Consider the following 236,381-nt stretch of genomic DNA (forward strand, 5'->3'; position numbering starts at 1 on the left):
CTGGCCCTGCCGAAGCAGTTTAAGCTTGTTTCTCACTACTCTCTTACATACAGCTCTGCTCAGGCCAACACAGTCCTTTTCACTCTCCCTGGCTCCCTGCATCCATGGGTCAGGTACTATTTTATTCCTATTTTACAAATGATGAAATTGAACTGAGGCCTAGACAGATTAAGGAACCCACTCAAAATAACATAGCCAGTAAATAGTAAATGCAAAATTCAAATCTAGATCTGACTCCATAAGCCCATGCTCTTTTCCATTGCCTTCACAGGACCTGAAAAGATTATAATGCCAGAGGTGCCAAGGACTTACCTTTCCCATACAGCTGCTCTAGTTCCTCTATACTCTTAACTCATTCCTGCTGGAGTGAGTTCCTAAATTGCTGCCTCACTTTAGGAACCTCTTCACACTCTGTGTGGACCACTTGAGCTGAGTAAGGGCCCTTGGCGGGCTTCAATAATTCTCAAACAAGAGAGTAAAAGAAGCAAACAATACTGAGAAAGTAAGTGACAAAACCAACATTTATTGAACAGCTACTATACAACAGGCATTGAGGGGCATCTAATCTATTTAGCAAGAGCTTTGGGTTCACAGAGATGTAATAAATTGCCTGGTGTTACAGATATGTATTGCTGTATAACAAACCATCCTAAAACTTAGTGACTTAAAACAACAATGATTTGTCATTTTACATTATTCTGTAATCTGGGCTGGGATCAGCTGGGCAACTCTTCTGCTCCACATGGTGTCTCCTAGGGCTGCAATATCCAAGATGGCATCTTCATGCATGTTTCTGATACCTCAGTTAAACGGCTGGAACAGCTGTGGGCTGGCCAGGCTTTCCTCTCCTTTTCCATATAGTCTTCCTGTAAGGAAGCCAGACCTCCCTCCATGATGGCTCAAGGTTCTGGAGTGAGCTTTCCCAGGGGACAAGCCACTACGTGGAAAGAAGCATTACTCTTGCCTCTGTTTGCATTATACATTGGTCAGAGCAAGTCAAATGGCCAATCTCAGACTCAATTATGAAGAAAACCACACCACGGCAAGAATGCTAGGAGACATGGTTTATTGGGGGCTACCACACCTGATAATGACAAGTAGTATACATCCTGATACCATATTGGATATTATATGTGATTTGTATTTTTTAATTGGCTTATAGCCTATCTCCCCTGACAAGGCCATACATTCTAAGAAGGTAGGGAGTTTATTTATCGCTATCTATTCAGTGCCTAAAACCACTGCTGACACATATTATGCCCAATATTTGTTGAATGAATATTGTGAAAATTTAAAAGACAATGGTTATAAAAGAGTGCCAAATTTAAAGTGGAGAAACTCTTATTTTAAGAAATCAAAGAGTCATAGAGAGTGGAAAATTAAAGCATTCTAGAAACATTCCTGAGACAGCTTTTCCCCTGTCTTAGTTTCCTAGTACTGTCATAACAAAAATAACACAAATGCATGGGTTTAAAGAACAGGTATTGGTTCACAGTTTTGGAGGCTAAAAGTCCAAATCTGGGCATCAGCTCTAGGTGAGGGTCCTTTCTTGTCGGTAGCCGCAGGTATTCCTTGGTGTTCCTTGGCTTGTAGACACTCCTTACTTGTTCTCTTCCCCCTGTGTGTATGTCTCTACATTTCTATACAAAAAAAAAAAAAAGAAACCCAAACCTATTGCTGTAGAGTTGATTCGTGACTTTACAGGACAGAGTAGACTGCCCCATAGGGTTTCCAGAAAGGAGCCAGTGGATTTGAACCACTGACCATTTGGTTAGCTCCCAAGTTCCTATGTGCCCTTTTTATAAGACACCACCCAAAAAGGATTAGATTTAGAACCCACCCTATTCTAGTATACCAGAGCCTGATTATGAGTTAGAATCAACTGGAAGGCAACGGGCTGTTTTTATTTGTTGCTATTCTGGTGGGGAACCCTGGTGGTGCAGTGCTTGTGAGCTTGGCTGCTGGCTGAGGGGTCGGCCATTCAAATCAGCCAGCCACTCCTTGGACACCCTATGGGGCAGCTCTACTCTGTCCTATAGGGTCACTATGAGTCCAAAGGAAAGATGGCACTCAACAACAAATATTCTGGTATGGTCTCATTAACATAACAAAAGAAAACTATTTCCCATCAGTATATTCACAGGTACTGGGGTTAGGACTTGAACATATTTTTTGGAATTCAATACAATTCAACATATAACATGCCCCTTCCAGGCTGACAGAAACTGGGGGAAGATAATGATGCAGCTGGGCCTTTAAGTAGACGGAAAAAGTCTATTATAAAGAAATTAAAATCTATTCTATGCAGCTATTAATAACAAAGTAGATCTAGGCTTGCTGTAAAGAAGTGTGTTAATGATATATAATTAACTAAAAATAGCAAGTTTCAAAATCTGCTTATGTTTTTCATAAGCTACACACATATATAGATGCTGAAAGGTCCTGAAAGATTCACCAGAAACTGATAGCCAGTGATTAGATTTGAGGAGAGGAACTAGGGGGAGAGGAGGGTCATAGAGGAAAAGGGAAGAAGATTTGAAGCTCAATAATGGGTTTATGGGTTTCATTACACTACTCCCTCTACACTTACGTAATCTTGAAACTTCCATTAAAATGGTTTCTTAAACAGGGTCTAACTGCACAGTGGAGGAAATTCAAAGTGGAAGCAGGGAAACCAGCTAGGAAGCGAATGCTTAAGTCTAATAGCTAATGATGAAGTCTCTGTAAAAAGAGCTATAGCAATGTGGACTACAGTTAATGCTGGTTTTCTGTATGTGTTAAGACTTTAGGTAATTTTAATTTCTTTTTATTTTTGACTATCTGAATTTTTTCATTTTCCCATATGATGATCATGTGTAACTTAAATAATTTTTTTTTTTATCTTCAAAGTCAATTTCACACTACTTCAGTGAATCAGGACTAGATAATCCCTTTAAGCTTCGAAATAGCTTGCTCAGTCTGTACAAATGCAATGTGAAATCAAACATAGTAACTTTATAAGATTTGAAATTCAGCACTTTAATGAAACAAATGCCTCAGAATGGTGCAGTAAGGAACACAGGAACTGGCATCACAGAAAACTGGCTTGATCCTTACTAGCCATGTGATCTTGGAAAGGCCATTTCAGATGTCTGAGCCTCATTGTTGTTATTTTCCAGTTTATTCAGGTAATATTATTCATTTACATAATAAATACAGAGTGCCTCTTCTGTACCAAGCACTGAAGATATACACGTGAATGAAACAGAAGCTTACGTTCTAATGGGGGAAAAAAGGCAATGAATAAAATAAGAAAACGTCACAAAACTATTCAAAAATGCTAAGTACAGAAACTAAAGCAGACACAGGAGATAAGGAGCGGAAGAAAGATGAATTTTAAATAAAGTGGCCCAGAAAAGCCCACCAAGGCAGTCAAGTATGAACCACTTTCACTTGTAAAATAAGAAAAATACCTACCTCATAAGATTGTCATAAGCCGTGTTAACAGAGCATCACCCCCACCAGAACGCTTGTTAAAAATGCAGAATCTCAGGTCCCACCCTAGACCTATAGAATCAGAATTTATATTTAACAAAAAACGCTGAGCTTCTCTTTTGCTAATTACTAATAATAATGAGTACATTCTGGAATTACTTTCTCATGGATACAGCAGAAAATGTGAATTAGAAAGCCAAACTGCAGAAAGAGGACATGGATATTTTTGCATACTAGACACATTAAAAATCCTGACTACTTTAAAGTTACTCTCCCACCGATTGCTAAATCCCAGTCTAATCTTCGGTAATGTTTTCCACTACTCGCAAGTAAGAATGCAAGGGAAATTGTGTATCGTCCCCAGATATTTAGAGATCAGGAGTCTACCTTAGAAGAATAAGAAGCTATTAAAAAAAAAAAGATTAAGAGGCTAAACTGTTGGGGAAATTCCTTTAGTGATACAGGGAAAGTAAAAGCTATTTAAAGACAGGACAAACAATAAGTAAATAATTCAGATTGCTGATGTATTGCTTTTGTTTACAGAAACAGCAGCTTAAAATGAGACAGAAGTACAAACATGCATAAATTTTAATATCATTTGCCGCCTTCGGAAAATTGGCTTTATAGTCATTGTTTCCAGAGCCCTGGTGGTACAGCAGTTAAAAGGTTAGGAGGTCAGTTGCTAACCAAAGGGTCGCCGTTCGAATCCAACAGTTCAAGTCCACCAGCTGCTTCTTGGAAACCCTATGGGGCAGTTCTACTTTGTCCCATAGTGTTGCTATGAGTCTAAATCCACCAAAACTGGTTTGGTTTTTTCGGTTTTGGTCCTCCTCTCCCACAGTTCCCTTTTTAGTCTTTTTCTCATCTAACTAAATATGAAAACATATTCCTTATTGCCTTCCAATTTTTCTGCAACCTTTCTGTAAGTTTTGATTTGAAAATCAATCTGTATGGTGTGACCCTACTGCACAAATTGCATTCTTATAGCCCTAGTTACATAGTAATATTGGAAAAAACAAACAAACCCACTGCCGTGGAGTCCATTTGGACTTATACCGATTCTACAGGGCAGAGTAGAACTGCTCCGTAGGGTTTCCAAGGAGCAGCTGGTGGATTGGAACTGCCAACTTTTTGCTTAGCAACGGAACTCTTAATCACTGTGCCACCAGGGCTTGTAGGTGGCCACATTATCTGCATCATGTCCACAGTAAAGACTAAGGCGGAAGTTCTCTTACAATAAAAATGACGATAACGGGATAAATTACCAAATCTACATTAAGGGCTGACCTAATGCGAGATTTAAAATTTCTCTAAGAAATTGTAAAGGATTTTGACTCAAAGCAAAGGTAAACATTTTCTAGGCAGGTGGAAATATGAATTATTACTATTGTTGCTATTTTTTAGATTCTTTTTAAATTTTTTTATATTCTTTTTTTTTTATATATATATATATAGTATTTTTTCTATACTCTTCAAATGAGGGTGGGTGAGGTGAGATGGAACTGAGAAAAAGCTTCTGCAGTCCCAATACTAGAGACTTTAAATTTCCCTAAGAAATTCTAGAGGATTTTGACTTGAAGCAAAGGTGAACATTTTCTGGGAGAGTGGAAATATGAATTATTACTATTTAGTTTTTTCTTTTAGTATTTTTTTTCCTAACTTCTTCAAATAGGAGTGCCTGAGGTAGGAAGGAACTGAAGCGAAGAAACCGCTGCAGGTGACCGTGCAACCCCAATACTAGGAGAAAAACCTTTATCCGTCCCCCGTGTCCCTTTGAAAACCCGGGAAACGTAGCCCTCAACAAGCGACCAAAGGCGGTCCTCAACCTCCGCCTCCGCCCCCGACCTTTTCCGGCCCTGTTCCCCTCCTCAAAATGGCACGCAGAGCGACAGTTCGGGCGCCACGCGCCAAGAACTCTGGGAGCGGAAAAAGAATGCCGCGCGGTAGTGGCCGAGCCGGAAGAGGAGGAGCCAGGCCTGGAGGAGCCGCGGGAGCTGCTGCCGGTGTTCGCGGGTCGCAAAGAGCCGGGCCTGGCAGTCGGGGTGTGTCGTGATGCCGGAGCTGGCGGTGCAGAAGGTGGTCGTGCACCCACTGGTGCTGCTTAGTGTGGTGGATCACTTCAACCGGTGAGCGGGCGACGCGGGGCGGCCTAGCGGGGCCCGAGGTGCCGTCGCTGCTGAGTCACGGGCACGCTGGGGACGGCGCGATGAATGCGGTCGCGCTGGGGCGCTGACGGAGCGTGGGTCGGCCCGTACTCGCCAAGGGGCCGAGACTAGCCCCGATCCACGAAGCGGGAATCACCCAGCATCACCCCTTTTCCCCCGCCCCAGTCGCCACCACTCCGAGGCCTGGGTCACCCGTTCCTTTTACCGAACTATTTATGATTCCTGAGTACGGGGGTGTAGGTCGAGCTTCAGATGGCCCTGACCCTCGCAAATCTCCTCCGTATCTGTCGCTTCGTTCGCCCTGTTTCACCAAAAAGACTCTGTGTCTCGTAGGAAAGCGCTTCAGACTCGCGCTTCTGTGCCTTTGAAGGCTGTCACCGAAATTCTGGTCTCAGCGCCCTGAAAGGCTTCCTGGATGGGCTATTTTAACCTGTGAAAGTTTATAAGTGGGAATCTGGTTTGATGATAAAACGCAGGAGAGAAAAAAAAGTCAAGTTAAAAAAAAATGAGACCGATTGGAGATTTTGGCAGTAATGAATAAGGTAAGAAATCCCACAGATCCTCTGACAACCTCGGTTTTTGAGGTTGTTCTTCTGCCATCCCTTGCTTGTTTTCAAACTGCTCATCCTGCTAGACCTGTTGCACATGTTCATAGGTTTTACAAGATAATTACTTGAATTGACAAATGTAAAAACCCAGTTGGAAGCATCTGTAAAGTCATAGTTGCTAAGTCCCCATTCTCCTCCAACTTCATTTGTACAACTCCTGATTTAACCAGAACCAAAACAAACTAAAAACTCCATGAGGCTTAGGGTCCCCAGTTCAGTTCCATTGCTTTGTAGGACCCTCAGCCTAACGGGTTATGCGGGTTTTTCTACTATACAGTAGTTGTTTTTCTCCCATAGGATACTGGAAGCATTAATGGGGTAGGCACTATTTCAATTCTGTTCAGTGAACTCAACAAACAATTGTTAAGGACATATTGCAGGGAAACACTGCTAGCTGCTGTGTCAAATAACACAGGTGGGGTTTTTAAAAAAAAGACGGGTTTTTGTAGACCAAAAGAAAAGCTCATAAAATCAGAGATACCATGAGTTTCAACGTCTTTAACTTTCTTTGATCCAAGCCTCAACCTTAGTAATCATTTATAAATTTACCAAACTATGTATTAAGAAAAATGTTATAGTTTAACCAATATAAAACCAGCAACTGTTAGAAAATGTTTATTTCCCAATGGCTTTTATCTTTGCTTTGAACAGAGAGTTGTATTGTGTCTGTGTCTCACGTTTGTTGTGGTTACAGGAGAATGGAAGACCATTGTAATGAGACTGTGTAAGTGAAACACTTGTAGCTCCTTAGGAGAAAATCACAGAGGCGGTTTTAAAAGGAAACTTTGAAGTATAAGTCATTCTCATTCATTTAACCTTCTCAGTGTGGTTAGTCACCAGCTCACTTCTGACTTGGGCCTAATTAAGCCAGACAGGCCATAAATGACCTGAGTCTGAATCAGTTACTGAGCCACTTGTAGACAGGGAATACATGTTTCAGAGGTTTAGCAACCCAGAAGCCAGGCCACAAATTGATTCTGCTCAGCATCTTTATCCCTGAAAAGATTCAGGGATAGAGAAGATGGGGAAGGTTTAAAGGAGAAAGGAAAAAAATGTGATAGCGTAACTTAAATGTTTTTCAGACATCATAGAAAAGCATTTTAAAACTCTGAACTCTGGGAAATTTTCATTTCCTCAGTTTTAAATTTCCATGAAAAAGCTTGGATTTTTCCCAAACTTGTATTACTTTGCAGTCAGTGATGAGTAAAAAGCGCCAGTATGCTGAGCTTCTGTTAAGAGTAATGGAAAACTCTGGAAACGAACAGTGGTGATGGTTACACAACTGGAACATATATGTCACTGAATTGGTCATGTAAAAAATGTTGAAATGGCAGATGTTATATAATATAAACCCAAAAACCAAACCCCTTGCCGTCGAGTTGATTCTGACTCATAGCGACCCTATGGGACAGAGCAGAGCTGCCCCACAGGGTTTCCAAGGCTGTAATCTTTACAGAAGCAAACTGCCACATCTTTCTGCCATGGAGTGCCTGGTGTATTGAAACCGCCAACCTTTCGGTTAATAGCCAAGCACCACTTAACCAGTACACCACCAGAGCTTGGTTTGTGTACAAGTAGTACAAGATTCAGAAAGCAGTTGCACTCTTTTTTTTTTTTTTTTGCACGTTCATGGATTATAGATAGTCCCTAATTTACAACAGGTTCTGGTCCCACCGGTCTGTTGTAAATCCGTTCTGGCGTAAGTTGGAATACCTCTTTTTTTTGTTTGTTTCATAATTATTGCCGTTTATCAGCAGTATCTTTATAAATCCAATCTTTGAACATCTGAGAATGATAACATCAGCAAATTATGTGTGGCAATATTGTGTGTTATACATGTTACTAATGATAAGATGTACAAAAAAACACAGTCATAAGTGTGGTCCTTCATAAGATGGGGACTACCTGTACCTGTTATATTAATTAACATTTAATATTAAGAACTAACCCAACTCTGGGGGCCATGGTGGCGTAGTGGTTGAAGCAGTCGACTGCTAACCAAAAGGTTGGCAGTTAGAAACCACCCACGGCTCCACAGGAAAAAGATGTGGCAGTCTGCTTCAGTAAAGATTTATAGCCTTGGAAACCCTATGGGGTGACTGTGAGTCGGAATCAGCTCGATGGTAGTGGGTTTGGTTTTTGTTCATTTTTGTGGAAAACTAACTCTGTTACATTAGTGGAATTAGTTCTCAAGTAAACTGACAAATTGTGTCTGTACCATTGGTATTTTCCATTGAGTATCTAATTGTTGGGTCTGATATCTATGTGTAACTGTCCAAACTGACCATCTGTTTTCTCATTCAGAATAGGCAAGGTTGGAAACCAGAAGCGCGTTGTTGGTGTGCTTTTGGGGTCATGGCAAAAGAAAGTACTCGATGTATCCAACAGTTTTGCAGGTAAAATGTCAATTAACTTTAAAAGAAATGAAACAAAACCTTCCTGAATTCTGTTTCAGAATTGCAGGCGTTTATAGGGCGTAGAAGCTGCTCATTAAACCAGATAGTAAATATTTAGATTTATCACCCATAAGGTCTCTGTTGCAACTGCTCAGCTTTGTTGTAGCACAAAAGCAGCCATAGATAGTATATAACCAATGAGTATGGCCATATTCCAGTAAAATTTTATTTATAAAAATAGGCAGCCATGTAAATTGTCAATCCCTGCAGAGATGGAGGACACTAATCTTTTATTCTCTGCCATGAATCTTTATAAGAATGTATCCATGTGTTATATAATTAAAGCAGTGACAACAAAGCAAAGTAATTGAAGTGACCTCTGGACTAAAGAAGTCACTAATTCATATGTCTAAAAGGACCAGCCAGTAATGTAAATTGCCAAATGAGAAAGATAAGGAAGGTGATGGGGCTTATAGTAGACTGAAGAGCATATATCCTTTTAAAGGGGTAGCCCCTATTTGGCTCTAGCTAGTTGTTCCGAGGTTTTTTGTTTCTGTTTTTACCAAGAGAAGCTGGAAATCTGAATTTTTATGTGAAATCTCCCAGTTTTTAATGAGGGCAACTTTGGCGGGGAGGGAAGTAATACTGTGTTGGACAAACTAAACACATACTTGGATCAGTTCTGGCCTAGGGGGTCTCCAGTTGTGACCTCTGCTCTAAATTCCTATCTAGTACCCTAAACTAAATCTTTTTTTTCCTCTCTCTTTAGTCCCTTTTGATGAAGATGACAAAGATGACTCTGTCTGGTTTTTAGACCATGATTATTTAGAAAACATGTATGGAATGTTTAAGAAGGTCAATGGTAAGTCTTGATTTTCTTAGAAGGTATTATGGCGTGGCATTGATTTTTGTGTGTGTGGCTGTGTTTTGTTTTTTAAGCTATCCCTTTTTCTTTATTTATTATCAAAGGCCCTTTCATTTATTTAGACATAAGTAAGATTAGTGGTAGTAGAGGAATGAAGTAGAATAAAGAAGAAACTAGAGGAACAATTTAAGGCCAGATTGATTGCCTAGGTTTGAAGAGGAAAGAGACAACCCTCTGATTGTAGCAGAAAATCACAGAACCAGCAAATAAACTCTACCTGTCCCTAGAGCTTTAGTACCACCAGGGTAAATATCTGCGTCACGTGTATCGTTTTCATTTTATTTCATTACCACAACCACATTGCTTTGCAAATGTTTATTCCCACAACACTTGTAGATGCTCTCTACATGTGATGATGAACTTCACTAGCTTATATATTGCCTTGGAATTGCTCTCTAGTAGTTTCATGTATGATTGGACTCCTAAACCAGTCTGGGATATGGATGTCTCTAGATTTCTCACACTGCTTATATTCTAAGAATTCTCCTTTTGAGTTTTAGATAACATAATATGTCAGGGTTTAAAATAGATGATTGGAATTTTCAAAAACAGAGGGCATAACTATTGACATTTTTATCCTTTTGAAGGGAGTTATTATATAGGTCTCCATGCAGCAGTTAAGTCCCACTAATTTTTTCCTTTCTCAGCTAGGGAAAGAATAGTTGGGTGGTACCACACAGGCCCTAAATTACACAAGAATGACATCGCCATCAATGAACTCATGAAAAGATACTGCCCTAACTCAGTAAGTGCTGTTTTCAAAACTCTTGAATGATATTCTTTGCCAGTAACTCAAGCTAAGAGTACCCTAAGAGGGATTTGGGTAGCCAATCATTTCACAGCTCTTCTCCTTCATAAACTTACTGTGTTAATTTGTAATGTTCTGCATAGTACGCTGTAACCTAATTTACTAAATAACCGTTAAAACCTGCCAAGTGCCAGGTATACAAGTTATCTTATTTCATCTTCTCAGTAATGTCATAGGGTTGTTATCCTGTTTAAAAATAAGAAAAGCGGGGTTCAGAATGGTTAGTAAGGTTTGGTGAAGGGTGGGGCTGGGATTGAAATGTTGGCTGTCTAGACTCCAATTTCTTTGTTCTTAATCACTACCCGATAGCCACCCCTCAGCTTGTTGGCTAATGGGGGTGAACAGTAGAGCAAGTGGTACAATCATTTGAACTGTAAACTCACTTTTGCTGAAAATCCAGGCTCTCTTCTGATTGAAACAGCTTCAGTAATCATCAGAAGAATGGCTGTGATTATCTCTTATGTGCCTGCTGTGAGGTACATTGCTAAGATGTGTTTCTCTGCCAGGTATTGGTGATAATTGATGTGAAGCCAAAGGACCTGGGGCTGCCCACAGAAGCATATATTTCAGTGGAAGAAGTTCATGATGTAAGTCATCTTGCTGTGAGCCCAGAAGATTGAATTTCTATTTACTGGACGTTTGTTTTTTCCATTTTCAAGTCAACAGATCCTTTCTCTAACAAGAGAAAGCCGTTGATTTCTGTCAATAGTTTGAACTCATGTTTTTCTCCCTTGAGTTTTTGAATCGCCAAATTTTGGAGTTTGAGAGAGGGCTATAGAAATTTAAAGTTTTTTTTTTTTTTTTTTACAAATGAAATTAAGGCCCCAGAGACATTGACAGCAAAATAAATGCAGAGCTTGGTGGACTTACTCTAGTCCAGTTTCCACTGTTGGGCCTCCTCCTCTGTGCCACTAACCTGTTCTCTTGGAAGATTTTCAATCCATATAGACAGATCACAGGTTTTCAAATTGGATGAGTCAGAGCTGCCAAGAGCTAGGTGGTGAGACTCCTTTGTGATCATTTGACACTTGAGTGCTAGGCTGCACAATACGCAGTACCTGCCATGTGACTGTAGCACATGCTTCCAGTGTAGGAGTGAAGAGCTGCTAAAAACAGCTTTCTCGATTTCCAGCAAAACTGAACTCATGTTTTAGGATAGGACTTGACGAAAAACTCTGTATGTGTTTTGTTGTGATCTTAAAATACTTAACAGTATCCACCAAAGAGCTTGATCTTGAATTTCCGAAGTCAAGATACTAAAGGATGGATTAAAGTCTGTCTTTGGATTTAGATATGCAGTGTTTAATCTTTATATTCGGTTTTAAAATCTGGAAAAGGTGTATTAGGCTAGCTCCCTACAAATTTCACTTCCACTAAGCCCTGTTCTGTTTCTCTTTTGCCTTGCTAGATCCAGATTTATTACCCAATTGCAGTAAGGCTTTTATCCCTGGTCTTGATACTGTTGTTTTCAAGTTAATTTTTACCCTCCCTTTTTCCAAAAGGGATTTGAGGCTACACATTTGCACACATGCCACAATGCAGCAAAATTTTTTTTAAATAGAAGCTAGAGGGAACATACAAGATCATGTTATAAGGTAAAACCAGGAAAGGATTAATCCCTGAAATTCTGCAAGATTGTTAAAGGCTCTGGCCTCCCTAGCATCCAAAGCAAAGAAGAAACTGCGATTTGCAGGATTCACACTATCAGAATAAAATACCGTAGCACTTAGTATAAGGTAAGTGATTTGACCAAAGTCACACAGCTCCTTTACCATACATGGCAGAGCCAGACTTTGAACCCAGGCAGTCTGGCTGCACAGCCCGTGCTCTCACCACTGTACTGCTTCATAGATATTGCACAGCCTTTACAGGTGAGGTATGTATGGCATCTTCTGGTCCTCGGTCTAAGAAAAACCCCTGCATCCCATCAGGAAGTCCCTAGGGGAACCACATCTCCAGCAGCATCTCTGAACTTGATCTCTGATGAATTCCGACCATCAGAAAGCCAGTGATTCTGATTGCATTTTTTTGGCACTCGCATCATTTGATCCAAAAGATAACAGGTGGTTGTAAGATTACGTATTCTAGCATGAGCTTGCCCAAAGTACAAGTATGCTATATAGTGCCTGTTTTAGAAAAAACTGTATACTTTAAAGATCAGCCTAACCAGGACTTCCCTGAGTGTCATTCCCAGTGTGGGCTTGATGGAATATAAAGATTTTCCTCAGAAAACAATTTAGTAGCCAAAACAACATACAAACAAGTATACCCTGTCATTGAGCAGAGCCACAGTGATTTTAGCTTAGAAAGCTTTCAAAGCAAGTTTTACACACCCTTGCCATGGAAAATTTTCAATAATTGTACCCATGAAATGATCTGAGTTGAAGCAGAAGAATAAAGGTGTGTAAAAACAACGTACTCTGTTTGTACATAAATAACTGAAGTTAAGCTTCCTCCCCCAGGACGGAACTCCAACCTCAAAAACATTTGAGCATGTAACCAGTGAAATCGGAGCAGAGGAAGCTGAGGAAGTTGGAGTCGAACACTTGTTACGGTGAGACCTTAGTGTGGCAGCAGGATTGTAAGCATCCCCCTCTGCTGCGCTGCCTACTAGTGGCCCAGGAGTCTGCCTGGTGTGAGGAAGAGATCTGTATCAAGAAGAAGGAGACCTGGATTCTCATCTCGGTCCAGGACTAACAATTCTGTGATTCTGAATAAATCACTGCACTTCTGGACCTTTGTTTTCTTATCTATAAATTGAAGTGGCTGAACTAGATAATCCCTGAAGTGTCTTTATGATTTATAATTTTGTGGATAGCACACCTTGCATAGAAACTATGATGTTGACTGTGATGGGAACAGATGTATGAAATCACTGCAGGCACATGTTATTCCAATGTGTGTCCTTTTCAAAAAACGTAGTCCGTTTTCTACACAGAATCTACATCTTGGGATTTTTTTGGACTGTATTTTAAAAGGTCATATAGGATTCTCTCCCACTCTGAAAGTTACTGCTGACTGATTTAAGCTCAAAACTGACTTGTCATCCTTTTGAGGCTTAAGATAGAGCGTTGAGGTAAAGCTTCATAATATAGCACACAGGAAGTTACCGGCAGACTTAAAAAGTTGACCCAAACAGTTTTTTTAAGTGAGAATTGTTTCATTTTAGCTATTACGATCATCTTTTGAAATATACTCTATAATAAGAAAGATAACTTATCATGCTAAAATGTACCCCCACATGGAAACAAAATTAAGGCAATTTATACTCAAATCTTTATCAAATGGAGAAGCAGCAGCATTTTACTTTTGAAAACTTGTTCCCCCCATAAAGCTGGGTGTTTTCTAAAGCACGTGCGAATCTATGTGATAATATGGTACACTGATGCTTTTTCCTGCCCTTTCTTGTTGTGGATATTACAGAGACATCAAAGACACTACAGTGGGCACTCTTTCTCAGCGTATCACAAACCAGGTCCATGGTTTGAAGGGACTGAACTCCAAGCTTCTGGATATCAGGAGCTACCTGGAGAAAGTGACCACTGGCAAGCTGCCCATCAACCACCAGATCATCTACCAGTTGCAAGACGTCTTCAACCTGCTGCCAGATGTCAGCCTGCAGGAATTTGTTAAGGCCTTTTACCTGAAGACCAACGACCAGATGGTGGTGGTATACCTTGCTTCACTGATCCGTTCTGTTGTCGCCCTGCACAACCTCATCAACAACAAGATTGCCAACCGGGATGCAGAGAAGAAAGAAGGGCAGGAAAAAGAAGAGAGCAAAAAGGATAGAAAAGATGACAAAGATAAAGATAAGGAAAAGAGTGATGTAAAGAAAGAAGAGAAAAAGGAGAAAAAATGAAACATGTAGCTTTTTTAATTTGTAAATTAAAATCATAAACTAAATCAATGTGCCGCTAAAGGGTTGTTTTCACTTTAAGTGCTTTTTAAAAAGCTGTATTGATGAGCGCTCTCTGCCTCAGGCCACTCCTGCTGTGTGGCATTACATGGAAGGGAATGGATAGAGGGACTGATCTCGCACCTAAACTACAGCTTAGGCTGGTAGGAGTTGGGGATATGATAGTTGGCTCAGGCTAAAGAGTCAGAAAAGTGAAGAGGAGTACACATAAAACTTGATACTCTTCGTTCTTATAAAACCAGGAGTTGAATTTTCCCCATCTTGAAAGACTCTTGAAGTCTGTTTCAGGCAGTTTGCAAAGTTGCTAAGTGGAATGCATGAGTTCCATTAAGTGCTCTGCCTCGTTAACACCTTGAGTTCTGACCTCTGCTTGAGAATACTGCACCATGGGACTCTTTGGACCCGTAGCTCTGGCATTCTCAGGACTTGGGATCCAGCTCCATTGTTTACCTTTAAAGACACAATTAAATGGCTTGGTTTTTAAGTCTGTGTTTTAGTTTTTTTTTGTCTCTTGAGTGGTGATTTGTTGTTTTCACAAGTAGCCAGGACAATCTTTAATTGAAGCTGCCTTAATTATTTTAGACTTAAAATCTTTTATGAAAGCGGGTCTTATTCCTTTAAGACCAGGCAGGGCAGCCTGCTAGAGTGAGGAGAGCTCTCAAACAAGCCCAGAAGGTCCAGGCTGTAGTTTGTGCCTCGGATTCATCATCTGTAAAGTGGCAGGCAAAAGTAGGTCATCTCTGAAGTCCCTAGAGCAGCTTTCCCTAATGACATTCATTTAGTTCTGGAGTGGGTGTGAGTACATCAGGCCACAATGTTAACGGGGACTTACTAAGAATAGAACAAAGTTGCCCCAAAATAAATGCACAGGGCTCCTATTGGAACAAATTAAAGAGGGTACTTAATCACTTGATGCACAGTAGTCACTTGGGTGCTAATTCCCGTTCTTGGGCATTTGGAAGCTCTTTAAGAGTTTTCTGATGTACCATACCCACCCACAGCTATCGAGTCAATTCCAACTCGTAGCGACGCTATAGGACAGAACTGCCCCGTAGAGTTTCCAAGGAGCGCCTGGCAGACTCGAACTGCTGACCTCTTGGGTAACAGCCATAGCACTTAACCACTACGCCACCAGCGTTTCCCTGATGTACCATAGGGATTACCAATGTTCAAAGATTTAAGAATACAATAAAATAGCACTAAAACTAAGTCAATTGAATTCAGAAACCATCCCTTGTTATAAAGCCTCAAGTATCAGAAGCATCCATTTTTATACCATAGATCTGCTAAAGAGCTAGTTAGAAATTTGGAGGTTAATAGTACGATGTATAAGTGGGCATTTGTTCTGCCCACATCAGGGGTCACTTCCAGATAGGGGTGGGAAAGGAAAGACCATGGAACAAAGTTTCACTTGTCTATTTCAGCAGTTAAAAGTCAAGTTGTATTTAACTGAAAGAAATTTGAAATCCTTAGTTCAAAACTTTTGAGGTATATTCAAAACCACAGTACACAGGGAAGTTATTGGCAGAGCTGAACATTGACTCAATTTTTTTAAGTGAAAATTGTTTCATTTTAGCTCTCTATTATGATCATCTCTTGAAAAATATGAGAAAGATAACCTATCATGCTAAAAAGTGTCCCCACATGAAAACATTTGGTGGTTGTATTTAGTAGACTGAGATGAGAGAAAAAGAACCTGCGACACTGGGAGAAAGCCAGAATGCAAAGGTTCTGAGGCTTTACCAAAACAAACCAAACGCGTTGCCATCAAGTTGATTCCGGTTCATAGTGACCCTATAGGACAGACACAGTAGAAACCCCTGATGGATTTGAACTGCCAACCTTTTGGCTGGCAGCAGAACTCTTAACCACTATGCCACTAGGCTTTCCGCTTAAGGCGGGGAAAAATGAGTGTCAGCCTAAAGGAAGCGGACCCTTCGTGTAAGGCTTGGGAGCAAATGAATCCCTGGTTTGGGACTACACAGGATTCAGATGTGACATTGATAGTATAATACGGACTTAGTGAATCTTCCCCAGCGTCTACTGAAATAGCACAATGCCACAGGCTTTTAAACTCCTTACGGTTCAGTAAGTTACGTTTATTGAGTATGTAGGAACGTGGGAATACCCAGCCTTGTTACATTTAAGTTTGACCCGCATGCAGGCAAAGTTGACTTCTACCTTCCTAACTTAATCCTCAGTTCCTGCTTCTAATGAGAATAGTTTGCTGCCTCCACAGTCAGGCAATCTTTTCTAAGCCATCCTGTATAAGAGGGTAAGCCCAGTAGAGCTACTAATGAAGTCTTGCTTATACAAATAGCAGGTGACTTGACTGCAAAACCCATACCCCCCTTCTAAAATAAAGGCTTGCATTTGTATAGCCTGGCAGTCTCAAGATGAGATTTCTAAACTACTTTGTTTTAAAAAACACTGGAAAAAGTCTGATTCCATGTCTGAATCTTGTCTCCATAGTTGTAACATTATTACCTCTGTTTTCATTTCCAAAAGCTCTCAAAATAACGTTAACAGAATTCAGGCTGCTGCTGCTGCTGCTACAACTTACAGAGTAACTTTTTTCCTTACTGGTTCCCTGTTTAAAAACAAACATCTGAAATATCCCTGAACTTTTTTATACAGGATGAAACAACCAATTGCCGTGGAGTCGATTCGGGCTTATTGCGACCCCATGTGTGTCACAGTAGAACTGTGCTCCACAGGGTTTTCAATGACTAATTTTTCAGAAGTACATTGCCAGGCCTTTCTTCTGAGGTGCCTTTCAGTAGACTCAAATCTCCATCCTTTCGGTTAGCAGCTGAGCACATGACTGGCACTCAGGGAACGTATAGTTATCTTTAAACAAAGGATGGGAACTATCGAAGTGGAACAACAGTTTTGGGCCAACTAATTAGCTATTAATAAATGCTCCTTAATTTCTGCTCAGACCATCAGTTACTGAAGAGACAAAAGGGAAGTGCAACCTGTATTGAAGGCCTATTATGTTACTTTTCCAATGCAAAATAAACCTTTTAAGAAAGAACTGGGAACCCCAGGATTTTACTCCCGTATCTGGAGGACTCTCCAGCTATGAGAACTTAACCATGCATAATTATTTTCACTTCAAATAAATTATTTAACACAGGTCATTATAACAGAATGAAACATCCCATTCACCAGAAAGTTATGAACAGGCCTTTTCTTTCACCATTTTTCTATAAAAATATCTACAAAACAAGTAAGACTCCAAAAGTAGTGGGGGTGGAGGGAAAAGAAAAGAGAAAGTCGAGAGCTAATCTGTTTCCAGGGCCTAAACGAAGATGGTGCATGACCAGGCAACGTTTTGTTCTGTTATCCCTAGGCAGCTAATGACAGATCAAGAAATATTTCTCTCTGGAGCCATTCTGCTTCTGAGCACTAGATGGCACCATTGACTGCGCTAATCTCGTGGCAAGACAAATGCTTGGTCGCTAGTTCAGGAAAGAATTAGGAACCTCTCTCCCAAAGTTCCTTCCCACTACCACTGCTTTGGGCTGCAAAATTCTAGGCAAAATTTTAAGGAATTTGGTGTGGGAGGGGGGTTGAAAAAAGACTGGGTCAAGCTGCCACACCTCCATCCTCGCTACTGCCTGGACAAGGTTTTTTCTGCCCTTCAGACAGCTCATGCTTTGATTTTCCTCAGTGCCGGTAGTACTCCTGGTTTTCTTTAAAGACCATAGTCAGTAAGTATGCTAGTAAACGTGTAACAACCGGCTCTCAAAAAAGGAGTAGGGAGCTGATTTGTTGTTGCTGTCGTTAGGTGATCATCGAGTCAGTTCCAACTCACAGCGACAACAGAACGAACTCATAGTACAACAGAATGAAACACTGCGAGGATTCGCACCGTCCTCACAATCACTGCTATGCTTGAGACCATCCTCGCAGTCAGTGTCAATCCATCTTGTTGAGGGTCTTCCTCTCTTTCACTGACTCTCTACCAAGTATGATCTTCTCCAGGGACTGGGCCCTCCTGATAAACATGTCCAAAGTACATCAGATGAAGTCTTGCCATCCTCACTTCTAAGGAGCATTCTGGCTCTACTTCTTCCAAGACAAATTTGTTCATTCTTCTGGCAGTCCATGTTATATTCAATATTCTTCATCAACACCATAATTCAAAGGCATCAATTCTTCAGTCTTCCTTATCCACTGTCCAGCTTTTGTATGCATACGAGGTGGCTGAAAATACCATGGCTTGGGTTAGACACACCTTAGTCCTTGTAATGGATTGAATTGTGTCCCCCAAAAATATGTGTCAACCTGGCTAGGCCATGATTCCCAGTACTGTGTGATTGTCCAGCATTTTGTCATCTGATGTGATTTTCCAGTATGTTGTAAATCCTACCTCTATAATGTTCATGAGGCAGGATTATAGGCAGCTATGTCAATGAGGGAAACTCTGGTGGCATAGTGATTAAGAGCTACGGCTGCTAACCAAAAGGTCGGCAGTTTGAATCCAGCAGGCGCTCCTTGGAAACTCTATGGGGCAGTTATACTCTGTCCTATAGGGTTGCTATGAGTCCGAATTGACTCAACAGCAACAGAAGAAAAAAAAAATGTTAATCAGGCAGGACTCAGTCTACAAGATTAGGTTGTGTCTTAAGTCAATCTCTTTTGAAATATAAAAGAGAAACAGGCAGAGAGACTCAGGTGGACTTCATACCACCAAGAAAGCAGTGCAAGGAGAAAAGCGTATCCTTTGGACCTGGGGTCCCTGTGCTGAGGAGCTCCTGGTTCAGGGCAGGACTGATGAAAAGGATCTTCTTCCAGAGCCAAAAGAGAGCCTTCCCCTGGAGCTGATGCCCTGAATTTGGACTTCTAGCCTACTAGGCTATGAGAGAACAGACTTCTGTTTGTTGAAGTTATCCACTTGTATTTCTGTTACAGCAGCACTAGATAACTAAGACAGTCCTCAAAGCGGTATCTTTGCATTTTAACACTTTAAAAAGATCTTTTGCAGCAGATCTGCCTAATGCAATATGTCATTTGATTTCTTGACTGTTGCTTTTATGGGTGTTGATTGTGGATCCAAATAAAATGAAATCCTTGACAACTTAAATCTCTCCATTTATCATGATGTTGTTTATTGGTTCACCTGTGAGGATTTTTGTTTTCTTTATATTGAGTGTAATCCATGCTGACAGCTGTAGTATTTGATTTTCATCAGTGTTTGAAGTCCTCTTCACTTTCAGCAAGCAAGGCTGTGTCATCTGCATATCAAAGGTTGTTAATGAGTCTTCTTCCAATCCTGATACCCCATTCTTCTTCATATAGTCCAGCTCCTTGGATTATTTGCTCAGCATACAGACCCTGACTCACACCTTTCCTTATTCTAAACCACACAGTATCTCCTAGTTCTGCTCCAACGACTGCCTTTTGTTCTGCGTACAGGTTCCTTATGAGTGCAACTAAGTGTTCTGGAATTACCATTCCTTCACAATGTTATTCATAATTTATGACTCACATAGTCAACTGCCTTTGCATAGTCAATAAAACACAGATAAACATCTTTCTGGTATTCTCTGCTTTCAGCCAAGATCCATCTGACATGAGCAATGATATCCTTCATTCCATGTCCTCTTCTGACTCCAGCTTGAATTTCTGGCAGTCCCCTGTCAATGTACTGTCACAACCACTTTAGAATGATCTTCAGGAAAATTTTACTTGCATGTTATATTAATGACATTGTTCAATAATTTCCATATTGTTGGGTCACCTTTCTTTGGAATGGACACAAATATGGGTCTCTTTCAGTCGGCTGACCAGCTAGCTGTCTTCCAAATTTCTTGCCATAGACAAGTGAGTACCTCGAGCACTGTAACTGTTTGCTGAAACATTTCATTTGTAGCCTTTGCCAATTTCCCTGGTGTAAATACTCCCACCATAGCTGATACCAAGTTACCAACATGAGTTGGGATGAGATGCACATTAGGACATTATATAGTATTTCCACCAAACATATAAAACAGACAAAAACAACCTCAAGAGCACACATGATAGTAAAATAATTAGGATGTGATATGTTTTGAGTACTAATTACATTTTTAAGTTTATATAATTTAATTTTTAACGACGGCTGTGTTTAGCCTCCAGCTCACAAAATTCCTAAAAACTTAACAACTGGCTTTTGTAAACGCATACAACACTGCTCCGAGTCGAGCAGTGAGTGCCTCCAGCGCCCCTGCATTCCTCCAGCCCTATTTCAGTAACCACTGCCCTCCTGTTTCCAAAGCCCCAGAAACACCGAAGCACAGCCCATGAGAGTCACTTTCATTTTTAACTTGTTTCTGTTCAAGAAAACTTTGCAAGACTTGGATTCACTAAAACCAGGCCTCTTCAAATAGTAGCAAACATTTGTAGGTTGCAAATCTTTGTAAAATGCCTGGGGAACTTTCCAGAAGAGGGTGCTGACTGGCTGAGCAACTCATTTCCATTTTTGAAGACCCCAATTGACCATACTACAACAGCTATTCGAAGTATGGGCCCAGCTACATCAGAATCAGCTGTGATACTAAACATTTAGTCCTGCCCTACCCCTGACCTAGAAAATCATGCTTGGTAGAGGGTCAGCAAAAAAGAGGAAGACCTTCAATGAGATGGACTGACACGGTGGCTACAACCATGGATTCAAGCATAACAATTGTGAGGATGGCACAGGACTGGGCAGTGTTTTGTTCTGTTGTACCTAGCGTGGCTATGAGTTGGAACCAACTCGACAGCACCTCACAACAACAACCCCTGACCTGCTGAATTAGAAACGCTGGGAATCTGTTTCTAAAACGCTTCATAAGTGGTTCACACGGAAGTGAGGACCACCAATCTTGGCTGACTAGCAAAAACGCAATTCTGACAGGCGTTTATCTTTTCTCCCTCCCAAAACCCCATTACACTGATAGTGAATGAGTATAAAAGATCTTCTGTTTTGCCGTAACCATTTGGCCCAATTTGAGAAGTAGTATCTGACATCCTTAGATTTCATGGGGAGAACTATAGGGAAATGAACTAAGATAATAACTTTGGGCGCCGTGATGGTTAGTTTTATGTGTCAGCTCGGCTAGCCTAGCGTACGCAGTTATTTAATCTAGTTATTTAATCTATTTAATCTAAACAGTAATCTAGATGTTGCTATGATGGTATTGTGTAAATGTGGCTAACATCTACAATCACTTGACTTTAAAGGAGAGTATCCTAGGTAAGATGGGTGGACCTTATCCAATCAGTCAAAGGCCTTAAGAGCAAAAGCTGGTTTCCCAGAGAAGAAATTCTGTCTCGAGACTGCAGTGTCACCGCCTGCTGGGTTTCCAGCCTGCTGGCCTACTCTAAGGATTTCAGAATTTTCCAGCCCCAACAGCCATCTGTCAGTGGAGACTTGCACGTTGCTATGATGCTGCACAAGTTTAAGCAGAGCTTCTAGACTAAGACAGAATGGTAAGAAAAGCCTGGTGGTCTACTTCTGAAAAATCAACAAATGAAAACCCTGCGGATCGCAACAGTCTGAGCTTCCACAGATTATGGGGACGGTGCGAGACCAGGCAGCGTTTCCTTCTGCTGTGCATGGGGTGGCCATGAGTCGGGGGCCAACTCTATGGTAACTAATAACAACAGCCATATGAGGCAACTCCTTAATGTGTGTGTGTGTGTGTGCATGTTGTGCATGTGTGTGTGTGTACTGCATTGGGTAAACCTGCTGCAAAAGGCTTCCTTAAAGTTTTAAAGAGCAAAGATGTCACCTTGATGACTAAGGTATACTTGACCCAAGCCATGGTCTTTTTCAATTGCCTCATATGCATGTGAAAGCTGGATAATGACAAGCAAAGACAGAAAAAGAATCGATGCGTTCAAACTGTGGTGGTGGCGGCAAAGAATACCGAATATACCGTGGACTGCCAGAAACACAACCAAATCGGTCTCAGAAGAAATACAAACAGAACGCTCCTTTGAAGTGAAGATGGTGAGACTTAGGCTTGTTTACTTTGGAGATGTCATCAGGAAAGACCAGTTGCTAGAAAAGGACATCCTGCTTGGTAGAGGCCAGTGAAAGTCAGGGAAATCCTCAACGAGATGAACTGACACAACAGTCACAACAATGGACCCACACACTGTGAAGATGGCACAGGCCTGGGCACCGTTTCGTTCTGTTACACGTGAGGTCATCAGGAGTCAGAGCCAACACAACACAACAGCATATGTGTGTGAGCGTATGGATATAGGTACCTGTGTAAACCCAAAACAGCAAACTCACTGCCATCGAGTCGATTCTCATTCATAGCTACCCTACAGGACAGAGTAGAACTATCCCATATGGTTTCCAAGGAGTGGCTGATGGATTTGAACTGTGATCTTTTGCTTAGCAGCCTGAGCTCTTAACCACTGCACCACCAGGGCACCATGTATATGTATTAAAAAAAAAAAAAAAACCATTGCCATCGAGTCAATTCAGACTCATAGTGACCCTATAGGACAGAACAGAAGTACCCCATAGAGTTTCCAAGGAGTGCCTGGTGGATTCAAACTGCCGACATTTTGGTTAGCAGTCATAGCTCTTAACCACTACGCCACCAGGGTTTCCATATGTATGTATACACAAACACTAATATATATACAAGAACCAGGAATGCCTGTTCTTCCTAAGCATTCCTTATGGAAGCACATAGATCTTTAGTGTAAGTTTTTCTGGAAAGGCAATGTGAACCCCAATATAGAAAGGCAGTGGTGTAGCAAGAGCTGAGCTTTCCAGGTCTGACGAGGTTCTACTTTGTGTGAAGAGTCTTTGTGGCACCGGTGAGTCCCATATAGGGGCTCTGACGGCCAAAAGTACTCCTATTTGCTCCTCACTTCCAAAACAATTTTGTATCTTTGGCTTTTTATATGAGGAACTTATTATATGAGTGTCAGGTGTCGGGGGACTCTTCCTGATTATTAAATTTTACTTAAACCACTTCAGGGTAAGGGGGAGAAAGAAGCATATAATAAAATAGTAATTTTATTACTAAATAAAAGGCAACTGGAAACCCTAGGAGGAAAGAGCTGTGCAAGAAAAAATTGTATTATACTATTTAGCTCTGGGAAGCCCTGGTGTCTCAGTGGTTAAGAGCTTGCCCCCTGTCATGGACTGAATTATGTCCCCCAAAAAATGTGTGCATCAATTTGGCTGGGCCATGATTCCCTGTACTGTGTGGTTGTCCTCCACTTTGTGATTGTAATTTTATGTTAAAGAGGATTAGGGTGAGATTATAACACTACCCTTACCCAGGTCACATCCCTGATCCAAAGTAAAAGGAGTTTCCCTGGGGTGTGGCCTGCACCACCTTTTATCTCTCAAGAGATAAAAAGGAAAGGGAAGCAAGCAGAGAGATGGGGACCTCATACCACCAAGAAAGCTGTGTCAGGAGCAGAGCACATCCATTGGACCTGAGGTTCCTGCACTGAGATGCTCCCAGACCAACCGAAGACTAACGAGAAGGACCTTCCTCTCAAGCTGACAGAGAGAGAAAGCCTTCCCCTAAAGCTGACACCCTGAATTTGGACTTGTAACCCACTAGACTGTGAGAGAATAAATTTCTTTGTTAATGCCATCCACTTGTGGTATTTTTGTTGTAGCATCACTAGATGACTAAGACACCCCCTAACCAAAAGGTCAGCAGTTCAAATGCACCAGCCGCTCCTTGGAAACCCTTTGGGGCAGTTCTACGCTGTTCTGTAGAGTCACTATGAGTTGGAATCGATTGGACAGCAATAGGTTTGGTTTTGGTATTTGGCTCTGGAGTAAACAAAATTTATATAATTATAATGTAAACATTTTTGTTGCTTTTCAGCTTTAGGAATAAACCTTTTTAAAAAGATACAGAAGATTTCATTATGGTTACAGAACAAAATGTAGATGTTAAAAATAAACAACTATGATCGTGGAAAAGTGAAAGAGCAGGTATCTGTCCAAAGTTAAGAGATGGAAAAGGGAAAGGAGAGCAGGAAAAACAGGTGGGAGAGCTTAAAGATTCATTTTACAAGTGGAACAGCACGAGATACCAGCCATAGCTGAACAAACAAGAATCTTTTAGAAGGGCAATTTGGTAGAACCTGTTGGGATTTTTTAAGAGTATCTGGAAAGATTCAAAAGAAACTGGCAACAATAGTTGCCTCCAGGAGGCAATCAGAGTGACTAAGGGACAAAAAAGTGAGGGAGGCCTTTCACTGTAGACCCTTTGTATCTTTGAATTTTAGAAACTTTTTAAATTTTTAAAATAAAAATAAAGGGGCATAATTAGTGATCCAGGACGCCCTAGTGAAAGAGCAGCGCTCAATGCACAAGCCCTGCCCATGGTGTCACGGAAGTTCACAGCCATGAGCAAACGGTGGACACAGCTGAAATGCCTGTGAGTACGAGACAGATGTACAATAGAACCGCCATAATACAAAACACTGTGCGGTAGTTAGGGAATGAAGTAGATCTATACGGATGAACATGGAAAGTATCTCTAATATCTCACTTAATGAAACAAGCCAGTTGTTCAACATGGTATATAAAAAAAGTGTACGTATATACAATTGTAGATGCACACAAAATTGTCTGGGAAGGCCACAGCAAACTGTGAACAGTGGTTACTTCTAGGGATATGAGTGGGGAGAACAATCTTCACTTGAGCACGTCTTATTTGAATTTAAGGAGTATGTATCACATGTGGGCTTTTTTCAATAATTTTTTTTCAAAGCATAGCATTCCCCTGTCAAATGAAAAACACTTTTGGGTGGGGAGTGAATTCAGCTGAAAACCTCCAGGGAGGGAGCCCTCTCTGAACAGCTCTGCCTCCTGTGGGTAAAGGCACAATCAGAGCAACGGTTCATCCATGACAGTCACTTCCATGTCAAATGCATCAAACTACAGCATCATGGTCATCTGTCCCATCTTTAAACCCTCAACTGTCAAAAAAAAGTGAGAGGCAAGCCCCTGTGTGACCAGGAGCTCAAAACAAGGGAGTCCTATCACCTTGGAAGTTGTGACACCGTAGTAAATGTTTCCTGAATGTAATGCTGCCCAGAATACCGTCCCCAGGAGCTGTTTTCTGAAGCCCACATGATCTGTAGCCACAGCTATTCACATTCTGCTCCCCACAGCACCTATGCAAAGAAACCCCGGCCTAGCCAGGGGAGGCAGAGGGCTCTGAAAAGGTAAAGAGAGGCAGCTGACCGAGGGATGAAGCCAGCGATTCCTGGACAAGGTTTCGGCCACCTACCCCAACTCTGCGGTGGTCTTGGTTAGTGATGTATACTCCCCCCCTCAAAACTAGCAAGTCATGGAACTTCGGCCTCTGCCAGGGCCTAAAGGGTCTAGTGGGGCCCAGAGGCCTGGGAGGGCAGTAACTTTGTAGACATCCACACCAACACCACCCACGGCTGCTGATTGTTTATTGCACAAGAAACTGGCAATACTGAGGCGAGGGGGCAGGCATTACAAAACAATCTGGTGACCAACCCAGTGCGACCGAAGGGCACTCCATACAAACACTGCAGTTATATACACATATGTACACAAACACACACACTCTCTGAACACCCATGAGCCTGCTGCATTCAAATCTTGCACAGCAGCTCCCACCCCAACCTACCCAATGTAGCACCCTGTGTGCTAAGATGCTGTAATGAATCGCAGCAAACAACTGAGAGGAAGAAAGGCTGAGCTGCAGGGAGCTGGGTCACTCAGCTCAGCACACAAGCACAAGCGGGCACGTGGTTCACCCTTCATGGGCCCAGGGAGAGGATGAGGATCTGGGAAAGTGAGCCAATGCTCAGCAGGTTTCCACGACCAGTCCGAGAGCCTATTGCAGGGACCTGGGACAATCAAGCACTGGGACCCTGGGGGCCTGGCCAGGGGATGCCACAACCATCACTATGCCAGCATCCCAGTGGAGTATGTTGTCCTTCAAGATTTCAGTGAATGCCAGGATGCCCATATCAGAGGCTGGTGGGAGCTCCAGAAATCAGACCAGACCTTTTGCAGCAACTCTGAGCCCTTCAGCTGCTTTTCAAAGACATCATTTCCTGCATGCAGATAAAGGCTCAACTCTACACAGACGAACACACCTGAGGCTGGCTGCAACACACTTCACTCTGAACAGGGGACTGATGAGCCTGCTGGGAGCCCCAGGGGCTGGCGGCAAGGAACTCCACAGGTCCATCTGCCCAGGCACTTGGGCTGCCTGGGTGGCTTTATCTAGTGAAGGGAATTCTATCTCTGTTACAGGGGCAAGGTTGGGGTGGTGCTTCGGACACTGACCCTTTTCCTCTCTGTCAGGGAATAGGCCACTGTGACACTGAGCCACCGGGCCAGGCCTGCCTGAGCTCGCAGAACTGATGGTGGCTTCCAGAGAGGAGTAGCTATTTGGACCAATAAGGAGTAGCTCTTGGACCAACAGGGCTGGATGGGTCCCTCAAGGTCCCAGCAACACCTGGTGCACCAGCTCCTGACAGAAAGTGACAGCAGCATACCAAAACAAAACATAAAGCAACCCTACACATAAAATGCTTCAAGTTTATATATAAAAGGAAGAAGAACGTCTGAGGGAATTGACTGTCTCCCCCACCATGAGACCTACGCAGCTTGTGCAACCTTATTTGCTACGAAAGAGTGGACTGGCCCCCTCTGGTGGAGAGAGGGGCCTCGCTGCTAAACCTGTGTGGCTGGAGCCCTGCAAGGGAGGGAAACCAAGACCCAGAGGTCATGAGACCTTCATTTCATGCAGATCTCTGGAAAGTTCTATTTCAAACAAAACCTTCTTTACTGGCAAAGAATGTTGGCTTCCCCAGTCCAGAACAGCTACCCCAAGAGCCTGATTTCCTTCTCATGCAACCACCCTGTGAGACAGGGCTCCTGCTGCAGCCCACCTGTGCTTGCATACACACTCACACCTAGGGCTTGTTTCCGGGAGACGGCGGGGGAGCTTTGCAGAGAGGGTCAGCCCTCCAGACTTTGCAAATGGGTGACAGGGCCAAAGGTGACTAGTGGGCTTTATTCTAGACTGCCACCAGTGGGTGGGTGGGGTTGGCAAGCAGGGCCTCTTGGGGTCAGGCTCTGCTGCCACCAACATGATGACAGTGTGGTCCCCGCCCAGGATTACCATCCTGCAGAGGCCTCCCAAGGGCTGCATGGCCAGTGGCCTCTCAGGCAGGGAGGACTCGTGACTACATGTGTGCTGGGGGCGGGGGGGGAGCAGGAGGGAGGCGGCCTCAGTTACTCCTGTCCAAAGCCCTCCGTCTCCTCAATAGCGTACAGCAGCTTCTCTCTGAGCTGTTCGTAGCTCTTGTATGGTGGGAGGTCCAGACGGTTGAAACTGTGGAGAGAGCAGAGTGGTACATTCAGTATAGGGGAGGTCAGGGCTCTAACTGCCCAGCCCCTACCTGGCAGCAGGAGAGCATCAAAATCATTCACCTTGACTCTGGCTGGACACTGACTCAATCAAAAGGGCCAGCTGGCTAGCCAGATGTGGGGCAGGGCCCTGGGGGTTAAGTCATGCCAGCCTTAACACTTTAGGTTCCTGGACCATGGAGGAGGAGGGGTTTGGGGAGGGGACAAGACAGCTGGGGAGATGGGGGGAAGCTCTTGGTTCACTGGAATAGAAGTAGATCAATATTTAATACCTGATGGTGCTTAACTGGTATGACAACGCCCAGAAAACCAAACGCTTAAGGCAGAGACACCCTGGCACATCACAGCTCCTCTGCAAGCCCAGCACCCCAGAGCCACACAACCAGTTCCCAGAGTTGAGGCCCCGTGGCTGTCCCGCCCACTGGACTGTCCCTGGAGCTCATCTAGACTCTAAGGTTCCCAGCCCCCTCCCACTAAAACCAGCATGCTCACCAGGTGTGGCTTCTGGGCAGCCAGGTCTCCTTGCCAACCTTGTCAACGCAAAACTTCTGTGGTCCATTGCTACCTGTTACTCAAAGAAACACGCACCATATGTCAACCAGCAGGACGCTCTGACTCCACCCACAGGCTCAGCATGGGCTGAGTGTAGCACAGACCTTCCCCCACCAGCCTATTCTGGGGCCAGGAAGGTGCAGTAGCGCGCACCTTCTCTTCGAACTGTCCTTATCCCCACCCCTACCCCAGGGTACCAGCAGGGTGAGGGGAAGCGTACCAATAAGTTCAGCAAATCCCCCAACAGGCAGGCGGCAAGTTCCAGTAACAAACTGCAGTAACCGGATTCTTTTCTCATTGTCCATCTCCTTCACCACCTGCAACTCAGCAAGTCATGCCCTAGTCAGGGGCCGCCCAAGCCCAGCTGCTCGGCCCTGACATGTAACCCTCCGAAATGGGCACCGCAGCTGGAGACAGTGGTGCCTGTCCTGTGCCCACACAGCAGCCAGGGCCTCTCCCACCGGTGCTGAGAACACAAAGCCCAGGCTGGACGGGTGGTGACAGCTACCAACCAAGAAACTCCAAATTTGCTTCCTCTAAGATGTTTTGTTTATAGGACAGTCACACCCACCCACAGGACAGCTCTTTATCTCAGGGACACCTGGGGCCAGGTATTCTCTTCCCATCTACATTCTGCTTTTAAAAATACTAAGAGCAACTGCTTAATGGGCTGTTGTTGTCAGCTGCTGTTGAGTCACCCCCTGACTCGTGGGGATACCATACACTGCAGAACGAAGCACCGCCCAGTTCTGTGCCAGTCCTATGATTGGTTGCGGATCAGACTGTTGTGATCCATAGGGTTTTCACTGGCTGATTTTCAGACATAGATCTCTAGGTCCTTCTTCCTAGTTTGTCTTCATGTGGAAACAAACTCTGCTGAAACCTGTTCAGCATCATAGCAACACCCAAGCCTCCACTGTCAGATGGGTGATGGCTACATAAGGTGTGTTGGCCAGGAATCGAACCAGATCTCCCACACGAGAAGCAAGAATTCTACCAATGAACCACCAACACTCCCACTTAATGGGAAGGGGGTTTCTTTCCAGGGGAGATGAAAATGTTCTGGGACTAGGGAGTGGTGACGGTTGTACAACATCATGAATATAACTAAAAGCCACTGAACTGCACACCTTAAAACACTTAACATAGTGAATTTTATGTTATGTGAATTTCACCTCAACAAAACAATACGAATGTATACTAAGGATTTCTATGCTATGTTTATTCTTTTTCATGTGCGCTATACTTCACAACAACAAAACTCATACACATAAAGAAATCAGTTCACTATATCCAGGATACTGAGCTCATTCGGTTTTTCTGGAGCGAAGCACATGCTTTCCCGTCCCATCTAGGAGGCAATCACATGACTGACAGGAGCATTACTTCTTGTTTTATAGGTTCAAACACCCCACTTCACCCTACCCCCTGCTGTACACCAGGTGGTTAAAGCTGGCCTAGGGCCGACCACTGATGGCCTCCTGTCAAATGGCTGGCCACAATCCAGCTGCAACATCTCCATCTTTTCTAAGGTTGGTTAAGAGCTTGGCTGCTAACCAAAAGTTCAGCAGTTTGAATCCACCAGCCACTCCTTGGAAACTCTATGGGGCAGTTCTACTCTGTCCTACGCAGTCGCCATGAGTTGGAATCGACTCTGTGGAAATGGATTTCAGGTTTGCAAGTTAGATGGTGCCCTGGTGACACTTGGCTTCTAACCAAAAGGTAGGTGGCTCAAATCCACCAGCCACGCCACAGGAGAAAGATGTGGCAGTCTCTTCCATTAAGATTTACAGCCTTGGAAACCCTATAGGGCAGTTCTACTCTGCCCTATAGGGCCACTATGAGTCAGAATCAACTCAATGGCAATGGGTTTTTTGCAAGTTGGGGGAGGCAAAGAGAGTATCAGAGATGAGGGAGGTGATAGAAAAACGAGGTTCCTTGAGCCTGAGGTCTCATTTCCTTTGACCACTGCTCTAAAACGTCACTGCTGAGACCCTTGCCCCTGACCCCAGCAGAAACTGGTCCCAACACCCACCTGCCAGAACCACTGCATCTGCTTGCTGTTCTTGGTGTAGTGCCGGTAGATGGTGTTCTTCTGCCAGTCACTCATGTCTATCTCCTGCATGCCACACAGCATCAGCTATAGAGGGGAAGGTGTGTCAGTGACTCCAGTGCCAGCCGTCCCCCCATCAAGGAGCGCCTCAGCCTGCTGGCCCAGAACACCTAATCACACACCACCCCCCGCCCCACTAGCAAGTGAACTAGCCCCAAACATTTCTCACTATTTTTGCTGAAAGTTGTAATAATATGGATAAGACAAGTCTCTGCTTTCTTGAACATTGACTCTTGAGGACCCAAATCCAAACTATTTGCCCTGCTGCCTTCTGTCCTGATCAAGGCGGGTAGTTGGTAAGCTTCTCTGGGTATACAGTGAGGATATCAAAGACCAGGTTTACCCAGGAGAAAGGGCTCAGAGCCTCAACCACCTTGGACACTCACCTCCAGCTCTTTCTCATCAAAGTAGCGCAACCATTCCAGGGGGGCCACCTCATTGAAGCCATCCAAGAAGGCTTTGGTCTGCTCTTCCACACCTCGGGTGAAACGCCAGTCAGTCAGCAGCCTAAAACCAAAGACCGGCTGTCAGTCAGTGGAGCCCAAGACTCACTGCTCAGGCACAGCTCACTGTCTGCCTGGGTGGCAGTTGTTACAGAGGCAATGAATTAGCACAGAGTCAATTTCTGGTATACCCAGACCCAGAGGTACAACCTTTAAAGCCTCACAGTAATCAACAGATCAATGGATAAGCATAATGCGGTGTATACACACAATGGAATACCATTCAGCCATAAAGAGAAATAAGGTGCTGATGCATGCCATAATATGGATGAATGTTGAAAACATCATACTGAGAGAAATAAGTCAGTCACCAAAGGATAAATATTTTAAGGTCTCACTCACATGAAGTAAGCAAATATACAGAAACCACCAAAGATTATTAGTAGTTACCAGAGGTTGGGAAGGAAGGGATAAGGGGGAGTTTTTGCATAGGGGAAACTGAGTTTATGTTAATGGTGGCGAAATGACTTGGAAAAGGATAGTGAGAATGGTTGCACAACTTGAAGAATGTAATCAATGTTAATGAATTGTACATACAGAAACTGTTGAGTTGGCATATGTTTTATTATGTATATTTTCATAATAAAGTTTTTAAAATACATAAATAAAAAAACCTCCCAGTAGCCTGGATATACTTGAGTCTTTGAAATCACTATCTGCACCATCTCCACACCCACCATCACGGACTGAGCTTCAGAGACACATGGAAGTGTGGAGATTAAAAGGCTGGACTAAAAGACCTGAAGGATGCGCATGAGAGAATCTGCATGCAAACATACATACGATAATGAATTTAAACACATGAGATAATGAATTTAAGCACACAGGACACAGAAATCTTTTCAGCTTAGTTAGCAAAAAGAAGATAGGGGCATCTAAGTTGTATGCCTCTTCAGAAAAATTCAACTGATGATCTTGAAGTCCGCCACGTGGGAACAATAGTTGAAACAAAGCAACCAGCAGCTAGTGACAAATCGCTGTGGGCTCTGGCTCCCCCAGCACTAGCCATCAAGTGACTGGCCGTCAACATCAAGGCAGATGCAAAAACAGGAGGTGCTTGCTACCTACCCCTGGTGAGCTATGAGCCACATGTAGGGAACTGGCTGAAGAGGGTTCCCCAGACATTAAGAGCAGGAAATCCTTTCTCTATGAACCACTACGTCTCTGCTGCCCCTTCTCACAGTGCTCCCCACACCTGCCCCCAATACTGTGCTCCCCAGCACTTGAGACTTACATGATATACTCTTCCTTGTTCTCCTCTGTGACTCGGATGCTCTCACCCCCTTCTTTCAATTCATGGGTTGTCACCTTGCCCAGGATCTCCATGTCCTGGATGAAGTACAGCTCTAGGCCACATTCTTCTAGGTTGTTTTCTCTGGGGACAAGAGAGACCAAGAGGGTCAATTTCTATCTTAGAAAGGTCTTCCCTAAATCCTGTTCCATCACGCACTTTTTGCGCCCATGAAACACCCAAGAGCTCACAGGTGGCCTAGAATCCTGAACAATGGCACAGGACATCTTCCTGATGCAAGGAGAGAATTCCAGAGCTTCCCCACAGGGGGATCTAGAAGCTGCTCATCTACACAAGCACTTATCAAGGCTAGATAAGAGCTTAGAGAGCCACTCTGGCAGAGAAATGAAAGGCCATCGGTATCTACTACCCAACCAGAGACCTCCCTCTTCCAGCTGCTGGGCATGGGAAGACACTCACTTGATCCAGATGATAGAGTTGTAGAATTCAGGATCGATGGACTCCAGGTCTTTCAGGGTTGGTCTCTTGTTGAGCATTCGCTTATAGAAAGGAAGGGTGAAGCCGGTGTCAATGAATTTTCCATGGTACAGAGCCTGAGAAGGAAGAGACATGGCAAAGAATTTTGGCCTTCCCAGGAAATCATCCAAGGCAGGCTCTTGAATGCTCTGAATCAAGCCCTGCTACTGTGACCTGCCTTCCTTCCCTGACAGGACCAGAGCATCTGGCTACTTCAGGGGCCTGTAGGGTAAGTCTGGGAAATAAGCAATACTCTTTTTCCTGACTTGGACCTTGAACGAACTCATCCCATCATCCAAACAAAAGGACTCATCAGAGCCCTCCTGCTCAGAAGGCCATTCTCAGCCACTGCCTGCCCAACAAGCCTCCAGGCTGTGCCCCTGGTTGAGTGGAGAGCTGCCCTGTGCTCACAGAGGACACGTATTCAGAACAGCTCCAGGTGGCAGCCCTGACTCACTGGCTCTCAGAACTGGACGCAGAGGCAGCCAAAAATAATGCAGACACCATAGACAGCGAGAGCTGGCGAGCCAGTGGTGAGTAATAGTCTAGGGTTTTACTGGTTTGTCCTATTGGCTGCCGGGTAGGGCGGGTCTCTGGACCTGGGAAGAATGTGCCCACTTCCTGAGCCCAGCACCTTGGCCAAGAACTTCCAGACGACGGGAAGAGACATATTTAGTCATGGGCTCTTGGGGCCCTCAGGTCCTCCTGAAGGGGGAGCAGGGCTGAGCCATCAGGAAGTCAGGAAGAAGCAAAGGAAAGTTAGCACTGAAGCAGTTCAAACTACCAAATATGGCAGCTGGACTGTGAAGGCACCATGGACTCACCCTTCTCCATCCTGATTCTCCACACTTACAAGGTACTCCACACTGATGCACATGACATGACCCTCCTTTCCATATGCACATGGTCTCCCTATTTCTAGGTAAATACAGATAACACAATTTCCCACTCCACCACACACCCACCTTCTGATGGATGCGTCTTATACCCTGCACCAACTGGTCTACTAGGGCTCTGTTCTAACCTAATGTTGTTTCCAAATCCCCTTCTGGAAGGCCTTAGTGTCTCAATGAGACATTCCCAGACACACCCACCCATAGGCTGATGAAATACGGTGGCACTCCCCAGACAGACAGCAGGTGTGTTGTTAGTTTCACTCGGCCCCATCACCCAATGCCCTAAACAGGATACACATTTAATGGCATGTAAAGTCCTGTGAGCCAGGGACCCTTGGCGTTGCCTTGACAAGTCCTACACAAATCAAAACACAAAGCCCCTCTCAACACCCCTGGGGTGGCCCCTGACGAAACTCAGGTTTCTCCAGAAGTCTTTCTAGCCTTCTGTACTTTTACGTTAGGAGTTCTCTGAGGATAAGGTGAGCGTGAGTTTGAGAAGGTGGTTGCTTGTGGCAGCGCTGCCTGCTTGGTGCACAGGGCCTGGCTTCCTCAACTGCTGCCCTTCCTGGAGGTCTCAGAAGAAGTATGGATTCCCCTGGCACCCCTATACTTTGCCAAGGGAGAGAAAAGGAAGGAAGTGCTGGGACTGGGAGGACGCGCAGCCCTCTTACCATGGCAATGAATCTGCCAATGAAGCGGAAGTAGGTGAGGTGGTCGGGGTTGATGGAGGAGGCAGGGTTGATCTGCAGACAGTAATTGTTCTTCCCGGCATATTCAAATAAACAATACATGGGGTTGAGGACCTCGTGGGACAGGAGGAAGAACCACTCTCTGTGAGGGAAGAGAGAAAAAACAGGGATAATGGACCTCTCCTGGTATACCTGCACAGGAGCTTTGACTCTCCTCTGCCTCTGTTTCTCAGGTAGCCCCAACTGGATCAGCAGCTGGGCTAATCGGTATTAACAGGTGGTCAGTGAGCAGGGTGGAGTCAGACCCAGGGTGAACCAGAATGACAACAGCACATGATGACGATGCTCAGGGAAACCTGTGTGTGTGTCATTCCCAGGTGGTGCAGTCCAAGACTTTATATCACAATGTCCAGACCTTCTAATGGCAAAGCAGCTCCTTGTACCCCGGGCTGCCATGCACAGTTGTGTAAGCTGTGTACTGCACAAGGGCCTGACATAGAAGTATCATAGATTGGCACATTTATTACAACAATTTTTCTGCAACTGATAGTCAAGCTATCTTCTTCTGATAAAATCAGGATATCACGATCACTTTCCAACAAACAGCAATGTCCTTGAGGAAGAGTGCAAAAGTGCTAAACCTAAATTTCGCAAAGGTGCTGTATGAATAACAGCCACGCTGCTTCCTCTGTGCCTGAGTAGGCAGTACGATATGAACACACAAAACCACTTTCCTAACTCTGATCTATGATAACTCTGTACTACTCCCTGCTGCTTGTAGATGATAGACCTCTCTCCCACCAGTTATACTCCAGATGGTTACTCCCCTCGCACACCCAAGGCCCTTGCACTTGCCCTCCCGTCGCCCCAGGCCCCAGCACTGTACCCCTTCCCATACTTTCACACATGCATCTGAACCAACACCCATGCCTTAGCAGCTGTGTGCAACCATGGTACAAGCCTCATGGCTTAAGCTAAACCAGCAGGGAGACATCCCAAGGGGGCCAGTCCCTGCTGCTGGGCTGTCTGTGGCTGGGCAGACGAGGAGTCCTTCGATGCAGAGGGTGCCCCGGTATCCTGTCCGTGGTTCTACCCTGTGGTAGAACAGCATGACGTAACCTACCATAGGGTAAAACCACTGGCAGGACACAGAGAGAGAGACACACACAGAGGGCGGGAGCCACACCAGAAGCCCACCAAGCAGAGCCTGGAGAGAAGGTCACCACGGAAAAAAAGAACAATCAATCCATGTGGGCAACGCAACCAGCAGACAGAGAACCAGAGCCAGTCAACCCAACACCAAGCAAGAAGACATCCCCACACCATGAGAAGTCAGCGGGCTAATAGTCACCACCGGCCCTTCTGCCCCACCATCCAAGGCAGCATTTCTCCAGAGTCTGTTCACTCTTTCAGGTGGACTGAGGTGAGGGCAAAACAATGCTTTGGGGCTCTTTTTATAGTTCTGTTAGTGGTTTTAATTTTATTTACCCTGTACACATGACATGCAGCCTAGTATTGATCAAGGCCTTGAAATTTTCACACAGGTTATACATGCCAGGTATACGCTGAACCACTCTAGCTTCGTGTGCCTGGCTGCCTCAAGAAAAACCCAGGGTCGATTTTATGGGACAGCCATGAAGCACTGATATCCAGCCACTGCATCCTGTCCAGCTGTACTGGTTAATGAAGTATAGAGATGATTACACATTGGGTGATAAAAGAGCCTTGGAGCCCTGGGAGCACAGTGGTTAAGAGCTTGGCTGCTAACCAAAAGGTCTGCAGTTCGAATCCACCAGCCACTCCTTAGAAACCCTATGGGGCAGTTCTACTCTGTCCTATAGGGTCACTATGAGTCAGAATCCACTCGACGGCATTGGATTTGGTTTTTTTTTTTTTCCCAAGAGCCTTTGTCCCAAGCCCCTTCCTCAGGGATCCTCAGTGCCCCCATGATCCAGTAACTAAAGGGTTAATGCCTAGCCCAGCAGGGGACCAGGGCTCTGCTCAAGCACTCATTCTGACTGTCCATACAGACTGTTAAGTATTTTGGATGCCATGCCTACTCTTGAGGGTACGGGGGCAACAGGAGAGCTTTGGAATGAACCTGAGCAAGGAGGAGCAGCTTTCTGGCCATGGGCCCCACAGATAGGAGCAGAAGGGGCACCACGACCCTCCGAGGGCACGTGAGCTCACCTGGCAATGCCTCCGTAGTCCAGGCCCTCCTCACCGCGCATGATGATATAGAGCCGGCGGCGCAGGTCGTAGGGTTTCATGTTCATGATCTGGGGAGACAGTCTCATGAGCAGCCTGCCACCCTCCCTTCCACAGCAGGCTGGGAGCAGGGGTTGGGAAGGGACAGGGGACTACAGGGTCTCCAGCAGACACCAGTCACCAAGGCCCAGGACTTGGAAACTCTACAGTGTGAGTTTAACAGGTCACGTGACAGAAAATGGGGTAGTGGAAGGAGGGCTTTTTATTTCTCTCTCACCTGTTGGAAAGAATCCTCAAAAAGAGTCTGCCTGGAAACGCTGATCTTCACATGGCTGGGTAGAGCATTTGACTGAAAAGAAAAGAAAAAAAAAACTCAAAGCAGGGCCTCAAGTGGTAATACTCAATCTAGACTACTGTCTGTATAAAGTGCATCGCCACAGTCTACAGAGGGAAAGCTTAGTCCCCCAGAAACAGAAGCTAACTTCCTTGAGCCCTGTCTTCTATTAAAATAGACTGAGACGTCCTCAGACAAGAGCTCAGGGTCAGATTAGTGACTTGCCTTCACCTAAGCCTCAGACACCCCAGTTCCTGCTGCGGGGCTGCCAAATCATGCTGAAATCACTCAATAACTCTACCTGCCTCAGGAGGTCCCAGAACAAGAACTCACATGGCAGAGAAAGCGGAACTGGTGATACTTCCACCGAAAACTTCGGTCATAGGCGCCTGGGGAACCTTGCTTCGTCCTGGGAAGAGCAAAAATGTTCTGGAATCCATGTGATTTCTCAAAAACTAGTGATTTATTTTTGTTAGCCCTAAGGAAAGCTGATGCTGTGTTAACGTAAAGACGAGTAAAATAAGGCTTCAAAAAGAGGAAGTGATTGCCATTAAGACCCTCTGCAGATTTGAAGACTAGAAATTTGAAAGCTAGAAATAAATCCAGACCTCTTGCTTTTAGAGAAATACCACTGGTATTACTCTGAATAAACAGGGTCGCCTCTTCCTCCACAACCCCATTACTGTGACCTCAAATTTGGCCACGAGAGGGTGGTAAAAAGCTGTACACGCCACACACACACATGCACGCACGCACACGTGAAGCCTGCCTCCTTGAGCCCACTGGCAGAATTAGCTGTGCTGATAGATATCAAGGAAACCCTGATGGCGTAGTGGTTAAGTGCCCCAGCTGCTAACCAAAGAGTCAGCAGTTTGAATCTGCCAGGCACTCCTTGGAAACTCTATGGGGCAGTTCTACTCTGTCCTATAGGGTCATTATGAGTCAGAATCGACTTGACGACACTGGTTAATAGACATCAACGTCGTCCATGGAAAGTCCTTACCCAGATTCAAACCCCGGGCGAGGATCCTTAAAGGTGGTGGTGCGAGTATTGTGGTCCACAAAATATCGTACCCCCTCACTGGTGTATTTCATCTCCCACCCTGGGGGCAGAGCTGGCTCCTGGATCATCCTGGAAACACAGGAAGAGATGTGTTAAGGATGGAGAGGTGAGGTCCTCAGTACCCTGCACACTTTCTGCTTTCGCCCATGCTCTGCAGGGCCCATGTACCTGGCATGACTCAAGTCGTGAGGACATTTCTGCAGCAGAGAGGTCTCTTATGATCCCAAGGCCAAAGAACCAGCCCTAGTAGATGGCACTGGCCTGCATGGCCATCAGCAGTGCTGAGACACCAAGTGTCCCAGACTACTTCTCAAGGGTAACAGGGCCCTCAACCTTTTTGGGATCAAATGATGGGCAGCCTGAACAATTAGTACAGAGGCTAGCAGGCCACCCTTCATCCACCAGGGACGTCAATTTAAGGAGAACTTTCAAGCTCTCCTTAGGCCCATACTACATTGTGAGGATCTCGGGGCACTTGTGCGTGCATGAAGACCCCGAAACATGGGCCCCATAAGATAAACGCAGTCTAAGGCCACTCCTGGCCCTCCCCGCAGCCCAAGTCCTCACCCCTGAGTCCGAGGGTCCTCCCACTGGGTAGTGCGGGTGTTATGGTTCACGTAATACACCCGTCCATTGTCCTGCCTCTTCTCTGCCAGGGGAGGAGAAAGAAAAGAGAACAATCAGACTGAACCATCTGCAGCACGTGTCTTTTTCCCTCCAGCTTCCGCCTCCTGGGTGCTGGGTCTGAATTTCTGCTTCTGACCCAATCTGTTAGAGAAGTTTGACCAGTAAAAGGCTGACTCACTCACATCTGTCACCGGGAAAAAGAACAAAGAGAATCTTTCCCTGTTGGGGGTGGGAGTGGGGTTGGTATATGAATTTTCAAGTCAAGAACAAGTATTGTCTTTGGTTGCTTTGTTGGTTGGAGGGAGGGGGTGGTGTGGCAACACAGAGGGGGAGCAGCCAGGCTGAAACCAGGGAAGTAATTGTATCCAGCTGTGTGCAAACTGGAAGCACAGCCAGCCTCCCTCTGTCCCAGCCCCCACTCCCATTACCCCCCCACCCCAGGCTGTCATGGCTCATCTCAGGACCTGCCACCACTCCATCCACTAGATACAGCACACCCAGGTGCCTCTGTCCCATAAAGCAGGGTCATTAGGCTTTACAGCTCTCTGATCAGTACTCTGGACCACAGGGCCCATGCGCCTTCCCTGTTACCTCTTTTCTCCTGCTTGAAGGCTAAGTTTTGTTCCAAAACTCTCACAACCCAGTGAAACCTCTATGTGGCACATGTGCAAATAAATTACTGGGGCTGTGGACACAGACAGTGCCCATCTTGTTCTTACACCTAAGTGTGTGCTTAGGAGACAGGGCACACTCTTTGTCTCTTCTGGACACTCCTTATTCTCGTGCCCTTTGCTGGGTCACTGACGATGGCTCGGGGGTTAAGAGAGGGAGTCTGGGCTCCAGGTACAGACCTAACTCTAGCTGCTGATTCTGTACCTTGAAAGGAGTTAGAAAGGGCAGCCCGTCTCCTCCAGGTGGATGGGAGGCAAAACTAGAGGCGGGGCCCTGAACTCAAGGGGGGGTCCCCTCTCCCAGAAGTTCCTGAGCCTTCAAATTTGTTTATAACCTGAGAACAAACAATGCTAATGGCCCACCCTCTTCTATGAAGACAGGGTGAAATTAAATAAAGAAGAGTAATCCGTTCCAGAAGCTACAGGGAAGCCAGAGTTGAAAAAAGAGAACTGGGGAGACCAACCCCTTCCCCCTCAAGAATTAGGCATGTTCCAGGTATCAACCCACGGTCCTGGCTTCTCTCCAACTCCCTATTTTACCTGGTAGCCTTTATTTGACCGAAATTCTTAAAACACAGACAAATGGAAAAGAGGTGCCTGGGAACTGTTATAGAGCTATGACCACCTCAAAATTGGCATGTGACTGTCCCGCATGTGACTGTCCCATAGAAGGAAAGCTTTCCAAGAGGTTTCTGAGGGCAGGCGGGGCTGCTCCCAGCCCAGAAGCTAGTGCTTTGAACTAGATCCTCCAAGTCGCTCTGCCAAGGGCCAAGGCCAAAGCTAACCACCAGGCTGGGGGGTCTGTCTAGCCGATCTGAGGCCTGCACCCTCATTTCTGGCACTGCCTGCTGCATGAGTGCCTCTGGCGGCTCAGTGGAACTACTCAGCTGCATACAATTTCATAGTTTGGGAGCAGGGAACATCCTTAAATGAGCAGCCAGCACAACCTCATTTTAGGAGGAAACAGACCTGAGGGGATTCCATCCCATGCCGAGGGTCACGGCTGCTGAGAAGCAGATGTGGATCTAAACTGGTGTCTCTGACTCCCAGGCCAGTCATGAGGAGAACACCATGGACTTTCTTCAAAGAGCAGAGAGAGACCCAGGAACTAAGAGCAGGAGGAATACCAGTCGACTCTGAGAGCAGGCTCACGGTAAATGTCATTCATATTTGGTGTTGCTACTGTTCCTGTTCATTCTTAACCATCCCTGGGGAAGGGTCACAGCACCAGGCAAGTCAACATAAAGCCCAAAAGGATTTGTGATTAAAAATGTTCTCTGGCCCTCGGCCAGCATGCTCTTCTCCCAGTTTTCTGCCATTCCAGTCTTATGTGTTTTCAAACCTCTACAACGGTTATTATTTGGTGACCATCATTTAGCAGAAGTGGTACAGAAATAAACTCTTGTCTGGGCTACACCACCTGCCTCTACAGAGCCAGAAACAAACTCAGGGTCCCTGGCTCTAGGTCATACTGTCTACTGGCATCGCAAATTCTTGTTTAATCGGATGAGTTTTTCCCTACCTAGGGAGGCATCCTAAGTGTTTAACAGTCTCACATTTGATTTCCTGCCAGTATTTGAGATACCAATTTCATCAGTTCAGGGAGACGGATGGGTCATCTGTGTGCATAAGGGATTTCCTAGCTGAAAATCAAGAAATGTGTGGAACCTTCATTAGCTGATATCTTCCACAAGACAGACTAAAAGGCACCCATTTAGAGCTCTGGAATCAGGGGTAATTCACTAAGTGATACCCTGTAGGTCCAAGGGACTTGATGCAACCTCTTAAATTACTACCAGGGAGTAGTTGTTTCTACACTGAGAGGATCCAGCCCAAGAGCGAGATGCTTTTCCAGGCTGATGCTTATTCTATCATTGTCAGCTCCCTAAGTGCACATTTCTCCATCCTTGTTGGCGAGTGCATCTCCTTCCAATTTAATACCATCTGTGAACACCTCCAAACCAGTATTTACTGTGTTCTACTGACCTAACAAATAAATTACCCCCAGCACATGCTGATTACTGCAAAAACTGCCCTCTGCCATCTTCAGCTCTGAGGGACTTTTGCAGTATTGCCCAAAGCCCTGCCCCAGCTCAGAGAGCTGCAGAAGGTGCTGAGTCTTGCCATCTCTAATGACGCCTGTTTGCATGGCCACTCCTTCCTAGAATAGCCAGAAAGTCCACAATCTCTTCCAAGCCCTGCATGTTCATCCCCCAACTCACTTACTAACAAATCCCAGGAAAACTGGGAATAAGCAAGAGGCAGTTACCAACGGCAAGGAGAAGGATCCAGTGAAGCAACAGTATGACATGATTAACCAGAAATGATGCACTTTCATAGAGTTACCACCCAGCGCTCTCAAATCTCTTATCTGCTTCCCTTTGGCCTCTTTCACAGCTGTGTCACAAGTAAAGAGGTGGCTTCCATTAGTCAAAATTGGGCTGAAGTCTCCCACCATCTCAGCTGCAAAGAAAGGTTTGTTAAGGAGGCTCCTTCCACTCTGACAGTCACAGGCCTGAAACAAATCCATTTGGGAATCAGAGAGTTAAAATGGCTTAGTCGGTGTTAGGATGGTTCCATGAGTAGACACTTTGAAACTCAGGCCCTGGACCCAACAGTCCCACCGCTGCTCTGGGACTTCTTTCATAGGGTCACATTCCTTTAGCTTTGGTAGGTGAATGTTACAAGGCACCAAACCAAACCAAACCCAGTGCCGTTGAGTCGATTCCGACTCATAGTGACCCTATAAGATAGAGTAGAACTGCCCCATAGAGTTTCCAAGGAGCACCTGGCGGATTTGAACTGCCAACTCTTTGGTTAGCAGCTGTAGCACTTAACCACTACGCCACCAAGGTTTCCTTACAAGGCACAGGACAGCTCAATCCCTTTCCTAACCTTCCAGCTCCATCGCCTGTAGTTGCTCTGGCTGGCCATCACCAGAGAATGTGCCGGAGAGTAGCCAAGTAGGGGACCAAGGGCTAGGAGTGAGGAAGGTACACAGGAGAAGAGGGCAGAGAGTCACAGAGCACCGGCCGAGGGAAGGCTGAGGGCGCAGAAGTAGAACAGTACTTACCCCAGCCAGGAGGGAGGGGGCCCAGTGGATCATGGTCGGTCGAAGCACTCGAAGACTAAACACAAGAAACACAGTAGAACACAAATTTAAAAAAAAAAAAAAAGCCACCGGTTAAAAATAAATTGATAAATAGAACTAAAAACGCCAACAACTCATTTCCACATTTTAGCACTTTGTAGAGGACACAGTAGGCCTTAGGTGGCATCTGCTACTCTCAAAATCTTGAAGAAAAAGAAAAACCAAAAAAGGACCCTGCACACCGAGGGCCCAGCTAGGATTTGGAGAGGGTGGAGTGAGGGGGAGGAAGAGGTGCGCAGATGAAGGTGGGCCAGGGCTGCGGAGGCAGGGAGCTGGCGAGCAATAGCCAGAGGGCTCAAGAGCAAGGCTTCCTCAGCCGTGCCTCCGCACGGCTCCTGCTCGCGGCGGCCAAGGCGACTGAAATCACCACCACCTCCAACTTTCTCCAAGAACCACACACGGGAGGGGAAAAAATATCGCAGGCCTTTCCAATGAAATCATTCCCACAAGCCCTGCCCACGCCCAGAGCTTCCTGGCTGGGGCCTGGCCTTCCTCCACCTCCGCGTCCAGCCCCCACCTCCCTTCTTGGTAAGTTGGGAGAGGGAGAGAGCAGGGGTGTGCAGCATCAACCCAGACTGAGGGGACATTCATGCCCCTCGCCCACGGGCCTCTCCCCCAAGCCCCTCACCTCCCCCAGGAATGTTTTCCTTCCCCTCACAAAGCACCTTTCTTCTCCCCCTGCCTGAACCTGAAGCTGCTCAGTGTTCTGTGTTTGCGTTACTGGAAGGCTGGAGAGGTGGTGCTGGGGGCCGGCTAGCAAGAGAGAAGGGGAGACAGGAGAAAAGAAGGGGGAGCTGACTCCAGGACTTCAGGGTCACTGTTTACATTAGAACACCCCCCACCCTGCCTAATTCTGCTGTGAGGTCCCCAGGGGAAGGCTGCCATGGACCAAGAGCTCTCATATCCTGTGGGGAAGGGGGTGCTGTCAAAAACTTCTCCTGGTTAAATAAAACAAGTATTGTTCCACTCTTTCGTTCTCCTTTTCTGAAGCAGTTTTATTTCACTTACTAAAATTTAATCGTCATATTAGGGGATCAGGTTCTAAATGCAGACTTCAGGCTGCCTGGCTGGCCCTGTCTGGGGACGACGGAGCCACACATGGGCAGAAGGATGAATGAAGCTCAGTCTGGGCTTGAGAAAACATTGGGAGAACTCAACTGCCAATGAACCCCCTTTCACACCCTCCCTCCACCCCCAGCTGAAAGGACAGAGAAACTTTCTTTCCAAGGTGGCAATACAGGCTCCTCTTCCAAACAAGTTCCAACAAAGACATTTAAGTTTTGAAACCATAGGTTCCTTGATGGGACAGAGCCCCCTTTCAGCAAAGGACCTCCTACCCATGCAGAAGCAAACTGCCTGAAGGTGGGGAAAGCTGGGCTTGTCCTTGGCTAAGGGCACATTATCACCAACCTCTAGGACATGCTTCAAATCTTATGCCACAATTCAGATTTGACTGATCATGACTGAACAAAATCTCCCAAATTCACAGGGGTGGTTTTGGGGGCGAGGGATTCCATAAAGTCTAAGTTCCTCCAACTTTGTCTTGTAGTCAGTACATAAGAACAGTGACTATAAAAACATTTGGCAACAGAAGGAAGGTAACTACAGATGTGCAAACATATATATTTCAGATAATGAAACCAAATAAAATGCAGTTAGTTTAAGTACCGAGAGATAGCAGTGCCCTGGCAAAAGGGAAGAACTACAGAAAAAGTCATTTTAAGGCACTAGAAGAAGTAGCATTTGGTGCAAAGTTGTGTGATACTTCAGACCTTTCTTTGGAATGAGTAGATAACCTCCCAGCATAAAGAGCTCAGGGGCTCTGAAGGCAAATCGCACCAAAGGGGCTTCAGTGGGCTTACAGTCATCTTTTGCTTAAGTTTACAAATGGACAGATCAAGAGGTCTTTCTTGACAGCCTCCATGGCCAGCATTGAACTGAAAACTAAAAAATATTATCAGGGTTTTCTTAATCCTTGCCTTTTTTTTTTTTTTTAATACCCCAAACTCCATACAATGTCGCCTATCTCTGATGAAAGTAGACCTGATAGCGGAACAGTTTAAGTGCTCAGTTGCTAGCCAAAGGTTGGCAGTTTGAACCCACCTAGCAGCTCCTCAGGAGAAAGACCTGGCAGTCTGCTCCCATAAAGATTACAGCCAAGAAAACCCTACTGGGCAGTTCTACTCTGTCACATGGGGTCACTATGAGTTAAGCAACTCGACAGCACCCAACAACAACATCTTTCACTTTAGTGGTTTTTTTAAAAAAAAATTTCCTTGGTATCCTCCCATTCTCACCCTAACAGATCCCTGCCCGACAAACCTGTAAGAAGGAGAGAAAAGAGCAGCCAGATAGGCAAGGGAGAGAGATATCAATAAACACAAGCCACATGTGAAATCTGAATCAATGAAAGCTGGCAATCACAGTGATTTCACTTCTTTTAGAGTCAAAGCAAAACACTTGAGTGTATATTAAGTATTTCTTCTCGAATGTACACAATACAGTTTGAAAAATAAAAAAAAAGAGAGCCAGAAGGAAGGATGTGAACAGAAGCCAAGGAGAAACAAAAAATAAGACCTACACACATCATGGCCAGAAAAACCAAAACTCGAAAACCTCACACCTCTAATGAAACAACGAATTGCCCCTTCTTCTCTTCTACCTCTCTCTTCTAAAAAGAGAGATCTCAAAGTATTACATGGAGTACAGCTGGAAAAGCACCGAGGAAGAGGGGTTGGGGGAGATGGCAGTCAGAAGAGAGATCCTAGGATGTGGAGGGGCTCTGAGAGACAAGACAGTTTCCTTGGAACTGAGACGAACACTGTTTAACAGTTTTCCCCGGTAACAGGCCCCAGCTTGGGAGATACGGGGTACAGGCCAAGAGCCAGAGAGCTCATGTGAGTTCAAGTCCCTTGGGGACCAAGCACAAAGTTCCAGTAATATTTTAAGATACAAACTCAGAAATAAAGAATGTCTAGCAAATACAGCCGAGGGCAAGAAAGGCTCTGGGAAGGGCATAAAGGTTACAGTGTGGAAGGCAGGCTCATTTTTTTCAGGATGAGTCAGTGGACGCAGAACAAAACCCAGGTGGCTTGAGAATTCACTCCAAGGTGCTCTCTGCAGAGTAAAAGACAAGTTGTCTGTTTCTGAATAGTGTAATTTGGATTCTACAAATTAGGGGCCCCACAGTGATTTGCTTCAGTGGTAGACACTGGCTACCTTCTTTAGTTATTAGGGGAGAAAGAAAGGAATAGTCAAGGAAGAGGTGACACAGAAATAGCTGTGCGATGGGTCCTGTTACAACAGCACAAAGCCCTCAACTGGGCACCCTCAAGGGACCACAGCAGGAACACGAAACAGAGGGAAAAGTAAAACTGCTAAGGTGAAACAAAACAAAAATGAGCATGATGATCACAGGCAACAAAAGCATAATAGGGAGCTAGGAAAACATGTCAGAAATAAGGCGAACAATAATTTCGAGAAATTGAGATGGTGTGTGTTGAGGCAGACATCAGAAAGGAATTGTGGGAGAGAGTGCAATCTGGGATTCCCTTGATTTCCATTTTGAACTGTATTTCGTGTTCTCTGCAGGGCACCAAAGAAGAACAAGGTCTCAGTCAAGCCCAAAAAGGGGAGGAGGGGAAGTCGCTACCATAGTATCAGCTCTTAAGTCTTTCGAGTCAAAGCCTGGGCCAAAGCCAAACCCCAAAATAACTATATGAAAGCAACCCTTCTTACTTGTAACCAGGACATGGCACCACAGCAAACAAGAGGAGAAAACCAAATCCAAGGGGGGAGGAAAAACCAACAGAGAGACATTGAGAACAGACCAAAATAAGATTCCTACCACATTTTTTCAATATGAGTCTTGTTTCACGGAGAAAAGGTAACCCTCACCTCCACCCAGAGCCCTCTTAAATCCCCAACTGAACTGAGGGAACCATCTTAAGAGTACTCAGAAAGAAATTTGTTTAGCGTTTAATTTTCACTTATAGGGACCCTCAGAGTCAATGTTCTACCTCTGCAGGCCAAGAATGATGTTGATAAAATGACAGTGGCAGGCGAGAGGAATGAATGCTCCAAAAAAGACCAAGCAGATGTAAGTTCAAAAATCCCACAATCTTCTGTTTTCCACACCAAATATTCCAGTCAACCTACAGAAACTACCTGGAGCATGGTGGGGAAGGAAAAAAATTCCATTTAGTGGCTTTATTTATTTATTTTAATCACAGAAGTTGATTAAGCAGGGAGACAAAGCCACGTGAAACGCCTAAAATATGTCTTTGCCTCTATGTCAAAGGACAGATCAAGGAAGAAAGATGCCCCAGACCTTCCCAGTTTTACAACCACAACCATCCAAGAAAATGGCAGACCAAGACTTTGGGGCCCAGCTCAAGAGGAGCCATCTCTGAAATGCACAGAATGATCAGATTCCATCCACTTTTGAAATATGCCAGAAAAGAATGCCAGGCACATGTGACAGGAGTTGTAGGGTGGGAAGCTTGGCAAAACTTGCACAGCTCTGCCCTGGGTAAGACCACCAGAGCCTGGGTTGTAGACAGGCTTTATAGTTGACTTTTCCGCTCACTCATACCCAGGAACAAGCAATAAGCCCCCACAGACAAAAAAAGAACGAGCTAGCCATATGAGACACTAAAACGCCTTGTGGCTTCTAGTGTAACTCCTGCTTTGGGTAGGAAATGAAGAGCTGCAGATGAAGGTAAAACCAACAACAAATGTTACTTAATTAAATGGAATTAAAGATTTTCTGGATATCTAACTAGGGTCAGAGCCAATTTAGAAATGTGTTGTGGGGTGAAAGTTCATTTCAAATAGAAAGGATGTTATACGTACATGATTAAAATTCATAGTCCAGCTCAAAAAATTTCCAATTGGAAATACACTGCATCCCGTGCTAGCTATGCTGCAGAGGCCAACTTTCTAGGTGAAGGTATGCTGAGAAAATAAAATCAGAGTTCCAACTGGGAATCCCACCTCTCTCTGCCAGAGGCTGCGCTGGGCTCCCCCCAGCTCCAGGTCACCAGTGGAGGCTCTAGTGGGATGGGAGGGCTCCTAAAGTGACACAGTATGGGAGACCATTAGACAGTTAACTTGGGACCAGAGCATCCTGGATTCTGAACTAGGAAATGTAAATGTTATTCTGTAAGTAATGACCACAGAGGTTTTGAGCCAGTAAAGTGATGTGATGACAGTGATATTTGCAGATAACTCTGGCAAGCAGAGAAAATAATTCAGAGGTTGCCCTAACAATCCAGATGGGAAGAAGAAAAGGAAAACTAACTACAAGGTAGAAGGCTGATGTAGACCAGGGCTTGGCAACCTTTTTCTGAAAAGGGTAAGATAGGAAATATTTTAGGCTTTGTGGGCCATTTGGTCTATTTCGACTACTCAATTCTGCTGTTACAGTGCAAAAGCAGTCACAGACAATATATAAATGACTGGGTGTGGTATGGATGTGTTCCAATAAAACTTTATTTATACAACCAGGTAGTAAGCCAGTTTGGCTCACAGGTCATAGTTTAGACCCCTGATCTAAATGAACCTTAAGGTCCCTTCCCTCATTGAAAATCTGTCAGATAATGAAGATCAGAAGAAAGATGGTAGCAATGGAAAGAGAAGGATTTGGGTGACTGCTTTAATCAGGAAAGGTTTGGTATGGAAGAATTCAAAGCTGACCTGGAGGTTTCAGTTCAGGGTAAATAGACTTGAATGGAGGGGCCAGAAGAGAAAGCCAGTTTTCAAAGGAAGATGGTGAATTCCATTTCAGACATGTTGACTCCTTAAACATAGGGTCTGAACATTGAGTTACTAAGTTAGAAACAGTGGAATTTGAGGAATTTCACTGTGATGGGTAAAATTTCCAGGTCAGAACACCTTTTTGTCTGCTTCCCAAGCAGGTCAGTGGAGAACGTGGGAGGCTGCACATTCAAAAGGACTGGGAGGTTCTCCTGCCCTCTCACCTGGTAGAGGAATCTTTGGCTGAAGTGCTGCATGGCCCCCTGGAGCTGATTCCGCTGTGACTGCCACTGCTCGTAGTTCCGCACATACTCCGCTGTAGGGCGCTGCCAGGTGGTGGTCCGAGTGTTGTGGTCCACATAATAAAACCTGCCTCGGGGATCCGTACGTTTTTCCCAGCTGGAAACATTAAACTCAAAATTAATACAGTGACCAGCCCTCCCGCCCCCCCCCCCCCCCCCCCCCGCAAACTCCAGAGAAGGCTCAAGATGGCAGGCAATGAGGGACTGAGGGAGAATGAAGTTTGGTGTCTGGCACAGCAGCTTGGCTGCTCCAGGGAGGCACAGCCACACAGGCCTCAATCATGGAGGCTTCTGAGTTTATATGATTGTAGCAGACATTTTTGGTTGCTTCACAACAACCAATCCCTCCTAGCTCCTGATTCCATTTAGAGGTGGGTTTGGTTTTTTGGTTTGGTGGTTCTGGGGAAGGTGGCTCTACCCCCACCCCCAGAGATGAACTGTTGATTAGACCAGGAGTGGGCATATGACCTATGCTGGGATAATCAGAGACTCTCAGGACTTTTGCTGAGAACTCTGGGAAAAACAGCCTCTCTTCCTTGCTGGATATGGCTGAGAACGCATGCAGTCCTCAGAGCCACTGGCTGCCATCTTGGACCAAACACAATATTAAATTAACCTAGTGGATAACAGCAGAAAAATGGAAAGAAGTTGGCCCCTTAGTGATCTTGTTGAGTCAAACTTCACTTGAAACGAGGATCTATATCTACAATTTTCAGTTAAATGAGCCAGTAACTTCCCTTCATTATTTAAGCCAATCTAGACGCAGTTTTTTGTTACCTACAACTAAAACTACCCTGATATAAAGCGTCAATGAAAACATCTTGCGTGGTTATGAGAAGAATTGGTCCAAAAAAACAGCAGGACTGATGGTGAAGCAATCTCTTCCAAGTTGGTCCTAAAATACCCATGGCCAAGACAGGGCTAGGACAAAAACAGGAGGTAAAAATTCTCAGCTGCGCTTGGTGGGTCTAACTCGATTTCCACACACACAGGGAAGAAGTAATCAAAAGAAAGTAAGAAAAGGAACTTTCTGGGGTGATGGAAATGTTCCACATATTGATAGCATGTGGGTCACGTAAGCATATGCACTGGTCACACCTTAGCAAACTATACATGAGATCTGTGCATCTCACCTCAATTAAAAAAATAAAATAGAAAAGTTGAACCTATCCAAGCCTCCACATCTAACTACCAGTTCACAGGAAAGACAAGGGATAGGGGAACATGTCAGACACTACCACAAGGTCACAATTAGCCACATCCAGAATATGAAGAATTCTATAAGACAAATATATAGGTTCTTCAACAAATAAATGGTCTGAAAGAAATAAGGACAGGAAGAGGAATTTATAGATTAAGAGAGACTTAGAGACTTATTAGTTAAAAGCAATGTGTCGATCTTGGGTTTGGATCCAAATCAAAGTATAAAAACATGTTAAAGATAATTGGCAAAAACAGAACACCAACTGGGTACAATATGACCATAAGTAAATATTGTTATTTCTGTTGGGTAGGATAATGGTATTGCGGTTTAGTCTTTAAAAAAAAAAACAACCCTTCATCCATTAGACATCTGTTAAAGACATATATGATGTACTTATGGGTCAAAGGATAATGATGTCTGAGATCTGCTTTAAAATACACCAGCTTCTCCACTCAAAAGGTGGAGGGCTGATGAAACAAAATGTTATTAATTGTTAAAACCAGATGAAGGTTACCAGGGATCCATTGTACTGTTCTCTCAACTTTGGTGTATGCTTGAAATTTTCCATTTTAAGTCTGAGAGTGAGAGAAAGCAAGAAAAAGATATAACTGAAGAAAACAGAATTAATGCAGTGCAAAAGGAATCTAATAGGAATTATATCGTATGATTCCAAAGTGTAAGAGAATTTTTGTTCCCTAGCTATGTCACCCTGAAGACTAAGGTGCGCCTGACCCAAGCCATGGTATTTTCAATCCCATCATATGCGTGTGAAAGCTGCACAATGAATAAGGAAGGCCGAAGAAGAGTTGAGGATTCTGAATTGTGGTGTTGGCAAAGAATATTGAATATACCATGGACTGCCAAAAGAATGAACAAATCTGTCTTAGAAGGCAGCCAGAATGCTCCTTAGAGGCAAGGATGGCGAAACTGCGTCCTACATACTTTGGACATGTTGTCCGGAGGGACCAGTCCCTGGAGAAGGACATCATGCTTGGCAGAGTACAGGGTCAGCAGAAAAGAGGAAGACCCTCTACGAGGTGGATTGACACAGTGGCTGCAACAATGAGCTCAAGCATAACAACGACGGTAAGGATGGCACAGGACAGGGCAGTGTTTCATTCCGTTGTGCATAGGGTCACTATGAGTCGGAACTGACTCTATGGCACCTCACAACAACAACAACAACAGCTATGTTCTCATTTTGTCTCTTCTGAATTCTTACATTACTTGGCTATTGTGCCTCAATCTGGTACCTTCTTCTATTTTCTGGTAGCCTCCAAATGAATTTTTAGCCACCTCTTCAATGACCCTTTTCAACTCGTCACCTCCCTAAAGTGGCTTCTCCTCAACCAGTTCCCATTCCCATGGTCACCTCGCAGATTTAGTCTGGATTTGGCTTTAGACTGCCTTACCTTCATGATCTACTGTCATATAGGATTCAACTAAATGTCACAGCTCTCTCCCCAAACCTGAGTCTTTTTTTCCCAGGCTACCTCATGTCAGTCACCCTCTCAGAATAAAACTGTACCATGTTTCCTGACTCAAATTCCTTTCCCAGTGACATCAGTAAGTCACCCAGCCTGGGTGCTTTCTTTTTTATGGTCTCCTTATTCTTGCCCTTCCATTTCTACATCTACATCTGTTATCACCTAATGCCTGAACTACTGCAATAGTCTATGAACTAATCTCCCCATTCCAGCCCAGCCTATAAAGACTGTAACCATACTAAATTGACCTCTTATGTGATGCTCCTGATCAAAAGCTTCAATTGGCTCCCCACTGCCCTTGAGTCAAAATCTTTTAGGACTTAACAACAATCTAGCATCTTCCCACTTTTCTCATTACTACTCTAAACTAGTGATTTGTTTACTTATTTTTATCAAATAAATCATGTATATATAGTTTAAAAAGTTAACTAGTATTGCAGGCCTTATCTTGAAAATCAGTGGTCTCCTGACCTACCTCTCCCCACTGCTGATTCTTGCTCCCTAAAGGTAACCACTTTTAACCCTCAGCTGCTGCTTCCAATATTTATACCCATATTTCCAGACAATATGTTCATTCTATTATTTCTTGATTTTTGCCATCTTATATTATTATGGACTTTCCACTACCAAAGATGAGGATGTAATTTTCATATTCACCCCAACACAAATGCTGCCCTCTCCTCATTCTTCTAATACAGAAAATTATCATTTTTAATAAATCAATATTCAGTTTGTATTATGACTATGTAGATAGTATTCACAGCTGAGCCATACAGGATAATGTAAATACATTTCCTTTCTTACATAACATTTTTGCTTTTTTTCTTTCCTTGAAATAAGACTTCCTTGTTTTGTCTGCTTGGTTTTCAAGAACTTACCATTTCACTCCCAGACTCTGATAGGATAGGTGGCCTCTGAGTGTCATTTATGTCTTGGCAACATCTCTCCTTTTCATCTTTCATCTAATGTGGACATTTGTCTCCCAGGCCTGTCCATATTATTGTCCTGAGTCATCTTCCTCTTGTGAACTCCCTTGGCCCCTCTCCCGGGTTAAGCCCTCCATATCCTGCATTCCATATCATCCTCTTTCTTGGTTTCCTCCTGTCTGGTAGAATACGTTATCCAGTAACTTCTGGAGAAGGATGTATCCAAGCTGAATTGGAAACCATGCATGTCTGAAAATGCTTTTCTTTCTACCCCTCATACTTGAGTATTAAAATGACGAAAATTCAAAATCTAGGTGGGAAAAAATTTGTCAGAATTTTGAAGGCTTTGTTCCATAGTTGCTATTGAGAAGAAGAACAGCATTCTGATTCCTGATCCTGTATATGTACCCTGTTTTTTCCCTTCTAGAAACTTTTGAGATATTCCCTTGGCATTCTGAAATCCCATTAGGATGTGCCTTGGGGTGGGTCTTTTTTCATTCACTGGGCTGCGCACTTATGGGGCACTTTCTAATCTAGATATTATATCCTTTAGGTATGGAAATTTTCTTTTATTATTTGATTTTCCTATCCTCCATTTCTCTGTTCTCCCTTTCTAGAACTACGATTCAGATGTTGGATCTCCTGGCCCAACCTTCTAATTTTCTCATCCCCAACTTTATCTTTCAACCCTTGTATTAATTTTTTCTTTCTGCTGTTTATTATATATATAATTTCTAAAAGCTCTGTATGTTTTCTGCCTGGTCCTTTTTATGGTCTCCTGTTCTTGTTGCACAGGTACTATATTTTCTCCAAAATCACTGAGGATATTAATTATAGTTTTGTTTTACTTTTTGAAATTTTTTCAGCTCCCTATATAATTTTTGCCAAGGTCCTTTTTTCTGTCTGCTGATCCTTGGCTGTTCATTCCCATTTTAAAGGGAGCCACTAAGAGTGGGAGGAGGAAATGGGGAGGTATTGCTTAAGGGGTACTGACTTCCTGTCAAAGGCGATGAAACAATTTGGAAACAGTGGTGATGATTGCACAATGGAATTAAACGGAACTAAATTCGCTGAATCATACATGTAAAAATAGCTTTGTTTTTGGCAAATGTTTTGTTATATATATTTAATCACGATAAAATAAAAATAAAGAATTAAAGGGGAAAAGTAAGCCACAAAATGCTGACTGGAAGCTCTGTGCACTGAGGTGGGGCTAGCTGCCTAGTAGGCTTCACTGCAGGGTGCTCAGGCAGAGGCCCCACTGTTCCACTAGAAGATTTTCAAATAAACCTGCAGCTCTTTTCCCTTAGACTGGGCACTTTCCCCAGCAAAAAACCCGCCAGTCTTTAGCCTGGGGATGGAACCCCACTGAACCCTATTTTTTTAGTTTGCCCCTGCCTTTAGCTACTACAGCTACTACTATCCACAATTAAACTTTGATTAACATCTCCCATATGCTTCTTCTCCTCTTCCATTCCTTTATCATTGAGGGTTTACACTTTTTTATATACCTTATTGCCATTTTAAGAGTTTTGAGGAATGAATGAAAATAAACACATGTTCAGTCCACTTGCTTAACTAGTAGTCGCCTGTACTGATGAATTTCACAGTTCTAAGCAGCATAATCCCACGCATTACTCCAGATGAACTTTTACTCGGTCACAGTACAGTATATAAAAGCAGAGCAGTGTTTGGAGGCCGAGTCAGCCCTTTCGCCCTCTTTGGTTCCAGCAGGCATCTCTACCAAACTGTAGGCTGGACATATTGGAAAATTTTTGTTTTACACGAACCGTCCACTCCAGCAAAACTGCTCCATGCACTGGCCCCTAAACATATCTTTTACATTCCCACACGCACAATGGGGCCTCCACTGTTCCGCCACCTGGAACTCCTTCCTCATATGTAAGTCCAGCCTTTCCCGCAAGACGAGTTTGATTTACTTCCTTCTGTGAGGATTTCCGCAAGCCCGTTGCTCTACAGTCTTCACTCTCCCTGCTCACTTCTACTCTGAACACCACCTCAGAATCACTGAGGAACAAATTGCTGCGTTCATTCTTAGTTACCAGGTCCTGGATAAAATCAATGAACCTCCTACGGGTTTCCCATGGGTTTGACGTAAGAGGATGCCCTTGATAAAGTGAATCCTTTGGCTCAATCTCACTCCTTGGTGACTGGGGTCTGTTGAATAATGGCTCCATCTGTAGTTTCAGAATTGCTCTCACCATTGTAATAGTTCCCTCAGGTGGAACTTTTCCCATTAATTAGCCATGAATGCTTAAGCTTTCAATCTTCCTATTCTCTCTGGGTTCCCAACCATTACAAAGCAGAAGTAAAAGTCAGGGGCTCAAAGCTCTTTGCTTAAAACTCAAGAAGAATTAATAGGCTCAGCTGGGTGTAAAACTGAACCATCTCCCAGGAAAACATGAAGAAAAAAAAAAGAACCCATTGCCGTGGAGTCGATTCCAACTCATGATTGACCCTATAGGATAGTGTAGAACTGCCCCATAGGGTTTCCGAGGCTGTAAATCCTTATGGATCCTGCAAAGCGGCTGGTGAGTTCAAACTGCCAACCTTTTAGTTAGCAGCCAAACGCTTAACCACTGCACCACCAGGGCCTTCTGAAAACTCTCCTAGAAATAAGAAAACTTAATCTAGTGTCCGACCTTAAAACTTCAAGAAGTGCAATTCCTTGACCATACTTAGAAGACGAATATCTTTATTTAGATTCCATCCAGATGCTTACCAGGACAAGACCTACATAATTTACACACCAGATAGGTGAAGAAGTAGCAACCAGGAAACAGAGAGTCACTGCTGCTTTTAAACATACATGTAAATACATAAAGTACAAGTATACAATATGCACTGTTAAAAGTCAGTGCTTAATTTCTGAGATACTTGGGGAAACTGAATAGTGACTAGATATTTGATGATATCAAGGAAATACTGGAAATGATATTGTGGTTTTACTTTCTAATAAGAGAACATCTTTTTGAAATACATATTAAAATATTTATGGGTAAAGTTATATAATATCTAGGATTTTGCATCAAAATAATATAGAACAGGGAACAGGGGGTGGCTGAGAGTTATAGATCAGGGGTTGTCAGTTTTTTTTTTTGGTAAAGGGCCAGGTCAGGTATTTTAGGCTTTGCAGGCCATATAGTGTCTGTCACAACTACTCATCTCTGCCATTATAGAGCAAACACAGCCATATACAACAAGTAAACAAATAAGTATGGCTGTGTTCCAATAAAACTTTATTTACAAAAAAGGTAGAGGGCTGGATTGCCCACAGACTGTAGTTTGTCAAACCCCTGGTAAAAATGAAACAAGACTGGCCACGAGTTGATAAATATTGAAGCTGAGTATCGAGTACATGGGGGTTTATTATATACTACTCTGTGTATGTTTGAAATTTTCTATAATAAAATGTTCAAAATTTTTTAAATTTAAGAAGTCAATGTTGAACTTTGGTAATTTCACCTTAAGCCAAAGTAGAAAACAGAGTAAAGACTAACGATGACTGATTATGAGCTTCATTCCCAGAAGGGTAAGAAAAGAGAGGAAAACACAAGCATCCTACCGGAAAACTGAAGCTAAAGGGAGCCCACCTGTGGAAATTTGTGGGGCCAGAAGATGAAGGGGTGTTTGCCAGGCGCACACCTGACAGCTGAACCAAACAGCACAGGGGCTCTCTCCATGTTCCCCGCTGCCGACATCCTTTCCCTCTGCAAATTTAGGAGGGGAAGCGTTCATATTTTATGCAGGACCCCTTCAGGGCTGCTTCACTGGGAGGTGATTCTTCCCTAAGAGCAGATACATTCCCTTGTGAAAGCTCTCAGGATTCGGAGACACATGTGGAAAGAACTTCCTGTCCCTGGCAAACAGGGAATCAACCCCTTCTCCTTGAACCTGGACCGTCTTCCTTCACTTGGAAGCCTCTGGTTTTGGAGGACTTAGCTCCCTCTAACAAAGACCAGCTGAATGAGAAGCACACTGCTTTCAGGGGCAGGTTGGGCACAAGGTACTTCGAAATGCATCAACACTCTCTATCTCAAACTCTGTCAGCCCTTTTTTCCCAGAGATGTTCCAAAAACTCTAGCACAGGCAGTCCCCAGGTTACAAACATCTGAACGTCCGACATCCTGTAGTTACAAACCAACCCCTGTAGAGCCTATTATATTAAAAATTCAAGGTATATACAATGGGTCGTAATAATAAATGGGTGCTTCTTTGCAACAGGCACCAAAACATTATTATTATTGTATTATTATGCTAAAGATGTTTTCGTATATCTGGAAGTGTTTCTTTAATTTTTCTTATGTACAGAAAGACACACTGTAACCTATATACCAAGACAAACATTTCACTAACTGGCATTAGAGTACGAACTTGACTTAAGCCAGACTTACGAATGGAACTTGTTCGTAATCTGGGACTGCCTATACACTCTGACAAATGAAAGCAGAACTAAGTAAGTGAAAGGAAAATCAACCAAGTGACCTGGGATAAATTTAACTGTATTTTGCTACCTCTGCTGAAAGGGACTGAAAACCTGACCATAACAGGGATTTCTCTGTAGGATGAAATGACTGGCAGCATCAAGACACAAATAGCCCGGGGGGCTTCTAGCCCTCCTTCCTCTAGGACCCAACAGTGTGTTGTATCTGAATACCACTTATTAAAACCCATGGCCTTCAGTCATGGACCAAAAAAACACATGTGGAGAAGGGAAAAAAGAAAGAATATAGAAGGGGAAGACTACAGAAAAGGGGGGGAAAAAAGAGAAACTGGAGGAGAAAGTGAGGGGAAACAAGCAGAAGGATAGGGCAGCAAGTGCTGAAGAGGTTGGGTGACTCCATGGTGCTAGTTAGAGTCTCAGGGCTCATCCACCCATGCCTTACCCTGGAGGAAGAGGCCGTTCCCAGGTGGTGGTCTTGGTATTGTGGTCAACATAATAGACACGCCCATTGGGCAGCTCTCGCTGCTCCCATCTGAAAAATAAAGTCAAAGGAAGCATGAGTCAAAGGGCAAAATTCTTTGTTAGAAAAGGAGTCCCTCACCACCAATGTGGACAATTTTAAAGGAAACATCAAAGATAAGATGTAGGATTGACCCAGAGGTACAGGTAGCTCTGTGCTGCCCTCGAGAGTGACACAAAGGAGTGCTTCTTGAGGAAACTCTAACAGTTCCCCTTTATGGCATCAATATGCTAGGATATACCATAGATGGCTCTAAAGTTCCCTAAACAACTCATACGGATCTAAATTCCATGGAGTTTTCTAAATCAGGGTTTCTTGGCCATTTCAGGATCAAAGACCTCTTTGGTAATATAAAGAAAGCTGAGGACCCTTCCCTTCCAAAATGCACTTAACAACAAAAATTTATATGCAATTCTAAAGGTTCATGGACCTCTCCTAAAGTTAATGTCTGGGCTCTCCAAACTTTTGAGCCTACACCACCTCTAACAGCAACAAATTACATGCCTACTCCTATTCTCTTAGCAGCATATATATTCATGATCACATTTATTTTTTGAACACATGATGCATTCAAAGAGATCTTTAAAAAGAGACCTGGGTGAATCAAGAAACACGGCATACCATTACTTCTTGACTACTTGACCCATAAAGCTAAGTTCATGCGAGATCGGGATTATGACGGTAGCACCGTCAACTAAATCATTTGTGTAATACGCAGATGATACAACCTTGCTTGCTGAAAGCAAAGAGGACTTGAAGCACTTACTGATGAAGATCAAAGACTAAAGCCTTCAGTGTGGATTATACCTCAACAAAAAGAAAACAAAAATTCTCACACTGGACCAATAAGCAACATCGTGATAAACAGAAAAGATTGAGTTTTCAAGGGTTTCATTTTACTTGGATCCATAGTCAATGCCTATGGAAGGAGCAGTCAAGAAATTAAAAGACATATTGCACTGGGCAAATCTGCTGCAAAAGACCTTTTTAAAGTGTTGAAAAGCAAAAATGTCACTCTGAGTACTAAGGTATGCTTGATCCAAGTCATGGTGTTTTCAATTGCTCATATGCATGCGAAAGTTGAAAAATAAATAAAGAACACAGAAGAAGAATTAATACATTCGAATTATGGTGTTGGTAGGGGATACTGAATACACCATGGACTGCCAGAAGTACTAACAAAGTTGTCTAGGAAGAAGTACAGCTGGAATGCTTAGAAGTGAGGATGGCGAGACTTCATCTCACGTACTTTGGACACATTATCAGGAAGGACCACTCCCTAGAGAAGGACTTCATGCTTGGTAAAGTAGAAGGTCAGGAAAAAAGAGGAAGACCTTCATGAGATGGACTGATACAGTGGCTGCAACAACGGGCTCAAACATAGCAACGACTGTAAAGATGGCACAGGGCCGGGCAGTGATTCCTTCTGTTGTACATACACCCAAAAAACCAAACCCAGTGCCGTCGAGTCGATTCTGACTCATAGCAACCCTATAGGACAGAGTAGAACCGCCTCATAGAGTTTCCAAGGAGCGCCTGGCGGATTCGAACTGCCGACTCTTCGGTTCGTAGCTGTAGCACTTAACCACTATGCCACCAGTGTTTCATAGGATCACTATTAATCAGAACCAATTCAATGGCACCTAACGAGGAAGGACAACAAGGTAGCAGATGATCAAACAAGATAATCCACAATCACCACAAAATACAGCCAACGACCACCCCATTCCCATACTCCCATTTCTTGTACACTCAACACCATGTGACAATAACTCCACTTACCTAGAATATATTAAAAAAAAAAGAATATATAACCTATACATAAATGATACAAAAATTGAAACATATGTATATGTGTATATACATACACATATACATATATATATATATACACACATACACATATATAATGTTTGCCCTTTTATAAAGGATGTTAATGGTCCTGTTTGCTTATATATTTTACGTTGATTCTTTTTACTTCTACTTTTGGGTACTATCTAAGGGAAGGTGGCCTTTGCTGGGAAGTTGCACAGTCAGTTCTTCTTTAACACTTGTTTAGAAAATACAAATTTGTTTTAATGCAATCAATATATAAGGGAACGATAAGAGCATCATGTAAATTTTATGTCTGCTTATGTATGGTTTTCTCTACGAGAAACACTAAACACAAAAAACTTCACTTAGCTGAACACAAGCAGCCAGTTGCCTCGGTTTACAGTGTTTTATGCACCACACCCATCCATATATGGTATTATAACATTCAGGGTCATTTCAGATAACCTTTTACCACTTCACAGTAACTCATAAGCTGCAACCCTTCCAATGGCCACTTCTGCAAGCTATCTTCAGGCCTTATTCAAGGTAAAGTGTCGTGTTTACTATAGTATTATATATTTCTTAACCATTCAATATATAGAAAATTGTGCCACCGTTTATACTACCAAAACCAAAAAACAAACCCATTGCTGTTGAGTCAATTCCAAATCATAGCAACCCCACAGTACAGAGTAGAATTGCTCCATAAGGTTTCCAAGGTGTGGCTGGTGGATTTGAACTGCCGACCTTTTGGTTAGCAGCTGTAGCTCTTAACCACTGCACCACCAGTGATCCCAGTTTATATTAGGTTTCTATTCAATATGGGTCACTGGCAAATTTTTTAGTGTTATTCCCCTAGCTCCATTTTCCCCATAAGCCTTGTGGTTTCTGTAGCACGACTTCGCATAGCGTGGTGATTTTTAGGAACAGATATGTCAGTTATAGCAGAATTGATTATATGCCAAAATAAATGCCCTAACTTCTGTTAGTAAACCTGATGTGTGTGCTCTGATAGACGTTAGCTTTATTCAATACCACTTCTCGTTTAAACTGGAAGGTCTGATCAGCATACCGCATTTATCAGCCCCTCAGAATTTTTGATACAGATATTCATGAGGTTTTTAAGGCAAGGAAGGGAAGGGGAGGTGGCATCCTTCACTGGGGATCTACCGTGAGCTGAGGGCTAATGTTTCACCTCATGCCATCCTTGCCTCGATTCTTTAAGGTGAAAAATCACCACTGAGGAAGCTGAGGCTCAAAGAAGCTAAGTAACTTCTTAAGTGGGATTCAAATTCGGCTCCGACACCAAAGCCCCTGAGTTTCACCATGTCATGTCAAAGGAAGAAAGGGAGGAAAAGGAAAATGAATTGGTGTTTACAGGTAACCTAGCATATGGCAGATAAGGCGTCAGGTGCCTTCACATAACTGATCTCAAAGTGAACAGCTTTACCCAGCTCTGGTGTTGATGTAGGGGGTCCTGTAGAATCAAAACAACAGGAAAGGAATTATAATGGGCCCACCATGTTCATCTCTAGGCTTTATTTTAATCACAGCCCATTGCTCAGGTACTAGCTACCAGAAGAAGGTACACATTTTACAATACTAGGAGACCCAGCCCTGGAGAGCAGTGAGGTCTGATGGTTCCACACATGCCCCTCCCTCAAAAAAGATCAACTACTAGGTTGAAAATCAATGCCCTACAGACACTAGTAAGCTGCACCCAGGAATATTTTCTCTCCAGAACATTCTTACTCCAGGCTCTGGCTGAAGTGGATACCAGTGATCTGACCCAGGCGCCATTGTTCCTCCTATCACAAAAGAAAGATTCTTGCATTTTATTCAGTATCTTATTAAAAGGACAGAATCTCTGCCAACAGAGGCATGATGAAAATGCACACCGGGCAAAGTTAAATATCTTCTCCCTCTGAATGCCCTTCTGAATTAAAGGCAAAAAGTAACAAATACTGCCAACTCAAGAGGCATCCGTGGGGATCTGGTAGGGAAGAAGGTAGGCTAACATTCTGCAGCTTCACTCTGGTTCTCCAAACTCCATCTGTCTGCTTGGTAACAGGGTAGCAAAACCCGATATCCTCTTTATTCATCTGAATTTGGAAATGAGGAAAGTCCTGAGAAAGATACTTGGCTTAAGGGTAAGTAATGAAAAATGGACGCTCCTGGAGCCAATAGCAGCAAACCACTCTTTCATAAGATTTGCTTCCAACACGATTTAAGTAGCTGAGAAGTCTCCAGCATTCCCCAAGAAGTTAGCTATATCCTTCCTTCCTTTGAAACCATGGGTTCTTTGGCACAGTTTTGTGGCACAAAAGCACCACCAAGATTAGTTTGCCTGGTTTTCAATCACTATTTGGAAAACTGGCCATATGTGGGTAAGGCTGGGCCTTTTATAAAATATGTGTTGTAGCAATGGGAGATAAAAACACTAAACACACTTTTCTTTTATTCCAACAATTCTTTTGTTATAACTTTCATCTCGTAAGTACCCGCCACTTATGACAATGTCTTTTATGTTTCACTTTAGGCAAGGGGATGGCTTTGGTTTTATACTTTAGCTAATAGTTTAATTTGAAGATAGGATAACACTTCAAATTCCTTAAAGTAAATGCCTTTAAATGACACAGTGGTATTCCCACTCAGTCATACACTGCCAGAAAGGAAATCGGTTTAAAGTCCTCTTGCCTCATGTTCGAGGGTTACACAGCTCTTTAGACTATACAAACCTAGACAAGATCTGCCCATCTCATCTCTGGTCCCAGCTGCTCCTAGAAATCAAAGTCTCTCTTCCGGGGACTATTATTTGTCCAGCAAAGCTCAATGTCCTTCTATGAACCCCCTCAATTGCCTTAGCTAGAAAAATAGTTACCAGAGGAATAAGACCTTTCTTCCATTACCTTTTTTTGATATCTACATTTTTCCTTTTAAAATTGGACTCCTGCTCAGATTAAATGTCCATGTGGGTTGTCCCTGATCCATGACCTGGCCCAGTTGCTTTTCTTAGAGAACTCTCAACTCCTCCCTTACCTGCATGGCTATTCATAATTCATACAAATCTTTTCCCTTCATTCATGCGGCACAGTTGGTCAATTCTATCGTCAATCAAACAAGCCTCCTGATTCTCATGTCTCCTCAGTATATGCTGACCTACAAAGATTAAGCCTCTCACTGTCTTGGCTGGGTCTCCCCAGGCCAAGAAATGACACTGGTGTACACTGTTCATCAGCACATCCCTGTCAAGGGTTAGGCTTCTGTCCCTTACAAGCATCTTCTTCATACTGAGATTAAAAGGCTTTTCAGTCAAACTACTGATGGGTTTCAATATTGCATCTTGGTCACATGGGTCACATCCTCTCCCACTGAATAGCTTTCTTTGATACTCTCAGAAACAGTGTTCAAAGCATCAAGCTTTTTTCAGGTCCCTACCCAACACATTGCTCCTTGGCCTTCAATGAATAACATTCAGTTGGACCATGGACTGCACAAGGCCTTTGTACTTGAAAGCACTTAAAAAGTAGTCTCCAATTTCAATTAATCTTAGGTACTTTTCTTTACCTGAATTATCTTTGCCTGTATGGATTTTAACCACCCTTTGTTCAGCTGTATATCCTCTACCCATCACTCCAAAGATTAAAAGGTTAAAGGCTGAAAATCTCAATCCCATTATTAGGACATCAATCATTACTATGTTATTTGAAAGGAAACTGGTCACTTTTTCTTACAGAAGGTTTCCTATAAGGCCTTCAGGAAATTAATTCTCAATTATCTGCCATTACAGCATGTGCTCAATTATTCTAATCAACACACTTCTTGGTCAGATCCTCCTATGTTTGGACAGAATTAGAGTTTCACCAAGAGTAGGATTACATTGGGATGGGATTAAAACCGGACGAGGAGTGGAGGTTAGTATCAGAGTAGTTCCCTTACAAATTTCTATATTAAAATGCTCAAAAAATCTTAGTAGGAGCATTATTAACTTGTATTATTTATTCATTTGCTCCCTTTATTAGTACAGGCATTGGGCTATAGTAAAGCTGATTGTTAATCAAAATACACTCTCTCCATTAGAAAGCAAGTCACACCATAATCCTTCCACACCCTAACAAAAAGATGTCTTGCTGGTAACTTAGACAAAAGCTAAACTTCAGGAGAGTGCACGGAAAGAATACATCTTGCAAGAATTCTTAAAGCTGCCTTTGTAGAAGTTCAACTTCACACAGGCAAAAACCACATGAAATTCATATTTTTCTTATTTTATGCTCGTAATAATAAATGACTCTAAAGCAAATCCTATTCTTTCCCATGCTTTGGCTACTTCCTGGGTGACTTGTAAGATTTATGTCCTCTGTTGGGTCATTTTCAGTATGTTTTATGAGTCAGAAATCTGTGTGCAATGGAACACATCTGCGGTTCCCTGTTTTCATTTCTTCGGTAGGTCCTTGAAAACTGTTTGTAGAGATGTGTTTAACTCAGTTCTGGCCCAAGAACCTTTCTTGAAATATTGAACTATCCTTTAAATCTACACACACCAACCTCCTTTTAAAAAATGTCAACAACCAGCATTATGCCTTTTAAGCAAAAAATGACACAGTAGAAGCTACGGAGGGCTCTGGATTAAGTCTGTTTTTCTTCTCCCTCTTCTGCAACTGTCCCATTTCTTTTGCCTTGTGAAAATCCTCAAACCTCTTCAGTGGAAGCTAGCAACATTAAAGTATATGCTTTCACAGAGAGGCAAAAGAACTCCTTAAGATGATGTCTATAACAAAATTCTTAACATTCTTGCAGACGTAAGGCTGGCAATTCAGGGAAATGGTCACTCTCAAAAATGGTTGGTGGGAGCGAAAATATGTATACACTTTGCAGAGGGCAATTTGGCAACTTGGTCAAATCTTTACTATCTAAATGTCTTTTAACTCAGCGACTCTGCTGCTAGGTAACTCCTAAGGAAATAATGTCTCGGTGATTTAGCTATAAGTGCATCTGTTACCACATGGCTTAAGGAGAAAAACTAGAAACAACCTAAATGTCCCAAAATGGAAGGTTAGTAAAATAATTTATGATATTTCTATAATAGGTATTCAGTCAATGAAAATAATATTGTCTATTTGATGTCTTCAGATGCTTATAATATATTGAGTGGAAAAAGCAAGTTAAAAATAATATGAATCGGAAAAGCAATATTTTGTTTAAATTTCACATATGTACATATATAGATCCCCCACGTGTCTGTCAGTTTGTCGTATTGTGGGGGCTTGCATGCTGCTGTGATGCTGAAAGCTATGCCACCAGTATTCAGATACCAGCAGGGTCACCCATGGAGGACAGGTTTCAGCTGAGCTTCCAGACGAAGACAGACTAGGAAGAATGACCCAGCAGTCTACTTCTGAAAAGCATTAGCCAGTGAAAACCTTATGAATAGCAGTGGAACATTGTCTGATATAGTGCTGGAAGATGAGCAGAAAAGAGGAAGACCCTCAATGAGGTGGATAGACACAGTGGCTGCAACAATGAGCTCAAGCCTAACAACGATTGTAAGGATGGCTCAGGACCGGGCAGTGTTTCATTTTGTTGTGCGTAGGGTCGCTATGAGTCGGAACCGACTCGACAGCACCTAGCAGCAACAACATATATATAGATCTTCATTTAATCTAAAATGCCGTCGATTGTAAGCTTATTTAATATACTACTAAAAAACAAAAACACTGACAATTAAACCATGACACTCCAATGTCTATAAATCACATCTTGATTTTAAAGAGGTTAAAAGTAAAATAACATCTATTAATATACCAGAATCAATGAAATATGTATGTGCATAAAACTTTTACAACTTCAGAGTAAGGAAGGATTTTACACAAAATACAAAAGCCCGTGGAAAAGGTGAGGAAATTTGGATATTTTAAGTTTTAAACTCCTATGCAATAAAAGATACCATAAACACACTAAAAAGACAAGTCAAGGGCTAGGAGAAAATATTTGCAATGCACATAACTGAAAAGTAATTAGTATCCAGCATATATTAAGAAAACCCATTGCTCTCAAGTCAATTCCGACTTACAGCAACCCTATAGGACAGAATATAACTGTCCCATATAGTTCCCAAGGAGTGGCTGGTGGATTTCAATTGCCAATCTTTTGGTTAGCAGCCACACTCTTAATGCACCACCAGGGAACTTTGGCAAAGAATACTGAAGCCAGGATGTTCCTTAGAAGCGAAGATGAAGAGACTTCATCTCACATACCTTGGACATGATATCAGGAGGGAACAGTCCCTGAAGAAGGACATCATGCTTGATAAAATAGAGGGTCAACAAAAAAGAGGAACACCCTCAACGAGATGGACTGACACAATCAGTAGCTGCAACAATGAACTCACGCATAACACTGATCATGAGGATGGCGCAGGACCAGCAGTGTTTCATTCTTTTGTACACAGTGTCGCTATGAGTCAAAACCGACTCAACAGCACCTAACCACAACAACATATATTAAGAAATCCTGCAGATCAAAGAGAAAAAGACAGCCACATAGAAAAATGGACAAAAATATAATAGGCAATTCACAGAAATGGAAACCAAAGAACCAAATAAAAACATGTAAAAGGAGGTTCAATCACAACAGCAATCAAGGAGAGTCCAATTAAAACCAGAAAGGAACACCATTTACAACCATCAAAATGGCCAGAAAAAGGCTGACAATACTGAGCTTCAGCAGGAACACCTATGCCTGCTGGTAGAGTGTGAACCGGTGAACTGACTCAGAAAACAATGGGATAGTAGCTACTGAAATTGAAGCTCTTCATCCCCTACAACTCAGAAATCGCTGTTCCAGAAAATATTTTAAAAAACAAATATCTACACAAAAAATACATGTAGAAAAAAAAGTCATTGCAGGTTGTTTGGAATGGTGAAGAAACAGCAGAATGGATAAATAAAAATTTATTCATACCACGAAATGCTATGTATTCGTTTAAATGAAAATACCAAGTTTCATGTACAAAGGGAATGTGAGCAGAGAGGCGTTCACAGGGAACTTCAATTGTATCTATAATGTCTTATTGATCAAGTTTGAAAAGAGTTTTTAAAAAGTCTGTAGCAAATGCAGTATGTTATTAAAATTTGATAAAGCCGGGTGGTGAGCCCATGGGTATTATGTTATTCTCTGTTCTTACCTGCATGCTTCAAATATTTTACAACAAAAAAAAATTTTTTTTACACACATACTGATGTTACGTGAATTTCCTCTCAATTTTTAAAAAGCACATATTATAAGGCTTTTAAATTTTGGTAATGTGTGTGTGCACATCTATGTTTATATATGTGGTCTTGGGCAAGCTACTTAAAGTTTTCTCCCTTGCAAAATGAGGATAAAAGTGGCTACCTCACAGCAGTGTTGTGAGGACTGCATGTGATGATCTATGTATGACACTTAGCACTCCCCAACTCACCGTAAATGCTTAACACATGTTAACTGTTAATAATGGCCAGGAAAAAATAAATACGAGGTGCATAAACACCAAAAACCTGGATGGGTTTTTCTGGGGGTGATGGTGGTGGTTCTTCTTCATCTTCTATCTTTTTCTCCTAATTTTTCATCAGTGAGCTTTTATAATAAGATCAAAGAAGAAACTTGATTTTTAAGGACTTTTAAGTTTGAATCCACCAGGTGCTTCTTGGAAACCATATGGAGCAGTTCTACTCTGTCCTTATATAGGGTCACTAGGAGTCGGAATCAACTCGATGGCAATGGGTTTTTTTTGTTTTTTTATTGAGACCATGAAATCACTTACTCACTTGTTCAACAAACAGTTATCATTCAACTTCCTAGGAACCAAGTACTATGCTAGGTGCTGGGATACAAAGATGGACATGATAATCCCTGCTCTTGAGGGACTTTCAAAGAAGTATACTAAAAATAAGTTAGTAACTATGCATGAATACATACATACGAGCACGGCAAGAAAGTCTGTTGGCTCACCCTCTGACGACAAGGGAATCTCTGGAAATAGGCTTCTGTTGTAAGATGATGATGAGGAAGCCAGAACCTGCACTATGCGGCATTACCTCCCTTTTAAAAAACCCACTGCCACGGAGTTGATTCAGACTCATAGCAACCCTACAGGACAGGGTAGAACTGCCCCCACAAGGTTCCCAAGCCCTGGTGGTACAGTGGTTAAAAGCTCAGCTGCTAACCCAAAAGTCCACACCTCGAATGCGCCAGCCGCTCCCTGGAAACCCTATGGGGCAGCTCTGCTCTATCCTACAGGGTCGCTATGAATCAGAATCTTTTATAAACAGACCGCCACATCTTTCTCCCGTGGAGCAGCTGGTCGGTTTGAACCACTGACCTTTCAGTTAGCATTCAAGCACTTACCCACTGCACCACCCCCAGGGCTTCTTTCAGCATTTCCTAAGCATGTAATAATCCTTGCAGAGTGAAGAACTACACCATATTCAGCAAAGAAACAGGCTGGAGAAAGGCCTAGATAGTCATTTTAAACTGTTGTTACTCAAAGTATGGTCCACGGAACAAACTGTTACTGTTCTGGGACCTGGAAAGTACAGAAATGTCTAAGCATTTAGAACCTGTATAACAAACTGACAACATTGCCACAACATCCAAATACGTGGTCAGTAGATTCACCCTCACTGAACATAAGTAGGATTTGAAACAGACTGAGTTAAAACAAAAAACAACCACAAAAAATGACGGGCTTATTGTATGAGAGACTGACTTGATTCATAAATTGCCACTTAAAGCACAATAAAAATTTTAAAAAGAAAAATAAATGAATAAAATAAGGACACCATCTTCATGTAGGAGTAATGAAGCCTTTTTGGGAGAGGGCAGGCTAAGAAGAAAGGAAAGCCCAGGACAGAGCCTTGAGGAACCTCAGCACTTAATGTCAATGGGGAAGAATTTTTAAAAGAACCTGGGAGGGAGTGACAAAGAGTAAGGCAGAAAATCCGGTGAGATGGTACCATGGAAAAAAAAAAAAATCAATGACTGGTTCTTCAAAGATAGTTCGAGAAGCACTGTTTTAAAAATTCTTGGGTAAAAATCTTTGGCTCGTGTGGAAACAGTTTAGAATGAAATTAAATGGCAGTGGCTGATTTATAATTTAGCAGAGAAGCTCCAAATTTCAACATTTATTAAAGTGTCTCTACAAACAAAACATCAAAGAACTCTTACAAGGATGTCATCCTTGGTGGCGTCTCAAGCACTACCTGATGAAAATGCCTCTGGATCTCAATGATTTGGAATGTGGTTGAGGAGATGGCAAATCCAAAAGATCTAGAAAACACCCCTCCCTCAATTAATTCTAGTCTGAGGCAGAAAACAGACACAGTGGTCAATGACTGAGGGAGAAAAAAGATGGTGTGAAAAGGCAACAGGGAGGTAAGTCGGCAGTCCAAAGCACAACGCCCTCCCTTATGTAAGAAACCACAGCAGTGTGCTGGTTGCCAGGGTAAAATAATGTGCCTCTGTGTGCAAGTGCCTGAGTGAGCTGCAGAGACCTGGACGCTCTTGGAGTTTATCTAAGCCATGTACACACAGTCTGTTAATGAGTACTCATTCCCCAAAGTAGGCTCAGTGCTGATAAAAAAAAGATGCAGGCCCAGCTAACCATAGTGGCCTCATGTCCCACTGCCCCCTTCCTGGACCACTCTCTCACTATGCTTCCTGTGCCTTCCCAGCACCCCTCCTATAATGGACGTTTGCCATCTGAAAAATCCCCATCCTTCCAATTGGTTTTTTTCATGCTAATTAAATTAAAATCTATATAAAAGCATAAGCAACAAAGGAAAAAAGCAGATAAATTAGATGTCAACAAAACTAAAAAAATTTTTCCATCAACGAACTTTACCAAGAATGTGAAGAGGCAACCTACAGAATTGGTGAAAATATTTGAGAACCACATATCTGATATGTGTTTAATATCCAGAATATAAAAAGAAATCCTAAAACTCAACAACAACAAAAAGATAACCCAAATTTAAAACTGAGCAAAGGACTGGAATAGACATTTCCCCCAAAGAAGATAGACAAATAAGCGTATGAAAAGATACTCAACATCGTTAGTCTTTAAAAAAAAAAAAACACCTGTTGCCAAGTCGGTTCCAACTCATAGTGACGTTAAAGGACAGAGCAGAAATGCCCCACAGAGTTTCCAAGGAGCACCTGGTGGATTTGAGCTGCTGACCTTTTGGTTAGGAGCTGTAGCACTTAACCACTGGGCCACCAGGACTCCCATTAGTCACTAAACCCACTGCTAGGGAAAGGCAAATAAAAACTACAATGACATGCCAGTTCATACCCAGCAGGATGGCTCTAATCAGAAAAAAAGTGTTGGTCAGGATGCAGAGAAACTAGACTGCTTATGCAATGCTGGCGGGAATGTAAAATGATGTAGCTCTGACAGAAAACACTTCAGCAGTTCCTCAAAAACATAAACATAGAATTATCATGTTCTTGTTGTTGTTAGGTGCCGTTGAGTCAGCTCCGACTCCTAGGGACTCTGCACAACAGAACGAAACACTGCCTGGTCATGCATCATCCTTACAGTCATTGTTATGCTTGAGCTCATTGTTGCAGCCACTGTGTCAATCCACCTCATAGAGGGTCTTCCTCTTTTCCGCTGACCCTGTACTTTGCCACACATGATGTCCTTCTCCAGAGACTGATCCCTCCTGACAACATATCCAAAGTATGTAGGACGCAGACTCGCCATCCTTGCCTCTAAGGAGCATTCTGGCCACACTTCTTCCAAGACAGATTTATTCTTTCTTCTGGCAGTCCATGGTATATTCAACATTCTTCACCCATGCCACAATTCAAAAACATCAATTATTCTTCAGTCTTCCTTATTCATTGTCCAGTTTTCACATGCATATGATGCCACTGAAAATACCATGGCTTGGGTCAGGTGCACCTTAGTCTTCAAGACGACATCTTTGCTCTTCAACACTTTAAACAGGTCCTTTGCAGCAGATTTGCCCAGTGCAATGCGTCTTTTGATTTCTTGACTGCTGCTTCCACAGCTGTTGATTGTGGATCCAAGTAAAATGAAATCCTTGACAACTTCGATCTTTTCTCCGTTTATCACGATGTTGCTCATTGGTCCAGTTGTGAGGATTTTTGTTTTCTTTATGTTGAGGTGCAATCCACACTGAAGGCTGTGGTCTTTGATCTTCATTAGGAAGTGCTTCAAGTCCTCTTCCCTTTCAGCAAGCAAGGTTGTGTCATCTGCATAACGCAGGTTGTTAATGAGTCTTCCTCCAATCCTGATGCCCCATTCTTCATATAGTCCAGCTTCTCGGATTATTTTCTCAGGATACCATACAGGTATGGTGAACGAATGCAATCCTGAGGCACACCTTTCCTGACTTTAAACTAATCAGTATCCCCTTGTTCTGTCCAAACAACTGCCTCTTGATCTATGTAAAGGTTTCTCATGAGCACAATTAAGTGTTCTGGAATTCCCATTCTTCACAATGTTATCCATAATTTGTTATGATCCACACAGTCGAATGTCTTTGCATAGTCAATAAAACACAGGTAAACATCCTTCTAGTATTCTCTGCTTTCAGCCAGGATCCATCTGACATCAGCAATGATATCCCCGGTTCCACATCCTCTTCCAAAACTGGCCAGAGTTTCCGGCAGTTCCCTGTCGATATGCTGCTGCAGCCATTTTTGAATGATCTTCAGCAAAATTTTGCTTGTGTGTGATATTAATGATATTGTTCTATAATTTTCACATTCGGTTGGATCACCTTTCTTGGGAATAGGCATAAATATGGATCTCTTCCAGTCAGTTGGCCAGGAAGCTGTCTTCCATATTTCTTGACATAGATGAGTGAGCACCTCCAGCGCTGCATCCGTTTGTTGAAACACCTCAATTGATATTCCATCAATTCCTGGAGCCTTGTTTTTTGCCAGTGCCTTCAGAGCACCTTAGACTTCTTCCTTCAGTACCATCGGTTCCTGATCATATGCTACTTCTTGAAACGGTTGAACATCGATTAATTCTTCTTGGTATAATGACTCTGTGTATTCCTTCCATCTTCTTTTGATGTTTCCTGCATCATTTAATATTTTCCCCATAGATTCACTGCTGCAACTCGAGCCTTGAATTTTTCCTTCAATTCTTTCAGCTTGAGAAACACCGAGCGTGTTCTTCCCTTTTGGTTTTCCATTTCCAGCTCTTTTCACGTCATTATAATACTTTGTCTTCTTGAGCCACCCTTTGAAATCTTCTGTTCAGTTCTTTTATTTCATCAATTCTTCCTTTTGCTTTAGCCGCTCGACGTTCGAGAGCAAGTTTCAGAGTCTCCTCTGACATCCATCTTGGTCTTTTCTTTCTTTCCTGTCTTTTTAATGACCTCTTGCTTTCGTCATGGATGGTGTCCTTGATGTCATTCCACAACTCATCTGGTCTTTGGTCACTAGTGTTCAATGCGTCAAATCTATTCTTCAGGTGGTCTCAAAATTCAAGTGGGATATACTTAAGGTCATATTTTGGCTCTCGTGGACTTGCTCTGATTTTCTTCAGTTTCAGCTTGAACTTGCATATGAGCAACTGATGGTCTGTTCCACAGTCGGCCCCTGGCCTTGTTCTGACTGATGATATTGAGCTTTTCCATTGTCTCTTTCCACAGATGTAGTCAATTTGATTTCTGTGTGCTCCATCTGGCAAGGTCCATGTGTGTAGTCGCCATTTATTTTGGTGAAAGAAGGTATTTGCAATGAAGAAGTCGTTGGTCTTGCAAAATTCTATCATTTGATCTCCAGCATTGTTTCTATCACCAAGGCCATATTTTCCAACTACTGATCCTTCTTCTTTGTTTCCAACTTTTACATTAAAATCACCAGTAATTATCCATGCATCTTGATTGCATGTTCGATCAATTTCAGACTGTAGCAGCTGATAAATATCTTCTATTTCTTCATCTTTGGCCCTAGTGGTTGGTGCCTAAATTTGAATAACAGTCGTATTAACTGGTCTTCCTTGTCGGCGTATGGATATTATCCTATCACTGACAGCATTGTACTTCAGGATAGATCTTGAAATGTTCTTTTGGATGATGAATGCAAAACCATTCCTCTTCAAGTTGTCATTCCCAGCATAGTAGACTGTATGATTGTCCGATTCAAAATGGCCAATACCAGTCCATTTCAGTTCACTAATGCCTAGGATATCGATGTTTATGCATTCCATTTCATTTTTGATGATTTCTAATTTTCCTACATTCATACTTCATACATTCTAGGTTCCAATTATTAACGGATGTTTGCAGCTGTTTCTTCTCATTTTGAGTCATGCCACATCAGCAAATGAAGGTCCTGAAAGCTTTACTCCATCCACGTCATTAAGGTCGACTCTACTTTGAGGAGACAGCTCTTCCCCAGTCATCTTTTGAGTGCCTTCCAACCGGGGGGGCTCACCTTCCAGCACTACATCAGACAATGTTCCGCTGCTATTCATGAGGTTTTCACTGGCTAATGCTTTTCAGAAGTAGACTGCCGGGTCCTTCTTTCTAGTCTGTCTTAGCCTAGAAGCTCAGCTGAAACCTGTCCTCCATGGGTGACCCTGCTGGTATCTAAATACCAGTGGCATAGCTTCCAGCATCACAGCAACATGCAAGCCCCCATAGTACGACAAACTGACAGACGTGTGGGGGAGAACTGTCATATGACCTCGCAATTCTGCTCTTAGGTATGTGCCCAAAAGACTTTTAAAGTGGGGACACAAAGACTTGTACGCCAATGTTCTTTGCAGCATTATTCAGAATAGCAAAAGGTAGAAATAATTTATGTCCACCAACAGATGAATGGATAAAGAAAATGTGGTATATCCATACAATGGAATATTATTCATCCATGAAGAGAAATGAAGTTCTGGTAAAAGTTATGACATGCAAGAACCTTGAAAACATTTCGCTGAGTGAATAAGTCAGACACAAAAGGACAAATATTGTATGATCTCACTTACAAGAAATACTTAGAACAGACAATGAGTAAAAGACAAGTTTATTAGTGATTACCAGAGGCTGGGTGAGGGGGAAATAGGAAGCTATTGCTTACGATGTGCTGAGTTTCTGTTTCGGGTGATGAAAAACTTTTGGAAATGGATAGTGGTAATGGTCGCACAATACTATGAATACAATTAATGTCACTGAACTGCACGCTTAAAAAGGGTTAAAATGGCAAAGATTTTACCATATATGTTTTACCACAATAACTTTTTTTTTTTTTTTTAATTGAAAGCATCAGAAAGCAGGAGAGTTTAGGGCACAAACCAAAAACACCCGTTGCCATCGAGTCAATTCCAACTCATAGTGACTCTATAGGACAGGGTGGAACTGCCCCATAGGGTTTCCAAGGAGCAGCTGGTGGATTTGAACTTTGGACTTTTGGGTTAGCAGCCAAACACTTAACCACTGCTCTACCAGGGCCTCTTAGAGAATAAAGAGAGAGAAAATGTATGAGGGGGTTGTATTTGGATTAACGTATTCCTGCTTTCGGTAACCTTTAGTCCTTAAAAAAACACAGACGTGTGTAACCTCTTTATGACCAGAGCCTGTTACAAGTGTCGGAAAGACAAGGTGCCAACCTGAAAAACAACCACTTGGAATCCTCAAGTGAGCCTTACTCACTAAACCAGAAAAACACAACAAAACAAAACCTTTTGTCCTCAAGTCAATTCTGACTCATAGCAACCTGTAGGATAGAGCAGAACCGCCCCATAGGTTGTCCAAGGCTGTAATCTTTAAGGAAGCAGACTGGCATGTCTTTCTCCTGAGGAAAGATATCCTGAGGAGAGATAGCGGGTTCAAACCACTGACCTTTAGGTTACTAGCCAAGCGCTTAACCACCATGCCACCAGGGCTCCAACCTTGTTCATTATTATTCAGTAAAGGAGACTGAAGGAGTAGAGAAGGTAAAGTTGGAAAGAGATAGACACAACTGAAGCTTTGAGAAAACAATCTAGCTTGGCTCAGAAACACATTAAAAGCAAACCCGTTGCCGTCAAGTCAATTTTGACTCAGTGACCCTATAGGACAGAGTAGAACTGCCCATCGTGTTTCCAAGGAATGCCTGCTGGATTCGAACTGCCAATCTTTTGGTTAGCAGCCGTAGCTCTTAACGACTACGCCACGAGGGTTTTCCAGAAACACAGTAAAAAAAAAAAATTTCCATCAAGTCAATTCTGACTCATAGTGACCCTACGAGACAGAGTAGAACTGCCCCATAGGGTTTTCAAGGAGCGTCCAGTGGATTTGAATGGCTGACCTTTTGATGAACAGCTGTAGCACTTAACCACTACAACACCAGGGTTTCCAGAAACACAATAGCCAAGAGGAAACACACTTCCCAGCATCCCTCTGTGTATAAGGAACCCCTAGTGAGCAGGGAAGACCCTCTCAGAGCCTGTGAGAGATGCATGTTTGAACAAGAAGCTAGTCAGCCCAGTGAGTGACAGCATCAGATTCAACTTTCTTGCCCTTGGGAAGAAAATGTGATATTCCTCGGCTTGCTGTTTCTTCAAGGCATCAAAGTAGAATACATTCATTTAGGAGAAGAGGGGAAAAAAAAAAAAAAAGACGGCATTTAAATTTATTCGTTACAAATATTTCTTGGGGATCTACTTTGTATCAGGCTCCCTGCCATCTTGGACTTTTCCACCCAGCAGGCCAAACAGACATGTGACAAGTAATTACAAGAGTTATAACAGAAGTACATATCGCAAATTTAACCTCCTCTACATTACCAGGAAGGATCCCCAGAGGAATTATTGATTCAGCTGTGATTTGAAGATGTAAAGGAATTAATGGACAAACAGTGAGGAAGGCTTCAGAAAGAGCAACCAGGTACGTGCAGTGAGAGGATGGTGCATTTGTGAAACTAAAACAAGTTATTGTCGCTAGAGCTTAAAAAGCAGAGAGTACCTTCCATGGGAGGTTCGAGGGTGAGTGGGGTCGTATCATGCAGGGTTTTTTAAGCCTTGTTAAGGACTTGGGAATTTATCCCTAAAGGCAATAGGAAGCCACTGCGGCATTTTAAACAGTGGAATGAAATGTTCAGATTTTTATTTAAAAAGTGTCAAAATAGATGAGAGGGAATAATAGCTAATAGTCATCTGAGGGACAGATAATGGTAATTTGGTCTGGAATATGGCAAAAATATACAGAAAAGTGGACAGACTTGAGAGTCAAGAGAATCACTCTTTCACTTAACAACAATTTCCTGGGGTCCCACTATGCATCAAGCACTTTGCTAAGCGATGGACATACAGTGGCAGACAAAAAAGAACTGATTTCCACTCACATGGTACTTACAGTATCGTGGGGGAGATAGTCACTCAATAAATCATTATTTAAATGACACTTGTAATGAGTGCTAAGAAAAAAAAGTATAGAGTCCTGAGACAGCATGATCTAGAAGGCCAGAGAGATACAGGGCTTGATGCTTGGATGGATGTCAGCAAGAAGGAAAAGACGTCTGGCCTGATGATCAGTTAGATGAATGGTGGCATCATTTTCAGGATGGAGACTAGATTCTAGCCAGGCTGTGGTGGGTAGATAATGAGTTCCATTTTAGACAGGTTGGATTTAAGACTCTGGGTTAAGAAACTCAAGTGGAGCCATCCAGGCAGTGGTCAATGGGTAAGGAGAGAGGAATGGACTCAAGATACAGACATAGAAGTTGACTTTAGATCCCAGTGGAAGCCAAGGGAATGGGTGAGTTCACCAAGGAAGAGAACTCAGAGTGCCCAGGGCAGGGATTCTAAAACAATCTGAGCGCAAGGACCATTTCTTATTCAGCAAAGCACTTGCCCTGGACCTGGCATGTCATAAGTACTAACAAATATTTTGTTTAACGAATCATGTAAAATCTTTAATATATTACTTGGACAGTAGTAGATGCTCAATTAAACAGAAACTAGATTTCTATATCCTCATAGAAGATAAAGATATTCTGCAAATCCAGGGAGAAAGCACATTTCCTATGTAATGCCACTTCACTCTCTCTGTACACAAGAGACTGACTCTGTTGGTATTTGGATTAGAATGATACATTTCACTATCATTGCTTCCTTGACTCCTGAAGCCAAGATACCAGGAATAAATAACCTGTCCTGTCTTGAAGCAGCAGTGAAGAAAACAAATGATATATTGCAATGGGCAAATCTGCTGCAAAAGACCTCTTTAAAGTGTTAAGAAGCAAAGATGTCACTTTGAGGGATAAGGTGCACCTGACCCAAGCCATGGTATCTTCAATTGCCTCATATGCATACAAAACCTGGACAATGAACAAGGAAGGCTGAAGAAGAATTGATGTCTCTGAATTATGGTGTTGGCAAAGAATACTGAATATACCATAGCCTGCCAGGAGAATGAGCAAATCTGTCTGAGAAGAAGTAAGGCCAGAATGCTCCTTAGAAGTGAGGATGACAAGACTTCTTCATCTCATGTACTTTGGACAGTTATCAGGAGGTACCTGTCCCTGGAGGACATCATGCTTGGTAAAGGGTCAGTGAAAGAGAGGAAGACCCTCAACAAGACGGACTGACACAGTGGCTGCAAGATGAGCTTAACCATAGCAACAACTGTGAGAATGGTGCAGGATTGGGCAGCATTTCGTTCTGTTGTAGTCAGTGCCACTATGAATTGGAACCAACTTGACAGCACCTAACAACAACTTGTCTGGATCTCCTTAAGTTGTAAATAAACTGGGTGGGGACAGTAGGTCAAAGAATTGAAAGCTCACTGTAGAAAGCATGCCTGCTGAGGGTTGCCTCACAGGACAGAAAGCTGAAAGCCTGTTGTTCTCACTACTACATACCAGCCATGCTACTGGCACTCTCCAGTTAGACAGTTGATGCTCTTGAGGCCCTGAGACAGCTCACAAAGTGCACAAGTTCTCCTAGTCGTCTTAGAGATGGGCGCCTGGAAGCCTGTCTGGACTAGAGAACTGGGCCCCCACCACCCTTCTCTGGACCATCATACATGTTAAAATGGGGGGAGGGGGGAGGGGGGAGGGGGGAGGGGGGAGGGGGGAGGGGGGAGGAGGGGTGGCAGCCTCCTCAGATCTGTACATGGGCCTAGTCACGTTCTAAATGCTCCAGGGAAAAGATGCCGTTCAAACTCTACCTCAGAAACGTGTTTCAGCCTCTGGCAGGACGAGGGAGGGAAATCAGCTTCCCTGGGCTGCTCAATCCACCAGACTTAGAATAAAGAGCTTTTTCAGAGCCTGGAGTTTTCCAGCTGCCTGGAAACAGGAAGCGCCCAATCCCTGAGAACAGTAACCCTCACACACAACCTACATAAAGACATGTTGAGCCATTAGCCCTAATTGCCTGTGACTGACACAGGAGTGAAGCCGGCCTTCCAGGCATTTGCTCAGCGGAAAGAAAACAAACAGCTCACAGGGGACACAGGCAGCCATTTTCTCTCCTTCTGCTAACATGATTCTGCTCTGCTCCCCCAAAATTACAGCATACAGATTTGAAATTATAAACCAGACAAAGGTCTTTCAAGTAGTCCTTACCACATACAAAAGAGAAAAGTCATCTCTGTAGGGAGTAATTAGATATAAGCAATTGGTTATTAATTTTTTCACAAAATCAAAAAATTCACAAAAATTTTTCAGAGTGGCCCCTCAACACCCCTGATTCTCTCCAGATTTTCAATATTAAGAATATTTGCAATACTTTTCATTCCTTCAGTGTACTTAATTAAGAGATATAAGTTAGGTAGGTGCTAAGGGCTAGAGATCCATTACGTACATTGTGTAAAAACTGCATGATTTTTACCTTCAGATTTAGGGTTTTTGTTTCAATATCTGGGTTTTTCTACAGTGGGTTAAGAATAATATAGCACATTATACATCAAGCAAGAGAAGATGAATTTGATTCTCTTCCTTTATGAATGTAAGGGCCCAGAAGACCACACACCACATCAAGCAAACATCAGCCTGATGGTGACTGCAACCACACTGGTTTCCTTGGTACCAAACTGATAACGAGGACAGACAGCAGGACCACAATGGGAATATCCCCGACTATAATGACTGTCGCTAAGCCTGTCTAGTTCAGAAGCAATCCCCTCCTTTATGGCTCCTTCACGATCACTTCAAAAATGTTCACCAGGTGCAACATCCATCATTCACTGGATGCTTCACGCGTCTCACCTTATTTGAGCCTCTCAATTTCCTGGAGAGACATGTATGGTTATTATCTCCATGTTACAGAGGAGGACATGAGCTCAGAGTCAATAATTCACTCAGTCAAGGTCACATACATGGAACAGGGATTCAAACCCAGATCGATTTGTTTCCCAAGTCCATGCTCTTAATACATAGCCAAACCTGATCTTCCCTTTGGCTTACTGGGGCCAATCTTCTTACCATCCAGGGTCTTTACCATAAGATTTAATTCTGATCTAAAGAATGGCAGGAAAACTGGCAGCCCGTGTTAACATCAGACCTTGATACAGGGAGCCAAAAAAAATAAACAAATCTGTTGCCGTCGAGTCAATTCCGACTCATACTGACCCTATAGTACAGAGCAGAACTGTCCCATAGGGTTTCCAAGGATCAGCTGATGGAGTCAAACTGCCAACGTTTTGGTTAGTAGCTAAGCTCTTAACTACTGTGCCACCAGGGCTCCACATGGAGCCAGACAACATATAGTATCAAAGTCTAAAGCCTAAGTCCTCCATAGGAAGATAAGACACAAATCAATACAGAAAAGCTATTTTCTACGCAGGATCTATGCACACACCCTCCAATGATTCAGGAAGGCAAAATGAGTTCCTTGTTCCATAAAAGCCACACTCAAAGAGTCAAGCTATTCATTCTAACTCACGGTATAAGGTAGTATTGATTCTGTCCTAGATGATTTAGATTCTTCTTAAGATTTATGTAGAGCAAGCAGTTCTTCCATACCTCCCTGGCTCCTATGCATGGCAGCCTCCCCTCTTCCCAGAGACCACTGGCCACTTGGTAATAATAACCATGTTGTTTCTGCCCCAGTGAGGGAGGCTTGGTCTTTGGGACGGGGGGAAGCACTATTGTGGGTCAGAAAGCACTCACCCAGCAGGCAGAGCATCAAGGGCCTGGGCAGTCGCTGGGAGCTGCTGAGTGCCCGAGGTGCCTGGCTCCTCTCCTTCAGCTGGTGTGGCCGGAGCAGGAAGAGAGGCTGCATTGGGGTTTGGAGTCACACTCGACACTGCAGCAGGTGGGGATGTCACACCAACAACAGAGGGTTCTTCAGGGTCAGTGGCTGAAGCGGGTTCGTCACTCACTGAAAATGCAGAAATCATATTTTAAAGATCAGCTAAGAATTTTGCTCATGTTTATTACGTTATTTGTTTAACATGCTAACACACCACCTATAATGTTACCGTAAATGTATTAGGCGACAGGGAAAGCTCTTACAATACACAACTTAGGAAATTATAGCAAACCAGTCACACCTGACCTAAGAAAATCAAAGATAAATCTCAAACAATTAAATACCACCTCTTTTACATAACTTCATTAGGTTTTTATAACATACTGTGGTTACATTTATTACAATAAAAAAGTAGCAGGAAAGATAAAGATAACAGGGAAGGGTTTTGGTGCTAAATGGAGCAAACCAAAAACAAAACCAAACCCACTGTTGTCGAGTCGATTCCGATTCATGGTGACCCTTTGGAGTAGGGCCAAAGCCAAATTTTTAGGGTCATATACTTTTCTTTAAACCTGCCAGTTGTCTACTAGGCAAGAATAACACCTTCTTTCAAAAAGCTCCAGACAATATCAGTCCAAAGGACTAACGGAACACACGAACCACAGCCTCCACCAACCTGAGCCCAAAAGAACTTACACAGCGCCCAGCTACCACCACCGATTGCTGGAACAGGGATCACAATAGGGGGTTCTAAGACAGAGTGGAAGAAAAATGTAGAACAAAATTCAAGGTGGCAAAAAAAAAAAAAAAGACCAGACTTACTGGTCTGAAAGGGACTGGAGGAACCTGAGACTATGGCCCCTGGACACCCTGCTAATTCAGAACTGAAGCCACTCCCCAAGGCTACCTTTCAGCCAAAGATCAGACAGGTCTATAAAACACACGTGAGGAACGTCGTCTTAGTTCAATCACGTATATGAGACCAAAAGGGCAACACCTACCCAAAAGCAAAGAAGAAGGCAGAAAGGGACAGGAAACCTAAGAATGGAAACCGGGAACCCAGAGTATAAACGGAAAGGGGCAGAATGCTGAGACATTGTGGGGATTGCAACCAATGTCATAAAACAATTTGTGTATAAATTTTTGAATGAGAAACTAATTTGTGCTGTAAACTTTCACCTAAAACATAATAAAAAGATTTTTTAACAAAGAAATATCAAAGGGGAAGAAAAAAAAGCTCCAAACACAAAAGAAGGCAGAAAACTTCCAATAATGTTTTCATTCTTTTAAAGACTCATGCTCAAAGTAGGAAGCAAGGATTAGTGCTCCAGATGAAAAAGATGGGGCTCAGAAGCTAAGGGACTTGTCTCCAAGGTAACAAAAGACAGAGACAGAAGTGAAACAAGCAGTTGCCAAGTCTGCTTATTTCTCCATTTCTTTGAGGATCACGTACGTTCATAAGGACCCCAAGGCACTGCAATATCCTCTAAATCAAGAGCCAAATAAGTTTTTTGAAGAATTACAATTCTTTGAAAATGAATAAGGCATATGCGGAGAATTTTCTATTACGTGATTGCATATGTGTACATTAATACTAGAATTTCGTAGGAAAAACCCTTCGTCGTCTTTTAGCCTCATCTTCCTAATTCAAATACTCTTTTTATAGTTTTCCTAACAAATGGTTATCCAGCTTCTTGAGCATTCCTCTGACAGGGAGCTCACTACAGAGCCATTTAATTGTTGAACAGATGTAACTGCCAGAAAGGTTTTTATTATGTTAATTTCAATTCAACTAGCTGGTCTTAGTTTCCCATCCCCACACCAAAGCAATGTGAAACAAGTATCTGGCCACCTTGTTTCTCATTAGCCATCTCTTTTCCAGTGTAAAGGCTCACCATTTCTTCATTGTTTTTTAAATGGCCCTGTTTCTACACCCTCGTCCTTACCATGCATCTGGCTGCCGTGTTCTAGATATCATCTTCTATTGCTGCTGCTAAATAATGATATCAGGAACTGAACATAATAATTCAAATACCATCAGACCAGCAGAGTCAGATTACCAATATAAACAGCAATACAAATATACTAGTTAACCTTTGGAAGAAAGGCCTGGCAATCTACTTCCAAAAAGCAGCCAGTAAAAACCCTATAAATCACAATGGTCCAATCTGCAACCAATCATGGTGATGGCGTAGCTCCTGGCAGCATTTCATTCCATTGCGCATAGAGTCTCTATGAGTCAGGTGTCAACTCAAAAGCAGCTAACAACAACAGCAGCTAACATTTATGGGACGCTCGGTGTGTGCCAGACAAGGTGCAAAGCACTTTACATGGATTATCGCATTTAAGCCTCACATGCAATCCTCCCCCACCCCCATCAAAGAATTAAGTACAACTAACATCCCCCATTTTAACATCCCCCATTTTGCAGTTGAGGAAACTGAGTCTCAGAGAAGTCAATAACCTGCCCAAGGTCACATGGCAACTATTTCACAACCCTACTGTCTGCTAGGAAACCCTGGTGGTGTAGTGGTTAAAAGCTATGTCTGCTAACCAAAAGATTGGCAGTTCGAATCCACCAGGCGCTCCTTGGAAACTCTATGGGGCAGTTCTACTCTGTCCTGTAGGGTCGCTATGAGTCGGAATCGACTCAACGGCAATGGGTTTGGTTTTTGGTTTTGGACTATCTGCTAAGAGTCAGAATCAAAGGCAATGGGTTTTAATGGGACTGTCTGCCTCCAGAGCCCGGACCACTCATTCGCACACTCTGCTCCTCCCTCTGCACGTGTTCTAATGTGAGCCAAGACTGTAATAACTCTGAAGCAACCACATGACCCAACTGGCTAACATGAGATTGGCCATCAGCTGAAACTAAAATTTCTTCACAAGATATGATGCCAAGTTTGGTCTTACCAAATAATAAGAGCCTGAGGCTAGGGACTGCCTACAATTTATTCATTTGCTTTCTCCTCTGTGTATGAAATACTGTCTGGAACATAAATTAAATAACTTGTTTAATAAATGACTAAATCCTGTGCAACTGATGTTTCCCCAACATAAATGCAAGGTTTTACATTTATATTTCTATTCTATCTCATCCAAGTTAGTAAAACACAATATATGTCAATTCTCTTTAGGCGAATCTACAAATTTAACTCAATTCCAACTTAAAAAAGATATAATCATGAGTTTGAGAGCTAGATAAATTCATTCTAAAACGTATAAGGAAAAATATATACACAAGAATAGTTACGAAAGGCTAAAGAAGAAGAGTGTGTAGGAAGACTAGTTCTCTAAAGTATTAAAGTATACTACAAAGCTACAACAATTAAAACAGTGTGATACTGCTAGAGGAATACAAGAAAATGCAGAAGCAGAATTCAATACACATACCAATTTAGTATATGACGAAGATGGCATTTTATTTATTAACTTTACAAAGATGCCATTTTAAATGGATTATTCAATAAACACTGCTGGGATGACTGGGTAGTACACTTGGGAAAAAATTAAGTTGTACCCCTAACTCATTCTTTACATCAAAATAAATTCCAGGTGGATCAGAAATGTTGACATAAAAAAATGAAACTACAGAGGAACTAAAGAAAACAGGGAAGCATACCTTTATAATCTCAAAGTGAAGACTTCTTGAAGCATCACATGAAATGTAGAAGCCATAAAAGATTGATGAATTCAACTACATTAAAATTAAAAATTTCTACATAGCAAAAAACACCATAAGCAACGTCAAAAGAAAAACAGCAAACTGGGAAAAATTATTACCGACTCATATTACAAATCAATGACTAATTTCTTTCATATGAAAAAGAACCTCTACAAATCAACAAGAAAAAGATCAAAAATATGAACAAACACCTAACAGTAAAGGAAATATAAATTACTCTTTCACATATGAAAAATGCTCAATTTCAATTATGATACAAGAAGTGTAATTTAAGGGTATAATGAAATACCATTTTTCAATCTATCAGATTGACCAGGATGAAAATATTTAATCACACACTGGCAAGGGTATAAGGAATTTTCACATATTGCTGGTGGGAGTGGAAATTGCCAGAAGTCTTTGGAGAACGATTTGGTAATATCAAAAATTTAAATGCAATAATCTGGGAGTAAGGAGAAGAAGTGGGCAGAAGAGAGATAGATGGGCCTGCAGATGAAATTAAAATGGCCATGAGTCAATAATAGTTGAAGTTGGGTGATGGGTTCATTTCAACATTCTTTTAAATTTTATATATATTCAATTTTTGTGGCACAGATGGAGAAGGCACATAATTTCTAGTTGTCCCTCTTTTGCCATGTTAGCCACCATTGATGATTATTGCCCAAATCCATTAATTCACTGGAGGCTGCAAAATAGTAATATTCTAATTATTCTATTAAAAACCAAAAGAACCCATTGCCAACGAGTCAATTCCGACTCATAGTGACCCTACAGGACAGAGTAGAACTGCCCCATAGGGTTTCCAAGGAGCAGCTGTTGGATCCAAGCTGTGGATGTTTTGGTTAGCTGCTGAGCTCTTAACCGCTGCACCACCAGGTCTCCTAATTCTTTTAAGCCTTCTTCATTTATTAGCTGGAATACTTCTATAAAGAGAAACTGTCCTTTATCAACTATTTGCCTAACCTGCAAATCTAGTTAGAAGGGTTCCCACCAGGACTGTATCTGTTTACAGGACTACCCAGGAGCCTTTGATTCACCAGAGTAGCTCATCTGCTTAGTGGTACACCTTGAGTCTGGATTTGGACATGGAAAAACATGAAAGCTGGATATCCTAGTGTTGACAAGCTTTCTGTGCCCATGCTTACACACTCTGCTCTCAAAGACTGTGTATGTATATGTCTGTATGTCTGTGTGTGTCTCTGTGTGTGTATATATATGTGTGTGTATATATATGTGTGTGTATATATATATAAAAAAATAATAAAAAATATATTTTTTTACATATATAGGTATATATAAAATATAAATATATATAAAAACCAAACCCACTGCCGTTGAGTCGATTCCAACTGTATATATACAGAACATGAGAGCTTAAAAGAACCTCAGAGGTAAATCCACCCCATCATAGATTATAGTCAGAAGAAACTAAAGTTCAGACAAATTAAGTTACTGGCCCAAAGTCACTCTGGCAAACCAGTGACAGGGTACCATATTCAAACCATCATGTGGCTTCAAGTAGAGAGAAAAAGTGGGTCATCAATACAATTTCATCCTGTCTTAAAGAACTGCTATATTTTACACCTTCTCTCATTCAATATGGCCAATGTTCTGTAACCATTAATCCTAGTTATTTGATATACACAACTTTTCTACTCTTATTTCCTTACTTTTTACTACTTCCACTCTATCTCCTCCATTCTTGCCTCCATGTCTTTGCTCACATCAGCCCTCCTTCCAGGGTGCCCTCCCCACCACTTCTGCCTAGGGTGATTATTCTGTCTTCAGAGTCCATAGCACCTGTGTTCTACACAACCACACAACCATTGTGAAACCTGCTGTGCTGATATGTAGCTGACGATGCATTTTCAACTTTCTTTTTGGAAACAGATTATAGGGTAGGGGCCTAATCTTATACTTCTTTACAATGTCTTTAGTACTTCGCAAAAATGGCATTTGATAAATGTTTGCTCAATAAAGACTTGTTAAATAACTGGGATATCCCATGAAATCCTGACCCTAAACCTCCAACCAAGGAACCAAATCCCATGAGGTGTTTGGCTCCGTAGCCTAGCAGCTAATCTTTTTTTGTTATTGTTAATAAATATATCTATTACACAACTTTTGCCAATTCCACTTTTTATAGATGTACAACTTAGTGACAGCAATTAATAGGCTGTGCAACCCCACCCTTAATCAATGCAATTTTTCCATCACCATAAACCAAAACTCCGTAAGCAATAACTCCTCACCCTTTCCCCCTCTTTCCCACCCCTGGTAACCACAAATAAACTTTGATCTCTATTTAAAAAAAAAAAAAAAAAAAGACTTGTTAAATAAACCTAATAATCTAACAAAAGAAAGATTTGAAATAAAACTACCTGAAATTTGTACAACATTACTAATTGTAAAGCAGGGTCTTTTAAAAAATAATAAACTTTTATTTTGGAATAATTTTGAATTTTTAGAAAAGTTACAAAGGTAGCACAAAGATAGTGTGCCCTTCACCCGGTGTCTTCTAATGTTACATAATCATGACGTATTTGTCAAAACTAAAAAAAAAATTAACATTAGTACATTACTATTAACTAAACTCCAGACTTTATTTGGATGTTACCAGCTTTTCCACTAATGTCCTCTTTCAGTTCTAGGATCCAGTTCAGGATCCTCCATTGCCTTTAACAAGTTCACTTTGATTAGTTCACTTACCCTCTTAGTGCCCTATGAGGAAGATTTTTATTATTTCCATTTTACTGAAGAGAAAACTGAGGTACCATTAACAGAGGTTCAAAGTAATGAGCAAGAAGCAGAAATGGTACTCAAATCCAGGACACCATGGGGTAAAAACAATTGTGTGTATGTTGGGGATTGGATAAGGGAAGTAAGACGGCTTAGGGAAGTAAGATGGCTTTCCGGTATGGAAAGAAGAACCGTGTACCAAGGTGAGAGGGTAAATGGGGTAAGTAGGTAAAATGGCAGTTGAGCCTCTGGTTTCTGCAACTACAGGCATTTCACAAGGTTCCCTCTGTGATGTTGGTTAAACATCCTAACTTTACGAATCAGATATTCATTTAAGACTAAGACATACTCCAGTCACAGCCAAAAAAAGATCAAGAATTAGAAATTCTTCCCCTTAACCTTAGACACAGTGCCAGCTCACTGGGTGTTCCAAGATCCGTAGGTGCACATGGTGGAGCAGGCTACTGGTGAATACACAGGTCTTTCCAGCCTTTACACTTAGGCACGTAGAAGGCAATTGCCAACAACTGAAGCTTTTTACACTGAAGATCACCTCATAACATATGCTCCACAGTAAAGCAAGTCATTAAAGAAGTTGTATGTCTCATAAGTGAAACCTAAACAATTGCACTTCCGATGCAGTGGATCAGTCAGCTTTCACCAGAGCAACCAAAACTACAAAAATAATTCATGTGACACAGGATGCATGAGGCTTATATTTAAAAAAAAAAAAAAAAATTTTAATTACATGGGAAAAGAGAAGGAAAACTTAAAAACAAACAAAGCTATACCATGTCACCAGATGGGAAGTTTAAATTTTTCCCACCCATCAATACATAGATTAACACAATTCCCATTTGTATTCCACCACACTTCTAAGAATTCAAGTCTAAATTTGTTTAGAAAATTTATAAACTACCAAAAGAATATTATAGAAAAAAAAATAAGAAGGCAGGACAGGACTAGGCCTCCTAGATGTAAAAAAAAAACATACTATAACACATCACAGCCTGGCTCAAAGTCAGAAACAAATAATCAGAATGAGTAAAGAGTCCAGAAATAAATTCTTATTATATGTAAGAATGGGATATGTGATACTAAGTAAAATCACAGTGAGAAAATAAACTACTTAATGTTTCTGGGATAATAGGATCCCAATATAAAGAAAAGCTAATTTAGATCCAGCCCTCGTTGTGTGTATGTATGTGTGTGTGAGAGAGGTATCTATTTTAGTAGAATTATTTTTTGTTTTTTCTTTTAGTCACATCATGGGGAACAAAGGTAGGAGAAAACAGAATAAATTTTCCTATCTACAGAAAGAGAGTCTTTTCACAGAGCAAAAGGTGAAATCACAGATAAAAAAAGGTCAGACGTAATAATTTTTTTAATTTTTAATCCATGCCCCTGTTTTTTTACAAAAGCCATGGAACAGAAGACAAAATGCAAAACAATGATATAGGCAGAAAACATATAATCATAAACATAACAGATAAAAATTTTTACCTAGGATATGTGAAGAGCTTACACAAATCTATAAACTTCTAAATCTCCAAAGGGCAAATAATGAAACATTATGAAAAGTCACACAAGAGAAAAGAAATAGTCTATCACCCAGTAATTGAAGAAATACAGGAATGGCACTTAATATCTGTTAGCAAAAATAACAAACCAATTTAAAAAATGATAGACAAGGCTTCAGGGGAAATTAACCTCACATACCACTTTATGAAAATTTTACACTGCTTTTGGATATATGATTTCTTCAGTCCTTTTGGAAAGCATCTGGTAATACACACCAAATCCCATTCTTTAAAAAATTCCTATTTATGACTCATGAATTTCATTCTAAGAAAAAACAAGGCTATATGCAAAGGTGCTTACAGTAGAATTTTTTTTACGATAAGGAAATACACAAGAATTAAGGAATGGTTAAAGAATTATGGGATATTAACTACAAAATAGCATGGGGCCACTAAAAAAGGTAAACACAGAGACAGCATAAATACTTAGAAGTGTGTATAAGAAATAACAAAATAAAGAACGAACATATCTACATACTACATAATTATGACTGTTTGAAATTACTCAAAAAAAATCATTAACTTTGGGAGATTACTATGTGCCAGGCACTATGCCAAGCGTTCTACATGTTTTATATAATTTGTTCCTTATAATGACCCTATGAGACATATGCTCTTGTCTTAATTTTATGTGAGAAAACTAAGGCCCAGAAAGTCACCTGGGCAGGGTCTACAACTAGTATGTGGGGAGTCAGGATCTGAGTGCAGTCTGTATGACTCCCCACCTATGTGCACGGAAATCATATTTAAGAGAGGAGTCAGAGGTACAACTTTTGGGGAGTAACGTTTGCAATAAAAAAAAAAAAATTAGAAAGCAAATCATTCCACACAAGTCTCAATGAAGTGCTATACCATTAGTTTACTTCTCTATTCTGCTGCTTCTAAAATTTAGGAATATTGCATTTATACAGACTGGCTGCCATTTACTTTCATTTTATAAAAATGGACACTTTATGTTTGTGACAACATGAAAAAAACACCCAAAACTCAGCTCCATTTCTGCCCAAATATCTTTTTCATGCTTAACTGCACAGCACAGTCAAAAAGGCTTGCTAAATAAATCTTGTAGGTCTATGAAGACATTTCCTGGAGGCAGGGATCACTACCACCACCACCTTGGCATTGGCCCTCACAGTTCTAAGAGCAACATACTGAAGGATGAAGATGTCCACATCCACATCTTCAGATGTCCCGCTAGTCCTGTGCTTCTGCCTGCGTCCCAAAGTAAATCTGAGGTATTTCTGAACCCTTTAGGCAGACATAAAAGAGGCTATGAAGCCCAGGCTGTCTGTAAGGCAAAGTTGAACTGCCATCACAGCAGAGAGGGGAGAGCTGGAGGCCAAGGCATTAGTATATTAACAGGCAAAAAGTCCTGAAATACAACTACTGCCCTTCACAGATGGGTTTTAGGAACAGTTTGGACATTCAGATATACCACCATAAAACATTTCCAAGGCAGTTTGGGGTTAGAGACACTTGGCTTTCCGAAGACATGGCTGGCACCTGCCTTGTCTGCTAGAACATGATGTTCCTGGAGACAACCACAATATACAAAGGTACCTAAAAGTAAATGTAGGGGAAATACAGATCTGTTTAAATGTCCAAGAGGAGTGACTCAAAGACCATCACCATATAAAGTCAGTTATCTATAGTTTTTATAAGGAAAGCCAAGATGGCTGAGGGAAACCAATATCACAATAATGTTGGCTTCTGGAAGAATAAAGTGGTTGGTAGCTCAGCCATGGCATCTGGGAAACAACTGGTTCCAAAAAGCCAGTTTTTCCTTTCCCATTTGAAAATGTTGGCCTTTTTCCATAAAAGACATTTTTCTAAGAGAAGTTTGTTTACTGGTACTCACAGAGGTGCACATGATTCTCTATAACACTCTTCACAGCTGCCACCATGCTGTCTCCTTTACACAGATGGGAAGCCCAGGCCAAACTCTTACTGGATGTTCTAGCACATAAATACAGAGGTTGGCACAGGAGCTCCAGGCGGGCGAGAAGGCAGCTGCTACTACTCCTCACCTCCAGCTCATCTAGTCCTCACGCGTCAGGGCTAGCTAGTTAACACAATTCCTCAGGCAAACCCCAAACTCCGGGGAGAAAGTCAAACCGTGGCTCTCATAGCGAGCCTCGCGTGGCACCCCACACCCGCAGTTTATTGTCGACAACGGTACAATACAGCAATGGCTTAAAAATAACAGAGGGGCTCTGGAACTTCCCCACGATGCTGCTGAAGAACTGAAAGTTTTTATAGAGTAACTCAAAGACATTTCTTCTACCCAATAAGTGTGTCACAGAAAGGTCAGTAGCACTGCCATGATAACCCTTACATGAAGCTCTGCTGCCACAGATTTCTTGTTCTTCATGCCAAGCTAAAAAGCATCTATAAAATGATATCAGTGTCACCTGCATTTAAACACCTGTACGTCCCACCTACAGCTTATTGAAACGTCCATGTCCCTTCCCAACTGTTTCAAATTAAGACAAATCACCAAATGACCAGTACTCACTAAAGATTTGACAATCTTCAAGAAGTTTAGAATAAACGTTTTTTTTTTTCTTTCTTTCTTTCTTTCTTTCAAATCCAACACTATGAGACTACGAAAGCATGGCAAAAAATGACTTGTTTTGAAATAGGTCTTTCCCTTCCCACTTAGAGGTAGGCAGAGCCAAGAGTAGAGAGGTCTTATGTGTATGTGACAGGGCTAATTGTCTACTCTCGAATGGAACCCTCACTAGAACAGCCCCAGCACAGCCACCAGAGGTAGTCTAGTGGTCAGCATCCCAATGCATTCAATAGCACTGCCATCTTCTTTAACCCAGCTCTTAGCAACAATACAGTCCTCTTTTCCCCTAGTCTGATAATTTCCTTAAGTTAAGGACATAAAAAATTTGTCATATATAAATAAGATATTCCCCCTGAATGAAATCCAGTGTTGATAAGAAATGACAAAAATATGAAAAGCACAGTAATATAAAGAATAACCTTGGCTATAGAGACTAAGCCAGAGATTAAAAAAAAATGGGTCTACTGGAAAACTGTTGGTTTCAAACTCATTTTAATGCTGGAGTCTTCTCTCAACTACCCTATATTCTGACAGTTAAACTCATGTTCTTTTACTGGAGGCACAGTCCCAACTCCAGATTAGAATAGGTTCAAGGCCATTGCTTTGCTCCAGGCTAGTGCTCCATGCTATCACTCACCTGTGCCATTGGGCAAGCCATTGTGACTTGGGTTCTTGATGGGCTGGCGGTGCCGGTTCCTAGTACCAGGGCTCTGCTCGTTGGATCCTGTGGTTGTTCTGCCTGAACCACCTGAATGTCTGTGCGTCCTGGGGGTTCAAAGAATAGAGCAGACAGACATAAGTCACTAGGAAAAAGAAAGAAGTGTGTCCCACTTAAGTCACCGTATTCTCTCGCACACTATTTATTGGAAACAAGACCTATTAATAGCCCTACTAGTCTTTGATTCAACAGAACCTGGCTCCAAACAGAGAGACCCAGGTATGCTTCCTTCTTGGTAAAAGCACAGAAGGCAACTTCTTGTAAAATTTTCCACTTGTGGTAAACAAATCCAGAGTGAATTGCTCCCACATCTGAAATAACTGGCAAAATACCCTATGACCATCACATTATTTTTATTGGGCTAAAATATTAGAAATAAACAAGAATCACTGGACAGGCTACAGATGAAATATTTCTCCCACTGGGCAAAAAGAGCCCAAAACTTACTCAAATCAACAACTTTCTCTACAGCTAAAAAGACACTTCCCTTTGGAATGAAGTCAAAGGTATTAAACAACTTAAGTTAATGTATATGTTGATATGTTCTACCTAGAAAGATGACTAAAACAGACTTAACAGTCCTTCGAAGTAAATGAGGAACAATGCAGAAATGGATCTACAACACAAAGAAAATAGTGGAATCTTCAGAGAGCCCAAGGTGACAAGTAGTATGCATTCCCAAGATCCTTTTGAAGCTTGACTACGTCCACTCAGTGAAAATGTCTAAGTCTCACTGCTTTTCAATTCAGCTGCTTCCCCAACAGAGATTATTCTACTATTTGCTACTCCTCAACAGTGAGATGGTTTAAATATTATCCAGTGAAGATAAGAGCACCCCTCTCCAGCTAACAAAACAGAGGCCCAGAGAACAATTTATACCACGTGAGATAGGGCAATAAGAGTAACATCAACAATTAAAGTAATAATACTGCCTATGAAAATATATAGGCGCCCTGGTGGTACAGAGCCTTGGTGGCGCAGTGGTTAAGAGCTCAGCTGCTAACCAAAAGGTCTGTGGTTTGAATCCACCAGCTGCTACTTGGAAACCCTATGGGGCAGTTCTAGTCTATCCTATAGGGTTACTATGAGTTGGAATCAACTCGACGGCAACAGGTTTGGTTTGGGTTTTTTGTTGGTAGTGTATCAGCTGCTAACCAAAGTTGGTGGTTCAAACCCACCCAGTGGCTCTGTGGGATTACAGCCAAGAAAACTCTATGGGACAGTAGTGGTGATCTGTCACACATGGTCACTATGAGTAGAAAACTGACCCAACAGCGCCTGACAACAACATGGAAGTACATAATTTTCTTTGAGCCAGGCACTGTGGTATGTACTTTACATATAGTGTCACTGAATACAGCAATCCTAGAGGTAGCTTACTATTGTTGTTATCATTGGGTGCCATCCAGCTGATTCCAACTCATAGGATTTTCTAAGCTGAATCTTTATGGGAGCACATCACCAGGTCCTTTCTCCCGTGGAGCCACTGGGTGGACTCAAACCATTTTACTGACCTTTTGGTTAGCAGATGACTGCTTAACTGTTGCACCACCAGGGCTGCTTACCCAAAACTAAATCAAACCTGTTGTCGTCAAGTCGATTCTGACTCATAGCGACCCTAAAGGATGGAGCAGAACTACCACGTAGGGTTTCTAAGAAGCAGCTGGTAGATTTAAACTGCCAACATTTTGGTTAGCAGCCAAGCTCTTAATTACTGTGCCACCAGGGCTCCCCAGGGCTACTTAGCTTAATATTATCATTCCCATTTTACAGATGAGAAAACAGACACAGAGAAGTCCTACAGAAAGTAAGCAATGAAGCAGAAATTCAAATCCAGGCACTCTGACCTCAAGAGTCAGACTGAATTATGCCCAGGCTGCTCTTTTACCGGTCACTTGGCCAATGGCGTCATTAATTAAAACCTATATTAGAAAGTTCCTCCACTGGGAGGATCTGCCTCCACCGGAACATCCCTGCTGCTGAGACTCTCTAGTCCCGACTGTTGGACAAGCCTGCGGTGCAAGAAGTAATGAGCCTCCTAAGTGTATATGAACTGCCACCACCACCTTCCTTCTCTAGTGCAAGCAACAGATTTTTCTGACAAGATGGGCATAAACTAAAATGTTAACAGGGATTATGTTTGGATAATGAGAACATGGAAGCTTTTAACTTTCACTTTTGTGCTTTTCTACATTTCTCTGGTTTTCTTCACTGAGCTTATACACTTTTGAGTTGGGGGAAAAAAACACATAATTAAAAAAAAAAAAAAAAGATCGGTGTTTCGTGAGCCAAAACTAAAAAGGAAAAGGAAAAAGAAGATACCTAGAGAATCCTGGAACCCTTCATACTTATAGGCTGCATGGCAGCTGAAAGCAGATGGAGGGTACAACTGAAGTATGGAAATAAAGATTTAATCTGGACTCTTTTTTTTCCAGCTTATTTTTCCCTGAGCTAATTTCATAAATCAACACTGTCAGCCACACCTCAGTCAAAGAAAAATATTTCAAAGTTCCCACTTCGTGGGAAGAAATGTTAGTATTAAGCACTTTACCACAACTCCTCATCGAAAGCAGAATGAGCACAAACCAGTTCCAAAGGGAAAGATGGTCTTTAGCAACTGGTGAATGTGTGTACCGTGTTGAGGGCAGAGAGCTTGAGAGATATAAAAGTGGCTAACAGAAGGTTCGTTTCATCCAAGAATCCCCTTAAAAGGACAAAAAAGAGCCTCCTTGATTTGGTGCTCACAGCCTGCAGCAGAGGGCTGTATCCCTCCAGGAGCAGCAGGCCATGTGGGCAGCGCTGAAAATGCAACATCAATCCTGTGTCACACATGGGCTCTGACAAGTCCATGATTACTTCCAGTCACCCGGGCTCCTGGTCCCTCTGCAGAGCAGCTGGGCATGACAACAGGGTGGGTCCCATTACTCCTCTGGCTCACTAGCTCCTCCCTCCCTTCCCCAAAAGGGCATGCGGTCAGAGTTGAGAGAGAATACTTTCAGAAAATTTTAACCACTAATGATAGCAGCTTACCCTGAATGACAGGCTGGACCAGAGCCGGGATTAGCCTGTAAACCAGTGGCAGCTGGGACCACTTTGTGTGAATTGCTGCCTCCCCGCCTGTGGCCAACTGCCACCTCCACTATCCCCCACCCACACACCCTTTCTCCAGATTCTTCCCTTGCCCTAAATCTGGAGTTTCCAGTTTTTTACTCTAGTATTACCTTAAAAATAAGACACTCAGAAGGAAGAGAATGCTTCGACAAATGAGGAAAACCTCTTCAGCAGTTTCCTCTCTTGGAGAACTCACTCAGCCCTTAAAAGATGGGATTGTGTCGTGATTAAAAGCTGGCCCACAAGCTGAAACCACACACCATAGGCCAAAATAGTATCAGGACAAATGCGGGCCGATGGGGTGGAGATGAGCTGGGCCCGCCACAAACAGCCTGGCTTCTGCTCTGCCAATGACTTCAACCTTGGCCTCAGCCCACCACAGTTTTGGGGTGGGGGTAGTTATACAGCCTCTGGAGCAGTCAGAAGAGGGCAATGCCAGTCAGACCAAACTCCACAAATGGTTTCAAGGCACCTAGTTAAAGAAATTCAACTCTATAGGATGCCTCTCCGAGGATGCTGGTGTATCCTTACCTAAGTTACTGCCCCAGAGACTGAGGCCTCCCTCAGGAAAGCCAAACAAGGACAGGACCCTGAGATTTCTCCCCAGGTTCCTGAAAGTGGTTCTGATCTTGATGAGGTCCCTAGGAGAGGACTCTTGGCTGTCGCCTGGCATTCAAGACTCTGACATTCTCAACTGTACCCTGAGAACCAGAGCTTGTATGCCTCACCCTTCAAGAAGGTGCATTATGAATTTTTGTCAGCATTTATTTTCTGAGTGCTAGCCCTGTTCTGTGGCTGGCAACATAACAGAAGAAGTCCCTGACCTCGAGGAGCATGCATTTCAGTGGAAATGCAGTGATTTATGATTTTGTCCAGACACATATTTGCATCGCACCCTACAACGCTATGTGTGGAGGTCCCTTGGATAGTGAGCGGACCTAGCTGACTACTTGGCATTGCTACCCCAGTGCACTTTTGTTGACTGTTGTCACATACACAATAGTTTATGTGGAGTAATTAAAAATAAAACACATCTTTGTTTCTTTGGTTTAAAAAAAAGGAAGCCAACCCTAGCATTGGCTATGTAAATATGTTAAAAAAAAAAAAAAGTGATGGCTCTCATGTTAGAAGACAAAATTTTTGCTAAACGAAAAAGTGGAATTCAAAACTAGTTGGTTGAAAATTTGAGATCGGTAAGTCTATCATATACATTATGTGGAAATTGGTTTTACAAAGCAGTCTTCAACAGAAAACTTAAATTTTCTATTCTTCCAAAGAAACTCTCAAGAAAATAAAAAGGCAGCCTATGGATTTGGGGGGAAAAAATTGCAAAATACATACCTGGTAAAGGACTTGTATCCAAAATATATAAAGAACTCTCAAGTTTTAATAGTAAGAAAACCACAACCCAATGTAAAAAAGAGTCAAAAGATTTCAACAGGTACTTCATCAAAGAAGATCTACAGATGGCAAATAAGCACAAGGAAAGTTGCTCAGCATCATTCGTCATTAGAAAAATGTAAATGAAAACCGCAATGAGATACCATTATACATCTATGAGAACGGACAAAGTTAAAAGAAAACAAAACAAAACTGACAACAAGTGCTGGGGCAGATGCGAAGCAACTGGAGCTCTCACATGTTGCTGGAGGGAACACAAAATGGTACAGCCACTTTGGAAAACAACTGGGCAGTTTCTTACAAAGTTAAACACACATTTACCATACAAACCAGCAATCCCACTTCTAGATATTTACCCAAGAGAAATGAAAACATAGGTTTATGCAAAAACCTGGACACAAATGTTTATAGCAACTTTATTCATAATCACCAAAACCTGTAAACAACCCAAATGTCCTTCAACTGGTGAATGAAGAGACAAACATACTATTCCATTTCATAAAGTGAAACAGTACTCAACAAATAAAAGGAACGAAATATTGGTACATGCAACAATATAAATGAATTTCGAATGCATTGTGCTAAGTGTGTGTCATAAAAATATCATTCCATTTTTAGGACATTCAGGAAGAGGCGAAACTATAAGGAAAGAAAACAGAGCCGTGTCTGCCAGTTATTGGGAGTAGGAGGGATTGACCACAAACAAGCGATGAAACTATTCTTTATCCTGATTGTGGTAGTAGTTACCAGGCTGTATGCATTTGTCAAAGCTCACAGAACTGGACACTACAAAGGTGAATTTTACTACACATAAATTATACCTCAATAAACTAACTTGATAATAAAAAAAAAAAGCAATTTGTGTGTTCCAGTCACTGCAAAACAGTTCAAGTGAGAAAAAATAAAAGCGAGCAACAGTTTCAAAAGGCAGGTCACTTGTAATGTAAGGATACAGTCAAAACAAAACAAAAACCAAGAACCTTATGGGAATGTGATTCAGGCATAATTCAGGACCTTGCAAACATTTCTGCTATAAATGTGGGGATCCTTCAAAGCCTAGGGATACATCTCTCCCAAATGTCAGGAATTCGCAGCTGGCTGGATACCAGGTGCCAAGCATATTTTTCTGTCTTGGTAAAAGAGGCCCAGAATATGAAAAGGAGGTTGTTTGACTTCAGATTCAGGCCTGCTAATATTCAAGCTCAGCAAAAGAGAAGATTCAGGGTATAACAACTGATAACTGGTGTCCTTTCATTTTAAATAAAACAAGCGCAGAAGTTAAAATTGCCTAATAAATTTAAAAGCTTTCTCATATCCTAATTCAGGGAATCAATATCTGCTTAGGGTTACAAGAACCAAGAGGGCTGCTATTCTCAAACCTGCCACCTTGCCCTTCCTCTAAGCACTCTTACCTGGGTCTTGTCTTTTCATAGCAGCATGGAAACAAAACTGAGCGAGGTTGGGCCAGTTTCCAGCAAGAAACAGGCGCTTAAAACAGATGCATGGAAAAAAAAATAGGAAGCAGTGATGGGAAAAGAATCAGTTTCCACCATTCAGAGAATCATCAATACCTCTTCCATTCTTCTTCCTCACTCAAATGCAGGTTAGGAAAAAAAAAAAAAACACGGAGGGGGGCATGTAAAAAGGAAAAGGCACAATTAGAGTTAAAATGGGACCATTCTAGCCATTCCAAGCATAATTTATGGCTCCATTCCACACCCTACCTCTAAACTGTCACTCTCACAAATGACAGAGAAGGTAAAAAATAAAACCACCGTCAAGTCCATTCTAAATTACAGAAAGATAAATGGGTTTACTATTTTTGCTCAACCTAGAGTACAGAGCAATCCTCTCAATGGGAGCACATTTATTCGACTAAAATACTCATCTGAATGCATCAATTGGTCTCAACCCACCTGGATCAAAGGACAATGAAGAACACCAAGGACACAAGGTAATTACGAGCCCAAGAGACAAAAAGGGCCACATGAACCAGAGACTATATCATCCTGAGACCAGAAGAACTAGATTGTGCCCGGCTACAACAGGTGACAGCCCTGAGAGGGAACACAACAGAAGACCCCTGAGGGAGCAGAGGAGCAGTGGGATGCAGACCCCAAATTCTCATAAAAAGACCAGACTTAATGGTCTGACTGAGACTGGAAGGACCCCGGTGGTCATGACCCCCAGACCTTCTGTTGCCCCAGGACAGGAACCATTCCTGAAGTCAACTCTTCAGACATGGATTGGACTGGACAATGGGTTGGAGAGGGATGCTGGTGAGGAATGAGTTTCTTGGATCAGGTGGACACTTGAGACTATGTTGGCATCTCCTGCCTGAAGCGGAAGATGAGAGGGTAGAGTGGGTTAGAAGCTGGCGAAATGGACATGCAAAGAGAGAGTGGAGGGAGAGAGCTGGCTGTCTCATTAGGGGGAGAGTAATTGGGAGTACGTAGCAAGGGGTACATAAGTTTTTATGTGAGAGACTAACTTGATTTGTAAACTTTCACTTGAAGCACAATAAAAATTATAAAAAAAAAAAATACTCATCTGAAGAGAGAATGTACAACACATTGTGACTCATCTAACTCCACCCAAACTTGAAAGAGACCTAAAGTTCAAGGGGGAAATATTCATTGTCTCATTCCACCACCTGTTTAGTGCAGCAGTTGATGACTTGAGGTTCCTTGAACAAATCTGTCCTATGACCTGAGATCATATGAACCTGAATTACAAGGGCATATGACGTTCTCATAGCATAAGAGACAAGTATTGTGGGCCATCAACCTCCACTACCACACAGCAGGAATCTCAATGGACTCTCCCTGAAAGGCAGATGAGTACTTCTACAGGTGGGCCAGAACAGTATCTTCAGTTTCTTCCTACTGGTATCGTATCTTGGTTAGAACCAGGCCCAACCCATAGACTCCCTGTGCTACAGCATCTAGATCCAAAGGACTACATGGGACCCTGAAGGTATTGGGCGCTACAGTACGTTAAAGCATTATTTCTAAGTGTTCTGACGCGATAAATCACAAAGGCAGAAAGTCAGCAGGAGGCAAGTAGTCTCTGAAAAGAGCATGTTCAATGGGCATTCCTCAAAACAACCTCCTAAACTCCTACTGAGGCAAATTCAGAGCCTTTGCTGTTCCTCTTGCCTGGCATACTCTTCCCTGGACTCTTCGCCCAACTGCATCCTAATCCTAATTTTGGTCCTGCACCCCCCAGGCTACAATAAGCTCTCCATTCTTTTTCATAGCATCCTAATCTTCCACTTTATGGCACTTCTATTTGGACTTGCTTATTTGTTTGTGTGTGTGTTTAACATCTGTCTCTGACAAGGGCAAGGATCATGTCTATTTCATTTACTGTTGTATACCCAGCATTTAACATAGTACCTGACCTACAGCAGGCATTCAAGAAATATTTTTGAATGACTCAAAGAAGTAATTCCGCAAGTTCGAAGGCACTATTGGGCTTGCAATCTCTAGTACTTTGTTCTTTCCCATCTACTCACTCATCACCTCAACACTATCCCTTCAAAGAATGCTCTCCATGGTCTTCCAGGTATTGGGCAATGTCAGATCTACCATCTTCCAGAAAGGCTAGTCCTAAACTTCATCTGACATCATATTCCAGTATCAGGGCGTAGAGAAAAAATCATGGCATAAGACTCAGTTCCTGTCCACACCTATACTAAAATTGCAAGACAATCTCTAAATCCAACCAAATTTTATTTGGCATAGTTTTGTGCTGGCTATACTTTCCAGCATACTCTAACAGGTGAAGACAAGGTGAGTATCAAACATGCAAATCAAGACAACCTCTGTGGTAGGCATAATTTCCAACATGAACCCCCTGAACATGCCCCACAAAACCCCTAAAACCTGTGAATATTATATCACTTCCACGATTGTTGGCCTTAGGGAAAGGAAATTATCCAGGTGAACCTGATGTACTTAGATGACCCCCTAAAAGCAGAGTGCTTTCTGCAGCTGGTGGCAGAAGAGGAAGTCAGAGAGATTCAAAGTACAAAGATTCGAGGCAACACTGCTGGCTTGAAGATAGCAGAGGCCATGGGAGAAGGAATACGGGTGGCCTTAAGGAGCTGAGGAAAGACCCTGGTTGTTAGCCAGCAAGGAAACGAGTACCTCAGTCCTACAACCAAAAACCTGAGTGAGCTTTGAAGGGAATTATTTCCTAGGGTCTCCACATTAGAATGCAGCCCTGTCGACACCTTAATTTCAGCCTTGTGAGGCCCTGAAAACAGAATCCAGCCATACTATGCCAAACTTCTGGCCCACAGCATTGTGAGCTAATAAATGGGGTTGTTTTAAGCCACTAACTTTGTGGTAATTTGTTAGGCAGCAACACAAAACAAAACTAATACACTCTCTCAATTCAAATAAATATAAATATTTCCACAGAAGACATTAACTTTCAGATACATGGCTAGGTAATACTTTCAGCCCAGATTCTTGCTGATCACCCTACCTCACTCTGTCAGGGGGCCCTATACAGTTACAGCATCACTCTATGGACTGCAGCACCCATCTCAAAAGAACAGCACTTCAGTGATCTTAATGCCCTTTATGAGACACACATTTCTAAGATTCAACAATCACTTGGGAATTTGAAGAAATATATATATATAAATGGGAATTCCAGAACACTTAGTATTCATGCAGAACCTGTACATAGACCAAGAGGCAGTCATTCAAACAGAACAAGGGTTACTGCATGGTTAAATATCAGGAAGTATCATACTTATTCAGTCTGCATGCTGAGCAAATAATCTGATAAGCTGGACTTTATGAAGAACTCAGCATCAGGACTGGAGGAAGAATCATTAACAACCTGCATTATACAGATGACACAACCTTGTCTGCTGAAAATGAAGAGGACTTGAAGCACTTACTGATGAAGATCAAAGACTACAACTTTCAGTATGGATTACACCTCAACATTGAGAAAACAAAAATTCTTGTAACTGGACCAATAAGCAACATCATGATAAACAGAGAAATGATTGAAGTTGTCATGGATTTCATTTTACTCGGATCCACAAACAATCCCCACGGAAGTAGCAGTCAAGAAATCAAACAACATATTGCATTGGGCAAATCTGCTGCAAAAGATCTCTTTAAAGTGTTAAAATGAAAGGATGTCACTTTGAGGGCTAAGATGCACCTGACCCATGTCATGGTATTTTCAACTGGCTCATACGCATGTGAAAGCTGGACAATGCATAAGGAAGACTGAAGAAGAATTGATGCCTTTGAATTATGGTATTGGTGGGGAATACTGAATACACCATAGACTGCCAGAAGTACTAACAAATCTGTCTTGGAAGAAATATAACCAGAATGCTCCTTAGAAGTGAGAATGGCGAGACTTTGTCTCACGTACTTTGGACATGTTATCAGAAGGGGCCAGTCCCTGGAGAAAGACATCATGCTTAGTAAAGTAGAGGGTCAGCAAAAAAGAGGAATACCCTCAATGAGATGGACTGACACGGTGGCTGCAACAAGGGCTCAAACGTAACAACAATTGTGAGGATAGCGCAGGACCAGATAGTGTTTCATTCTGTTGTACATCGAGTCACTAGGAGTCAGAACCAACTCTACAGCACCTAACGACAACATATATAAGTCTGATATTACTGTTCTTAACGGGTGAGAAAGTAGCATTCGTTTCTGGTATAGTTGAGGTACATCAACTTTACACATTCTTTTTCAAAACTGATTCCAGTGTTAACCTTAAAAGTTGCAAGGATTTGAAAAGGCTTTAATATGGAAGTGCCAATCATGAACAAAAACCAGGTGAAAGAGAAGGGATTGAGACAGAGAGTGGAAACCCACCTATCTTCGAGCAGTTAGGCTACACCTTGGATTACACAAGGCAGTACTGATAACAGTCTCCCCTAAACCCGTGCCTCTGGGATCACAGGAACCATCACATCTCAGGAGTTGGGGCGCCAAGGAATGTAGACTAGTAACAAGACCCACCCTGAAGTTCTGGCAAATGAAGAGCAGGAACACAAGTCTCTTCCAACTCAGTAAATATTTATTGAGCTGCTGCTACGTGCAGCAAAGCACTCCACTAGATCCTGCAAGGGATACAAAGATGAATAAGGCACACAAGGCCCTCGACACAGTGTCTGGCAGAGAACTAGGGCACCACGACCCCTGTACTACCCCCCAAAAAAATAAAATGGAAGAGAGAGAAGTAACTGCTCCGGAGTCCCTACTTCATTATTCTTTTCTAAGTAGGAAGGATATTGTTATGCTCCAATTTAAAAGAAAGCTTTTTTTAACCTCTTTTGAAAGGTAAAAATTTTCAAGGTGAAATCTTAAGGAAAAAGAAGAAAATCAACCTGCCACTAATCTTCCCTTCTCCTCCACAAAATGACAACAATTATTTGGGCCATATCCTACTCCATGTTTTTACTAACCTCAATTTCATCATTAAAGAGTATAGCTTCAAAGGTAATTTTTAAGCACACCAAGTACACCTAGTACACAGACGTGTTATTAAACTCCCGTAAAGCCAAACAGAAAATCTCAGGCAGGCAGCCGGTAAGTTCTTTTTCCCTTCACACCACTGGATACAGAATTTCACACTGCATTATCAGCTAATCACTGAACCAAGATACCTTCTTCAACTCAATCAAGACAAAGAAAGGCAGGCCAAACACCTAAAGTAGAAGGTTAGTCTAGAGACGGGAAACAAAAAAAAAAAGACAGAACATATAGAAATTAAAGGCAAAGGGATGAAAACAACTCCAAAGGTATCAAGAATCACAATAAACAAACGGACTAATGCTGACAGTTTAAAGACAGTTGTTATATTAGGTCTTTGGTTTTTTTTTTTTTTTTCTTTCCATTAAATGCTATTGTAAGAGGCAGCACCTAAAACATTAGGACAAAAATGGATGGACAAAATATGCCAAGCAAATACAAATAAAAGGAAGCTGAGGTAGCTATGCTAATATCAAACCAAATAGAAGTTTTATGGTTTTAAAAAATAAAAGTATAATTTACATACAGTGAAATTCACACACATGCCCTTTTTTTTTTAAATCTCCTGACTCTACTACCTGAAACCATATGCCCTAAAATTCGCCCTTTTTAAGAGTAAAATTTCATGAGTATCACTTAATGTATAAACCACAGTCAAGACAAGACCATTTCCATCACCCCCAAAAACTTTCCTTGTGCCCCTTCGCAATCAATCCTTCCCCCCAACCCCCAGCAATTGCTAATTGGATTGTCCCTATAATTTTGCCTTTTCCAGAACATATAAATGGAATCATTCAGTATGTAACCTTTTGCGTCTGGTTTCTTGCACCGGGCATAATGCTTCTGAGATTCATCTATGTTGTTGGCAGTTTGTTCCTTTTTATTGCTCAGATCAAATGAATTTTAAGGAAAAAAAGCATCAAAAAAAGGATAAAAAGTTCAGTCTATCAGAAAAATACAACAATTTCAAATTTGTATCGTGTGCCCAAAAAAATAACCTTGAACTACATGCCATGGATTGAATTATGTCCCCCCAAAAATGTGTGTATCAACTTGGTTAGGCCATGATTCCCAGTATTTTATGGTGGTCCTCTATTAGTGCTTGTAATTTTATGTTGAGAGGATTAGGGCAGGATTGTAACACCATCCTCACTCAGGTCACCTCCCTGATCCAAGGTAAAGGGAGTTTCCCTGGGTTATGGCCTGTATCGCCTTTTATCTTTCAAGAGGTAAAAGAGAAGTAAGCAGAGAGTTGGGGACCTCATACCACCAAGAAAGCAGTACCAGGAGCAGACAGCGTGTCCTTTGGACACGGGGTCCCTGCACCTAAGAAGCTCCTCAACCAGGGGAAGATTGAGGACAAGGTCCGTCTTCCAGAGCCAGCAGAGAGAGAAAGCCTTCCTCTGGAGCCGACACCCTGAATTTGGACTTTTAGCCTACTTTACTGTGAGAAAATAAATTTCTCTTTGTTAAAGCCATCCACTTGTGGTATTTCTGTTATGGCAGCACTAGATGACTAAGATGCTACATAAAGCAGAAATTCATAGATAGGATCTGGACCCACCCATTACAGCTGTTATCTCCTCCTGTTATCCCATCACTCCACTTCAGCCAGACCAGCCTCCTTTAAACTCTAAAGGCACACTCCTGCCTTAAGGCCTCTGCAACTGCCCTTTCTCTGCCCTGACACTCTTTCCCCATATATCCTCATCTTCTTCACCTCATTGTTTAAAGGTCACCTTCTCAATGACACCTCTCTTGACTGCCCTATTTAGTACTGCAACCTGCTCTTATGTCATACTTTCAGATATATTTTACATGAATTAAATTTGTGTTTTTTTTTTTAAATAATAAAGACCAAAAAAACAGAAAAAAAGATTACTTTAGGATTCTGTATTATTATAGAAGCCAAGGCACAGAATTTTTCCAGAAAGGACTGTCCATAATGTTAAAACCTGAGATAGGTTAAGTGGACATTTGCAGCTGTAATTCAGGTAGATTGGCAGGGGCAGAAGCTAGACTGACGAACTAATAAATAAATGGGAAATAAAGATGAGAGACCCAAAGTATACTGAGACCAACATCTTCACTATACTTTCAATAAGTTAAGGGTGCATAAAGCTTCATGAAACCCAGTGACATGTGAAGCCTAAAGCAATGTAAATCCTATACTTTAGTTCTGTGGCTATTTTTATCTAACGTAAAATGAAAAATCTAAATACAGAATTCTTTAAGTTATTCTATTTAGGCTGTTGAATATGCCATCATAAAGGTGGTCACTAAACTAAACTCCAAATCGCCACCCCTACAGACTTTGGAGCTTTCAAAAGGGGCCATCCAGTTCCAATAAGATCCTAAAAGAAAAGTCTAGCCTCATTGCACCAAACCACAGCCACAAACGTGATGGCTTACGCAGTTCCCTTTCCTTGCCATCCATATCAGCTCTGTTCTGGTCTTCATGTACCCAAGCTGCCCAAGCTTTCATGACTAAAAACTCATTTCTCCAAAACCCATTATCATTTTATTGCTTCTCTCTAAAACCTTTCCCTTTCAATTACAATTTTCTAGTACTGAGAAGAAGAAATACCACTCCCGTGTCCTTAATTGTGATAACCGTTATTATTGTCCCCCAGTGTTCATTGTGAGGAATACAATGCTTTGCTCTGTATCTCTTAAGTTTGGTATTCACTCCTCTTCCTACGGATATACGTTCAGAGCAATAACTGCCCCAGACCCACATGTTCCATAAAAAAATAAACCAAACCCATTGTCATCGGGTCGATTCCAACTCATAGCGATCCTACAGGACAAAGTAGAACTGCCCCATAGAGTTTCCAAGGAGGGCCTGGTGGATTCAAACTGCTAACATTTTGGTTTGCAGCTGTAGCATTTAACCATTACTTCACCAGGGTTTCCACATGTTCCACAGGGCCTGCTAAACACCAACTCCAGCTATCACAGGGGATATGACAGCTTTATAAGCTCTCCCCTTCTTGTATTTCTTATCTCCATGAATGACATTATGGAGCCTGGTAGTCACCTCTATTCCTCCCTGTCCTTTACCCTGTCTAGTTAATCACTCAATCTTGCCCAATAATTCCAACTCCTAGATACTTCTCCTGCCTTCTCTCTGTCCTGCCACTGGCCAAGGCTAGTCATTAATTCCTATCTCACAGTTGCTATAACAGTCCTCTTCCTGGTCTCCTGATTCGAGTCTCAAACCCCATTGTGTCAGATATTCCCACTCTCTTCTATTTTACATAACCCCTCCCTTCTTCTGCACCCTCACCGCAGGGGCTAGGAGACTCCCTGACTCCCTTGCCGCTAGATTTTGGGTATGATTTAGGTTCAGCCAATGAGAAGCTCTTGCAAGAGATTTAGAAAGCAGAGTGAAGGCAGAAGCCACACTTCTTGTGGTGCTGGTGACTGGCAGGGGGCTCCTGCAGACCCCATGCTTCACTGCCTGTACACCAGCTTTGTGATGTAAGGCAGTTGTAGGGACAGCAGCAGTTTCCTGGCATCTGGATTGCAGCTGCAGGGCTTTGACCCTGAAACAAAGGATCCAGGGGTGGTCCCTCACTTCTGTTCCTCCAGCTCATGCAATGATTTTTATAAGCACATAATTCCCCATATTAAATCCTGTTCCTGTTCTGCTTGAAATACTTGGAGTGGTTCTTGTTTCTCATAGAGCTTCAAATTCATTCATCAGACTGCTTTCTAGAATAGTTTATCACAGAAATAAAACATCATGCCCTTGCTCAAAATCTAGTGGTTCCCTATCTCCAAAGATTAAAATATAAAGTCTTAGTGTAAAGTATAAAAGGCCCTTTGTGAACTGGCCTTAACTTTTTTTTTTATTAACTTTTAATAAGCTTCAAGTGAACGTTTACAAATCCAATCAGTCTGTCACATATAAGTTTACATACATCTTACTCCGGCCTTAACTTTTTACTATCTCCTACAACAGGGGCTGACAAACTTTTTCTATAAAGGGCCAGATAACAAATGTTTTAGGCTTTGCAGGCCACGTGGTCTCTATCACAACTACTTAAGTCTACCACTGTAGCATGAAAATAGCCATAGACAAAACATATATGAATAAGCATGGCTGTATTCAAATAAAACTTTATTTATAAAAACAGGTGGCAAGTCAGGTTTGGCCTGTGAACCATATAGTTTGCTACACTTATCATCTCTAATATCTTATATATCAGCATTATCAAATGGCTTATATTTCCTCAAACTAAACATGCTAAATTCTCTCATTCACCCTCACCTTTGTCCATGCTGTTCTCTCTGCCTGGAATAACCTCCCTTAACCCCATTTCATTTGTCTGGCGAACTCCTTCGAGATACAGCTCATATATGTTAGTTCCCCGGGGAGATTTAGGTAAACTTTCCACTATATTCCTCTTGCACTTGTACTTTCACCACTGTGGGGTTCAACATACTAAGCTGTAAATGTCACTGCATATCTGTATCCTGCTAGATGGCTTGATGTCAGGGACCATGACTTCTCATTTTTATCACCACGGCCTGGCTCAGAGTCTGACACTCAGTGTTTGTGGGATAAGTATCGCCTTCAACTGCAGACATACGCCTTCCTCCTAGTTCATGAAAAGTTTCTAACCAGCTTTCTAACATATACCACATCTTTCTAGGCACATACAAAAGAAACGCCAAATAAACACTTGTGGAATCAATAGATCTGACTAAATCAATGTATAAGAACACATAATTAATGTATAAATTAATATGTAATTAACCTTCATGACTGCTTTCGATATCTGGCTTTGAGAATGCACTAGGGCCCTTGCCCACAGTTTCAATCTGTAAAAATGGCGTGGCGGGGGTGACGGACCTCCTCCTCTAACTTCACAAGGGCGGACGATAAACATTATCAGCATCAACAGGCCAAGGCTGATTGCCATGAGGTGGAGGTCAGACATGCCTCCACCCTCCAACCTTTTTACCAATTCTGATGCTAGCCATCCCTCCCATGGTATTCTCTGCTTCTCCCTTGGGTTCAATAATTCATTGCAACGGCCACACAGAACTCACAGACCATACTCACAGTTATGGCATTTATTAGGGAAGTAACAGGTTACAGTTCAGGATCAGGAACGACTCAGGATACAGTTCTTCAATCCAGACAGCCTCTTCTCAGCTGTGCCCATAGGCAGGCCTCTCTCTGGCCCTTGACCCCTCAGCCTGGCCTCTGCCCCACTTGGGCTAGTGGTACAAAGCTCTTTAGCTCTGCCAATAAGTGCCCAGAGGCATCTCACTCCACCAGTAAGCCTTAGCCCAAAGATGCTCAGCAATCTCGCTTCATGTGTTGGCAAACCTACCTCCGTAGACAAGTGCCCCAAGATACCCCATATCACCAGGAAGCCTCCTGCCCGAAGGCACTCAGCTCTCTCACTCTTTGGGTAGGCATACCCACTGTAACCACCTTGCCTGGTGGGCCAAGAAGCCTACCATACCATCTTTTGCCAGTCTCCTTATTCTGATGGTCTCCTGGTTCTGATACCGCCGTTTCTCTGCTGCTTCTTGTCGTCTTGCACCATCTTCAGTGTTACAGCTCTCTCTCTCTCTCTCTGTCTCCTAGGTCTAGCAGATTCTCAGCGCAGGGACCCCATTTCCAAAGGACATGCTCCACTCACATCTCTTCTTCTTGGTGGTAGTGAGGTCCCCCCTTTCCACCTCTGTGATGGCTCATTTTAAGCCTTGCAGGATGGCCAAACTGACCAATCCCCTCGTTAGGGAGCCATACACATCATTTGCTTGGTCCCAACCCCACAAGGGTGTCATGCACCTTATTTGCATTATTAGAAAGTTGTCCAATCTCCTTGGTGGGCCACAAGCACCTTATTTGCATAGTTCAATCTAATCCTTTGGTGGAAGTTACAAGACCATGGGTAGAAAGGCCATATAAAAGTGATCCATCACCCTGTACAATCCTATGCCATATACATCAACTGCTCAGAACAGAGCCCTGCAAGGTCCTTGCAAGTAGGGACTGTGTCTTAGTTATCAATGAATGAATAAAAGAATTATACTTATTCCTTTTTCTTGTTCCTTTCTTTTTCCCTAGCAACAGTAATGAGGCTGTAACTAGATTTTAAGCAAAAGCTGCTGGGTAGGAACCCTGCATGGAAACTGTGAAAGTGTTAAATTCAGTTTCATGCTGACAGGGTGACATCTCCAAATAACTACAGATCCAAATCAAGTAGGTTTTAGTCACCTCAGTTGAAGGACGGTGACAGTGGCCAACAATGACTGAGAGAATGGCCCAGTGCCCGAAGGCCCAGCTCCAGTCGCTCCCTCTTTCCCTGTTAGCTTTGCTTCCCAATTCTCCCCTGGCCCTCCCAGGACTTCCTGAAGTGTTCCCAGCAGACTCACACCCGGTTTCGTTTATTTTTCTTTCCTTTCTGGGATAGGCTGTCTGCAGACACAGCTGATGAGCTATTTAGGGCTCACCAGAGACCTTGGGGCTTTGTAAGTCCCTGAGATTATAACTCTTTTAAATCTTCAGAGGTCATTAACGTCAAGGCAAGGGAGTCAATAAACATGATATATCCTCATCGAAGCAGGACAAAAAAGAAAGGCATAAAGGAAGGAGAATAAAAACTCTATCATAAGAGGTTCTGAAACTTTTACATGTAAAAGAATCACTGGGGGAAGCTTGTTAAAACGCACGTTCTGACCGACTCTAGTCAATACTGACATATGATGAGAGACAGAGGCAAATGCAAGGCCTCCAGCCTTTCTCCCTACGCAGGCATTCATGCACATTCACATACGCTCATATATAAAATAACTTAAATACATATATGAATGATCAAGGAAATTAGGCCCCTTTATCACAGCATCTTAACCAAGATCCCTTATTAATGAAAACCTTTATGAACCTAAACATTAAATTAAATGCATTCTCCCACTGTTTTCTCCATTTCCATGTATGACTACAGAAAATCTACAGATTGTAGACTGAGGAGCCAGTTATTCAAGTCAGAAGAAATCTTCAAGCATGCTTAGAAGGGCAGACAGTAGTATGGGTTTCACCCGTGACTGGATTTTATCTTAACTCCCTGATTTCATATAATCGCTGGGGAGAAAAAAAAAATCACAGGTGACTAAGAATCCAGCAAACCACAATGGAACTCAGACACCTTGGCTTTCCACTCTTCAGTCTGGAATTTCACAACCGATCCTAACTCAACAGTAACTCTGAAGAGAGCTGCCAGAACTGGCTTGGAGCCTTCTGCTGGGTTCTCCTCCCCTCCACATGCACCGCGCTGGGTCTCCTCAGCTCTCGGAGTTGAGATGTTGCACTGAACTGTTGGATACCCGACAACGACACCTCTGCAAACCCCTGTCCTGCTCTCTGCTCAGTCTTTCCCTCTCCATAGCACTGTAGTTTTATTTGCCTGTTTCCTAAATGCCTTTTGTCACAGAGATGGGGAACTCACCGTAGAGAGTAGAGGCCATGTTTCTGGGACACCCTGTGCAATGTGTGCACAATACCAGGCACACATTAGGTCTTCAAACCATGTTGCCTGAATTGACTTAGGCAAAGGTCCCATAGCCAGCCCTCATTCCAGAAAAATAAAATCAACACTGGGGAATTATTACAGGGTGTGGCAGGTACTCCCTGTGCCAACTAGCACACACTCTCCCAGAAGGCACTGCAATATACAAGGCACTCTCTGCTATTATAACAAAATAAGGAACACTGGCCAAGTAAACGGGCAGGATGGCATGCTAATCCTGGGTATTTAAAGGCATCGTTCCCACTGAAATCAAATACCAGATAGTGCTAGACTAGCCCTCTTATGCAACCAAGACTAGTGCTGTTCTGATGCATTTTCTGGCAGAGACCCTTCCTGAAAATGTGATAAGCTTTCATCAAGAATCCATTCTCCTACTTCCAAACTAGATTCTCAGGTCAAGGACCTACCACCTAGGCTGAGATTTTTAAGTGCCAGGAGCAAAGCCCTAAAAGGGAACATGGAAAACTGATTTAGAAGCACTGGCTACGCTGCTATATATATAAACTGAGTAGAAGAAAAATAAGTGGTTAGTACCAAGCCTGGAGGAATCCTAAATTCTGAAATCTGCCTGCCTCAACAGTAAACAACAATTTCTCCGACCCAATACCATCACAGTTCAATTTCCTTAGGTTGGTAGGTGACTTTGTTTATCTTTTATTGTAAAATAGACCATGTACACAAAAGAAAGGAACCCTGGTGGCGCAACAGTTAAGTACTCTGCTGCTAACCGAAAGGTTGGCTGTTCAAACCCACGCAGTGTAGCTCCATGGGAGAGATCACAGCCAGGAAAACCCTGTGGGACAGTTCTGCTGTCCCACGTGGGGTTGCTATGAGTTGGAATCGACTCAACAGCACCTAACAATACCACCACCACCACACAAAAGAATATATTAAAAATATACTCAGTTTAAGAATAATAATAAGATAAGCACTTGGTGACCTACCACTAAGCTAAGAAATAACCATCACCAGTACCTTAGAAGTTTTCTGTGTGCTTTTTCTTCATGACACCCCTCTCCTTCTCCCAAATGACAACCATTCTCCTGAACTCACAGTTAATTATTCTCTTCCTTTTTTTAGAGTTTTACGACCTCTGAAGGTATCCATAAAAAAACACATACTGTTTAGTTCTGCATTTTTGAACTTTGTGTAAATGGCATCATACTGTATATTTCTTCTGTGACCTGCTTCTCTTGCTCAGCATTATGTTTCTGAGATTCCACCATATTGATGTAACTATCATTCACCCATTTTTACTATAGGATAGTAGAACTGACTATAACACAATTTATGATATTAATTCTTTCTATATTCAAACAGACCCACTGACTACATACTAACACAGTCTGTCTGCAAACACATTTAAGCCACATGAATTGTTGGTGGTCACCCATACTGACATTCATGTGGCAGATCAGGTACAACAACTAGAGATGTTTTCACCTCTTTTTACTAAAAGAGTAGGAAGGATCCCCCTAAGAAATGGAGCTTTGAGTCCTTGCTTAGCTAGCAATGTCTTTACTGGATGAACTAGGGGAGATGAACTCCTAAGATAAAATCTTTTCACAATTCCAGTTTCTTTATAGCTTATAACTATAAAGCAGGGGAAAGGAGAGGAAAAGGCTGCTTTGACTTTGCAGTCTTCTCCTTCACAAGCACATCAGAGCACCTTTGTTTGATCACAGCAAATGGCACCCAAGTCCAAGAAAAACCTGCCCTTCAGACAGTGAAAGCTAAATATTTAGTCTGGAAGCCAACAAGCAGAAGCCCATCATCATTCTCTCTGCCCCAAGACAGCAAGGACAGCAGAGGGTTGTCCTTGAAATCCTGAAAGTTCCATTCATCACCCTCCCAACTACAATCCTTAACGGGAATGCGTTGGTGATGCCTCACTTCCCAGGCCGAGGGGCAGAGGGCAGGAGCAATCAACGGTCTACAAGCACAAAAAATAATAATAATAATAATAACCACCACCTTCAGGGAGCACTCCCAGCGTGCAAGGCCCTCAGATGGACATACCTCATCTTGGTTAATCCTTAAAATAATCTTCTGAGATAGGTGATATTATTCTTATTTTATATCTGAAAAAATCGAGGTTCCAAAATGCTTAATGACTTGTCCAATATCACACAGCAAGTAAATAACAGGCCAGGATTCAATCTTCGTCTTTGATTCCAAATTCTCACACTCTGATCCAACTAGACTGAAAGATTGGTGGTTCGAACCCACCCAGTGGTTCACTGGGGAAAGACCTGGTGATCTGCTCCTGTAAGGATTACAGCCTAGAAAACCCTATGGGGCAGTTCTACTCTTTCACTATGAGGGTCAATTCATAGTGTCGGAATCAACTCAACTGCACCTAACAACACAACAACCCTGCTACCACCTACAGTAGTATTTGTGCACACTGACCCTGACAAATGCAGCAGCAAAGGGGGGAAGGACACGATGCTACCGCCTTTGGGTGATACGTTTAAATGTGTTTCCTGCTGAGTGGCAGCAGGTTATATGTGAATGAAGAATACTTAGATCACAGAGGTCTGTGAAAACTCAGAGATCAGGCACGGTAAAATGCTGCAGTAGTAAGGCAGACTGAGGAGAACTGCCATGAAGCTGACATTATCTGGAAGGTCCTCCATACAGCAATAATTAACTAGCACTGAATGTCTACCATGTATAAAGGGCAAAAACGCATTCGATTTCATGCGGAAGTCTGGCTGCTGTTTTAATGGTCAACAGTCCGCAACACAAACTACAACAAAAAAGGGCTATCAGGATACCTGCATTTCAACATCTAGACACCAGAGAAATTCAGCAAGCAATAGGTCAAGAATTTCAGTAAGTCTAAACTTAAGACCAGAACTCTTTTTTTCAAACTGAAATTAAGTGATGTCAGTTTTGTTTGATACAAACTTTCCAAATCAGCTAGAAAGCCAAGACAGCTTTCATCCCCAGAGAGTGAAATGCTGAAGTGTCCCCCCCCTCTCCCGCCACCACAGCTATTTGCCACTGAGGAGATTCTGTTTCCTCTAGTTCTAAATACCTATTCTTCCTCTAAGGAGCCCTGGTGGCACTGTGGTTAAGGAGCTTGCGTGCTAACCAAAAAAGTCAGTGGTTTGAATCCACCATTCCTTGGGAGAAAGATGTGACAGTCTGCTTCCGTAAAGATTTGGCAGTTCTACTCTGTCCTATATGGTCACTATGAGTTGGAATCGACTCGATGGCAATGGGTTTATTCTTCCTCCGGTGACACAAGATTTTTTTTTTTTTTTTTTTTACACTGTGGAACCCAACTATTTATCCCATCTTGCAAGTCATCTAGCGACTGGACTTCAGGGTGTGAGGTAACACCTTTGCAGAGACTTGGAGAAAACGGAATAGGGAAATGGTGCATCTGCTTCTAATGACACTATAGACAAAAGATCCAAACTCCCACCTTCCCTTCACCCTACACCTGTCCGTCATCACCACCTCACAAGCCCTTAAAACAACCAAATCCAGAGAGGCCAAGGGCCGTCCTGAGAGGGAGCTTTCAAGAGGCTGTGGCTATTGGCTGAAATCATATTCCATTTTTCAAAGCATTCTCCCCTACTCTTTGGGATTTGTTCAGGAAGATAAATATCTATAAACTGCATTAATAGGATTCTTTGCCTTAAAATTTCCTTAAGACGTCTGGGGATTTTGTACATTGTAATAAACAATAAACACACATTTCCCACCCCACCCCCCCCCCCACCCGCCCCACCACCACCTCACTAATACAGCTAAAGTTACTCTCCTCCCTGGTCACTCAGTTGCTGTGGAAATAAGTCTGTACCACTAACACAGGTATAAGATGAGAATAATGATAAATAAAATTACGTCACTTCTGACATGTATAATGAGTACAATATAACTCAGACTCTAAGTGTAGGAGTTCTTAACCAACACTCCAAAGCAGACCAAGGACTCCCCCAAAATAGAAGTACACAGACAGAAAATTTTTCATAAAAAGAACCACTGCTCTAAGTGTTCCTATGTGAACTCTGGAAGGACAGCTGTGGCTGCTGTACCTGATATATAAAAAAGCAGAGTCAAGTTCTCTGTTCAGCAGTTTATTTTACGCAAATAGCCAACTTAGCCAGTCCCAATCCTCTGACCCTTCCAAAAATCCTGAGCTTTGTACTCCCCTTTGGGCCTCCTTAACATATTGAGACAGTGATAAGAACCCTGGAAATTTTCTAACATAAATTGCCCTCAACACTTCCCAATGTATTTTCAATAGCTCTAAGCATCTTCCTGGCTCTATCCCACAACAAGGGGAGTCTTACCGAGATCTCCCACCAAAGCAGTTAGTGCTGGGAGGCTGGTGTCGGTTCTCTGGAGCTACAGCTGTCCCACTGGATTCTCTCGAAGGTGGCTGTGACCCTAAAAGGGAATCAATCACAAGGAAAGACAGAAACATTGAGAAACTCAACCCTTCTTTGAGATTCAGTTGTTAGGAACAGAAGTCAACTCTGCCTCTTCAAGTTACCTACTACGATGGAGTGTGGGCTGCCTAGCAAGCTGCAGTCACTACCATGAGGAGGAGCAGGGACAGGCATGCAAGACTTGACCTGTGCCATTGAACAGTGAGGCTCAAGCGGTGGAAACAGCTGCTCTTCTCCAAGACTTCCAAGAAAGTCTAAGGCACTTATAAGCATGTTGCCTTGTACATTAAATGAACTTCAGCCTCGTGAATGTGAGATAAAGAACAGATGCTAAGTAGGCGAAGTGGGCAAGTAATGGGGGGCATTTCTCCATATTGCAACCAGAGAATTTTTAAAAAGCTAAATCAGACCATGCTACTCTCCTACTAAAATCATTTCAACAGTTTCCCTCTTAGGATGAGGTTCAAACCCCTTACCAAGGCCTTCAATGCCCCGAGTGATCTAACCCAACCACCCCATCTGTCCTCACCTCCCATCACTCTGCTCCTTACTCCCCACACTCCATTCACCCCAGTACCTCTGTTCCCTGCAAAAGCCACACTTGTCCTGCCTCAAGGCCTTTGCACCTGTGGCCCTGCCACCTCTTACTGTATCACCCCTTTATCTGTTGAAACACCTCCTCGTATTCAGGTACCTGAGTATGTAAGAACCTTCTGTGCAGAGGTTTCTCACAGAAACTCTCCCCAACCCCTTCACTTCAAATGAGATCCCCCTAAAGTGAGCGATCTCATACTACCCCGTACTTTCCCTTTATAGCTTTTGTCACAATTACAATTATTTAATTATTTGTGTGTTGAGTTGTTTGATGTCTGTTCCCACCCTCTAAGTAGATGATTATAAGCTCCAGGGAGTGGGGATCACATGAATTTTGCCCGTTGCCATCTGGCTAGCACCTGGCGCAGGGCCTAGTAATATCAGGTATTCAATTATTTGTGTGTGTATATGTGTATGTACATGTACGCATATGTATATATGTTGAATGAGTGAAAGATGTCTGTTTTTCCCTGACCAAGAGCTCTCCAACAATGTCTCACTCACTCCAGTTGAGGGGTTTTCCTCAGCAGTCAAGCCCCATCCAACTACAGAGAGCCTACCTGACTACGACTACCCTTGTGTCAGCACTCAACTGTCACCTCCCACCCCCCGCCCGCCTGAAGCTACAGAAAGCCTGTTTGGGGAAAGTGCCATAGTTACATCACATTTAACAAAACATTTAATAAGAAAATTACAGAGAAACATAACCCATTTCAGACCTCAGACTTCATGAAATAATTTCCTGTTAGATCCAAAGGACTAATTTCAGACTAGATCAAAAGAAACAAACTGCCAAGATTCAGGACAGAGCGGGAGACGCTCTCCGATGTCCCTGCTTCTATATGTATTTGTTAGTGTACAGCTATACTATAGGTCACGTAGCTCCCTTTCCCAACCAATACCATCCCATAAACGACACTCTCAAAATTCCCAGGAATTTAACTACATTGGGAAAAAGAAAAATTTCCAAAGTAACATTTCATAAAGTTTTATTTTCCAAAGTCCATGTGAGATGAAAAGATGTTTTTCTCTGCTCTCAAACCAAATAAGAACATACTCTCAAGAAGCTGACATTTATTTTGGTCCTTTATCAGAAGGCAGTCTTTGAAAAAGCATGTCATGATTTTGATCCAGGATGCAAAGAAAAATCAGAGCCAGCAATGGGCCAGGACCGGCTAAGCGACACACAAACCCAGATATACCTGGTACAGAGCCATGCTCTCAGCACCTCCTCCCCAGCCCCTGGCCCCCCACACACCCCCACTCCCAGCTCTGCCACACCTCATCCCAGCACAGCCCTGGGGAGCAGGGCAGCACTCACCGTCTGTCACAGCACTGCCATTAGGCACACTTCCCAGATCAACAGTCGGCCCGTCCAGGAAAATTGTCAGCTCTCCGCCTGAGACAACACTGCCTTTGTTCTCCGTCTGCAGGTTCAGGGTCAGCTGGGTGTTCTCCACTGTTAGGACACAAAAGGCAACATGAATGGACTAAAGTTAAGATTCTATATGTGAGCGAAATAAGTCAGATGAAAAAGGAAAAGTATTATATGATCCCACTTACATGAAATATCTACAGTAGACAAATGGTTACCAGGGGTAGTTGGGGCGGGAAAATGGAGAGTTATTGTCTAAGGGGTACTGTTAAGAATACAAAAAAAATCTGGAAACAGATAATGGTGACGGTTGTAAAACATGGTGAATTAATGTCATTGAATTGTACATATAAAAATGGTTAAAATGGCTAACGTTCTGTTATATATTAAACCACAATAAAAATTAGTTTAAAAAACAAAGTAACAAACATCAGTTAAAGAAAAAAAAACAGATTGTATATGTTATAAACTCACATTTCACCTACTCTGGCTTCTCTGGGAACCTTCTCCCCATCTTTAAATAAGTCTTGTGGCAAGGAAAAAAGGCTGGGAAGGAACATACCTAACTGTAGTCATTGTTGTATTAGGCTGGTGTGAAACAATCTGCTCTTTTTTCTAAACATTTTGTATTATTATGCTAGCTAGATCATTTCTACATTATTTGTTTGCTTATACTTGTAGGGCTCTAAGGAAAAGGCAGAGCTAGCGATGGCGTACAGGGGAAGAAGTAGGGTCCAAGCAGCAGATCCCCTTGACTCATACATAGAATGGAGTGGGAGCGGGGGTTAAGAAAAGAGAAATCAGTCGGGAGACCCTATGGAAAGAAATGTCAGCAAGAGACATTTCTAGGTGAGAGATTACAGGGCCTTATCCTTTACTTAACTGTGTTAAAGACTGTTTTCTAAATTTCCTAAAGTTTAGAGATGCGTTACTTTGAAACTAAAAAAAAAAAACAACAATAAAAGTTTAATGCAGGCAAATCAGCCCCTCAGCCTCGCGGCTCTGGTTTAAGACTCGGTTTTACCATTGCCATGAGAAGGAACCTTAGTCCCCTGATGGCCTTAGACAAATCCAGCCCTGTGGGCAAACAAGAAGAGCTGAGTAACTTCGGCAGAGAAACGGAAAAGACTGACATGAGGCAGACGCGCCAAACCCTAGGTAGCTGGAAAATGCTGCACACCACCAGCTCCTGTCACCAAGCGTGGCCACCCCAAAGGGCTTCAGTATTTACGAGGATTCCCAAAGGGTATGCAGTCCCTCCACTCCTCCCCACACCTTACAAGCGAGCTCTGGACAAAGCCAGTCCAGGAAAGTGCCATGCACTCAAACCTCCCTCCCCACCCAGGCTCCATCCAACCCACCCACTCAATTTTATCTCTTAGTTGCTACTACATTAGTATACGCTATCTTATCTGTTTTCTAGAACAAGGCAGGGTGTATATAAATAAATGTCACCATAAGCACAGAGGTGAATCTGAGCACTCTCTAGAGACTAACCCATCACCCTGGTGTCAATTCCAACACACATCGACCCTACAGGACAGAGTAAACTGCCCCATAGGGCTTCTAAGGCTATAATCTTTATGGAAGCCAACTGCCACATCTTTCTCCCATGAGTGGCTAGTGGGTTCGAACCTCCAACCTTTCAGTTAGCAGCCAAGTGCTTAACCACTGCGCCACCAGGGCTCCTTTTCTACAGACTACCTCCCCCCAAGACACCTTCCCCAAATCTAATGCAAGAATCTATTATCCGAATGGAGAAATCAGTTAACTTTCCAGTTTTTCAAGATCTCCGAAGCATCTCTACTTTCCTTTGCTTCCCGATACATCTGTCTTCCCTGTAACAGATCTTTTCAACTCCTTCTTGAGTCTATTGCTATTTTCAGCCAGTTCCACTGATTGGTGTCGTGAGTTACAAATGTTTCCATAAAAATAACGCTTCTAATCTGAAAGCTCCCTGGTTCCAGGGATATCACTGCTGATGTCAGATGGATCCTGGCTGAAAGCAGAGAATACCAGAAGGATGTTTACCTGTGTTTTATTGACTATGCAAAGGCATTCGACTGTGTGGATCATAACAAATTATGGATAACATTGCGAAGAATGGGAATTCCAGAACACTTAATTGTGCTCATGAGGAACCTTTACATAGATCAAGAGGCAGCTGTTCAGACAGAACAAGGGGATACTGATTGGTTTAAAGTCAGGAAAGGTATGTGTCAGGGTTGTATCCTTTCACCATACCTATTCAATCTGTGGAAACCCTGGTGGCATAGTTGTTAAGAGCTACAGCTGCTAACCAAAAGGTTGGCAGTCCAAATTCAGCACGTGCTCCTTGAAAACTCTATGGGGCAGTTCTACTCTGTCCCATAGGGCCTCTATGAGTTGGGATCGACTCAATGGCAATGGGTTTGGTTTGGTTTTGGATTCAATCTGTATGCTGAACAAATAATTCGAGAAGTTGGACTATATAAAGAAGAACAGGGCATCAGGATTGGAAGAAGACTCATTAACAACCTTCGATATGCAGATGACACAATCTTGCTTGCTGAAACTGAAGAGAACTTGAAGCACTTACTGATGAAGATCAAAGACCACAGCCTTCATTATGAATTACACCTCCATAAAAAGAAAACAAAAATCCTTGCAACTGAACCAATAAGCAACATCATAATAAATGGAGAAATGATTGAAGTTGTCAAGGATTTTATTTTACTTGGATCCACAATCAATACCCATGGAATTGGCAGTCAAAAAATCAAAAGATGCACTGCATTGGGCAAATCTGCTGCAAAAGACCTCTCTAAAAGTGTTGAAAAGCAAAGATGCCACCTCGAAGACTAAGGTATGCCTGACCCAAGCCATGGTGTTTTCAATTGCATCATATGCATGCGAAAGCTGGACGATGAATAAGGTAGACCGAAGAAGAATTGATGCCTTTGAATTGTGGTGTCGGCGCAGAATATTGAATATACCGTGGACTGCCAAAAGAAGGAACAGGTCTATCTTAGAAGAAGTACAACAAGAATGCTCCTTAGAAGCAAGGACGGTGAGACCATGTCTCACATAGTTTGGACATGTTATCAGCAGGGATCAGTCCTTAGAGAAGGACATCATGCTTGGTAAAGTAGAGGGCCAGCGAAAAAGAGGAAGACCCTCAACAAGATGGAATGACACACTGGCTGCAGCAAGGGGCTTAAACACAGAAACAATTGTGAGGATGGCACAGGACCAGGCAGTGTTTCATTCTGTTGTACATGGGGTCACTATGAGTCAGAACCAACTCGATGGCACTTAACAATAACAAACTTGAAAGCTAGTTTCTTCAAAAGTCAGAGTGTTTTCCTACTCTATTATGCCAAGTTCCAGTGTGCAAGTCTCTAGCAGGCAGTATAATGCAGGGGTTAATAAAGGTGGAAGGTACCAGTTTGGGTTCAAATCTCAGTTCTACAAACTAGTAGCTGTGTGCCATTAAGCAAATAACCTGAGCATTGGTCTCCCTACCTGAAAAACAGGAGTAAAACAGCGCCTTTTCCAGAAGAAAGTTGCAAAGAATGAAATGGCACCTAGTAAGCGCCTAGTAAGCTGTCGTTTTATTACCTCTCTGTTGGCCTTCCTGTTTTTAAGTTGAACAGTCCTGATTTCTCTTGGCCTAACTTCCTGTTCGCTGTATAGCAGCTCTTCTCTTGACCTTTCTGAGCCACATGACCATCACAAGGATGATCTGTCTTCTCGTCTTGTCTCCAGGACAGTTCCTAGAGATGCCCAGCCTTTTGGATGCGGTACATCACTATTAGAGATATGCTGGGATAAGCATTCTAGAAGGGCTCCGTGATTCCTTTCCTGATATCTCAAAGGCCATCATTTTGTAGATGGAACATGGGCATGTTTGACTCTCCTTCCTAAAGAGGTGATACTGTTCAACAGGAGGGTAGAGGAACCCAAGGCCTCTGGCCACTCATTACAACCTCTGTGGCAGTCACTTGGCAACAGTCCTTTGACAGAAGCCAGAGGCATAACCTCAGTCTTTCTCACCATGGTCTCATCTCAAGGATCCAACTTAACTCTTCTTTCTAGTTTACCCACTAAACATCTCCAGCAGAATCATTACATACTTACAGGCCCAGAAGTTACCTTACACCCCTATGAGGCACATTTTATCTTCAAAAGGAGCCAAGGGAAGGGGATGTCTTTTTTTTTTTTTAACTAAACTTTTGAGAACATAACTCTGTCTGTCACCATCATAGCCAAGTGATCAACCTTAGTGTCACCAAAAACGAGACGGCCTGTCGCCCCATGCTTCCAGGCATGACGCAGTATGAAGCCTTTTAAAGTTCTCTTGCCAAAAGCGTGTAACCTGAATCTAGTCAAGTCTCTAAACCTACTTCCCAGCTTACATGAAATAAGAGGAGAAACTAATTAAATGACACCATAAGGAAATAATCGGGCAAACCCACGAGCAGGGACATTCCATAGGATAACTGTCCGACTCTTCGAAAAGTCAGTACCATCAAATACATATTTTATAAAGGGGAAGGAGGGAGATTGTTCTAGGTTAAAAAAGATTAAAGAGGCGTAAACACCAAATGCTACGCATGCATTCTGACTGAACCTTGGTTGGAAACATATTCTTGGGACAACTGAAGAAATTTGCATATGAACAAGATATTAGATGATATCTGAAATTACCATTAATTTCCTAAGGTTCAATAATAGTATTATGGTTTTATGTAAGAATGTTATTCTTGGGAGATGTAAGAGTAGATTATAACGATATTTGTAACTTATTCTTAAATGGTTTTATAGGAGAATAGGCCAAAGATTTTAGGACGAGTGTCATGAAATCTGCCACTTACCTTCAAATGGTTCAGGACAAAAAATAAAAGCATACACTCAATCACACAAACAGATAAAACAAATGTGGCAAAATGTTAACAAAGGTTGGATGTACACAGAGAGTATTTGGGCGCTCGTTGTACTACTCCTTCAATTCTCTTGTATGTTGGCAAAGTTCTTAATAAAAAGTGGAGAAAAAATTTTAATTGACAAGGCTATTAAAACAATTAAACCTCTGAGAACAGAACGCCCCATTATTCTCTTTAAAAAAAAAAAAAAAAAACCCTGAAACAGGGGAGCCCTACAATGCATAATGGAACCAAAGAAACCATTAGCTAACTGAGTGACAGGCTGAGCATACAAGGGAGCCTGACAGGGGTTAAGTGTGGCTGGAAAACATACACTGGAATCACGGTTATAAATAGCAACATTCGCCACCTCACCTCTGGGGCTCTCTGGTTTTACTACAGCCACACTCAGGACTCTACAAAAGACCTTTCTCTTACAGAATGTCTTCCTACTACCTTTTGAGGCATTGCTTAAAATGGAGAAACTGATTTAAAAAGTAGGTGTAGTAAGTAAGTTTCCATAACTAGAATCAGATTTAGCACAGGAAATTCACCAACGACCCTCAACCCTGACAGGCCCTGCTCTGTCTGTCCTCAGCAGCTCACACCATGTGTATGGAACACCTACTATTGGAGTCGTTGGGATTCAGCAGACAACAAAACAGACCAAAAATCCATGGCTCTGGGCATTTATATTCTAGTTAAGGGAAAGACACAATAAACAATTTCTTAAAATTAAATGGCATAGTCTGTGAGAACGTGGCAAGTGCTGTGGAAACGGAAGGGGTGGAGAGTGCTGGAGCTGGGAGGAGGAATGCAATTTGGGGTGGTGACAAAAAGTCTCACTGGGAAGGTGACAATTGAGTAAAGGCTGAAAGGAGAATGGGGAACCCACGCTAGTATCTGGAGCAAGAATATTCTAGGCAGAGAGGAAAGCAAGCACAGAGGCCCTGAGGTGGGCACATGCCTGGCAAGTCCGAAGAGCAGCGGGTAGGCAGCGTGGCTGGAGTAGGACAGGAGCTGAAGCAGTTGTTACCTGGGGCCTACAAGTAAGGCCTGGGAGCCCTTGTACGGTCTGTGGCATTTCCCTGCTTGACATGGGGAAGCCATTTGAGGGTTCTGAGCAGAGAAGTGCCATGACTCACACTACAGCACCATTGCTCTGGCTGCTGTGCTGAGAACAGACAGCAACGGGAACAGGGACAGCAGGAACCGAGGCAGACAAGACCAGGTAGAAGGTTACTTCAGTAGTCGAGGTGAGAGCAGATGGTGGCTTGGAAACACAGTGTCTAAAGAAGATACTACCTTGGCCTCCTCCCCGGCACGCCTTAGGAAAGACCCATGACCCCCTGCCAGCACTCTTCAGCTGAGCCCCAGTGTACTGAAATCAAAGCTGTGGGCAAATCATAGGCAGGCACTGCGAACAGTGCCAACTTAGAGCATGGCTGGAGGAAGTCAGGTTCAATTCCACTGGCAGGAGACTGAAGTTTAGGAGAAAGCCAAAAACGCCTGAGCTCATATAAACTTCAGTCATCAGCAAACATATTTCGTTGGTTATAGGATTGTGCCCTTCTACTCTGTTCTGACAAGTACCAACTGGTTACTAATACCGTGTAATGCTACTTTACAGAGGTCGGACAGTAGTAGGGCTGGATATTAGAGTCCAGGGGGAAGGAATTTGGAAAATCTCAAGGATTATGCCAGGAAAACCCTTTAGAAGTCTGCATACCAAGTGAGGCAACTAGACATTAGATGCTTCCTGATGGAAGCACACACACCATGATCCCTTAAAAAAAGAACCTGATCAGATCAAGCCTCTAGATCTACCTATGACCTCACAGGAAACAGAGGAACATGTTAAACCACACCTCAGGGATCCAAACAGCAAAATCTAAAATTTGGGAAACCTACAGGACAAAAGCCCAGTTTCTTCAACAGCAAATTGCAAGGGGTAAGAAGAGGAAGGGGGAAACCTATAGGTTAAAAGACACTTAAGAGATCTACCAAAATTGTTTGGATCTTGATTCCAACAAATTGACTAGGTAGGAAAGCAAACTTTTACAAGACAAATGGAGAAATGTAAAAACTACTAAATAAAACATAATATTAAATAACCACCATTTAGCTTTCTAGGTACAAAATGGGTATTGTGGTTATGGTTTTTAAGAGTCCCTATCTTTTAGAGATCCATACTGAAATATTTTTAGATGAAATATGTGTGGAATTTACATCAAAATAACCCAGTGAGAAGTGGGGTGGGAAGTTAGATTAAACAGGAACAGTCATCCACAGGTCGCCCCTGAGCTGGGTGACAGGTACATAGGAATTCATCAACTCGTCATCCCACTTCCGCGTATGCTTGAAATTTTCTATAATAGTTTTTTTTTTTTTTTTTTTGAGCCAGCACACCTAAGGCACAGAGATTATAAACTAACTAGAAAACATACAAGAATTCAACGTAAGATACATAGTTGAAATACAAAGAAGTTAAAAATAAACCAGTCAGATTTAGGGGGAATAACTCCTTATTTTCCCTCATTTCAACGTTTCAGATTTGCAAGTGACTTCAGGTTAATAATTTCCTGTTGAGGACAGTTGGAACGTGCAACAAGGATGAGTAATACTTCTCTAAGACTTACTTTTTTCCCTTTCCTGGCTTGGACTTTTTAATATGCTATTTGCATATGGAAACCCTGGTAGCATAGTAGTTAAGAGCTACAGCTGCTAGCCAAAAGGTCGGCGGTTCAAATCCACCAGCTGTTCCTTGGAAACCCTATGGGGTAGTTCTACTCCATCCTATAGGGTTGCTATGAGTCAAAATCGATTCGATGGCAATGGGTTTGGTTTTTTTTTATTTGCACATGGTACTAATAAGTATAAATAAATAGGGCAACTGCTTCCAACAAAAGAAAAATATAATAACCATAACTGCCAAACCACGCCACTATAATGTAATTCAGTTATGAAACCCGTAAGTCCTACCTGGACAGTCTCACAGTAGCGTATGAAACTGTTCTCTAGAATCTGTCATCATTATTACCCCTCTCCCCTTCCCACACTACTAAAATGTACATGCATATACAAACACACACATTTTAAAAGGAAAAACCTCCCTCTGTTTTTTTTTTCTTCCTACTCAGAATACAAATGTAAGGACTTACTTGACAATGTAAGAAGAATAAAACAAGACTCAAAAGGAGGATACTTTTAAGGGAGACCAAGTACTCTAGGGTCAAAGAGTGTCTGAAACCCGATGAAGATGTAATTTATTTGGCCTTAACAAAGCCGTTCATTGGGACAAACTAACCTCCTTCCTGCCTCCCCCTGCCCTCAATCCCATAGGCCCATCAAAAGAAAGTGAAAATAAGCAGGGCATTCATAAACAGGTCTGTGTTCATTCTGCACATAACTGTGAAACACTGGTGCACAGAGGAACCAAACTGGAGGAAATATCAGAAGGGCACAGAGTAAACAGACTCCTTTCCAGTCCTCCGTAACTCACACACAGGCTGGAGCCGACCTCAGATTTAAAGAGAACACTCTTTCACGTTCCCTTTGCAGTAAAGGAAGCCAGAGGCTTCCAGGACTTACTGTTAGGATGCCTCTTCGGCTTCCAACCTTAGCCATAGCCTAACAAGAGAAACAGTCTTTTCTACTGAGCTAGCATCAGGTTGTAAACACTGGAATTCTTGTTGGAGTACCAATGTTGACTTTGCTTCAACCCCTTGGTCTTGAAGCCCCTTCTATGTGCTACTGTTGGAAGTCTACCATTTATCATTCCGGAGTTAAAATTCTAGTCTGCTGGGGGTTTCGTTAGTAGCTCTTCTAGAGAAAAAAGCTTCATTTTACAAAGTCAGTTTATAAACTTTTCTTTCTAGTTCATCCATTCAAGAAACATTTTCATGGGCACCCATTATCTGCCAGGAATTATGACTGAACCTTAGGGTTATAAAGGAGAAAAAAAGAAAGCAGACACGGTCCTGCTCTTAAGAAACTCACAACCCAGTGGGAGAAATGAAAGTAAGGAAATAATCTCACAAAGAAATGTAAAGGTGCAACTGTGAAAAAGGTTTCATGCAAGAGATATGTTTTCATGAGTGTGTATTTGTAAGTCTCCTGGGTAACTGAGATCGGAGTTTGAGCCGAAGTTGCACAACAAACAACTAGTAGGTGGGAGCTGAGGGGAAAGAACATTCCTGGCAGAAGAAATACCATGTGCAAAGGCCCTGTGGCACAACGAGCTGAATGTATTCAGGAAACTGAACAATGATGAGTAGGGCTGGAAAGGAATGTGATCCAAACAGGCATAGGCAATCTACGTGGAGGCCAGACATTGCAGTGCCCTGTGGGCTGGCCATCTTATGAAGTCTTTCTCCATCCTAAGAACAATAGCAAGGGTTTTAATCAAGGTGTGACAAGATCAACTTTGCATTTTTGGAAACCATTTTGCCTACAGTGTGGAAAACAGACTGTAAGGGAGAGCAAAGAGGGGGCCACAGATGAGAGATCTTGGTGACCAGGACTAGGGTGACAGAGATGGAGGTGAAAGAAGTGGGCAGATTCAAAAAGGTAAAAACAAGGACAGCCTGATAACAGGTTAGAAAAGGACTGTGGGCAAGAGGGGTGAAGGTATAAAGGATGACTCCTGGAGTATCTATTCATTCAAATGGGGGGACACTACAAGAGGGCCAAGTCTGGAGAAGAGATGATGAATTCAGATTTGGGCATGTCGATCTTGAGGTGTTTTTGACATAGCCACAAAAAGATAGCAAGATAGTAGCCATATTTTTTTTTTTTTTTTTTACATGGGTAAGGAGCTCAGAGGGGGAATCCAAGTCCATAAATCATCTGTACATCATGGTTATGCACAAAGAGGACGTGTGGATAGAGATGAAATCACAGAAGAAGGGGATGAAATGTTAGGGAATTTGAACAATGAAACGGCAAATAGATGAAGGTGACCTTTCAAGGACGCCAGAGAGGTAGGAGGAAAATCAAGAAGAATTCCTGAGAAGGCAGGAAAGGAAGGGCTCCAAAGCCCTCACACAGGAGAAAGGACAGCTCCCTTCCTACAACAGGAAAGAGGCACACACATCCTCATTTCAGCACATGACAAATTCATCAATCCTGGCTATCCTTACTTCTCTTGATCTAGGGGCCCAGTGTCCTGTAGCCAGAGCCTATGCAGCTAAATACATTTTTGTTTACTTAAAAAAAAAAATGCATACATATACACAATTCAGAATTGTCTATTCAGCACAGGCATCCATCTTACAAGGTATATTACATAGAAAGGGTCTCTCTTGAACCCACAGAAGGTCTCTTTAACAGGATACAAAGGCTTCACCTGTCTTGGTAAAAACGAAAAAAAACCCAAACCCGTTGCTGTTGAGTTGATTCTGACTCAAAGCGACCCTGTAGGACAGAGTAGAACTGCCCCATTTGGTTTCCGAGGGGTGCCTGGTGGAACAGAACTGCCAACCTTTTAGTTAGCAGTCACAGCGCTTAACCACTACAGCACCAGGATTTCCTCTGTCTTGGGAGAGCTATTTGTCAAATCACAGCATATTTTTAAATTTTTAAACTGATTTAGGGTAATAAATACAGATCTGGGAAAGTTAGGTGGCCTGGTCTTTAGAATAAAGTATCAGCTCACATAAGTTACTCTCTGTCACTAGGGCTCTTCTTTGAGTGGGGGAGTTCTCCTCAAGCCATTAATTGCGATTCCTAGAACAGCCCGATTTTAACAGACCATCCTTCTCCACGCCCTCAGGAAACTGCACTGAACACATCACTTCTCCCCACTGCACAATGGCAAAGCCATGTTTATAAACATAGTGGAGGCAAGTTTTCTATGAGTACATGGCCTTTTCGATATTCTCTGCATAGCAAAATGTGAGAGCCCTGCTAAAAGATAGTCTTATGGCCCAAATTCTACTGTTTTTAATTTTTTTTCCTCTTTTCAAAAAAATGGATTTTTAAAAATTACACTTTCTGGTGAATAGAATATGCTGCCACAGTTTAAGATGTGAATTAATGATTATGAAAGTGTACAATGATATGAGAAATGATTCATGCGACAATGGTAAGTTAAAAAAAGGGGGAACACAAAGTTATATAATGCATGTATTATTAAACCCATCCTAAAACAAGAAAAAACAAGTGTACACGGAGGCAAAGAAATTAATGAACCGGGGAGAAGTGGTAAGCTGTGGTTGAACAGTAAGATTATGGAATAAAGTTTTTATTTTTTAAATTTTCATGAATTGCATAGTGAAAACCTTTTTTTTTTTTTTTTTTACAAGTTTTCATATCAGTTAGACAGGTATATGGAAGTGTTTACAAGTGAAACGAGATGATAGCTAAGATATGTTTTCAAATACTTCCCAAAAAAGTAGAGACTACAGACGAGAGTAGGAAACACGTAGTGATGCTCGTTGTTAAGCTGGGTGCTGGGTACTGGGTACAGGACCATTCATTACACTAGTCTCTCTACTTTTTTATTTATGTTCAGAATTTTTGATAATAAAAAGTTTTAAATTTTTCCCATTAATGCTATGTAATGTTGTCTTCAAAATAAATAATATTAACTTTAAAAAAATAATAAAAACACACTCATTATAAAAACTTCAAAAAAGACAGAAAAGTAAAACATGGCTCCACCACACATACACACACACACCTTAAAGCCTTTTCCCAGGATATAACCCACCGTTAACAACTTTGTATAAGTCAGAGTACCTGCAAACACTAGCACAAATTCAAATATGTAAACTATATATGCAAAATTGGGTTTATCCTAGACACAAAGCTCTTGCCTTTTGACTTTTTGCTTACTATATTCTACAAATTTTTTTATTTTTCACCGTTGGATCTCTTTCCTCTCACCCACTTTTTTTTTTAATTGTACTTTAGATGAAGATTTACAGGACGAACTAGCTTCTCATTAAACAGTCAGTATACACACTGTTTTGTGATATTGATTACCAAGCCCATGACATGTCAACACTCTCTCTTCTTGACCTTGGTTCCCTATTACCAGCTTTCCTGTCCCCTCCTGCCTTTTCATCCTTGCCCCTGGGCTGGTGTGCCCCTTTGGTCTTGTTTTGTTTTATGGGCCTGTCCAATCTTTGGCTGAAGGGTGAACCTCCAGAGTGAATTCATTACTGAGCTAAAAGGGTGTCTGGGTGCCATACTCTCAGGGTTTCTCCAGTCTCTGTCAGGCCAGTAAGTCTGGTCTTCTTTTTTGAGTTAGAATTTTGTTGTACATTTTTTTCCAGCTCTGTCCAGAACCCTCTATTGTGATCGCTGTCAGAGCAGTGGTGGTGGTAGCCGGGCACCATCTAGTTGTACTGGACTCAGTCTGGTGCAGACTGTGGCAGTTGTGGTCCATTAGTACTTTGGACTAATCTTTCCCTTGTATCTTTAGTTTACTTCATTCTCTCTTGCTCCCGATGATATGAGACCAGTGAAGTATTTAGATGGCTCCTCACAAGCTTTTAGGACCCAGCTGCTACTCACCAAAGTAGAATGTAGAACATTTTCTTTATAAACTATGTCATGCCAACTGAGCTAGATGTTCCTGGAGACCATGGTTCCCACAGCCCTCACCCCAGTAATTCAGTCCCTCAGGGAGTTTGGCTTACATGACCTTGCCTTGTACAAGTTGTGCTGACTTCTCCAGTATTGTGTACTGTTACCCTTCACCAAAGTTATCACTTATCTATTGTCTATTTAGTGTTTTTTCATCCCTGTCCCCCTCCCCTCCCTCATAACCATCAAAGATTGTTTATTTTTGTGTGTAACCTTTTCATGAGTTTTTATAATAGCAGTCTCACACAATATTTATCCTTTTGTGATTGACTTATTTCACTCAGTATAATGCCCTCCAGATTCATCCATGTTATGAGATGCTTCACAGATTCATCCTTGTTCTTTATCACTGTGTAATACCCCATTGGAAACCCTGGGGGTGTAGTGGTCAAATGCTACGGCTGCTAACCAAAGGGTAGGTAGTTTGAATCCACCAGGCACTCCTTGGAAACTCTATGGGGCAGTTCTACTCTGTCCTTCTAGGGTTGCTGTGAGTCGGAATCAACTCGATGGCACTGGGTTTTTAATATTCCATTGTGTGTATGCACCAGTTTTGTTTATCTATTCATCTCTTGATGGACATCTAGGTTGTTTCCATCTTTTTGCTATTGTGAACAATGCTGCAATGAACATGGGTGTGCATATGTCTGTCTGTGTGACAACTCTTTTTTTTTAATAGTTTTTATTGTGCTTTAAGTGAAAGTTTACAAATAAGTCAGCCTCTCACACAAAAACCCATATACACCCTGCTACATACTCCCAATTACTCTCCCCCTAATAAGACAGCCCGCTCTCTCCCTCCACTCTCTCTTTTCGTGTCCATTCGCCAGCTTCTAACCCCCTTCACCCTCTCATCTCCCCTCCAGGCAGGAGATGCCAACATAGTCTCAAGTGTCCACCTGATCCAAGAAGCTCACTCCTGTGTAACAACTCTTATTTCTCTAGGATATATTTCTAGGAGTAGGATTGCTGTATCATATGGTATTTCTATTTCTAGCTTTCTAAGGAAGCACCATATTGTTTTTCAAAATGGTTGCACCATTTTGCATTCCCACCAGCACTGCATAAGAGTTTCAATCTCCTTGCAGCCTCTCCAACATTTATTTTCTTTTTTTTATTCATACCGGTAACACTGGGGTGAGATGGTATCCCATTACGGTTTTGATTTGCATTTCTCTAATGGCTAGTGATTGCAAGCAGTTCCTCATAAGTCTGTTAGCCTCTTGAATGTCTTCTTTGATGAAATGTCTGTTCATTTCCTTTGCTCATTTTTTAATTGGATTATTTGTCTTTTTGTTGTAGAGGTGTTGAATTTTCCTATAGATTTTAGAGATTAGACCTTTGTTGGATTTGTAATAGCCAAAACTTTTTTCCCTGTCTGTAGGTTCTCTTTTTACTATTTTGATGAGCATAAGTGTTTAATTTTTAGAAGCTCCCACTTATCTAGCTTATCTTCTGGAGTTTGTGTGCTGTTAATTATGGTTTGTATGCTCTTAATGCCATGTATTAGGGCCTCTAGCAATTATCCTTTCTTTTCTTCTATGATCTTTATAGTTTTTGGTTTTATATTTAGGTCTTTGATCCATTTTGAATTAGTTTTTGTTTATGGTGCAAGGTATGGGTCCTGTTTCATTTTTTTACAGGTGGACATCCAGTTTTGCCAGCACCATTTGTTAAAAAGAGTGTCTTTTCCCCCATTTGATGGACTTTGGGCCTTTGTCAAAGATCAGGTGACCACAGGTGGATGGATTTACATCTGGGCTCTCAATTCTGTTCTATGAGTCAATGTTATCTGTCGTTGTACCAGTACCACGAAGTTTTGACTACTATAGCTGTAGAGTAGTTTCTGAGGTCAGGTAGTGTGAGTTCTCCTACTTTATTCTTCTTCAATAGTGTTTTACTTATCTGAGGTCTTTTCCCTTTCCATACAATGATTAGTTTTTCCATCTCTTTAAAGAATGTTGCTGGTATTTGGATCAGGATTGCATAGTATCTGTAGATTGCTTTGGGTAGAATTGTGGTTTTCACAATGTTGAGTCCACCTATCCATGAGCAAGGTATGTTTTTCCATTTATATAGATTTCTTTTGGTTTCTTGCAGTAGTGTTTTGTAGCTTTCTTTGTTTAGGTCTTTTACATCCCTGGTTATATTTATTCCTAAGTATCTTATTTTTTTAGGGGCTATTATAAATGGTATTATTTTCCCAATTTCCTTTTCATCGTTCTCTTTACTGGTGTATAGGAATCCAACTGATTTTTGTATGTTTCTCTTACATCCTGCTCCTCTGCTGAATCTATCAGCTCCAGTAGTTTTCTCATGGAGTCTTTTGGGTTTTCTACGTACAGTATCATATCATCCGCAAATAGGGACAGTTTTACTTCTTCATTATCACTTTGGATACCCTTTATTCTTTTTCTTGCCTTATTGTTTGAGCTAGGACTTCCAGAGAACAATGTTAAATAGGAGTGGTGATAAAGGGCATCCTTGTCTTGTTCCTGTTCTCAAGGAGAATGTTTTCAGCCTCTCTTGGTTAAGAATGATGTTGGCTGTTGGTTTTGTATAGATGCCCTTCGTTATGTTGAGAAATTTCCCTTCTATACCTATTTTATGGAGAGTTATTATCAGAAATGGGTGTTGCATTTTTTCAAATGCCTTTTCTGCATTGATTGAGATGATCACGTGATTCTTTTATTTATGTGGTGGGTTACGTTGATTGATTTTCTAATGCTGAACCATCCTTGCACACCTGACATGAATCCCACTTGGTCATGGTGTATTATTTTTTTTTTATATGATGCTGAATTCTTCTGGCTAGAATTTTGTTGAGCATTTTTGCGTCTATATCCATGAGAGATATTGGTCTGTAATTTTCTTCTTTTGTGGTGCCTTTGCTTGGTTTTGATATCAGGGTTATGCTGGCTTCACAAAATGAATTCAGAAGTATCCCTTCTTTTTCTGTGTTCTGAAACAGTTTAAGCAGTACTGATGTAAGCTTTCCTCTGAACATTTGGTAGAATTCTCCAGTGACACCATCTGGGCCAGGGCTTTATTTCATTGCCTTTTTTTTTTTTTTTTTTTACGTGTTCAATCTCTTCCCTCGTTATGGATCTGTTCAGATTTTCAAAATCATTTTATATTAGCTTGGGTAGATAGTGTGTTTCTAGAAATTTGTCCACTTCCTCTAGGTTTTCAAATTTGTTGGAGTATAGTTTTTCATAATACTCTGTTACGATCCTTTTTATTTCAGTTGAACATGTTGTAATGTCCCCCATTTCATTTCTTATTTGAGTTATTTGCATCCTCTCCCGTTTTTCTTTTGTTAATTTGGCCAGTGGTTTGTCAATTCTGTTGATCCTTTCAAAGAACCAACTTTTGGTTTTGCTGATTCTTTCTATTGTTTTTCTACTCTCCATTTCATTTATTTCTGCTCTGATCTTTATTATTTCCTTTCTTTTGGTGGATGTGGGTTTCTTTTGCTGTTCTCTTTCTATTTGTTTGAGTTGTGTGTTGTTTGACTTTGTCCCTTCCTTCTTTTTTGATGTGTACATCTATTGCTATAAATTGACCTCTGAGCACTCCCTTTGCTGTATCCCAAAGGTTTTGGTATGATGTGTTTTCATTCTCGGAATTTTTTAATTCCATCTCTGATTTCTTCTATTACCCAGTGGTTTTTCAGCAGGATGTTATTCGGTTTCCATGTAACTGATTTCTTTTTTTCCTTGCTCTTCCTGTTGTCAGTCTCTGCTTTGATGGCATTGTGTATTATCTCAATGTTTTAGATTTTGTTGAGGGTTGCTTTGTGTCCTAAGATATGGTCTATTCTGGGGAATCTTCCAGGTGCATTGGAAAACAACATATACTCTGCAGCTGTTGGATGGACTATTCTATATACGTCTACGAGGTCAAGTTGGCTGATTGTGGCCTTTATATCTGAATCTTTGTTGAGTTTCTTTCTAGATGTTCTGCCCTCTACCCAGAGTGCTGTGTTGAAGTCTCCTACTATTATTGTGAAACTGTCAGTTTCTCTTTTCAGTGCTGTTAGAGTTTGTTTTATGTATTTTGGAGCCCTGTCATTGGATGCATAGATATATATTATGGTCATGTCTTCATGATGGATCATCCCTTTAATCATTATATAATGTCCTTCTTTGTTTTTTATGGTGGATTTTGTTTTAAAGTCTATTTTATCTGAGATAGTATTGACACTCTAGCTCTTTTTTGGTAGCTCTATGCTTGATATATTTTTTTCCATCCTTTGATTTCAAATAAATTTACATCTTTGTTTCTAAGGTGTGTCTCTCATAGGCAGCATATTGATGGATCCTTTTTTTTTTTTTTTTAATCCATTCTGTTATGCTCCGTCTCTTTATGGGTGCATTTAGGCCATTTACGTTCAGTGTAATTATTGATAGGTGTGAGTTTATTGCTGTCATTTTGTAGTGCTTTTTGTGTGTGTGTGTGGTGGGATGTTTTCTTTGTTCTTCTTACTCTCCTGTGCTGAATTCCTCGTTTGTGGATTTTTTTTTTCATTGATTTTGTTTTTGCAGATTTTGTGTTTACTTAGACTTTATGTTTTTCTTCTTTATTTTGATGAGTAGGTTTATTAACTTTCTTTGTAGTTACCTTGAAATTTACCCTTATCTTCCTAAGTTTGAACCACACTTTTATTCCTTGGCATCACTTTGCCTTCCTCTCCATTAGAAAGTTCTATACCTACACCGCTTGTTCCTTCTTTTACTGCTCTGATGTTGTCTTTGTCTCTGTTTTGCTTAGTTTTTTGGGTCTTTGCTGTGGAGGGACAGCATGGCGTTTCTGTCTATGTTGTTGTCGTTAGGTACCATCAAGTTGGTTCAGACTCATAGCGACCCTATGTACAACAGAACGAAACAATGCCTGGTCCTGCGCCATCCTCATGGATCACTGTAATGCTTCAGCCTATTGTTGCAGCCACTGTGTCAATCCATCTCATTGAGGGTCTTCCTCTTTTCCACTGAACCTCTACTTTACCATGCGTGATGTCCTTCTCCAGGGACTGGTCCCTCCGGATAACATGTCCAAAGGCCAAGGCCTTCAGTGCAGCTTAAACTTCCTTCAGTACCACTGGTTCCTGATTATATGTTACCTCTTTAAATGGTTGAACGCTGACCAATTCTTTTTGGTGTAATGACTCTGTGTATTCATTCCATCTTCTTTTGATGCTTCCTACGTCATTTAATATTTTCCCCATAGAATCCTTCACTATAGCAATTCAAGGCTTGAATTTTTTCTTCAGTTCTTTCAGCTTGAAAAATGCCGAGCACGTTCTTCTCTTTTGGTCTTCTATCTCCAGCTCTTTGCATATGTCATTATAATACCTTACACTGTCTTCTCAAGCTGCCATTTGAAATCTTCTGTTTAGCTCTTTTACTTCATCATTTCTTCCTTTTGCTTTAGCTGCTCGACGTTCGAGAGCAAGTTTCAGAGTCTCTTCTGACATTCATTTTGGTCTTTTCTTTCTTTCCTGTCTTTTTAATGACCTCTTACTTTCTTCATATATGATGTCCTTGATGTCATCCCACAACTTGTCTGGTCTTTGGTCATTTGTGTTCAATACATCAAATCTGTTCTTGAGATGTTCTCTAAATTCAGGTGGGATATACTCAAGGTCTTATTTTGATTCTCACGGACATGCTCTGATTTTCTTCAGTTTCAACTTTAACCTAATATGAGCAACTGATACTCTGTTTCATAGTTGGCCCTTGGCCTTGTTCTGACTGATGATATTGAGCTTTTCCATCGTCTCTTTCCACACATGTAATCAATTTGATTCCTGTGTATTCCATCTGGTGAGATCCATGTGTACAGTCACTATGTTGGCGAAAAAAAGGTATTTGCGATGAAGAAGCCGTTGGTCTTGCAAAATTCTATCATGTGATCTCCAGCATCATTTCTATCACCAGGCCACATATTCCAACTACCGATCCTTCTTCGTTTCCAACTTTTGCGTTCCAATCTCTAGTAGTTATCAATGCATCCCGATTGCATGTTCGATCAATTTCAAACTGAAGAAGTTGGTAAAAATCTTCAGTTTCTTCATCTTTGGCCTTAGTGGTTGGTGTGTAAATTTGAATAACAGTTGTATTAACTGGCCTTCCTTGTGGGTGTATGGATATTATCCTATCACTGACAGCACTGTACTTCAGAATAGATCTTGAATTGTTCTTTTTGATGATGAATTCAACGCCATTCCTCTTCACATTGTCATTCCTGGCATAGTAGACCATATGATTGTCTGATTCAAAATGGCCAATACCTGTCCATTTCAGCTCATTAATGCCTAGGATATCAATGTTTATACGTTCCATTTCATTTTTGATGATTTCCAATTTTCCTTGATTCATACTTCGTACATTCCACGTTCCAATTATTAATGGATGTTTGCAGCCGTTTCTTCTCATTTTGAGTCATGCCACATCAGCAAATGAAGGTCCCGAAAGCTTGACTCTATCCATGTCATTAAGGTTGACTCTACTTTGAGGAGGCAGCTCTTCCCCAGTCGTCTTCTGAGTGCCTTCCAACCTTGGGGGCTCATCTTTTGGCACCACATCAGACAATGTTCCATTGCTATTCATAAGGTTTTCACTGGCTAATTCTTTCAGACGTAGACTGCCAGGTCCTTCTTCCTAATCTGTCTTAGTCTGGAAGCTCAGCTGAAACCTGTCTGCCATGGGTGACCCTGCTGGTACCTGAATACTGGTGGCATAGCTTCCAGCATCACAGTAACATGCAAGCCCCCACAGTACAACAAACTGACAGACAAGTGGGGGTCTATCTATAGCACCATGTTCATATTCTACAAATCTTTTAAAATATAAACGAATGCAATACATCCATTCAGAAAGGTTTTGGGTTGAAGTTCAACGTGAATTTAGCTTTTCTGTGATATTGCCCCTTTAAAAGAATTAATTCCTATATGACATGTATAAAGAAGAAGTTGCCATTTAGTCAGTTCCAACTCATGGGAACTCTATGTGTATCAGAGTAGAACTGTGCTCCACTGGACTTTCAGTGGCTGGTTTTTGAAAGTAGATCACCAGGGCTTTCTTCCCAAGCATCTTGAGCAGACTTGAACCCCAACCTTTGGGTTTGCACTACCTAGGGACTCCACACATGTAAATAAACATTAATTAATAGAGGGAAGGAGGGAAAACGGAAGAAAGCGAGAGGGAGGAAGGCAGGCAGTCACTCAGGCAGACATAGGCCATATTCTGAGAAATGTGCGCTTTACTGTCCTCTATGTAATGAAAACAACACCCAGGCCAGGGCCTGGCACCAAAGTGAAAACCCCCACTCTAAACTTAAAAGTAGCACTAACCGGGCAGGGCATATAATTGGGTTACTTTTACTCTGGTCCAGGATCACCCCCACTCTCCTATGAGACTAACTCTCCTAGTCTAAGAAATTTTCTCCTAGAATCCTGGAAGACTGAAGGAAAAGGAAAAATAAAACACTCAAATACGATAAATGAGGTTTGATTTTAACACTATCCCAGCAGCTGCAGCGTCTCCCCTGGGAGAACCTAGGTAGACTAGAATTGACAGCCAGGTGGGAGTCACTCTCATACAACTGGCACAAAGCAGAGGCCCAAACATTAGATGAAATGCTTCGGTTTTCTTTTTGGAAAGGGGAAGAAAATAACTCATATCTAGGCAACAGTCTTATTTTCCCATCACTAATTCTAGGCTATATGCAAAGCCACCATTCCATGCCTGTAACAGTTGTCAGTCTAGAATCTGAATGCTATGTGGCTGATTAGAAACAGCATGGGCCCGCTGGGAGATAGCACAACAGCTCTGTGGGGCAGGATGACAAGGAATGGAAGAAGTTTCTAGAACTGTACAAATAATAAAGTCCTACGCTAACAATAAGGAGTATCTGGGGGCTGCAAATGTTAAGCATGCTAACCAAAAGGGTGGAGGTTTGAATCTACCCCAAGGCACCTCAGAAGAAAGGCCTAGCAATCTACTTCTGAACAGTCACAGCCATTGAAAATGCTATGCAGCACAGTTCTACCGTAGGACACGTGGGCTCACTATGAGTTGGAAATGACTCGACAGTGACTGCTTTTATACTCACAATAACCTGATCTAGAAGAAAAGATTCTCAAATCTTCCCTGAGTGACTCAACCTCTAGAGCTGCAATGTCCAATATGGTAGCCACAGCCACGTGTGGCCACCGAACACTTAAAATGTGACCAGTCTGATTTGAGACTGTAGGTGTAAAATGTGTACCAGATTTCAAAGACTTAGTACCAAAAAAAAAGAATGTAAACCATCTTATTAATAATTTTTTATATTGATTATATGTTCAAATGATAATATTTTTAATATAGTGGGTTCAATAATATATTATGAATATTAATTTTACCTTTTATTTTTAAATTTTTTTAATGTGACTACTAGAAAATTTAAAATTACGTGTAGCTCGCATTTTATGTCTATTGGACAGCGCTGCTCTAGTGCCTCCTCCCTGCCATTTTTGATCTTTATCTTAAGTCACTCTCACCAAGCTCTGGCTGGTCCCAAGCAGCCTCTGTTTAATTTGACTGTACCAAGCTTGTTTCTGCCTACAAGCTTCCCACATGCTGCTCCCTCAGCCTGAAATGCTTCTCTTCCTCTCCGCCTTCTCATCCTGCTGGCGTTCAGGAGTCACTTCCCCAGAGAAACCTTCCTTGAACGCTCTCCTCCCGCGGTCTAGGTTACTCCCCTGTGATACATTCCCATAGCATCCTGTACTTTCCTCTATTGTATCGTCATAGCTGGAATTGACTGCTTGCAACATTCGTCTGTTTAGTCTGTCTGTTTTCCTCTCTAGACCCCAAACTCCGTGAGGGCAGGAATACTGTGTGCCTTGTTCCTTGCCTCACCTCTAGCATCTAGCCAGTGCTCATAAAGAGTCATTGGGTAGATGCTGGTAAGTAAACTTTATATACTTTTATACATCTCCTCTGCTTTGAGGAAGTCTCACAAATCCTAAGAAAATGCGCCAGAGAGAAGAAGGAAATTTTGTCTCACACAAAACCCTGAGAAATTCTTAAGCCTAAGAAGGGTAAAAAGAAAAGAAAAGAAAAAATCCCTTCACCACCTACTAAGCACTGAAATGCAAAAAGATGAAGAAATAGTGGAATAGCCTAGGCAAGCATTCAGCGTTTTTAGAGGTGGACTCACTCTTTACTCGCATACGTGTATCTGACCCCCATCCATGGCTCAGGTAGGTCTGACTTTCATTCCAAAACTGATACATTTATAAAACACCCTACAGGCTTTAGTACACCTGGGCATAGCCGAGGTGGCCACGGAGAGGGGAAGGGCATCCTGACAGAAAGCTTCTCTTCTTTCTTCGAGTGAGGTTTAACAAGGCAGCCTCTCAGCCTGGGACACTGAAAGCGGGTTTGTTTTAACATGCATTGCAGGGGCCTGTGTGTTTACTTTTTGAGATTCTCAGCTAAAAGGACCTTTTCTTTTAAAAAGCTCTACACTGACACCAAAGCCATGAAATAGGTCCGGCTGTAACTTTTAGAAGTTGGGGGTGTGGGGCCGAGGGAGGGGGTTGTTTTTGGCTTCTTCTAGAATTCCTTGAGGTTCTGGCCTGCGCATATCTGCCTGAGGTGCTGGACGATGGAAAGCAACACACAGAGAGCTTTTCAGAGACTGTTAAAGACAGTTTTAAATCCCCAACCCTGGCATCTGGTGCCAATCAAGAAAACAGTAGTCGATGATGTAACGGCAGCTCCACGGGGTAAAATAAGACAAAGGTTTGCATTTGGAGGCCAGGAATCCACAGCCTCCCCAAGGCAGGCACCCAGCAGGGCCCCAGTCCCGCTCTCTGCCTCAGAGTTGAGCCACAACACAGGCAGGAAAAACCTAAGTCCCAGGAAAAGACGTTCATCCTCACTAATCAGCAGGGAAGTCAGTCTTCCAACATGTCTCATTTGAGGCTGGATGAATTATGGAAACACAGTGCGTAAATTAAAAACAGAGCCCAGAAAAATAGGCAGAAAATCAGTAGGGTATAGGGGAGGACTGATGAGTTGAATCAAATCTTTAAGTCCACTGAGTAGAGGATGAAAGCTAACTGTTAAACTTAGCAACATAGAGGTCACTGGTAACTTAGTATAAGCCACTGCAGCAGGGTAGGGAGGCAAAAGCCTAACCAGAGAAGAGAAATTAAAACAACAAAAAGAAATCCCTTACATAAATGTTCACTGCAGCACTTTTCACAGCACAACAGCCAAAACATGGAAACAACCAAAATGTCTACCAACAGATGAACGGATTAACAAAATGTGGTATACCTATACAATGGAATATTATGCAGCCATAAAGAGAAATGAAGCTCTGATACATGCCACAACATGGATGAACCTTGAAAACATTATGCAAAGCAAAATACATCAGTTGTAAAAGGAGATACTGTATGATCTCACTATATGAAAGAAGCAAATATGGAGAACAAAGACTATTGATTACCAGAGATGGAAGGGAAGGGGAGAAAGGGGGAGTTTTTGTTTGGGAGGCATTGAGTTTATGTTAATAGTGGTGGAATGTCTTGGACAAGGATAAAATGGAAATGTAACCAATGTCACTGAAGTTGTAAATGTGGAAATTGTTGCACTGGCAGATGTTTTGGTGTATACGTTTTTACCACAATTTAAAAAAAAAGAAATTGCTGTTCACTTAACAGACTGCCAGAGGTTAAAAAGACTGACAATACCCAGTACGAGTGGGGGACAGGCAAACAGGAACTCAAACACACTCATGGTGAGCGTGTAAATCAGTCCAGTCTTTCTGCAGTGTACCCAGACAGCATGCATCAAAATTTCAAACGTGCCTGCCCTTTCACCCAACAATTCAATGCCAAGAAATGTACCCTAATAATAGCAAAAAAGTAGAAATGGCTAACAATGTTGTTCTTATTGCTGTCAGGTGCCGTCGAGTCGCTTCCGACCCAAAGTGACACTATGCACAACAGAAAGAAACACTGCCCGGTCCTGTGCCATCCTCACAATCGCTGTTATGCTTGAGCTCATTGTTGCAGCCACTGTGTCAGTCCACCTCATTGAGGGTCTTCCTCTTTTCTGCTGACCCTGTACTCTGCCAAGCATGATGTCCTTCTCCAGGGACTGATCCCTCCTGACAACATGTCCAAAGTATGTAAGACACGGTTTCGCCATCATTGCCTCTAAGGAGCATTCTGGCCGCACTTCTTCCAAGACATATTTGTTCGTTCTTTTGGCAGTCCATGGCATATTCAATATCCTTCGCCAACACCACAATTCAAAAGCGTCAACTCTTCTTCAGTCTTCCTTATTCATTGTCCGTCCAGCTTTCACATGCATATGATGTGATTGAAAATACCATGGTTTGGGTCAGGCGCACCTTAGTCTTCAGGGTGACGTCTTTGCTCTTCAACACTTTGAAGAGGTCCTTTGCAGCAGATTTGCCCAATGCAATGCGTCTTTTGATTTCTTGACTGCTGCTTCCATGGCTGTTCATTGTGGATCCAAGTAAAATGAAATCCTTGACAACTTCAATCTTTTCTCCATTTATTGTGATGTTCCTTATTGGTCCAGTTGTGAGGATTTCTGTTTTCTTTATATTGAGGTGTAATCCATACTGAAGGCTGCAGTCTTTGATCTTCATTAGTAAGTACTTCAAGTCCTCTTCCCTTTCAGCAAGCAAGGTTGTGTCATCTGCATAACGCAGGTTGTTAATGAGTCTTCCTCCAATCCTGATGCCCTGTTCTTCTTCTTAAAGTCCAGCTTCTCATATTATTTGTTCAGCATACAGATTAAGTAGGTATGGTGAAAGAATACAACCCTGACGCATACCTTTCCTGACTTTAAACCAATCAGTATCCCCCCCTTGTTCTGTCCAAACAACTGCCTCTTGATCTATGTAAAGGTTCCTCGTGAGCACAATTAAGTGTTCTGGAATTCCCATTCTTTGCAGCATTATCTACAGTTTGTTATGACCCACACAGTCGAACGCCTTTGCATAGTCAATAAAACACAGGTAAACAGCCTTCTGGTATTCTCTGCTTTCAGCCAGGATCCATTTGACATCAGCAATGATATCCCTGGTTCCACGTCCTCTTCTGAAACCAGCCTGAATTTCTGGCAGTTCCCTGTCGATATACTGCTGCAGTTGTTTTTGAATGGTCTTCAGCAAAATTTTGCTTGCGTGTGATATTAATGATATTGTTCTATAATTCAGAATTCTTGCGTGCCACGCGGGAGGCCCAGGTTCGTTTCTTAGCCCATGCAGCCCACTGGCTAACAATAGATTGGTTAAATAAACTATCATGCATTCATACAATAAATCAGTATTGCAGCCATTAAAAACGGCTTTTTTCACTGATGTGGAAAAAATTGGGCCAAAAATAAAGCAAGTTATAAAACAATATGTATAGTGAGTTCTCATTTTAGAAGAAAAAAAGGCATATAGACACACACACATACATCTATGATAATATGCCAAAATAAATAAACAAAACACTTAATGGAAAGACAAAAAAATATTAACAGGGTTAGCTCTGAATAACAGGATTTCAAGTGATTTTTTCCTTTCTCCTTCATCGGAAGGCAGTACAGGTGGTCCCCCACATATGACGTATTAGAGTTACGCACTTAGGACTGTCCCTTTTTTTTTTTTTTTGGTACATCTTCTTGTTAGTAATATGTATTACATACAATGTCATACGTAGTATATAATGTGCTGATGGTATCATCTAAAGATGTTCAATATTACCATTTATTGATCAAAACTATGGCGTGGTCTACAATGAAGTAGATGTCAGAAGTCGTAATGGATACAAAGTTGAGCAATGCTAAACTCTAACCATGTGACAACTGAAGTCTGCATATGCCCAATAGCCATTATGACTCCAACGTCATTGTTACAACACTGTCACTGACAAAGATTAGATTCAGGGTCAGATGAACAGTAAGCAAGGTATGCATGGGCTTAATTGTATTTACTGACTAATCCGTAGTACACAATTTCACGTGGGTTTCACCACATCAAGATGTGGTGAACAACAGGTGAAATTGTGCACTACAGAATAGTACATAAGCAAGTATGCCCATGCGCCCCCACATGTCTGTCAGTTTGTCGTACTATGGGGGCTTGTGTGTTGCTGTGATGCTGGAAGCTATGCCACCAGTATTCAGATACCACCTGGGTCACCCATGGAGGACGGGTTTCAATTGAGCTTCCAGAACAAGACAGACTAGGAAGAAGGACCTGGCAGTCTACTTCTGAAAAGCATTAGCCAGTGAAAAACTCATGAATAGCAGCAGAACATTGTCTGATATAGTGCGGGAAGATGAGACACTCAGATTGGCAGGCACTCAAAAGATGACTGGGGAAGAGCTGCCTCCTCAAAGTAGAGTTGACCTTAATGACGTGGATGGAGTAAAGCTTTCAGGACCTTCATTTGCTGATGTGACACGACTCAAAATGAGAAGGCACAACTGCAAACATCCATTAATAATTGGAACCTGGAATGTATGAAATGTGAATCTGGGAAAATTGGAAATCGTCAAAAATGAAATGGAATGCATAAACATTGATATCCTAGGCATTAGTGAGCTGAAATGGACTGGTATTGGCCATTTTGAATCAGACAATCATACAGTCTACTATGCTGGGAATGACAACTCAAAGAGGAATGGTGTCGCATTTATCGTCAAAAAGAACATTTCAAGATCTATCCTGAAGTACAACGCTGTCAGCGATAGGATAATATCCATATGCCTTTATAAGGAAGACCAGTTAACACGACTAGTATTCAAAGATACACACCAACCACTAGGGCCAAAGATGGAGAAATAGAAGATGTTTATCAACTGCTGTAGTCTGAAATTGATCAAACATGCAATCAAGATGCATTGATAATTACTGGCAATTGGAATACGAAAGTTGGAAACAAAGAAAAAGGATCAGTAGATGGAAAATATGGCCTTGGTGATAGAAACAATGCTGGAGATGGGATGATAGAATTTTGCAAGACCAATGACTTCTTCATTGCAAATACTTTCTTTCACCAACATAAACGGTGACTATACACATGGACCTCGCCAGATGGAGCACACAGAAATCAAATTGACTACATCTGTGCAAAGAGACGATGGAAAAGCTCGATATCATCAGTCAGAACAAGGCCAGGGGCCGACTGTGGAACAGACCATCAACTGATGATATGCAAGTTCAAGCTGAAACTGAAGAAAATCAGAGCAAATCCATGAGAGCCAAAATATGACCTTAAGTATATCCCACCTGAATTTAGAGGCCATCTCAATAATAGATTTGACACATTGAACACTAGTGACTGAAGACCAGACAAGTTGTAGAATGACATCAAGGACATCATCCATGAAGAAAGCAAGAGGTCACTGAAAAGACAGGAAAGAAATAAAAAAGACCAAGATGGATGTCAGAGGAGACTCTGAAACTTGCTATTGAAAGTCAAGCAGCTAAAGCAAAAGGAAGAAATGATGAAATAAAAGAACTGAACAGGAGATTTCAAAGGGCCTCTCGAGAAGACAAAGTAAAGTATTATAATGACATGTGCAGAGAGCTGGAGATGGAAAACCAAAAGGGAAGAACACGCTCGGCGTTTCTCAAATTGAACGAACTGAAGAAAAAATTCAAGCCTCGAGTTGCAATAGTGAAGGATTCCATGGGGAAAATATTAAATGACGCAGGAAGCATCAAAAGAAGATGGAAGAAATACACAGTCATTATATCAAAAAGAATTAGTCGATATTCAACCATTTCAAGAGGTGGCGTATGATCAGAAACCGACGGTACTGAAGGAAGAAGTCCAAGCTGCTCTGAAGGCACTGGCGAAAAACAAGCCTCCAGGAGTTGATGGAATATCAATTGAGATGTTTTAACAAACAGATGCAGTGCTGGAGGTGCTCACTCGTCTATGCCAAGAAATATGGAAGACAGCTTCCTGGCCAACTGACTGGAAGAGATCCATATTTATGCCTATTCCCAAGAAAAGTGACCCAACCAAACGTGGAAATTATAAACAATATCATTAATATCACACGCAAGCCAAGTTTTGCTGAAGATCATTCAAAAACAACTGCAGCAGTATATCGACAGGGAACTGCCAGAAATTCAGGCTGGTTTCAGAAGAGGACGTGGAACCAGGGATATCATTGCTGATGTCAGATGGATCCTGGCTGAAAGCAAAGAATACCAGAAGGATGTTTACCTGTGTTTTATTGACTATGCAAAGGCGTTCGACTGTGTGGGTCATAACAAACTATAGATAATGCTGCGAAGAATGGGAATTCCAGAACACTTAATTGTGCTCACGAGGAACCTTTACATAGATCAAGAGGCAGTTGTTTGGACAGAACAAGGGGGGGATACTGATTGGTTTAAAGTCAGGAAAGGTGTGCGTCAGGGTTGTATTCTTTCACCATACCTACTTAATCTGTATGCCGAACAAATAATATGAGAAGCTGGACTATAAGAAGAAGAACAGGGCATCAGGATTGGAGGAAGACTCATTAACAACCTGCGTTATGCAGATGACACAACCTTGCTTGCTGAAAGGGAAGAGGACTTGAAGCACTTCCTAACGAAGATCAAAGACCACAGCCTTCAGTGTGGATTGCACCTCAACATAAAGAAAACAAAAATCCTCAAAACTGGACCAATGAGCAACATCATGATAAACGGAGAAAAGACTGAAGTTGTCAAGGATTTCATTTTACTTGGATCCACAATGAACAGCTACGGAAGCAGCAGTCAAGAAATCAAAAGACGCATTGCATTGGGCAAATCTGCTGCAAAGGACCTCTTCAAAGTGTTGAAGAGCAAAGACGTCACCCTGAAGACTAAGGTGCGCCTGACCCAAACCATGGTATTTTCAATCACATCATATGCATGTGAAAGCTGGACGGACAATGAATAAGGAAGACTGAAGAAGAGTTGACGCTTTTGAATTGTGGTGTTGGCGTAGAAAATTGAATATACCATGGACTGCCAAAAAAACGAACAAAACTGTCTTGGAAGAAGTGCGGCCAGAATGCTCCTTAGAGGCAAGGATGGTGACACTGCGTCTTACATACTTTGGACATGTTGTCAGGAGGGATCAGTCCCTGGAGAAGGACATCATGCTTGGCAGAGTACGGGGTCAGCAGAAAAGTAGAAGACCCTCAACAAGGTGGATTGACACAGTGGCTGCAACAATGAGCTCAAGCATGACAAGGATTGTAAGGATGGCGCGGGACCGGGCAGTGTTTCTTTCTGTTGTGCATAGGGTCGCTATGAGTCGGAACCGACTCGAGGGCACCTAACAACAAGAACAACAAGCCCATGTGTGCCTCGCTTATTGGGTAATCTGTTCCTATTAGGATTTACAAAGATACTGACAATAAAAGAAAATAATAATGAAAACTGAAAAGAAAGATGTATTGGGCGGAATCATCACAACAGTGCTCCATTGTAAATCAGGGGCTACTGGTATTGTGCTGGTTACATGCAAAGGCTCTGGGGCCAAAAGGTCTGGTTAAGTCTAAGCTCTGCCACTCCCTGCTGCGTGATCTTGGGCATGTTAGTAAACATCTCTAGGTTTCTGTTTCCTCATCAAAGGGGATGACAGTATGATCTACCTCAGAGGTATAAACCAAAACCAAGACCAAGACCAAACCCACTGCCAACTCATAGAGACTCTATAGGACAGAGTAGAACTGCCCATAAGGTTTTCAAAGCTGTAATCTTTATGGAGGCAGACTGCAGCAACTTTCTCTCAAGGAGTAGCTGGTGTGTTTCAACTGCTGAACTTTCAGTTAGCAGCCGAGCACTTAGCCACTGTGCCACCAGGACTGCCCTCAGAGGGGACAAGTAAATAAGTTTTAATATTATATAAAGAATTTAGAACAATGCCCAATACATATTAAACACTCAGAATTTTTTTTGTCTTTTTTTAACAATAAGTATGAGATAAAACAAAAATAATAGCAGTAATTATAATCAGAAAAAATATTAATATTTTCAATTTTGAGAGCATATACTGCTTTTATAATCAGAAGAAAATATCTATTAATAATACTTCCAGTTTTGGGAACAAATTCTAAGAGTCTAAGATTACTGTGATCATTCCACGAGGTTGAAATAACCAGGCCTTAGTGGTTTACCAGGTTCATAAAAAGACCTAACCAGCTATGCAGTTCTGAGTGGTTTAGTCATTTCTACTCTTAGGTCCATTCACGCTACTGGAGTTCCAGGCTATGTTCTTAATGTTACCTTACCAGTTTACAATAGGAGCCCTGGTGGCGCAGCAGTTAAACCGTTCAGCTGTTAACCGAAAGGTCGGGGGTTCAAACCCACCAGCCACTCTGTGGGAGGAAGCTGTGACAGTTTCCATAAAGATTTACAGCCTTGGAAACCCTATGGGTAAGTTCTACTCTGTCCTATAGGATCACTATTAGTCAAATCGACTCTACAGCAGTGGGTTGGTTGGTTGGTTACCAGCTTACAAAGTAGCCCTGGTGGCTCAGCTGCTAACAGAAAGGTGGTCTGAACCCACCAGCCGCTTCATGGCAGAAAGATGTGGTGGTCTGCTTCTGTAAACATTACAGCCTTGGAAACCCTGTGGGGCAATTCTACCATGTCCTATAGGCTTACTATGAGTAGGAATCAGCTCCACAGTAACAGGTTTGTTTTCTTTTGTTGGTTTGTTTACCAGTTTATAGGTCTGTAACATACTACCTTCACCTTTGTCCCTCACCCTTCTCCACCTCAGCTAAAAAAATGGTGGACACATTTTAAAATTAAATTTAAAATAGTTTTCAATTCAAAAGCAGATGTTCTTTATTTTCTCTCTTTTCCGCCTGACTTAAGTTCCAAGGTTCGGCAGTTTTATTTCTCTTTCAGCCGAAAAACTGGAAAAACAGTGCTGTGTTTACTTTAAAATAAATGCATGCACTGTCTGTCAGGCCTGCCTTTGAGGTCCACAGCCCACCCACCAGAACACTTCGTCCTATGGAGGACTGGGGGGTGGGGGCTCCGCTCCTGACTGGCTTATCTGTTCTTGGGATGTAAGATGTGGTAACAACCCTCTGCTCGAGAGGTGTTAAAATAAACAGGGAGCTGTTTTCTTTCTTTCTCTCTCTCTCTTTCTCTCTTAATCTGGGAAACACACATTGAGAAAGAAAAGAAACATACACAGAAAATAGAGAACATAAGCATGGAGGTTTTCAAAGACTACTTCGTTTTTCCCAGGGGTATAAAAAATTCTCAAACTACTTTCTGTGTATTGGAGAATTAAGGAAATTAGTAAATATATGGGTGATGTTAAGAGCCAGAGTTCTCATATAGAATGGAGTAAGGTTAGGAAGAGCCCTGTGGGGCCGAATTGGAATTGGAGACCTTAGTAGGAACCGAAGACCAGGCGATTTGTGAGATGACATAAAGGACATATATGAAGAATGCAAAAGGTCACCAAAAAGACAGGAAAGAAAGACCAGAATGGATGTCAGATGAAACTCTGAAACTTGCTATTGAACATAGAGTAGCTAAAGTAAAAGGAAGAAATGATCACGTGCAAGGGCAACTCGAGAAGACAAGGTAAAGTATTACACTGAAATTTGCAAAGACGTGAAGTTAGAAAACCAAAAGGGAAAAACACGCTTGGCATTTCTCAAGCTGAAAGGACCGGTGAAAAAAAAAAATCATGCCTCGAGTTGCAATACTGAAGGACTCTAGAGGGGAAATAATGAACAACACAGAAAGCATCAAAACAAGACAGAAGGAACATACAAAGTCACTGTACCAAAAAGAATTGGTCAACATACTGCCATTTCAGGGGGTAGCATATGATCAAGAACCAATGATACTGAAGGAAGAAGTCCAAGCTGCACTAAAGGCATTGGCGAAAAACGGGGCTCCAGGAATTCACGGAATATCAACAGAGATATTTCAACAAACGGATGCAACACTGGAAGTGCTCACTTGTCTATCTCAAGAAATTTGGAAGACAGCTATCAGGCCAACCAGCTGTACGAGATCTATATCTGTGCCCATTCCAAAGAAAGGTGATCCAACAAATTTGGAAATTATTGAACAATATCATTAATATCACACGCAAGAAAAATTTTGCTAAAGATCATTCACAAGAAGTTGCAGCAGTATATCAACAGAGAACTGCCAGAAATTCAAGCCGGACTCAGAAGAGGACATGGAACAAGGGACATCATTGCTGTTATCAGACGGATGTTGACTGAAAGCACAGAATACCAGAAAGACGTTTACCTGTGTTTTACTTGCTATGTAAAGGCATTTGACTGTGTGAATCATTACAAATTATGGATAACATTGTGAAGAATGGGAATTTCAGAACGCTTAATTGTGCTCTTGAGAAACCTGTACATTGACCAAGAGGCAGTCGTTCTAATAGGACAAGGGGATACTGCATGGTTTAAAATCAAGAAAGGTGTGTGTCGGGGTTGTATCCTTTCACCATACCTATTCAATCTGTATGCTGAGCAAATAATCTGAGAAGCTGGCCTATATGAAGAAGAATGGGGCAACAGGATTGGAGGAAGACTCATTAACAACCTATAACATGCAGATGACACAACCTTATTTGCTGAAAGCAAAAGAGGACTTGAAGCACTTACCAATGAACGTCAAAGACTACAGCCTTCAGTATCAATTACACCTCAACATAAAGAAAACAAAAAACCTCACCATACATAAAAACTAACTCAAAATGGATCGAAGACCTAAATATAAAACCTAAACCTATAAAGATCATGGAAGAAAATATACGGACAATGCTTGTTTCTGTAGTTGTTAGGTGCCATCGAGTCGGTTCCTACCCATGGCGACCCTATAGGACAGAGTAGAACTGCCCCATAGGATCTCCAAGAAGTGGTTGGTGGATTTGAACTGGGGCCTTTTGATTATCAGCCCAGCTCTTAACCACTACACCACCAGGGACAATGCTAGGGGCCCTAATATATGTCATAAATAGTATATAAACCATAACTACCAGTGCACAAACATCAGAAGATAAACTATATAATCGAGAGCTCTTAAAAACTAAACATTTACACTCACCAAAAGACTTCACCAAAAGAGTAAAGAGAGAACCTTACAGACTGGGAAAAAATTTTTGGCTACGACATAACTAACAAGGGTCTAATCTCTAAAATCTATAAAATACTTCAACACCTCAACAATAAAAAGAGAAATAATTCAATTAAAAATGGGCAAAGAATATGAATAGACACTCCACCAAAGAAGATACTCAGACGGCTAACAGACACATGAGGAAATGCTCAAGATCATTAGCCATTAGAGAAATGCAAGTCAAAACAACAATAAGAAACCATCTCACTCTGACATCACTGGCACTAATAAAAAAGCAAATAACAAATGCTGGAGCGGTTGCAGGCAGACTGGAGCCCTTATGCACTGCTGGTGGGAATGTAAAACGGTACAACCACTATGGAAACTGATACGGGGCTTCCTGAAAAAGCTAGACACAAAACTGCCATACGATCCAGCAATCTCATTCCTAGGAATATGCCCTAGAGAAATAAGAGCCGTCACACGAATAGACATATGTACACCCATTTTCACTACAGCATTATTCACAAGAGCAAATAAGTCAATCACAAGAGGACAATTATCGTATGAGACCACTATTATAAAAACTCAAGAAAAAGGTTTACACACACACAAAAAAAAACAGTCTTCGATGGTTATGAGGGAGGAGAGGGCTGGGAAAAGGAAGCCAATAACTAGATAGTTGTTGTTAGGTGCCGCCGAGTCGATCCCGACTCCCAGCGACCCTATGTACCACAGAACAAAACACTGCCCAGTCCTGTGCCATCCTTACAGCCGTTGTTATGCTTGAGCCTATTGTTGCAGTCACTGTGTCAATCTATCTCCTTGAGGGTCTTCTTCTTTTCCGCTGACCCTGTACTTTACCAAGCATTACATCCTTCTCCAAGGACTGATCCCTCCTGACATGTCCAAAGTATGTAAGATGCAGTCTCGCCATCCTTGCCTCTAAGGAGCATTCTGGTTGCACTTCTTCAAAGACAGGTTTGTTCTTTCTTTTGGCAAGTCTGTGGTATATTCAATATTCTTCGCCAACACCACAATTGAAAGGTATCATTTCTTCTTCGGTCTTCCTTATTCATTGTCCAGCTTTCACATACATATGATGCGACTGAAAAAAACCATGGCTTGGGTCAGGCGCACCTTAGTCTTCAAGGTGACATCTTTGCTTTTCAACACTTTAAAGAGGTCCTTTGCAGCAGATTTGTTGAATGCAACGCATCTTTTGATGTCTTGACTGGTGCTTCCATGGGTGTTGATTGTGGATCCAAGTAAAATGAAATCCTTGACAACTTCAATCTTTTCCCCGTCTATCACGATGTTGCTTATTGATCCAGTTATAAGAATTTTTGTTGTCTTTATGTTGAGGTGTAATCCATACTGAAGGCTGTAGTCTTTGATCTTCATCAGCAAGTGCTTCAAGTCCTCTCCATTTTCAGCAAGCAACTCAGGTTGTTAATGAGTCTTCCTCCAATCCTGATGCCCCGTTGTTCTTCATATAGTCCAGCTTCTTGTATTATTTGCTCAGCATACAGATCAAATAGGTATGGTGAAAGAATACAACCCTGACGCACACCTTTCCTGACTTTAAACCACGCAGTATCCCCTTGTTCTGTTCAAACAGCTGCCTCTTGATCTCTACGTACAGATTCCTCATGAGCAAAATTAAGTGTTCTGCAATTCCTATAGTTTGCAATGTTATTCACAATTTGTTATGATCCACACAGTCAAATGCCTTTGCATAGTCAATAAAACACAGGTAAACATCCTTCTGGTATTCTCTGCTTTCAGGCAAGATCCATCTGACATCAGCAATGATATCACTCATTCCATGTCCTCTTCTGAAGCCAGCCTGAATTTCTGGCAGTTACCTGTCGATATACTGCTGCGGCCGCTTTTGAATGATCTTCAGCTAAATTTTAAATGCATGTGATGGTAATAACATTGTTTGATAATTTACGCATTCGATTGGATCACCTTTCTTGGGAACAGGCATAAATATGCATCTCTTTCAGTCAATTCGCCAGGTAACTGTCTTCCAAATTTCTTGGCATAGACGAGTGAGTACTTCCAGCACTGCATCCATTTGTAAACATCTCAGTTGATATTCCGTCAATTCCCAGAGCCTTGTTTTTCGCCAATGCCTTAAGTGCAGCTTGGACTTCGTCCTTCAGTACCTTTCATTCCTGATCATATGCTACCTCTTGAAACGGCTGAACATCGACTAATTCTTTTCGGTATAATGACTCTGTGTATTCCTTCCAAACCAATAACTAGATAGTAGACAAGTGTTAACTTTGGTGAAGGGAAAGAGGACACACAATATAGGGGAGATCATCACAACTTTACCAAGGCAAAGACAAAGAAGATTCCTAGACATACCCAAACATCTTGATGGACTGAGTTACTGGGGCTGAGGGCTGGGGACCATGGTCTCAGGGGACATCTAGGTCAACTGGCATAACATAGTTCACAAAGAAAATGTTCTACATCCTACTTTGGTGAGCAGCATCTAGGGTCTTAAAAGCTTATACGCAACCAATGTCACAAAACAATATGTGTATTAATTGTTTAATGAGAAACTAATTTGCTCTGTAAACCTTCATCTAAAGTACAATAAAAAAGGTTTTTAAAAAAGTTTGTAAACAGCTATCTAACATACATCTATTGGTCCTATCCCATCTGGAGCAAAGGAGAATGAAGAAAACAAAAGACATGAGGAATGTATTAGTCCAAAGGACTAATGGACCACATGAACCACAGCCTCCACCAGCCTAAGTCCAGAAGAACTAGATGGTGCCCAGCTACCACCACAAACTGCTCTGACAGGGATTGCAATAGAGGGTCTTGGACAGAGTGGGAGAAAAACATAGTACAAAGTTCAAATTCACAAACAAAGACCACGTTTACTGGTCTGACAGAGACTGGAGGAGCCCCCGAAACTATGACCCCCGGACACCCTGCTAACTCAGAACTGAAGCCACTCCCAAGGTCCACCTTTCAGCCAAAGATTAGACAGGCCTATAAGACAAACAATAACAGATGTGAGGAATATTATTCTTAGTTCAATCAAGTGTACAAGACCAAATGGGCAACATCTGCCCAAAATCAAAGAGAAAAAGGCAGAAAAGGACAGAAAAACTGGACAAATGGACATGGGGAACCCAGGGAGGAAAGGAGGAGAATGCTGACACATCACAGGGATTGCAACCAATGTCACAAAACAATTTGTGTATAAATTTTTGAATGAGAAACTAATTTGCGCTGTAAATTTTCACATAAAACACAATAAAAAGAAAAAGAAAACAAAAATCCTCACAACTGGACCAATAAGCAACATGACGATAACTGGAGAAAAGATTGAAGTTGTCAAGGATTTCATTTTACTTGGATCCACAATCAATGTCCAGGGAAGCAAAAGTCAAGAAATCAAAAGAAATATTGTACTGGGAAAATTGCTGCAAAAGACCTCTTTAAAGTGTTAAAAAGCAAAGATATCATTTTGAGGTCTAAGGTGCACCATAGTATTTTCAATCACCTCATATGCATGTGAAAGCTGGACAATAAATAAGGAAGAATGAAGAAGAACTGATGCCTTTAAATTATGGTGCTGGCGAAGAATATTGAGTGTACCATGGACTGCCAGAAGAAAGAACAAATCTGTCTTGGAAGAAGTACAGCCGGAATGCTCTTTAGAAGCAAGGATAGCGAGAGCTCGCCTCATGTATTTTAGACATGTTATCAGGAGGAGGGACCAGTCCCTGGAGAAGGGCATCATGCTTGGTAAAGTTAACGGTCAGCAAAAAAGAGGGAGACCCTCAAGGAAATGAAGTGAAACAGTGGCTGCGACAATGGGCTCAAACATAGCAACAATTGTGAGGATGGCACAGGACCGGACAGAGTTTAGTTCTGTTGTACATAGGGTCGCTATGAGTTAGAACCAACTCAACAGCACCTAACAACAACAACAAGTATGAACTTGTGGTGTTTAATACAGAAATAGATTTTACGTATTTGTGTGTATGTGTGATGCGTGTGAGCGTATGCACATGCTTTTGGATATATATGAAGCCTGTAAGGAGAAATGAACTCTAAAGAGCCAAGAAAATTTTGAAAAAGAAGAGCAGTGAGAAGGGATATATCTAACTTAATGGTGATACCTGCTCCAATGAAAACAGTGTGGTATTAGTGTGAGAATGAGTAATACCCACTCGGGAAGAATACAATTAGATGCCTACCCCATACCATATGCCAAAATAAATTCCAGATTAATTAAAGGATAAATGTTTTTAAAAAAAAAAAAAAAAAATTTTTTTTTAAGCTATTGGTGTAATGATGGTATCTAAATTTATTTTTCCCTTATTTTTCCCAAGTGGTTAGCTTAGTGTGTGCATCACAATTCCCAGAAGGGCTTGTTAAAACTCAGATTGCTGGGCCTTATTCCCAGAGTTTGATCCTGCAGGTCTGGGGTAGAGCCTGAGAAGTTAGATTTCTAACATGTTCCCAGGTGATGCACATGCTGCTGGCCTGGGAATCACACTTTGAAAACCACCGGGTTAGCTGAAGGTCCTAATGCCATTTGTTCACCTTTTCTGATTTTAAATAACCACCATTAGTCATTTCTTTACCATATAGTAAATTTCAAATTTTTATTTGAAAAAAGTAAATATGACAGGGACATGTCAAAAGGATACAGGAACAAGTTTGAAGAGGCACCCGCCAGCCAAACCAGGGATAATTTGAGCATCAAGATAAAGACAGTAATAAATTCTAACCCACCAAATAAAATAAGTATCCATGAGTCAAGACTGATAATACATACCTACATGCATACACAGAAAAAAATGGAAAACTCTTTCTAGAAGTATAACTAAAACCAAACTCATTGCCATCAAGGTGATTCCAACTCATAGCGACCCTACAGGACAGAGTAGAACGTCCCCATAGGGTTTCCAAGACTATAAATCTTTACGGAAACAGCCTGTCACATCTTTCTCCTGAGGCGCAACTGGTGGGTTCAAACTGTCAACCTTTTGGTTAGTAGCCAAGTGCTTTAAACAATGTGCCACCAGGGCTCCTCTCTAAAAGCATGCCAACTAATAAATGTAGAAGGAATGATGAAAATAGGAAAAAATTTTGTAACCATCACAGTAGTAACTGATTCAGGCAAAAACTATTAATGAATGCAAATACTAATGGGTATGATAGTCTCAAAATACCTCCCTTTAAATTACTTTTTAATTACAAAAGGAAAATAGAAACTTCGCAGTGGAGAAACCTGGCAGACATCACCGTAACCAAATGATCCAAGTTAACGTCACCATAATGAAACAAACGGAATCACGTGCCTCCTGATATGATGCACAGAGAAGGACACATCAGCTCTGCGGTATTTCTGCCAAAAGTTCATACCCTGAATCTAATCATGAAGAAACAAACATAAGACAAACTCAGGTTGAGGAGTCTCTACAAATGGCCTCTACTCTTCAACAACGACAGTGTCATGAAAGAGAAAAACAGGCTAAGGAACTGACCCAGATTTAAGGAGACACGACAATTAAGTGCAATGCACAATCTTGCACTCAATCCCGGACCAGAGGAAAATCTTTCACTATAAAAATAATTAGAAAATCTGAATATGACTACAGATTAGATAACAATATTGCAAAAATGTTAAATTTCTTGATTTGATTTATTGTACTGTGGTTATGTAAGAAAATGTCCTGTTCCTAGGAAACAGACACTTGAAGTATTTAGGGGTAAAGAATTACAAGGTTTATAATTTGCCCTAAAATGGTTCAGAAAAAAAAAAAAAAACAGACAGACAGCAGACAGATAGACAGATACAGTGTTAAAGGAAAATCTCTCAAAATACTAAAAGTTCAGTGAAAGATACAGAGTTCTTTGTTCCATTCTTGTAGCTTTTCTCTGAATTTGAAACTATTTTAAAATTAAAAAAGAAAAAATCTACAACAAGATTTTTTCTTTTTTAATTTTAAAATAGTTTCAAATACATTTCCATCCTTGAAAACAGGACAATGGGGCAGAGGCCAAACGCATGAGAGAGAGCTTCAAGAGAAAATTTAGTCTTGGACTCAATTGCTCCAGGTTTATAAAGAAATGAAGATAATCCCAGTATTGCAGATACAGATGAAACATATGCTGCTAATTATTGAAGCTGAGCGATGGATGTTATGTGAGAAAATTACCCTAATAAAAAGGCTAAAAACAAAAAAAATTCAACCTCAAAATCTGACTGCCACACAGAGATGATTAGAGCTAACCGTAAGAGCCGTACCAGCATTTATGATCAAGTCCTCTTTGTGGCCATAGCCAGGTCAATGTCCCCTCACAAAGTCAGCCAAGACTGACCATTGTGCAACCGGAGGACTTGTAAAAAAAACCTTCATCACATCACTCTGCCAGGGAGGAGGCAAAAACAGCCAGCTGAGTTTTCCAGTTAACTTCCAAGTCCACCCAAGGAATACGAGAGACTGAATCAAAGAACGAATTATGTTTTGTGGAGCAGAAGAATGCCAGGTAGGGCAACCACCACCCATGAGGTCCCTTCCCAGAAAAGCTGCTTCAGGAAGACCAGGCCACAATGAGATGAGTCACCAAACACACTGTGACCACTTACCCTACATAACTGTAGTCATACTTAGACACTGCTCTGGAAACATTTCCAGCCCAGCAGCTCCACATAGAGACCAGCGGTCAAGCAAGACCATCGTGCTGAAATGTCTCAGGCTAATGACAGCCTCCCTTCTCCATGACCCCCAAAGCTTTTGCATTTGTCTAATCTTAGAATTAATTGTCTCTTGGAACAACTTCACAGCTGCCTCCCATTTAAGTAAGAAGGTCCCACATCAGGAAATATGGTCTCTGTTGTCCATCTTTGCAATTCCAACCTCCCAATTTGGGGAAGAAGGACATCAGAGAAGACAGAACAATGACTACTACTACTACTTATACAGTACTCATATGTGACAAGTACTGTTGTTAGCTCATGTAATCCCTAAAAAACATTTCACAGATAAGGAAATAGAAGCACACACAGGCTAAGTGACAGTCCAATGTTACAAAACTGGCAGAATCAGGATCCAAACCCAGGTAGTCTGACTCCAAAGTCCACATGTTCTTAACTATTTCCCTATATGACAGATTTGCAATCACCATAAACTGCCTTGCTTTAAATGGAAGGTTTTACGAAACAAGGTCAGAATATTATGTATACAGGCTATGTCATTGTCATTCTCAAGGATTTGTTTCTGTGATGGCTTACTGCCATCAGATTCTGTCCTAATGTGTCTCGCTGCCCAATCCAGTCACACACATAAGGTGCTAAGGCTGGTGTCAGCCACAGCAGCAGGAGCTGTAACAACCACCACAAACAGCAAAACCACTGGAAAACATAAAAAACATCCTCCTAAGTAACTCTTGGATCAAGGAGAAAAATCACAACAGCAATTACAACGTCAAAACTTACAGAATGGCAAATTGGTAAAACTCTTTGGCAGACCATTTGATAGTATCTACTAAACGTAAACATATGCCAACCCTATGAACCAAAGTCCCTAGATATGTATATGCCCAAGAGAAATGCCTGTACATATCCTCCAAAATACTGCTCATGATGGTCATGATGACCAAAAATTTGTAACAACTCAAATGTTTCTCAACAGGAGAACGGACAAATAAACCATGGTATTATATCCATATGATAGAAAACCCTATAAGCACAGCTCTACTCTGACAAACATGGGGTTGCCATGAGTTGGAATCGGCTCAATAGCAACTATTTTTTGATATCCCAATTTAAAAAAATAAAAAACTGATACATTCAAAAACATGGATGAATTTCAAAGATAAAATGATGTGCAAAGCACAAGAGAACAAAGTGCATGATGTCATGATATAAAATTCACGAATAGTCAAAACTAATCAGTAGTGACAGAACTCAGATTAATGGCACCTCAGGGTGGTATGAGGGGGTATTGACTGGAAGGTGGGTGTGGAACCTTCTGGGGCACTAGATGTTCTTTATCTTGATCTGATTGGTGATTACACAGATGTGAATATATGTAAATATTTGTCTTGCTTTAACACTTAAAATTTGTGCACTTAAAAAAAATTTCTAACACCCAGTGGAAAAAAAAAATCAAAGACAACTTCAAAAAAATAATGTTCTCATTATTAAACAAGAAAGGATAAAAATAAATGCATTAAGCCTTCAACTCAAAAAACTATGAATGAACAAATAAATGATTGATTAAAACAGGACAAACAGTAGAAAAAAGTTAATGAAGTTAAAACCAGAAATTAATATGTTAGAAAATACGGTATAATTGATAAATAAATCCAAAAAGCTGTTCTTTGAAAATAAATTAAAAACCAAAATTAAAAGAGAAAATGTGATGCTAGTCCAAAAAAAAGAACAAAAACACACAAATACCAAAAATATAAAGTGAGAAAAATTATAAACATATTTTAAATGTGAATACTATTTATAATCCTTATACTAATAAATTGGAAAATCTCATGAACCAAATTTTCTCAGAAACATGAATTAACAAAATTGACTCAAGATGAATCAGAAAAGCTGAACAAACCAATAATTATGGGAGAAAAAACTGAAAAAGTCATCAAAGAATTATTTCAAAGAAAGATGCCAGACCCAGTTGGTTTTATGGGTGAGCTCTTTCTTGCACTCACAGAACAGATAATTCCCATGTTATAGAGTATACTCCAGAAGTTGGAAAGAGCTTCAATTTACTTTATAAAATTAGCTTAGCCTTGATCCCAAAACTGACAAAAATAGTACCAGACTACAGACCAGTCTCATTTATGAATATAGATGGAAAACCTCTAAGTAAAGTATTAACAAGTGATTCTAGCAAAATTTCCAATCTACCATGAACAATTAGGTATATTCTAGAAATTCTAAGATTATTACTATTAGGAAATTAATATGATAAACTGAAAGAAGAAATAATCCTTTAATTATCCCAATGGTTGCTTAAAATCTTCTGATAAAAATTCAATACCCTTCCTGATTTAAAAAAAAAAAAAAACTATTAATAAACTAAGAAGGCAGGTTACTAACATCAACCTTACACCTAGAGATGAGTCACTAGAGGCATCACTATCAGTGCTCCAACACCACTAAAGCCAAAAGTTGCACACAAAGCAACTAACAACATGTATACTAACAACATGTATACTTAGGATGAGCGAAGTCATCGATCTTAGAAATGACATATGTGTCTACCAAGAAAACCCAGAAGAAACTATTGAAAAAGTACACCAATGTTCCTATACTAAAGCAATCCAAATAAAACACAGACTAACAATACCTAAAGTTAGAAAAGATAATGGGGAAAAAATCCCACTAAAAATAATACCAAAACTATTTCAAAAATTAAAGTCTATATAAACTTAACTTCAAAATATTTGAATGAATTTACAGACATTTCATGTTCCTGGGAGGAAAGATTCAGTATGGAAATTGTCCATAAATTAACTTTACCTATAAAAGGATACATTGCACCAGGCAAATTTGCTGCAAAAGACCTCTTTTTAAAAGTGTTAATAAGCAAAGATGTCACTTTATGGTCTAAGGTGGGCCTGGCCCAAACCATGGTGTTTTCAGTCACCTCATATGCATGTGAAAGCTGGACAATAACTAAAGAAGGTCAAAGAATTGATGCCTTTGGATTACAGTGTTGATTAAGAATATATACCATAGGGCTGCCAAAAGGATGAACAAATTCATCTTGGAAGAAGACAGCCAGAATGCTCATTAGAAGCAAGGATGGCAAGACTTTGTCTCACATACTTTGGACATGTTATCGAGAGGGACCAGTCCCCAAAGAAGGACATCATGCTTGGTAGAGTGTCAGTGAAAAAGAGGAAGACCCTCGATGAGAAAGACTGACACAGTGGCTGCAGCGATGGGCTCAAGCATAGCAATGACTGTGAAGATGGCAAAGGACTGGACATCGTTTTGTTCTGTTGCACAAAGAGTTGCTATGAATCGGAACCGACTCGATGGCACCTAACAACAATAACAACAACAATGATAGGATTATAAGGAGCCCTGGTGGTCGTTAAGCTCTTGGCTGCTAATCAAAAGGTCGACGGTTCGAACCCACAATTTGTTCACAGGAGAAAGATGTGGCAGTGTGCTTCCGTAAAGATTTACAGCTTATGAGCTGGAATTGACTCAACCAAACCAAAACCAAACCCAGTGCTGTCGAGTCGATTCCGACTCATAGCAACCCTAGAGGACAGAGTAGAACTGCCCCGTAGGGTTTCCAAGGAGCACCTGGTGGATTCGAACTGCCGACCCTTTGGTTAGCAGCCATAGCACTTAACCACTACGCCACCAGGGTTTCCAATCAACTCAACAGCAATGGGTTTTTTGGTTATTATGATAGGATTATAATCAAAATCTCAAAGGAATTCCCCATTCCTCGTGGGGAGTAGGGGAGAACCTGACAAAATAATTTTAAGTTCATGGATGGCAGAATCAAACAGGACAAACAAGAAGATTTCGAAAAGAAGAGAAATTTGCACTGTCAGATTTTAAAACATATTATAAAGATATAATAACTAAAACATAATGATCTGAAAAGGAGAATAAAACAACAGACGAAATACAAAGCCCCCAAACAGAAACAAGTATGCTAATATTTTAAACGTAGCAACTCAAAGCACTGGGAAACAGATGGATTACTCCGTAAACAGTGCTGAAGCAATCAGTTAACTATCTGGGTAGAAATTATATCAGAACCCTACTCACACTATACACCAAAATGAACTTGGATGACTGAAGAACTAAATGTGAAAAAAAATAAAATCACAAAGAACTAGAAAAACATAGAGATGATGGACTTTTTAACTGATTTGAGAATGAGAAACTCCTTTCCAGTCATAAAAGAAAGGCTGAAAATAGAAAGGGTGATAGATTTGACGACAAAAAGTTTAAAACACCTATATGGAAAAAAAAAAGGGGGGGGGGAGTCCGCAAAACTAAAAGTAAATTAAAATGCAAATGAAAAACTGGAAAAATATTTGTAAATTATAAGATTTAAGATAGAAAGAGCTCTTTCAAAACCGAAGGAGAAAATGCACACTTCAGTATGAAAAGGACATTAATAACCTGTTGCCATCAAGTCAATTCCAACTCATAGAAAGACCCTACAAGATAGAGTAGAACTGCCCTCATAGGGCTTCCAAGGCTGTAAATCTTCACAGAAGCAGACTGCCACATCTTTCTCCAAAGGAGCAGCTGGTGGGTTCAAACCACCGACCTTGCAGTTAGCAGCTTTAGCCACTGCACCACCAGGGCTCCTTAAACAACATTAATAGGGCACTTTAAAAGCATTCAAACTCCTTCAACAAATCACAGCATAAAAAAAGGTAGGGTGGAGACAGGGGGATTTCAGAGACATAACAATCAAATGCTATGTGTGGACTTTGCCCAAATCCTGGCAAAACCAACTGGAAAATAACATTTTTGAGACAAAATGTGAAACTGAATGTGAACGAGGTGTTAGATAATAACAAAGAATTTGTGCTAATATTGCTAGGTGTGATAATGTTATTGTAATTATGCAGGATTTCTCCTTTTTTTAAAAATAAACGTATATTGAATAATCTAGGATAAAATGTTGGGCATCTGTAATTTACTTTTAAATGCTTCAGGAAAAAAAATAGATGAAGCAAATCTAGCATATCGTTCATAATTATTAAATAGGCAAAAAAAATTTTTTTTTTTTACAAATAATATCCAATATATGCCAATACATGATGCGACAGGCCACTGCTTATGGGAGGATAAACTGGTAGAACTTTCCCTGAGGGTGTCACAAACCTGATGTTTATCCAGCAAGTCCATACTCAATAATTTATTCCAAGGCCATTTTCAGTGATGGGCACAGAGATTTATAAACTTACAAGTTTATCACATTACTTGTGACTGAGAAATACTAAAAATACTCAATTGCTCAAACCTTAAGCTCTTACACATCCTTATGATAAACTACTACTAGGCAGTCATTAAGAACTGAATTGTAGAAGAATAATTATATATTTTAAAGAAAAAAACCATAGTCCCAGACAGAATGAGAGAAAAACGTAGAACTAAACTCAAATTCCTAAAAACAAACAAACAAAAAAAAAAGGCCAGACTTCCTGGACCAGTAAAGACTAGATGAATCCCCTGAGATTACTGCCCTGGGATTTCCTTTAAATGTGGAACTCAAATACTCCCAGAAGTCACCTTTCAGCCAAATGACAGACTGAACCATAAAATAAATAATATCACTCATGACTACTGTACTCCTCTAAATAATCATCTAAATGAAACCAAACAGTAAACATTAGCCCTAGATCAAAGATGATGAGAAGGTATAGAAGGACAGAGAAGCTAAATTAAGGGAAACAGAACAACCAGAATGGAAATAATGAGAATGCTGATATATTGTGAAAAATGTAACCAATGCCACTGAACAATATGTACAGAAATTGTTAAATGAGAATCTAATTTCCTATGTAAACTTTCATCAATAAAATATTAAAAAAGAAAAAAGCATGTTGCAAAATAATACATGCAAGTATGATCTTAATTTTATTTTACTGATATCTTAAATATTAATATATATGTGCACACAGAAAAAAGCTCAAAAGGGTATACATCAAAATGTTAACAGTAATTATCACAAGGCGTTTTTTTTATCGCAAGTAAATTTTATCTTCTTTTGGGTTCTCTGTGCTTTTCTGCAATTTCCAAATTTTCTGCAATTACTTTTATAGTCAAAAGCAAAAATATGTTGACTGGACAAATGAAGAAGGAAAGAAAAGGGGCACCCATGTTGGCTGCTATGTCCTAATATTAAAATTTTCACACTGTATTTCCAAATAATGTAATAAATAAAATCCTTCTTAACACTCAAATTATAAAAGACAGGTGAAGGTTTGGGAAAATAAAGACCCACTCAGGAGGAACAACACCAGGGAAAGTTCCCTGTAGAATTAAAATAGAGGCATATCTCTGGCTTTAAACAATTGCAGAGGTTAGAGGGGGTGCCCACATCTCTCTATGCCCAGCAGAAAGGAAAAGACCAGGTGAGGCTCAAACCCCATTCAAGTGGCCCATTAGAAAACAGCAGGCACAGAAAGAAAAGATCTTGAATTGATGCATTGCTCTCTCTGGACTAAACACTCCTGCCCCTGCCCCCCACCCTGACATCTCTCAAGTTAAATCCACTTTCTGAAAATATTTTCTAGTCATCAGACATCAAGAGAAAAAGGAGCCTTTCTTCCTGTCGCGTTCACTCACTGCATATGGTGGTGCTCCTCTGAATAGAGGCTTTATGAGGCAGGGTCCAAATACCACAGCTATGGGTTATGCCACTGACCACAAACAGCAATAAACAGATGTGGGGATTTATATTTCCACGCAGCAAAGGCACCCTGAATAATGAAGACAGAGCTTCCACCACATTCCAACATCCAGTAAATGTTTATTGAATGCCTACTAAGCACAGGACACTATTTGTAACACCATCCCAACAGTCAGTCACACGCAGACACACACGCACGCACGCACATCGCTCCTTTGTTCTCTTCTGGGGCTCCAACTAAAAAGGCAATGATTTAGGCTGAAGGCATTTGACAGTTTAACTCTACATACACATACCTCCTGGAATGGGAAGAAGGGCAGAGGCAGAGGGAAAGATCCTGAGGAAAGATCAAGGGGGACTCATCACTGTATCCCACCATTAGAGCCCCTGGGCAGAGGGGGCTGAGCCGGCAGTGGAGGCAGAGCAGCTCTGAGCCTTCCTACAACTCCCTGGAAGGCATCAAAGGGGAGTGAGCCCACTGCAGCCCCCAGTCCTGCAGAAAACTGCTTCACCAGGTTTCTCTGCCAGGTTGAGAGAATTGCCCGCCTTCGTACTCTTCTCCCCACCCCGACAAATGAATCACTCCACCAGCCCTTCATCATACATACTTTTACCCCCATTGTTCTTCAGGACATTGAAGAGGTTGACAGAGGCGGTGCCTAGAAGTTCATTTCTCAAGGTATGGCAGCTCCAGACCTTCAAATCTAAATGACTCTGGGCCGTGACATTCCTGGAAAATAAACACTGGATTCATCACTTCCAAGTAGACGAAAACAAACTATATTGCTGACATGTTGGGGGAAGGGGAAATACAGGAAGACACTCACATATTTATCCCCCACAAAGCTGACCCTGTAATCATCTAGCTAATAATGAACACTCTATGAGCTCAATGAGGTGGAAACACCTAAAGAGAGGTGCTTCAGGTAGCAAAGGCAGAAGAGTTTGAGGCTTCACAGGAAACCTGTACCTCCCACAACACTCCCCGGGTGCCTTCTCTCTTTCCCCCCCAATACTACTGCATTCGAAAAGAAGGGACATTCTCTTACAAAATGATGATCTCATTCCAGAGAAGCTCAGAGCTCCCAATTCGCTTCCCAGTCTTCTTGGTCTCACTGGGAAGGCCATCCACTGCCACTTCCACAAAGGAGTTAATTCGAGGTTGACGATTATGCACCTTGGGCTTTGCTGACACCACTGAACAAGAAAGAAAGAAAAAGTCTGAGATGAGTCAAAGGGCTCTCATATGCCCCCCTGTGGCAGATGCTCTCACTCTTTATGTTGTTCCTTCTAAAAAATAAATTCTGTTTCTTCCCTCATCTAAAATACAGCTTACTTTAGGGGAAAAGTGAGTATATAAAAAACATGAATAAGAAAAGAAAAATCACTCCTAACCTGAAGACACTGTGATAATTATCACTAAGATTTCAGTAAACCTCCTTCAAGATTTTCATCTTTTATTTTCCCAATTCTTTTAACAATTCTTCTCCCTGCAAAGTCGATTTTAAATGGCTGCAATAGAAGCCCATTGTATGGAGATGTCATAATTGAATTAATCATTCTCTTGTTATTGAATAGATTGCCGCCAATTTTTACTCAGTGAAAATTACAATGAATGTAAATATTTGCATGCATTTCTGAGTATTCCTTTAAATGACATGAATATTTTTAAAGCTCTGAAAACAGTTTAATTCCTTTCCCAAGAGGGTAAAGCCATGTAGATTCCCATCCACACTACAAGTATATCCATTTCACCAAACACTGCACAGCACTGAGTATGTTCATTTATTCTTTGCAGAATGTATAGGTAAAAAAATGGTATAAAGTTGATGGCTAAGATTTAATGAGCACTTAAATTTTTTAATACAGACACTAGGTTATATACATATTATCTGACCAAATCCTTGCAACAAACTAGTGAGACACTGAGTATTATCATCACCCCCATTTTACCCAGGAGGAAACTGAGGCTTGGGGGAGCTAGGTGATTGTCCACACTACACAGCCAGGGAGCTTCGAGAAGCAATATGCATCTGAGCAGCCTGACTCCACAGTCCATGCACGTAGCCACCATGCTGTAAACCAGGCTCTGCTTATTTGTTCTATCACTTTTCTTCAATTACTAGTGAGGCTGGATATTTTTTCCACGTGCTTGTTAGCCATCAGCATTTCCTCTTCTGTTCATACCCTTCATGTGGCAGCATTTCTGAAGTTCATTTAGCACCAGCAAGACAGAGACTCACAGAGCAGAAGCCAAGCAAGTGTACACCCTAGAACTAGACAAGCACCCTCTTGTGACATACAAGTTACCCGTGGTAGGAACTCCAGGTCCGTAGGACGAGACACACCTATACATCCTCCGTTCCATGCCCCATTTCAGAGAATATTACAGACGTTCCTTATCCATGATGGCAACACTGTTCTAGCCTAAGCTCGTTTTTGTTAGGAGTTAGCAAACCTCTCCTCCCAGACCCTTTCAGGAGGTGACAGTCCTATAAGGGTCAAAAGTCAAATTCGCCTGCTTTCTCCAGGCCCAAAAGGAACAGTAGTGAGAAAATCAAGAAACAAACACACACAAAAAAAAAGTTATGGCTAAGGCTTGGAAGCAATGAGAGATGATACTAGGAATAAAGGTTTGTGGCCCTGGGAAATAGCCCAGAGTAGAAAAATGAAACGCTCTGCAGAGTCCAAAGTTATCTGGGGCCACCTGGTGGTGGGAGAGTAGCTCTGCAGGCAGATCCTTAATTTAAAAAAATTAAAACTACCACACTAGTTACTGGAGCCCTGGTGGCGCAGTGGTTGGTTAAGCTTGGCTGCTAATCAAAAGGCCAGCAGTTTGAATCCACCAGTCGTTCCCTGGAAACCCTATGGGGCAGTTCCACTCTGTCCTATAGGGTTGTTACGAGTCAAAATCTACTAGGCAGAAACAGGCTTGATTTTTTTAATATATATACGAGTTATTGGAGCCCTTGTGGCACAGTGGTTAAGAGCTCAGCTGTTAACCAGAACGTTGGCAGTTTGAATCCACCAGGTGCTCCTTGGAAACTCTATGGGGCAGTTTTAATCTGTCTTATAGGACGCTATGAGTCAGAATTGACTCCACGGCGAAGGGTTTGTTTTTGTTTGCTTTTGGTTACACAATTTATTATTTCTTTAAGGGTGTGCATACAGAGCTAGGCCACCACCAGGTGGCCTCAGTTAATTTTGGATTCTGTAGAGTGTTTCATTTTTCTACTCTGGGCCATTTCCCAGTGCCACCTTTACTTCCAGTACCATCCCTCACTGTTTCTAAGCCTTAGCCACAACTACTATACTAGTTACGGAGCCCTGGCAGCACAGTGGTTAATAGCTACAGCTGCTACCCCAGATACCCTTATAGCTCAGTGACTCCCGAGGTTCACCCTTTCAAAGATTAGACAGGCCAATAAAACAACGCGAGACCACCAAGAGAAAACTACTGGAACTAACAGAAAGGTTCGGCAGAGTTGCAGGACACAAGACAAACATACAAAAATCAGCTGGATTCCTATACACCAACAAAAAGAACAATGAAAAGGAAATCGGGAAAATAATACCATATATAATAGCCCCTAAAAAAGTAAAATACTTAGGAATAAATCTAACCAGGGACGTAAACGACCTACACAAAAAAAAACCTATGAAATACTACAGCAAAAAAAACATTGACCAATGAACAGAACTGAGAACCCAAATGTAAATACATCCACCTAATCTTCGACAAGGGCCCAAAGTCCATCAAATGGGGAAAACACAGTCTTTTTAACAAATGGAGGTGGCAAAACAGGATGTCCATCTGTAAAAAATGAAATAGGACACATATCTCACACCATACACTAAAACTAATTCAAAATGGATCAAAGACCTAAATATAAAGCCGAAAAGTATAAAGTTCATAGAAGAAAAAACAGGATCAACGCTAGAGGCCCTAATACACGGCATTAACAGGATACAAACCGTAACTAAAACACAGAACTCCAGAAGATAAGCTAGGTAACCGCGATCTTCCAAAAGTTAAATGCTTATGCTCATTAAAAGATTTCACCCAAAGAGTAAAAAGAGAACCTACAGACTGGGAAAAAAAATTTGGCTATTACAAACCCGACGAAGGTCTAATCTCTAAAATCTGTAGGAAAATCCAACATCTCTACAACAAAATGACAAAGAATCTAATTAAAAAATGGGCAAAGGAAATGAACAAACACTTCACCAAAGAAGACATTGAAGCAGCTAACAGACACCTGAGGAAGTGCTCGTGATCATAGTCATTAGAGATTCCATCTCACCCCCGCTTCACCGGCACAAATCAAAAAAAGAGAAAATGAAAAACGTTGGAGAGGCTGAGGGGAGATGGGAACTCTAACGCATTGCTGGTGAGAACGCAAAATGATACAACCGTTTTAGAAAATGATATGGCGCTTCCTCAGAAAGCTAGAAATAGAAACACCACATGATCCAGCAATCCCACTCCTAGGAGTATATCCTAGAGAAATAAGAGTCATCACACAAATATACATATGCACACCCGTGTTCACTGCGGCATTGTTCACAACAGCAAAAAGATGGAAACAACCTGGATGCACATCAAAAGATGAATGGATAAACAAACTATGGTACCTACACACAATGGGGTGTTACACAATGATAAAGAAAAACAATGAATCTGTGAAGCATCTCAACATGGATGAATCTGGACAGCATCATGCGGAGTGAAATGAATCAATCACAAAAGGACAAACATTGTATGAGACCGCTACTATAAAAATTCATGAAAAGGTTTACACGCACACACACACACAAAAATCTTTGATGGTTAGGAGATAGGGGAGGGGTAGGAATGTAAAAACAATCGACAATAGATAACTGGTAACTTTGGTGAAGGGTAAAGATAATACACAATACTGGGAAAGCCAACGCAACCTGTACAAGGCAAGGTCATGGTAGGTCCATAGATACATCCAAACTCCCTGAGGGACCGCATTGCTGGGCTGAGGGCTGTGGGGACCATGATCTCAGGGAACATGTAGCTCAATTGGCATAGCATAGTTTATAAAGAATATGCTCTACATTCTCCTTTGGTGAGTAACATCTGGGGTTTTAAAAGCCTGTGAGCCTCCAGGAGAGCAGTGGGATGCAGACCTCAAATTCTTGTAAAAAGACCAGACTTAATGGTCTGACTTAGACTAGAAGGACCCCGGAAGTCATGGTGCCCAGACCTTCTGTTAGCCCAAGACTGGAAATATCCCCAAAGCCAACTCTTCAGACAGGGATTGGACTGGAGTATAGGATAGAAAATGATACTTGTGAGGAGTGAGCTTCTTGGATCAAGTAGACATATGAGACTATGCTGGCAACTCCTGTCTGGAGGCGAGATGAGAAGGCAGAGGGGGACAGAAGCTGGCTGAATGGACAGGAAAATAAAGGGTGGAGAGAAGGAGTGTGCTGTCTCATCAGGGGGAGAGCAACTAGGAGTATATAGCAAGGTGTATATAAATTTTTGTATGAGAGACTCACTTGATTTATAAACTTTCGCTTAAAGCACAATTTTAAAAAAAAGCCCATGAGCCGCCAGCTAGGATACTCCACTGGTCTCACCTCTTCAGGAACAAGGAAGAATAAAGAAAACTAAAGATACGAGGGAAAGATTAGTCCAAAGGACTAATGGACCACATCTATCACAGCTTCCACCATACTGAGCCCAGCACAATTAGGTGGTGCCCAGCTACCACCACTGACTGCTATGACAGGGATCACAGTAGAAGGTCCCGGACAGAGCTGGAGAAAAATGTAGAACAAAATTCTAACTCACAAAAAAAAGCCAGACTTACTGGCCTGACAGAGACTGGAGAAACCCTGAGAGTATGGCCCCTGGACACCCTTTTAGCTGAATAATGAAATCACTCCTGAAGTTCACCCTTCATCAAAAGATTAGACAGGCCCATAAAACGAAATGAGACTAAAGGGGCACACCAGCACAGGAGCAAGGACTAGAAGGCAGGAGGGGAGGGGAAAGCTGGTAATAGGGAACCCAAGGTCAAGAAGGGAGAGTGTTGACATGTTGCAGGGTTGGCAACCAATTTCACAAAACAATATGTGTATTGATTGTTTAATGAGAAACTAGTTTGCTCTGTAAACCTTCATCTAAATTAAAAAAAAAAAAAAAAGAGCTATGTTTGCTAACCAAAAGATTCGCAGTTCGAATCCACCAGCTGCTCTTTGGAAACCCTATGGGGCAGTTCTACTCTGTCCTACATGGTCACTATGAGTCAGAATTGACTCGATGGCAATGGGTTTTTGGTTTTATACTAGTTATGATTTTGTTGATATTTGCCATCAAGTCGATTGTTCATATGGGTGACGCTAAATTTAATCCCTTGGTTAATGTGGGATTGGCTGTATCTCTCCACTGTAAAGATATATTTTCCTTTCTATAATTTGTAGTTGATCTGTAGGGTAATATTTTGAATGTTTCTTGTCCTTAAAAGACAAACCAAAATAAAAGCATCAATGTAAGAACAAATTTATCTGGAAAGTTTATTTATTGTTTGGTGAAACATAAATGTCAGTTTCTTATTCCTGGAGTCACACCTTCACATAAGATGTAGCTTTTAAAGTCAACAAGTAAGGCAGAATTCACATATGGCCAAAATTTACACCCTTGAGAAGCTCTTAGGGAAGGCACCACAATACAGTCTGGCATATTGTCTTTCAATAGGTTCCAAACAGACAGTTTTTTGCTGTGTTGTATTTTTCAGTGTTCAGTTTGTCAGTGTTTTTCAGTGTTTCTTAAGTTTAACATCTGATAAAATAGTTGGCTTATGTTTAAGGGCCTTGATGTCTTTAAAAAAAAAAAAAACTATCTTAAAACTCTAGGATCACACTATGGGAAAGCACAAGGGAGGACGCAAACAGAGAACGGTACAGTAACACTTCCCAAATTACACTATAGGCTCTGTGAATGAAATGCTCGGGGGGACAAATTATCCACAACATTTAAATTCTTTCTTTCTCTCCCCCCACCCTCTCCCTTTACCTGGATGGTATTATTGAATCCCTGTAAGCTAAATGCCTATATAATGAGATGTTACTAAATTACCAAGTTAGCTCCTTCTGCATTAGTAAGAAAACTCATACACTGAGGAAATACAACAGAGAAGCCTTTAGAAGTCAGTGTGTGCCCCTGGATAATATGGTACCAAAACAAGGACATCAGGATGTCACCAGGTTCCATGGGTGGGCTTCTGTTTTGACCCAGGCTTGCCAATTATTAGGTAATGTAGTAAACGGTGCAGTCCTGAACCCAAAACTCTATCACTTCACTCTAAACCATCTCCCTGCTCAAACGGCTACAGCAGGCATGAAACTCCAAGAAAAATAATTAAAATGTTTCAAGATTACAAAAATAATAATAATAATTAACTCAATAAGAAACAGACAAAACACACCCATGTTTATTGCAGTACTGTTTACTATAGCAAAAAGCTGGAAGCAACCAAGGTGTCCATCAATAGATGAATGGTTAAACAAATTATGGTACATTCACACAATGGAATACTACGCATCGATAAAGAAGAGTGACGAATCTGTGAAACATTTCATAACATGGAGGAACCTGGAAGGCATTATGCTGAGTGAAATTAGTCAGATGTAAAAGGACAAATACTGTAGAAGACCACTATTATAAGTTCTTGAGAAATAGTATAAACTGAGAAGAACACATTCTTTTGTGGTTACGAGAGGGGGGAGGGAGAGGGTTATTTGCTGATTAGTTAGTAGATGAGAACTACTTTAGGTGAAGGGAAGGACAATACTCAATACAGGGAAGGTCAGCTCAACTGGACTGGACGAAAAGCAAAGAAGTTTCAGGGATAAACTGAATGCTTCAAAGGTCAGTGGAGCAAGGGCGGGGGTTTGGGGACTATGGCTTAAGGGGGCTTCTAAGTCAATTGGCATAATAAACTCTATTATGAAAACATTCTGCATCCCACTTTGAAGTGCGGCGCCTGGGGTCTTAAATGCTAACAAGCAGCCATCTAAGATGTATCAATTGGTCTCAACCCACCTAGATCAAAGGAGAATGAAGAACACCAAGGTCACACGATAACTATGAGCCCGAGATAGAAAGGGCCACATGAACTGGAGACTTACATCATCCTGAGACCAGAAGAACTAGATGGTGCCTGGCCACAACCGATGACTGCCCTGACAGGAAGCATAACAGAGAACCCCTGAGGGAGCAGGAGATCAGTGGGATGCAGACCCCAAATTCTCATAAAAAGACCAGACTTAATGGTCTGAATGAGACTAGAAGAATCCCGGCAGTCACGGTCCCCAAACCTTCTGTTGGCCCAGGACAGGAACCATTCCCGAAGACTACTCAACAGACGTGGAAGGGACTGGACAATGGGATGGAGAGTGATGCTGATGAAAAGTGAGCTACTTGTAACAGGTGGACACTTGAGACTGTATTGGCATCTCCTGTCTGGAGGGGAGATGGGAGGTAGAGAGGGTTAGAAACTGACAAAACGGTCACGAAAGGAGAGACTGGAGGAAGGGAGCGGGCTGACTCATTAGGGGGAGAGAGAGTGGGAGTGTGTAGTAAAGTGTATATAAGCTTATATGTGATAGACTGACTTGATTTGTAAACTTTCACTTAAAGCACAATGAAAATTATTTAAAAAAAAAAAACAGACAAAAGATATGAATAGGCAATCCATAGAAAAAGGAAATACAAATTGCCCTTCAACAAATGGTAAGATGCTAAAAATCGCTTACAGAGAAATGCAGAATAAAACTACACTAGGAAAATAATCTTTTACCCAACAAACTGACAAAGATTTTTTTAAGTCTGACAACACACTGTGTTGGTAAAGCTGTGAGAAGACAGGCACTCACACACACTGCTGAGAAGGACCCCTTAGAAGGAAGGCAGTGGGTTCTCAAATTACATCCCCTCCAACCCAGCACTTCCACTTTTAGGAATTTACCTTAGAAACAGTCTCACATATATGCAACATGTATACGATCAGGACTACTCACTGCAGTCCTCTTTGCCCTGATCATCCATAGAGGGCTAAAGGCATGTTTGTATGTTCATACAATGGAATACTATGCAGCCATACCAAAAAAAAAAAATGAATGAGGAGGCTCATTTATAAAATGATCCTCAAGAGTTAATAAATGAATAAAGGAAAGGGCAAAACAGTATAGAGCATCATAGTGTGTACAGCATGTTACTTGTATAACGTGTACTGGTATATGTATAAAGTATCTTGGAAGAGATACTTAAGAAACTTATACCACTGGTTTCCTCTAAGCTGGGACACCCTGGGCTGGAAGCAAGGAGAGACTTTTGAACTGTGCAAGTATAATAAGTAAATGAATAACAATTACACCCCCAAAATAATCATGAGAAATAGAATTTGTCAAAGGACACGATTGTGCCTCCAGATGACCAGGTTTAAAGGTCTGAGGTTGGATCCTGAGTGCAGCCCCCCACCCCAAGCATCTGCTCAGTCACATGACTCTTCTGCAGAGCTAAGGCTACTGGAATATTCTTTCATTCCACTATGTGTCAGGCACTGTTCTAGTTGTTAGAGTATCAAGAGTGAACAAAAACAGAAAAATCCCTGCCTTTGTGGGGCCTAATTCTACTGAAGGAAACAGTCAATGAGTGAAATAAAATAAAGTATACTCAGGAGTGACAAGGGCTGAGGAGAAAAACAGAAAACAGGGAAAGGGATAGATGTGAAGGAGTCACAGGGTGGGAGCAGCGTTAGACACTCTTGAGTAAAGACCTAAGACAGTGAGGGAGCAAGTCAGGTAGATATCTAGGCTAAACGCATTTCATTCAGAGGGAACAGCAAATGCAAAGGCCCAGAGGCAGGAGGTTGCCTGGTGAATGCAATGAACAGTAAGGAGGCCCACACAGTTAGAGCACAGTAAATGTGGAAAAATAACAAGAGACGAAAAACGAAGGGTTGTATCATGTGGGCTCTTCGGGCTTTTTCTCTGAGTAAGATGGAGAACCTTGATGGTTTAAGCAGAGGAGTAACAAGAGCTGGCTTACATATTAACAAGATTGCTGGCTACTGTGTGGCCAACAGGCTGAAAGAGGGCAAAGGGCAACAGCAGGGACACAGGTTAGGAGGCTATTGCCTTAATCCAGGCTAGAGATGATGGCAGCTTAGATGGGGCTGGGGGAGTGGGGTGCTGAGAAGCGGCTGAATGTTGGATACATTGTGAAGATAAAGCAAACCAAATTTGCCTATGGGTTAGATATAGGATCTGAGAAACAAAGAATCTGAGATCTCAACTGTAGACAAATTTTAGCGGTTTACTAAACATTCAAGTAGAGATGACAAGATGGCTATTGGATATACGAATCTGAAGTTCAGAGGATAGGCCCAGGCTAAGATAGAAATTTGAGAGTGATCTGCGTATTGATGGTATTTAAAGCCATAAGGTTGGATAAGATCATCAATGCAGCAAGTATAAGTGGCAAAGCGGTCCAAGGACTAAGCCTTGGGGCATGAATCACCATTTTAGACAATTTTAGCTAAAAGTTCCTCTTTCTCCTTCTTCTTCAAGAATTTCACGTGTAACTGGGTTCTCCTAAAAATCAAATACCTATGCTCATCCAAAGACTTCACCAACAGAGTAAAAAGATTACCTACAGACTGGGAAAAAGTTTTTAGCTATGACATTTTTGATCAGCGCCTGATCTCTAAAATCTACATGATACAGCAAAAACTCAACTACAAAAAGACAAATAACCCAATTAAAAAATGGGCAAAAGATATGAACAGACACTTCACTAAAGAAGACATTCAGGCAGCGAATAGATACATGAGGAAATGCTCACGATCATTAGCCATTAGAGAAATGCAAATCAAAACTACAATGAGATTCCATCTCACTCCAACGAAGCTGGCATTAATCCAAAAGCACAAAATAATAAATGTTGGAGAGGTTGTGGTGAGACTGGGGTATTATACAATGCTGGTGGGAATGTAAAATGGTAGAACCACTTCGGAAATCAATTTGGCGCTTCCTTAAAAAGCTAGAAATAGAACTACCATATGATCCAGCAAACCCACTCCTTGGAATATATCCTAGAGAAATAAGAGCCTTTACACAAACATATATGCACACCCATGTTCACTGCAGCACTGTTTACAATAGCAAAAAGATGGAAGTAACCAAGGTGCCCATCAACGGATGAATGGATAAATAAATTATGGTATATTCACACATTGGAATACTACGCATCAATAAAGAACAATGATGAATCCGTGAAACATTTCAAAACATGGAGGAATCTGGAAGGTATTATGCTGAGTGAAATTAGTCAGTTGCAAGAGGACAAATATTGTTGTATAAGACCACTATTATAAGAACTCGAGAAATAGTTTAAACAGAGAAGAAAATATTCTTTGATGGTTATGAGAGGGGGGAGGGAATGAGAGAGGGAGACTGGTAGTCACTAAGTAGATAGTACATAAGAACTACTTTAGGAGAAGGGAAAGACAACACACAATACAGGAGAGGTCAGCATAACTGGACTAAACCAAAAGCAAAGAAGTTTTCTGAATAAACTGAATGCTTCGAAGGCCAGCATAGCAGGGGCAGGGGTTTGGGGACCATGGTTTCAGGGGACATCTAAGTCAATTGGCATAATAAAATCTATTAAGAAAACATTCCGCATCCCACTTTGGAGAGTAGCTTCTGGGGCCTTAAACACTAGCAAGTGGCCATCTAAGATGCATTGATTGGTCTCAACCCACCTGGAACAAAGAAGAATGAAGAACTCCAAGGACACAAGGTAATTATGAGACAGAAAGGGCCACATAAACCAGAGACTACATCATCCTGAGACCAGAAGAACTAGATGGTGCCCAGCTACAACCGATGACTGCCCTGACAGGGAACACAACAGAGAACCCCCAAGGGAGGAGGAGAGCAGTGGGATGCAGACCCCAAATTCTCCTAAAAAGACCAGACTTAGTGGTCTGACTGAGACTAGAAGGATCCCAGTTATCATGGCTCCCAGACCTTCTGTTAGCCCAAGACAGGAACCATTCCCAAAGCCAACTCTTCAGACAGGGATTGGATTAGACAATGCGATAGAAAAAGATACTGCTGAAGAATGAGCTTCTTGGATCAAGTAGACACTTGAGACTGCATTGGCATCTCCTATCTGGAGGGGAGATAAGAGGGCAGAGGGGGTCAGAAGCTGGCAGAATGGACACGAAAAGAGAAAGTGGAGGGAAGGAGCGGGCTGTCTCATTAGGGGGAGAGCAATTAGGAGTATATAGCAAGGTGCATATAAAATTTTTGTATGAGAGACTAAATTGATTTGTAAATTTGCACATAAAGCACAATAAAAGTTAAAAAAAAAAAAAAAAGATTACCTGTTGCCATGGAGTCAATGCCAACTCATAGTGACCCTAAAAGACAGAGTAGAACTGCCCATAGGATTTCCAAGGCTGTAAAATCCTACGAGAAGCTCTGGTGGCACAGTGGTTAAGAGCTGGCTGCTAACCAAAACATCAGCAGTTCAAATCCACCAACTGCTCTTTGGAAACTCTATGGGGTAGTTCTACTCTCTCCCATAGGGTGGCTATGAGTTGGAATCGACTCAATGGCAGTGGGTTTAACCCTTACGGAAGCAGAAGGCCACATTTTTCTCCTGCAGGAGCAGCTGGTAATTTGAACCACTGACTTTTTGATTAGCAGCTGAGCAGTTAACCACTGTGCCACAGCCAAGAAAACCCTACAAAGCAGTTCTACTTGGTCACATGTGGTTGCTATGAGTTGAAAATTGACTCAAAAGCACCTAACAACAATAACATGAAAATGAATAGTTATACTCTTAAACTACTTCCCAAAATTTGGCTCTACAGACCAAGATGTGACATAATTCCACCTCCTCCCCAGAGATTAGGCTGAGACTTCAAATGATAAACACTGCACATGGTACCACTCACCTTTCAAAGTAAGCTGAGACTTCTCAAAAGGCAGGGCCACTCCTGCCCGGCTGGAGCTGGCAGATGCCATGTCATTACCATGAAACTGCAAAACAAACACAACCGTGGGTTTAGAGAATATCTGCTAAGAAGACAGAAGAACTGAACCCAGTGTTAATACTGAGCTTAAAGAGACAGAAGGAAGAAAACACAAACATCCAAGCAACTGTGGCCATGCTACTTCCAGCAGAGTGTTTGTCTGTCTTGTAACGGCTATTGGACCTGAATAGGTCTTGGATAGCCTAGGAAGGACTTAAGACCGCTATATCCAAGTCTAGACGAAGTTCTCTCAAGGCAGTACGCTGGAGCAGACGCATGGCTCTCCTCGTTTGTTCCCCGTCTCTCAGAGCTCACTCACCTTTGTTGCCTGATGTCCACTGTCTTAAAAACTGTTTTTTTCATATATTTTGTCTGGTGTTTGATTATTTCAGGCAGGAGGGTAAATCCAGTCCCTGTCATTCATTCTTGGCTAAAAGTAGAAGTCTATCTTCCACTCCGAACTGATCTTTTACTCACAGATGATTTTGTACCATCATCATTTGTCATTTGGAAAGTATTGGTTCATTAAGTTATGTAGGTATTCCAACTGTTGACAGATTTCATTATATAATATCAAAAAATCACATTTGTTAATGTCACCACTAAGCTCATCAGATAACTCTTAAGTATTGGGAAACTGTCAAGCTCTTAGTGATAGCTATAACTCATGTAAAATACTAACTTTTACTTTAAAAACTTATATTTTATAATTGGCAACAAATACTGTCAGTTGTTTTCCTTGAAGCGACAGACTCATTTCATTAATTTTCAAGAAATGTCTGCAAATTTCCAAATCTAATAACACTTGTCTGTTTGTAAGAATGGCATGGTGGAGGCATCTGACCTCCTCTAACTTCACCAGATCAACAGCCCAATACTGACTGCTATGAGGTGGAGGTCAGATATGCCTCCTCTCACCACCATCTTTACCAATCCTGACATCAACCTTCGCTGCCACGGTACTCTCTACTTCTCTGCCGAGTTTGATAATTCATTACGATGGCCACACAGAACTCACAGACAATATTCATGATTATGAGGTTTATTAGGGAAGTAACAGGTTACAGTTCAGGTTGAGGAATGCTCAAGGTAAGGTTCTTCCATCAGGACAGCCTCTTCCCAGCTGTGCCTATAGGCACACCTCTCTCTGGTCCACAGAGCCTCTGCCCTACTCAGGCAAATGTTACAAAGCTCTTCCAGCTCTGCCAATAAATGCCCAGAGGCACCCCACTCCGCCAGTAAGCCCTGGCCCAAAGGCACTCAGCTCTAGCTCTGTGGGCTGGGAAGCCCACTGCACCGTCTCTTGCCAGCCTCTCCTTCTGCAATGGAAACCCCTGAAATGTTAGCTGGAACAGAAGGAATACAATCATAAAGCTATTCTTATGAAGCTCTCTAGAGACCTCCACCTTACTAAATTCAGCAATGAATTCTCGCTCATCTTACATAACCTATTGGCAGCATCTGACACAGTTGATCACTCTTTCTTCCTTTACTTTCAGCCCTTGGCTTCCAGGATAGTACACCTGCCTGATGTTCCTCCTACCTCGTGGCTGCTTTTTCTCAGCCTCCTTTGTGGGCTCCTTCTCTACTTGTCAACCTCTAGCCATCTGAGTATCCCACGGCTCAGGCCTTTCACCTCTTCATTATCTCATCCTGTCTCACAGCTTTGAATACCATCTATTTGTCGACAACCCCAGATTTGTGTCTCCAGTAGGAACCTCACCCTTGGACTTCAGACGCTCATATCCATTGGTCTACTTGGCAAAACCTTCAAACCTCTTCCTTCCACAACCTTCCTCATCTCAGTGAATGACAGCTCTTCTGTCCAGTGACTCAGGCCAAAAATCTGGAACTCAGTCTTGCTTCCTTTTTTCCTCTCACACCCCACATGCAATCTGCTAATACATCCTGTCAGTCCTACCTTAAAGTTTTTCTGAGTTCGTAGCAACTGTTGAACTGGTGTATGTTTTGCAGTGTATATTCTCAACCACAAAAGAAGTAAAACTTAATTTAAAAAAATAAAATAAAAACAAACAATAGTTTAGCTTAACTAGTAAAAAATGTCTGCCTTGAGCATTATGCCATTTTAAGGGATCAAAGTGATAACAGCAACTCAGAAGAATTAGCTAGGAACCTTAGGGGGGGCACTGAGTTTATGTTAATGAGAGAGGAACAACTCAGAGGAGGGTGAGAACTCAAAGAATGTAATTAATGTCATTGAACTGTACACATAGAAATGGCTGAATTGGCGTATGTTTTGCTGTGTATATTCTCAACAATAACAATAAAAAAAATTTTTTTTTTTTTTTTTTTAAAGAAAACCCTGTGGAGCACAGTTCTACTCTGAAACACATGTGGTCACCATAAGTCAGAATGGACTTGAGGGTAACTTATTTTTTTTAATTACATAAAAAATACATATATATATTTCCGAGCTCAACCACTTCTCACCACCTATACTGTCATTGCCTTGGTCCAAACCACCATGATCTCCCACCTGGATTATTGCAAAAGCCTCCTAATTTTTTTTCCTGCTCTACCCTTTGCCTCCTTTCACTTATTCTCTAAGCTCAGCAATCAGAGTGATTTCTGTTACTGTATTTTTAAACAAACAACATACATATTATACGTTTTTTGCAAACCATACAACCCATCCCCCCATGCATTTTTTTTTCATAAGCGCCATATACAGATATTTTTTTCCATGTTGTTGACTTCAATTTAAATTTTTTTTTCTGTTCTATGGATTTAATGTTACAGGGATAAAACTGATCTCGTGCAAACATCATTTAAGGTAGGTATTTTCCTAAACCAAGTGCAACCAGTGGTGAACTGAACAGACTAGTAATGGAAATGGCACACCATGAAACCAAAGAGTATGAATGCACAAAGAGCTACAAATTAGTAAGTGCAAAAATGATCCTAGGCCTAAAACTACAAGAACAAGGCGTTGTTTATATTTTTATTGCTTTCGTAAATCTTAAACTGAAACATAATTCTTGAGACTCAACATCTTTGAAATCAACAAATAAAATCCACCAGAAGAAACTGTTTTCATCTTAAAATAGGCCATTTTAGTTTATTCACTCCTTGTCATCATCAGTGGTTCTCACTCTCATGGAAAGGCCATTCCTTTTCATGAATTTAGAAACCCAGGTGAAACCTGCCTTGAAATCTGCGATTCTTCTTTCATTTGCCAAAAGCTTCACTTTGATCTGAATTGAGACAGTAAAGACAGCTTGATTTTGTTCCCTTCGAGAGAAATAATCCACTCTTTCAAGTCATTCTCCAACTCAGGCCATTTCTCTTTGGGCCCACAACATGCACATTTTAGCGATTTCATTTTCTCCAGCTCCTGTTTCTTTCTCCGTTGGCGAATGGAGTACTCTCCAACCTCAAACTCTCGCTGCCGCTCTGTTGCTTGTTTCTTCCACCCTCAGTTTGAAGTCAGTGGTGGAGGGCTTGCATTTAATTCCTTCCATGTCCCTAAGGGGTTCTAAGATTCAGATTTATAAACTGAAAAAAATGTGCACGACATAATTGGTAACTAGCTGGTTCTTGTAAAAAGATCACAAAATTCAAATGTGAGGTATATAAGAAGCAAAGGTCTTTTTATATTCTCACAAGCATATGACTAAGGTGGCTTATGATCGTTGACCAAAGACATTGGTGCTAATAAGACATAATTAGACTATGAAAAAAGCAGACCTAACATAGCTTAATGGTTTCACTTAAGATGATCTGATAAGGTTTTCATATTCAATTTATGAGCCAAAAGCAACTGTGTATCAGTTTTGCTTTGTTTACTCCCCCAATTAAAAGCCAGAGTCGGAAGGCAGGAATCGACTGTGATAATTATGTCAATGCAGATTGCATCAAGATTCCTATTGATAGCTACTTGATGTCATTTATGCCAGTGTAGGCTTCGCTTTGTTTATGCTTCCAAATGACCGCAGATGATTTATGGATAGGCTTCAGTAGGTTCAAGGCTCCGGCTGATTAACTCAAAAGCAATGGGGATATAATTATCAACTTACATTAATAGAAACAAAAGCACAGCTGCAATTGTTTATTTTCCAATTACCAGAGTACTACCAAACTCATCCATGACTTCTTAATCATGGCTGATACTTTTATCATACAAATATGATCAAAAGTAACATTTTTGGACTATTGAGTGAGGGTGAATGAGGCTGAAATTTACTTTTGGAAATGTCGTGAGACATGCACGTTATGTGCATGGGCGCACTATGCCAGAACTTTTTTTACAAAATTTCATCATTTCCACATGTTATATGTGTGTGCGTGTTATTTACATGGGCACGCTATTTGGGAAAAATACAGTAAATGTGTAAGCCAGATCATGTCACTGTGCTGTTCAAAACCATTCGGTGCCCTCCCGTCTAATTCAGAGTAAAAGCCAAAGCCCTTAAAATGACCTTTGAGGCCCTACAATCCACTCTCTCCGCCCCCAACACCGCAATAACTTCATCTCCGTCTTCTATCACCCTCACTCACTCTCCTCCAGCCACACAGGCTCCTCACTCGCTGTTCCTTGAACATGCAGACATGCTCTCACTCAAGTATTTGTACTTCTATACCCTTCATCTAGAGTGTTCCTTTCCCAGCTCATAAGGTTTTTTTCTCAAACTGCCCTCAGACATTTACTCAAATGTCAATTTCTTAACCAGCCATTCCCTCCCTCCTTATTTTTCTCTTTGGCATTTATCACTGGTATTCTACACACTGTATTTACTTATATTATTCATTGTCTGTCTCCCCCATCTAGAATGTAAGATCTGTGAGGGCTGTGGTTTTTGTCCCTTCTGCTCCCTGCTGTAGCCTTGGTGCTTAGAATGGTGCCTATTCTTAGTAGGAACTCAATAAATATTTACTGAATGAATTTGAGCATCAATTTTCTGAAATTTCCAAAGATTATGTTTTAACTTCCTTAGAGGGCAGTAGTGGCTAAAGGTAGAATTCGCGCCTTCCATGCTGTCTTAGTCACCTAGTGCTGCTATAACAGAAATACCACAAGTGAGTAGCTTTAACAAGCGGAAATTTATTTTCTCATCATTTAGGAGGCTAGAAGTCTAAATTCAGAGCACTGGTTCTAGGGAAAGGGTTTCTCCCTATTGGCTCTGGAAGAAAGTCCTTATCCTTGGAGATCTCTACGTGTCTTGGCATTGTCTTATCCCATCTCTGCTCCCTTGTTTAATCTCTTTTATATCTCAAAACAGATTGAAGCAAGACACACCCTACACTAATCCTGCCTCACTGACATAACAAAGACAACCTACTCCCAAATGAGACTATAACCACAAGTATAACAACCAAAAACCACAAGCATAGAGGTTAAGATTTAAAACATATTTTGGGGGCACACAATTCGATCCAAAACACATGCATAAGACCCTGGTTGGATTCTCGGCTAATGTACCTCAAGTACAGCCACCACTTATCTGTCAGCACAGGCTTGCGTGTTGCTAAGATGCTGAAGAGGCTTCAGCAAAGCTTCCAGGCTAAGACAGACTAGGAACAAAGGCTTGGTGATCTACTTCCAAAAATCAGTCAATGAAAAACCCTATGGATCACAACAGTCCAACCCTGTTGTACATGGGGTTGCCATGAGTCAGGGGATAACTCGAAGGCAGCTAACAACAATAGACTAAATTTGTTTTGGTGAGACATTAAAAAGACCAACTCTCTTTCCTATCTATCAGATTAACAAAGAGATTATAGCTCTGACAATAAGTATTGGTGACAAGCCTCATATGCTTCTGGCACTTGGCAACTTCTAATAGAGTTAAAGACACATATACTGTTACCCGCCCCTCCCCCACTCCAATGTTTATACTTCTACTTATCTGCCAGGAGAAAGTTCTCCAACACACGCAGAAGAAACCATGTTCAAGGATGTTAAACACAGCAATGTTTATAGAAGTAAAAAATCTGTTAACAATCTAAATGTCCATCAGTGGAGGAACGGATAAATTGTGAGATATTTTAAAAATGGAATGCTACCAAAAGGTTGGTGGTTTGAACCCACCCAGCAGCTCTGTGGGAGAAGGACCTGGCAATCTGCTCCTGTAAAGATTACTGCCTACACAATAAAAGAAAATTACAGATCAATATCTCTCATAAATACAGATACAAAAATTCTCACCAAAATTCTAGCCAATAGAATTCAGTATCATATCAAAAAAATAATACACCATGTCCAAGTGGGATTCATACCAAATAGGCAAGGATGGTTCAACATTAGAAAATCAATCAATGTAATCCACCACATAAATAGAACAAAAGAATCACACGATCACCTCAATTGACACAGAAAAGGCATTTGATAAAGTCCAATTTTCATTCCTGATTAGAAAAAAAAACAAAACTCTTGTAAACGTTCACTTAAAGCTCAATAAAAATTATTTTTAAAAAAACTCTCAATAAAATTAGAAGGGAAATTTCTCAACATAATTAAAGGCATCTATACAAAACCAACAGCCAACAACATTCTCAACAGAGAGAGGCTGAAAGCATACCGCCTAAGAACAGGAACGAGATAAGGATGCCCTTTATCACCACTCCTATTTAACATTGTGCTGAAGTCCTAGCTAGAGCAATAAGGCAAGAAAAAGAAATAAAGGCATCCAAATTGAAACCCAAAAACCAAACCCACTGCCATGGAGTCAATTCTGACTCATAGTGACACTATAGGACAGAGTAGAACTGCCCAATTGAGTTTCCAAAGAACACCTAGCAGATTCGAACTGCTGAGCTCTTGGTTAGCAGCTGTAGTACTTAACCATTACACCACCAGGGTTTCCCCAAATTCAAAAGGAGGAAGTAAAATTACTTCCTCCATGATACTATACATAGAAAACCCCAAAGATTCCACAAGTAAATTACTGGAACTAATAGATTCGGCACAGTAGCAGGATGTAAGACCAACATTTAAAAAAAAAAATTCAGTTGCATTCCTAGACACCAAACAAAGAGAACTTCAAAAAGGAAATCAGGAAAACAATGCCATTTATAATAGTCCCTAAAAAGGCAAAATATTTAGGAATAAATCCAACCAGGGACATAAAGACTTATAAAAAGAAAACTACAAAACACTGCTGCAAGAAACTAAAAGAAACCTACATAAATGGGAAAACATACCATGCTCATGGATAGGCAGACTCAACACTGTGAAAATGTCAATTCTACCCAAAATGATGTACAGATACAGTGCAATCCCAATCCAGATACCAACAGCACTCTTTAACGAGATGGAAAAACTAATCGCCAAGTTTATATGAAAAGGAAAGAGGTCCTGGTTAAGCAAAGCATTACTGAAAAAAGAAAAAAACAAAGTAGGAGGTCTCACACTATCTAATCTCAGAACCTACTACACAGCCACAGTAGTCAAAGCAGCCTAATACTGGTACAAAAACAGACATACAGATCAATAGAACAGAACTGAGAACCCAGACATAAATTCATCTACCTATTTTTTTTTTTTATGGTCAGCAAATCTTTGACAAAGGACCAAAGTCCATTAAATGGGGAAAAGATAGTCTTTTTAACAAATGGTCCTGGCAAAATTGGATATTCACCTGTAAAAAAATGAAAGAGGGTCCATGCCTCATACCATACACAAAAACTACCTCAAAATGATTCAAAGACCTAAATATAAAACCTAAAATGATAAAGGTCATGGAAGAAAAAATAGGGTCAATGCTAGGGGCCCTAACATATGGCATAAATAGAATACAAACCATAATTAGCAATGCAAACACCACAAGATAAAGTAGGTAACTGGGAGCTCCTAAAATTAAACACTTACGTTCACCAGAAAAATCAAAACTCATTGCCATCAAGTCGATTCTGACTCACAGTGACCCTATAGGACAGAGCAGAACTGTCCCACAGGGTTTCCAAGGAGCTGTTGGTGGATTTGAACTGCCGACTCTTTGGTTAGCAGCCAAGCTCTTAACCACTGCACCACCAGGGCTCCAATGCTCATCAAAAGACTTCACCGAAAGAATAAAAAGGGAACCTACAGACTGGGGAAAAAAAAAAACTTGGCTATGACGTATTCAACAAGGGTCTAATCTCTAAAATCTTACTTCAATACCTCAACAACAAGAAGACAAATAACCCAATTTAAAAAATAGGCAAAGGATATGAACAGGCACTTCACCAAAGAAGACATTCAGGTATCTAACAGACACATGAGGAAATGCCCGTGATCATTAGTCATAAGAGAAATGCAAATCAGAACTACAATAAGATACCATCTCCCCCTGACATTATTGGTTCTAATCAAAAAAAAAAAAAAAGAAAAGAACATATGTTGGAGAAGTTGAGCGGAGACTGGAACTCTTATACACTGCTGGTGGGAACATAAAATGGTACAACCACTATGGAAAATGATATGGCACCTCCTTAAAAAGCTAGAAATAGAAATACCACATGATCCAGCAATCCCACTCCTAGGAATACAGCCTAGAGAAATAAAAGTCGTCACACGAATAGACATGTGCACACCCATGTTCACTGTAGCACTATTCACAATATCAAAAAAGATGGAAACAACCTAAGTGCCCATCAACAGGTGAATGGATAAACAAACTATGGAACACACACACAATGGAATACTATGCAACGATAAAGGACAATAATGAATCCACAAAACATGTCACAACATGGATGAATCTACAAGGCATTATGCTGAGTGAAATAAGTTAATCACAAAAGGACAAGTATGGTACAGGACCACTATTATAAAAACCCAAGGAAAGGTTTACACGTACAAAAAACAATCTTACTGGTTACAAGTAAGGTGTGGGGTGGGGAGGAAAAATCATTAACTAGATAGTAAAAACAAAACTTGTTGCCGTCGAGTCAATTCCGACTCACAGCGACTCTACAGGATGGAGTAGAACTGCCCCATAGGATTTTCCAAGGAGCTGCTGGTGGATTCGAACTACCATGCTTTTGGTTAACAGCTATAGCTCTTAACCACTGCACCAACAGGGCTCCAACTAGATAGTAGACAAGTGTTAACTTTGGTGAAAGGAGAGACAACACACAATATAGGGGAAATCAGTACAACTTGACCAAGGCAAAGTCAAAGAAGCTTCCTGGACACATCCAAACACTTTGAAGGACTGAGTTACTGGGACTGGGGGTTGGGAACCATGGTCTTGGGGGACAGCTAGGTCAACTGGCATAAAGTAGTTCATAAAGAAAATGTTCTACATCCTACTTTGGTAAGTAGTGTCTGGGGTCTTAAAAGCTTGTGAGCGGCCATCTCGTCTGGAGCAAAGAAGAATGAAAAAGACTGAGAACACAAGGAAAATATTAGTCCAAAAGACTAATGGACCACATGAACCGCACCCTCCTCCAGCCTGAGCCTAGAAAAACTGGATGATACCTGGCTACCACCACCAACCACTCTGACAGCAATCACGACAGAGAGTCCTGAACAGAACAGGAGAAAAATGTAGAACAAAACTGAAATTCACAAAAAAAAAGACCAGACTTACTGATCTGACAGAGACTGGAGGAACCCTCGAGACTTGGTCCCCGGACACGCTGCTAACTCAGACTTGAGGCCACTCCAAAGTCTACCTTTCAGCCAAAGATCAGACAGGCCTATAAAACAAACAGTAACACAAGTGAGGAATGTGCTTCTTAGTGCAATCAAGTATATGAGACCAAACGGCAACTGCTCCCCAAAAGGAAAGTGGAAAAGACAAGAACAGAGGAAAACTGTAGGAATGGACACAGGGGACCCGAGGTGGAAAGGGAAAGGGGGAGACTGCTGACACACTGCGGGGATGGCAACCAATGTCACAAAACTATTTGTGTATAAATTTTTGAATGAGAAACTAATTTGCACTATAAACTTTCACCTAAAGCACAATAAAACTTAAAAAAAAAAAAAAAGATTACAGCCTAGGAAACCTATAGGGCAGCTCTACTCTGTCACAGAGGGTTATTAAGAATCAAAAGCAGCTCAATGGCATCTAAAAGCAACAACAATATAGTATTTGAATTCAACCTACATACACAGATTTCAAACTGTAATTCTAAGGGGGCAGGGAGGAGGCAAGTGTAGCCAAAGCATGATGCTACTGGTATACATTTAAACCTACACAACATAATCATATATGTTGTTGTGGATACACACAAGTATAGTAAAGGCATAAACGCATGGACAGGAAGAAACCACACCACGTTCAGAGCAGAAGTTACCTCTGGGGAAGGGGAGGAGTGAGTAGGGGAAGGGGTGTGGGGAGAGGGACCAGGGGAACTTCAATTGTATCTGCAACATTTCAAGTTTTTAAATAACAAAGTTCTGAAGCAAATACAGCAAAATGTTAATATTCATTAAACCCAGACAGTGGTTTTTACGACTTTGTTATCTTAATCTCGGAACCATTTTATACGTTGGATCTTTTTCAAAATTTAACAATAATTTTAAGGAAAAGAAAAGATCGTATCTTGAGTAATGAAGGAAAGAGTAAGGATTATAAATTCAGCCTTAGGGCTTTTAGTCACAGGGTTAAAGCACCAAAAGCTGGAAATCCATTTTTTATAGACTTTAAGAACAAAAAATATTTTTAGAAGCTTTAAGTCTTCTAGGACTCTTTCTTAAGGCAACCTGACTGATGGTAGTATTTAAACAAGCGTGTTCTCCATAAGCTAAAGACCTCAACTGGTTTAGCTTTTGGTCCTAAGTCTTAGGGAATAAAACTGAAGCCTCCACATGCCCTGTTACACGGGGAAAAGACCAAGCCTCTTGATCTACACTTCACGGCCCCAGAACACAATCAGATAAATTCTCCAGAAGGCACAGGAGGAAGAAAGCCAACTGGGAAAGGAGGAGAAACATGGTAGATACACCGCCATGTTGTCCTTCTCCAATGTCTTTAATAAAATCCACTGTTTATTAACAATAATCCATGTTATTATGTGAGTCTTTGTCTGGCATTCCAAATCCAATTAGCAAAATACCATCTTGATGTTACTAGGTAATGTCCAGAATAAGCAAAGAGACAGAAAGCAGATTTGTGGTTGCCAGGGGCTGGAGGGAGGGGCATATGGGGAGTGATTGCTAATGGGTATGGGGTTTCTTTTCAGGTAATGAAAACATTCTGGAATTCTAATTCCAGCAGTGATGATTATATCACTCTGTGAATATACTAAAAACCACTGAGTTGTACACTTTAAAACAGGGTGAATTTTAAAGTATGTGAATTATATCTCAATTTCTTAAAACAAGAACTCAGTTAAAACAGTTCAAAAAAAATCTCAAAATACAATATCCTCAGAGATAAAATGTTACATACATCAAACAAGAACAGAGTATTATTTTTTAAAAAGGAAAAAAAAGTACCGTTCAGAGAGCAAGAAAGTGCTTTTGAAAAGGAAAGCTGATAGCAGAAACAAAACTGGTATATAAAGTAAGGAAATGTACTAAAAAGTAGAACCAAAAGAAAGGGATGGTAAATAGGAGAGAAAAGATTTTTTTTTTAATTGTGGATTAGTCTAAAATGCCCAAAGTCTGACGTAAAGGAAATCCAGAAATAGAAAAGAGAGACAGAAAAATAAGACAGAGAAATTGTCAAAGTATTGTTACGAAATATTTTTCTTAAACTGAAGGATACATATTTTTAGACAGAAAGGGCCCAATTGAGTGCCTAGAACAATGAATGAAAAACAGAACCCCACTAGATCCTACGGTCGTGAAATTTCAGAACGTAAGAATAAAGAAATATTATATGAACTTCAGTCAGATTTACAAAGAACAGGAATCAGAACAGTATAAGACTTCTCAGCATTAATACTGAATGCTAGAAGAGAATGCAATGCCTTCAAATTCTAAGGTAAAATTATTTCCAATCTAGAATTCTGTAAGAAAACAACCCATCAAGTATGAGAAGAAAATATTTTCAGATGTGCAAAGTCTCATAAAAGTTACTTCCCAAGCTCCCTTTCTCAGAAAGCTACCGAAAGATGTAAACTGGGGAATAAATGAAAAATACAGTGGACATTGCGTATCCACACGGGAGAGGCAAAAGGAATGCCTAGAATAACGATGAAGAAACTTCCCAGGGCATCGTTGTGCAATAGATCCAGAGAGAACCAGTCCAGATTAGAGGGTTTGCAGGAGGTGTCATCTCTAAGTAAGAAAATGGGAGATGTAGATTACATGATGCATCTGACAGCATTGAAAGAAGTGTATTTTAGCTCTATCAGAATGTTTGGAGCTGAACTAGTGATGGTACGGAGAAAATTATGCAAATGGAAAAAAGCATGAAGACTCTTTCCTTCAGTCATATTCAACTGGAAACAGTAGAGGAAGCCGAACAGCATGTGGAGCCACGGCAGCCAGGAGGTGAAGGATAGTGGCTGCTGTTGCCTGCTCTAAGATCTGGACTTGGCCCCCCCCAGAGAGCCAGAGGGTACACTGGAAACAGGACTGGTTGATTCCATTTTTTAATTATTGAGATATAATTCACAAACCATAAAACTCATCCTTCTAAAGTGTGCAATTCAGTAGTTTTTAGTTTACCCACAAAGTTGTGCAACCATCACCACTGTGTGATTCCAGAACATTTCATCACCCACCTATTAGCAAACAGTCCTCATTTCCTTCTTTCCCTATCCCTCGGCAACCACTAATCTACTTCCTGTCTCTATGGATTTGCCTGTTATGGACATTTTGTGTAAGTGGGATTGTACAATATGTGGTCTTTTGTGTCTGGCTTCTTTCAATTAACATAATGTCCATTCATGTTGTAACATAAATCAGTACTTTATTCTTTTTCATGGCTGAATAATATTTCATTGTATACACATGCCACACTTGGTTTATGCATTCATCAGTTGATGGGCATTTGAGTTGTTAGAACAAGTGGATTCTTGAAGGGCTGTGGGGAACGATGCCTCTTCCAGACCTCTTTTATTCACCCTGTCCAGTTCTGAAGCAGGGTTAGTCATTCAAGAGATGCTTGTAGACCCGCTCTGTGCCAGACCCTGGGTATACAAAGGTGAACGCCACAGGGCCGTTGCCTTCAGGAGCTCAGAGACTTTCCTCAGAGATACCTCTTTAAATAAACCCCTGAAAAGGTGGAGAGGAGAAAGCAACCACAGCACCTAATCGTTCTGACCACTCAACCTCAGCAAGAACTGGAATCTGAGATGAAGTGACCCACTGGCCAGTCTCTGGAGGCAAACAGACTTAACCACTCACTAGCTGGGTAGGGAGGGTACCCTCTCTAGATCTCAGTTTCCTCATCTGTGAAATGAACCTAAAAAACACTTAACCTCATGAAATTATTGTACAGATTAAATGAGTTCAGGTAAAGCTGCCAGAACATAGTAAGTGTTCTTCAAATATTAACTACGAGTGAAAGCAGTTCTTCTTGATGCTGAAATTACAGGCCCTGGGATAGCTGGAACCTCAATTCCTGAAATTCTTGACCCAGCTCTGAGTCAAGAAACCACTGAGTCCTGATCTCAAGCCGGAAGGACCTGTGTAGAGGTGAGCCAGGGAAGAGTAGGAATGGTGACTCCCCAGCAGAATTAACCAGCTGTAGAAACAGAGTTGCTTATTTCTAACTATGGATAACTCCACGTCCACCTCTAGCAAGATGTGCAAGAGAAGGGTCTGTCCAAAAGATTCCTCCTTTCCCTCACACTCTCATGCTTTTCCAGTTTGCTACACTAACTTTTTTTTGTTGGCTTCTTTCCTCTGTCCAGCATTGAGTTACTTTTCATTCTCCAAAGGCCCATACTGAAAAACAATCAAACCGAACTGAACTTTGCCAAATGACATGTGTACAAAAGACGGAAGCATGTAAAAAGAGTGAGAAGGGGAGGGAGTTACATCATTGGAAGTGCAAGGGAATTAGGTTAATAATAAAGAGATTGGAAAGCAGATCGCAGGACAAAACAGGAAGCAAAAGGCATGGGTGACACAGAGGAAGAGACCTTGTCCTAGGTCAGGATCGCCCAGTCTTGCTTGGTATTTGGGGTTTTCCTAGAAGTAGTTATTAACATTTGACTTGAATCACTGTCTGTTTACAAACTGGGAAAGATTAGGAGGAGAGAGGGGCTGCAACCTTCTAAAAAAGATTCTAGTTGGTTGTCTGCTAGCAGAAACAAGATTTTTCCCTTTCTTCCTAACTCTCAGAAATTCCAGAGTCCATCAGAGACTGAAGTGACTCAAAGCCCCTTAAAAGCAGCTCACTGATGGATTCCCGGGGAAGTTTATATTCATACACCCACTACCACACTAGCATACAGATCGAAGCAACAAATTTGTACTCAGAGGACCAAGATTCAAAGCCTAGCTCTTTCACTGCTTAACTCCATGACCTCACTCGGGTCACTTCACCTCAGTGGGGTTCTGCTTTTTTTTTAAATCTGTAAAATGGCAGGATGTCTAACAAACAATATCCACTCAATACATGTTTGGGAAAACCAACATTTTAAAGTTCTAAAAACCCATTACCCATCCTTCCTGGAAGTCTCCAAATTGTTTGTCAACCCAGAAAGCCAGATTAATTCCAGAAATTGGCACTGAAATTGATTTCAGGGGCACTACAAAGATGCACACTTCTAAGAGTAGCCTCCTCAAGAAAAATGAGATCCATTAGCTTGTGGTTTTCAAAAGAATCTCTAAACAAAAAGCAAAATGGAGAGAAAATCAAGTTCCCAGAGATATCCTACAATGCTCTGATGTACTTAAAACGTCTACTAGTATAATAGTCTAAGTTGAGATTTTATATCAAAATTTAACTTCGAACAGGAAGCACTCCTCTTGGATATATATCTACAGTACTCCCTTGGTGACCTCATTCACTCTCCTAACTCTAAATACTATCCATATGCTAACAGCTCCCACATGTATTATCTCCAGCCCAGGATTGCTGCCAGACTTCTATACCTAATTGCCCACGACTCCTTCATTTAGATTTCTAATAGGCATCTTACAACAGACATGAGCAAAATTGAGTCCCAACCCAACTCCTCCTGCAGTCTCCCCCATCTCAGTTAGTTGGCTCCTTTCTTAGAGTTGTTCATGCCAAAGATCCTGGAGTCATCCTTGACCCCTCTCTTTCCCTCACATCCCATATCCAACTCAGCTCATAAACAAATCCTTTTGGCTATACTTCAAAATATATCCAGAATCCAACTGCTTCTCACCACTCCATCACTACCACTCTGGTCCATCTTTCACCTGGATATGGCAATAGCCCCCTAACTTCTCTCCCTGCTTCTACCCTTGCTTCCCTTTACCCTCTCTTCGCAAACCAACCAAAGTGAGTCTGTTAAAAGGTAGGATAAATCATGTCACGCCACTGCTCAAAACCCTCAATGGCCCCAACTCACTCTGAGTGAAAATCGACATCCTTACAATTGCCTACAAGGCCCTGAACAACCTGCCCATCTCTCCCTCTGCCCCTCAATACCTCCCTATCCCCCACCCTCACTTCCTTCCAGCTACACTGGGCTCCTGGAAGGTCCACAAACGTACTAGGGGTGCTCCCTCTTAGGCCTTTTGAACTTGCTGTTCCCTCTGCCTAGACCACTATGAGTCCACTTAGCCACATGACTCCTTCCCTCACTACTTTCAGATCTTTACTCAGCCATCACCTTCCCAGGGAGGCTTTTCTACATGCCCTATTTAAAACTGCAACCCCACCCAACACTCCACATTCCTCTTGTCTGCTTTCTCACAATATATATTTACTTCTTTGTTTTGCTTCTGCCTTTCCCCCCTAAAATTTAAGATCCACGAGGGCAGGGATTTTTGCCTCTCTTGTGTACTGCTGTAGTCCCTGCATCTAGAACAACACTGTCCAACAGAAATATAAAGGGAGCCACAAATGTAACTTTTCATTGTCTAAGATCTACCTTTAACCCAATAAATCCAAAATGTTAACATCTACACTATACATATTGTAATGCAAATAATACAAAAATACCAAAAAGATGTGTTATTTTTTTTATACTAAATACTCAAAATTTTATACTTACAGCACATCTGAAACACTGGACAGCCACATATGGCTAGTGCCCACCATACTGGACAACGCAACTCCAAAGAAATGCCTGGCATAGAGTCGGCACTTATAGTCATTGAATGAAAACAACATTTTCCCTGAAATAAGAGCCAACTGTGGCATAGTACGGAGCCCTGGTGGCGCAGTGGTTAAGCATTCAGCTGCTAACCAAAAGGTCGGCAGTTCAAATTCACCATTCACTCCTTGGAAACCCTACGGGGCAGTTCTACTCTATCCTATATATAGGGTTGCTCTGAGTCGGAATAAGGTTTTTCTGGGTTTTATGAGTCGGAATCGACTCAACAGCAACAGGTCTGGTTTGGTTTTATGACACAGTACAGGGTTTTCTAAACCTCCATTATTCACGTTCTATAAGCATGATTTTTGCTGTGACCTTTATTATTAGTGTTTTTCCTTAAAATGCCACGTATTTTTATACTTGAAAAAAATATTTTCAAACAATGTTTTATTATGTTCATAAATGAAAAAGAACAACTCTGGGGATAAAATGACCTGGGCATGACTCCCTGCTTAGTCATTCACTAGCTCTGGGACCTAAAGCAAAAACATCTCTAAGTCTCGGTTTCTTCATCTGTCAAGCGGGGACAATATTTACCTTCACAGGATCCTGGTGACGATTAAATGAGATGTTTGTATAAGCTCTTTGTAAGTGGGAAAGTAGTGGAAGAGACTGAGAAGCCAAATGAAGCCTTTCTCCCATGCCTATCATTTTCATATAGATCAATAATAGAAAATAGCAAGCCTATCAGATAAGAGCAAGGATAGACGATGTGAGTGCAAATCCCTTGTCTGCCACTTACCAGTGTGTGACGTCTAGAAATTAATTTATTCTCTAAACATTTGCCAAGTGCCTACAACATGCCAGACCCAAGGCTAGCAGCCAAATAAGCCAAATAAGATATGAACCCTATCCTTGAGGTATCTGTAGGCTAGTAGGGAGAAAGGAGGAATCCCTGGATAGCAAATGGTTAAGCTCTTGACTACTAACCGAAAGGTTGGCGGTTTGAACCCATGGAGAGGCATCTCAGAACAAAAGCCTGGTGATCTGTTTCAGAAAGGTCACAGCTTAAAAACACTGTGGAGAGCTGTTCTACTCTGCAACACATGGGGTGGCCATGAGTCTAATCCACTCAATGACAACTGGTTAAAAGGGAGAAAGGGACAGCAAACAAGAGCGAGCAATAAATTGTTAACAATCAATTCATCTCTCTTAGGCCTGTGTTCATTGTGAAATGGGAATAACACCTTTCCAACCTAACTCACAGGACTGCTACAAAAATTAATTTAAATATGTTCGTCAAATACTCCAAAAACTTGGACTCATAAACGTAAGTACTTTTTTCCCAACTTGTAACCCAAAATGATTCCGGTTTCTGTGAAGGTCCAGTTTGAACATTCCCTGCAGTTACACTGCATCGTGAAGTTCATTTCCCTTTTGCAAATTTCGGTAAACGTGAAAAGAAAGAGGAGGGATGAAGAGCTTTAACGCAGATATTTAACCTCAAAATCATGATTCAGGCCAGAGTTCTCGCAAACACAACACAGACCTCTCAGTCACCCCTACCTAGTTACAGTTTGTCAAGATAAGGACTCAAGTGGTAAGGGAGGCTGAATAATTTAGACCTAAGAAAAATGAAAAGTCATAAAGCAGTACAGGTGAACACTCCTCTGTCCCAGGTTTCAGCAGACACTATGTTGCTGAGATAATGCTGGGCTGGGTTGCGGTCAACAGTTTAGACTAAAAGCCATTTTACCGCCAAAGTGCCCATACTTTTTTTTTTTTTTTTTTTTAAAGCCTTGACCATGACCTGATCTGGGAAAATCTCAAAGAAAGATGATCTGAAAGGCTAGGTTCCCAAGACGTGGAAACCCTACCAAGCAGGACTAAAGGGCTGGTGAGGACAGCAAAATGATCAAGATTGTATGATGCCTCCTTAAGTTTATAAACTGAACGGAACCGGAATCAAAGTCTCTGGTAACAAACATTTCCAAAGAGGAAGGAAAGAAAGAGACTCTCAGACGGGGTTCAGGAAGCACCTTCATCCATTTCTCCCTCTTTCCCTCCAAGTCATTCTCAGGCACCCTGTTCCAGCCCAGTTGCAAAGCACCCCTTCCTCCTCTCCTGATCCCTCCACAAAGGTCACTCCTTTCCATCCCTGGGCACCTAAGGTCCTCATCTTTCGGAATGACCTGCTCCCTGCTGCACCCCTGGCTGCCTTAGCGCCCTCCACCGAGCAACCCCCGCGCGCGGCCCGCGGCGCGCCCACCGACTCGGGCAGGAGCCGGGACACCCCTCCTCGGAGGCCGGAACCGCCGCGCCAGGCCCCTCCCACAGGAAGCCACCGCCCCCCGGCGCCCGAGCCGCGCCGCCCCCGGTCCACCCCGTGCCGCTTGTCGCCCCCCGCCCGCTCCGCGCCGCCCGCCAGCCGGTTGCGTTGCCCACGCCCGCGCTCACTACCTGCCGTGGCCACAGAAGCGGTTTCCAACTCCTCTCCCACTTCCGCCTCCCACCGCCCTCACTCGGGCAGGGTCACGTGAGAGCGCGCGGTCACCTGACTCGGAAGAGGCTGGCCGGGCTCGCAGGTGTGGGCAGCCGAAGCTTGGCAGCGGTGTTTTTGGTCTTGGAAAGACTTTCTCATTGTTAGTATTTTTCAAAGTGTGAGGGTTTTCCATCGGCAGGCTGCTCCCCTAGCAGTCATGAATTGAGGGTTCACTGCGCGCCAGGTGTCTCTTTACCGTTCCCATCAATCCTGTTGAGGCGGGTATTATCATTACCCCCCTGCACAGGTGAGAGGAAAAGATTCAATGAAGTAAGGTTGCCAGAAAAATACAGGATGCCCAGTTACATCAGGGCAGATTATCCGATAGGCAAGGTAAGCATGGTACTTACTTTGCTTACCAGATCATCAGTAGAGAACAAATCTCACATGTTTTCACCACATAAAAGATTCTGCTTCTAGGTATGGCTAGCATCTGTCTGTTTCCCAACACCACAACACCTTCCTGCAGAATCGAAGCCTCTTTACAAATGCATACTCCCTGACAGGAGTGAATGACCCAGTAAGCAAAGTAAGCACAAACTTACTTATGCTTACTACTCTGTACTGAACAATTTTATCATGTAGTGAAACCGACTCTACCACATCTACCAGTGAAACCCTGCATACCTTGCCTATTGAATAATCCACCACTATAAACATCACTTTTTTGTATATGTCGCATCTGATATTTAAGTATGTCCTCCACCACTATAAACACCACTTTTTTGTGTGTATGTCCCATCTGATGTTTAAGTATGTCCCGGATATTTCATGTTGTTGCTGTTGTTAGGTGCCATGGAGTTGGTTCTGACTCATAATGACCCTGTGTACAACAGAACGAAACACTGCCGGGTCCTGTCCCATCCTCACAATCGTTGTTATGCTTCAGCCCATTGTTGGAGCCACAGTGTCAGTCCATCTCCTTGAGGGTCTTCCTCTTTTCCAAGGACCTTCTATTTTACCAAGCATGATGTCCTCCTGCAGGGACTGATCCCACCTGATAACATGTCCAGAGTATGTAAGAGGTAGCCTCGCCATCTTTGCTTCTAAGGAGCATTCTGGTTGTACATCCTCCAAGGCAGATCTGTTCATTCTTTTGGTGGTCCATGGTATGTTCAATATTCTTCTCCAGCACCACAATTCAAAGGCGTCAGTTCTTCTTCGATCTTCTTTATTCATCGTCAAGCTTTCACATGCACAGGAGGCGATGGAAAACACCATGGCTTGGGTTAGGCAACACCTTAGTCTTCGAGTTGACGTCTTTGTTTTTAAACACTTAAAAGAGGTCTCTTGCAGCAGAGTTGCCCAGTGCAGTGCTTCCTTTGACTTCTTGACTGCTGCTTCCATGGGTGTTGATTGTGGATCCAAGTAGAATGAAATCTCCGACAACTTCAGTCTGTTCCCAATTTATCATGATATTGGTTATTGGTCCAGCTGTAAGGATTTTTGCTTTCTTTACGTTGAGGTGTAATCCATACTGAAGACTGTGGTCTTTGATCTTCATCAGTAAATACTTCAAGTTCTCTTCACTTTGAACAAGCAAGGTTGTTCATCTGCATCAGCATGTTGTTAATGAGTCTTCCTCTAATCCTGATGCCCCGTTCTTCTTCATATAGTCCAGCTTTTCAGATTATTTGCTCAGCATACAGATTGAAGAGGTATGGTGACAGGATACAACCTTCATGCACACCTTTCCTGATTTTAAACCACATGGTATTTCTTTGTTCTATTCAAACGGCTGCCTCTTGAACTATGTACAGGTTCCTCATAAGTACAATTAAGTGTTCTGGAATTCCCATTCTCTGCAATGTTATCCATAATTTGTTATGATCCACAGAGTTAAATGCCTTTGCATAGTCAATAAAACACAGGTAAATATCTTTCTGGTATTCTCTGCTTTCAGCCAGGATCCATCTGACCTGATCAGCAATGATATCCCTGGTTTCACATCCTCTTCTGAATCCAGCTTGAATTTCTGGCAGTTCCCTGTCAATATACTGCTCCAGCTGCTTTTGAATGATCTTCAGCAAAATTTTACTTGTGTGTGATATAAATAATATTGTTTGATAATTCAGTGGGATCACCTTTCTTGGGAATAGGCATAAATATAGATCTTTTCCAGTCAGTAGATGTCTTCCAAATTTCTTGGCATAGACAAGTGAGTACTTCCAGCACTGCATTCATTTGTTGAAACATCTCAGTTGGTATTCTGCCAATTCCTGGAGGCTTGTTTTTCACCAATGCCTTCAGTGCAGCTTAGATTTCTTTCTTCAGTACCATTGGTTCCTGCTCGTATGGTACCTCCTGTAATGGTTGAACGTCAACCAATCCTTTTTGGAATAGTGACTCTGTATTCCTTCCATCGTCTTTTGATGCTTCCTGAGTTGTTTAATATTCCCATCATAAAAAAAAAAAAACCAAACCCATTGCCGTCGAGTCGATTCCAACTCATAGTGACCCTATAGGACAGAGTAGAGCTGCCCCACAGAGTTTCCAAGGAGCGCCTGGTGGATTTGAACTGCCGACCTTTTGGTTAGCAGCCGTAGCACTTAACCACTACACAACCAGGTCTTCCATTTCCGCCATAGAATCCTTCAATATTTCAATTCAAGGCTTGAATTTTTTATTCAGTTCTTTCAGCTTGAGAAATGCAGAGCATGTTCTTCTCTTCTTGTTTTCCATCTCCAGGTCTTTGAACATGTTGTTATCATACTTTGTCTTCTCGAGCCGCACTTCGAAATCTTATTTAAACTCTTTTACTTCATCACTTCTTCCTTTTGCTTTAGCTACTTGGCATTCAAGAGCAGATTTCAGAGTCTCTTCTGACATACCTTTTGGTCTTTTCTTTCTTTCCTGTCTTTTTAATGACCTCTCGCTTTCTTCATATGTAATGTCCTTGATGTCGTTCCACAACTCATCTGGTCTTCGGTCATTAGTTTTCAATGTGTCAGATCTATTCTTGAGATGGTCTCTAGATTCAGGTGGGATATACCCAAGGTCATACTTTGGTTTTCATCAACTTGTTCTAATTTTCTTCAGTTTCGACTTGAACTTTATATGAGCAATTGATGGTCTGTTCCACCGTCAGTCAGCACCTGGCCTTTTTCTGACTGATAATTTTGAGCTTTTCCATTGTCTCTTCCGACAGATGAAGTCAATTTGATCCCTGTGTATCCCATCTGGCAAAGTTCACATGTACAGTCACCATTTATGTTGGTGAAAAAAAGTATTTGCAATGAAGAAGTCGTTGGTCTTGCAAAATTCTATAATGGGATCTCTAGCATCGTGTCTATCACCAAGACCATATTTTCCAACTACTGATCCTTCTTTGTTTCCAATTTTGCATACCAATATGCAGTAATTATTGATGCATCTTGACTGCATGTTTGATCAATTTCAGACTGCAGAAGTTGGTAAAAATCTTAAGTGTCTTCACATTTAGCCTTAGTGGTTGGTGCGTAAATTTGAATAATAGTTTTATTAACTGGTCTTCCTTATAGGTGTATGGATATTATCTTATCACTGACAGCGTTGTACTTCAGAATAGATCTCGAGTTGTTCTTTTTGACAATGAATGCAACGCCATTCCTCTTCAAGTTGTGGTTCCCAGCATAGTAGACCATATGATTGTTGGATTCAAAATGGCCAATACCAGTCCATTTCAGCTCACTAAAGCCTAGTATATCAATGTTTATGTGTTCCATTTCATTTTTGATGACTTCCAATTTTCCTAGATTCATACTTCATACATTCCACGTTCTGATTATTAATGGATGTTTGCAGCTGTTTCTTCTCATTTTAAGTCATGCCATATCAGCAAATGAGGGTACTGAAAGCTTGACTCCATCCATGTCGTTAAGGTTCACTCTACTTTGAGGAGGTAGCTCTTCCCCAGTCCTCTTTTGAGCACCTTCCATCCTGAGGGGCTCGTCTTCTGGCACTATATCAGACAGTGTTCCACTGCTAGTCATAAGGTTTTTACTGGCTAAATCTTTTCGGAGGTAGACTGTCAGGTCCTTCTTCCTAGTCTGTCTTAGTGTGGAAGTTCAGCCAAAACCTGTTTGCCATGGTTAGCTCTGCTGGTATTTGAATACCGGTGGCATACTTCCCAGCATCACAGCAACACACAAGCCCCCACAGTATGACAAACTGACAGACAAGTGGGGGAAATACTGCATGGGATATATTTATACTAAGGAGCTCTGGTGGCACAATGATTAAGTGCTAGGCTGCTAAATGAATGGTTGGCAGTTATAACCCACCTAGGAACTCTGTAGGAGACAAGACCTGGCAATCTGCTCCAATAAAGATTACTGCCTAGGAAACTCTACGAGGCAGTTCTACTCTGTCCTATGGGATTGCTATGAGTTGGAATCAACTCTTTGGCACACAACAACAACAACATATTTATACTTAAAAAGTATTCATTGTTTATCTGAAATTTAAATTTAGTTGGACATCTTATATTTTTATTTGCTAAATCTGACACTTCTACTATGTGTCAGATGCTGTTCTAGACTCTCTTATTGTTGTTGTAAGGTGTCTTGGATCACTTCCAGCTCACAGCAACCCCATGTACAACCGAAGGAAACACTGCCTGGTCCTGCACCATCCTCACAATTGTTACGCTTGAGCCTATTGTTGAAGCCACTGTGACAATCCATTTTGTTGAGGGTCTTCCTCTTTGTCCCTGACCCTGTACTTTATCAAGGATGGTGTCCTTCTCCACTGACTGATTCCTCCTGATGACATGTCAAAAGTACATGAGACAAAGTTTCGCCATTCTTCCTTCTAAGGAGCATTCTGGCTGTACTTCCAAGACAGATTTATTCATTCTTCTGGTAGTCCATGGTATTTTCAGTATTCTTCACCAGCACCATAATTTCAAGGTGTCAGTTCTTCTTTGGTCTTCCTTATTCATTGTCCAGCTTTCACATGCATATGAGGTGATTGAAAATACCAAGGTTTAGGTCATGCACACCTTAGTCTTCAAAGTGACATCTTTGCTTTTTGTTCTAGGCTCTAGAAACACAAAAATCCCAATGTTAGTAGAGCATGTGTTCTTGTGACATAAAGCAAAAGTAGAAGAGCTTCAAAAACCGCTGCTTACATCTTGTAAAATGCCTCACCACACCAAACTGTCTCTGTTCACTTAATCTATAGAGTAGATAGAACCATTTGACATTAGCAAAAGCATTTTAAATCAACATTCTTTACTGATGGTCTAGGTCCACAGCTTTGACAAGCTAATTAACCTTAAGTATTTTTACTGTGCACTAATCATTCCATTATTTTGGGTTCTTCACATTTGCAGGAATCCTATTATACATACTAATTTAAATTGGTTGAGCATTTAGTCTCTACTTTCGTTCTCATTCCAAATCCAGGAGATGGACTTTCCAGGAGCTACAGTCCTAACCCCTCTCTTATTAAACCCTATTTTAATCCCATGAGGAAATCCTGGTGGCATAGTGATGAAGAACTGCAGCTGCTAACCAAAATGTCAGCAGTTCAAATCCACCAGGCACTCCTTAGAAACTCTATGGGGCAGTTCTAATCCGTCCTATAGAGTCACTATGTGTCGGAATCAACTTGATAGCAACAGGGCATTTTTTTTTTGTTTTAATTCCATGGAGTCCCTGGGTAGTGCAAACCATTAACAAGATTGTCTGCTAATCAAAGGGTTGAAGATTTGAATCCATCCAGAGGCTCCTTGGAAGAAAGTCTTGGTGATCCAGTTCCAAAAAATCAGCGATTGAAAACCCTATGGAGCACAGTTCTACTTTGACATGCATGGAGAGTTGCCATGAGTCAATCAAATCTATGGCAAGTGGTGTGTGTGTATGTATACATATATATACATATATACATATGTACATATGTACATATATACATGTATACATACAGGTGTGCTTAAGAGATATTTTGGGCTCAGTTCCAGATCACCTCAGTAAACCAAATATCGCAATGAAGTGAGTCACACAATTTTTTTAAATTCTCAGCATGTACAAAAGTTATGTTTACACAATACTGTATAAAGTGTGCAATAACATTATGTCTAAAAAAACAATGTACAGAGGTGGAGCCAAGAGGGCGAAATAGCCAGACACTTCCTGTGATCGCTCTTACAACAAAGACACAAAAGAACAGGCGAGACGATGATATTTAAAAAAAAAAAAAATTTTTTTAGGAGCCCTGAACATCAAAGACTAAGTGAAAAAATGGACTCAGTGGTGGGGGAGGGAGAGACAGTTCAGAAGAGGAGAGGAGTTGCCGAGGCTGAATCACCAGGATCCCTCAGGCACCATTCCCAGAAGTGGCTGCGGTGGGCTTGTAGTAGCGTTCGGCCACACTTGCCTCAGGGAGAAGCAGCCAGCCTCACAGCCTACTCACACGTCAGAAGCCAGAGAAGAACGGCGCTCTTGGCAAAAGCTAAGTACTTGCATATATTTTAACACGCCCCAGCCCCCAAACTGGCTTCAGTGGCTATTAATTTACCTGGGCCTGAGATAGGCACTATTAAGCGACCTGAGCCATCCTCCCAGCCTTGGAGTAGGAATAAATTCACAACTGGGGGAAAAGATAATTAGCCAGCTCCACTAACTGGGGGAGCTCAGGATAGAAGCGGCTTCTGTCCAGGCATAAACAGTCCACGGTCTTTGAATACCTTTCCCCCCTGCATGGTCCTCTGTGGGCCTATTTCAGGAGAATAGGTGCAGTTGGCAGACTGCAACCGTTTCAGCTGTGCAGTGAAAAGGTGGATGTTTGATACTTGACACTGCTTTGCCTATTAAACAGGGTTTTCACCTACCCACATCAGGGGCGTAAGGACAGGTGGCTCCACTCAGGTCACCTAGCCACCTGGGACAGGGGCCCAAGGCTAACTGGTACCTCCCAGTGCTTACAACCAAAAGCATTGGGTGCCCAAGGTCCGTCTGCAGAACCCACCCACCTGTATGCTCTAGGGAATGGGGACACACTTTCCTCACAGACACTCTGCGGACAATTCTCAGCCCACTAGCTTGTTCAGAGCGTGGGCCCCTGCTGCAGCCAGATACCGGTACCTAAACTCGTCACCCCTGCCCCTGTAAGACGTTAGGACAGAGCCTGTACCACACACTTGATGATCAGCTACCTGGACACACGAGCTGAATTTGTACATGAAAAGTGAATGGACTCCTAGACTGATATACCTGATAACAGATCTAGCCATCTGGTGACAGGACATCAGAGCTTCAAAGGTGAAAATAATAAAGCTAGCTCACTCAAGCATCCCATTTGGGCATATCAAAACAAAGCAATAAGCCAGGATACAGTAAGCAAACATAAACTAAACTAATACAGTAATTTATAGATGGCTCAGAGATGACAGTGAATATCAAGTCACATAAAGAAACAGACCATGATTGCCTCAACAAGCTCTCAAAACAACCAATAGATCTTCTGGATGAAGGTGCTTTCCTGGAATTACTGGATGCAGAATTCAAAAGATTAATATACAGAACTCTTCAAGACATCAGGAATGAGATTAGGAAGGAGATCAGGCAATACACAGAACAAGCCAAGCAACACACAGATAAACCAGTTGAAGAAATTAAAAAGGTTATTCAAGAACATAATGAAAAATTTAATAAGCTGCAAGAATCCATAGAGAGACAGCAATCAAAAATTTAGAAGATTAACAATAAAATTACAGAATAAGACAACTCAATAGAAAGTTAGAGGAGCAGAATTGAGCAAGTTGAAGGCAGAATTGGTGAGCTTGAAGATAAAGCACTTGGCACCAATACATTTGAAGAAAAATCTGGTAAAAGAATTTTAAAAAATGAAGAAACCTTAATCATGTGGGACTCTATCAAGAGAAATAACCTACAAGTAATTGGAGTTCCAGAAAAGGGAAGGACAACAGAAAATACAGAGAGAATTGTTGAAGATTTGTTGGCAGAAAACTTCCCCGATATTGTGAAAGATGAGAAGACATCTATCTAAGATGCTCATTAAACTCCACGTAAGGTAGATTTTAAAAAAGAAAGTCACCAAGACATGTTATAATCAAACTTGCCAAAACCAAAGATAAAGAGAATTTTAAGAGCAGGTAGGGATAAACAAAAAGTCACTTTCAAAGGACTGTCAATAAGAATAAGCTTGGACTACTCGGCAGAAACCATGCAAGCAAGAAGGCAATGGGATGACTTATATAAATCATTAAAGGAAAAAAATTGCCAACCAAGAATCATATATCCAGCAAAACTGTGTCTCAAATATGAAGGTGGAATTACGACATTTCCAGATAAACAGAAGTTTAGGGAATTCGTAAAAACCAAACAAAAACTACAAGAAATACTTAAGGGAGCTCTTTGGTAAGAAGATAAATAATATCAGATATCAACCCAAGACTAGAACGCTGGACAAAGCAATCAGAGGTCAACCCAGACAGGGAAATCACAAAAATAAATCAAGATAAAAATGGCTCAAAACAGGGAAACAGCAATGTTGTTATGTAGAAGAAAACAAAATTAAAACAATAAAGAGGGACTAAAAAATGTATTCATACATCTTTCATATGGAGAGGAAGACAACACATATAAAGAAATAAAAGCTAGGTTTAAACTTAGAAAAATAGGGGTAAATATTAAGGTAACCACAGAGGAGACTAGCTATCCTGCTCATCAAAATAAAATATAAGAAAAAATGGAGACTCAGCGGAAACAAAATCAATGACAACAAATAAGAGGAAAAGACAAAATATAAAGATAAACTACTCAGCACAAAAAATTAAGTGGGAAAAAGAAAACAACACATAGAAAAAGACATCAAAATGACAGCACTAAACTCATACCTACCTATAATTACACTGAATGTAAATGGATTAAATGCATGAATGAAGAGACAGAGACTGGAAAAAGGATCCATCTATATGCTGCCTACAAGAGACACACCTTAGACTTAGAGACACAAACTAAAACTTAAAGCATGGAAAAATATATCAAGCAAACAACAATCAAAAAAGAGCAGGAGTGGCAATATTAATTTCTGACAAAATAGACTTCAAAGTTAAATCCACCACAAAGGACAAGGAAGAATACTATATAATGATTAAAGGGACAATATACCAGGAGGATATAACCCTATTAAATATTTATACACCCAATAACAGGGCTGCAAGATACACAAAACAAATTCTAACAGCATTGAAAAGTGAGATAGCTAGCTCCACAATTATAGTAGGAGACTTAAACACACCACTTTCAGTGAAAGACAGACGATCAAGAAAGAAGCTCAGCAAAGACACGGAAGATCTAAATGCCACAATCAACCAACTTGACCTCACAGACATATACAGAACACTCCACCCAACAGCAGCCAAGTATACTTTCTTTTCTAGTGCACATGGAACATTTTCTAGAATAGACCACATATTATGTAATAAAGCATGCCTTAGCAGAATCCAAAACATTGAAATATATTACAAAGCATCTTCTCTCACCATAAGGCCATAAAAGTAGAAATCAATAAGAGAAAAAGCAGGGAAAAGAAATCAAACACTTGGAAACTGAACAATACCCTGCTCAAAAACAACTGGGTTATAGAAGACATGAAGGATGAAATAAAGAAATTCATAGAATCTAATGAGAATGAAAACACTTCCTATTAGAACCTTTGGGACACAGAGAAAGCAGTGCTCAGAGGTCAATTTATATCAATAAATGCACACATCCAAAAAGAAGAAAGGGCCAAAATCAAAGCATTATCACTACAACTTGAACAAATAGAAAGAGAGCAATAAAAGAAACCCTCAGACACCAGAAGAAAGCAAAAAATCAGAGCAGAATGAAAATGAAATAGAAAACAGAAAAACAATTGAAAGAGTTAACAAGACCAAAAGCTGGTTCTTTGAAAAAATTAACAAAGTTGATAAACCATTGGCCAAACTGACAAAAGAAAAACAGGAGAGGAAGCAAATAACCCAAATAAGAAATGAGATGGGCAATGTTACAACAGACCCAATTGAAATGATTACCACGAAAAATTGTACTCTAAAAAATTTGAAATCCTAGAGGAAATGGATGAATTCCTAGAAACACACTACTTACCTAAACTAACACAAACAGAGGTAGAACAACTAAATAAACCCATTACAAAAGGAGAGATTGAAAAGGTAATCAAAAAACTCCCAACAAAAAAAAAAAGCCCTGGCCCGGGTGGCTTCACTAGAGAGTTCTTCCAAACTTTCAGGGAAGAATCAACACTACTACTCCTAAAGGTATTTCAGAGCATAGAAAAGGGCGGAATACTCACAAACTCATTCTATGCAGTCAGCATATCCCTGATACCAAAACCAGGTAAGGACTCCACAAAAAAAAGAAAATTACAGACCTATATCCTTCATGAACTTAGATGCAAAAATCCTCAACAAAATTCTAGCCAGTAGAATTCAACAACATATCAAAAAAATCATTCACCATCACCAAGTGGGATTCATAGAGTTGACGCCTTTGAATTGTGGTGTTGGCGAAGAATATTGAATATACCATGGACTGCCAAAAGAAAGAACAAATCTGTCTTAGAAGTACAACCAGAATGTTCCTTAGAAGCAAGGATGGGGAGACTGTCTCTTACATACTTTGGACATGTTGTCAGGAGGGATCAGTCCTTGGAGAGGGACATCATGCTTGGCAGAGTACAAGGTCAGAGGAAAAGAGGAAGACTCTCAACAAGGTGGATTGACACAGTTGCTGCAACGATGAGCTCAAGCATAACAATGATTGTAAGCATGGCGCAGGAGCAGGCAGTGTTTCGTTCTGTTGTGCATAGGGTCGCTATGAGTTGGAACTGACTCAAGGGCACCTAACAACAACATGCAGGGATGGTTCAACATTAGGAAAACAATTAATGTAATTCATCATATAAATAAAACACAGGACAACCACATGATTTTATCAATTGATGCAGAAAAGGAATTTGACAAAGTTCAACACCCATTCATAATAAGAACTCTCAGCAAAATAGTAATAGAAGGAAAATCCCTCAACATAATAAAGGGCATTTATACAAAGCCAACAGCCAACATCATCCTAAATGGAGAGAGCCTGAAAGCATTCCTCCTGAGACCAGGAACCCGACAAGGATGCCCTTTATCGCCATTCTTATTCAACATTGTGCTGGAAGTCCTCGCCAGAGCAATTAGGCTAGATAAGGAAATAAAGGGCATCCAGATTGGTAAGGAAGAAGTAAAAGTATCTCTATTTGCAGATGACATGATCTTATACACAGAAAACCCTGAAGAATCCTCAAGCAAACTACTGAAACTAATAGAAGAGTTCAGCAGATTATCAGGATACAAGATAAACATACAAAAATCGGTTGGATTCCTCCACGCCAACAAAAAGAACATCGAGGAGGAAATCACCAAATCAATACCATTTACAGTAGTCCCCAGGAAGATAAAATACTTAGGAATAAATCTTACCAGAGATGTAAAAGACCTATACAAAGAAAACTACAAGACACTACAGCAAGAAACCAAAAGAGATCTACATAAGTGGAAAAACATACCTTGCTCATGGATAGGAAGACTTAGCATTGTAAAAATGGCTATTCTACCAAAAGCCATCTATAGATACAATGCAATTCAGATTCAAATTCCAATGACATTTTTTAATGAGATGGAGAAACAAATCACCAACTTCATATGGAAGGGAAAGAGGCTCTGGATAAGTAAAGCATTACTGAAAAAGAAGAACAAAGTGGGAGGCCTTACTCTACCTGATTTTAGAACCTATTTTACCGCGATAGTAGTCAAAACAGGCTGGTACTAGTACAAGAACAGATACATAGACCAATGGAACAGAATTGAGAATCCAGACATAAATCCATCCATATACAAGCAGCTGATATTTGACAAAGGCCCAAAGTCCATTAAATGGGTAAAAGACAGTCTTTTTAACAAACAGTGCTGGCATAACTGGATATCCATCTGCACAAAAAAAGGAAACAAGACCCATATGTCACACCATGCACAAAAACTAACTCAAAATGGATCAAAGACCTAAATATAAAATATAAAATGATAAAATTCATGGAAGAAAAAATAGGGACAATGCTAGGTGCCCTAATACATGGCATCAACAGTATACAAAACATTACTAATAATGCAGAAGAGAAACTAGATAACTGGAAGCTCCTAAAAATCAAACACTTATGCTCATCCAAAGACAGCACCAAAAGAGTAAAAAGATTACCTACAGACTGGGAAAAAGTTTTTAGCTATGACGTTTTCGATCAGTGTCTGATCTCTAAAAGCTACATGATACTGCAAAGACTCAACTACAAAAAGACAACCCAATTAAAAAATGCACAAAGGATATGAACAGGCACTTCACTGAAGAAGACATCAAGGTGGCTAACAGATACATGAGGAAATGCTCACGATCATTAGACGTTAGAGAAATGCAAATCAAAACTACAATGAGATTCCATCTCCAACAAGGTTGGTGTTAATTCAAAAAACACAAAATAATAAATGCTGGAGAGATTGGAACACTTATACACTGCTGGTGGGAATGTAAAATGGTACAACCACTTTGGAAATCGATTTGGCGCTTCCTTCAAAAACTAGAAATAGAACTACCATACGATCCAGCAATCCCACTCCTTGGAATATATACTAGAGAATTAAGAGCCTTTACACGAACAGATACATTCACACCCATGTTCACTGCAGCACTGTTTACAACAGCAAAAAGATGGAAGCAAACAAGATGCCTATCAACAGATGAATGGATAAATAAACAATGGTATATTCACACAGTGGAATATTAAGCATTGATAAAGAACAATGATGAAACATTTCATAACATGGAAAAATCTGGAAGGCATTATGCTGAGTGAAATTAGTCAGTTGCAAAAGGACAAATGGAAACCCTGGTGGCGTAGTGGTTAGGTGCTACGCCTGCTAACCAAAAGGTCAGCAGTTTGAATCCACCAGACGCTCCTTGGAAACTCTACGGGGCAGTTCTATTCTGTCCTGTAGGGTTGCTATGAGTCGGAATTGACTCGAAGGCACTGGATTTGGTTTTGGTTTTTGGAAAAGGAAAAATATTGTATAAGATCACTATTATAAGAACTGGAGAAATATTTTAAACAGAGAAGAAAATATTCTTTGATGTTTAGGAGAGTGGGGGGGGTGTTCACTAATTAGATAGTAGATAAGAACTATTTTAGGTGAAGGAAAAGACAACGCACAATACAGAAGAGGTCAGCATAACTGGACTAAAAGAAGTTTCCTGAAGAAACTGAATGCTTCAAATCCCAGCATAGCAGGGGCAGGGGTTTGGGGACCGTGGTTTCAGGCAACGACTAAGTCAATTGGCATAATAAAATCTATTAAAAAAAACATTCTGCATCCCACTTTGGAGAGTGGCTTCTGGGGTCTTAAATACTAGCAAGCAGCCATCTAAGACGCATCAATTGGTCTAAACCCAACTGGAGCAAAGGGGAATGAAGAACACCAAAGGCACAAGGTAATTACGAGCCCAAGAGATAGAAAAGGCCACATAAACCAGAGACTTCATCGGCCTAAGACCAGAAGAGCTAGATGGTGCCCAGCTACAACAGATGACTGCCCTGACAGGGAGTACAACGGAGAACCCCTGAGCGAGCAGGAGAGCAGTGGGATGCAGACCCCAAATTCTCGTAAAAAGATCAGACTTAATGGTCTGACTGAGACTAGAAGGACCCCAGTGGTGATGGCCCCCAGACCTTCTGTTAGTCCAAGAGAGGAATCATTCATTCCCAAAGCCAACTCTTCAGACAGGGATTGGACTGGCCTATGGGAAAATGATACTGGTGAAGAATGAGCTTCTTGGATCAAGTAGACACTTGAGACTATGTTGGCATCGCCTGTCTGGAGGGGCAATGAGAGAGCAGAGGGGGTCAGAAGCTGGCCAAATGGACACGAAAATAGAGAGTGGAGGGAAGAAATGTGCTGCCTCATTAGGGGGAGAGCAATTAGGAGTGTATAGCACAGTGTATATAAATTTTTGTATGACAGACTGACTTGATTTGTAAACTTTCACTTAAAGCACAATAAAAAATTTTTTTTAATGTACAAACCTTAACTAAAAAATACTTCATTGCTAAAAAGTGTTACCCGTCATCACAAAAGATTTCTCTGTAGCATATGATGCTTTTTGATAGCATTTTACCCACAGTAGAACTTCTTTCAAAATTGTAGTCCATCCCCTCAAACCCTGCTGCTGCTTTATCAACTAAGTTTATATAATTTTCTAAATCCTTTGTTGTCATTTCAACAAAGTTCACAGCATCTTCACCAGGAGTACCTTTCATCTGAGGAAACCAGTTCCTTTACTCATCCATGAGAAGCAACTCCTCATCCGTTAAAGTTTTATCGTGAGATACACATCAATTCAGTCACAGCTTCGGGCTCCACTTCTAATTCTAGTTCTCTTGCTGTTTCTACCACATCTGCAGTTGCTTCCTCCACTGAAGTCTTGAACCCCTCAAAGTCATCTGTAAGTGCTGGAATCAACTTCTTCCAAGCTCCTCTTAACGTTGACATTTTGACCTCCTCCCATGAATCATAAATGTTCTTAGTGGCATCTAGAATGGTGAACCCTTTCCAGGAGGTTTTCAATTTACTTTGCTCAGGTGCATCAGAGGAATCACTATCTCTGTCAGCTATAGCCTTATGAAACGTATTTCTTAAATAACAAGTCTTGAAAGTCGAAATTACTCCCTGATCCATGAGCTGCAGAATGGATGTTGTGTTAGCAGGCGTGAAAACAACATTAATTTCCTCGTTCATCTCCATCAGAGCTCTTGGGTTATCGGGTACACTGTCAACAAGCAGTAATATTTTGAGAGTAATCTTTTTTTCTGAGCAGTAGGTCTCAATGATGGGTTTAAATATTCAGTAAACCATGTTATAAACAGATGTGCTATCATCCAGGCTTTGTTGTTCCAGTTATAGAGCACAGGTAGAGTAGATTTAGCATAATTCTTAAGGGCCCTAGGATTTTTTGAATGGTATATGACCTCTGGCTGCAACTTAAAGTCACCAGCCGCTAACAAGAGAGTCGGCCTGTCCTTTGAAGCTTTGAAGCCAGGCACTGACTTCTCCTCTCTAGCTATGAAAGTCCTAAACGGCAGCTTTCGCCAATATAAGGCCATTTCGCCTACATTGAAAACCTGTTGTTTAGTGTCCCCACCTTCACCAGGTAGCTGGATCTTCTGGATAACTTGCTGCGCCTTCTACATCAGCAGTTACTGCTTCACCTTGCACTTTTATGTTATGGGCATGGCTTCTTTCCTTAAACCTTATAAACCAGCCTCTCCTAGCTTCAAACTTTTCTTCTGCAGCTTCCTCACCTCTCTCATCCTTCATGGAATCAAAGAGATTTAGGGCCTCCTCTGGATTAGGCTTTGCCTTAAGGGGATGTTGTGGCTGTTTGATCTATCCAAACAACTAAAACTTTCCCCATATAAGCAATAAGACTGTTTCGTTTTCTGATCATTCATGGGATTCACTGGGGTAGCACTCTTAATTTCCTTCAAGAACTTTTCCTTTGCATTCACAACTTGGCTAACTGTGCTGCAAGAGGCCTAGCTTTCAGCCTATCTCAGCTTTCGACATGCCTTCCTCACTAAGTTTAATGATTTCTAGCTTTTTATTTGAAGCGAGAAACGTGAACTCTCACTCAAACACTTAGAGGCCACCATAGGGTTATTAATTGGCATAATTTCGATATTGATGTGTCTCAGGGAATAGGGAGGCCCAAGGAGAGGGAGAGAGAGGAATGACTGGTCGGTGGAGCAGTCAGAACACACACAATATTTATTAAGTTTGTCATCTTATATGGGTGCAGTTCATGCTGCTCAAAAACAATGACAACAGTAACATCAAAGATCACTGATCACAGACCACCATAACATATATAATAATAATGAAAAAGTTTGAAATATTGTGAGAATTATCAAAATGTGACACAGAGACACAAAGTTGGCACATGCTGTTGGTAAAATGGCACCCACAGACTTGCTTGACTCAGGGTTGCCACAAATCTTCAATTTCACAGTATCTGTGAAGCACAATAAAAGGAGGTATGCCTGTATTATGTCTCCAGCAAGAATGTATGAAGGCAGGAGCTATATCCCAGCCACTAAAGGAGTACTGGCCCATAAAAGTCCTCTTTAAATGAGTTGTTGAATGAATAGATTTCAGTCACATTTATTGAGCACTGAACTCGTTGCTGTTACAGTGTAGGACTGATTTTTTTAAGACACATTAAAAAGTCTGAAATATATTATCCTAAGTCAGGTAAGTCACTATAAGTTGGAATCAACTCAATGGCAGTGGATTTTTTTTTTTTTGAGGGGGGGGTTGAGTCAGGTAAGAAGAGGAGTTCCAGAAAGGGGGGACTATCAGCAATGCCAAATACTACAGTGAAATTTAGAAGGCAGAGAAATGAAAACCAAAATCAAAAAAAAAAAAAAAGATATCATATATTAGAAAATTAGAAAGAGCTTCCAACTACACAATTTCAAGCAGGGATGGTAAGGTAAAAACCATTGGCTCCAGAGGTTGAAGTGACTAAGCTGCTAGAAAAGCCCATACAGTTCTTTGTGGAAGAAGGATTTGGGCAGTTCCTCAAGGTTTGACCCCGCCCACATCTCTTTGGCTGGGCCTGTGGTGTAGGCGCGCATGCTCGCAGGTACTCCTCAGTCGGGAGATGCAGGCCAGGCCGCCAGGAGGCGCCGCTGAGTCGCAGCTGCTCTTCCGGTTCCCAGAGGCCTGGAAAGGGAAGCAGGGGCCGACTTGAACTCATTGCGCATGCACTATCGGTGCTGGCTCGACCAAGATGGCTCCGGTAGAGCACGTTGTGGCAGACGCCGGGGCTTTCCTGCGGGACGCGGCTCTGCAGGTACGGAGGGCTCCTGCCGAGAGGAGCGGAGTGTGGGCCGGCGGCTGCTGAAGGAGGGCATAAAGGCAGGCGGGGGATTGCGTGGTGCGGGTGGATCTGAGCTGGGCCCATCTCTCCGCAGGACATCGGGAAGAATATCTATACCATCCGGGAGGTGGTCAGCGAGATTCGGGACAAGGCCACGCGCAGGCGGCTCGCTGTCTTGCCCTATGAGCTGCGTTTCAAGGAGCCCTTTCCGGAGTACATACGGCTGGGTGAGTGCCTCTGCCCCAGCGTTGGCGGGAAGTCGGGCCCCAGGGCGCAGACCAGACCGGACCTGCTCCGCTGCGAGTTGGGGTCTGGCTCCGTCATCAGCAGTTGATTTAGAAACAACACGTTCTGGGAGATCGTGGCGAGAGAGAGGTTCCGGGCGTCAGCCAGGCTTGAGCTCAAGGCTAGGCCTTGGCAGTTACTAGCTATGTGTTCTCCGGCCTGTCATTCAGACTGTAGGTCTCGGTCTCTTCATCTGTTAAGTGGGAATAAAAGGTAGCCAGAATGCTTCTTAGAAGTAAGGATGGCATACCTTGGGCGTGTTATCAGGAGGGACCCGTCCTTGGAGGACATCATGCTTGGTAAAAGAGGAGGACCCTCCACGAGATGGATTGACACAGTGGCTGCAACAGTGGGCTCAAGCATAGCGACCATTGTGAGGACGGTTTCATGCTGTCGTGCACAGGGTCACTCATGAATCGGACCTGACTCCATAGCATCTGACGGAAACAACGCACCTCAGAGGTTAAATGAGGCATAACTCAGCATAATGTGTAGCACTTTGTAAGCACTCAATAAATTTGTTTCAATTCAAGATGAAAGAAACCAAATCTGTTACTCTTGCCTACTTTCCACTACATCATCCCCATAGGGTGATGATGGTTTTGGAAAAGCCAGCCAGCCTTAAGCCAGAAAAAGGCTTTTTAGGCCTTAAACTAGGCCTGAAAGAAAACTATAAACAAGTGTCCCTCAGCTTAGGGGTCAGTGTTGTCTTGTTAGGGATCAAGATGGTTATACCCAGGAAAGTTCCTTAGTGGTTGGAAATATTTTAGGGGCTAGAGGCTATTAGTGGAGATATTGTTACCGAGTCAGTCTCTGACTTTGAGGCTCTGCAGGAGAAAGACCTGGTGATCTGCTTCCATAAAGATTATTGCCAAGAAAACCCTGTGCCACAGTTCTGATGTCACACGGGGTCGCTGTGAGTCAGAAACAGCTGCAGGGCACCCCACAACAACAGTGGCTTTCTCCACCAACTTACTAGCTTTGTAATCTTTGACAAGTTATTTAACTTTTCTGAGTAAATATTAATAGTACTTTATGGGATTTCACTGAAAAACGAATTAATTTGTAAAGCTTTTAACACAGTGCTTAATACGTAGTAAGTGCCCAGCGAAAGTAAGTGAAAACTTCTTCCTGTTACTGTGTCAGAAAATTTGGTTGTGATTATTGTCTATGTCTCAGAAGAATAACAATAACATCTGGCATTTGCTGTATGTTAAGCGTGGACATGAAGAAAATCCTGGTGGCGCAGTGGTTAAGAGTTCGGCTGCTAACCAAAAGGTTGGCAGTTCAAATCCACCAGGTGCTCCTTGGAAACCCTATGGAGTAGTTCTGCTCTGTCCTATAGAGTCACTGTGAGTCGGATTCAACTTGACGGCAACAAGTTAAGCATGGACGTGGGTTTTTCTTTTTTTAAAAAAACAGTACTTGTTAACAAAGCAACGGAGTATTTTTGTTTTATTATAGTCTGCAATGGTTATCGGTTGAGTTAACTTCCCATAATGTTTTGGAATCTGCTCATCAGTCTATTAACCTGGATTGATATACTTAGAACAAAGAAGCTTAGAAACTGTTGTGTTCCTTCACCAGCACTTGATAAGAATGTCGCAGTAAACCTAACAGGCATAGATCTTTGTGGTAGAGAATACAGAATTCTCAACTATGACTAGAAAAAGTTCAAGAAGTAGATGAAAATGTTAGAAGTAGAAGTTTTTCTTGAAAATTTATCCTTTCTCAGTTCTTGTCCTGTTTTCATTATGGTTATTTAAGGCCATAGGAGCCCTGGTGGTGCAGTGGTTAAGTGCTCAGCTGCTAGCTGAAAGGTTGCTGGTTCGAATCTACCCAGCTGCTCCACAGAAGAAAAGACCTGGCAATCTGCTCTGTAAAGATTACAGCCAAGAAAACCGTAGGGGAAGTTTTACTCTGTCACATGGGGTCACTGTGAGTTGGAATCGACTCAGCGGCACCCAAAAGTGTTCAAGACTGTATGACTTTTTGCCTCTAACTGAAGTTGAGAATCTTTTGTTTACAGTGACCGAGTTTTCAAAGAAAACTGGAGACTATCCCAGCCTCTCTGCCACAGATATCCAAGTACTGGCGCTCACCTACCAGTTGGAAGCAGAATTTGTTGGGGTGTCCCACCTAAAACAAGAACCAGAAAAGGTAAATCAGGAAGCTATTTTTTTTTTAACTTTCTTGTGGAAAATATCAGATATTCAAAAGTAGAGGGCATAGTATGGTGAACCCATTGTCCCTATCCACAGTTACCAACTCGTGGCTAAATCTGTATTTGTGTGTACCTGCCTTCAGCCCCAAGTACTTTGAACCTCAGACATAACATTATGGCACCAATAAATATTTCAGGGTGTATCTCTAAAGATAAGGATTCTTTTCAAATTACCCACAAAATCACTATTACTCCTAAGCAAAATTAATAGTAATTCCTTAATGTCATCAAATATGCAGTCAGTGTTCCCATTTCCTGATTATTTTATAATTTTTTTTAACAGTTTGTTTGAATTTGAATTGGAGTCCAAATAAGGGATTGGCGAACGTGTCTCTTTGGATCTGTAGATTCCCAGGAAGGGTTGTTTAAATTTGAAAAAATGCAGAAAGAAAGTAAAAATTGCCTATGTCCCCCCTTAATTTTTTTAATGTAGAAAGTTCTTTCTGGAAGTTAGAAAGAAGTAAACATTAAGTGCTTTCCTTTTTTTTTTTTAAACCCGTGTACACTCAGAACTCTGGGTTCCCGTTGTGCTTTTAGGGACCCAACTTAGTTAGGCTGAGGAGGCTGATGGATTTGTGCCTGGGACTCTAGCTGGCTGTGTTTTCCATGCCAGACAGTTTTGACTTGATAAATAATAAACTGATAAAACCCAGTTTCGAGTTGTGTTGACAGTTGTGTGATCTCCTCTGCCTAGAGTCAGAACTTCGGTGGACTCATGTACCTGTGCTCATTGGAGCTGCCCTCACTTGTTTCAACCAGGTTCAGAGTCCTTTATTCAAAGACTCTAAACATGATGCTTAAAACATACTTCTGTGTGTTGATAGAAAGTTTGTCGGGGAGAATATTTTTATGTAGACTCCAACTTTGTGACTGACCACTGTGTAACTAGTAGCTGATCTTCCATTTGGCATCCGTCTCTCCATAATGACTAAAAATTGCCCTTCTCTTCAGCCTTTTTGGCAGGAGTTAGATATTTTGTATCAAAAGCTTTAAGATGACATATTCTCTGTCCCAACAATTCCACTCTTAGGTATTCATCCTAAGGATATAATCAAAGATACTTTCAAGTTTTACAATTAACAATTTTCATTACAATTTTATGTGTAATGGTGTGAAGCAAACGTCCCAGAGTGGTTGTCCAGTGGTGATGGGATCACTGAATGTTGTTTTTTTCTATTTTGTTAATAATTTCCAATTTTTTAAGCAAGTAAAGTTTTTTACTTCATTAACGAGGAGGAAATACTTTTATTTTTATTTGTGAATTACCCTTCCATGTTCAATTTGCAAGCTGTATTTTCTTGCTTAGAGTTGTCATTTTTGTTCGTTTTAGGTTAAAGTAAGTTCATCTGTTCAGCATCCAGAAACTCCTCTGCTCATTTCTGGTTTCCATATGCCTTCAAAGGTAATTCCTTCCACAAGCCATGCTGTCACATTCTTTTTCTGCCATTTGTCATACCGCCACGGTTTATCTGTTTACAGTGAACCAGACTTTCACTGTACCTGGACTAATGTCGTAGTTTATCAGCCCTGTCAATCTGACTTACGTGTCATACATGTTTTCATCTGTACCCTCTCCATTTTCATTTCATTTTTTTTTCATAATCATTTCTTTTAATCTCAGCTTAAACCCCCACCAGAAAAAGTAGATCACGAACACCCAGCCAGTGAGCCTGAAAACCTGGAATTCAGTTCCTTCATGTTCTGGAGAAACCCTTTACCTAATATTGATGGTGAACTCCAGGAGCTGTTGGTAAGGCCTTGATTCTTGATCTCCTGGTGACAACACAGTAGCTTCTCCCTGCTGCTCCTGTGGGCTGGGAGTTTATGAATTCTTCCTGTTTCAGCTTGACAAAGGGGGGAGTGTGCCAGGTGAGGAGGAGGAAGAGGAAGAAGAAAATGGATTTGAAGAAAGGAAAGACGAAGACAGTGACGATGATGGGGGTGGGTGGATAACCCCCGGCAACATCAAGCAGATCCACCAGGAGTTAGAACAGTGTCGTGTCCCAAATGACGTGCGAGTTGGCTGCGTGACAACAGACTTTGCCATGCAGGTGAGGGGTTGAATGGGCACGGACTGGCCCTGGGCTGTGTGTCATACCCGTCATCGGCAGTGGTCGCTTGGAGGTTGAGGATTGTATACAGAGCTGTGTGTAAGCTTCTGGTTCCAGAAACCTTACCTGTGCCCTTTGGTAATTTTTAATTTTGGTTGGAGGCTAGAGAATACAATTTTTAACGTTTAACATTCATGATTTGTTGATGCCTTTCCATATGTATAACTTTCTATACTCATTTAGGTACTTAGAGAAATAGAGAAGGTTTCCAGCCCAGAAATAAGTATGTTTGCCTTGACAAAATAATTGTGTCTGTAGTTAATGAGTAGAGTTAATGAGGGGCCTTGGCACTTGAGATGAGGGAGAAACCTGGGTCCTTGTCCTAGTTCACACACTGTAAGACGCATCCTAAAGCTTACTTTTCCTTAGCAAAAGCCCTTTATGAGCGGAACCAGGTTTGTGAGGTTCCCTTGAGTGTAGTTGTAAAATTAACATTAAAAGCAAGTTTAGTTTTGCCGTGAGTTCAGTTGTGCTTTCCCTTGTTGGTTGTAGAATGTTCTGCTACAGATGGGGCTGCACGTGCTGGCGGTGAATGGCATGCTGATCCGAGAGGCCCGGAGCTACGTCCTGCGCTGCCATGGCTGTTTCAAGTGCGCAGCAAGTATTCTGCACCCCTCTGTCTAGCATGCTCTTCTCTCCCTAACCCTCCCATGAGCTTTTTCAGAAAGAACACTGCATTATATACACATACTCTCTCCGTCTCATCATTCCTTCTGTCAGCTGGGCTCTGCCCTTACCAAGGCACTGAAACCCCCGGGACAGGTCAGCAGTGACCTTTCACTTGACAAATCCGGGGGATGTTTTCAGTCTTTAAATTAATGGCATTGGGTTAGGGATCTGGGTTCTGGAACAAAAGAGCTGTCATCCTTTAGAGATTCACATTGAACTGTTAATGAATGGGATGCTGTCTGAGATTTGCTTGGAAATAATACACAAGTGGGGGGAATGGATGGAGGTAGAAATGAAATGAGATTGGCCATGAATTGATATTTGTCAAAGCTGGGTGTTGGTTACAGAGGGATTCCTTGTGGTCTTTGGCCTACTGTAGTCTATGTTTGAAATTTTTTATTTAAAAAAAATAGTGGACTACTTGGGTTCCAATCCAGATTCTGTCCTCTACTGCGTGTGGTTTTACAAAAGTTACTTAACATTTCTGTGCTTCAGATTCTTCTTAAAGTTGAGAAGGTTGTGAGGAACTAGGGAGATAATTGTATAAAGGTTTTGCTTGGTGTCTGGCACAGAGGCGCACTCATTCAGGAGAACTGTTGGATTGTGAGGCGCTCTCTGCTCTTCCATCTGTTTTCTGGCTTTTGAACTGGTTCTCTCTGTGAGGGCTGGTGTTCCACTAGAGACCCTCTGGTTGGATGGAAGAACACCGACTACACTACAGCCTTGCTGTTCGAGTGTGGCCCTGGGAACTTGTGCTGGTGGCTTCCAGCCATCCCATGGACTCGGTCTGGATTTCGTGGCCATTGTGCAGGTTGTCTAGTGGACCCCCCTCACTGTGGAGGGCTGTGTAAAACGTTTGGGAAGCAGCCAGGTGTATTACTGGGTCCCTAGTGCTATCCCACTGGGTAGAATCGTCTGGAACCATGCTCCCCTGTGGGCTTAAAAAAAACAGTGACTAATGGGCTCAAAGGGCTTTTTTTTTTTTCTTTTCTTTTCTTTTTGGCCCTGCCTACCATTATCTGCAGTCCTGCCAGTGACTTACGAGTGAGGAAACAGCCACTCCTCAAAGCTGCCTCTGCGTTCTTGGTCTTTCTGTTTCTTAGTGCTTAAATTTAGATGTACCAGGCTTATGACAGTAAACCCCCTTTCCTTATAAGATACTGCCACCCCACGATTGTCCTTTGTTTCAAAAGCCCCGCGTTCCCCAAATTAACATTCAGTGTCAGGTACACTTGGAAGTGTTCTCCCAATTTAACATTCAGTGTCAGGTACACTTAGAAGTGTTCTCCCGTCCAGTGAGATTAGCCCCAAAGCTTGAACAGTTTCTTGTATAGGATAATTGGTTCCAAGCACTTACATAGAGCCCCTTCATTCACTTTCAGAGACTTGGAGAGAAGGAATTTGGCTTTTCCAGCAGGTTGACACAGCTCTTATCTTGTGACCATTGGGAATTCACAGAAAACTCAGGACAGGAAGCAGCAGCTTTTCCTGCCCAGGGTCCACCATTGGGACTGGAGGGGAGGGAAGAGGGCCAAGGCGTTGGGGTCTCCCCTCAGCACCCACGCCCAATTCCAGTATTGCAGCTTTTATGGTGTCTTCTATGTAATGTGTTAATAAATTCTTGGCACCTCCAGAGCTACTTCGTGGTTAACACCCAGGCTGACATTTGGGGACAGGTCGTTAGAGCTGTAAAAATACGTCCCTTGAGAAAGCACAGCAGTATTAAGAGCATTGTTTTCTGGAGCCGAACTGCCTGGGCTTGTGTCTGCCACTCAGCAAGCAGTCTTATCTTACCTCAGTTTCCCAGTTTGTAAAATGGGGATAGTACCAACCTCATGGGATTTTTTTTTTTATGTTAAACTTATAGAATGATACTTGACATTCAGTAATGTGACAACATTCAGCTTGTTTTCACATTTACTTATTTGCTCGTTGTGTCATTTACTGTAGCCCTCGGAGAAATGCTCGTTCCTTCAGCCTGAGGCCACCTCTGTACTGCGTGTGCCTGATGGTTCAGCCTTTCCCCTGTTTCCAGTTGTTTTCTCCTCTGAGGCCTGTGACTTGCCTCTGCTCTGGGGATGGGGTTTGTTCCTGTGGGTCCATTACAGACCATCTCCTTTTGTGTTTCCCAGGACAACATCTGACATGAACCGAGTGTTCTGTTCTCATTGTGGAAACAAAACCTTGAAGAAAGTGTCTGTGACGGTCAGCGACAATGGCACCCTGCATATGCACTTTTCCCATAACCCTAAGGTGCTGAACCCTCGGGGCCTCCGGGTGAGTGTCGTCTATCTCCAACTCCCCAACAGCAGGACCTAATTTTGGGAAAGTGGAACCTTTTAATGCCAGAATCAAGATTAACAGAGAGGACCAAAAACCCCAATCATTCCTATAGGGTAACTATTCCAAACCCAAAACCCACTGCCGTCAAGTCAATTCCAACTCATAGCAACCCTATAGGACAGAGTAGAACTGCCCCATAGAGTTTCCAAGGAGCGCCTGGTGGATTTGAACTGCCAGCCTCTTGGTTAGCCAGCTGTAGCACTTAACCACTATGCCACCAGCCTATTAAGAGGCTGTAAATAAGGCACCGACAGAGATGGGGAAAGTGTACAAGATAGCTTCCATGTGAGTTTCTTGAGGGGTCTGCGATCTAATGAGAAATAACCAGTAATTCCAGATAGTAAATGATAATGGCAAAATGTGTGGGGTTCAAGAAGAGGGAAATTGTTGGAACATGGTGGAGGTTGGATTTGTGCAGGGGTCTAAAGGATGGGCAGGATTTCTAGAAGTTCTGAACCAGAGGGGTAGGATGAAGACTGGAGAGACAAGTGAGAGCCAAGGTGTAGCTGATCTTGGGGACAAGATTTTTTTTTAAACTCTTATTTTGAAATAATTTTAGATGTATAGAAAAGTTGCAAAAATAGTACGAAAAATTCCTGTTTACCATTCACCTAGATTCCCCAATGTTAATCATTCTCTCCGTGTGTGTGTGTGTGTGTATGTGTGTGTGTGTTTCTGAACTGTTTGAGAGTGAGTTGCACACATGATGCACCTTTACCAGTAAATACCTTGCTATGTAGAGTATTTCCTAAAACAAGGACTTTATCCTAGGACTACAGTATAGTTGTCAAAATCAAGAAGTTTAATCTGTAGACCTTATTCAAACTTTGCCAGTTGTCCCTCAGATTTCCTTCATAGCAAAAGGGGTTTCTGTGTGTGTGTCTGTGTCTGGTATCCAGTTTAGGGTCACATGTTGCATTTAACTGTCATGTCTCTTTTAAACTAATCTGTGAGTGGAAACCCTGGTGGTGTAGCGGTTAAGTGCTGTGGCTGCTAAGCAGAGGGTCGGCAGTTCAAATCCAGCAGGCACTCCTTGGAAACTCTATGGGCCAGTTCTACTCTGTCCTATAGGGTCGCTATGAGTCGGAATCCACTCGATGGCACTGGGTTTGGTTTTTTGGTGGTTTAGTCTGTCAGTCTTGTCTTTTAGGACCTTGACATTTTTGTCTGAGGTATCCTTGTGATGAGACTCAGGCTGTGCGTTTTGAGCAGGAACACCCGGAAGGGAAGTTGTGTCCTCAGTGCATCATACCAGAGGGTACATGATGGTCAAGGGTCTGATTTACTAATGATATTAACTTTAATTACTTAGTTAAGGTGGTTTCTGCCAGAAATGTCCTCTGTAAAGTTATTATTTTTAATTAATAAATAACTTGTAGAAAGATACTTTGAGAATATATCATTCTCATCAAAACTCATTTATTAAAGTTGCCTGAATCAGTCATTACAATAATGGTTGCCAAATGGTGGCTTTCTAATTCCATCATTCCTTCTGTACTTAATAGTTGACATTCTAATGTAAGAGGGAGCTTTCCTTTTGTCCCTTTTTATTTATTCATTTACCTATGAGTGTGGACTTGTGGGTCCTTATTTTAGTCTACAGGCTGTGATATATTACAATCTTTATTTTGATACCCACATTGTTCCATGATTGGTCAGCGAGAGCCCTTTCAAGCTAACTTGTTTCCTTTTGACATGTTCCTATTATCTTTGAACACTTTCTCACTTTCTGACATAGTAACATGTCCCAGGCTCTTCAGTCTTCCCTGCCCCAGCACTGGAATCGGTTATTTCTCTAAGAAGCTCTGGTTCCTTTTATGGAGAATGGTTTTTAGAAGCAAAGATCTGGGCACTGGGTGTGCTCATAGTCCTGGGTATCCTTGTTCCTCAGCTCTCGGTAGACAGAGACAGGAAATACAAGTGATGTGTATAAGTACAAACATTAACATTATGTATTTTTATATATTAAATACATAAATTTGTAATTTCAATTTCAATCCAACATCTCACAGGGTTTGTTCTGGTTCTCCCCTTTACCATATTTGTAATATGTCTATCCTCCTGATTTTCATAATTACTTATTTGCTCATTCCTAGAATATACATTGTTTTAGGATTGCTAACCTATACCAAAAAAAAAAAAAGTTGCTGTCAAATCAGCTCTGACTCATGGCGACCCCACATGCATCCAAGTAGAACTGGGCTCCATTGGGTTTTCAGTGGCTGATTTTTCCAGAAGTAGACTGCCAGGCTTTTCTTCTGAAGAGCCTCTGGGCAACCAGACCATTGCAAAAATAGTAGAGTTCTGTATTGATACATAATTCTTTTTGTTTTTAGCTGGGGGTATAAAGTCAAAATATTGTGTTCAAATAGATTAGTTTGTTTTTTCCTTCAGTGTAATTAATTTTTTGAAATACAATTAAGTTCATTTTCTGTTTAGAAAGGCATTTTTTGGTGGAACATAAATTTAGAATTTTTATTTCTAAGTTCCTCATTTGCAACTTTGTGGCTATTACTGGTTAGGAAGATGCTCAGTTTTTAAAAATATATATTGGTTTAAAGAAAAAAGGTTGAGTAAATAATGACACAGGGTCTATAGATAGGACAGAAATTGTGAAAGCAGGTCTGGAAATTTGGGGAATATCAGACAAAGGAGTTGAGTGTGTGTCAATGGAAGGGTGCCTTGTTGAAAAGAAAATTATCTGCTTGAGGTGAGTGGGGCAGGGGTGTGACTGGGTTGAATGTTTTCTATCAAGAGAGTTCCTATAGAGAAATCCAGGACCTGAAAGTGAGAAAATACTGAGGAGTACCTGTAAGCTGTTGGTGCCAGATGGGTAGATTGTCAGCCCCTCCATTCCTAGAATTTTATTTGATTCTTTTGTCACTGCGTTTCTCTGGAAAGCAGTAGGTTTACAAGACAACTCATAGGCAAGTGACTTGACCCCCTGAGCCTCAGTGTCCTCATCTGTGAGTTTAGGTGAAGCTCAAGTGGGAAGATGCATGCCAAGTGCTTAGCACCTAGTGGGCAGCACATTACTGACACTGTTGTTGTCATCTGGCTGAATCGGGATCTGTAAGGTGAGTTTTGCTCTAAGAGGATATGGCTATATATCAGTGAATGTGGATCCCCATTCTTCTAACGGCCCTTCCTGTCTTATTTGCAGTATTCACTTCCCACTCCTAAGGGGGGCAAATATGCTGTCAACCCGCATCTAACTGAGGACCAACGCTTCCCTCAGCTGCGACTCTCCCGAAAGGCCAGGCAGAAAACCAACGTGTTTGCCCCTGACTACACAGCCGGGGTATCTCCCTTTGCAGAGAATGATATTTCCAGCCGATCAGCTACCTTACAGATCCGAGATAGCACCTTGGGGGCTGGGAGGAGACGGTTAAATCCCAACGCTTCCAGAAAGAAGTTTGTGAAGAAAAGGTGATTGGAAGCTCCCCCAGGCACACTGGATTGCTGCTGCTGTGGAGTTCTTGTGTCCCATTTCCCCAGCTGTATCATCTCCAGAACCATCTGGATGAGAAGAGTAGGCTCAGCTGTCAGCTTACAGAGTGCCGCTTTGTGACATGCTGTGGTGTGCTGGGTCTGTGGTGGGAGCGGGCAGCCCTGGCCCGTGAGCATCCAGAGAGCTGGAATTCTTGCCGCGTCAGGTGGAATTTGATACAAACAGAAGGACAATGTCCTGAACTTCAAAGAGGGAATTTCCAAATGATATTTTTCTAATAAATGTGGTTGCAAGCTTCTGTACATTTTTATGAAATAGCCTAATTTTTTGCTGGTTAGGTACTTGGAAAGCTAACATTTAAGGTGTATATCCAAGGAATAAGCATTTAGATTTGTCTTTTTGCCAGAAAATATAATAAACCAAAAAATGAACCAGTTGCCGTGGAGTCGATTCTGACTCATGGAAACCCATGTGTGTCAGAGCAGAACTGTGCTCCACGGGGTTTTTCAAGGCTCTGAACAGATTGCCCAGCCTTTATTCTGAGGTACCTCTGAGTGAGTTTGGACCACCAACTTTGTGGTCCCCAAAAAATGTCCCTTGTCCCCATCCCCAGAACCTGTGAATGTGTTACCTTACATGTCAGAAGGGACTTTGCAGATGTGATTAAGGACCTTGTGATGGGAAGATTATCAGGTGGGTCAGTGTAATTACAAGGGCCCTTATGGAAAGGAGGCAGGAGGGTCGTTGTTAGAGAAGGAGATGTGACCAGGGAAGCAGAGGTTGGAGTGGTGCAACCATGAGCGAAGGAATGCCAGCAGCCTCTTGATGCTGGAAAAGGTAAAGAAGAGATACTCCCCTAGAGCATCCAAAAGGAACACACCTCTGACAACACCTTGATTTTAGCCCCAAAAGACCCGTTCTGGACTTCACACCTCTAGAACTGTAAGATCATAAATGGTATGTTGTTTTCAGCTACTAAGCTGGCGGAAACTATTACATACGGATACCTCTAATTCCAAACCAGCACCTAGGGAGACTCTTACCTTCCCCTTTTCATGTATACAGCTCTTCTCCTCACTGAGAACACTAGTTCCAACAACTGATTTGCTCAGTCTGAATTCCCATTAAGTGGTTTCAGAGTTGCTATACCCATAGCACTACCAGAACAAACCTGCTGAGTACAAGATTCAGTTCTTTAGACTGATAGTATATATTCAAAGTGCTATCTTCAAAAGCTCCTTAAATTAGGGTTTTTTCACCTCTGTGGTAATCTTGTCCATTTGGTATATAGATCAATCATTTGTTTTGGTTTATATTCAGTTTAAAAATTTCCCCCATCCTACTGATCTAATTTTACTTTTTTAAAATATGAAAACAGTAACTTAGTTCCAAAAGTCAAAAGCACTAAAAGGAATATGTAGAGTTGGATGCCATTACTTTCCTTATGCTACCCCATTTGCCCTCAACCCCTAGATAATTTTATTTGTTTCTGACTTACCCTTGTTTCCGTTTGCTAAAATATGTGTGTATGGAATTAATAAAACCAGAAGTTCTTAGAAAAGATCAATGAAATTGACACACTTCTAGTTGACTGACAAGGAAAAAATGCAAATAACCAAAATAAAAAGCAAAAAGGGGGGACATGTTACAACAGACCCAGTAGAAATAAAGAGAATAATGACAGAATATTAGAAACAACCATATGGCAACAAACTAGATAACACTGATAAAATGGAGAGATTCTTAGAAGCACACAACCTACCCAAACTGACAAGAGGAAGGAGAAGTCTCAACAGGCCCATAACAAGTGAAGAGATGGAATCAGTGATCAAAAACCTACCAACAAAAAAGACCTGCACCGGATAGCTTCACTGGGGAATTCTACAAACATTCAGAGAATTGACACTAATCCTGTTTAAACTCTTGCAGAAGATAGGGAAACAAGGCATACTGCCTAATTCATTCTATGAAGCAAACATAAGCTCGATACCAAGACCAGATAGGGACGCAAGAAATGAAAACCATAGGCCAATGTCTCTTATGAATATAGATGCAAAAATCCTCAATAAAATAACAATCCAGCAGCATATTAAAAAAGTCATACATCATGACTAAAAACTAAGTGGGCTTTATTTCAGGAATGCAGGGATGGTTCAACATTAGAAAATCAACATAATATACCATATCAATAGAACAAATTAAAAGAACCACATGATCATCTCTATGGATGCAGAAAAAACATTTCATAATATCCAACACCCTTTCCTGATGAGAGCCGCAAAGGAGACTGGAATAGAAGGGAAATTCCTCAGTATGATTCGAAGTATATATCAAAAGCCCAACATTAAAGAAGACAAACAGAAGCCGATATTGTTAAGATGTCAATGCTACCCAAAGCAATCTATATATTTAATGCAATTTCAATCAAAATTCTAACAGCTTTCTTTAAAGAAATACACAAACCAATCCTCAACTTTATGTGGAATGCAAGAGGCCCCAAATAGCTAAAGCATTGTTGAAAGAGAACCAAGTAGGAGGACTCATGCTTCCTGATTTTAAAGCATACTATGTACAGCTACAGTAATCCAAATAGCGTGGTAGTGGTATAATAATGGACACACAGATCAATGGAATAGAATTGAGAGTTCAGAAATAAACCTACGAATTTATGGTCAGCTGATTTTTTGCAAGGGTGCTAAGTCCATTTCATGGGGTAAAGAAGAGTCTCTTCAATAAATGGTGTTGGCAAACTGGGTTTCCACATGCAGAAAAATTAAACAGGACCCATGCCTCACACCATACACAAAAACAAATTCAAAATGGATTAAAGACCTGTGTTAGTCTTCTAGTGCTGCCATAACAGAAATACTACAAGTGGATGGCTTTAACAAAGAGGAATTTATTTCCTCACAGTAAAGTAGGCTAAAAGTCTAAACAAGGCATCAGCTCCAGGGTAAGGCTTTCTCTCTCTGTCGGCTCTGGAAGAAGGTCCTTGTCCTCAATCTTATCATGGTCAAGGAGCTTCTCAGGTGCAGGGACCCCGGGTCCAAAGGATGTGCTCTGGTCCTGGTGCTGCTTTCTTGGTGGTATGAGGTCCCCCAACTCTCTGCTTGCTTCCTTTTCATCTCTTGAGAGAGAAAAGGTGGTGCAAACCACACCCCAGGGAAGCTACCTTGGATCAGGGAGGTGACCTGAGTAAGGGTGGTGTTAAAATACCACCTTAATAATCCTCTCAACATAAAATTATAATCACCAAATGGAGGACAATCAATACTGAGAATCATGGCCTAACCAAGTTGATACACACATTTTTGGGGGGACATAATTCAATTCATGACATTTCATCCTTTGCAGAAATAAACCTACAAATTTATGGTCAGCTGATTTTTTGCAAGGATGCTAAGTCCAAAATGGTGTTGGGAAAACTGAGTTTCCACAGTGCAGAAAAATGAAATAAGACCCAAGCCTCACACCATACACAAAAACAAATTCAAAATGGACTAAAGACCTAAACATGCAAACTAAAACCATGAAATTCTTAGAGGAAAAAAGCAGGGACAATGCTGTAAAGCCTAGTTTTTAGCAATGAATTATCTAATAACAAGCACTAACAACAAAAGACAAATAAATAAATGGGACCTCATAAAAATTAAAAGCTTTTGTTCACCAAAAGACTTTACCATAAAAGTGAAAAAGACAAGAAGCTACCTACTGGGAGAATATCTTCGGAAACCATGCATCTGATAAGCATCTAATAACCAAAATACACATAAAACTTCAACAGCTTAACAACAAAAAGACAAATAACCCAATCATAAAATGGGCTAAGGACTTGAGTAGACATTTCACTGAAGAGGACATTCAAATGGCCACCAAACCCATGAAAAGATGCTTAGCATCATTACGCATCAGAGAGATGCAAATCAAACCCACAATGAAATGCCATTTCACTCCCACTAGGATGATTAAGATTTAAAAAAAAGCAGAAAATAATAAATGTTGGTGACGATGTGGGGAAATTAGAACCCTTATCTATTGCTGGTGGGAATGTAAATGGTGCAGCTGTTGTGGAATACTGTGGTGGTTCCTCAAAAAGCTAAAATAGAACTACCATACGACCCAGCAATTCCAGGAGCAGGAATAGGAGGAGGACATAGAATGTGTGGCTATTTGCCTCCATGAACAACTGACTCCTTTGCCATGAGACCAGAACTCAATGGTGCCTGGCTACCATTACTGAACATTTTGATCAAAGATTCCCTAGAAGAATCCTGATCAAGAGGGAAGAAATGCAGAACACAATGTCAAACTGTCATGAACTCCATACTCTCTGGAGCAACGGAGCCTGGATGAACCCCTAAAACTATTGCCCAAGATAATTTTTAAAACTTAAACCAAAAATATCCCCCCCCGCAAAGTTTTCTTAAAATCAAGCAATAGTTTAGCTTAACTAGTAAAAAATGTCTGCCTTGAGCATTATGCTCTTTTTTTTTTTTTTTTTATATGGGGTCAAAGCAACAACAGCAACTCGAAAGATTAGATAGAAACCTTAGGGGGCAGTGAGTTTATGTTAATGAGGGAAGAACAACTTGGAAAAGCAAGCTGAAAATGGTTACACAACTGAAGAATGGAATCAATGTCACTAAATCGTGCAGGAAGAAACTATTGAATTCAACAACAAAATAAATAAAATTTAGAAAAAAATAAGTGTATGTATGCATTACATTCCCTTTCTTTTTCCACAAATAGTACAGTATATATACTTTTTTCAATGGAAATCACCCTATATCAGTTCAAAGGCATGTTCATTCTTTTTTTTAGCTGTCTAGTACTCCATTTAACCAGAGTCCTGGTGGCATGCAGTTGTTAAGAGCTCAGCTGCAAACCAAAAGTTTGGTAGTTTTAATGCACCAGCCACTCCTTGGAAACCCTATGGAGCAGTTCTACTCTGTCCTGTAGGGTTGCTATGAGTCAGAACTGACTCAAAGGCAATGGGTAGTACTCCATTTAACTGTTTAATCTACATTGGCCAATTTAACCCATAGAATATCATTACGAGATATGGGTATTATTATCTCTAGCAGTCCTGGGCTACAAGAAGTTAACTGACTTGCCCAGAGTCACATAGCTCAAGTGGCCAGGTCAGGATTTCACCTTAGTCCATTTGTGCTTTTGTATATAACAAATGTACCTGTGAAGGAAATATCAGTCAACTGGCATAATAAAATCTATTAAGAAAACATTCTGCACCCCACTTTGGACGGTGACTTCTGGGGTCTTAAACGCTAGCAAGCAGCCATCTAAGATGCATCAACTGATCTCAGCCCACCGGGAGCAAGGAAGAATGAACACCAAAGACACAAGGTAATTATGAGCCCAAGAGACAGAATGGACCACCTAAACCAGAGCCTACATCAGCCTGAGACCAGAAGAACTAGATGGTGCCCAGCCACAACCGAAGACTGCCCTGACAGGGAACACAACAGAGAACCCCTGAGGGAGCAGGAGAGCAGTGGCATGCAGACCTCAAATTCTCATAAAAAGACAAGACGTAATGGTCAGACTGAGACTAGGGGGACCCCAGAGGTCATGGTCCTCAGACCTTCTGTTAGCCCAAGACAGGAACCATTCCAGAGCCAACTCTTTGGATACGGATTGGACTGGACTATGGGATGGAAAATGATACTGGTGAAGAACAAGCTTCTTGGATCAAGTAGACACATGAGAATATGTTGGCATCTCCTGTCTGGAGGGGAGATGAGAGGGCAGGGGGAGCCAGGGGCTGGCCAAATGGATACGAGGAGAGAGAGTGGAGGGAAGGAGTGGGCTGTTTCATCAGGGGGAGAGCAATTAGGAGTGTATAGCAAGGTGTATATAAATTTTTGTATGAGAGACTGACCTGATTTGTAAACTTTCACTTAAGCCCCAAGAAAAATTAACAACAGCAAAAAGTGTACCTGTGGAGGTCAGAGCAGGCTTGAGTACTTTCTGCACCACTCAACCACCCATCTTTGTAAAGCTCATACTGAGGTGCCAGCTGATAGATTGATACACACCTAGGGCCCAGAGTGCTCGAGTAGAGGTCAATAGTAGTTACAGCCTAATACTAGTACACTTTCTGCCTTTTTAGCAAAAAAGGGTAGCTATGGGTCGGAATCAACTTGACAGCAACAGTTTTTTTTTTTTTGCTTTCTGCCTTTTCTATATTCCCTCCTCATTCTACAATATCAAACACACAGAGAAGTAGGGAATAATATAGCAAACGCCCCTGTACCCAACACCTAGCCTTTTCAAATCTTAACATTTCACTAAGTTTGCTTCGAAATTAAGAAGTAAAACATTTCAGGTACCAAAAATGTCTGGGTTGTAAAGAGAAAACAAAACATGAATTAGGTAGAAAATCGGCATAAGCATTCAGCTGCTTACCAAAAAAGTTGGTGGTTCGAACCTGCCTGGCAGCTTTGCTGGAGAAAGACCTGGTGATCTGCTTCCATTAGTATTAACAGCCAAGAAAATCCTATGGGGGCAGTTCTACTCTTGTCACATGGGGTTGCTATGAATCTACTCAATGACACACAGCACCACCACATTCCTGGAGGAAGGACTGGAAAAGGTGATGGCCACTGCCCTCTAAAGGACACTTCTGACAGAACAGCTGAATCCAATTATACACTAAGGGTTTTCCTGAATATTCCCACGAATCCAGGGGCATGGCAGAGAAAAGGAATGGAAATCTTATAAGGGCAGACCTTCCCAACCCCAAGAGAATACAATTCTCTTTTATCCTGATGTAATGGTTATAAATAAATAAATAAATAAATAAGGTTGTGTGTCAACTTGGCTGAGCCATGAGTCTCAGTGGTTTGCAGTTATGATGTAGTTTGGCAGTTATGTAATGATGTAATCAACTCCATGATGAGATCCGCCATAAGCAGCCAATCAGCTGAAAAGAAATTCCCTTGGGTATGTGGCCTGCCTCCAATATATAAATGATGTTCCAGCAAGGCTCTGGATCCTGCATCCGGCTGGGAATCCTAAAGACACCTGCTTTTTCTTATTGTGGCCAACAGAATGAAATCTATAGAGAAGGAGGCCAAGGACAGTTTCTAGGTTAAATTCACCCTGGTTTCTCACGCCATGTTTGAATTCCTTCCCCCTTCCTTTCTTTCTTCCTCATCTCAACCAGTTGCCTTAGAATGGTACTATTCCATTCATGAGGCCACAAAACTTTACTAAGACTGGTAAGGTTTTTGCAAGAGATCTATTTAAAAAGGATAGCCAGGGTAACTACCTTTTTTAAAAAACTTACTAAAACACTTAAACTCATCTTAAACACTATGGAAAGAAATTTTAATCCACTTGTAACCCTGTTACTTAAAACAGAAACTATGCCATCATTTTCCTTTCTGATCTTTTATCCAGGTACCTAATTTTTTCAGAGATGTAATGATAAATATTTTACAAAACAGTTAAATATCCTTTTTACTGGGAAAGCCTTAAATTCTGAAATGTTAGCAGCCACCCACATTTCCACAAATTTCTATCCATTTCCAGTGAAACCAGCAAGCACATAGGTAAATTTAAATATTATTTCCTGTGATTTGCTGCATCATGGCACAACAACGAACTATGATTTTTCATTGTAGATGTCTAGGATTTAAGCCACAAGAGAGGCAATAGAATATAATGAGAACAAAAAAGGTGGGTATTGGATTCCAATCGTGGTTACAGGCCCCTGTACCAGCCAGGTAACTAGGAAAAATTCTCTAACTTCTCTGAAGGCTCAATATTTTTCCTCAGTAGAATGGGAATATCATACCTACTTCAAAGTATTGCTGTGAGAAGTGGAAAAAATTATATATTTTAGGAAGATGCTGCAAATGAAATACTAAGGAATTCACATGTATGTATTTAACTATTGTTACGAACTGAATTGTGTCCCCCCACCCAAATATGTGTTGTAAATCCTAACCTCTATACCTATAGTTGGAAACCATGGTGGCGTAGTGGGTTAAGTGCTATGGCTGCTAACCAAAAGCTCAGCTGTTCAAACCCACCAGGCATTCCTTGGAAACTCTGTGGGGCAGTTCTACTCTGTTCTAAAGGGTCACTATGAGTCAGGATTGACTGGATGGCAACAGTTTTTTTTTTTTTTTTAATGCCTGTAGTTATAATCCCATTTGGAAATGGGTAGTCTTTGTTATGTTAATGAGAAAGGATTAGGAGGGTATGTCTTAAATCAATCTCTTTTGAAATATAAAAGTTTAAACAAGCAATCGAGAATCAGAAATGGGGTAAGAGATGCTGTCTTGTCATTTAGTGCTGCTGTAACAGAAATACTAAAAGTGGATGGCTTTAACAAAGAGAAATTTATTTCCTAACAGAACAGTAGGCTAAAAGTCCAAATTCAGGGTGTCAGCTCCAGGGGAAGGCTTTCTCTCTCTGTTGGCTCTGGAGGAAGGTCCTTGTCTTCAATCTTCCCCTGGTCGAGGAGCTTCTCAGGCACAGGGACGTGCCCAGGTCCTGGTGCTCCTTTCTAAGTGGTATGAGGTCCTCCTCAACTCTCTGCTAGCTTCCCTTTCCTTTTATCTCTTGAGAGATAAAAGGTGGTGCAGACCACACCCCAGGGAAACTCCCTTTACTTTGGATGGGATGTGAGCTAATCCTCTTTAACATAAAATTACAATCACAAAATGGAGGACAACTACAGAATACTGGGAATCATGGCCTAACCAAGTTAATACACACATTTTGGTGGGGGGAAATAATTCAATCCATGACAGATGCCAAGACACATGGAGATCTCCAAGGAACCAGGAAGCACAAACTGAAGAGACAAGGACCTTCCTCCAGAGCCAACCAAGAGAAAGCCTTCCCCTAGAGCCAGAGCTCTGAATTCAGACTTCTAGCCTCCTAAACTGTGAGAAAATTAATTTGTTTGTTAAAGCCATCCATTTGTGGTATTTCTGTTATAGCAGCACTAGATAACTAAGACAACTATGTATAAATGTTGGTTTATATATACTACATAAATGTTAATGTATGTTAGTGCAATGCTATTTCTTATGTAAAATGCATTTCAAACTTTTGGGAAATAGACCTCTGTTGTTTGATGAATACTTGTGTATAGGTATAGACAGGGTTTTCTCTATCTTAGCTCTTAGCAGAGAATGCCTTTTCTACTTTTTTGATTCCCATAGTACCCAGCACCTTTTAAAAGATGTCAGATCATGTCACTCCTCTGCTTAAAAGCCTCCAGAGTTTTCCATTTTTATCCAGAGTAAGAACCAAACTTTTTGCTGTAGCCTACAAAGCCCTGTATCAGGGGCTGATAAAATTTTTCTTTAAAGGGCTATATAGTAATATTTTTTACTTTGAAGACCATACAGTCTTTGTTGCAGCTACTTAACTCTGCTGTTGTAGAGCAAAACTGGCCCCAGACAATTCAAAAATGAAAGGGTGTGTCTGTGTTCCAATAAAACCTTATTTACAAAACAGACAGTGGGCCAGTTTTGGCACATAGTTGTAGTCTGCCAACCCATGTCTTATATGATCTGACCACCTCTCCTCCTGCCCTAACTTCAAATCTCTCACCTTTCCACTCCTTCCTGTCACCATTTGGTATATATTATTTGTTGCCCATTCCAGTTATAATGGCTGCATAACATATTAACCCAAAACAGTGGTGTAACGCAACTGTTCATCGTGCACACCGATTCTGTGGGTCAAGATTTTGGACAGGGCACAGTAGGGACAGCTTGTTCATGTCTGGGGCAGAAGCCCTCGTGGTGCAATGGTTAAGCATTCAGTGACTAACTGAATGGTTGGTGGCTTGAACCTACCCAGCAGCTTTGCAGGAAAAAGACCTGGAGATCTGCTTCTGAGATTAGATTGAAGCCAAGAAATCCTGTGGGGCGGTTTTACTCTGTCACTATGAGTCGGAATCAACTGGACAGCCCCTATCAACAACAGCAACGTGTCTTGGGTCTCAGCTGGAAGACTTGAAGTCTGGGGGCTGGATTCATCTGAAGGCTCATTCACTCAAGTATCTGGTGGTTAATAAATGGCTGTAGACTGAGACCTTAGCTGGAACTTTCAGCTGTAACAGCTATAAGTCACCTCTTTATGTAGTCTGGGTCCTCACAGCATGGTGGCTGGGTTCCCAGGGCAAGCACCCCGAGAGAGATACAGGCTGAAGTCCTATCATTTTTTGACCCAGCGTTGGAAGTCACACAGCATCACTTATGCTACATTCTTGGATTGGAGCAACTACATAATCCTGTCCATATTAAAGGGAAGAAAAATTAGATTTCACATTTTGATAGGAGAAGTTGCCAAGGCTTTGGAAGAGCAGGTGAGATGGAAAATACCGCTGTGGTCATCTCTGGACAAGAAATTTCTGTGCTGTATGGTCCATCTCCTGCTATTACACTATCAGCTCCTTGAGGGCAAGGGCTTTACTTTGTTCATGGCTCTATCCTCACCACATTGAACAGTGCCTGGAACATGGCAGGTGCTCAGTAAATATTGTAGTATACATATTTAAAGTAAATATGCATAACATAACTCCACCTGCTGCGTAAAACAGTTTTGACTAGCTAGCCATGAAGCACAATTTTCTATCCAACTCTTTCAAAGTCCATTTGCAGGTACCAAAAATAGTGCCAGAATACCAGCTAGGTTGTAGAGAAATTTTTTGAGTTGTCGTTAAACTTGGAATAGATTTTATGTCATCTAGTTCACTTCTGACCAAGATGTTGTAAAAGCGACCAGGTTTACCCTCCTGACTGAAACAACTTAAAAACCAGATAAAAGAGATGAAACAAAGGTTTTCAGCCTTTGGACATCAGGCAGCACAATATGGTGATCCCTGAGAGAGGAGGACACAACAAGTTGAGCACTACACCTGCACTGGTTTGCTGCCTAGAGAGAATTTCCCAATGCAATGCAGGGAGGGAGAATCCTGGTGGATCCCAGAAGCCTTCCTGAGTTAAGGAAACACAGCTAAAAGTCCAGGGGGGCCAAGGTGGTTAGAATTTGCAAGACAGAGTACTAGAGAAAATTCAGAGAGAAAGTTCTGGAGATCTGCAGAGGGTCCCCCTTGAGTCTTAGCTAAGTACTGATCAGCATATGCATTTGCGGAGCTACCTGAGGCTGGGGAAAGGAATACCCAAAGGAAGCAGAGCAAATAATCCTCGGAGCTCACACAAGGCCAGGAATAGTTTGTGTTCCCACTAACAAGTGAGAAACTCCATAATTCATGAGGCAGCAGATAGAGAACTCAGGAATAAGGAAATATTATCTCTAGACCAAAGGCTGTTCTAGTCCTGCCCAACAAAGCAAACCTCAAAAGTATTCGGCTCACAGTTCAATGGCCAGAACTAGTCCTGTGGCCCCACCCAACCATACAGGGCCAAGAAATTCAATCCCAACCTGTGTGTGGAAGGTGAGGTGCTAGATAGAAATATTTGGCACACGGCATTAGTGACAACCACAGTTGTAAAGAGGCATATGTGACACTTTGTATGTACCTGTAAGTGGAAACATTATGATAAAAAAGGGGACTATTAATCCCAGTTTTTTAGTCAGCAGGACTACAGATTTTAACAGATTAACCAGTTACCAGTGAGTCAATTCTGACTCATGGTGACCCCATGCGTAGACCCACAGAGTAAAACTGTGCCCCAAAGGATTTTCAATGGCTGATTTTTTGGGAAGTAGATCGCCAGGCCTTTCCTCTAAAGTGCCTCTGGGTGGACTCGAACCTCCAACCTTTAGTTTAGCAGCCGAGCCCCTTACTTCCAAATGACTGTGATATTTCACCTGCTGATAGTCTCTACTGTGCAGAAGAGGGGAGAAGTCTGCCTCCTGGCCGCCTGATATCTGTACTCTAGAGCTGGGTTCAAGGTTAATTTACATTGATTAGGAATCACCTTAAGGCAAGACAAACATGGTTCCGATCTAATGCTGGAAAGAAAAAGAGTCCCCAAAATAAAGAGAACCAGAAGGGTAACTCGTCAAGGTGAGAGCAAACTGGTCACTGGAGTCAACTCCAGGAAGATGGGAAATTAGAAACTCCTGGATTATGGTGACCACAGCTGGGCAATGGTCGCACAAGAGATAGACAACCTGCATATCCTCAAACACATTCACTTAAGTCTTTATCTCCAAAACACCCATTTATTCCTCTTACTTGCAAAGAAGTAAAACTCATATTAGAATGGTGGGAATACCATTAAAAAGGGAACTACTTCAAGCTTTATGTCCAAACTGGGCTTGTCTTAACATCCAGGAACAGGAAATTGAAGTCCTGTGGCTCATGTGTGGCACAAGAAGAATAAGGTAAATTTTGTTTACTGAGGCAAATACTAGATACTGTGATGATTTTATGGACTGAGCTGTATCCCCCCCAAATATCTGTCAACTTGGCTTAGGCCATGGTTCCCAGTATGTGTGACTGTCTACCATTTTTATCTGATGTGATTTTCCTATGTGTTGTAAATCCTATCTCTATGATGTTGATGAGATGAGATCAATGGCAGTTATGTTAATGAGCAGGACTCAATTTACAAGATTAGGTTGTGTTTTAAGTCAATCTCTTTTGAAATATAAAAGAGAGAAGCTAGTGATACGATGTGAGCAGCCAATCAGCTGAAAGAGGAGTTTCCTTGGGGGCTGGCCTACATCCACCAACATCCCAGCAGAACACACCAGAACACAGAAAGTCCAACCTCATGGCGTGTTCTGTGCAATAGTGATACTGGTAGGAAGACAGAAGGGCAGGGAGGAATTTTATAGGAGAAAAATCTTTTCTTCCCTAATACCAAGGACCTGTCCCCTTCTAGGGTCACTTGGCTGGTATCCATAGGAACACTGAGGACAATAAATGCTGAGTTCCCCAGTCAGGTCTGAGCATGGCTCTGAGCTAATGTACCAAGTCCATCATCCAAAGCTGAGAGAAAAGCAAGGGGGCTTTGGGGACTTCTTATTGTGCAGGAAAGAAGCCATACACACGGACATGTTGCATTACCAGGTGACAAGGCCATTTGTGTTCTCTCATTTGGAGGAGGATGGGGTGACTCCTGAGAATTCTCCTATCCCTGCTTTTTATTTCTAGATAATAAAGACAATCAACAAAGCTTCCTAAGGCTCCCTGGTCTCAGTCTGCACCCTGGGGATGTAAGAATGGCCTTGAGGACAGTTTTCAGTTGACACACAATGTCCCAGTACATACATGCACCTGGGATCTGAGGCCTGCTTCAGAGAAGACCATGGGAATTGTACAAATCTTGTATTGACAGCAAACTAAAGCTGAAAGGGACCTTGAAGGTGACGCAGCTCAAACCTACATTTTTGCAGATGAGGCAACCAGAGCTCAGAGAGAAGCAGCTGACCTAGAGCTAGACTCAAGAACTCTGATAGCAAGTAGGGACTGGGAGCTGGCTCTGGAGTACGAATGCCTGGGTTCAAATTCTGGACTCCACCATTGACTAGCTGTGTAACCACGCGCAAGTCACATAACCACTCGGTGCCTCAGTTTCATCTGTAAAAGGAGAATTTTATTTCCTACCTCACACCATACACAAAAATGTATTACAGACCTAAATGTAAGAGCTAAAAGTATAAAATTCTTAGAAGAAAACACAGGACTAAATCTTCATTACCTTGAGTTAGGCAATGATTTGTTAGATACAACATCAAAAGCACAATCCATAAAAGAAAAAATTGATTTCACTGGACTTCATCTAACTTTAAAACTTTTTTGTTTCATAAGACACCATGAAAAAAGTGAAAAGAAAATCCACAGACTGAACAAAATATTTGTGAGTCACAATATCTGGTAAAACCAAAACAAAACAAAACCCCATTGCTGTGGAGTCAATTATGACTCACAGCGACTCTATAGCACAGAGTAGAATTGCCCCATAGGGTTTCCAAGGTTATGATCTTTACATGAGCAGACTGCCACATCTTTCTCCCATGGAGTGGCTGGTGGGTTTGAACCCTTCTGGTTAGCAGCTAAGTGCCTAATCACTGCACCACCAGGGTTCCTTTAAATCTGTAAGGGACTTGTATAAAAAGCACTTACCATTCAATAACAAAAAATGATCTAATTAAAAAATGAGCAAAAGATTTGAATAAACGTCACTCCAAAGATGATGTATGAATAGCCAATAGGCATAAGAAAGATGCTCAACATCATTAGTCGTTAGGGAAATGCAAATCAAGACCACAATGAGATACCACTTCAACCCTACTAAAAAAAAGGATGACTGTAAAAACAGCAGTAACAAGTGTTGGCAAAAACGTGGAGAAATTTAGAACCTACAGGTGAGAGCGTAAAATGGTGGAGCCACTTTGGATAACAGTTTGGCAGTTTCCTAAATTTTAAACATAGAATTACCACATTACTCAGCAATTCCATCCCTAGATATATTCTCAAGACAAATGAACACAAATGTGCTCACAAAAACGTATGTAAGAATGTTCACAGCCGCATTACTTATAATAAATTGTCCAAAAGTGGAAACAACCACACGTCCAACTGATGGATAAATAAAATGTGGTGAGCCCATACAGTGGAATAGTGTTCGTCAATAAAAAGGAATAAAGTACTGATACACACTACAACATGAATGAAAAAAGCTAAGCGAAAGAAGCTAGTCACAAAAAGCCACGTATTGTATGATTCCATTTATATGAAATGTCCAGAACAGGTAAATCTATAGACAGAAAGTAGATTAGTGATTGCCTAGGCCTGGGGGTAAGGACAGTTAGGGGTGGGGGAAATGGGGAGCGACTGTTAACAGAAGGTTTCTTTTGAGAATGATGAGAATATTCTAAAATTAGATTACGGTCTTCATTAGAAAACTCTGTAAATACACTAAGTCCATAGTCTTGTCCATTCGAACTTTATGGTATGTAAATTATATTTCGACAAAGATGTTTTAAAAAAGTGGTGTTACAATAGTATCTCTCTCAAAGGGTTGTTTTGGGGATTTACATGAATTAATACATATTATGTTTATAACAATTCCTGTTGTAGACTCAGTATTCAATACGACAAAAACTAACGAACCCACTGCCTGCCGGGCCAGCCTGGGCCCAGCTTGTGGGAGGCGTAACCAACTAGTGCCCAATTATCTGGCCGTGAGGGGCAGGCAGCCAGGGAGGTGAGTTCTGTGGTCCCTCCGTCGCCCGCCCCCATCGCTTCAGAGGAAGAAACAAGCTCACTCCCACGGAAGCAGGTCTCCCTAGTTCTCTTCGGTCTCCCTCGCCTGAGCTCTCAATATTCACGCCCGTAGTCACCATGACTAAGCAGAATGTGAGAGCCTCAGGGCCGCAGTCCTGCGCGCTTTGCACTCCGCCGCCCTTCGCGTGC

General features: G+C 41.6%; 3 protein-coding genes across 6 annotated transcripts; 2 read left to right on the forward strand and 1 right to left on the reverse strand.

Annotated features, from left to right (window-relative positions):
• Nucleotides 1-5,430: 5,430 nt before the first annotated feature.
• Nucleotides 5,431-14,282, forward strand: PSMD7 (proteasome 26S subunit, non-ATPase 7). Its single transcript, XM_003417054.4, has 7 exons — nt 5,431-5,600; nt 8,552-8,643; nt 9,413-9,505; nt 10,216-10,313; nt 10,883-10,963; nt 12,839-12,930; nt 13,800-14,282. Exons 1-7 carry the CDS (start codon nt 5,527-5,529, stop codon nt 14,236-14,238), a joined length of 969 nt encoding a protein of 322 aa, XP_003417102.1. The 5' UTR covers nt 5,431-5,526; the 3' UTR covers nt 14,239-14,282.
• Nucleotides 14,283-25,714: 11,432 nt separating this feature from the next.
• Nucleotides 25,715-192,959, reverse strand: WWP2 (WW domain containing E3 ubiquitin protein ligase 2). 3 transcript variants are annotated; one of them, XM_064273834.1, is made up of 25 exons: nt 192,865-192,954; nt 183,852-183,960; nt 174,241-174,325; nt 162,283-162,430; nt 161,842-161,963; nt 115,138-115,275; nt 113,124-113,220; nt 90,147-90,274; nt 78,852-79,062; nt 56,847-56,936; nt 48,245-48,419; nt 42,186-42,240; nt 38,382-38,463; nt 37,755-37,883; nt 37,085-37,160; nt 36,695-36,766; nt 36,400-36,488; nt 34,192-34,351; nt 32,568-32,701; nt 32,091-32,231; nt 30,740-30,860; nt 30,276-30,380; nt 28,461-28,557; nt 28,181-28,253; nt 25,715-27,653 (listed from the first exon to the last, which is right to left on the reverse strand). In XM_064273834.1, the coding sequence occupies exons 3-25, from the start codon at nt 174,308-174,310 to the stop codon at nt 27,554-27,556; spliced, it is 2,613 nt and encodes an 870-aa protein (XP_064129904.1). In that variant the 5' UTR covers nt 174,311-174,325; nt 183,852-183,960; nt 192,865-192,954; the 3' UTR covers nt 25,715-27,553. The 3 variants fall into 3 exon arrangements, with proteins under 3 accessions (XP_064129904.1, XP_064129905.1, XP_023412390.2); XM_064273835.1 differs by lacking the exon at nt 183,852-183,960 and having other exon boundaries at nt 192,865-192,959; XM_023556622.2 differs by lacking the exons at nt 78,852-79,062; nt 90,147-90,274; nt 113,124-113,220; ... (4 more) ...; nt 183,852-183,960; nt 192,865-192,954 and adding an exon at nt 64,994-65,124.
• Nucleotides 192,960-209,758: 16,799 nt separating this feature from the next.
• NOB1 (NIN1 (RPN12) binding protein 1 homolog) lies at nt 209,759-221,301 on the forward strand. Of its 2 annotated transcripts, XR_002787462.2 has the most exons (10): nt 209,759-209,889; nt 210,011-210,143; nt 212,231-212,361; nt 213,756-213,827; nt 214,047-214,175; nt 214,270-214,476; nt 215,029-215,126; nt 217,338-217,482; nt 220,525-220,625; nt 220,712-220,824. XR_002787462.2 is itself a non-coding variant. In XM_003417052.4 (9 exons), the coding sequence occupies exons 1-9, from the start codon at nt 209,827-209,829 to the stop codon at nt 220,979-220,981; spliced, it is 1,248 nt and encodes a 415-aa protein (XP_003417100.1). In that variant the 5' UTR covers nt 209,759-209,826; the 3' UTR covers nt 220,982-221,301. The 2 variants fall into 2 exon arrangements, 1 of the variants encoding a protein (XP_003417100.1); XM_003417052.4 differs by lacking the exon at nt 220,525-220,625 and having other exon boundaries at nt 220,712-221,301.
• Nucleotides 221,302-236,381: the final 15,080 nt, after the last annotated feature.

This window comes from Loxodonta africana, chromosome 21 (assembly GCF_030014295.1).
Source record: "Loxodonta africana isolate mLoxAfr1 chromosome 21, mLoxAfr1.hap2, whole genome shotgun sequence".
In the NCBI taxonomy this organism is placed as follows: Eukaryota; Metazoa; Chordata; class Mammalia; order Proboscidea; family Elephantidae; genus Loxodonta; species Loxodonta africana.

Excerpts from the sequence above, each read along its gene's own strand:
- PSMD7 (XM_003417054.4), top strand. The coding sequence starts at position 5,527 with ATGCCGGAGCTGGCGGTGCAGAAGGTGGTCGTGCACCCACTGGTGCTG. Across the intron at positions 8,644-9,412 it reads TGTATCCAACAGTTTTGCAG|TCCCTTTTGATGAAGATGAC; the intron begins GTAAAATGTCAA and ends CTCTCTCTTTAG. Across the intron at positions 10,314-10,882 it reads AAAGATACTGCCCTAACTCA|GTATTGGTGATAATTGATGT; the intron begins GTAAGTGCTGTT and ends TTTCTCTGCCAG.
- WWP2 (XM_064273835.1), bottom strand. The coding sequence starts at position 174,310 with ATGGCATCTGCCAGCTCCAGCCGGGCAGGAGTGGCCCTGCCTTTTGAG. Across the intron at positions 38,464-42,185 it reads CCCCCTCCCTCCTGGCTGGG|AGAAGAGGCAGGACAATGGA; the intron begins GTAAGTACTGTT and ends CTCCCCTGGCAG. Across the intron at positions 32,702-34,191 it reads TTGGCAGATTCATTGCCATG|GCTCTGTACCATGGAAAATT; the intron begins GTAAGAGGGCTG and ends CTTCCTTCTCAG.
- NOB1 (XM_003417052.4), top strand. The coding sequence starts at position 209,827 with ATGGCTCCGGTAGAGCACGTTGTGGCAGACGCCGGGGCTTTCCTGCGG. Across the intron at positions 210,144-212,230 it reads TCCGGAGTACATACGGCTGG|TGACCGAGTTTTCAAAGAAA; the intron begins GTGAGTGCCTCT and ends TTTTGTTTACAG. Across the intron at positions 217,483-220,711 it reads TGAACCCTCGGGGCCTCCGG|TATTCACTTCCCACTCCTAA; the intron begins GTGAGTGTCGTC and ends TCTTATTTGCAG.